This window comes from Paroedura picta, chromosome 15, assembly GCF_049243985.1.
Source record: "Paroedura picta isolate Pp20150507F chromosome 15, Ppicta_v3.0, whole genome shotgun sequence".
NCBI lineage: Eukaryota > Metazoa > Chordata > Lepidosauria > Squamata > Gekkonidae > Paroedura > Paroedura picta.
In genome coordinates, this window is record NC_135383.1 from 1,396,759 (window position 1) to 1,666,054 (window position 269,296).

Here is a 269,296-nt window from a genome sequence, read left to right on the forward strand (position 1 = left end):
TGCCCCAGGTGCAAGCCCCGGCATCGCCAGTCCAAAGGACCAGGCAGGAGGGGACGAGGAGGACCCTGGGGAGACCCTGCCGGACGGAGCGGCCAAGACTGACCTCGGTGGACAGCGAGTGATGAAAACACACGGCAGGAGCTGCCAGAGGCTGTAGTGATGGCCGCAGGAACAAGCAACTTTAAAAGATTCGTGGAGAAGTCTAGCCGTGGTGAGCCTCCACATTCAGAGGCACTAAGCCTGTGATTCCCAGAGCCTCTGCTTAACTGGGCGAGAAATAGGCAGTGCCCAGTTAGCCTTTCCCATCAGATGTCAAAAGGACTCTGGTGGCATTTTGTCCAGATTCCTGTTCCCAGAAGTCAGCAACTGAGCAAGCGGCTTCTACGTTCTCTTCTTCCCAGGATGAATCCACAGTGGCTGCCTCAGGCAGAGAGAGAGAGAGAGAGAGAGACAGAGACAGAGACAGAGACAGAGAGAAAGAGAGAGAGCGGCAGTTGACCCCAAAGCCCTTTCCCCATTAACGTTTCTGGCTCTCGACCTGATGTCCAGTAAGCGGAACTCCTACATGAAGCAAAACTTGCTCTTTGATTCAAAGTGAGACTGAGAAAAACCGCGACCGAGAAGAAGCCGCCGTTAGGAGAATTAGCATGTCACACTTGCTCCGAACTGAGATTCCCGGCCGAGATTATCGCTGGAAAAGGACGAGGACTTTGAGTGGGGAGATGAAGCCCCAGATAATGCCCCAGATCCGTTTCTCTCTCTGCCACCCAACGGCCCCGCGCGGAAGGGCACCGAGTCTGCCGGATCTCAGATGGGTTTCTGAATCATTTCGAACACTTGGCCCTGCGGGGAGCGTCGTCACCCGCTTGGTTTGCTTCTTCTTTGTGGAGCGCCACATCTGAAGTTCGGCACGTCCCACGGAGACCGCCAAATAATATTTCTAAGGAGCTACGTTTGCGCACCCATGCTTCTGTACTGACGGTGCGGGATGACGGATTTATCGCACGGTGTGTGTCATGTTGCCAGGGGATCCTATGGTCGTTGGGCCGGGGATGTTCGGAGAGGGTTTGCCATCGCCTGCCTCCGTGTCATGACCTCCCTCGTGTCCCTTGGAGGTCTCCCCTCTGTCCCCCAGAGAGAGAGAGAGAGAGAGAGAGAGAGAGAGAGAGAGAGAGAGAGAGAGCACAGTAATGCAGCAGAGAGATTTCCCAATAAGAGCCATAAAGTCACTCTAATTTACACGCAGGCAGGGTGTCCGTGTTCGTCTGAAGTAGCAGAACAACGTTTGAGTCCAATGGCTCCTTTAAGGCCAACTAAGTCATCTGAGATGTTTTATTCGAGGTTGTGTGCATGCCAACCCTTGCACCTTGGGTAAAACTTGGTTGGTTTTAAAGGTGTCTCTGGACTCAAACCAAGCTCCCCTTTACCTAGATGGCAGCCAGTTCCTCAAAATCCACACAGGACCCCTGGCCTGGACCAAGCCTTGGAGGACTTACATGCCCACCTTATCTTCAGTGGACCTCCGCTTCCACTAAAGACAGGGGGAAAGCCCAAATGTCCTGCTACGTCTCGTAACTGGAGACAAACCCCCGCCAGCCTCCTTGCTGAGAGTGACCTCCTTGCTCACCCGGCCAGCCTCCTAGAAAGCCCCACGTCCGGCAGCAGGGCCAGAAAGAGCTGGTCAGAAAATGACCCAGTTGACTCTGGACCGCCGTGACCAGCAGTGGGTCCCAACCCAAACGGCTTTGTCCTTTGCGAGAAAAGGACTGACTTTGGCACAGCTGCCCCACACGGAACAGGGAGGAGCGGATGGCTCTACGGGAAGCTCCGGGGTTTGGGTCACAAACGAAATGGCATTGGGGCAGGGGATGAGGAGTTTGGCTCTGAGCAGAGGAACGATTTCGGAAACCTCCAGAAACCTGCGCCTTTCTGATTAGGAAGTTAGATTTTATCTTGACCGTGCTCTTGTGTGTCGTCATCCTTCTCTATCTAAGGACACCAACAACACCCTGATGATGCTCCGATACAAAAAAGGCTGTAACTTTTAACTGTTTTAAAGCCACAAGAGAGGTTAGGATGCTGAAATGGAGGAGGAGGAGGAGAGCTGTTTTTGTGTGTCCTGCTTTTTACTACTCAAGGAGTCTCAGTGCAGCTTACAAACAAGGCAGAAACCAAGCCAAACACAAACCGCTTCCCTGCCTCCCTCTGGGACTTTATTGGCACCCAGCCGAAGTGGCTGTGGAGCAGCTCTTGGGGCTGGTGCAGCAGGAAAGGGCTCAGGGCCCCAGTCTCCAGGTTGGACCCTCTGCTGCCACAGGCTTCTTTGTCTCTCTGGCTGCTGCTCGGCCCCATTAATGCACACAGACCCAAGAGGTTTCTGGATCCTGGCACCCAGCGTCACCCCCCTACTCTTCTCCCATGTCGTCCAGAACCGGGAGACTGTCGTACGACTCCGGGTCCAAGCTGGGCGGAAGCGGAATTTCAGAGTCGTAGGAGTCGTCAGTCAGCGGGAAACTCTCCGGCGGGGGGAACCAACCGGACCTCTCCGAGCCTCCCTGACACTCCTCTGGCCGGCACGTGAGGCACTCCTGCAGGGAGCAGGGCCTCTCCTCCCAAAACCCCCGGGTCTCCACGGGGACGGTGAGATTGGCAGCCCAGGTCACCAAATACCGGAGGCGGGCTTGTTTGTGTAAGTTGCACATGCAGATCCAGGGCTGCCAGCTGCTCCAGTGGACTCGCATCCCGCCTGCGGAGAGTAAGACAGGGGCAGGGGGCTCGGCCTCAGCTCCTGCACCCCCTTCAAGGGGCATGTGGGGGGAGGGGGGGAGGCACCCCAGGGGTTCATCAGCAGACAAGAAGAGGGGCTTTGTGGCCCCCTCCCCAAGCAATGCCCCTCCCCACTGCAAAGATTCAGACTTCTTGCAGCATCCGAAACACAGAATCGGCTCCAGTGGCAGACTGGGGGTGGGGGGTGGGGGGAAGAGTTTTTACCGAGGTCCACTTGCAAACTGGAACTGCTGTGGCTGCTCAGTAGCCAAAGGCTAGAGGTCGAGAGCAGCCACGTCGCCAGCAGCCCCATCATCAGCTCTGGGACAGAGAAGGGTCCGGATCTGGAACTCGGAACCCTCTTGGAACAACAGGCCTGCACAAGGGAGGTTGTTGCCATGGCAACCCCACGAGAAAGGAGCCAATCAGCAGCCAGCATTCCGAGAAATATTCACAACATCCTGCGGAGCATCACCAGGGCCGGCTGCTCGGACAGTTCGGTGGCAGGAGCCGTGATTTCTGGGCTTGGGGAAAGACGTGGGTCTCTTGCAGGAGCTTTCTTAGCCACCAGCCTCGGTCTTGTGGGACTCCCCCCCCCCCCCCGTGGAAATCCACGAGCATTCCTTGTTCCTTTAGCCTTCTAGAATTAAGTAATTCTAGACATAAGTAATTCTAAGAATTTTTATTCAAAATAATTTTGGAAAACCCTCCTTGCTCAAGTACGATTTGGGGGAAAAATAAACCCTTTTTAAAATTGTTTGCAAACTCCCTGGGTTTTGAGGACCAAACAGAGTTTTTTGTTGACGATCCCAGCTTTTCTTGAACTCAGCTCTGCTGGAAGCTGGGGGTGGGGCCTGCTCAGTTCCAGGTGCAGAAGCCGCCCCAATCCTTCATTCCCGGCGTACTGATCTCCCCCTGCCACGGGGGTGGGAGAGATGGATGCGCTCTAACTGAGAGGCGCCATCTGGCTACGCTGCGTCCGCTGACCCCACAGACGAGACACGTTGTAGAGTTCGAATGCCGTCGCACGGGAAAGGTCGAGGAGGTCATCCGTCCTGCTGGTTCCTGATACTTGAGACCCAGAATTCTAGAACATTGGGTAAAAAAAAGGGGTACCGTGATCCTAGATGACCGAAGTCGACCCAGGCTAGTATTTGGGTGGGAGACCTCCAAGCAACATGAAGGTCATGATGGGAGGAAAGCAATGGCGTACCACCTCCAGTCCTAGAATCTCCTGGCTCCATGACACACGCCACATGCCACACGACAGACAGACGAACAGACACATTTTAGGAGCCCGGCAATCAATTCCCCCTCCCATTAACCATTTTAAAGTCTCCTTTGAAGAAACCCTAGGACTGGGTCAAGAATATTCTGCAGCCCGCACAGGATCAGGCCCATCTGCACAATCTCCCTTCCCCGGCCCTGCACATTCTGCGTTCTTACCCAGTCTGAGTGGTTGGAAGATTCAGCTGGCAGGGTAGTTCGGAGGTCCAGGCTGCTCAGGGTGGAGCTGAACGCTTGGAGGGGGTTCTGCCAGCCAGCCAGGCAGTGCTGTGGGAACAGAAGGGAGGCCCTGACCCGCTGGGCTGGAGGGGCCTCGGCCTGATCCAGCATGGCTTCTCCTATGTTCTTATGCCTGGAGCAGCGATGCTCTGTACTGGGGGGCCTCTGGGGTTCTGGCCCTGGGGGTGAGCCTCCTGGTGGCCCCGTGTGACACAGAGGGCTGGCCTGGATGGGCCACTGGCCTGACCTGACGAGCTTTCTGCTCTTAGAAGCCAGAACACTCACCGAGGGCAGGGCCAGGTCATCGGCCGGCTCGAAGCTCTTCCTGCGGTGGATTTTGTGCTTGTACGCCGGGAGGAGGGTGGACCGGGGGATGCTGACCCTGCAACAAACAGCACACCCAAGAGGCCCTGGCAGGCACCCGGAGGGGGGAATTCCCTGGGTGGGGGTGGGGAGTCCTTTCCGGATCAGGGCAAGGCAAGTGCAGCTCTTCCTTCCGGTGCGATCCTCTCAGTCGTGATTTTCTACTAAGCACTCCCACGGAGAGTGAGACAAGGCCAAACGCCCAGGGCAGCACTGACGTTGCTCACCACCACCCGGCACTGCCCCCCTTACCCTCCTGGGCACCCCGAGGAGCTGAGACGGGGTGCATTTGGCAGGCTCGCCGAGTTCTTTCCTCACCTGACGAAGGTGGGCTCCACCAGAGTTTCTGGAGGCTGCTGAGTTCTCAGAGTTTTGCAGATGGGACAGGCTGACTCGGGTCCCGCAGGCACAGCAAAGAGCCGCTTGTTCAAGCGATAGCAGAAGACGCCTGCAAGGGACACCGGGAGCTGCTGCAGGCCGGGCTGGGGGGGGGGGCACTTCTCCTGCCTGGGCACGGGGTGGGATATCGGGTCCCAGACCCCGGGGCCAGAAGGGTGTCCCCTAGGTCAGCACGGGCCTCCTCCCCAGGACAAACGACGCCTCAGGGCAGAAAGGCAAAGTGTCCTTTCGGCCCTGGGGGGCAGAGAGCCCACAGGATCACGGAACGCAAGGAGCTCTTAGTAGCCACCGAGAGGAGGGGGGCCTGACCGTACACTGATGGGAAGCCGATTCCGTCTCCGATCCTGGATTGAGAAGAGGGCTGCCCAGGATCGCCGACCTGTTGAGGAAATGAACAGCCAGTAGTTTTCTGGGGGGTAGTTTTCTTCTAATTCTTAATAAAATATCAAACGCACAAAATACTGATGCACACGAATCAGAATGTTGGTAAAACCAGATTTTCTGCGGTGCCAACTTGAAGAAAGCCCTCCTTCTGGTGCCAACCCACTTTACTTCTGAGGATCAGGATGGGACCTGCCGAGCCAGGCCTCCGTCTGGAGATCTTAACTTCCGAGAGCTCAGTTCCTCCTCCTGGCCTGGATGCACAAGCCCTCCCCACAGGGACTTCTGCCTTCGCGTCGGACTCTCACCGCAAGCATCCATCGTAGACGCAGGCCTCCCTGTTCACCCGCCGGAAGTCCTGCAGCTCAGAAAAATACCGCTCTGGCTTCTCTGACACCGAAGAGTCCATGTCTAGCAGCCCTGCGAAGAGGAGTCCGAGACAGGTCAGAGCACAAAAAGGAGCCTGGCCAAAAGTCTACGATACGTGGTCATGTTTCTCCCAAAAGCCAACCTCCACCCTGGCTCAGAACAGATTCCGCTTGGCTACCGAGAGTCATCTACTGGACTCTGAGTCTTCGTCCGCATTCTTCCCTGTCACGCCTCAAGCCATCTTTGGGGAGGCCGCGCTTTCCAATTCACTCGTCCTGCTCTTCCTGCATTTTATTGGCTCTCTGATGCAATGTTTAAAAAAATATATTTTGTAATCTGCCTTGAGGCTCAATGAGAAAGGCAGGCCATGGATCAGCCAAGCAAGCCAAATGCTCCCCTGAGAGCACCGCAGGAGGCAGAAACGCATTTACATTAACCACGTCCAGCGGACAAACTCTGCCAGGCTCCAGGCCTCACCCAGGACCCCTTCCGCCCAAAGGGATCACGCGGCCCCACCTGCTATCCAGTCGTATCCCAGGAAAGGACGGACCGACCATTCGTCCGCAGGGAGAGTGTATTCTTCAGGGTCAGACACAAAGGTCACGCGCCCGGCCTCCTTCTGCAAGAGAAAGGTCACCCCCTTGGTCAGAGGGCAGGTCCCTCTCCCAAACAAGCGCTTACAAGTTCTGTGCTGAGGCGGCCTTGGTGTCTGCAGAAGTCAGTCACTGTGGGGGTGGGGGGCAGGAGGGAGCTAAGGCAGCTTCATTGCCCCCCCCCCCTTGAAATAAGGCTGCCCTGAGCAGGCTGGGCCAGGCTCTCCGGTCCCATCTCAGCTTGGAAGCTAAGCAGGACTGGCCCTGGCTGGAATGTGGATGGGGGACCACCAACAAGGTCCAGAATCGCTGGCCTTGAAACCGGCCCCCAGGGGTGCTAGAGGTTGACTCTGACTCCAGAGGGCTTTTCTCCACTCCCCCGATAAGGCCAGAAAAGGAGAGAACTGCAGCGCCCACCTTTGTTTTCTCCTTGGCTTCCTTGCACTGAGGGGTGAGCAGGATCGATTTGGGGGCCTGCGGCATACGAGCCGATGCTCTGGACGTGTGGCTCCCTTTGGCTCGTGCCTGGCCTGGCTCTGCTCCGGCCCTCGGGCTCTGCGAGGGAGCTGGGTGCAAGTCCGGGTCTGCTTGGCTTGCAGGGATGGATTTCCGCTCTGGGCTTCCCAGAGAGTGGCCGTTTTTCGCCCTCTTGCTCCCCGCTTGGGCAGGTTCTCCCTCTGTGGCTGACTGCTCAGAAGTCTTCTCAGCCCTCTCGGAGCCTGGATGCCGCCCCCCTCCGTGTGGTGTTTCCTCCTTGTGGGATGGGGCCAACTCAGGCCCTGCCTCCCTGGACACCCTCCTCACAACGCTCCTGGTGAACTCTTCCGCAGCCCACTCTCGGCTCTCTTTCTGGAACGGGAACAGAAGGCAGAGTGTCTCCCCAACACCTAATGGCCCTCCTATACCCCCCCCAAAAGAAACCCCAAGATGGGACAACGGCTGCAGCATGACTCCCCAATAGGGGCGCCACGCCACCTGCTGATGCCTGCCAAGTCTTTAGAAAGTGGGCAGAGATCTGGGTTCAAATCTCAGTTCTGCTCTGAAGCAGACAGGAACAGACAGGCTACCCCTTCTACGTACCCCCCTCTGGGGACCGGATGCCCGGCCATTTTCAGGAGGGTCTCCTTTTGATCGCAGGGTCCGGGAGGGAGATGTGCCAGGCAGTCGTCTCCTGAATTCCTCTTGGTTTGCCTTTAGCCTCTGCAGGAGATCTTGGTTCATGAGGCGCAGTTTCTCCAGCTGCTGCAGGTCCATCTTCCGCCTCCTGCTTGGAGAGAGAACAAAACGGGAGATTGCAGGCCAAAAAGCAGAGACCAAAACCTCTTCTTAATTTCTGAACCAGGCCTGTCCAGAGGACACATCTTTGGGCATGGACCTGGTGTGCGTGCATGCATGCATTCTGGGCAGGAAAATACACTCTGCACATGCTCAGGGGTGGTTTGCCATGGCCTGCCTCTGCCCAGGGAGCCGGGACTTGTCGCTCTCCCACCTAAGCGCTAACTAGGGCCCAGATCCGGCTAGCCAGGGCCGCCCATTAAGGGCTGAGTGAACCTCTTGGGCGCTGCTTCGCTGGCTCAGATGGACAGGGCATTAAGGCGGACTCCAGCGGGTGTGTTGTGATGTGTTGTGCTGGTTGCCGTGGCGCCCGGAGGGAGCCAAGTTGGCCAAGGAACCTCTGGACGGCCTGAACAACCGCTGCGATCCCCGCCCGCCGGCCGAGGCTTCCCTGGGCGCAGGAGACCCTCCCCCTCTCTCCCCCTCACTCACTCTCTCTCTCTCTCTCTCTCCCCGCCGGGCCGGCGCCTTTCAACTATGTAGCCAAAGCGGGGCTTCCGAACGCGCGCTGATTGGCCGCCCGCCGCCCTTCCCGGCGTGCCGCGCACCAACCGCCGCCCGCCCTCGCCTTTCAGGGGCCGCGCCCCCTCCGGGACACGTGCCCGCCGGCCGCTCCGCCCGCGCCCGGTGCCAGCCTCCAGGGGGGGCCGGGGGATGCCCGGGAGGGGGGCCGGCCACGCAGCCCAGCTGCCCTTTTCTCCGAGCCAGGCCTGCCTCTTCCTTCTCTTAAGCGCGGCAGACTCCAGCCGCCCCTTTGGGACGGACGATGCTTCATGCGTGGAAGAAGCCTGGCTGTGCGCGCCCACTCCTTCCAGCCCAAGGCCAGGCCTTCCCAGACAGCGGCCCGGCCGACCCCCCCCCCCCCGCCCCCAAACCTCCAAGAGGCAGCGACCCCCGTCGGGCCCCATCAACCCGCAGGCGTTGGCAAGCCCGTCTTCCGCCCTTTCGCACGCGAGGCCGGCCTTCCCGGAGGTTTTGCAGGGGCCGAACTGTTTAAAAAGGCATCGCCGTCGTTTCGCCCGTCGGCGGCGCCCCCTGGCGTCTCAGTGCCCGCCTGCAGCTGCTGGCAAGGGGCACGGCTGGCACCGTCTGCTCGCCAAAAGCCCTGCGACTGGGAGGCCTTCAGCTAGGGCTGGAGCTGGCAGGCCCGCAGCCGCCGAGGGATCCTGACGGCAAGGAGGAGGGAGGCAGGGACCGGGCTAGAGGGGAGGGGCTGGCCAGGACCGCAAACCGGGCATCTGGTTTGGGTGTAGGATTTTCGGAGGAAGCTCCCTCTGCAACAGCAAACCTGAGATTGTTGCTATTTTGGCCCCCAAATGTGAGCTTTGGCCTGAGCGACAACCTCCCGCTCCCCCATGTGCACAGCCCCACAAATGGGAATGAGAAGGCCCTCCCATAAGGAGCTTAATTAAAGAAAAGCTGCTAGAAGAACCGGGGCAAGGCCCACTGCTCCGTATCCTGCCGTAAAAGTGATTCTTTCTCTGTGATTTCTCTCCTACATCTGAGCCTCAAAAGGTGCCGGACCCCTGCAGGCTCCAGGCAGCTTTTATGGGTTAAACTGCTCTTAAGTCACAGAATTCAGCGGGGCGCTTTGAGACCCCCAACCAGGCAAAGGATTTCCAACCAAGAAAGAAAAGCGTGGGAAATTCAACCATTTCATTGTTTATTTTTGATGTCTGATATTAACTGAAGGGCCATGGCAATAAAATTAATTCATGCAATAAAACGCCAAACCCCACAACCTGGCCGCTTTGACATACAGCAGAGAGGAAACACCCTGATGAGAAGATTCGGAGAAGCTTTGTGCTCGGCCAAAGAGGGAGAACAAATATTGTCTAGCAATCAAGTTAGCAGCTGTAAAAAATAAAGTGCATTTGGCTATAAGGGTTGTTCTCAAGAAACCAGGGGCTGTTCTTCAGCTGGGAGCAAATTCGCTATTGGAATGCATCGACCGGGCAAAAGAATCCAGCCAAGTTGGTTTGATGGGGAACCCAACAGCTTAGGTATCCCACTGGGGGCTTCAGAAGAGAACAGCAAGTCCAGAATTGCTTACGCCGGGGATTCTCTCAGCTCTAGTAGCCTCTGCTCCATTTCAAAAGTTCTACAAAGGAATCATGCACCATCGACTTCCGAATTCTCCCCTCCAGCAATCCCAGAAAAGGGGGATTTGTTACCGCAAACCCACCGTACGAACCCACAATTGTGGCAAGCATCTGTATGGACCAAAAGGGCTTCTTTCTACACTGGGATTTTTGAAACACGTGAAAGGGCCATATGAAGGATTACATAAACCTTATGCACATAATACATGTAGGGCCAAGCCAAGATACAAGAGGAGGAGCGGGAACAAGTAACCCGGCCTTGTCCCTTCCAGAAGGTGCCCAATGTGGCCCCAGCAGCTTTTTTGTCATAGGGCTACATTCCAGAACCGTCTCTCTGGGCATTTCCCATCGCCTACATCTGTAAACACCCCTGTGGCTTTTAGGCCCAGCAAGTACTCAAAACCTAATTCAGTAGTATTTACTACAGCTTTGCACACTACAGCAAGGGTGTGTTGGCTACAAAGAGGAGGTTCATTCAAAAACTAATTCAAAATTGAGAAACTTTGCACTAGGAAAAGAGAATTCACATAAGAGCAGAAGAAAAGGAGGGAGATATTTCACCTCTCATGTTCAATACATTCGTTGATGCAAACCTCTTTGTCTGGATGTGTTTGTGGCACTGCCTGGGCCCATTGAAAATTCATTTGCCTCCTGCATGAAGCGGGCACTATCCAGCCAACATGAAATCATCTTTGACATAACATGACAGACATAAATCTGGGCTGAAATCCATTGCAATGAGACCAAGGTGACCTCAATGTGCTTCGCTCCGGCTGGACCATGCCCTTACCTTGCAGAACCAACGGCCCATCTGGTTCACAGACAGAAAGAAATTCATCTTTTGACGTGGGGGGAAAGAGGGGGAAGTCCGGAATAAATTTCAACCCAAACACATTAGCCAGGAATAGGGTAGGATTTGGTTCCCTCGACATTTCACTGGCGACTTAAGCAAAAAAACTAGAGCCTGGATCTCCCGAGGAAAAGCATCCAAACCGACATACCCGCTGCTAAATTCTGAGCTTACGTAGGCATACTGGGAAGAGACCAGATGCTAAGAGGGAGAGGGGGAAGGGTCATCACGTGGAGGGGAAGCTGGATTCTCCTGGTCCCGGGACAGAAATGGGGACCGGGCAGCGACTAGCTTCGGCGTGGGCCCGGGGGACTTCTCAGTGCCCAGAACGGTTGGTCACCAGCGAGTGGAACACGGGGTGAGGGACGGCCGCCCCCCTCTTCTCCGCTTATCTGCTCTGCTGCAAATACTGGTGGATGAACATGTTCAGCTCACTGTCCAGCCACCCGGCTTTATTCCTGCAAAGAGGGAAGAAAAGGGAAGAGGAAGGCCTGCTTTTTGCTCCCCGCCACGCAGCAACGTTTGGCAGCACCACAACCCTCCCAGGCATCAGCCCGCAGCAGAAGGGGAACGAGAAGCAAGCAGCATCAGGAATCACTGCAGCAAAGCACTGACATTATTCACAAACTACCAGACATCACCCTGCCAACAAAAGTGCGTTTAGTCAAGGCTATGGTATTCCCAGTTGCAATGTATGGCTGCGAAAGTTGGACCATAAGGAAGGCCGAGCGTCAAAGAATTGAGGCTTTTGAACTCTGGTGCTGGAGAAGACTCTTGCGAGTCCCTTGGACTGCAAGGCGAACAAACCGGTCAGTCCTAGAGGAGATCAGCCTTGACTGCTCCTTAGAAGGCCAGATCCTGAAGATGAAACTCAAATACTTTGGCCACCTCATGAGAAGGAAGGACTCCCTGGAGAAGAGCCTAATGCTGGGAGCGATCGAGGGCAAAAGAAGAAGGGGACAACAGAGAATGAGGTGGCTGGATGGAGTCACTGAAGCAGTAGGTGCAAACTTAAATGGACTCCGGGGAATGGTAGAGGACAGGAAGGCCTGGAGGATAATTGTCCATGGGGTCGCGATGGGTCGGACACGACTTCGCACATAACAACAACCAGAGGTGCTGGGGGGGGGGGGTTATTGTTTCAAAGACAAGAGGCTGCCACTGAAAAAGCCCCACAGCAGAGGGCACACAACCTTGCAGTGCAGCCCTTCAGGTTTTAAAAGGAAAAAGCTGGAGGGGGGGGAGAGGAAGAGACTTAAAGGGCCCTGCCTGCCTCTCCCATGCCAAGAAGAGAAATGCACCCCACAGAAGCAGCCGAGGCGGGAAATGCGATACCTGAGCAGCTTGGCCTTGCCCTGCAGAGAATCCAAGATCTCGATTTTTAGGTTCAGGGCCGCGATTTCCTTCTCCAGGTCTTCCCTTGTGACATCAACCTGCTGGCAGAGCTGAACAAAAGTTCCCGCGAGCTCCCTGGGGATTTTCAAGGGGAGAAACAAAGTTAAACAGAGGATGGGAACTCACCTTCTTAGTTACTGTGCTCAGGGCAGAATTCATAAACAGCAAAAAGACGCTAATAATAATTCAAATAATAACGAAACTCCACCCTGGACACCAGCTCTGCTTCCATACAGAGAAGAGCTGCCAGGGAGCAGCCAGGGCTGCCGAGCGGTTGGAAACACCCCCCCCCCCTTCTTGTCTCCGGCCAGCTCTGCAGACTCACTGCTGGACTTGGTGGCTGCAATTGGAGCCCGTGTAGCTGACAATGAGCTGCAGCTTCTCGCCAGCGTACTCCACGAACTGGCGCTTGAAGGCCCGCTCCTTGGCCTTGGTGGTCCACGTGAGCCGCTCGTAAACGTAGAGGAGGCCGTAGAGGCCCAGGGAGAGCGCGATCAGCCTCCAGCCCACCGCCTTCCAGACCTGCAAGGCGGGGAACGCAAGAGAGAAGAAGACTGGAGGGGACCTGCTGCCTGAGCATGAGAAACAAAAATGGCCGACCCTGGAAGTCAACTAAGAACACGCAGAGATGAGCTGGTGCGATGTCACGGAATGTTCACAAACACTCTTAACGTTCAGATGCTGGGGGCCTACAAAGCCCTCCTCCTTGGCAGCTGTTTGGTGTTCCAGGACTCTCTCCCTGGGGAGAGTCACCTGTCCGCTTCTGTTCCCTGTTCCACCAGCAAGCGAAGACTTTTCAGTTTCGTTTGGCCCTCCCTCCGAGATCCTCCCAGCCTGACCAATGTTCTAATTGCTGCCTGGATGATCTTTGTGCATATCTTAACTCTGCTTTTCATTTGTTTCCGTGATGTCTGCTTGGAGGCAGGGGTCGCCTTTCGTGTTTTAAAATGTGATTTAAAATCACGTGTGTTTAAAATATGGAGCCCACCTTCCTTGGTGGCCTTTGTAAGGACAGAGATAAAACTTTTGTAAGTAAATGAATATGCACGAATCCACGTTCAGGCTCCCAGGGTAAAGGGCTTTCCAGAAACCTGCCCTGCAGCCTTGAGGTGAGCCCCCCACTCCCGACCTTCGACCTACCACTCCCCCGACGACGAGGATGCCCATGGAAGTTCTCGAGGTCAGCGAGGCCAGCCCTGTCACCATGGAGACCATCAGTTCTTCCTGGGTCAAGGAGCCCTGAGGCAGGGGGGGCAGGCTGGGGTTCGCGGGGGTCAGAGGCAAAGGCCGCGGCACCTGAGCAGAAGGCGGGGAGAAAAGGGCAATTAAAAGAGGGAGGAAGTTCCCCATCTGGTTCACTATTGACTGGTTGTTTGTATGCCTGGCCTATCCCAAGCTGGACAGAGTTCAAAAGCTGAAACAGGGCTGGGCCCTGGTTATTACTTGGGGGGGGGGCACCAAGGACGTCCAGGGCTGCTGCAAAGAGAGGCAGACACATCTCTGCACATCTCTTGCCTGACCCTAACCCTATGGGGTCGCCCAAGGTCAGCTGTGATCTGGTGACCTAGCAAACAGACGAATTTAGACACCCTAAATCAGGGGTAGTCAGACTCCGGCCCTCCAGATGTCCATGGACTACAATTCCCAGCAGAAAGGCGTCCAGCAAAGGCCCACGGACGACGGACGGGCATCCTTCCTGCCTGGCCCACGGGGGCTCCAGGCTGCGTCACCCTCTGACTTCGGGCTGCAAAACCTCCCACCCTGCCGGGATGCCCCACAACCCTCCGGACCGAACGCCCTCCCCAAAGACCTCGCCCGCACCTTGTGGGAAACCGAATGGGGCGGAGGGAGGGGGGCCCACCTGCTCGCTGTATCCCATCAAGGCCCGGCGGCTGCTCTTGGGCCCCAAGAACCGGTTCACGAGCATCGTCCACCCGAGGGAGAAGTGGAACTCGATGTCCTCCTGGAAGTCGGCGCAGAGCTTGTCGCAGTTGAGGTCGTAGCAGAGGGCAAAGCGCTGCCGGGGGATCAGCAGGTCGATCTGGCCCCGCAGGGAGGAGGGCAGGAGGGGCTTAAGGCCATCTGGGCGGAGGAAAGACGGGCCACGGAAAGAGGTCAGGACACGCCTGCCTGGCCTCTCGGGCAGTGCTGATGCGGACGTGGCTGCAGGCAGAGGAACCCCAGCGGAAGGGAGAGATCTCTGCCCCAAGGAGCTTCCACTGCTCAAGGCGCTCCTCGTCTCCAATAGAGCTGTCCTTCCTACGACAGCTCGGAAAGGTAGGCCTGTGCTGTTCTCCCCCAGCTGCAGCTCAAAGACAGGGGCTAATCTCAAAGTCGTCCTCCGGAAGCCCAGCTCAGGGTCCTGGCCAGAGGCACCCCAAGTCTGGCCCTTGTGAGGCTTTGCTTCTGCTCAAAAGCAAGAGGAGGGGCGGTTGACAGAGCGAGCTTGGACCGGCCGGCAGCAGAAGGTCAGCTCTGGCCCTCCCTGGCCCGCCCAGTGGTCCGAGACTCAGAGCAAGGCAGCTCCCCCCCCCCCCCGTGTGCGCACCACTTCGGCTGGCGAGCGCTCACCTATCATTTCTTGCTGCATGGTGTGCAAGGACGTCGTGATGGAGGCGGAGCAGCGTTCCGACATCTTCCGGCCCAGACCCTCCTCGATGTGCCGGTGGATTTCCTAGGGAGGAAGGAGAAACACCAAACCAGACACCCTTTTGGCACCCGACAAGCGGCTTTTGGACGAGGGCGGGGCCAGGTAGGGCTTTGGCCCAGCAACGGCCGCTGGAGGTTTGACTGGCAGTGCAGGTTTTTCAAAAGGTAGCTATGAGGGCAGGTGCCACCACCGCACTGTGCCCCTGCAGGAAAACAGTGGCGCCCGGCCAGGGTCTGGCTTGGCTTCCTGCAGCAGCCACTTGGTGGATGCCGGGCCCACCCTGAACTCCAGAATTCCGAAGGTGCCTGTGGGCTCAAAGAAACTGGACACCCCAGGCTAAGCCACGTCGTCCTACAAGTACCCCTGCTGCAGTTTCCAGTCCCGTTTAGAGTGAGGAGTCCTGCGGAAGTGCCAGAAGCCCTCAGGCCGAGATTTTGGTCACCAAAAGGTCAACTGAACTTTCTTTATCAAAGACTGCACTACGGAAGTGTTAGGACTTTGCTGTGCCAGGTTACTGACTGTCTGCAGTATTTGTAAACTTCTTGCTCTCCGGAGGATCCGTATCCTGACTGGCAGCACACTAAACACCAAATGTGCCCGTGAAAACAGACAGCTCGCCTGCCCCGAAACCCAGGAGCCCCTGGAGGCTGTTGCCCCTGAGGCCTGGTGGAGGGATCCCTCTTACTCACGTTCTTGTAAACTTTTATGACAACCGGCGAGGGGTGGAAGTCCAGCTGGAAATCGTCCACCAAGACGTAGAGCCGGCGGATCTCCTCGGCCATCGCGTTGGACACCTGCAAGGGCAATCAAGTGTCGGGTGGATCGGGGCCAAGGCTGCAGATCGTGTGGGAAAGCCCGGCAAAGGAGAAGCAGAACTGCCGGACGGCCGCCCTCACCTGCCTTTCGACTTCTTCCGTGATCTGCTTGATCTTCATCTTGTAATCCTGTGTGAGCAGCTCCAGCTGCTTGTCGATGAAGCCCAAGCGGTCCTGCCGATCCTCCCGCATCTCCAGGCAGTAGATCCTGAAGGGGAGGAGAAGAAGAAGAAGAAGAGAAAGTGCCTGGGACTCTTCAGCTGAGAAGAGAGGGCAAAGACTCTGGGCCAGTCACACACTGTCAGCCTGGCCTACCTCACAGGGCTGTTGTGGTGAAGACAAAATGGAGGAAGAGAGAAATGATACGGGACACTTTGTCTTTTTGGCAGGAGAAAAGCAGTGTATAAACAGGAAGTAAGGAAAATCAAAACTCCTGGGGCCTGCTCTGCTTTTTGCTCCTCAATCCTAAGCGTGCCTCCAGCTTGCCCCCCTGCGGGCAGAAGCCCACCCCGGGCCGCTCACCTCTGCTCCTGGGCGGCCACGTGCACGCTGTCCATGATGCGGCGGACCTCCTCGGCAATCTGCTTTGCGCGGACTGTGTGCTGCTCAAACTTTGTCTTCACGGCAGACTGAGAGATGCACTCCTGGGGGGGGGGGGCAAAGAGAAGGGAAAGGGCTCGGCAGGGGCTGGAAGGAGGCAAGCCCCCCCCCCTACTTCTTCAATGTTCTCAGTGCTGGTTTGAATTCCTTTTACTGCAAGGCCTGTTCCCCCCCCCCCACCCTTTAACCAGGCAGAGGAAAAAATATTCCAAAGCACATTCTCCCAACAAGGGAACCGAGCAGGGATGCTTTAGGCGCAGCTGACCAAGCCGATGGAGCTCACCTCAAATCTCCTCTCGAAGTTCTGGAACTCAAACATCCGCACCTGGAAGCCTTCTGCCAGGGCACCCCCTAGAAGGAACCGCATCAGAAACCTCACTCCCGCCCAGGCTCCAGGTCCTCCCCCTGCCCCAAGGCCACCCCCCCCCCCAAATTCTGCCACCCAGGAAAGGGCTCTGCAGGTTGGAGCAGGGCTGATCCCAGAGGGATTATTTCTCTGGAGAAAAGGAAAAGTGGACCTTCATTCCCGGCACCCAGATCTGGCTGAGGGCGTGGGAGAAAGCTAGGGGCCTGGGGGCGTGGCTGAAGACAGCCCCCGAGGGTCCAGCCGGGGAGGAGCAGCCGCCGTTCTTCTCTCTGCCCAAAGGGGGGGGGCTTTCTCACCCCCCTCAGGCATCCCCTGCGCTTTCTGGATCCGGGCGCTCAACACTTCCTTGGCCGACACGAAGAAGATGCGGTCGCCGGCCTGCGCACGGTCCACCACTCCAAGCTCGTCCACCAGGAAGCTGGTGCAGCGCTCCATGTGCTGCCGACGGACCTAGCAGAGGAAAAGCGCCTCTTGCAGATGAGCGGAGTTGTAGCTCTGGGGTGAGAGACCCCCCCTGCCCCCCCACCGGCCCCCCATGGGGCAACTCGCCAGACAACAGGCTGGCTTCCTTCCTTCCTTCCTTCCTTCCTTCCTTCCTTCCTTCCTTCCTTCCTTCCTTCCTCCCTCCCTCCCTCCTCCCTCCCTCCTTCCTGGGACAGGGAGCGGCTGGACTAGGTGTTGCAGCAGCACACACCTCTTCCAGGTATTCCGGCTCGGAGGCAGAGGCGTCCCATCGGTTGTTCAAGATGAAGATGTTTGGCCGAGACAGGCGAGCGTTCACCTTGTGGAAGAACTGCTTCTCCTGCACGCAGGGAGAGGAACCAGCCAATCAGGGCTCGCAAAAGGTGCCACACGTGGCTCATATTATATTATCGCCCCACTCCATTTGCTCTTCCCACTAGTGCTCCAGCCCCATCCACACCTCGCGCTGTGCAGGCAAAGAACTATGCTGCAAACGACGCTGGAAAGACCTTTAAGCACAAGGATGTGTTGCTGGCGACCAAGAGGGGGCTCATTCGTACCCCGGGAAACCCCCCCTCCCCCCAAACTATGGATGGGGGTGAAAGTTGGCACCACTCAGCAGTCCGGCATCCAATGGGGCTTTTCAAAATACTGCCGGCCTACCCTTGTCGCTCGGTGACTCCTCTGTGCCAAATCGCAGACGGGTGGGGCAAGCGGCCCAGGGTTCCAGGCACCAAGAAGCGCATTATTACAGCTAATAATTAGCTCACTGCCAAGACGCCACCCCCACTGCCCTCTCTCTCGGCCGACTTATTCAATTACTGCTCTACAAGATTAACGCGAGGGCAGACGGTAGGGCGGGCTTTACCGTTTGCATCAGTGTGGACTCTGAGTTGGCCACCAGGACGAAAACGTCGGCGTCTAAGCAAAACTTATCAATCCAGCTGTCCAGTTCGGTCGTGACGTCGATCCCCGGGCTGCGCACGAACCAAGGGACGGCAAAATCCAGGGTTATTCTAGCAACCAGCAGTTCTCTCTCCAGAGATTATTTCTGTGATGAATTCGTAGCTGCCCTCGCCCCACGTGCCACAGAAACTGCCAAGGCCGGGAAAAGCAGTAACAAAACTCCCCTTATGAGATTAACAGTTTTGCATCGTCAATCACTCTGATCTGTTTCGGAAAGAGACACTCGGCGACTTGGAGGGTGGGAGGGAGAGGAGGCAGTTTTGCAAAGCATCTGGCCGTTCAAGCAACTCCCGGAAACTCCCACAGAGCTGGCTCAACTAGCTGCAACGAGCAGACTGGAGAATCCAGCGCCAGTTCAGAAATTTAGCTCTTGCTACACTGTACAGCCAGACACAACAGAAAAGTCGGCGAAGGGTGGCAATGCTTGGACGCTGCTGCTTGTGAGGCAGCCGGCCCTTACTGTCTCTGGACGCTCTCCAGCCCAAGGGTGGGGGGAGATGGGGGTGGCCTCTCACCTGTCCATCAAAACCAGGTCATCCTTCAGAAGGGGGCACTTGGAGTTGGGCCACACGACGCTCACGAGGCTGCCGGCGGTGAGCAGCTCGTCTTGGTGGAGGGCGTGGGCCAGCTGGTTGACCGTCTAGGGAAGAAGGTGTTAAAGTGGCAGCCAGGCGGGTGAGAGCAGGGGGCCGGAGCCGGCCACAAAATGGCTGCTGCACCATCCCTTCAGTCACAGATTGTGGCGGGGTGGGAGCTGTTACCACAGCAGCATTTAAAAAAATCTGCACAGCTAATCAGATCTCCAGGGGCCAGACAGAAACCTTACCGGACCAAAACCCCACCTGGCCCCACCCACTTTCTATGTTTTGGGCCCTGGGAAAAGTACCTGCAGATGCCAGCTGGGGATCCCTGGGCTAGCGTCTGGCAAGGAAATGATATTGAGGGACAGCAGGCTCAACCCGGTGGGAGGTCGGAAACAGACCTCTCCCCCAGCGCTAGAGCTCGCTCTCGGTTGGCCAGCCAGACCCCCACCTTGACGCTCTTCCTCTCCTCGGAGCCCTCGGTGAGCAGGAAGGCATCGTGGCCGTCTGTCCCCTCCACACGCAGGAAGCAGTTGGTGGTGTGCCCGATGCCGGAGGGGAGGACCTTATCCCACAGCATGGCGTTTATGACCGTACTTTTCCCATTGCTCGTCCTGAGAACAGGGACAAGAGGTTTCTGCTGAGGGAGGGAGGGGAAAGCAAGCCCACCCAGTCAGTCTGTAACTGTGCCAAGCAGGGGGCGGAATAAATTCGCCAGGCCAGTGAGGGAGAGCAGTGTTCCCTGGGCCAACGGGACCCAGCAGCTGCTCTCTGCCACTCCCCCCATCCTTACGACAAACACACCGCCCTGCACCACCCTCCTTATTGGGTAGGGGTGGGCAAGCTGCCCGCCTGACTCACCGGCCAAAAAAGGCCACTTTCATGTGCCGTCGGGCCAGCACTTCGCTGATCCCGCTGACCTTGGACAGGTAGCCCTTCACCTCCACTACCTGCTCCTCCGTGGTGACGGGGTCCAGCTCCACGTTCTTGTGCGTGTCTGGAGCCACAAAAAGGAGCCACAGCTTAGGCCACGAGGTGGGGGAGGGGGGAACCATCCCCGGCATCTCCTTGGGCGGCTGGGGCTGGGAATGGCCCTTCTCTGACCGGGCACCTGGGGATGCGCTGCCCAACCAGAGGGGCCCACGGGAGCAGCCCAAGGAAGGAAGCAGCTCTGTGAGGAGGGGCCACGTCACGGCAGCCCCGTGCCCAATTTGCATGCAAAGGGGCCCGGGGGATCCTCAGGCATCCCCAGGCAGCCGGCCCTGCAAGAGCAACCTCTGCCCGAGGCAGCCACTGCCGACCAGAACAGCAGATACCAAGCTGGGTGGGCAGGCCCAGGAGGGCGAGAGAGCGGCCGCGGCATACCCTCCAGAAACGTGGCGCTCTCCTGCACGTAGGCCCCCAGCTGCTCAAAGATGCCATTGATCTTCTTCTTGGCGGTGACAAAGTGCTTGAGCGGGGAGGCCGTTGCATCGGCCATGTGTCTCTTGTCCTTCTTGCTGCCGACGATGGACTTGGAGCGGGAGAACAAGAGGGACATCGCGCTGGAGGGGAGAAAGCAGACAGGCAAGTTGAGAAACAGAAACAAGCGTATGATCAACAGACAGAGTTTGTTCCCGTGGAGAAAGCAGGCAGCGTTGCTTAGAGGCAGGGCCTCCAGGAGAAGTGAGGCCCAGAGCTTATGCAGCCCCCCCCCCTTAAGCCCATTAGAGAATTCACAGCCCCCAGAGGCCAGCAGCTTAGCCGGCTCTGAAAAGGGATTAAGACAAGTCCACCGAGGCTGGTCCAAGCAAGGGCTGGAGGGGATCCCGGAGGGGAAACGCCATTTATAGCTGCAGGACGATTCTGGGAACCAGGCAGGGGGCACAGCAAGGCTGCGGGGAAAGCGGGGGAGGCCTTTGGCCTGACTCTGCCAAGCACCCGGGAGAATCCACTCCAGGACCAAACTGGTACCCCGCCCCCCTCCCCCAAATAAGCCCCCCACTGACTTTTACGGTGCGGGCTGAATCTTCACCAGCCAGGCATGGTTGTCGTCCCCCTTCCGCAGCGGAGCAGCCCCAGGCCGGGCTCCAGTGGTCTCCCTGCAACCGCCGAGGGCGAAACAGATAAGGCGACTGCCTGTCGGAAGACCCCCACCCCCCACCCCCGAGGCCGAGCGATGTGGCCTGCTCTGCAGGGAGGGAGGGAGGGGGAGTGTCAGGAGCATCATACTCTCCCTCCCTCCCCCACACACAGAAGGGTCCTGGGTGCAAACGTGCTCCCCCACCACGAAATCCCGGGGGGGGGGTCCAGGGCTACTCGGTCCTTCCCCCCCAGCCCCGCCCCACCTGCAGCGCAAGCCCCGGCCAGGTGCGCAGGGGGGTGGGCGGGGCAGGCCACCATCCCGCGTCTGGCGCCCGCATTCAAACGACCGTGCCAAGGCAGGGGGGGGGGAGACAAACCCGGCCGTATTGTCTGAACGCGGGGACACGCGTCGCCGCCCCGAGGGAACTCCGCCGCCGCCGCTCACCTTCACGTCCTCTCTCGCGGCGCCGCAGAACCCAGCCCGGGCATCGTCAGCAGCGAGCGCCGGGCGTGACGTCACTCCGAAGGCGACGCCTGGGCCCCGCTGCCTGACGGGAGTTGCAGTTCTCTTCCGGCGTCCCGGGAAAGGAGGCGGGCCAAGCGCTCGGTTGCCAAGCTCCCGGCGGGGACGGCTGATCGCTACAGACATGGCAGCTTCGGAGAGAGGGAGGGAGGGAAGGAGGTCTGTGCGCCGTTGCATGCCTGCCGGCCGCCTTTCCCCTCCATGCCCAGAGCTTCCCAAGAGAGAGCCAGGAACCCTGACTGGGACCCTCGCAGTGGCCGAGGGATCCTGCAAGGGAGCATCCTGATTAAACAGTCTGCACAACTACCAAGAAACCCACAGCGTCTGATATCGGGTCGCTTTTGGAAACCGTCTTAATGGGGAAAATCTCCAGTCAAAAATCTGTCCACCTTGACCCTCTATGACGATGTGACCCGCTCAGTCGTGTCCCCCCTCGCCTTTTCCCCACCGCCGTCTTGCCTTCCCCCGGATCCTTCCAGATCTTTCCTTACCGAGAGCCAATCAGAAGCCGTATTTCTCTCGCTCTACTTAGACACCTACAAAGAAACCAGCCGCGTCAGACATCTGGTCGCTTTTGTAAATGTTTTAATGTAAAAAATCTCCAGTCGAAAATCTGTACACCTAGACCCTCCACGTGGTTTTTAAAACATTGACAAGAAGGGTGGAATCTTTCTATTGAATAAATAATGTACAGCTCTTAGAAAGCAACTCACAAGTAAGTGCTGCATCTGGGCAGCTTTGGACATGGCACCAAAAGGGGGGGGGGGGAGACAGGTGTGCACAGGCAGCCTCTCCCTCTTAGAATTGGCATGATCCGGCCAGGCTGCCCAGCTGCTGCCAGCAAGAGACCTTGAGGCCAAATATTCTTATTAGTTCCACGAGTTTAAAGAAAGACGCATGGGCCTTGGCACTCTGCCCACACCCTGAACAGTGTAAAAAGCTGAGACTGGTCAAAAGGGAAGGGGGGAACCAAACATGATCAGAAATGTTTGACTCTAGAATCCATTTAAATGTTTTGGGAAACCACTTCTCTTTTGCTCCATTCAAAGGCAGGGCACTCTTCAGAAGCTCAGAGGCACTCTGGATGCGAGAATTTCTGAGGCTGACAGCCTGGCTTGGACCTGGTTTAGCACCCACCTGGCTGCCTCTGCCCAGCTCCCAGCCTTCAGGGGAGACAGGCACAGATGGAGAGATAAGCATTCTGCCTTCTCCTGTGTCCTCCTCCCATGCCAGGTCAAGCAGAGTCCTGCAACAGAACCTTCCTGGCCAACGGATGGCAGGTTGGGTTGCAAAATGCCTCCTGCCACATCTGGGCGTCTCCCCTGCAGACAGCAGACTCCTTTTGAAGACAGAGTCCACACATCCTGCAGGAGAGAGATGTCTGTGTGCTTCCAGCTTTGAGAGTTGCATTTGCTTTGGCATAACTGACTGGAGAGAAGCCCTTTCTGTAGCTACGAAAGCTTCGTAAACATTCAGAGTCATTGGGGGGAGGGGAAGCAGTCACTAAAAATAGCACCTACATGGCACGGCGCTGAAAGATCTTGCAATCCTGCACATGCCGTGGCTTCAAATTTTGTTTCATCCCAGAGAAACCAGTTTTTCTTTGCAGACTGGAGAAAGCAGAGATGGAGGCGGCGGTCCCTGTGGCTTCCCCTCCCCACCTCTTCAAGACAATGGCAGAGTTCTCAAACCAAGAGAGTCCCCTCCCTGCAGCAGAGCAGAAATCCAAGGGAAAGGACACCAGAGAGAAACAGAAAGATGAAGCTGTCCGATCTACAGAAGCCCTGAATGCTTGCAGGTGAGGTTATGTCACAAATCTGTATCCATGCACATCTGCACGGGAAATTTTCAGAAGGGTTGTGTTTGGGGGGGGGGGTTTGGTGCAAAAGCTGGTAAGATATTCCTCTCATTTTCTGTTTGGAAGATGCACATCTATGGATCAAGAAAGGACACAGCGATGTAACGAGTCCCTTTGGTGGTGGGCAGGCCTTCGTGGTAATGGGTCAGGCGACCAGGGTGCATGAGGGTCCACCCCTTCCGGGGTGCTCTGATGGAACAGTTGTACCGCAGGAAGTGGCAGCCCCCGCCCTGCAGAGAAAGGGAAGCAAGAACCAGCCTTGAATATGTCCACCTGGCTTTCAGCTAGAAAATTCAGAGCAAAGGGTTCAAAATTGGACCTCTATGCGTGGGTCGGTCAGTTCAAGCCTGAACTCTCCCTAGCAGCTAATATGACCAAGCTGAGGCTAATGTACTTGGGTCATATTATGAGAGGACGAGGCTCATAGGAAAAGACAATCATGCTAGGAAAGGTCGAAGGCAGCAGGAAAAGAGAGCGGCCCAACATGAGATGGATTGGCTCAGCCAAAAGAAGTCACGGCCTGCAGTTTGCAAGATTGAGCGAGGGCAGCCATGTTGGTCTGAAGCAGCAGGACAAAGCCTGAGTCCAGGGGCCACAAAGTGTCATTGTAGGGATACATTTTTGTGTGCATGCACACCGCTTCCCTGCCGAGGAGCTGCCCATCTTGTCAGAAAGTTCCTTGCCGGGACTTACCTCGTAGTCGATCCCTACATGGTTCAGGGCGACGTTGATTGTGAACGTGGAAGCGTCGTGGTGCGGCATCAGTGAGGGCTGCTCGTCAGGTTTATACCGAACCACAAAGGCCAGCTCAAACTGGGTCTGCGGGGGAACAGAGAACACCATGAACTTTGCTGGCCCTCCTGCGAAGCCTGAGAGGTGAGCAGCAGAGGGAAATCCAAGCACCACCAGGCCTTTGGGAAGAAAAGAAGAGAACCTGTTTTTTTTTTTTTAATGGTTTCTTTAGATCTGGTAGTGCCTGATTTCAAAGTTTAAAATCGCAAACAACCCATTTTATACAACTAACTTCAGAATCCACAGAAACTTTGACACAGAAAATACCTTCAATGCTTGAAGTAGTATTTATATAGCCTTAAATATTTAAATACTTCATTGATGGCTCAAATAGGATGCTGTCACAGCCTCACCCGCTGATCACTTCAATGCCATCTGCAGAGCACTCCCCCTTACTGTGCTTGTTCTTCTGTGGTTAAAATGCAGATCCTGTGAAGCTTGTGTTGCTGCTCTCTGGAAACTGATATTAATTATTAAAATCGCCTCCCAACAGGCCTTACCTTGGTGTAGTACCCAGGGTACAGCTTCTCTGTGATGGGTGCGATGTAGTCCAGGAGGAATTTGTACCACTCACGCTCAAAGTTGATTTGATTCATGTGGATGTCGATGGTTGGCACGTTCTCGTACCCGCCCAGGATCCGGTTGTCCTGCAACGTTATTGCACAAAAGGAGACCATTGCGAGGGCCTCACTAGCTGACTCTGCTGCTTTCCCAAAAAGAGCTTTGACATGACTGCTCCTTCTGAGGGCTCACCCTGCTGGTCGAAGGAGTATGTTACTACCTGTAGCTTTCCACAAGCTATGAGACTTCTCTCTAGGACTCAACCCCACCCTCGTAAACAGGCACCTGAGCTGCGTGAGTCATCCCCAAGGGACCAGGTAGAGCATGTCGTATAACCCACCTGCCACCCTCCTTCAGAACTTTGATGTGCCACAAATGAATGGATGACAGGCTGGGCCAGGTGGAGTAGGAGACGCATGTCAGTGTGCGAGCCTCCCTTGAGGTCTTTCTGCAAGGCTTCCTTACCGTGTTATCTCCCCTGGACCACTGGCCAAAATTCTCCATCTCTTCTACCAGTTCATCGCAAGCAGTGTCAGTGAACAGAGGAAACCAGTACACATCTGGACAGGGCTAGCGGGACAGAGAAACGGTGAAAGCTCAGCCAGGAAAGAGAGGGAAGCCAAGGGAAGAAAATAAAGGGGAAATGCCATACACTGAGATGCCCTCAGGTACTGGCCTCCCCATCGCTATCTGCTCTGCAAGACCCCAAGTAACACAGACTTGGGGCTACCTACCGTTTCTACCCCCTTGCCTTTTAATGCTGCTGTGTAGTTCTCATGGATGTATTTTTCCTTCCAGTCCTGTAATAAGAGAGAACGATAAGGTAAATCTTTTCTACTATGGCGACACAGAACACCAATTCTCATCTAGCTTCACTCGCTTCCAGATCTTTCCTGGGTGAAATCCAGACTGCTGCTGAGAGCCCTAAATGGTCTGGGGGACCTGGAGGATCAAGCTGTGCAAAGAAGTCCTCTGGGACTGTGCAGGGGAGGTGTGAACACCACTCTGGGTCTGGTTAGTGATGCATTGCCCAGGCTAGCCTAGCCTCATCAGTTACTGGAAGCTGAGTTAGTCCTTGGGTGGGAGGTCACCAGGCAGTCCAGGACGCTACACAGTGGCAGGCAGTGGCAAACTGCCCCTCTTCCTCTCTCGCCTTGAAAACCCTACAAGGGGCCACCGTAAGTCATCTGTTCTTGATGGTACTTTCCATCACTGGTTATGGAGTTCCCTTTCTTGGCTACTTTCCCAGCTAGCCCTTTCCATTTGCAGAAGTTTGGGCCCTCCTGCTGAACATGTCCACCCCGCGGGTGTCTCAGTTGCCCTCTAATTTTCTCACCTCTGGGTTGCTGAAGATCTGCCAAAGGTCATTGTGGAGATGAGCAGTTTGGTAATTCTCCAAGGAGAGGATGTGCCCAAAGTGCTGCTGATTTGTCACAAACAGGAAGATGCCCTGCAGGATGCAAAGGGAAATAAACGGGCCACATTGAGCCAGCGCCCTCAGTGGGGAGGGCTGCCAGTGGGGAACTCCAAAGAGGCCGTTTTCTCCCAGTGAGCTGACCTCTGTTGCGTGGAGATCAGTGGTAACCCCAGGAAATCTCGAACCACCACCTGGAGGTTGGCAAGCCCATCCTCCTACCAAAAAGGCCCGCCCAGTGTCCCCACCACGCTAACCTGCTCCCGGACATTATGGCAGAAAGCCATGTCTGCATCTAGCTTCCCGATGTGGAAAAGATCAGCCTGAGCAAGCTGCGATCGGAGGATTCCGCTTTTGATCAGGTAGATGCTGGAGATGTAGGGGACATTCCAGAGCCCACTAAAATGCAAGGGAAGGAAAACTGGGGGTCATGATTGTTTCCAGAAAATCTGTCTCTTGCTGCTCTAACATATACATGATAGAACACAGTAAAATCAACAGAGCCAGGTTGGAGTCCAACGTCACTTTTGAGACCAATGAAGTTTAATTCTGGCTATAAGCTTTCACGTGCATGCCCAAAATTAAACCTTTTTGGGTTCCTCTTGACACTCACACTCTCCGTCTCTGAACGATATCGATGTAGTCCTCTGAGCGGGCGTAGTAGCCATCAGCACTCAAGGCACCCCAGAAATTGGACCACAGCTTCCCCAAGCGGCTGACAAGCGGGGCAATCACAAGCCTGGTGGGGGTGGTGGGGCAGGAGCACAAAGAAGAGAAGAAGGGTAATTCAGTGAGTGAGGAGACACAGATCCTGAAAAGGACAGAAGGGGTGGTAGCATAAGACCCTAACAAGGAAATGAGGGGATATATTCCAGTGTTGTACTAAAAAAATTCCCCAAACTCTCAAATTCTGTGCCTAGAAAAACAGAATTCCTTCATGTGTATACATTATGCAAATGCAAAACCGAAAAAGGAAACCGAAACCCAACATGAACAGAAAGTCAGGAACCCAAAGGTTGAGCTGTAACAACATCTTTACAAATATTTATTAAACAAAGTGCACTGATTCAATATATTAAAAACAGTAAAAGCGACACATATCTAACTGCACATGACAGAATGGACCAAATGCGTTTCAGCCCCGAGGGGTCTTCCTCAGTGGTCAAATTATTGTGTGGAATGCTCTTTTGTACAAGATCAAAATCTAAAGGCTGGCTGGGGGGCCAAGAAAAAATCTATTAGGTGCTGCTCCGACTAGTCTTTCTAAAGTATCTGCTGTGGAGCCCAGCTCTAAAAGAGGCACTCTCTGAGGCCACCCCTCTCCGCTCTTGCCTGGCCCTACAGCAAGAGGGCATTTCCATGTGGGCCAGAAAAAGCTTCTGGCTTGGGAAGGGGAAAGACTCAGGAACTCACTTGTTCTGTTCCATCAGGATCCGCAGCGTGTCGGGGTTCTTTACCACCACGTCAGCGTCGATGCTGAAGTAATATTCACAAAGTGGATCCTGCCTACACATATCTCTGGAGGAGGACAAAACATAAACCGGTCAAGACACGGATCACAAATACCCACTGGAGCCACCTTTTGCCTGAGAGGAACACGATAGGTGCCGTTTTCAGAGCCCACCAGAAATGAGAGAAGAGAAGAGGAGCTGTGTTTTTATTTCCCACTTTTCAGAACCTGAAGGAGTCTCAAAGCAGCATGCAGTCGCCTTCCCTTTCTCCCCCCACGACAGAGGCCCTGTGACATAGGGGAGGGTGAGAGAGATCTAGAGAACTGTGACTGGCCCGGGGTCATCCACGGCGCTTTTAGGATGGTCTCTCTGCATTAGAAATTTCCATATGAATATGCCTTACACTGTATCAGACCCATGGCCGGGTGGGAAGCTGCGTTGCTCTGAAGCAGCAGAGTCCCAAGGCACTTTAACAATGAATAAAGATGCATTATGGGCATCAGCATCCATGTGTTTGCAAAAGTGTACCTGCACACAAAAACCTGCACCCAGAACTAAACTTTGTCGCTCTTAAAGGTGCCGCTGGACTCAAGCTTTGTTCAGAGTAGCACAGATTCTCCATGACTTCAGCCCAACAACTCAAAATCCGCTTTGGCTGGCGTTGTAAGGACTGACCTTGGAGAATTTACAGTTTCCTTCTACTGAATCAGAACATTTGTACCTCGAGCTCGGAACACTCAGGCATAGAAAGGTCTTCTCCAGAAGCTACTACTGGAGATTCTTTCCCGTGGCCAAGCCAGGGACTTCCTGTGTGCAAAACAGGTACCCTAGAATAAGCAAGAGCTATTCAAAATCACCACTGATGTGGCTTTCCAGATTTTGCTCCTACGAGCCAATGTTTCCCTGGCACATGCTAGGGAAGCACGAGAGGCTTACATGCCCATGTTCCGCGCATGAGCATTCTCCACGCGATCCTCTGGCCCGATCACTTTGACGGAGCGATATTCTTCACCGTGCTCCTCCACAAACTCGTCCACCTGGGAGAGGTGATGCTCTTCCTGTACACAAAGCAGAAGAATGTCCATGACGCCAGAGTCATAGGGAGCCTTTCTGCCTGGCTCTGCAAATGTCAGCCAAAAGCGATAAACTGCTTCCACTCCGGTTTTTGCCCTTTTCGGATCAGGCCCAGCCCCCCACTCATCCCTGTTGCCTGTTCTCAGGCCTCCAAGTATACCTTCCTCCCCAGGGCATAACCCACTTGTTCCTTGTTATCATCAAAGGAAGTGTGAGAGGCAGGATACTATAATTCAGTGCAGACCTAAGCATCCAGAGCTCCCTGGCAACCCAAGACCATGGCTTGAGATGGCAAAAGAATAACACAGCTAGCCGTTAATGATTCCACAGCCTCCTCCACCCCCGGCACTATTCCAGGCATGGCACCACACTGACAGGGCTCAGGGCATGGCCAAAGCAGCCCATGACACGGAGCAGAAGCAGCAACGTGGGCTCCTGCAACCGGGTGCCGCTCCCTAAAGGTGAAGTTACTCACGTGATTGTGGATGAACAGCTGGATCCGTGTCTTCGGGTAGTTCAGCTTCTGGAGCCTTTGGAAGAATGGGGTGAGGAATGGGGTCGGCTGCTCAATGAAGATGCCGATCAGAACCAGGGGCAGCGCATCCTCCTGCAGGGGGTGGGGTCAAAAACCCTTCCAAGTGAGCCGGATTCTGGGAATTTCACCTCTATAAGGAACTTCAAGTTCTCTAGCCAATCCCCCCTCCCCATCTTCACGAAGCTACAAATCTCAGGGTTCTTCTTGATGAGGGGCCAAGAGAGAAGCAGGGGAACTCAGAGCTGATTTAGACCACAAAGGCGAGCGTGCTGTTGAACTTTAAGCCGCCCACCCGCAGCCCTGACTCAGCAGCAGTTCTTACTTTGAGGGTGGAGAGATTCCTCAAGCCTTCGCTGCAAACTGTGCAACCTGTCTCAAACGTCCATATCTGTGGGATGTAGTTTCCCAAGTAATTTAACTGCAACTTTGAGGAGTAGGGAGAGAAAGAGAGAGAGAGAATACTCAGGTATACAAAGCCAAATGGAAAACTCACTTTGCCCCGTCTATCGATGATTACACCAATCAGTATACTTCCTCTTGGGAAACACCAGTAGAACCATTTGCATGGCCACATAGATTTATTTTAATCATTTATTCAGGGGCAAGGATTCAGATTTCTCCAGGACACGAGCGTCCTTGGACCCTGCAAACAGGTGTGAGCGACCCAGCTGCAATCAAGGCAAACTTCTCCTTGGAGACTTGGCTTACCTTGGTGGGGCCGTTGCCGTGAATCACAACTGGGAGGGTGTCGAACGCCAGGTTTCGTGCTCTCACTCGCCCGTGTTCGAACTTCAGGACCACCTCGTCTTTTAGAAGAAGGGGAGAGAGAAGGATCACATTTATTGCTATAGAAGGGCTGCTAGAACATGTGGCCTTGGAAAGAAGGACTGAGGACACCGAGGAGATACACGAAGCGTGATGTCTCGAAATACAGAATCTGTGTGGAATCTCTGCACTTAGAAACGCCAGATGTTGTGGACAAGCACACAGCGAAGGGCCTGCCTTCACAAGCTGCTTTCCAATAAAACGTTTGCACTTCTGGAGGGGACGTGTTGGAAACAGGATGCTGGACCAAACAGGCCTCTGGTCTGAGCCAACAAAGCAGTTCTTATTCAGTGAGGGGAATAGAGAATCGATATTTTGTTCTTGTCCAGAGCCAGTTTCAGATTTCGGTGAGCTCTGGGAAAAAATATAAAACTACTCCCAATCTCCACACTGCAAAGGATTCTGGACCTTTCCTGGGCTCTCCCATCTCTCCAAAACGGTCCAGATTGTGTCGAGCTCATTTTAAACCGTTGCTTCAAGGATTCAGGTCTCTCTGCAACCCCAGCTTCTTACCTAGAGCCCCATTCAGGTTTTGGAAGATCCGACACCTGTGATCTAACGAGATATTGATGCTTCCCTGTTTGTAAAAAACATAGATTAAGGATTGCAAAAGGACCAAACGGACTATCAGGTCTGACCCCTCTGCCCCGAAGCAAAATTATCTACACTGGATTGTGCAGAAGGGAGATTGCAGCCTGGTGGCCAACTCCTGGTGGCTGACTCCATGCCTGATTTCCATATTCATCCCTCCTCACACTTCCATCCAACTCTTCCCCCACAGGGTCCAAGTGGATGGAGAGATCCTGTTTCTTCAACCATGACAGTCCAGAGAAGAAGCAGAGCTAGCTACCCAAAAGAGTTTCAAAATTGCTTACAGTCACCTACCCTTCCTCTCTACAGAAAAGATACCCTGTGTTAGGTGCGGCTGGAGAACTCTGAGAGAACCGTGACTACCCCAAGGTCACCCAGCTGGCTGCATGTGGAGGAGGAGCAGGGAAGCAAACCCGGCTTGCCAGGTTACTGGGGCACTAATGACTACACCAAGCTGGCTCTCAGAGGAGAGCTTTTCATCACCGAATACATATTCAGCGGCATAAATTACACCACGCAAACACCACAGCTCTCTCTGTTCCACGCTCACCCGCTTTTCAGGATCCAAGAAGATGCTGGTGTAAAAGAGTTGATCGCTGTCACTCTCTTGCCCCTGCCAACCTGCCACGAGCTTGCTGAGGTACGGAGCGTAGCCAATGAATGCTGCAGGAAGAGGGAGAAAGCAGGCCACGTGAGGCCAACATCCTTCAAAAGAACAGGAAATGCGAGCGGGGAGAAAACCACATGTGGTGCTGGGCTATCTGCGTCAGGTGCAGCGACCAGCAAGGTTCTTCATCTGGTTACGACACTCCACCAAGGAAAAGTTTTAACAGCCAGCCATGGAAAAAAAGAAAGAGCAATTTTCTTTAAAAAAAAAATTTTTTTTTAATATCTTCCAGGCTCATAACTCAAATAATTAAAACCTGTGGCTTTAAAAATCTCATCTCACTTTTTGTGCAGAAATCAATTTAGCTTGCTTTCTGTTGATGAAGAGTTCTATCTAGCTTCAAAGGGAGTGTATTTCTGCAGGTCCCAGAAAATGTTTCTTGGGCTGTTCTGGATTCCTAGTCCAATGATGCCACACAAAGAAGAGTCAAGCCTTCCTGATTCCATTGCCTGAGGGTTTGGGTCTACAGAGGATGGCACCACGAGTCACCACCTTCCTTTCTGAGCCTCCCCGGCCTCCTCCTCCTCACCTCCGGAACCCAAGAACCGCTTCCCGTCCCGGACTTGTGGGTATTTGGCTTCCAGCTTCCGGTCGGGGTAGATGAGGGTCTCTGAAGAGAAGACGACTTTGGACTTGGCCTGCCTGAACTTCTTCAAGAGTTCCACGGGGCCCGATGCAAAGATAACGTCGTAGCTACAATCAGGGGATGGGAAGGGGGAGAGAATTCATTCAGGAGGAAAAAGAACTAGAAATTGTCCCTGCAGGAGACAGAGACTAATGCACTGTCACATCTCCTACCTTTATTTTTTATTTATTTTATTATTATATTATCACATCATGAACACATCAGGATCACTGACTTATTTGCAACCTCAGGGAAAACCCCTGCCAGCCACAAGCTGTGTGAGCAACACGGGAGGGAGAGAGAAAGGAAGGAAGGAAGGTTTCCTGAGATGCTTCTTAATGTGTTTCATCATTCTTTGCAACGCAACTACGAAGATCACACACACGTGCACGCTGCGGGTTCTGGCTCAGGAATCCCACCTGCAGTCCACTCACCTTTCTGTGAAGAGAATGACCAAATCCTCTTGGTCCGCATAGCCTTCCAAGGCCTCTTTCAAGAGACGGATCTTCTGCCCACCTCCGGCCGCCTTCTTGTCGTCTCCACCGTGCCATTCTTCGTTTAGTCCCAGGACCTAAACAGTTAATGGGTCAGTATTTTTATGCATTTTAAACAAATATGGAGATAACAATTGAGGACTAACGCTTGGGGGGAAAGAAAACCACTGCCAGTATAGCGACAGAGTCTGTTACAACTTTTAAAAATATACATACAACAATGCATCTTGAAGAATGCAATTTTGTATACACCTACACAAGAGGAAGCACCATCAAACAGTGGGACTTAATTCTGAACAAACCGGTGAAGCATTGCATTGCTAGCCATGCATTAGATATTGGCGATGGCCATCCTAGACTTTACTATTCTAGAAAATCTGGGTAAAATTAATTTCTGTACAAGGTAGAACTCTTCCTTTGGGCAGCCTGCTGGCATCACCTGGATCTTGTAATTGAAGAACTGAGCGGACCGCTGGAACCGCCTGAATCCTTCTGTCTCTGTGGTGGCCACAGTGAGAACCAATAAATGATCTGTGTAGGAAAGGAAGAGCAAGGAGAATTAACAGACATGCACGATGCTGGGCCCTTCCAGGGACTGTTTACTGCAACACTCCACCAAGGAAAAGTTTTAACAGCCAGCCATGTAAAAAAGAATTCCTAACCACCACACAGCACCTGAGTGCCTGGATACATCGGTCCCTGCAATTCGTCCAGCATGCCATCTGGTACATCCATCAGGGACACTGGACATGCCACGCTGGACGGAAGAAAAAATGCTGCTGTGCTGTATTTGGGGAATGTGGATTCATACTGATTTTTTGGTCACCGTGCATGCATTCATCTTTCATCTCTGCCCAGTTTGAGGGCTCTCCAGGGATAACAGACTTGGCTTATTCGTGTATTTAAAATATTTATGAACCTTCCTTTCACCCACAAATCCCGGGACCCAAGGAGGTTAACGACTATGTAAAAACAATTTGATAAACTAAATGTTAAAATTAATGCATTAAGAATAAGACTAAAGAGGACCCAACCAACCAGCAGGAAATTCTCCCTTTCCTAAATTTAGGCTGGCCCACAAGCTCTCGCCAGGAACGTAGGTGCCCTCTGAACTCTTGTGCCAGAGCTACAGGGCACAACTCACTGATCTGGAAAGAAGATGTCAGGCTAGAGGAAGCTTTGGCCTGATCCACAGGGGCCCCTGCTCTTGTATCTTTCCCCCCATTTCTCCCCCTCTGCAGCAACAGAAAGTCATAACACGGCTACCCACTTGAATATAAAAGAGAACTTACAGTGGCATGGAAGTAATGGAAAACTACTGTTTATGCACCATTCAGTGGAACTCTGCTACACTTCTGTTAAAGACAGCTGGCAACTCCACCCTGGCACCAGAGGCCTCCCAAATGGACAGATGGAGGTGTCGTATTTCCAAGTCAAGGGGAAGAAAAGGGATCCACTGTACAGCTTTCCAAAGCGGCTGGAATGTGGAAAAGTTAGCAGTTGCACTGTGCAAAGTCCTTCTTTTTGTTCAAAAATGTCTTTAAATTCCAGCGTCCCTGGAGAAAGACACTTGGCAGATGGGAACGGGTGGGGGACTCTCTGCATCTGTGCTCTGAATAAATCTCTTTGTTAAAAATACACGGAGAAGTGTTCCGGCATGGCAAACGTTTTGGAGGGGCCAGTTTTTTAAAAAAGGCAAGCCAACGTCTCTTTAGAGTGTACGTGCAGCACATGATTGCACATGCAGGAAAGGGTGCCCCAGCCCTACAATTTTTCCCCTCTTCACATGGACTGAGGTCTGCCCCCTCTCCCCCCCACAAAAAAAGGGTCTGCCCCCTCCCCCCCATGAAACTTGGCTGCTTTTCTCCTCCTCCACCAGACATGTGTCAACAGATTACTTTTTGTGTCTTCAGCAAGAGTGAAGTCTTTTCTGCAGCATGACCGAATTGCAATTTAATTCTCTTTCATTTTCCTTCTCATCGCTAAATGGGGCCGCCACAGCTGACCTGGCGAAATTTCAAATGCTGAATACCTTAAAAATATTTTTACAGGCCTGGGAGCGGCTATTCTGAGCTCCCCTGTATCGCTACAATATTTGTGTGGGAACGGCCTATGGGGCCCAGCCCCTACCCCAAATATTTCCCACTGGAGCGTATGGATTATGGGAGAGCTAGGTTACAATTTCCAGTCAGTCAATCGGAGTGTACTGGTACCAGTTACTTGCTCTTTCAATCTTGCAAGGCTGTCAATCTGGAATAAAAGGGAGGGGACCTAGGGCTCCTTGGAAGAAAGTGGGGTAAAAAACCTAACAAATAAATAATGCATGTGCATAAAAGAGATGTAGGACAGATGTAGGAAGGAGGGAATCCCACTCCCTGCATAACCAGCCCTGTCTGAATTGCCTTTCTAGCCAGCCCCACTTCTTACCGTGTGGCTGTTTGGACGCGAAACTTCCCTTGTCTATCAGAAGTAGCAGAAGTGGGGGAAGCAGGCAGCTGAGGGGCATCTTCGGAAGGGCTCTCTGCCGCGGGTCTTGCAAAAAATAAACAAGGTTTTTGGAGAGGCGGATGGGATGCAGCTCTGCCTTGCACAAGTCCCTCCCAGTCGTCCCAGGGCTGCTGTGCCACGCAATAAGCACGCCTCTTGCAGGAAGGGGGGGCTCCTCCTCTTCCCAGACCCCTCCTGCCTCACCCCCATCCGCCCTGCATCAAGAGCCAGAGCTCGGCCCAAACGCAGAGCACTGCAGGAGGGGAACTACAGCAGCAGAAGGCTACTGAGACAGGCCGTAGAATAAAAAGTGCTTTAAACTGCAGGATACAAGGCACCGGTGTCTTTAAGGATGTCGTTTTGATTTTGGTGAATTTACTCCGGAACAAATTGGTCAACATTTGTAGCTTGTTCAAGCCCAACATCCTGGGTCATTAGTCCAGAATTACTGTTTCTGTCATGAGGTTCTCTTCCCAAGACGGTCAGGCAATGACAGAATTCCAGTTGAGATAAAACTGTGCAAATAATCAGAACATCAGTTTTTGGGTTCAGGTGGGTCACTTGATCTGAAGCAGCAAAGCAAAGTTTGAGTCCAGGGGCAACTTTTAGAATCGCCATTTCAGAAAACCTCTCTGAGCAGAATGGAGACCTTTTTGGGGAGAATTGCAGAGAGGTTGTTTTGGATTAACAGGCAGAAATCTAACCACAAACAATTTCCTCACTCTACATTGCTAAAGTTTTATAAGTTAGACTTCTGCCTGTCACGCAGCCACCCCACTACCAGACTTGGTCAGCATTTCATCTCCTTCAACGGCTTCTGGAACATCTGGAGGGAAGGGGAAGCGTCCAGCATTTTAATATCCTTAATAGAAAGGAGATGCTCATTCTATGTATATTCAAGCACACTTTCCTTTTATTCACCATTTAACAGAAAAGATTTGTTCTCAGGGAAACGGCATGTTGCATGTACCAAGAGAAACCACCTCTAGATCATTTTTTTTTAAACGTCGTATGAGTACATTGAGAACGAGCTAAGTTGCTTGGGGACCCCAATGGGGAGAAATGTAAGGTACAAAATGACATAAATACTGTAAATATGCTTTCAGCAATGAAAAGGAAATGAACAAATGTTCAGGGACATTGCCCTTGGGCTTTTTTTAAATACAAAGGGTTGATTCTGTACAAGGAAAAGGTATTCTGCATAGCCTCCGGGTCCTATTATTGATTGATTGATTTTTATACCGCCCTCCCATCCTAGATACTAGATACCCCACCCCATCTTTTACTTTCCTAACATGCATCTGCTTTAAGGGGACCTGAAAGTCAAGACCCATATCACTCCCCCCTCAAAAAGAAAAAAACAGGGCAGATTCTCAGGAAAAGACACTTTACACATGGCCCAGCTACATCTCCTCCTCAGGATCACCCCATATAGTGGGCAGAAAGGCACTGGCAGATGCTCGGGGAGGCCAAATTTCTTGAAAACCCTGGGACAAAAACTCTGGGGCTGCTCCATGCGCAAATCCATCCGGGTTTGTCCAGCAGGCAAACTCATCACATGCTCAGGGGGCTCCTTTTTTGTTTTTAATCACAGAACCGTCCCAAAACAGTGTCCTGCCCAAGCCATCCAAGGCACAATGACCAAAAGCACTCTTCACATGCTCAGGAAAATGCTGCTGCAGAATCCCTCCACACAGGCTCGGCAGAAACGTTGCCCTCTGCCTATGCTCAGGGGCATTTCCCCCTCATGGAAGAGCGGCCCTGCAGGGCTCTAAAGCAGGAGGCGGGAAGGCGGCGCCCTCTGCCCATGCTCGGGGGCCGCGCCGCCCTCGAAGGCCCGCCCCGGCAGGAGGGACCGCGAGGCTCCTTGGCCCGGCCGCCCTCCCGCCGCCGCCGCCCCGCCTCGTGTCGCAGCAGAGCCGCCCAGCCCGCCCAGGCCCGCAGCCTCCATGTCGTGAGGGAGGGAGCGAGCGAGCGAGCGAGAAGGGAGGGAGCGAAGGGCGCGACTAGGCCGCGAGGCGCCGGGGGCTGGCGTAGTCGCGGCGGCCGGGCGGCGTGAGGCGGCGTGCGGCTGCTCCTCCTCCGAGCTCGCCCTCCGCGCCGATGTGGCTGCAGCAGCGGCTGAAGGGGCTGCCGGGGCTGCTGTCGAGCAGCTGGGCGCGGCGGGTGCTGCTGCTGCTGGGCCTGCTGCTGGCGGCCTCGTGGTTCGCGGGCGGGGGGGCCTGGCTGCGGGTCCTGCTGCTGCTGCTGCCGGGGCGGGCGGGGCGGGCGGCGGGCGGCGCGGCGGGGCTGTGCGTGCAGGCCGAGACCGGCGCCTGGCGGGCCCTGGCCGAGCGCGGGGAGGCGAGCCTGCTGCTGCCACCACCGCCCGGGGAAGGGGCCGCCGCCGCGCCGGGCCTGGTGGGCAACGGGCACCTGCTGCTGGACGTGGCCGCCAACCGCCTCTGGGTCGCCCCCCCGGGCCCCAACGCCCCCCCGGCCCACCGCACCGACTACCCGGCCCTGGCCCAGCTGCGGGCCCCCCCCAACGCCCTGGCCGAAGCGGGGGCCGCCGCCGTCCTGCTCAAGGACGGGGCCGTCCACAGGGTGCGCTGCGTCCTCGCAGGGCCGGCGTCCTCGGACGGGGCGGCCCGGGAGTGCGTGGCCGTGCGGGAGGAGGTGGTGGCCCACCGCGGGCGGCCACACCTGTACCTGCAGCGCCTGGCCATCGTCAACCCCACCGAGCGCCAGGTGGCCTTTGAGGTGAACGGACCGCTCGCCCCGGCCTCCCTGGGCCTGGGCGGCGGGGCGGCCGGGGCCGGCGGCAAGTTCGTGACCACCTTGGAGAAAGGCGGGGACCGGCAGTTCCTGCTCTCCTCGGGCCGCGTGCTCCTGCCGGACAGCGCCAAGGTGGTGCTGGTTGTGGTGGCCGCCAAGAAGCTGGTGGGCCGGGTGCAGGTGGCGCCCAAGTCCCAGTTCGACGAGACGTTGGTGTCTGTGGTGCACACCTCGGAGCCCATCGACGCCTCTCGCCTGGATGACACCTTCAGCAAGCTCCGGGAGGCGGCCAAGAGAGAGATGCTGGAGGTCCTGCGGATGAGGGTGGAGGACCTGCTGCAGGAGCACTGGAAGGCATGGGCAGACCTGTTCATCTCAGGTGAGGTTATTTGGCAGGTTCAGGCCGCTTGTATAAATGTTCATTAATGCTTACTGCTTGTAAGCGCAACCATTCTTACTGCCTGTTCAGCCCCCCTCCCCATCTTGCCAACATGGTGATAACACAGAGAATAACTGGCCGCCTAAAGCAGCCCACTGAATTCTGGAACTTGAGAATTTCCAGATTGAGGACTTTGGCCATTACACTGCATTAGATTAACATGCAATATAATCAGCGTTGACCTTTTGGCTGAGATAGAAAACCGGAAAGAAATCTAAATCATTTCTTTATGTTGCAGGGGTAGAAATGAGGAAGATCACGGATGCGCACACCCCTTCCAGCAAGACTGTCAACATGACACTCTACTACGTCCTTTCTACCACCCCGGCTCCCTTGCTGGATCCTCTCATTAGCAGTGAGGAGAAGGAGAAAATGGAAGCCACGCTGAATTATGCTGACCACTGTTTCAGTGGCCATGCCACGATGCATGCAGAGAACCTGTGGCCGGCGCACTTGCTGAACGTGCCTCAGGTGCTTCAGCTCTCAGATTTGTGGAAGCTGACCCTCCAGAAACGGGGGTGCAAAGGCCTTCTGGCGGCCGGAGCCCACGGCCTCATGCAAGGGATGGTGCTTAGCTTCGGAGGACTGCAATTCACAGAAAACCACCTCCAATTCCAAGCGGACCCAGACGTGCTTCACAATAGCTACTCCTTGCGCGGGATTCATTACAACAAGGACTTGATTAACTTGGCCGTTCTGCTGGACGCGGAGGGGAAGCCCTTTCTGCACGTCTCTGTGAAGGTCCAGGAGAAGCCAGTCCAGCTGTACGCTTGCGAGGGGGGCTGCTCCAACGAGCCTGTCGAGCTCACATCCGAGCTGCGGGGCCACACGTTCCCCGTCATGGTGACCCAGCCCATCACGCCCCTGCTCTACATCTCGACAGACTTGGTCCACCTGCAGGACCTGAGGCACACGCTGCACCTGAAGGCTATCCTGGCACACGAAGAGCACATGGCGAAGCAGTATCCCGGCTTGCCCTTCCTCTTCTGGTTCAGCGTGGCTTCCCTCATCACTCTCTTCCACTTGTTCCTCTTTAAACTCATTTACAACGAGTACTGCGGACCGGGGGCTAAGCCGCTGTTTCGGAGCAAGGTGTGAAGCCCGCCAGCCAGCCCTGTCTGGGGGCAGGTGCTGGATGCTCTGCCAGCTGCGCCGTTCTCTTGGGCTTCTGATCTGAGGCCGCTGGCCCGAGTTAGGAGTTTGAATGTCCCGGGGTCAGGCTGTGTGTGTGCGCGTGTGTGTGTGCAAAGGAAAAAGCAGCCCACATTCGATTTTTATCTTTTAGAAGCTTGCTCTGGTACAAAATTACATTTGAGGGTGTGATTTGCTTTTAGCACAGGTTCTGTTCTTGGGGACCACAGTTGCCTCCTGAATGCTTGACTGCAGGAAGGAGTAGTGTGCCACTGAATGTTCTGAGGTTTTGGTTGAGGAGGCTACAGGGAGGGGATCTGTTCAAATAAGTGCTGAACTAGTGTGAAGATCACAAAATGACCCTGAAAGCCAGGGGTGGGGGAGGAATTGCTCTTTACAGACTTGCTGCCTCTCCCAATGTGTATTGTTATGGATTATTGTGTTCTATTGGGTGTAAAGTTCATGTTACTGAGGAACGTCTAAGGCAAAGGAAACCTAGGAGCAGCCCTTCTTGCTCCTGTCTCCAGCACGTTCTAGGCCTGAAGGAAGGCGGCAGGGCTTTCCTCCCCTTCCTTTCCTTGGCAGGATCAAGTGCTGAACGGTGATAGTTCTAGTAGACTCACAAGAAGCAGAGAAGTCAGCCAAGGGACAGCAAGGCTGTGCCTTCACGTTTCCCCCTTCCTCCGCCCCAGAGGTGAGGCAGGAGGGCAGCAGCTGAAATGAAGGGTCCTACAGCCTAGTTGTGTTCGTAGTTTGCACACCCAACAAGCATTCTCAAGCAAGGAGGTGCTGTGCCAGTGGACCTTCGTGGCTGCTTGCAAGGCAGAGGTTCTCTGTTGGCTCTGAAAATTAGATTTTGATGTAACGTGGGATAGGAAGCTGCACCAAATTATTATTTTTTTTGTAATGCAACAGAGGGAGAGGGAGAAGTGGCTAGAAGTTCCCCTTGTAAAGCGTGCATACGACTGGAGCCGTAGCACTCACTCAGAAGCTTTGTATTGATTTCTTCCTCCGTGTGCTGTGTGTGTGTTTAAAGTTCCCATGGCCTTTTTTTTTTCCGCATCATGTTCCTGTTAAATAACAGTTGGTAGAAGCAGCTGCCGTCATTCCCTCAGTATGAAGAACATATAGCTGCTCCTGACATCAGCCCCCATTTCACTTTGGGTTCCTAGAAATGTTTGGTAAATGCCAGGACGTCACATTAAAGACTGCCCAGGCAATACTGACCAGCAAAGGAGGGCCAGTCACCATCACAGGAGTGTTAAGTCATTGTCCCTCCAGATTGAATGGCCATTTCCATGGGAAAGGGAGAAGGAGAAGAAGGGGCAGCCGCCAGGCTCTCTCTGTATCGTGTTGTTGCACAGCAGTGTGCCTCCCTCTGTGAGAACCATCAACTTTTTATAGCCAAGGTGAGAGGTAACGCAGAGCAAAATAATTGCATGTAGCTCCCAAGCACAGGAGCGGCCGTGTGGGTGCTTGTGTCATTTAAAGATAGCACAGAAAAAGACTTCCATGTCGGGCAGCAGTGATGTCCTGTGGGACATCTTTGAACTGCAGGTGAGATGAACAGTGTGGAATTAAAAGGCCTTGGGCCGCTCGGTGGGCGGAAGGATGTCGAAGGCAGTGCGGCCTGCAGCAGGAAGAGCAAAGGTCCTTCCCGGGCAGCCTGCCCATTGTGCCTTGAGGAGGAGGAGGAGGAAACAGGAACTGTGCGCGTTCCCTTCTCTCCTGAGGTGTGTTGGCTTCCGTCACAGGTACCCCCTTCAGTGGAGGAGGATACTTGAAAATTACACTGTCTTTCCCCCTGCTTAATTTTATAGGAAAACAAGCCAACGCCCTCCCCTTTTTTTGGTCCTCACCTGAATGATGCAGTTCTACTCTCCCCCTTCGCTTCTAATTGTATGTTGTCTCATTTATCTGTGTGCATTTTAATTTATTGCCAGTTGATTGGGGATGTTGAATCACTGCAACTTTGAGGGTGAATAACAGCCAATTAAGAATGTCCGTGTTTAATCCAGTGCCGCAAATGGGGTTCTCCGCCTTTTGTGAACAAAGCTTACACAATAATCAACTTTGATTGGAGGGGTGTGCGTAGGTGAGCCATGGGTTTTCTTGTTCCAAACATGTTGCAATGTCCTGTTTCTAAATTCGGGGTTGTGGGGTGAGACACAAACTTCCCGATGGTTTGAACATTGTTTGATTTTACAAATACCAAAGGTTTTGTTTTTTAAGGAAATAAATACAGTTCAAGCCTACACTTGGCGGTTATAATTGTGCATTCTGTGGGGTGTCTCCCCCCTCCCCGCTTTGGGTTGCTGATATCTCTCAGTTATCCTAACTGTAGAAGGGTAATATTCATGAGCTGTCCCTTTCTGTTGTTTTCATTAAATTGCACATACACATCTCTCTTCAAAACTGCCTTCCTAACAGCACAGATAAGCAGGAGAGACTTCCTACCGTTTTCCATGTTGCACAGCCAGTTCTTTCTTCACACACAGCATCTCCTGTTAGGTGGACAAGAAATAAAAGGGTGAGGTAGCCCATATCTCTGTTTTTCTTTATCCCCGTCCCCCTCTAAGGGAGGAGTTATTCTTAGTTTCCAAGAGCCACTCTTGGAGGGAAAAAAGGACATTTCCTGCATTTCTGCTTAAAATATTCAGACCAGCTTACGAGAGAGAAATAATTTAGCAGAAGTCAAAATCCAAACAACTCTAGAGCCTTAAAAGCAGCTATAATATAAATGCACACACCTTCTTTGATTGGCAGTGCTGCCAGTGACGGAAACCGAGATTCTGGGCGTGGCTTCCCAGGCCAAATCAAGACATGTCCTCTTCCACCTTCCGGACCCCCAAGTCCTCAACTAGGGCAGAGATGCCCCAACTTACTACAATACCACCCTGAAAGTGGGTGACCGGACAAGATGATATTCCTACCTGGAACTGTGGATGGTGTGTGAACGACAATAGGGTTCCCCAGAGGGGCACAGTCTGGAAAGCTGCATCTAAGTACATCTTTTCACAGTGTCTCTTCCAAGAATTTTAGCTCCTGGTTCTTTCCAAGTCGGTTTCCAGCGAACTGAAAGTGTGGGAATTTTGAGTCAAGGGAAACAGCCTTTCTCCCTAGAAAATCCAATTTTAGTATCAGATTTTAAAAAATTATATGTCTTTGCGGCGTAATGTAAATTCACAAAGAGGAATTCACAAAAATTCACAAAAAAAAAATTCACAAAAAGTGCAGAAGCTGAGATCAGAAAGATGTTTCTCTTTTACGCTAAGAATACAAGAACTCAAATCCTACGGAGAGCCCTTCCGGAAGCAGCCCAAAGTTCAGAGGCTGGAATGCCACTTGCAAACAACGGCCACGAGAGGCCAGTAGAGGAACGCAGAGTGAATTCCAACCAAGGGACTGTGGATTCCGCTGGTGACCAAATTGTGCCTCTACAGATGCTCATAGACTACAATTCCCATGAGCCCCTACTGGGGTCCATGGGGATCTGGAGAGACACAGGTTGGTCCCCCCTGGTTAGACCCAGAATAAAACTTTGTTAGTCTTCAAGGTGTCACGGGGCTCAGCAATGTTGAGGAAACGGTCCAGAAAAATTCAAACCATAAGCAGAATATCCGTCAACACCCATGTGACACCAGTGGCCTAAAAGACGTTCCACGGAATGGCTGCTTTGGAAGGGGGACATTATGGCCGGTGAAAGTCCCTCCCCTCCTCAGATCCCGCCACCTGTTGGCCACCCAAACTAAGAGTGACGAGACCCCCCAAGTCACCCTGCGGCCTTGTTTGCCTAGGTTGCCAACTGCAGATGAGAAATTTCCTGGGAGTCTGGGGGTCTCCAGCCTGGGGGTGTCAGGGTCTAGGGAACAGTTTATCCAGGAGATCTCCAGACCCTGCCTGGAGGTTGGCAAGTCTATTCATGACAGTTCCAATTCCCACCTGAATCTGACTCCAGCACTTTAGCCGCTGTGCTACACAATGTTGTTTCTTAGATTGTAGCATCACCATGTTTTTTTGTGACCAGGAGCCAGTGTCGTGTCATGGTTAAGGGCTGTGGCTCTGGTGAGACGGGTTTGATTCCCCGCTTCTCCACATGCAGCCAGCTGGGTGACCTTGGGCTAGTCACAGTCTTGTTGGAGCTGTTCTCACAGAGCAGTCCCTCTCCGAGCTCTCTCAGCCCTACCTACCTCACAGGGTGCGGGGAGAGGAAGGGAAGGCGATTGTAAGCCGCTTTGAGACTCCTTCAGGTAGGGGAAAGCAAGGTAGAAAAAAACCAGCTCTTCTTCCTTTGGGTCTCCGCCAGGTTTTGCTCTGATGGGGCTTTATATAGCCAATTCCCTTCAGTGCCTTACTAGGGGCCGGGTCTATTCGCTGGTTCCGCTGTCCTTCCCCATTAGCTAGCCGGACAGGAATTTCGGCTTGTTTGGACACAAACACCTCCTCTTGTCATGCCCAATAAGGCCCCAAATGAGCCAAGGCAGGAGGAGGGAGGACATGTCACCACTCCTGGATGTCAGATGACAGCCCGGCGGAGGCTGGAGATGGGAAAGAGTGCATGCTTTGGATCCCCTGCCCCTCTGTGTGGACTTGAGCACGTCGCCCAGGCTGGAGTGACCAGAGAAGGTCCTTGGGGAACTTCCAAGTCGGGGAAGGAGAGGAAGAGAAAGGAGGGCTCCAGTGGTCAGGGGGAGAAGGGGACTGTACCATCTAGACCCTGGGGAGGACCAGCCAAAAGCCCCACAGGAGTGATTAATCAGGGCCCGCAAGGGGTGGCCCTCAGGGGTGATTAGTCAGGGCCCGCAAGGGAGCCTTGTGCATGGCTTGGCCTTAGGCCCCTTTCTCCAGCTGCCGTTTGCATTCTGAGCCGTAGCATATATGCCCAGCGGTTGCCCATTAGCCCGTCAAGCCGCCCTCCACAAATAGGAGCTTGCTTCGTTATCATCCCCCAGAGAGGGAGCTTGCTCACCTGGAAGCGTATTCAGCAGGAGACAAGCCGGCCTTTAAAAACACAGGTTTTGTTCCCGTTTCATTAGCAAAATGGAACTTTTTCAAAAGGAGACCCTCAAATGGGGCTCATTAAAATTACTTATCAAGAGTCCTGCAGGATTGAGCCAAACTGCAAAATATGAATTCCCCTCCACCCCTCCCCTCTCATTCGAGGCCCACAGACGGGGCCTCAGCCATCTCCCCCTCTTGCGACAGGGAGCTCCACAAGGGATTGCAAGGATCTTGGCCTGCACATCTTCTCCCACATACCTTTCTATTTCCTGGATTTTACGCTAACGTCTTTCTTTCGACACCCGGTCCCCAGCTCTGGCCTAATTTATGGGAACCGTGGGTGGGGCGGGTGGGGGTCTTCTTCGTGGCATGTCGAGTGCAGGAGCAGGTTCTATTTCGAGAAGGTGTCGGTTGGTTTTAGCAGGAGGGAGGCTAAAATTAGGTCTCCCGTGGCTGTTTTTGAAAACACCTTGCAGTGACAAGCCCTCGAAGTTTCGGAGAGACGCCCTTCAAGTCGGCCATGTGGCCCGAGAAACACTTACATGGGCAACGGGAATGAGGTCACCCTTGCGGGTGGCCAATGGGGGCTGGCGGAGGGGGAGGAGCCCCAGGGGACGCCAGCAGGCAAGACTCGAACGCGGTCCAAGTACTCTGTGTCGGCAGGCGGCCGAGTGCAGGGCGAGGTGTGAGGTCAGATGTCGACAGCCAGATAAGGGACTCCTCTCCAAACTGCTTTCTATTAACGGCCATCCAGTCCGGACACCGCCCCCCTCCTGCCGCTCCAGCATTTAGAACAAATCCACGAGTTTACCAGGGCCTGGCATAAGAGTCCCAACATCTTCCTCACCTGGGGACCACTCACACACACAGGGAGGGGCTCTGCTCACCTGAGGAAATGCCGACACGTGCAGTTTACGAAACATCATCATGTCCATGGGTACGTGTCAGATTATTTTGCACAGTAGCCATGAAACAGAACCACGAAAACCCTGGCAGTCTATACCCTAGGGCTTGCCAACTCTAGGTCAGGAAATTTCTGGAGATATGGAGGTATAGACGGAAGAGGGACGGGATCGGGGCGGGGCTGGACCCCAGTGGGGGACAATGGCATGGACCCCACCCTCCCAAGCAGCCTTTTTCTCTGTTGCCTGGAGAGCAAAGGTAATTCCTGGGGGTTGGCAACCCTAGGCTAGAAACAAGCATTTTTTAAAAAAACTGAAGGCACTCAAATGGCTTTGCCAGCATAGAGCAGAAGCCAGCTGCAGACACAGCACTGACTGGCTAGCACCTGTGGCGTGACCCAGAAATCTGGGGCTTCAGAGCAGACCAGTCAGTCCCTAGGACCCAGCTCCAACTCTGGGAACAAGGCATCGGCACTCCAATCCTAAACTCACAGGGTGAATTCAGGAGGAGGGAGTGCACAAAATACCTTGTGCCCCACGGGGGCCGTTATGTGGAACGTCCCCTGCCCTCCGGGGCCCTCCAGACGGAAGCCGAGACCTTCTTACATCCCCCCTTGCTCTGCTGGCTCCTCCGTTCTTCTGACGTCTTGGAAGGGCTGCTCGGAAGGGCCATTCCCTGGTCCCCGCGGGCTCCCGGCGGGTGATGTCATGGCCTTGCACCCATCTGCACACTTCAACGCCAAGCCAGGCTGCGGCATTATCGCTGGGAGATGACCCGGTGAAGAAAGCCCTCTTGGCCCCGTCAGACGGCAGCTATGCGAGGAATCCTAGGGGGGCTGGCGAGCATCCGGGGCAGTCTGGACCCTGCCCCCAGCCTTCCGCCGGTCTCTTTAGGGCCGGCCGCCAGGTGACGCAGAGGGGTGGGGGCGCGGGGCACAGATCAGTGCTCCGCTAGGCCCATCTTTGGGCAGCCTTGTGGGGAAAGTGGGAGAGAAGGGCTGTTCCCCACCCCCCACCCCGGAGGTCACCCTGTTCTCCCAGGGCCTCAGAGCAGCATATGGGCCCTCCCTTCCTTTTCATCTCACAACTCCTCCCAGGTGCTGGAGAAGAACACCCAGCTGGGCCAGGGTCTCCTCGGCTGCAACTGCCGGAGCCAATTCTGTTCCCCGGCTTTGCCCGCCCGGCTGCCCCCAGGGCTCTGCTCTGAAGGCTCCCTGCCCCTCAGCCTCCGTCTCTGTCCGCTTCCCCCCCCCCCAGCCGCCTCTCCCGCTGGGCTTCCTGAGCATCAACCCGAGGTGACAAATGGGCCTGACAAAGCAAGCAGCGTCCAGGCCCAACACTCTGGAACGGACTCCGGCCTTAAGCTCCTCCGACGCACAGCCTGGCCGAGCCAAACATTCCTTCCTCGCCAACAGAAAGAGCAACAGCAGAAGTTGGTGCCTTTGGCTGGGCAGAAACGCCACGGGAAAGGCACTCTGAGGGGTGGGCACGGAGCGCCTGGCACAGCTGTCAACGCGCCACACAACAGTATTTAAATAGTGAAAGGCACCCGAGATCCCCAAAGCACTCGCAAGGAAAGGAGTTTGCCTGTTGTGTCTCTGCACACCGTGTGTCGACAGAGCTTTCTTGCTGTAGAAAAGGGGCAGTATCCAGCCAGTATCTGCAGTTTGCCCCGTTTTTCTACCTCAGGAGCGTCCAGTTGGCTGTACTGAAAAGATACGGCAAACAGGCCATCTTCCAAGGAGGCTGCCTGACCTCTCTCTGAAACAGAGCTGGCTGGGCCTAGTTGCATCTTTCCTGGCTGGACAGGGGAGCCTTTGTCACCATCAGAAAGCAGCGATCCGCTCCCCCGTCTCTCCGGGCTCCTAGCTGTGCGCACCTGAGTCATGCTTCCCTCCCCCCAGAGACGTAGGCGGGAGACGTATCACCCTAACCCCGACTCAGCTCTTGACGGAACTCCTTTGCCGTCCTCGGTTAATTCGGTGAGCCCTTTTGGACCCCCCCTCCCGCCTCGCATGACTTGCTGCAGCTTCAAAGGGCGGTGGCGCCACCGCTGGGCCTGTCGTCAGGGCCGGGTCTCCAGCTTGCGCCAGGAGTTGGCACGAGGCCCCCGAGCCCTAATTATTATGGCACATTAACATTTTTGCTCAGGCGCCCCCAGAGCCACTGGGTCAGCCCTTAGCGTCATGTCCGCCCTGGCTGTCTGGAGCCACTTGCTGGACACCTACGCCTCGCCCCCCCTGCCAACAACACGAGGGGGGGGCGGTTCCAAAGAGAGGGGGGCAAACACAGACCTCTTCTGTAGGGCAACTCTGTCGATCCAGCGTGGCGTGCCGGTTAATGTCTCCGATGCAGGGGCAGGCCGGGGCAAGCTTTCCTCTGAATGTCTCTGGCCTTCCAAACCCTACAGGGCTGGCGTAGGTCAGCTGTGGCTTTGTGGCACTTTCCACACACACACCCCGGGCCCCTGGCAAGTCCATCGCAGGATCAGATCTGAACCCAGATCACGACTTGTTTCTCTCTCCTTTTTCAGGGCTACACAAATCAGCCAGTTCCCCCTTTAGCATTTCTCTTGAAGGAAACGTCTCTCCCTCCTAAACAGAAAAACAGCCTATGAGTTTTCGAAACAGTTTTCCAAGTTTCAGGCCAGGCATCAAGGCAGCTCTTCCAGCTCCCAAGCGACAGGAACATGGCCAGGAAGGCTGCAATGGGGGGATACGTCTCTCTCTCTCTCTCTGGGGCGACCTCGTGAGCCGGTGTGAAAAATTAATCAACAGGTTTCTGATGCTCCTTCCAGCCCCGGCAGCTCGGCCTAATTAGTCGGCTCAGTGTCCGTCCCCTGCCAGGCGTGTGGGTTTCTCGGGCAGCGCTGAATTACGCTCAGCGCCACAGGGAATGCCACGGTGTACAGGGAAAGCTGGAAAGGGCTGGATGTGACACTGGAGGCTGCTTCAGCTTCGTGGAGAATAATCCCTCTCTTTCTGTGTGTGTTTTTTAAAGCATGGTTCTATCCCTCATGGCTGCAAAGAGATGCTTGGAAACATTTGTCCATTTGCTAGTTTGATATGTTTGCTAACCTGCCGCACAGCCAAAGATTGAGAGAAGACAAGCCTGCCTTTTTAAAAATCCTGCCCTTTCCTCAGGGAGTTGAAGATAGTTATTTCTTGCTCTACTTTATCGGCACAACAACCCTGTGAAGCAGGCCAGATTCAGAGTAGAAGAGCCCTGGTGAGCTTCATTACTTAGTGGTGAGGTGAATCCCAGGCTCCCCCACCCCTCGTGCTTGGGGCTGTTCCTCGTGCTTGGGGGAGCTCCTTTCCTCCCACCAAGGCAGCCAGAGAGAAAGGCACCACAGCCAGGGACTCATCCCTCATGCTTGGGCTGCCTTTACCAGACATTTGTGTCTGGTTTTAATTGCTCTAAGGCTGTGGAATTCATTTTGGGGAGTGGGAAACTGGGTGGAGATGCAAGAAGTCCCACCTGTTGCATCACCTATAACAGACACCCTGAGAGAGCTCTGAGAGAACTGCTCTGCAAGAACAGCTCTAAAAGAACCATGACGGTACCAAAGTCACCCGACTGGATACATGTGGAGACAGAGTGGGGAGGGCTGCTCTGGTGCCTCTTAAGAACTGCCCACAGGACACAAACTCTTGCCACAGACCAAAAGCATGGTGGCACATGAATGAATGAATGAATGAATGAATGAATGAATGAATGAATGAATGAATGAATGAATGAATGAATGAATAGGGGTTGCCCTGAAACCCTGGTTGGTCGCCGAGGTCTTGAATCTAACCCCAGGCCCCTCTCCCCAGGATGAGAGCTGCAGTCTCCCTGGGCCAGCCAGCTGCCCCTCCTCTCTGCCCCACATTTCCTCCTTTCCCCTCACGGCAACGTTTCTCTGTGGGCTCTGCTTGGTTTCTTCCTCCCCTGTTCGGATGGATTTTGCAAGCCAGTTGAACATCTGAGGACTCCCTGAAACCGACAGCTGCAGGGAGCACCAGGCAAGGGAACCAAGAGCAGGAGAAAAGGCTGCCGGCATCTGCCAAGACGGAAGCTGCTCTTTTCATGCCCAGCCAAAGCAGAGCGCAAAAAAAACACACCACCCACCTGCAGAGAGAGAGAGGGAGAGGGAGGGAGAGAGGGCGAATGTTTGCAGAGATGCTCAATTAATTCCTCCTCTTCTGCGACAAAGGATGAGACCCCCCTGAACCAATCCTTGGGTTCTTCCAGGAGTTTGGGGTGGACTTGGGAGGGGTCAAGGGAGGTATAAGAAGCGGGGAGAAGAAACCGCCTGTGCACCTCACCTCGGGAACAGCTTGGGAGAAGGCCCTCTGAGACCCCCCCAACAAGGATGAGCCCCAAGTTCTTTTGCTCTGGCTGGTTTCTGCTGATCCTGCTGTTGACGCATGACCAAGGACGGGCCAAGCCAATGACCAACATGCAGGTAAGAGACCCACCTGGTTCCCCAAGAGACGAGGGAGGCTCCGCTGGGAGGTGGAGGTGGAGAGGCACCCGGTTGTAGTTGTCATGTTCCAGAGCATGGCTGGCAGGGAGAAAATGTTTAATTAGAAATGTGGGGTTGGAAGATAGTTTCACAGATTCCGTGGACAGCCCAGAAACAGCCCAGTAAATCAATTAAAGTCAGAACTCTCCCCAGGCGTTAAAAGACAAGAATCACCAGGAAAGACGATTATGCCAGGAAAAGAGGGAGGCAGCAGGAGAAGAGGGGGACCCAACCAGCCATGGATTGGGTCCATCAAAGCAGCTGCGACCCTTGAGACAGACTGTAAACAGACAGGGCGTTGGGGAGGGTGAGAATTCATAGGGTTGTCCTAAGTTGAAAGCAATATGACGGCATTTTAATGCACATTCACAAAGAGCAGGACAGGAGCTCGGGGAACATCTAGCCCAGGGGTGGTTAAACTGTGGCCCTCCAGGTGGTTAAACTGTGGCCCTCCAGCGAACGCTGGCAGGGGCTCATGGGAATTGTAGTCCATGGACATCTGGGGGGCCACAGTCTGACCACCCCCGATTTAACCCAACCTCCTGCCTCAGGCAAAAAGGTGCAACCAAGTCCCCCGGAGGGATGGCTCCCCAGCCTCTGTTTCTATCCAGGCAGAGTCCTCCTCCTCCTCCTCAGGCAGGCTGCCTCACTGCTAAGCAGCTCTTACCTCCAGGAAGACAATTTCAGGAGGACAGCCCTGCTGGGCAGTGGTAGAAGAGATGGGTTCGAGTCCTGGCGCACCTTCAAGACCAACAAGGTTTTCAGGGTCTGAGTCCAGGCTCCCTCTGTCCGAGTCTTGCTGGTCTCTAAGGAGCTCCTCTGGTCCACCTTCAGGAAGAAGCTCTGGAACAAGAGAGAAGGAGTCTGCTCACCCTGAGGGCCTGTCTCCTTGTTCTGCAAAACTGCGGCGCCAGAGGGATATCCCAAGGGACAGCTGGGCAGGACGGAAGGGGGCCAGCTGGTCTGGCTCTGTTGCTCTCTTCCCAAGGGGGTTGAATCCTGCAGACCCACCCCACTGACCGTGGCTACGGAATGGATCTACACAGGATCCAACCCACGGACGCTGGCGTTTCACTTCTAAAAATACTAGCCTCAGGTTATCTTTTTAGAGAGCAAGGGAAATCTTCTCCCTTTCCGTCAGGACGTTGCTTCTGAGCCAGTTGAGAAGCTGAGCCATTATTATTGCTGATGATTGCCCCAGTGATAGGAGTCAGGACCAGTCTGCACCAAGAAATCTAGAATGCCAAGACTTGCCACAATCTGGAAATGAACCCGGCTGGCTTTCCTTCCCCCACCCGCTCTGCCTTTCAGGCCTTGTCCAAGTTGCTAGAGGAGGACCTGGAGCGCCCACTGGGGACTGAGGAGACGGAGCAGGAGCAGGAGCAGGAGCAGGATGAGACCCTCCTCACCGGGGCCATGGAGCAACACGACACTCCGCCCCCCTGGTCCAGGAACCCCTGGGAAGGGGGCTCCCTTTCGGAAAGCGCCCTCCAGCGGCTCGTCAGCGATCTCCTGGGGTCCTCCCGGAGCGTCCGGGGCAGAAGTAAAAAGGGGCTCTCGAGGGGCTGCTTTGGCGTCAAGCTGGACCGAATCGGAGCCCTGAGTGGGCTGGGATGCTGAACTGCCAAGTTGATGGTAAGACAGAGACACACCGGGTGCCCTCTGCGCATTTTTCTTAAGTGTGAAATCCCATCCATCTAAGGCTGCAAATTCCTACCACTGAAAGCAGTTTTGTGCCGGAGGAGATGCGGGCAATTCGGAAGTTCACTGTACTAATTATTTCCGAAATGGTGCACTGTGAGAAAAATGCTCCCAAGCGACATAAAGGCTCTGGTCTCTGCATGATTCACCGGGGGGGGGGGGGCTCTGACTAATTAGCCTCTGCCATGGGGGGGGGTGTATTATGAGAGGTTAAGTCGCGGATGATGTATTCATGAGCTCCCAAACAGTCTATGGCTAAGAGTCTTGCTCAGGTCTCCATGACGCGGTGGGGGATGGGTAATCCGGCTATGGGGCAGCAGCGAGTGATCCAGCCACTCCACTAGGGGTCCCTGTTTTCAGGGAGGCTGCCTGTTGAATCTCTGTGTTTCTGGCCAGAACAGCGACTCATGCAGAGCCACAAAGGAGGAGCTCCTCAGTGGACGAGTAATTCTCACTTGTATGCACCATAGCATAAATGCAACCAATACAGTTTGCTTTTCCATGGCATCTCTGTGTCTCCAGCAGATATTATTTTGCAGAGGCTCTACTTCCTGGGAGAAAGGTCCCTCTTCGAAAATGTGATTTGCCACCTCCACTTTTCACAATACCTATTTGAAATATATCGTCAGGTGGGCACACAGTCAAATCTGTTTTAAAAATCTGCAGCCCAGTTAGCTGAAGAGACCTTGTTTGTCTCCCCCAGAGGGCTTCCCCCCAATTCATCTCAGAAGCCCCTCCATGAAGTGTTGCAGCCCTGGACCGCTGGCAGAGAGCTAACTTTTGCATTGCTTCCCCCTGCAGGCCGTGGTGCCCCAGGTGAGACCACAATCCCTGGCCCTCCAGACTCCTCATTCAACCGCTGCAAACAAAGCCACATCAAATGAACCTCTCGCCGTCCTGAATCTAACTGCAGCCCAAATACTGCTGGACCTTTGACAGCTCATCCATGTGCGCCTGACAAATAAAAAGTGCTTTTTTCATACAACCCACACTTGGAAAGGGGGCAGAGATGGCTTCTTGCTTAAACAAAGGAGTCCTCAGATTTCTTGGGAATGCCATGCACCTGTTAGCCATGACAGATCAATGGAGCCTCCATGTGCAGAGGCAGTGTACCTCTGAATGCAGAAGGCTATCTCCATCTCGCTTTCTACTTTCAAAGTCCCCAGGAGCATCTGGGAGGCCACACCTGGGTGCAGAGTGCTGCGTTACATCAGGGGTCTCCACCCTCTTGGGGCCTCTGGGGACATGCAGAATTCTGACATGGTGGGGGTGGGGTGCAGCAACAAAATGGCTGCCACAGGAGGCGGGGCCAACTGCAAAGCGATTGCCGCAGCATAACTTCAGTCACATATTGTGCTATGCTACATTTTACAAAACCAGAGTCCTTGCTGGTCAAATCACCATCCGGCTCCACTCTGCCCCCAAAAGGGCCCTGGTGGGTGCTGTAGTGACCACGGGGACCGTGTTGGGGACCTTGGCATGGATCCACCTTGGAGCAGTCTACTAGCTGTTGTTGTTGTTGTTGTTGCTTTTAACGTAACTGTTTGCATGTGTGAATGAGCCTGCTCGGATTACAGGAAAACGTATTCATGTCACCCCCAACATTATTCAGCAAAATCAGCTCATACTGAGGAGCCCAGAGACAGAAGAGCACACAGCAGCCTACTCTGTGGAACAAGCTCTTGATTGCCCCCCCCCTTCCTTATTTGTACCAATGTATTAATTTATATGTCCCATGTATGTGTAATAACTATTTGTGCAAATCACTCCGTGGTAAAGTTTATGGAATAAATTAGTTTTCATAATTCGTCCAATTAATTGTACTGTGCTTTTGGGGGATGGGAGAAACACTGGTCTTTTTGTTCACTTTTAATCCAGCTACTGCTGGGACAGTTTGCAGACAAGTTGCGTAAAACCCTGACACTCCAAAGCCGGAGTCCAGGAGGGGCACCTTTAAGACCCATTCAGTTTTAGTCCAGGCATCTGCTTTCATTTCTCCTCCTGGTGTGTGGCTCAGGGCCTTCAGGCTAACCGCTGAGTTCAGAGTCAGGCAGAAAAGCAAGCAAGGGCAAAAACTCAACAACAATAATAAAGGGATGCAAAAACACAACCACTGGGGCAGAAGCACAGCAAGGAGAGACATGGCGCAAATGTCAATGTGGGGGGAAGAAGCTCAGTTTGGGGCTGCTCCAGACCGACACGGCTTCCACCTGAATCTCAATTCTGTGAAACAGACACTGTCCGAGGTGAACATACAAAGCTGCCTGGTACTGAATCTGGTCTATCCAGGTGGGTCTGCTCTCCCCACAGACGCCCCCCCCCCAAAGAGCCAGGCTGCCGTTCGGGGCACGCTGTGCTGTGTGTGGAAAAGGCACACTGGCAGGGGACGGTCCCTGTGAGGCTGGACAGGTTCCGTGGCGGCAGGCAGGGCTGAAAGGCTGCCTCTTAGCGTGTCAGTCAAGCCAGAGGGCGTGTTGATAATGCGGCAAAACAGCCGCCACGCAGATTCCCCCTCAGCCCTGCCTGGCCAGCGAACCTCAAGTCTGTGGGGACAGCTGCTCGACACGCCAGCAAAGACGACTTGACGGCCACGGCCCTCCAGAATGTCTCCAAGATGCCACGGAAGTTTGCAAACAGGCAGAAAGCCAAACTTTCCGTTGCCGTAGGAGAGGGGAAGAGCAGCACGCCTGACAGGGCTGCTCCCGAGGGGCGGCTGTCTTGCCTGGCGCTCGAGCCATCTCCTGCTCCTAATTGGCAAAGCCTCTGCAATTAGCATTTGGTGCCAGGCTCATCACGCCCTGAAGCGTCTCACCAGGGGCCCCACAACTCTTGGCGGGAAGGGCCAGAGGCAGACATGGGAGGAAGGCATATTATTCCTCAGAAGGTGCTGAGGACTAGCAACTTGTCCAAAGAAATGCGGGGGCTTGTCACACAACACAAGTCCAGAAGCCCAGCCATTACCCTAAGGAGCAGCTGGGTCCCAGTGCCTAAGGAACCATCTGCTGCTGTCTACAGAAGTGCACACCACCATGTCGTGGTCTGGCTGAGAGCGGCCATGGGCCCCCTTTAGGGATGTTCTCAAATGTAATGAGCACTCCTGGCCTGAAGCCCCTGGGCTCTGGCCCTGGCAGCCCCTCTGGGGTCTTCAGCAACATCTCCCCACACCAGAGAGGGCAGCAAGAAATCCCTCCCCCAGATGAAGCCGGCTGGCCTTTGAAGGGAACCTGGGAGGGCGATGAAGGCAGAGGCACTTTGGCCCCCATCAGGGCAGGGCAGGGACAGGGGCCTTCCCCACACTGGCCTGGGGCAGCTGGAGGGAAACAGCAGGCAGCGATTTGTACCTGGAAGGCTTCAGACCACTCCAGCACAACCAGAAGGGTCTCTCTCTCTCTCTCTCTCTCTCTCTCGCAGTGTCACAGGCTTCAGATTGCATCTGCAATGGGGTTCCTAAAAGCCTGACAGGTCCCAGCTGGGCCTCTGGGGTGCATTGCAATACTCCCCCCCCCAACACACCCCAGCCTGAGCTGAGACCAAAAGCCAAGCAACCTCCTGGGCCGACTCAGTGCCAAGAACCTCCAAGGAGGGAAGGAAGGACTTAGCAGAGCTGCTGGGCTCCTGGCGGGAGACAACCGCTGCCTTTTTCACCCCCCCCCAATCAACCCCCCATGGCTGGAGACCAGCCGGCCATCCATCCATCCAGCCTGAAGTGGCAGAGTCCTCGGAGAAGGCACTTTTCCCTCCAGGGCTCCCTGACGGTGCGAGAGAGTCCTGGGCAAGCGTGTTGCCTCTCTACGCTGCTCCCACCTTGAATCAGATGGAGAAGGGGGGGGCCTTGAGGGGGGGCTGCTACGTCTAATGGAAGTCCAACAGCCGGAGAAAGAGAGAGGCGGCAACTGCTTCATTCAAAGGGGGGGGGGGAGAAAGAGAGGGGGCATTTTAAAAAGCCTAAACGCTTAGCATGGCTAGCTGGAACCAGTTTCCTTATCAGGTTTACTGGGGTCTGGCCGGCTCGGGGCAGCAAGTGAGCTTCCTCGGAGGGGGGCTATAAAGGAGTCCCTCTGCCCACTGAGCAGCTGTTCCACGGCCCAGGCTGAAGGCACAAGGGGGAAGCCGAAGGAGAAGCGGGCAAGATGAAGGGTGGTGTCTCCCTGGGCCACTGCTGGCCCCCTCTGCTCCTGCTGAGCCTGCAAGCCGTTCTGGGCTCTGCTCCCCCGGTGACCTCCAGCCCCTCCAGCCAAGAGCTGCAATCCCTGCAGGTAAGGGGGAGATGGAAGCCGCTCAGGTGTGGCCATGAGCCAGGCTGCCCAAGGGACAGCAGCCTCACAGGATGGTGCCCTTCCTTCCTGCCACATCATCAGGCGGGAAGCTGGGGGGGGGGTATCTCCAAGCCTCCCAATGGTCCCACAGATCGCTCTGTCTGGACAGACAAGGGAGGCTGGGGCCTGGAGGGGTCACCTGATCTTCTTGGGTCTCACGAAGGATGCATCCTGGTGAATCTCCACCCTCTGGAGCCAGCCCAGGAGGGGCCAGGGGTTCACAGAGCAGGCACCCTCCCCCCATCAAGCCTCACAGGTTTTTCCTAACAGGGTGCGGGGCAGGGATCTTGCAGCCTGGCTTTGCCCTAAAAGGGCAAGAAGAGAAGAAGCAGAAATTAAAATGCATTTTTAAGGATGGGGAAACATCTCAAACAACTTCTCCCCAACCCAGAAATCTGTTCAATAATTCCTAATGGTTATCACTGCAAAAAGAAAAAGTCAAAGACAAAACACACATACTTATATTCCCAACTAATTGACAACTATAGCAACTTGTTTGTCAATGAAACCAAAAGGTAGCCACAGGAATTCAACACAGAGAGAGCATCAATTCCCTCCCCCCCCAAAAGAAACAGCCTTTCTCTATCCTGTTAGCAGAGGAGACGGCTCTTGTTTGTATTCAATCTCAGGAGCTCCTTGAGCGGCTGAAGGAGAAGTTTCTGCAGGGGGAAAGGGACTCTTTGGAGGGGGCCGCCTTTGCCAACGGGGCAGGCCCTGCAGAGGACAGCGCTGCCGACTGGGACCTTGCTGACTCGGAGCCCTTCCAGTTCCCCCCCAGCCTGCCCCGACCTCCGGGCTCCCTGCAGCAGGCCGAGGTGGAGGACCTGGTCCGGAGGCTCCTGGCCTCTCCCAAGCGGAGGCAGCACTTCTCCGGATGCTTCGGGACCAGGCTGGAGCGGATCGGATCCAGGACGGGACTGGGGTGCAACTTCTTCAAAGCCCGTAGGTGTTTTTATTTATTTTTTAAATTAATACATTTTACACATTATGGGACAATACAGCTGGCCAGGGAATTGTACTGAGCAGCATAAGCCACAGGCAATGTTATTAGTGCTCCAAAAAGGGTACATCAGTGTTTCCAAATGTTAAGGAGAGGGGCGATGGTCACGGGGAAGAATATCTGCTTTGCGTGCAGAAGACCCCGGCGTCACCAGCTAAGCTATCTGGGAGAAAGTGATGGGAAAATCTGCTGCTGGGGACTCTGAACTAAAATGTGAACGTTGAGACCCTGGTTGCTGTGTTGGTTGGGAGAAGACAGAAGCTCCCTCTGTCCCACCAAATGCTTATTAGATCAGATCTCAACAGGGGGCAAACAGGGCAAAAAGGGTCGTTCATGATGCATTGGAGGTCTTGCTAATTTTCCGTACAGCTGGGATGCACAATCTTAACATCGGTCTGCGGAGACAATGTCTGTTTATATATCTAAAATTATTAGTACACCCACCTTTTTCTGATGCATCCCAGCATCGAAGGTGGAGAACAAACAAAACCAGCAGAACCCAGTCTAATAAAGCAAAACTTTAAGATCAAGAACCAATCCATTTAGCAAGCCCCAGGGAAGATCCTTCTGACCCCAGGGCTTTGGGGAGGCCATCACAGAAGGGAAGATGGAGCTGGAGGGCCAGTGGTGCGGGGGGGGGGGAGATGCAGCATTGGCTGGTGCCAAATCCCTCTACTTGTGGACTGGGCCTGCTTACCTGAGCAGCGAAACATGAGAGCCACAAGACAACGGCTCCACTCACACGAATTCGCAGGTTTCCTCTGAGCAGAAGCGGAGGCTTGGCTTCAGGGGAGGGCTCACCTATGTTATGACAGAGCAGAGTCAGCAGCGGCAGATCCCGAGACAGACTCCCTGCCCCAAAACAGAGCAGGGTCCGTGGCAGCCTGGATCACGTCCCTTTCAGCAAACCTGACCCCCCCCCCCCCCGGCCAACTCCAAGTACCCTCATTGCCTCTCTCCATTCCTTGTTTTAGGTTCTCGGAGGAAACCCAGGAGCTGAAAGCAGAAAAAGAGTCTCCCTCTCCCACAGCCTCAAAGACCTTCATCCCTCCCCAAAAAGACCCCTTTGGGACGACCTCTGAATGTATTGAAAGCAACCCAAATCGATCACTCCATGCTACGCCGTATCTGTATATTCATGCTGTACGCGGTGCTATAGCCGAACACTCTGAAATCTCATCCTCCTGCAATGGGGACCGGGGGTGTATTCTCAATAAAGATTTTGTAAAAGTCCAGTGGTTTCCTTTGGGGGAGGGGCTCTAAAAACTCACAACGCAACGGCAGCTTTATGGGATCAAGGGATTGGGAAGCGCTTCCAATAACGGAGGAGAGCAGATTCTGAGTCCGAAGGCACCTTTCAGATTGTCAAAGTTTCATCTAGAGCAGGGGTAGTCAAACTGCGGCCCTCCAGGTGTCCATTGACTACAATTCCCATGAGCCCCTGCCAGCAAATGCTGGCAGGGGCTCCTGGAAATTGTAGTCCATGATCTAGAGTATAAGTTTTCATGTGCATGGGCACCACCCAGCTGCCTTTTGTGCTGTTGTTCTGCATCTCATTAATCTCATGCCGGTTTGAATGGCTCCTTTTTTTAACGCACTGGTTCCTTTTTATGAGTGGTTGCCCTTTTTGCTGCTCTGAACTGGTTATTGCATTTTTATTCTTTCCAACGGTGCGAGCCATCCCGAGTGCTATTTTTGGTAGAAGGGCAGGTTTAAATAAAAATAATCTCGATAAATAGCCAATTTGAAAACAACAGTTGCGTCCCCATTAACGACAGGGCACCTTCCCAATCGAACAAAAGGTTTCTGAAGAGTTTCTCCCACCAATTCCCCATTAAATGTTAATTAGAATGGCTAAATGTCAGAGGAATGTTACAGGCTTAATTAATCCTGTGTAGCCACTCCCTTTCTGGGAGACCCCCCTCCCAGCTCTGTCCCCATCGGCAGCACGAAGACAAATGACATCTGCAGTTCGGCACATCGCTGTGAGGTGGAGAGAAGAGACCTCTCTCCCGGCCCTTCCAAAGCACAGAGTGCGAAATAATCTGTGCTTGCAGCCAAGCTAGAGGCTAAAGTGAATGTTAAATTTAGACTGTCCCCTTCTCTCTTCGGTGCTTGAAGGATCTCTGATGTTCTCCCTGCTCCTTAAGGGTCTGGGGGTTGTTTTATGCGCAGGGCTTTGCTTTTTAAAGGGCGGCATAAATCATTTAAAAAATAATAGTAACTGAAAGCAACCTGGAGTGGATGCATTAAACCTGCAGCTCCCACAGCCAGAAGGAGCAAAATAAATCAGTAATCAGCCCCCTAGATTTGGCCAGTGTGTGGAGAGTTGAAAATACACCCCCCACCCCCACCCCCCAGCAGGAGGAAGGGCAGAGAAGCCTCCCTTGGTCTTTGGAAAGGACCAAAACAATCCGGTCTTGCAAAAGAAACAAATTCCACTGGCCGTAAAAAGAGACCTGCAGTTCACGACTCCACCTAGAGAAAAGGAGAGAGCGCGGGGCAAAGCCTGCAAGTTCAGCACCTTGGACAGCCGCCAGGAGCTTGTCTGTCCTCCCCCCCCCCCTGAGGTTTATCCTTTGTGAAGGTCAAACCACCACCCAAACACATGCTGGGCCGGAGAGACTGGTTTCCAGGCTAGGATCAGGAAAAGCAACGGAGGGCAATTCAGAGAGCCGCTGGTTGGCCACTGCTGGAAACTGGGGGCAGGGAGAAACAGACCCCTTCTGGGACTCAGGAGACGTTTCTCCCCTTTGCCCTGCAGGGAGAGGGATTCTGCCTCAGGCCAGAGTAGATCTGGGGGGGGGGGTCATGTTGGGGGGGGCGCTGTCACACGGCTGGTTCTGGGCAAGTATGGAGTGGCCAGAGAAGGATGCCCGGCCGGTAACCCTCTCTGCAAAACCCTGTGCTTCTTGGGGCAAGGGGTGGGCATATGGATTGGGCACCAGGGCAGACTGCAACCTGCTTCTCACGCAGGGGCAAGCCAGTTCCCCTGGAGGGCCAACAACAGGGCAAGGAGGCCGAGGCCTTCAGAAGAACCCGGCTGGGTCAGACCAGTGGACCATCCAGTCCAGCGTCCCGTCTCACACAGGGGCCAGCCAGTTCCTCAGGAAGGCAAGCAACAGGGCAGAGAAGCCAAGGCCTTCACAAGAACATCAGGAGAGCCCTGCAGGATCAGGCCAGGGAGGGTCCATCAAGTTCAGCCTCATATCTTACGCAGGGGCCAACTAGTTCCTCTGGATACCCCAAAACAGGGCATAGAGCTTGATGCCTTTCCCCAGATGCTGCCTCCTGGCTCTGGGATTCAGAGGTTTAGTGCCTCTGAATGTGGAGGCTCCCCCCCCACACACACACACAAGCCACCATGGCTACTAGCCATCAATTGACTCATCATGCATGAATCGAATTCCCTTTTTGAGCTATTTATTCCTGTGTCCATCACTCCATCCTCTGGCAGAAAAACTCCACATTTTAATCACTCTCTGTGTAAAGGGGCATTTTCCTTTTGTCCACCCTGAGCATGGGCAGAGATTTTTTCTTTCAGTGCTGCGTAAAGGAGCAGCTTGGGACAGAGCCCCATGGCTCCAGAGCGCCCCTCCCTCGGTCAGCCTAAGGCCCTGGTGGGCTTAGAGGTTTTGCAGGGAGACGAATACAAACTGAATCTCTCAGCCAGCCTGGGACCGTCCATGTTCTCGTGCAAGACCGTACTCTGCCCAATGTCTGGACGCTCCTTCTCCCAGTCTTTCCTATACAAGGCGATCTTCCCTCCTCCTTTGTATTTTGGGGAGCTTCTGGGTCCCGGCTCCTTCCTCCCAAACTGGCCAACAACCTGAGAAAACTCTTGAAGGAAAGAATTTCCCGGGAGGGAAGGAGGGGGGGGGGCGTGTAATCTCCCCGCCCGGTATCAGCGGAGAGGGCAGGCGGCATGAAATCACCGGCGTGTGACTCGCATGCCAGGGAGCAGCTGCTAATGACACCTAATAAAGGGAATCTTCTCTCCGAGGAGCCACATGCCGACGCTGCCGCTGGAATGCGCCCCAGATAATCCCGCCGATAACCTAAGGAAGCCGGGCTGGCACCTCGAGGGTATATAAGGCGGGCGGAGGGAAAGGGGAGGACCCAGGACAGGGAGAGGAAGGGAGCCAAGGGACGCATCCTCCACCGACCGAGCCTGCTCTCTCTGGCCCCAGCGAGCCCCACGGCACGGACATGAACGGAACCTGGTTTCTCGCCTGCTGCCTGCTGCTTCTCTTCGGCGCCCAGCGCTCCACGGCCCACCCCGTCGACAGCCTCAGCCCCGCCAAGGAACTAGCCAGCATGGAGGTAAGGAGCAAGGGGGGGGGGGTCTGTCCGGAGAGCTTCACAGCAGGCAGGCTCAGTGGCCGGGTAATGACCCCGTGCTGGTCACTGCCTGACACATGGATTTTGGAAGGACTGGTCTCTCCGTGACCATCACCCAGCATCTCTAAGCAGAGCCTCCATGTTCAGAGGCAGCCTATCTTTGAATAGTTGTTGTTGTTGTGGCAAATGCAGGGGGGGGGAGAGTTGGCTTTCTTGTCAGGTCCATAGAACCATCTGGCTGGCGACTGCTAGAAACAGGGTGCTGGAAACTTAAGTGGTCCTGCGCTTGGACCTGGATTCTCCCTCTTAGGGGACAGTTGGTCTAAGCTATCTTATTTCGCTTGACTAGCTAATCAGTCCACAGAATAGGTGGCTTTAAAATCACAGAGCCTCCATGAGAAGTGGCAGTGTACCTTAGAGGGCCAGAGACAGACTGGGAAAGGGGCAGCAGCCTAGCCAGGCCTGGAGACAGGGTGGTGAGCCCTGTTTTAGGGACTGGGTAGATTTTGAAATGTACCCCGAGACCAATCTTGGAAAGGGGCAGGTTAGAAATCTCAAAAATAAATTAAATAAATACAGCTCTTATATCCGAGAGAAACAGGCCACGAAGGAGGTGTTGCAGAAGCCCAAGCCCAATGTTGGTCTTGGGAGGACGGCACAAATCCCAAAAGGGCATTGGCACCACTAGCTTGCTGAGGGTCCCGTTACTGGCACAGCTGCACCTTTAAGGCAGGTCGCATTCCAGCGGTTTGGTCCCTTTGACAGTAGCCGGGACTCCAGCAAACATTCCTTGGCAGGCAGCAGTGGAAACGGGTGGGAAGAGCCACCTGCCACTGGCTGAGCCACTGGATTAAAGCATGTGGCCCCAAAGGGGCGACGGGACAGCCAGGGGCCCAAATGCCTTCTGGTGCTAATTCAGGGCACCAAGGGGAGGAAATGTCCCAGCCACCTTCCCACAGCTCAGAAGCAGCAGAACGTGGGCAGAAGGGAGGTGCCGGGACAGCCTTGGGAGCAGGGGCTGAGAGGGGCAAGATAAATGCTCTCAACAGGTCCGGTGCTGGCCTGGGAAGAGGTCTCTGCCCCACTTGGAGCCTTGCATTTGTTGCTTTCTGGGAATGGGGAAAGGAGCAGGGAGAGGCTGGCCCTCGTATTTGGCCCCTTCCTCTTGCCTTTGCCCTTTTATCTTCCCCTTGTGCTTTTTAAGAGAAAGGCGACTTTAGTTCTGCTGGTTTTCCTGGTGGGTCTTAATCAGCGCCTTGGCCTACAGAAATTAGCCCCGTGCGGCTTTCCCCTCTCGCTGTGCCTGCCCGCCAGGGGGAAATGCAGCCTCTGGCATTTGTCAAAGCTCAGTGAACGATATGAAGAGAGGCCCTTCGCAGGGAAGAGCAGGGCTTGGGAGGCACCTGTGCAGAAACAGGGCTCAGCGCCCACGGTCTTTCCCACCCAGGCCCTTCTGGAGAGACTGGAGGAGAAAGTCGCCTTGATGGAGGACCTGCAGACCGAGGCGGACCTCGAGGAGCCCCAAGGCCAGCGGGAGAGGCAGGCCGAGGCCTCCGAGGACAGCAGCGACCTCCAGCCAGAAGCCGGGGCAGAATCCGGCCCCCTCCCCTCCTACAGGAGCTCCTGGCTCAAGCACCTGAGGGGGCTGCAGGCCCCAAAGAGCCTGCGGGAGTCTGGCTGCTTCGGAAGGAGGCTGGACAGGATCGGGTCCATGAGCGGGATGGGGTGCAAAGGTAAGCCGACCCCACGGACCCCCCCCCCCCAGCAGCCCCCGGGAGAGCTGAGGCAGGCTGACGGCTCAGAATTAAAATGGGGGGGGGGATGACCCGTTTGCAGTGGAAAGTCAGTGGAAAGTTTGCAGTGGAGCAGCCAGAGGCGACTCCAGAGAGAGCAACAACATTTTCTGGGCCATCAACTCTGACCAAGGGAGCCTCGACTCTCTGCTCAAAAACACCCTGTTGGACTCCTGAGATGCTGTCAGATTCGAAAGCTCATCATGCGTAAACAACCCCTTCTGCTCTGCTCCGGAACCCCACCGGAGCTGGGAGGGAGGGAGGGGGAAAGGGAGAGCCCAACTCCCCCCCCCCTCTCTCTGTGTCTCCACGGCAGTGGGCAATGCCATCACGGGACAGCCGCGGGGTTGTCAGGGCAAGAGATGAGCAAGGAGGTTTGCCATGGCCTGCCCCCATGTATTTTATTATTTATTTATTTATTTAGATTTATATGCCGCCCTCCCCAAAGGCTCAGGGCGGTTTACATTAAAACTAGTCAACGATGCATGTAGGGACTTCCTTGGTGGTCTCCCAACCAAGTACGGAAAAGGGCCAGCCCCGATGAGCTTCCAAAACCGGACAAAATTGGTCTAGCTTGGACTACCCTGCCGGGGCCACCCTCTCCATGTTAGAACGCTCTCCTACCCCATCTTAGCCCCTCCGCCCCCCCCCATTCAAAAGCTTTGCTGAAAGGAAGGCTGAGAAGGTGCAACTGAAATGGATTCACAGCCGTTCCCCTTTTCTCACCCCCACCACAAGCTCCCCCCCCCCCCCGGGCAGAGGCCTGCCCCTCTGTGCCCTCCGCACAGCACCAGGGAGCAGTGAGGCAAGAAGGCAGGGGGTCCGATCGCACAGAGGGTCGCTGGGCACTGCCAGCCCCCGCTTGCCTGGAATCGCAGCCCCTTCAGAAAACGGCTCCACCTCAGGGGACCCAGATTGGCAGCTCTTCTTTTGCTGTCTCCTTGCAGGAGCCAGAAGGAATTGAAACCGGCTGCCGCCCCCTCTTCTGAAAAGGGGGATTCCGCCTCCTGCAACGTTCGGATGTCAGAAGATGCTCCAAGCGACGTTTGCCTGCTAAACCTCCGGAATGTTCAGCCTATTTATTTATTTATTCTTAATTTATTTGACCTCTTTCATTTGGCTGGGTGTTTTTGTTGTCCCCCCCCCTTTTCTAAGAACCTTTGTTATGTTTAGCACTATGCTTGAAATAAAAACACATTCGCTCTTTTTCTCATGGGTTAATTCTCTCTCCACCCCCCCATGCCCCCCCCTCCATAAGCACATACACAATACTTTATGTTGGATTAGAAAAAACGGAGGACAGTCTATCAGTGACTACGAGCCATGGGGACTAAAGAGAACCTCCACATTCAGAGGCAGTCAACCTCTGAATCCCAATGCCAGAAGGAAATATAAGGAGAAAGTGTCAGCCTCTCTGCCCTGTGGACCCTCCCTGGTCGGACCCAGCAGGGCTCTTCTTATGTTGTCAGATCTAGCCTATTCTTTCCCCCAAAACCAAAGTAGCTGTTTTTTGGAGTATGTTTTGCATGGCTCCATACGTAATCAAACAGCCAGAGCAGACCCCGCCACAAGGAGGGGCTCGGACTAGACAGAATGTATGGCCAATACTATGATTCTGAATTTCTAGCTCACATTTAGAGCCTGAGAGCAATTTCATTTACCGAGGACATGAATGGAGGGGGAATAAGAAGCACCTTAACCTTTGTGGGAAAGGACCCATCCTTGAGCCAGGGACCTTCCCTCTCCAGGGGATTAGCCTCCTTCCCCACTCAACCCACACAGACAGTTCTTCCCGCTGGGGATTTGGAGGCTTCTTTCTGCGCTCTTTTCTCCTGCTACAGACAGACGGCCACAGCGACCCCTCTTGATCTCTCTCCTCAAAGAGACCCGTCAGCAAGTCAGGATCTGCTACGCAGGCATCAGATCCTACAAGAGCCTAGATCACAGCTCTCTGCCAGCTTCCACTCAGGATGGGAAAACAGCAGTTCTTCACACCCACATCTAAAGGGGCCGTTTCCTCAGAGCTCCAAGGACATCCCACAATAGGGAGCCCAGCCCCCCGCTGAGGCAATATCCATATTCACCTTCTTTTGCCTGGCTCCTCTCGGGCGTCGCTTCAGGCCAAGCCAAAACAAGCGATCCACAGCTTCGCGCTCCTCACACACAAGAAACCAAACAAGCCACGTTTTCGAGGCATCCGTCAGGTGGCAAAGGTGCTAGAAACAGGATCAGGGTGCCAAGCATTGTCTATGGGAAGCTCATCGGTCACATGGCTGCTCAAGCTTTTGGGGGTCTAGAGATCAATACAAATAATGTAAATAAAAATAGGCAACAAGATGAGTTGGGAGCAGCAAGACCAGGAGAAAAATACCAAATTTCAATTTTTTGTCTGTGAAATGAACAGACGCACACCTACACTCTCCTGCGTTCAAGGCCTCCCTCCCCAAAGGGAAGGGAAGGGGCAGAACTGGAGTCAGGTCCATCCGCCTGTGGCAGGGTCCATCTACCCTCTATTCCGTTCACTTACCCCTTGTCCAGGGCACAAACTTCGCAGCTTTCCTCTTCAGAGAAAGACAAGATGCCAATTCCTTGGGAAAAGGGGGGCTGGAGAAAAATCTGGCCACGGCCGGGGCCACCATGCAAGCCTCCTGAACAGCAGGGCAGAACGAGAACGCAGCATGAACAGGGTCACGGCCAGCCCAGCCCGCAGGGTCACCACTTAGCCAGAGCTAATGAGCATTATCGATAGTATCACCCATTAGCACAAGTCTCTCCCTCCCAGCTTTGCCTTCAGATCGGCAGCCAGGAAGCAGAGCCGAGACTCGTGCAGAGACGCAGTTTCTTTGGGCCTAACACGAACAGCATAAGCCCAGACTGGGCTGTGCTTCTTCCATGTGCAGACATGAGTCCAGGGGCGCCTTTAAGACCAACTAGCTTTCCCTCAAGTTTTTGTGTGTGCACCAAAGCTTATATCTTAAACAAAACTTTCTTGCCTTTCCGCCCCATAATATTTATTTGCAAAGCTGGCTGACATGGCCCGTTTCCAGAGCTGCAATTCCACGGGCAGTTGCTAGGCTCGAACAAGCAAGTTTTGTGATAAATGTGGCCTGTCTCCTTCCTCTCCCTGACTGCAGAATTCTCCCTCCCCCAAAACAGTCAGCTTCCAACTTCCCCGGGCCTGATTAAGCCAGCCACCAGCCCGCTCAACTTCCTTGGCGAACAACATTCATGATTTGCTCCCAGTCTGGCTTGAGGTCAGGACGATAAATGGGCAGGAAACAAACTGAGCACTAACATGAATTTAAAGGTTCTCCTTGGAACAGAGGAGTCCGTTTCCTCCAAGGCACAGCGAGAACTCCTCGCCTGCATATCCTTCAGCACCAAGGACAGAGCCAGGCCAGCCCCCAAACAGGAAATAGAAATCCAGTTTCGTCCCACCCTCTGCCTGCAGTCGGAGGACCAGCAAGAGAGGCTCTTGGCTCCTTTCTCACTCCCATTTTCTGCTCTGGGAGACACCAGGAGGGAAGAGGTGAGCAAGAGGAGGACAAAGCTGCCCCCCTCGGAAGAATCAGCATAGAATCGAAAGGCATTTGAGAAGAGACCTTTCTAGAGGCCAAAAAACTTGTCTCTGCAAGACAGGCAGAGGGTCAAGGGACAGGAGCCTGGCTTGCAAGCAGCCAAAACTTAGGACACGCCTGAAACCTCCTTCAGATGGTTCAGACAAGTTTTTAGGACAGTAGAAGCAGAAGAAGTAGCAGCAGAAGCCAGAAAGCAGTAGGAGGGGGGGGGGGAGAAACCCTGCAAGGAGTGTCAGAAAACCCACATCCCTCCTCCAAAACAGAGCTGGAAAAGGAGGTGCAGAAAAGAGAGGGATGGGATAGAAGTCTATGAAACCACAGCAAGGAGAAAGCAAATGGTAGCTTGAAAGGAGTCACCACGATAGCCAAAAAGCTCCCATGTTCAGAAACAGCTCAGAGCACATCTCCCTGGCCGCTGAGTGGCTACAGCAGGGCTCTTCCACAGTTGAGATACCTGCAAATCCATAGAGTGCAGAATTCGGGCACAGGCCAGGAGAACTTAATGGGTATTACTCAAGTGCAGGCTATATGCAGGAAGGAAAAACCACCACCAGTTATGAAGACATGGATTTATTTCTAAGACAGGTCGCAGTTAAACAGCACAGGCATCGTTATTTACACGGGATTGTAAAAAAAGAACAACGTTGATGTGTGCCAGAGAACTCTAGCTTACAGCTGAGGTGGATCACAGAGTTAGCTTCCTTAACCTGTTGATATGGGGGGGGGGAATCCAAAAATGAGCACCTTCCAAACAAAAACAGGATTGAACAGGAAAAAAGGAGGGAGAGGCGGTTGTCCTTGCAACAGCTTGTGGATTGGGGGGGGGGGAGTGTGTTGGGTTTTTTGTTTTGGCCAAACCTGTTCACACCGCACAGGAGACTGCAGGTGCCAAACAAGCCCTCCCCCTCCTGTGCCCCCTCCCCACAGAGATAAACACTGACCTGAAAACAGGGTGCATTTTGGCAAATGGGCGTGCCTCCTGTGGAAGGAAATCCAAAAGCACTCCCCCATAGGGTTGGAAGCCATGGGCAAAAATGGGGGCTGGAGGGGGGCAGGAAGAGCTAAAGGAGCCCCCCTGCTTGCATAGAACAGCCAAGGAAGCATTTGTTGATATGCTAATACCTGGAGGGGGGTATAACCTTCCCATCAAGCCCCCCCTCCTTCCACAGATTCTGAGAGATCCCTTCGACCTCATAAATTGCAATTCAGGAAGAAGGAACTCTGCCCCCCCCCTCAGGCAAACAGCAAGCCAGCTGAAGTTCTGCAAGAAGTGGGGATCCAGTCATCAGGGGTCTTCCCACACAGCTTCCCCCTTCCCCAGGGTGGGCCGAGGTGGCAGCTCTGCCTTCATTCGGCAGAAGACGACGAGGAAAACACGCTGACAAGGCGCCTGCCGCAGATGAGGGGCGTCCGCAGCCTCCCCACTAACAAGCCGGAGAGGGGAGAGTGGGAAGCGTTACTCATCTGCCGCCACTGACATCTCCTTGCTTGCAAGAAAGGAGAACCGCCTGAGATGCCAAGAGCCTTGGCAGCTCAAAGCCCCGGCCGGGGTGGGGGAGCCGGAAATCTCACAGCTGGGCCTTCAGCACTCTGCTGCCTGCAAATGTCTCGGATGATCCGGGGCCGCTGTGGTTGGAAAGTGCAGGCCAGCCTCTCCGGTCCCAGGGCACTGGCAAGCAAAAGGGAATCAGCCGGGACACGGGTGGAGAGCCACCCCCTCCCTGCAAGGCTGCACAGCAGGCCAGAGAGGAGGCAAATGCTGCAAGGAGCAGAAAAAGCATTCCCATTTCAGACTGTGGATCGGGGAGGGAAGAGAACGCCGGACTCTGGAAATACCGCAGATCAGGTTTCAAAGACGGCAGGTCAACCAGGAGAGGCCGCCGGCTCTGACCAGAAACGTCCACAGGTGCATCAAAGCACAAACCCCTTGCAGAACATCATCCGTCCGCAGTCTTTGTGTGTGTCCTGAGCAAAGCCGAGGAGAGGGAGACGGAGGCCTCCGCAATTTGACAGGGAAGGAGGAAATTGGGCACCACTGCGGGGGTTTCCCCTTTCCTTGAAAAGGCAGCAGAGACGGATTTGCCCAAGCGGATAAGACAGGCCTCCAGCTTGCCTTCTCCCGGCCCCCGTCTGCCCACCCCCCAAAACCCACAGCAAACATCTTTTGTTCCAGCACACCCCGTGAAGCAAACCCAGGCAGGGCTGCAATGTAACTGGCTGAGGCCTGGCTGAAGAGGAATTGCACACTCAAGTTTGAACCTGTTTTGGGTTTTTTTGCGGGGGGGGGGGAATGCAGACAGCTGGGCCTTGGTTTCCCCCTCCCCTTCCCCCAAATACCAATCTGGCCTTGATGAGATCCTGAGAGGCTTGGTGCCCTTTCCAGTTTCCCCAGCAATTCTGCACATGGCTGCAGGCCCCGGGACCAGTTTCAACCAGAGCCAGCTCCTGGATTGTCCTCCCTGCACCTCCCGTTGGAGGAGTTCAAGTCAGGTAGCCTTGGCCTCCAGCCCAGAAAAGGGTCCCGATCCCGTCACCCACGGCTTGCCTCCAGACACCCAGGGTCCCCCAGATGCGGAAACTCCTCAAGTGCACTCTCCTTGCCCAAGGACCCGTCCGGGACTTTGCCAATTCAAGACAGGGACAGGCAGCTTTAAACCAAGGAGTGACCTGCCGGGAGAGGGGGGCTCTCTTGCAGCCCCCCAAGTGCCCATGTGCAGCTCTCCCCTCGAGGCCCACGTCCCAGAAGGAACCATGAGCTACGCAGTCCTGGGCCAAGACCACAGAACAAAGATGACTCCCCTGACAACACCTGGACTGGACTGGGGAAAAGGACCAAGGGTCACTTGTGGGGCAGGACAATTTCTGAGTGAGAAATCCAAATTTCCCTGCAGCCTCGTAGTGCTTCAGCCATCTGCCACAGTGTGGATGGATGGCGGGGGGGGGGGGGGTGCCCATCTGCAGGCCCTTCCCCTGGTTGGCGCTCCCTCGCCTCCTCAGCCCAATCCTCGAAAGAACCAGTGTGGCAAGACCTGCGCTGTGCTCTATCAAGCCCATCAGGAGCGTGGCCCCCCCCCACGCCTGTCGGAGGCTGGAGGCAGCTTCCCCAGAGGAGAGATTTATGCCAGAGCAAAAACTCACGGAGGCAGGCTCTTGCTGGAACCACTCAAGGTCCAGCCGGGATGGGACCTGCTAGAAGCACCAGACCGGCTGCAGCTGGCCTGGGCCTCTGGGCTGAAGGGAGGGATCGGACCAGCAATCCCAAGGCCAATGTTGGCTCCCCCCCCCCCCAAGTACACTATTCCAGTCCTACCTGGGTGTCCTTTGCAACTTTTAAATCATTCTCCCCCTCCCCAGGGGCACGTCAAAGCTAGATGCGCCTCCTACGAAGACTGGTATGCTGAGGGGGGCCACTGAAACCGCTACAGCCGAACGCCGGAGGATGAACAGGGCGTGAGAGACGCATTCCTATGGGGGAGGCCCCAAGAGTCCTATATGTGGGGCTGGAAGGCAAGGAGAAGCTGAGAGTAGCAGAGCAAAAACAAACGTGGTTCGTTCACGTGGGGGATAGCTCTGGTCAGGGCCGGTTCTTGTGCTAAGCTCTGCTTTGAGGGAGATCTCCAGCCACCTGGTCAGGGTCTTCGCAGAAGGTTAATCAAGCTGGGCTGCAGGAGAAGAGCTGGATTCGAACTAAGCAGATCCTCAGAAACTAGAAAGATTTTCAGGGTACAAACTTTCAAGCCCCCCATCCTGTCGTGTATGTGTCAAAGGGAGCTGTGATTGTCGAACACTTATCCCCCAAAGATCTTGCTTGTAAAGGTGCCCGCTGGACACACAGTCCGTCCAGCCACTGGGGGTCTTGAGCATCCTCAATGTCAGACCCCGGCCAGAACTGTGCTTATGACCCCACACCCACCCAAACTCATTCCAGACACCAAATAGCAATTCTTGGACAAAGGTGGGCAGGTTCCTGTCCCAAGAAGTGATGCGCACACACATACAGTGGTCCAAAGATTGTTCATTTCTCTCTCCGCCGCACAACTGTTGCCATGTGTAACTCAGAAAGGTCAGCTGAGCCCCCAAGGAAATGTGCCTCCGTGGAAGGCTTCCCCAATGAGGGGACTGCAAGTGGAATGGAAAGAAATGCACACAACATGGTCACACACGACGAACACACATGCAAGATCCAGGAAACTCCAGAATCCCCCCTAAAGGCCAAAAAAAAGTCCGTCCCTCTCTCAGCCATCTCAAGAATGTCCACCCTCCAGCAAGCAGGCAACTGGCTCTGTCTGGAACAAAGAAACATGTGGAATGAGTTCTCAAGTCCTCAGGCTAAGGAAGTTGGAGGAGGCTGGGCAGCCTCTGCGGGAAGGGCAGGCCGTAAACAGGACGGGGCGCCTTCCGCCTGGGTCTGGGGCAGGGAAGAGCGTTCTCCAAGTACGTCTGCAGAAGGGGGCAGGGAAACATTCCAGGGGGGTCATCCCCAAGCCTCATTGCAGGAGACGGGCAGCTGCCTCTCAGAGCAGACAGCGCTTCCCCGAGGACCGGACCAGGTGGGCAGAAGCCTCGACATCGCCTTCGCTTCCCAGCGGGAGAGATGACTGCAGGCCAGCCCCAGTCTGCTTCTGCCAAGGGCCCAGTGGGCCAGCGGGAAAGCAAGTGGGAGGGGCCGGGGAGGGGGGAGGCGGGGCGTCCGGAGGAGTCAGAGGGTCTGGTAGTGCTGCCGCAGCCTCGTCTGCAGGTATTCGTGTGTCAGGTTGTGGCGGGTGATGATGCCGACAATCTGGAAGGCAGCGGAGAACAGGGCAGGGGTCAAAGGGGCCGGTTCGGACAGGCACGACAGCAAAAGAAAGCCCAAGAGCACAGGGCAACGAACCAGCCGGCAAAAATTCAGCGCGAGCACCAGCGACGCATGTCGGGACACGGCACCCTCGTTCCACGCCCTTAGTGATGGGATCTGAGGTGCCGACGGCAGAGCGAGAAACCAAGACATCCCACGCTGAAGCCCCCGGGGCAGAGATTAGGCAAGTGGTACCCTGGGACAGGCCCTTCTCAGTGCTGGCACCAAAACTCTGGAACGCTTCCCCCTGCTGCTGTCCTCAACTGGAAAGCCTTCAGTGAGCCCCTCTCTCTGCCCAGTGTGTCAACTGCTGTTTTTATTTCTCCCCATATGTCTTGTTTTAAGAACCTGGGTTTTTTTGCGTGTGGGGGCAGGGGTATTTAATGCGATTTTATTACGTTCGGCCCCTGTACGGAGCCCTTAAATGAAAGAGGTTGGACAGTGTCTCTCTTGGCTTGTGCTAGCGAAGCCCTTGGGAGAGGCGTCAGCTGGCAGGCAGGCATGCTCAGAGGCAAACGCCACGACCAGAGGCGACAGTTTCACACCCGATCTGGCCTCCCTCCAGCTGGCCGCATCCAGGCCTGAGCGAGGCACCTCGCCTCCCAAGGACTCCAGGGACTGCAGGCAAACCCACCTCCCCTCATCGGCTTCTTGCAGGAGGCTGGGGACACCTGGTGGCCTCGCCTGGCCGTGCAGATCAGCTTCAGCTCCACCAACAGAAAGCCAAAGGAGGCAACAGCAGGAGTGCCAGCTGCAGCTCTGGGGAGCACAGGAGGGAGGGAGGGAGGGGGCAGGCAGGTGCAGTCCTCCTGCTCATGGGCTTCCTAAGGTAGCTGGTCAGCCGCCCGGGATTCATTCATAAGATAGTTACCTTCATGGACCTTTGATATTAATGGACCCAAGTTACATGGCTTTAAATATAAGGTATAAAATATTATACGTAGTGAGCAGAAGACTTTGTTGGTATCTTTGAAAAAGAACCTATTAAAAAAAATAAGTTCACTGAGGAAGTAAAATATGAAAACGAGGTTTTATACCTAAGAACTCGTTCTTGTTGGAATAAAGTTTTTTTTGCCATCGCCAGCTTGTAAACTTCTTTCTTGTCTACTCAGCCTTCTATTGTTGGCCAAAATACTCTCAACTGGAAGAGGCATTCAGGTGGCCTCGGGTGGCAGGGCTTGCCAAAGCAGGCAGAGTGCACAACCCTAGTTCAGTCTAAAGCAGGGGTAGTCAAACTGCGGCCCTCCAGATGTCCATGGACTACAATTCCCAGGAGCCCTTGCCAGCATTCGCCAGCGAATGCTGGCAAGGGCTCCTGGGAATTGTAGTCCATGGACATCTGGAGGGCCGCAGTTTGACTACCCCTGGTCTAAAGGGTGTACGGCTAGACTCCCTGGAACGCTCCCCCTGCGAGAGCCAAAACGCACTCACCTCCCCGACGGCGTTCACCACCGGTAAATGCCGGAGCCCCATCGTCCTGAAGAGGTTGAAGACTTGCGAGACGTGAGTGTTGGGCGAAACGGTGAACGGCGACGGGTTCATGTAGGGGGTCACGTCCTGTCGAGGGGCGCAAGAGACTGTCAAAGCGGCTCAGGAAAGCAGATCGCCCTCCGCATTTGAGCCACACCAGACGGCTCTGGTCGCTTCACACGCACTTTAACCCGCCACCCCCAAAGCACGGAGACCGCCCCGCTCACCACAATCATCCTGGGGTTCAGCAGAGTGAGGTCGAGGTCATGGATGTCGGGGAAACGGGGGTAATCCTCGGCCATCTCCGCGTACGAGAGGCGCGGCTGACTGGCGCTCTGTGAGACGCAAACACAGACAGGGTGGAAGGTGGGAAGGGGCCGGCTCCACGGTCCCCCCCCTCCCATTTATTTCTGAATCGTAATGCATGCTGTAGGCAGACAGCCTTGGTGCTTTTTATGACTGGGGCCGTGAGGACAGTAATTGCAAACAAGTGAGAAAAAGCTGAAAACGTGGTCATAAATACAGGGAAGGAAGTAAAGCATTTTTGATTTTAGAAAAAGTAACTGAGAACATTAAAGCGATCCAAGGAACTGGTAAAAAGGGATCATTTAAATTAATTTGGGAAACTTTAATAAAACACCATTTTTAGATAGCAATAGTTGGGGAAGTATTATGTCCTTTATGTATTCAGTAAAATAAAATGTTGCTTTTTCCCCTCTCTTTGTTTTTGTTCTGATGTATCTATTGTTATACTCTTGGTATTCTTAGAAAGGAAGAGGCCCGTGACACAAGGAGCTGCTGGAGACGTCCCTCCAGAAAGGAGTCTGGATTTCTATCCTCCTCAAGGGAGGAGGGGCAGCGAGTGCGGGAAAGTCTCCGTCTCCTCCGAGGCAGGAACTCACCGACTGACTCTCCGAGTAACAAACCCCGCGGACGAGCAAGGTGACCAGCTGCGAGCGCAGGATCAGGCCGTGGAAGGTCAGCGGCCGGAAGCGTTCCTCCATGGTCCACTCTTCGCTGGGCGACTGGTCCGGGTAAAGGTTCGGGTAGGGCGTGTACCTGGGAGGAATGGAGCAGACTGAACCAGGGCTGGGGCCCCTCTCCGCTCAGTGTCCCGGCCTGGCAGACATCCCAGAATAAGCTTTTCATGCGTGGGCCTTCTCCGGGCTCACCTTCGCTCCAGCATCTGCTGCAACATGTCCTCCGTCTCTGGCGGCTCCTCTGTCACGATGTGGTCGTCACACACGTTGCGCAGTTCGCTCGACGGGTAGGATTTCATGGACTGGCTGCGCTTGCGCTGCTCCCCGGCCCTGGTGAGGATGCTGGATTTCTGGCGGGGAGAAGGGAAGGCTTGTTTTCAGCATGGTCCCACATGCAGCACTGCCCACGTGTGGCCCAAAGAGCAGCTGCACGAGGAGTTCTTCTAAGAAAAGGCCCACTGAGTTGCGTTTCTAAGAATAAACGGCCTTTGAATTAAACGTATTTCTTTGATTTCATTTATACCACGCCTGTCTCTCCAACAGGGACCAAAAGCAGCTTACATTCTTCTCCGCTCCTCCATTTTATCTACAACAACCCAGCGGGGCAGGTGAGGCTGACAGAGGGTGCCTGATCTGGGGTCATTCATTAAACTACCATGACGGAGAGGGAAGCTGAACCCAGGGCCCCAAGATCCCAGCCCAGCACCCTACCCCACACTGGCTCACCTAAAATAAACCTGGCAATGAAAGCAGCTGAAAGGCAAAGATCCCTTGTCCTTTGCCCCTTCTGAATTCTTCTCCCGCCCCCAACCTGGACGGCCCAGGCAAGATCGATTTGGGCAGATCTCTCAGCCATTAAGCAAGGTTGGCCCCGGTTACTATTTGCATGGAAGATCAGGGTGGGGTTCTTGGGCACATCAAGTGGCACATCAATGCCTGCGCCTCGCCTCCCCCCCGCGACACAGCGCGGGGGGGGTCACCTGTGACTGGACAGTGGTTCACACACCCAAATCCACAATCCTCCTTTCCACGCCTCAGCCAGAAGCATGTGCTGGGACATGAGGATTTGTGTCCTGCACGCAAACAATCTCCTTCTTCCTCCCGGCAACGGGGCCAGAGCCTCACCTTGAACTTGATGTTGTTGCTGACCAGCTGGTCCCACTTCATGAACTCCCTCTCGTAGGCCCGGTTCTCGGTGACCACAGGGAAAGCGTGATGGACCGTCGTGCGCAGAATGCTCACCAGCGACTGGATCCGGGTGTGGGGGTACACGTACATCAGATTGGGCTCCATGATGTCGCTGGCTCTCAGCCTGGGGGGGGGGGCGGGAAGGATGATTAGCCCACCGTCGGCTGTGCCCGTTTCTCAGGGACAAGTTTCAGCCTCCGGTTAGAACTAGCAGGAGCAGGTGAGCCGAAGGATGGACAAATGGACGGACGGACTCACTTGTCCATTTCCACTTCCGTTTCCCACTCCAGAAGCGGCACCCCTCGCAAGGTCACGTGGATGTCGTAGATGCCCTTGTTGAAGAAGTCCCCGGTCCACTTGGCAACCTGCAACAGAGAGGGAAAGGTTTGCCACCAAGGTTTGCTCTTCATGCACTCCCGTACCTTTGGCCTCACCGGAATACTTTGGAGAACATACCCCAAGCAAAAACCCTAGAAGGAGGCGGGGGGGGGGGAATAGGGTCTCACCATGAGGGTGACCATGATGGGGAGCCCGTAGCTGATCTCGTTTGTGGATTCTATCAGGATCACAGTGAGGCTGATGGTCATGCGGACCACCCCGCCCAGGAAGGCGGCAGCTCCGATCAGCGCGAAGGTCCCCGAATAGATGTGGTCCAGGCCGATGTAGCTGAGGGGGGCAGAGAGAAGAGGGGGCATCAGGCCTGGGCGGCAGAGGCTGCAGCCCCGCGATGCCAACCCAAAGCGACGGAGGGCACCTTTTGAGGAGGTTGGCCACCAGGCGTCCAAAGGCAGCTCCGCAGAGCAGAGACGGCACAAAGAGGCCGCTGGGCACAGAGATCCCATAAGTCCAGCAGGAGAGTAAGAAATAGAAGAGGAAGAACAGAGAGAGCGTAATCGGGCTGAAAGTACCTGCAAGGCAACCGGGGAGAGACAGAGACGGGCTCAGCAGGGGCTGCCCTGGAAGGTCTGCCCTGAAACAAGAGGCCACGCCCCTTCTTCAAAAGCTCCGCCCCCTCCCAAAAACCCTGCACTTACAGAAGCCCCCAGAAGCACTGAAGCCGTCGGATCAAATAATACAAAACAGATGCTTATCGCCTCTAGAAGCGTAAGTTAATTTTCGTTAAGGGAAAAAAATCACGTAGATGTAGATTCAGAAGTAATTCATTTTAAGCTTACCAGGAGATCTGCTTCCCTCACAAGCTTTTAAGGTTACATCAAAATCCCAGTCAACGCAGAAGCTGGCGGAAACCCCAGGAACAACTTTTACTGCCCACCCCATTCTGATTTGCTGGTGTTGACCGTGTGATCTCTCCTGTTTCAGCCCTCAACCAACCTTTGTCCCCTCTCCTAAACTGGCCACGATCCGATGCAGCCTGAGGCGTTGGTCACAGGGTCAAGAGAACCCACAGAGTATCCCACCCACTCGGTTCCTTCGTGTTGATCGCTGCACCAACCAGCCCCACAGTTTCCTGTCGAGGCGTCCACCCCATCACCAGTGAGCCCCGATATGCAGCCAGACGCTCAGCCAGACCCCAGCCGCAGCCCCCTCTCTGCCGCCCCTCCCGCCCAAGCCCATCTGCCCTCGCGCTCACCCTCCTGGTGGAAGAGCTGCAGGATGGCCGACTCCTGCGGGTTGAAGAACAGCGTTGCCATGTCGTTGTAAGTCTCGTTGGGGCAGAAAAAGGTCTTGATGCTCGAATTCACTTCTTCAGAGGAGGAGTCCTAAGAACAGCAGCCAAGGGCACATGTGGTATGCCGGGATGAGCGGAACCGGACCACTTGGAGGCAAAGATCTCATCACTCTCCGAGAAACTGCACTGGCAAACCACCCTTCTCTCTCTCTGGCTTTGAAAACCGCGCCGGAATTCAGCTGTGACCTAGCGGCACTCTGCATCCCCGCATTTTAGTGAGCACGTGCATGCTTTTTCACCCAATGACAGAGGTCTCCCTCTCCCTCCCTGCAGGCAGCACCAGAAAATACTGCAAGGGCGACCAGAAAGGAGGAAGGCTACAGCTTCATGGTCCAGCCAGCATGAGACAAGCAGGCACAGATAGGGCTCGCCAGACAGCTCTGCTTCCGGGTGCTGATTAAACTGCTCAGCAAACAAGTCCTCGTGCTCCTCTGAGGCCTGCCCCCGGGGGCTCACAGCACGCTCGCTCGGCCGATTACCTGCAGGCCCAAAGAGCTGTTGTCCCCGTGGCTGGCGGAAGACATCGGGCGGCATTCCCCTAGAACCATGGAAGCGACAAAGACCACAAGGGTGGTCGTTAGACACACCAACAGGCTCTCCAAGACTCTGCAAGCAAGAAAGACAGACAGAGGCCATGCAGGGAACACCCACGGCTCAGAGCTGCCTGCTGTGACCCGTCCCTTCGGAGGAAAGGCAGCAGGAGAGGAGGGACCGGCCCCTGGGGGCTGGGAGGGACGAGGCCGCTTCAAGGACATGCCTGGAGACCCCGGGATGCTTGGGAGGCCAGCTGCCCTCGCCCCTGGTTCACAAGGGTGTGTGTGTCTGGCATTGAGTAGCGGGTTGGACTGGATGGCCTGCATGTCCTCTTCCAACTCTATGATTCTATGATACCCCTAATCGCTCAAGAGCTGATGCGTATCATGCCTAACGGGTGCCGTCTGACGGGGCCTTTTCAGCCTAGAGGGCTCTTACGGCCTTCAGGGCCAAAATGTGGAAGGAACTATTGGCTCTGCAAGGGGACTGGCCAACCTCGGGAGGGGAGGGGGAGGCGGAGAAGGGTGAGGTGGTGTTCTGATTGGTTCATGGCCATCACCTGACTCGGCTGGGCCAAAAACTATATAGCTGGCCTAAGAATTTGGAAACAAGGGACTCGCTTGGATTCTGAAGGACTAAAGGCCTAAACCTATGAACTGTTGACAGCGACACACGGAAACGCTTGTGCTGAGGCCTGCACTTGCATGGAAGTCCGGTCTCACCGTCTGACGCAGCGCTGACTGTGTTACGTTAGACCGTCAAGCGAGCATTTCTTGTTTTCTGAGCTGCCTGATATTAGAGGCTCGTGTTGCTTATTGATAAAACCATATTTTTAAATTGATTCTCATAAACTCCGTATATTGGCTGTCCCTTGAGCACACGTGCCCTGGGAACCCATGGATTCGGTTTTGGAGTCCTTGTCAGGGGGAAACAGCCTGGCAAATGCACCGATATCGGTCTGCTCAGCTAGGACTAAGAGCCACTTGGTTCGAGGCCAAAATGCACCCCTGAGACTGGCGTTCCCAAGCAAGCTCTACTGCCAAAGGCCAGGCAAACCAAATCAGATTGTGGCCGAACAGGTGGGGAACGCATCCAGGTACCTGACCAGCTTGGGCTTGGGGTGCACGTTCCGCATGCGGTACTTGGCCAGCCGCTTGTTGATGCAATTGAAGGTGGCCCCCAGGAGGCCCCCCACGACCCCCATCAGGATGAAGAAGCCCAAGTCCACGACTGTCCACAGGTGGCATTTCTTGTCTGATTCCGAGCACTGGAACAGAAAGTGGAAAGAAGGGGGGGGGGGGATCAACGCACAATAGTCAAGGCTTTCCACTGTCTCCCCTCTGCATTTCGGAGGGGGAACGATTCCCATGGGTGTATAATATTTTTGAAACACCCAAAAGGGCCGGAGAAAGGCCACGCACCTTAAACTCCCCAAAATTCAGCAAACCTGGGAGCTGGAAGGAGCCCCAGCTCCCAAACTGAATTCCAGACCGAAAGAAATTCAGAGTGAAGGTGGCAGACATGGAGCAGAACAGCTGCGGGAGGAGATGGAATGAGAAGAGAGTCAGAGAGCTGGTTCTTTAGCACCTGATGCCGCTTCCCTGCCAAGGGACTCTGTGGGGCCCCCAAAAATTAATTAAAAAATAAAGACAAAATTTAAAGGGACAATCCGATGCCATGGCTCAGGCATGGAGCCCCCATTTTGCATGCAGAAGCTCTCGGGTTCAATACACAGCACCCCCCAGTTAAAAAGAACGCATGTTAGGGAAGGCTTCCTCTGCATGTGATCCTGGGAGCCACTGCCAGTGGAAGCAGACAAGTCTGAACGGAGTTAGAACCGGGGTCCCCAACAAGGTGCCCACGGGCTCAAAAAGGTGGGGGACCCCCGCATTAGATGACCGACCCCTGAGCGTGTCTGTTGGACACTCACCACTTTCCACGTCAGCCCCTGGTTCCAGAAGGACGAACCCTCCTCTAAGCTAAACAGCGTGCCCCCAATCGGGGCGCCGAAAGCTGCAGCCACCCCAGCAGCAGCTCCTGCGGACACAAAGTCCCTTTTGTCCCTAATCAGAGAGAACAAGCAATCAGAAGGCATTCCGACGCTGGAGCCAGAGGGCTTTGGACACTGACGGGGAAGCTGTGCTTGTGTCTGCCAGCCGCCTGGGAGCACATGGGCAGGAGAGAAGTCCCTCTGGGAGTCTGCTTAGGCGGGCTGCCCCTCACCCTCCTGCCTGCTTCCCTCCCCTGAACCCCTCCCCAGTACAGTACCGTACCTGTCGCTGCGGAAATAGGGGAAGTTAAACTGGATCCTCTTTAAGGAGATGCTCTGGAACTGGAGAGATGGGGGAGGAAAAAGAACAGAGAGAATTTAAGTTTCCCAAAACCAGCTAAAGCAGGGGTGGGCAAACTGTGGCGAATGCTGGCAGGGGCTCATGGGAATTGTAGTCCATGGACATCTGGAGGACCACAGTTTGCCCACCCCCATCTAAAGGATGCTAGGAGGACCCTCCCATCTCTATAATGATTCGCAACAAGATTTAGTAATCCAAAGCATGTGAAATGGGTGCTGAGTTCGGGTTCCTCCACCGCTCTTTGAAACTTCTAATTCAGAAGGGTCTGCTTGCCAGTCAGACAGGAATTAGGCTAAGATTGACAGGGGTTGCCCCACTCTGATTAGATCTTGGTCCCTCCCCCAAGAACTGGCAAAGCCAGAACAGACTGAGCGATCGTGCAAATTCAGATGCGTGACGCCAACCAGCACAATTCGAGGAGGGGGAAGAAGTGAGGTTTTAGGAAGCGCTGGGGGCTTTGCCAGTCGGTCAAAATGGGGTCCTGCTGCAACACTCACCTGAGGCAAGCCGGCCCCCACCACGGCCCCGCTGTGTATCATGGGCCCTTCCTTCCCGACAAAGAGACCTGGAGGGAGAGACAAAGCTCAAGACACCCTTTGCCCTCTACAAAGATTGCCACGACTGGACAGACGTCACAACACGTCTCCCGCCAACACGCAGGGAGAAAAAGTACCGGGGGCCTCTCGTACCTCCGGCCACACTGAAGAGCACGCCGAGAGCTTTGCACACCAGAGTCCGGAGCCGAACGATCCCAGGCACCTTCACCCCGTTCAGGTAGCATTTGATCTCTGGGATTCCAGAGCCGGCAGCCACAGGCTACAAAGAGAAATATTTTTTCGCACTGGGTGGGTTTGCCGAGGAGGGCCAATGGGGCGAGGGGGGGGGGGTTGAAAGAGGAAGAGGAACTTTAAAGGTCTCTGTATCCAACGGAGGGGATTTTCAGATGGCCTGACCTGGAGAGCCTTCCAGGCTACTAAGCAGTGAAGGGGGACAGGGCTGCGAGGTTCTTGGCTGCTGCTGGAGAAGCACAGAAACATTCTGAAGCGACCGCACAGATCCTGTCATTATGTGGGGAGCTTTCCATTAATTGCTTAAACGCAAACTCTCAGCAGCTGTTTCAGGCCACGGAGTCAAATGAAAAGCAATGTGGGGGGGAAAGAAGAATTATTTTATCATTTTCACTGTGTTTTAATGCGGACCCTGCTCAGGCAGAAAGGGCAGCACACCTGCTCAGGGTTACCTGGATCAAGACGAGGAGGCTGGCCAGGAAGATGAAGGTCAGGTTGAAGCCCAGCAGCTCCAGCAGGGAGACGGCCAGGCAGCCCTTCTCACTGCATTCCTCCACCGCTGCGGGAGGGGAGTCAAGGAAAGGGGTCCAGCCGCCTGGTCAAACCCTTGCCCAGGCGAGACTCCGGCCGCCCTGCAGGCCAGGCTAAGCAGAGACTCCTGAGCTTCTTCCGACAGCCGGGTGGGGCGAGCTGGCCAGATGGAGCCGCTCAAAGCCTGGAGGCTTCTGAAGAAGACGGGGTCAAGCTGACCCACCCACCCCAAGGCCCGACAAGAGCTCCCCAACGGAGGGAGGATACAGCCCTGCACCACGCGGAACTTGAGCTGGGAGAAGAGCCGGACAAAGAAGTCCACAAAGAGGCCCACCTGCAAGCGAAGAAACAGAGGCCTCCGGTGAACAGCCTCCCAAACTCCACCCAGGCCTCCTAGCAATGGGATCCAGACTGCTTTTCCGCTCATCCCGCTTTCCCACTCTGCCAGATGAGCGGAAGAGAGCCCGCTGCGGCTCATCCCGGAAGTGCCGAAACACAGACCTTAGACGGACACCTTACCAGCCCCGTACAGACTCCAATGGCGAAGACCATCACCCACTTCACTGCTTCGTACCGCCGAGTTTTCTGGAAGGGCGGAGGAGGAGAGAAAGGGCAGACCAGTGTTGGACTGGGCACACCAATATCACAGCAAGGTCTGTGTACACCCAGCCTGTATATTTCAGTGGCACAGGGAAAGCCTGCGCAAGTCAGAGGTGAACCTCTGATTCGCCCAATCAATTTTATTTCTTTTTAAATTACGCTTCTATCTGTCATGGGATGGCACTACCTGGTCTGTCTCTCCTGCCAAAGGTATTCTGCTCATCGGATCCAGTCCAGAAACAGGTTTTCCACACCAGGACTATGAAGAGGTGGGGCCGACAGGGAGGGCTTCCTCCTTAATCCACCTCCTCATGGCTCAGCCTGGCCCCTTAGAAATTCTCTCTGCCCGCCTAGCCGACTGGCCTATGCCACGTTGCCCGTGACTCGCATTCCGGAATTCACACACACACCCTATTTGGCACCAGCTGATCAGCAAGGGGGCATCCCTCCCAGGCCACTGGCAGTTCCCAGCTGAAACTTCAGGTGACCCCTCCTGCCCCTTCCTCTGAGGGGCTGAAGGCTGAAAGGGAAGGCGGCAAGAAGTCCTACCCTGTTATCGAGACTTTCCAGCACTTCCAGGTAGGGTTCGTTGACGCAGCGGTCGTAGTCCAGACTCTGGAAGAAGGCAAGACAAACACCCCGCGGTGAAGCCACCCCATTCGCGCCGGAGGAGAGAGACTGACATGGGTGGGGACAGATGGGGATGCTCAAGCACGGAACTTCCCCACAAAAGCTTCTGAACATTGTTTGCTTGGCACCAGCAAGTGGCTAAAAGAAGGGCTCGTAAATGGGAGCAGAGACTGCGTGGGGAGGATCGGGGTCTCTTGGAGACCTTCAAAGGAGCCACATCGAATTGAGACTGGCTCTCTGAGCGTAAGCAAGAAAAACATTCCGTTCAAAGCTGCGTTTCAGTTCTGACCCTCCTGGCAAGGTGTCCTGCAGGCCTGCCACTAAGCCCTGAACACACTTGAGGGAGTGAGGGAGCAACTAGGCCTGCCTCAACGCAGGAATACAAGCACAGAGGGATCCCCCAAAGCTACTCAATCCCTAGTTAGTTCACCCCTATGAAAGCGGTCACGGAAACACTCCCCTTAATCCCCTCCCCCAGCATCCATTCTGCTAATCCGAGCCCCTCACCTCATAGTCCTTACGTGGGAGAATCTCGTCATCTTCCTCCTGAGTTTCTCCAAGGATGGTCTAGGAAGGAAATTCAAGATTTACAAGCCACACTAAGCCAAATTACACAGGAAACAACTTTGCTCATTGTGAATAGACAGCCAGTGTGCTATAGAGGTCAGGCTGTCAGACTACGATCTGGGAGACCCAGGTTCAAATCCCCGCTCTGCCACTGAAGCTGCTTGGGTGACCTTGGGCCAGCTACACACACACACACACACACACACACAGCCTGACCTACCTCGCAGGGTTGTTGTGAGGATAAAGGATATTGATAGAGCATGTCATCATCATAACAGCCCATATAATAACAGTAACAGACCAAAAACAAACAAAAAGGATTTCCAGGGGTGCTGGGTCATTAACATTAAAGCCTGATTTGGCAGCGGGTTCTTGGTATGCGCATATGGAGCATTGTGAACGTTCATCAGAGCCCGGTGCCTTTTCCAAAGGGAGAGCATGCCTTATGCCACCCCCAACACCCCTTCAGGTTCTTTCTCTAAGCAGGCTTAGAGAAAATGCATTTGCTACGTCCAGCACTAACCCTGAGAACGCAAGGAACCTTTCACCTCATTCTCCCGTGGGGGTGCTGGCGGGGTCCTCTGAATTTACAAACGCATGAAGCTATCAGTCCAACCAGATGCGCTCTCCAAGGTCTTAACTAGAGACTGATCTCTCCCTTCCCTTGTCACTGACGATGCTGCAGATGGGACCTGATGCATGCAAGACTCTCCTGCTCAGCGCAGGGCTTCCCCCAAAAGCACCAGCGAAGCCCAACAAAAAAGCCAGTGAAGCACTGCAGGCGATAAACGTCTGCACTATGAGAGGGACAGGAAAAGCACGGGAGAGCAGACAAGATGGAGAGAAGTCCATGGGTGTGAAGGCAAGGAGCTCCACACAACCAGGATAATGGAGATGCTCAGGAAAAGGACGTGACGGGAGCCAGGCTGGCCGGCCCACGCCTGCCAAGGGAAGGGAGCTCGCCCACAGTGCTGGTAATGCTGACTCCATCTGCATTTCAATAAAAGAGCTGCAGCAGCGGCAGGCAGCCCAAGAGCTTGCCGGGCCTTCATCAATGCCAGAGCTCTGCCGAAAGAGGTACGCAACCTCATTTACTGCTCGCGCGCCTACACTGAGGCGTTTCTCTGGCTTCGTCACCCTACAGATCTCCTAGCCTTAAGGGTACTGTAAAGGCCTCCCTGAGCCACATGGAAGAAAGGCTGTTTGTCAGGATGGAGGAGAAGCCACCTCTGCTGCAAGGCTCTCCTCAGAGGCATGCAGGAGTCTGGTTTTGTATATGCACATGAATTACACAGGCAACCATTTTTGTGCATTTGAGGAAGGGGAAGAATCTTGAGTGGGTGCTGTCAATCACAAACGCCTTTGAGCAAGTACCCTGACCTAAAATGCTAAATAATCAGCGACACCAACAAGGCCTTAAAAGCTGCTCAATGTTTCCATTTCCACCACCCCCACCCCCAAAACACACACAAAGCAAGTGCCCCTCAAACGCCTCCCTGGGTGCATCTGATGCAGGCATGCGTAGTCAAAAGGGCTGTGGAACACCGCTAGTGATGGGGACAGAAGAGAAGAACGCTGGAAAGGTCTGAAAAAGCGCTCCAACTATGCTCAAAGGCCCTCTTACCCCTCCACCCCTGCCTACTCCATTTGCTTTACTTGCTACTCCGTCCTGCAGGGCAGGCCCCTCCCGCCCTTAAACCGCTCTCCTTGAGCAGGCTGCCTTCCACCATGCAGGCCTAATGCACCCACATAAAGAGGAGATGGTTATATTGACACTGACACTGTTCCGTGTAAATGTTCCAAAATGTTGTCTGTAAACCGCCCAGAGCCGTAGGGCAGGGCAGTATAAAAATCTAAATAAAATAAATAAATTTAGCGCATTTAGAACGAAAAGGAGGTTTGCAGAAGGAGAGATAGGAAGGGCCCTCTGCACATGCTCAGACTCTACCAGCAGCCTCTGAGGGAGCCTGAGAATGCATCCTCTCCTTCCCCTGCAGCTCCAAAATTAGCCTTGCGGGGGGGGGGACCCGAAGTTACCAATACTATTTTTATTAGCATTGTTTATGCTTTCACGTAATTGGACGTGTCTTTATAAGGGGGGGGGGGTTGACAATGACAGCTCTTCGCCACAACAAACCCCGACAGGCACTCTGCACATGCCCAGAGGCACCGTCGCCGAACCCACCTGGCGGGGGGAGGGGAGAGGAATGGGGACCCGGCGACCCCCCCGCCCGCCTTGCCACCTTACCAGCTCTTCCGGGGTGCGGGTCTCCCTCTCCCCGCAGCAGCAGCAGCCGCAGCAGCCCGCCCCGCATCCCGCCGCCATCTTGCCCCACTCCGCCGCCCTGAGGGCCTCGGAGCCAGACGGCCTTCGTGCGCATGCGCGCCACGTGACCTCCCCGCTTTATTTCCCCCCCCCCCCGACTACAGAGCTCGGCGGACGTGACCAGAAACAGGAAGTGGGAAGCGGTCTCCAAGGCAACAGCGCCGCGGCCCAAGGAAGGGCGGAAGTCGGGAGGGAGCGCGCGGCCCCGCCCAAAGACGCTCGGGAGAATGAGGGGCCGGCGCGTGAATTGTGAGTCCTGGGGCCACCGAAGCGCGCGGCTGGAAGAAACCTGGGTCGCCCTTTCGGGGGGGTCTGACAATTCGTAAGTGGGCCGGCTTCTTGGGATAGCGGAAGTGGGGGGAGGTGGTAACTAGGCAACGGCGCCAGAGCAACCGGAAGTTGGGCGCGGCCTTCGGGCAGGACGTCGCCTTCGCCTCCATTTTGGAAGCGGGACGGAGCCGCGATATCGCGAAGGCAGGCGGGCGGGCAAGCGAGCGTGGTGGAGGGGGAGGTGTGCGCGCCCGCACGCGCGCTCCTTTCCTCGCCCTCCCGACCGGCGGCCGGAGCCCGGAATGCTCGCGCCCAGGTGAGCGGGGGGGGGGGGGCATAAATGAGGAGGGAGGCGCGGCCATTTGGGGGAACGGCGGGGGTCAAGAGGTCCAAAAATTCAGGGGCATGCAAACTGCGGCCCTCCAGAAGTCCATGGACTACAATTCCCATGAGCCCCTGCCAGCGAGTGCTGGCAGGGGCTCATGGGAATTGTAGTCCATGGACTTCTGGAGGGCCGCAGTTTGAATGCCCCCGCAAAAATTGGTCTCCAGCATTAAATTCCCCCCTCCCAAAATAGCTCTCCCTCCAGAAATCATCCGGGAGCAGGAATAACTCTGTGGGGGGTGGCAGTCTGCACGTGCGCAACTATTGGGACACGTGTCCGTCTCCCGCACGTGTGCATCCTTGCGCCTCCTGGCCTCTTTGTCCGTCTGGGGTCTGCTTGGGCCCCTGCAAGACCCGCAAGGGCTGCCCTGTGCTGGCCCCTCCCTCGGGCCTGGAGCACAAGACCCAGCCAGGACCTTGCCTGCCTTTTGGTCTGCCTTGTCCAGCTAGATATCTGCCTGCCTGCCTCTCACACCTGCACTTCTACCCAGAGAGGCGTGCACATCCATGGAGGAGAGGGGCATGCACATGCCCGTCAAAATGATGCCCCCTCATAAGTATCCTGCCCGCATTTAACAGCAGTTCCCAAGGCAGCTTCTTCAAAAACAGATCTGGGGCAGAAATGAGCGGAGGCCTGCCTCTGCTGAGCCACCCTGGGCTTCCCTTCCAGATGCTCACGAGGCTGACTCAGCATCTGGCAAGACTGGGCTAGCCTGGGCCATCCAGGTGGGGTGTCCTCAGTTGGCTCTACCTTTTCCCTTTATCTCTGTGCCCCGCTTTCTTCTGGGGTCAGATTGTGTTTTAAAACAGACACAGTCAGCATGCCAAAGGGAAGGGTAGAGGGAAATTGGCAGCTAGAAGGCACCAACTTTGACATGATGTTTTATCACAAATTTACATAAAGGGTTTGCACAGATCTCTGCCGAGATAAGAGAAAAAACGTAGAACTCAGAGTGAAGGCTTTGCTTCTTTCTAATCTCCAAAGAAAAATTGCTTCAGTTACTTTCTTCATAAATGCTTATTTCTCCCATCTGCAAATATTGTTCCCTCAATGCCTATGCTAAATAATTAAACTGCATAATAGCATGCCACACCTATGCTGATTTCTCTGTGCATAGTTCCTCCTAAGACTCAGAAGAAACGTGCAGGCACATGAAAGCGTATGCCCAGCATTACACTTTGTGGGTCTTAAAGCTGGACTCCAGCTTTGCTTTCCACTGCCATAATCCTTCTCCCCTTAAAATTAAATTGAATCCCCACGTTTTCCTCCACCATGGGCATTCCTGGACAAACACCCCCTTTTCACAATCCCCAGCGGATTCTGCACCCTGTGATTCTCTCCTCCACAGTCACCCATGCCGTGCTAAAAATATTTCACACCTTATATGGCGGACTCTAAGCTTGGGAGACTTCTCTCTTGCAGGGTGGCGAAGATAAATCAGATGTTGGGATTTTCTGGGGAACAGAACTTCCCATCTTGCACATAGTGGAATCCTGCGAAACCCCCGGGGTCATGGCTGGTTTTGTGATTGAGTGGTGGTTGTTCGACATTCTTGTCCTTGTTTCTGATTCAGTGTTTATTCTACATGCCTGTCTTTGTTTGTTCAGGGGAGCTCCTGCCAACTGGAGACCGGGCTGGCCAGGAAGCCGAGATCAGCCTCCGGAAACTTGATCTTGAGCCAAAGCTCCAGTGGGAACGGACTCTGTTTGGCAAAGGTTAGCATAGGTGAGAGGATTAAATGCCCCCCCTTGCACCCCTGCACTGAAGGCTGCCTTATTAGCTCATACCAAAGGTTCCCCAAACAGTCGGATAAATCCTCATTCATTGCGACCAATGAATTCTAACAAAAATTCTAAGTGGGCTTTTGCTTTCTATAGAAAATGGGGGGGGGATTTAGGATTGCCAGTTCTGGGATTTTGGGGGGGGGGCTTGGGGAGGGCGAGGGCCTCAGAAGGTTATAACGCCAGAGTTCCCTCTCCAAAACAGCCGTTTTTTCCCGAGGGACTGATCCGGGATACCTAGAGATCAGTTGCTGTGGCAGGAGATCTCCAGCTGCCTCCTGGAGGTTGGCAGCCCTATGCAGGGTGGAGACCCCTCCCCCAAGTCTGCAGTCCGTAGAGCCATTCATTCATTGCCCTTGTGGGGACGGTGGGCTGTTTCAGCCTCTTTTGGATTTGGGCACGAAGCAGGTGCTGCCCTGGGGCAGAGGAGCAAAACAAAAGGTGCCTGATGAATAGGTGGGGGTGGGGGTGGAGTCTTCAGGTGTTCCAAGGCTCTTTGGAACATTTCTTTTAAAAAACAGCATTGGGCAGGCAGAGAGGAAGGAGGTGTTTCTGCAGCCCTTTCTTTCAGCTGGCAAGGGCACCAGAGAGCATGTCAAGCAACAGCCGCAGCTTTTGTGTCTGACCGCTAAGCAAGCAAGCAAGCGAGGCGGGGAAAGCCCTGGGGCCGGGCTGTGCTCAGGCAGGGATGCCGGCCATTGGCGGACGGAGAGCCGGTCCTGCCTTTGATTGGAGGGGCTGCCGGGGCAAGCTTCCGATTGGCAAGCCAGGCGGGGCATCTGCAGGTAAGGGCCGGCCTCTGATTGGAGGAGACCTGCCCCAGTGTGAGCACCTAGAGGGCGGGCTTGGTGCAGGCAGGCGTGAGCGGGGACCGGCTGTTTCCCTCTGGCTGCGAAGGCAGCGGCTGGCTGCTGGACAGGGTCCATTTTGGAGAGCGAAGGAGGGAGAGCCCTTGTGGCCAGCACAGTCAAAGCCCCACGGGGAGGTCAGGTGAGGCTGAGCCTCACCAGGGCCACACGTGGGCAGCGGGAAGCAATAAGCTGGAGGGCACCCGAAAGCCCAGCGAGCAGCACGCCAGGCGCCAGTGGACCCTGGCTAAGAAGAATCACCACGCCAGGCAAGTGACGGCCGCTTTGTTCTCCCACCGCCCCGGTCCAGCTCCCCCATTGCAGATAACCTCCTGCGAATCGCCTCTGCCATGCCTCAGCTGGGGGGGGGGGGGGGGTTGACAGGCGGCCCTGGAAAGAGCAGGCAGTTTCTCCCGCTCTGCCTGTGGGCAGCTGTGCTCTCCCAGAGGGAGCCGGCTGTGCCAGACAAGCTGCCTGCGGGACAGTCCCCGCCAGCCATGTGGACCGACCGTGTGTGTGGCTGGGCGGGTGGGTAAAATCCTCCCCTAGTGTTCTGCTGTGGCAGAGTCGGTGTGGGAAGACGGAAGGAAGTGTGTCCGTGGAGAGGCGCTCGTGTGGGCTGTGGTTGGGGGGTCTGAACTCTCCCGGTTGAGGACATCCAAAAGAAATCGGGAATCCTTTTCCAAACAACATTTGCCCCTTATCTCCCTTGCCTTCTGCTTTGGGCGTGGCCTCCGGGTCTTGTTTGCAGACCGTCCTTTGGGTATTAGCACAATTAACCCCCCCCCCTTCTCATAGCCTTGGTCTTGAATGTCTCTTGCAATCCCCCCTCGACAATGCGGTCTCCCCAGTAGCTTTGGGTAAAGTTCTGTTTCCCTGATCTGCAGAGCAACTGGGAGCTCCAACAGCCCTTCCTCACAGGAGTGTTGGGAAGGATTAACAGTAAACTGTAGAGGGAGAGCTGCTGACATGAGAGAGGCGGCCAGCTGTCCAGTTTTCACACAGCTTGTCCTTCGGTTCGATAGCGGCTTGTTGTTGCCGTTCGGTGCAGGGCTGTGTTTTATCAGGCAGGCAGAGCTCCTAAGCAAACAAAGAGCAGAGGGGGAACCACTGCCTGGCCCGAACTGCAAGAGAAAAGTTGGGGCACAGTCGTTCCTATGGGGTCTGGGCCAAATCATAATTGCCCATTTCAGGTGAAAATACGGGTAACCCCTCCCTGCAAGGAAGACCCCAGGAGGGGCCCTGCCCCTGACCTCCCTCCCGCCCGCCTCTGCTTCCAGGTCCGTCGCCATGGTCAACGAGGCCTGCGGTGCCAGCAACGGGATCGGCGGGGGCAGCGACGGGGTGGCCGGCCTGAGGCCCGATGGGAGCAGCAGCGGCAGCGAGAGCTCCAAGGACAGCTCGCGGTGCTCCACCCCCGTCCTCGACGCCGAGCGGCACGACCGCCTGAGCGAAAAGATGCGCCGGAGGCAGGAGTCCGGGGACAGGTGGTTCTCCCTGGAGTTCTTCCCCCCTCGGACGTCCAGCGGGGCCGTCAACCTCATCTCCAGGTGAGGGGAGGAGAGCCTTCCATCGAAGCTGAGCCTGCCGTTGGCGGGAAGCGTTGCAGAACACGGAGAGCACAAGGCCGAGCGGGAAGTCCAAGTCCACTCTCTGTCGTGCTTCCCGCAGCAGTGCAGGGGGGGAGGGGCAAACCTTTCCTCCCCCGCCTCTTCGGACAGGATGAGTGGCCCGCCACGCCCTCAGCACTCACTTTAAAAATGGGCTCTCCTGGATTGCTCGTTGCCCTCGCCGGACTTCCTTTCCGTTTTCATCCCCTTGTTTTGCTTCGTCTTGAAGTCGTAGAATCATAGAATAATAGAGTTGGAAGGGACCTCATGGGTCAAGTCCTGAAGCTGTAGACGGAGGCTAGCACTCCAGGGGGGAAGCCAGACAGAACGCCAAAGAGCTCATCTTGGGAGCACCCTCACAGTCCCTCCCCATGGACAATGATCCTCCATAAAAACCCCTAATACATAAAAATCACCTTAATACATAACATGAAAGTATCTCATCTGTTTTGTTCTTCCTTTAAAAACGTGGGTTTGCAGCCTTGGAAGGGTTTCCTGAAGGGGTGGGAACACATTTTCTATCAATTTTTTAAAATTAAAATGTATTAAACATTTATCAAGCGATATGTCCATATATGGTCATGTTGACCCCCTCCCATAATGGCCAGTGGGAAGGAGAGGGGTCCCGGGGGGGGGGCTTGTACACCGCTCTGCTTCCCAACCGTATTCTGCATGATCATTTCTGGGGTTTCTCAAAGCCTGAAAACTGTTTCAGGAATTTCTCAGTGGTAAAGAAAAAGCTGAGGCAGGCTGCACTAAACTATCCGGTCCCTTTGCTTGGGTCCCACGGGCAGGTTCGACCGCATGGGGGCTGGGGGCCCGCTCTTCATCGACGTCACCTGGCACCCGGCCGGAGACCCCGGCTCTGACAAGGAGACCTCCTCCATGATGATGGCCAGCACGGCGCTCAACTACTGCGGCCTGGAGACGGTGCTGCACATGACCTGCTGCAACCAGACCAAGGAGATGATCAGCACACACCTGCGCAAAGCCAAGCGGCTGGGCCTGAAGAACATCATGGCGTTGCGCGGAGGTGAGCAACAGACCCCCGCCCCCCCCCCAGGTCCCCTGCAAGTTCCCACGGGAGGAGGGGGGATTTGAACCCCGGCTGTGCAGGTCCTGGTCAGCCACTGCGCCCACCACACCAGCTCTGACATGCCAGAGGTTTGGGTTTCTGTCATGCAGGGTCTTTGGGGGGCTGTGTGTGTGTGGATCAGAGCATGCATAAAACCTGCCCTGCAGAGACCTCCCTCTCCCTCTCTCCCTGCTGGCTCAGACCCCCTGGGGGAAGAGTGGCAGGAGGAAGTGGACGGCTTCAACTACGCCACAGACCTCGTGAGGCACATCCGCTCTGAGTTTGAAGACTATTTTGACATCTGCGTGGCAGGTAATGGAGCTGGGCTTCTCTCTGGGCCGCAGAGCTTTGTTTTTGTGGCTTTGTTTTTGCCCTGAGCCTACGGGGCAGGTAGTGGTGCAGCCCCAGGACTGACCTCCGTGGGAAGTGAATGGTGACTGCCACCAGACCAGGGTGTGGGCTTAGAAAGAGTCTGTCCCCAAGGGAGCCCCTCTTGTGATCCCAAGATCGTACACTGTCCCAAGACAAATGGTTTGTGAGGGCTGGTTTTGAGACTGGAATAATAATAACAACGCCTCTCTCACCGCTTCCAAACGCCCCCCAAATACAAGCGTGGGTTCATATGCCTGCCTGGACCCGGCTCAGCCAGAGGGCTCAGAGTAGGGATGGGGAGACCAGAAATGATGGCCGGTGAGTCGAAGTCCTGCTTGCAGGTGGAGGTGGATTGTGATGGAGGCAAGAAGGCCTTTACTTGTGTCACCGAAGGAGGGAGAACCCGCAACATCCTGTAAGGGAGAGGGACACGTTGGGAGGACATGCAATTGTCACTGCAGAGAAAATGTCTTGAAATATTTTGTAACTTTTAGATTTGATTCCAGGAGCACCTTAGAAACCAAGAAGATTTGGGGAGGGCAAGCCTGCAAGGGTCAAAGCTCCCTTCGTTAGAGAACTGATACAGAAAAAGAGAAAAGCAACGCAGAGAGAAAACAAGCACCCCGAATTCTGTCTCTTGTTGGCCACCACAGGTTACCCCAAGGGCCACCCGGAGGCGGAGAGCTACGCCGATGACCTGAGGCACCTGAAGGAGAAGGTCTCGGCGGGAGCGGACTTCGTCATCACCCAGCTCTTCTTCCGGTCGGAAACATTCCTCAACTTCCTGAAGGACTGCCAGGCTGTCGGCATCGCATGCCCCGTCGTGCCGGGAATATTTCCCATACAGGTGAGACCACTTTGTGTGGAGCCAGGAGGTTTCCAGGCCAACCAGAAAAAGGTGCCATTTCAAGGTGCCCCTGGACTCAGACTTGGCTCTCTTGATTTGTAATCGTGACAGATGGAACAGGAAGCCTCTTCTCTTCTCTTTCTTTCTTTTACTTGCCTTATCTGGTACTCTGTACCTTTCTTCTTTCTTGTCTAAGTTATATTTTAGAATCTTGAATAACAGTTGAATTAAAAACAGAGGGCTTTCTTACACAATGGGAAGCGTTTTCTTTCCTTCCAGCCACCCGCAGACCTGAGCAAGGCTGTTGCAGACGTGATGATCTGGTGCCTGCTAATTTTTAGGGCTACCAAAAGTCACAGGGGTACCTGCCTACCTCTGAGGATGAACCACGGTGGATCGGGAACAACCTGAGGGCACACAAAAGGGGATCCTCTTCCGTGCCTGCCAGGGCCCCAGTGCCTTCATTCGGCTGCCGATACAGAGGGGGCTGCTTCTTCCAGCCAATCCATGATGGGTGAACGTTGTCGCTCGTCCCTCCAGGGCTACCATTCTCTGCGCCAGCTGGTGAAGCTGTCCAAGCTGGAGGTGCCGCAGGAGATCAAGGACGTCATTGAGCCCATCAAGGACAACGACGCTGCGATCCGGAATTACGGCATCGAGCTGGCGGTGACCATGTGCCGGGAGCTGCTGGACACGGGCTTGGTGCATGGCCTCCATTTCTACACCCTCAACCGGGAAGTGGCCACCGTGGAGGTGCTGAGGCGTCTGGGCCTCTGGAAGGAGGACCCCAGGTGAGCACGGGACAGCCCTCTCGGCCGCAGATCCACCTGGGCAGTAGGGAGGGGCTTTCAGGTTGAGTTCCAGGGGGAAGTGCGTCTTACACACTTGGGGAAAACAGTGCTAGACGCAAGGAACGGAGATCCACGTGGCTCTTTCCTTCCTGCCCCCTGCCCAGGAGACCCCTGCCCTGGGCCCTCAGTGCTAACCCCAAGCGGCGAGTGGAGGACGTCCGGCCCATCTTCTGGGCCTCCAGGCCAAAGAGCTACATCTACCGAACTCAGGAATGGGACGAGTTCCCCAACGGGCGCTGGTGAGTTGCCTGCTTGGGGGGGGGGGCTGCAGAAAGGTCAGGCTGGGTTGGGGGGCCCATCGGCATGCAACAGAGCGACAGAAGCAGGCCGGCACCGTCATTGGGGAGAGCATTTATCTTGGAAAATCCAAAGTGTTCCTCAATAAAAATGGGAAAAGCCCTAATATTGTCCAAATAAAAGCGATTTACTGAAATTAGCACTTAAGAGCGCAACCAGATTTTGGGGGACGGGGGGATGTTAAGCACTCCTTGTTTTGCATGTGACCTGGCTCCATGGGGAGGTGCAGGGAACTTGCAAAACCTGCGCTGCTCTCTCTCGCTCTCTCTGCCTCTCTGGGCATGCCTCCCCCCCCCCACTAACGTGCCCCCTCTCCCCCCAAACCCTCAGGGGCAATTCATCCTCCCCTGCCTTTGGGGAGCTCAAGGACTATTACCTCTTCTACCTGAAGAGCAAGTCACCTCGGGAGGAGCTCCTGACCATGTGGGGCGAGGAGCTGACGGGCGAGCAGAGCGTCTTCGAGGTCTTCCGGTGCTACATCTCCGGGGAGCCCAACGGCAACGGCCACAAGGTGAGGATTTCGGCTGCTGAGGAGCGCGTCGGTTTTTAAGTCCTGACATCTGACACGGGAAGCCTGCAGCAGATGCAAGAGGCCGCCTGGGGGATGGAGAGAGTGCCTTTCTCCATGTGATTCCAGGCTGCTTTTTGTTCCTCAAGGCAGGGGTAATGGGGGGGGGGAGTAGCAGGGGAAGGGTTTTGACAGACCCACCCCTTCACGACTGCTGCACCTCTCCCGCTGAAAAGACAAGCCCTGCGGTGTGGGTCAGAAAGCAAGAATGCTCCTTGGAAAGAGCCAGACGAGGAACAGCATCTGGCCACCGGTCCCAGTGAAAAGGCAGAGGGGTCTGGGGCCCATCCCTCCTCTTGGCTTTTCAGCCTGGGGAGGCTGAGAAAGGAGTTTGAGTCTCTGGCCACATCTCCCTATCCCAACCCCCCACCCCAAAAATCCTCTTTCTGGCCATGTTTCCTTAGGTGACGTGCTTGCCCTGGAATGACGACCCGCTGGCCCCGGAGACCAACCTCCTGAAGGAGGAGCTAGCCAGGGTGAACAAGAAGGGGATCCTGACCATCAATTCCCAGCCAAACATCAACGGCAAGCCATCCAGCGACCCCGTAGTGGGCTGGGGGCCCAGCGGGGGATACGTCTTTCAGAAGGTAACCTTGTTGCATTGGCCCCTGCCTCTCTGCCCTTTCCCTCTCCCACAACTCAGTTTTCTGTACGGCAGCAGGGGAAGAACTGCAACGGTGCAGCAGTCAAGCACCTGCTTTGTGTGGAAAGGGTCCAGATTCAATCCTGATCTTCCCATCCAAAAGGCCTCAGATGGAGGGTGGTAGGAAGAGAGCCTTCTCTGCCTGGGACCCTGGAGAGCCACCGTCAATCAGGGGCATGGTGGAGGGACCAGAGGCCAGGCAGCTTCAGAGGCAGGAGAGAGAAAAACAAACTGCTTTTCTTAAAACAAGGAAGGTTCGTTGTCAGGAAGATCGCCCGTAGGGCAGAAAGTGGGGGGGATAATGGGTGAGAAATGGGGTGGGAGGGGGGAGGAGGGACGCACCAGGCTCTGGGATTTCCTGGGCCAGCCGTTTGCACAGCAGAGGGGCCCAGGGATTAAGGGGAATTAGCAAGTCTGTGTGCTGTCTGCTCTTCTTTCACACAAAAGAAGCAGAGCTGTGAACGTCAGCGCCCTTGTTAAGAGCCGGTCAGGATGCCCTGCAGGGGGCCTCTTTGCAATTCAAAACCCTCCCCCCTGAAACCGCCCCCCCCAGTACAGAATTAAACCTCCTGCTTGCCTTGCTTTTAAAGGAGCCTCTTGACCTTTGCTGTTCCTCCCTTCTTGTAAAATGTTAAGAGGAGACAGCAGGTTTGCAGAAATAGGTAGCTTGCATTGGCCCTTTCTCATTCCGGTATCCGGTTTCAACTCAGCCCCGCCCTCCCGCTGTCTTCTCTGCCTCATAGTGGAAGAGGAGGTTAAGGTCATTGCAGACCTGCAAGCAGGGCCTCCAGCCCTCTGACACTGCGGTGTGGCTGGACAGAGGCCGGCTGCCTCTTTACTTGTAACAGGCAACTGACAGTTTTCCGCTGTGATTTGCAGCTCAGAAAATCCTTTCGGTTGCTGTTCTCTATCGAGTGGCAGAGAATACCAAGAATGTTCATTTTACAGCTAGAGACGGAAAATCCGGTTAGGTCTTATGAGCTACCCAGTAAGATCAGGGTCAAACTAGATAAGAGGAAATTTTGTTTCCGAGAAAGAGGCAGGACGGAGAGGGATGTGTGCTTGTTTGAGTGCTGGGTTTGCATATTCAAGAGGGCATAGGATCAAATAAGTAAAAAAAAAACACCAAGAGGAGTGAGGTGGGTGGGAGTCCCGAGTCCTGTGGGTGACTGAAAAGTGGGGGCCCGGGAACCATTTCTCTGTCATCGCTTCCCCTCCCCGTTGTTTTCCCGCTGCAAGGGAGTCTCCACCTTCATACGTCTTTCTGGCCGCTTTGCAGGCTTACCTGGAGTTCTTCACCTCCAGTGAGATCGTGACGGCGCTCCAGACGGTCCTGAAGAACTACGGGCAGCGAGTGAATTACCACATTGTCAATGTCAAGGTGCGCCCCAGCGGCGGCTTTTCTCCGGTTGCAGGCAGGCAGGGCAACCCTTGCTGGTGAGAGTTGGCAGACCAAGACGGGGACTTTGGCTCAAGAGGCAAAGAACAGCCATGGCCCAGCGCTAGAGCGACTGTCCCAGATTGTCCCAGGCTCCATGCCCGGCACCTGCAGCTAAAAGGACTCGGTAGAAGGTGATGTGAAAGAGCTCTGGTGCCAGACAGCATAGACGGCCTGGGATCTGAGTCAGCCTGAGGCAGTTGCAGGTGTCCAGGTGACAGCGGGTGGAGAGAAGCCATGCAAAGAAAGGGCACTGGTTTCTTTGCTTTTCTAACCATCCCTTCATTCCCCACCCCCCTTCCTGCGGGCAGGGTGAAAACATCACCAACGCTCATGACTTGCAGCCCAATGCGGTGACCTGGGGCATCTTCCCTGGCAGGGAGATTGTCCAGCCGACGGTGGTGGATCCAGTGAGCTTCATGTACTGGAAGGTGAGGAGGAGGAGGGCTGCCCTGCCTTTGCCTTCTGGTGGACCAGCTAGAGCTCTGGCATCCCTCATTCAAGACGGAGGGGGCATCAGAAGCAAGTACTTCTGGCTCCGTGTGCCTCGCGCATGGGCACGCCCTCCCAGCTCATGTTTAGAGATGGCACCTCAAAGCCCCCTCCCAGAGGACAGCCGGACCACGCTTGCTGCTCTCAAAACCTCCCTCCCCTTCGGGATACAACGGCTGTTTTGGAGTATGAGCTGCCCTTTAAGCAGCCCTTGCTGGGCTGTTTCCGCAGGGTCATGAGATAAAAGCCCAGCAGAGCTTTATCAAACAAGGGGTGTGTGTGTGTTGCAGTTTGCCCTTGAAGCACACTGTCCTGGGTGGCCCGTGCTCAATGCCCACACCGGAGTAACCGTGCTCCTTCTCTCTCTCCCCCTGTCCAGGATGAGGCCTTTGCTCTGTGGATCGAGCAGTGGGCCAAGCTGTACGAAGAGGAGTCGCCCTCCCGCATGATCATCCAGTACATCCACGACAACTACTATTTGGTTAACCTGGTGGACAACGATTTCCCCCTCGACAACTGCCTCTGGCAGGTGGTGGAGGACACTTTTGAGCTGTTGAACTGACCGGCCCATCCGTGAACAAGGCCTCCCCCCCCCCCCCAGCTGACCTGGCCGGAAGCACGCTCCGACTTCAAAGCACAAGGTGGAGCTGCAGTGGCCCCCGGCCCTCCCCCAGAGAGAGGCTCCTCTGGCCATGTTTGTCTCTCCCCCCCCCTCAGGGGGGCCTTTGTCCTCCCTTCTGGATTCTAAATCTTTCCTCTACTTCCGTTTGCCAGTTCCGTCACAAACCCTCCCTTTGCCTCGACTACAGGCAGGTCCACATGTGACTGGCTCCCCCCTCCCCCCAAGACACAAACACAGTACTTCCCCTTTAAATTGGCTATTAAAATGACTGGTGGCTTTTAGCCTCCCACACAGACGGGTGCTTTTGCTGGAGCTCCCCCTCGGGAGCCAGCTAGCTATTTATTTTGCTTCTTTTTCTAAGGTGGCAGGATGGAGGCCTTTCAGGGCCCTGTCTGCCCGCAGGGTGAATTTGCTAGATATTTAAACATTTGTACAAAATTATTATTAATAAATGTATATAATTGATGCCTCCACAAACTGCATTATGGAATGGTTGCGGGATCCAGGGAAATTCCCAGGACTGCTGGATTGCAGGCAGGTATCTGCCCCAGAATTTAGAGCTGACATGCACGACCCACAAAATGTCAAAAATGTTCTCGGCCTAACGTCTTTCTTGCCGTGGTTACAGTTTGTCCTCCGGCTCTGTCTTTTCCTCCCGATGTACAATGACAAAGATTCACTTGACACAGGAACTGATGAAGGGGTGGGGGGACTCCCAAGAAGAAATCCTCAGGGAAGTGTGGGGGGGGGGAGAGGAAGGGCAGGCTGCTTGGTCCGTGCCCCAGCTGGCCCCCAGCCGATACCTTCATCAGCGGCCTAATCAGCAGGAAAAGGGAAAGTGGGCAGGGAGGCGAAGGGAACACAATGGCCTGCTCAGCTGAGCATTTAACCAGCAGAGATGGCTGCGAACACATGCTGGGCTAAGGAATTCCAGCGATGGGAGGCCAGTGCAAAAATACCGCCTCTTGGTCCAGCAAGACGGGCAGCCCGACAAAGAAGGAATTAAATAGGGGGAGGAACCCGGAAGGAGTGGGGGGGGTGGTTCCACTACAGACAGAGTTCCCACTGTGCCCCCCACAAGGCCTAAATGCAGTCTGGCCACATCCCTCCCTCGGCAGATTGCTCACTGGTAGCCTAATTTGCACGTGTGCGCACACACCCCCCCCAAATACCCCGCAGACAGCTCTGAATTGGTGGGGGTTCTGCATGATGGAGAGAAATCCCCCAGGAGGCTTCACACTTGAGTTCCCTCCGTCCTGGTGCTGGGCAAAAGGGGAGGGAGTTGCCAAAGCTTCCTTAGTGCCGGTCGCTCTCCTTTGCCGCCAGGTGCCGCCACCTTCCAAAAGCCTGAAGAGAGGGGACAGGAGTTACCCCTGGCAGTGGAGGTCCACAGAGCCCCTAGCGGGGCCAGCTAGGCAAAGGCTGGGCGGAAACACCTCTAAATTTCCTCTTTTTTAGTTCCACCTCCTTGTGGGATGGAGAAGGCTCCATGCAGCCTCCAACCGTGGGCTGTGAGCTGCCTGGTGTGGCCGGAATTCTTGGGACCCCGTTCTCCCTTCCTCTGAGGGCCGGGACCGAATGGAAGGTTGGCTGCAAACCAGCACTTCTTCCTGACAAGCTGGGGCTGCAAACCAGGGTTTAATTCTTGCTCCTAAGGAAGGGTGCAAAGTGCAGTTTGTGGTTCGGATGGGAGAGCCAGGGGTGAGTTTCCGTAAATTGCCGTGCCTTTTGTTAAGCAGCCAAGTGAGGGGAGGAGAGAGTGGATAAGCGTGAGGTTGCTTAGGCAGCAACTAACCAGCGGTTGCGGTTACGTCCAAATGGTCCACTCTGGCCCCCAGTGCTGATCCTCCAGCCTTATCAGGCTAGCAGCTGATGCAAGATCTCCCCAGCCAAGCACCTGCAGGAGGGCCCCTGAGGCTATGCCAAACCACCCACAGGAATTGCAGCAGAGGGCAGCGACTCACAGGTAAATACAACAGGCAGCCTCTTCCGAAGGCCGGCTGAGCCTCCATATCGGGAGCAGAAGAATGCCTCCAAGCAGAGGAGGAACGAGATTAACCCTGCCTCAACTAGGCATGACTGGGGCTGGGGCCAGAACAGAATGTTGTACAGAGTCACAGCGGACACCCTCTGTGAAGGACCTATTCACAGAAGTTCGGGCTTCGTTGTTACCTCCTGGTTAATCTCCCATTCCCCCCCCCCCCCCCGCCAGGGAGTTCAGGAAGGAGTCTCTTACCCGCTTGAGCAGGCCCCTGTCCTGGGCCACCAGGAAATGCTCAGCCACCTGAGTCTGCAGGTAACGCCGCCTCCACACCTTCCAGCCCCCCTGGGCCAGCCGCTGCCTCACCTGTGGGAGGGAAGCACAGCCAGCTGAAGAGCCACGACTGCTGTGCACGCTTGTTGGGCCTCTCTTCTGTAGGTCAGGAAAGGTTGGGAGGATCCATTGGGTTATAAATCTGCAACCCATTGGGGGAAGAGAAATAGGACTCTGGTCGAATCAGACTAAAAGATCCCTCTCCTCCAGGATCCCATTTGCCAGTCTGAAGGAGATGCAGAGACCAGAGCCTCCCATGTCATTCTGCAGCAACTTAAAGCTGCAGGTATGCTGCCTCTGGATATGGAGGTTCCATTAAATTAATCAGTTCATTAAACTGAACCACAGAAGAGCCCTTCTGGATCAGACCAGGGAGGGGGTCCATCTAGTCCAGCATCCCGTCTCACGCAGGGGCCAAACAGTTCCTCCGGTGGGCGGAGAAGACATAGCCTTCCCCAATGTAGCCTCCAAGCATTAGCATTAAGTCTGCTGCCTCTGTATATGGAAGTTCCCCACCGTCTCCACGTCTAGAGGCCACTGACAGAGCTGCCCTTCGCACATTGGCCTCCTGCCCCCTCCCAATTCCCACTCACCAGAGCTTGCATCATCCACTCTGCCCAGCAGGCCTCCTTCCACAGCAGCCATGCGCTCTCCAGCTGGCGCATTCTGCAGGCCTCCCGGAAACGGCGCATGAGAACGTTGTGTCTCCAGAGTCTCAGGTATTTCCCCCTGGAGATGGGTCAGAAAGGGGGGGGGAAGCAACAAACTGACTGGTGCTCTCATGATGCCCAGGGGGCTCTGACCCTTCACAGAGCGCATGCCGCAGGTGGGATGGAAGGGCGCTTACCAAAGCCACCTCGTAGAAGCCACTTCAGCGCCGCTCCTCCGGCTCTCGGCGTGTTTCGCCTTCTGTTCTGCTCCACCTGGACTGTCCGGGGGCTCTTGCCCAGAAGGCCCCGCCCTCCTGCTTTGGCTGCTGCAGGCTGCCCGCTGGGCGTGGAAAGCACTGCCCTTCAGTCCCTCCGCTCTGTTCTTTCTGTGCTCTTGGAGAAGAGAATCCACATTACGTGCGCAAGGGATGATTCCGGCTCAGCCTTCCGCTCTGCAGCTGCCCCTTCGGGCCCTTCGTTTTGCCAGGGGGGTGGAAGGAGGGGGCAGGATGCCAGCATCACTCGAGGGCCCCCCCCAAAAACCACTGGCCAGTCTTATATGGATCAGCCCCGCCTGTGCGCAGATGGCCCAGGATCCGGGTGGTCTCCCCCTCCCGTCCCAACTGAGGCCCTTTGGGCGGGAGATGCCAGGGGCCGACCCTGCAAAGCACGGGCCCTGCTCGGCCCCAGGCATGAGATGCTCCCCTGAGTGCCGAGACCAGCCCCCCCCTCCCGGTTTCTCCCGGAAGCCCCCCAAGCGGCACAGGAGAGCCAGATGTCTTACTGCTCGGCCAGGAGAGGGGCACCTTCATGAGCTTGGGGGCTCGGGGGAGGCTGTTCCGCTCCCGCAGGCCCAGGCAGAAGGCGGCTGCTTTGGTCCAGTAGCTGCTGCTCTGAAAACAGAATTGAAACCTGCTGGGTGATGCAGATTTTACACGTATGTTTAATTTGCGGGCAGTATTCCTTTCCATTCCCGTTGCACGGGGGTAGGGATGGGGAGGGGCTTCAGCTTCTGTGCCCCTAGGTGTGTGTGTGTGTGGGGGGTGTCTTATGGGGGGACAGCCGGCCAGCCCCTGTGAGAAAAAGAAGGCCGGACGAGGTGGCCTGATCCAGCAGGGCTCTTCTGCTGTTCTTTCCCCCACCTGCTGGACTACAGTCCCCGGGCCGGGTCGCAGGGCCTGGCCACCCCGGACGGCTTTCCTCCAGCGCCACCTGGCTTTGCCCCCCGCAGGTCTCTTTCGCAGGCCCTCCTCTCCCCTTTGCTCCGGGGCTCTGGAGGCCCCCGCCTTCCACCTCTCGAAGCAGGAGGCCAGAAGTCGTCGCCGCCTGGAAGTCTCCAATCCGACTCGGGCCTTGTGCCGCTCAGAACTCCGGGCTGCGGCAGACCAGGAACGAAAAGCCCTGGAAAAGCAAAAGGACTGCCTTGAATTTCCTTCTGGCACCAGCAAGGCTTTTCTGCAGAGCACTGCTGACATTTGCCTGTGACTCGGGGCCAAAGCAAGGAGGGGATTCGTCCCACCAGAGATACCCCAGGTAAGGCGGATGCAGGCCTTTCCCCTGGTTTTTCAGCTTTCGCTTTGTTTTCTAAAGGCTAAGTTTCTAGTCCCTTTTCTTGGCTGACAAGAAGACTGCAGGAAGGTATTCCCAGAAAGAGTTCTGTGGCTCCTAGCCCTGCGGCTGGCGAGTGTAAATGCAAACACCCCTTTGTAAATGCGTTTTGTTTGGGGAATATTTGCTGCAGCCAGGACTGCTGACTGCTCAGGACTCCGGCCAGGCTGCTGGGCCCCCGTGGCAGAAGGCCGCCTCCCTCGGCTTTGCTTGGGCTAATTTCCTTCCAAGGAGGGATCTTTAATGAGGAAAAAGGAAACCACCCGCCACTTGCTCGCTGCCATCAGAGAGATCCACACCTGGGTTGGGGGGGGGGGTGCAAAGGGGTTTATTATGGAGACACCAGCTGGGCTGCAGCTGGCCAATTAGCCCTGCAGAAAGCCAAGCCTCCGTCCTTCATACCCACCAAGGAGATCCGTTTTCGACCAGAGTGTGCAGAGAGAGAGAGACAGTTTCCCGGAGGAGAAGCCAAAGGGTGTGGTCTCTATGCCCCCCCCCCCCACACACACACACACGCACACAATTTCAGGGGGAGCCCTCACAATTGCCCCCGGGGCTGGCTGGGGCTCCTCGGCTGCAAGGAGCAGGCCCTCTGCCCCCCTCTGGAGGAGATCTGCACTTGCCCAGAGGACACGGGCACACGTGGAATTCTACGTGACGTTTGCAAGCGGAGGAATCACCCACCGCTCTTGGGGGACCACCGGCCCTCCGTGTCTCCCCAGTAATCAAAGTTATTCAAAGCACTTGTGGGCTCCGTGGAAATGCAGTTCCAGGCATGGGGAGGGGGGAAAAGGGTGTGAAAAACATTTATCCAAGCAAGCCGCATAAATAGCCCTTCTCTGGCAGGGTAGATGGGGAGGATTTCTGAACGGCATCTCACATTGAACACCCAGCTGCATTTAGAGGAGAATCTGTTTTTCCGGAGTCTTACCAGGAAAGGAGGCTGGTCTTGCGAAGCCCTTGGCCTTTCCAGTTCTGCCACGTCCGTGATGACCAGAGCTTGAAGCATCTCGCCAGCAGCTGCTGCTGATTCTGAAGTCAAACAGAGCAGGACAAGGATGACAGAGGCTGGGGCATCCCTGAGGGTTTCTCTGGACACAGAACAGCTGAGGCTGGATCTATATCCACAATACAGTGAGGTGTATGGCTATATGGCTCCCGGCTGCTATGTTTAATGCTCCCTTGTGTTTAAAAAAAATCCCTGAAGTAGAAATGTAGCACAGTTCCCATCCACCCTTCTCCTTGAGTTACTGGTTTTCTACTTGCGTGAATGATTTTTTTAAAGAGAAAGACATAGGAGGGGCATTCAAAAGTTTGATTCTCCTCCTTCCTGCAGCCTAAAGTGGTACAAGCCCCATTTCACCACCTCGAGATTCTACTAGAGATGTTAAGATTCTGAAAGGAGGGAAGAAAGCGAGACCGGGAGGCAGCTCTCTCCCAAGTCCTGCTTCGATGTTTTGGCCCTCAAAGGTCAAAGGAGGGTGAGGAACCTGCCCAAAACCACCTCCAAATCACATCCACAATTCTATTAGGCATGAGCTTGCAGTGCGGTCTCCAACCTCAACCATCTCCTCTTCTTCGCCTCCAGAGCTGGCCACATCGCCTGACGGGGACGCAGGCATGGAGGGAACGTCATCCTCCGGGTGAAGGAACTCCACGGCCTGGAAGGCATCGCTTACGAACCCATCTTCCCTGCCAAGGAGAAAATTATGGCGTCAACCCTCCAAGGAGAAAAACCGCCATGATCGTGTCCTTAGGGGCTAAGGAAACCCCTCCAAGCGTGAAACCGCCCTGTTCTGAATGACCCGCTGGCCCACCAAGGTCAGTCTGGTTGGCTCAGAGTGGCAGCAGCTGTCCAGGGTCTCCCCCATCACCCACTGCCTGGTCCTTTCTAACTGGAGACTGGATCAGGGGCTTTCTGCATGCTGAGCAGAGGGGCTCTGCCACGGAGCCACAGCCCCTCCCCACTGAGTCTGGGTCCTGGAAACAGCACCGGCCACCAGGGAGCACAAAAACCTGAGCCAAGCCTCTTGATGGGCTGAAAAGAGAAACGGGCTTACCTGCTCAAAGGGGAGGATGCCTGAACCCGGCAGTCCACGGCGCTCCGCCCAAGATCTTCCCAGCCAAGGGAGGGTGTTGGAGACGGGGAGAGGGGCTGGAGAAGGGGCCCGGGGTCCGTGATTGTCACCAAGGAAGAGACGCTGGCAGAAATGCTGCCCATCAGGTTGCCCTCCTGTTCTTGGCCCAAGAAGACACAGGGTCAGTTCTGGGCTCCTGACCGGCGCTTGTAATTTGGGGGTGGTCTGACTAGGAGAGCTCCTGCTAGGGGGACGCACAGCCTTTAAGGGACACAGACCTTATGGGACATCACAGTCTGCACAGCAGCCCCTCCTCACTGCTTGCCCTTCCAGGGAAGGCAGCACAGCAGGCATCCTTGAGAGCAGCCCCCAACCCTGCAGAGCGGTCTTGGGGATATTTTTGTTTAGCTAACCTTTGGCTAATGTCCAGCAGAAGACCTCTGATAGCTGGATCCTCATCTGATAATCATGTTAAAGCTATGGTCTGCTTTTCTTAAATTGCTTTTCAAAAACAACTTATTGCTTTATTTGTAATAGATTTATTACACAGGGCACCTTGTGCTCCGCCTGGGCCTGCTAGGGAAGGGGAGGAATAAGCATCTCGATAAATTAGGAAGAGGAGGGAATTAAAAGCAGGCCTAGAATGCTGTCTCTAGCCGGGGTCAACCAGTGGTCTCAGGGGAGCTGACCATCACGGCAGGGAGGTGGACAGGGCACCCCACCCCCGCTCCCCCGTCCCCAGAATCTGTTAAATGGAGATAAACTCCCTCAAACCACGGAGCTCTCCCACTTCACGGAATGGAGTGACAGTCCCTGACCGACTTGTGGGAAAAGCTCAGAGCCCTGGAACTTTTGCCAGAAAGCACTTTAGAACTTTGCTCTCTCTTCCACCATCTGTTTCCAATTGAATGACTATTTTTTGGAATCTTGCAACCTACTCCAACAGCTGGCTCGAACTGCCTTCATACGGCTTCAGATTCCCCCCTAAACTGAGCAAACACGGCAGTTTCGATCTCATCTCAGGCATTTTCTGAAAGGCCTTACAAATAACTGAACCACTCAGAGGCCCACTGAAGTGCATTGTCTGGCAGCTTCCCTCCGTGACCCCGCCTCCACCCGAGGCTCTGCCAAATGGGGAGCCAGGGCTGCCCTCTTCTCTACAGCAGGGGTAGTCAACCTGTGGTCCTCCAGATGTCCATGGACTACAATTCCCATGAGCCCCTGCCAGCAAATGCTGGCAGGGGCTCATGGGAATTGTAGTCCATGGACATCTGGAGGACCACAGGTTGACTACCCCTGCTCTACAGGATGCGTCCCTCCCCTCCAGCCCCGCGGTTCCTCACCCTTTCCAACTGGTCCCCGGAGGCAGGCAGGGCAGGGGCGTTGCTGTGGAAACCAGAGGACGTGGAGAACTCATCCGAATCCAGTGAGGCGAGGGGGGACTCCTCGGCAGGATCCCCGGAGCAGCGTCCGAGAGGGGGAGACCTGAAGGCCTTCCAGCACCACCGGCCCAGAGTCTTCCGGAGCAGCGTTTCGTCTGCGGCCTGACGGAAGGCGCTAGAAACAAGGATCGAGGAGCTGTCGGGCCCAGGGAAATCCTGCATCCTGCTTAGATCCCCGGCTCCAGGAGGGTTCTGGCGCAGGACTTACTTGAGGCGCTGCTGCTGCTGCCATCTCGCCCTCCACGTGTAAAACGCTCCCTGCAGGGCCAACGCAAAGCAGAGGCTGTCCAGGGAGTCCGCTCCGTCCCTCTGGGGCCGCCTTACGACGTCCGGATGAAGCTGCGTCGTGGGCTTATCCAACGCGAAACCAAACCTTGCTGCACCGACCCATGGGAAAGAGAGAATTGTTAGAATCCCACCCCTTCACCGGTGCGACTGTGGATGGGGACAAGAGGCCACGATCTCTTGCAGAGTCACACCGAAAACCCTTTCAAAAGCAGGTTAGAAATAAGATAAATAAACAAAACAAAGTAAGTAGCAGAAAACGAGAGCGGTAAAAAATCAAAAAGCAGACACAGCGGTTTGGATTTTTTTGGGGGTGGGGGGGGGAATCAAAGGTGGCCTCACCAAGCCAGACCACCGGGCCAGGGCCCCCCACAGCCCCAGGCCAGCCTCAGGGGTCCAGAGAGGGGCTCTGCTGCTCACCAGGGGCCGTCTTCCGCCTCAGGGCCAGCAGCTCCAGCAGCTTTTTTCGGGTCCGTTCCTGGACCTCCACCATCTGGGCCCAGTGCCGGAAGCACAGCCTCAAGGCTCCGGTCTGCCGACGGTCCCGGCTCTGCCTGCCTCGAGCCTCCCTTTCGGCAAAGCCCCTCCAGGTGTTGAAGCATCTGGGGAGAGCGGGAAGAAGCCGTCAGCCCTGCTCATCCCACCCCCGAAAAATCCCTTTGCAGCCCTTTTCTGCGCTGTTTGTGCATTCCCTTGGTCCTTCCTTCCAGAGGGTGGGGTGCCTCCTCCCTGCCCCCCAAAGCAGCTCATGCTCAGTGGAGTCCTGCCGAGGCCTCCCAGAATCCTCTTGTGTTCTGCTTGAAGGGAGCTGGGGATGGGGGTCCTGTGCTGGTGGAGTTACTGGCTGACCTGGAGCAGAAGGGCCCCAAGATCCCTCCACTGCTCTAAACCTCAGAAAGGGGCAGGCAGGGATTTTTCTTGGTGCGACACCCACCCACCCATTCTCCACGTCCCTCCCTGCCCCTCCAACCCCTGCAGCAGAACTGTCAGCTCCCCCCATCACACTGGAAACTCACCCCCACCACAAGAAATCGCACGGTTTTTCTCTCTGGCTGCAGTCGTGCTGCAGGGTGCCAGGCCGATCTTCCCCTCCTTCCACCCCCGCCCCCGGCTTTAGAAAGAAAAAACCCAGCCCACATTTCGAACAAGGAAGCCCTGATTCCTTCCCTGGCATCTCCCGCTGAAAGCTCGCAGGGGGCCAAGGGCAGGGAAAGCCCCTTCTCTGCCCAAGACCCTGGAGAGGTGCTGAGCTCAGAGGGCCACGTATTTGAAAGGACGAGGCAGCGGCTGCGTGGGACACAAACCCCGGCCTCCACTGCACGGTTGTTCTCCTCACCGGCTGAGCAGCCTGCGATGGATCTGGGCCCTCAGCGGCAAAATCTGTGCAGCGGCCCTGTGGTGGGATTGCCAGGTCTGGAACGCATTCCTCAGTCTCCTTTTCTGCAGGAAGACACATGCTTCCCGGGCACGGGACTCCTCTTCCTCGAGGCGCTCCTTCTGCAGACACCATATTCTGAATGCTGCTGCGTTGCAAGACACGGAGGGAAAGAGATGCTGGGAGACCGGGGGGGGGGGGGGGGTCTCACACACACAAACACACACACTTAAGTTCCTGAAGCTCCACCCCTCTAGTAGCCACGCCCATTCTCTCAGACCGAGAGTCGTCATTTTGAGAAGAGGGGATTTTTGAGCCGAAATAGTGAATGTGCCAAATTTCACAGCCTCCTGGAGCTAGAACAAGTGTTCACCAGCCAGACGCCGCATGTCTCGGACGGCCTGGGCCCTCCTGTCCGGCTTGTCCACTCCCCGGTCGCGGCGAATCTGCAGCCACAGGTTTCCCTCGGCCCTGAGGAAAGCCAAAATATTCTGTTTGATGGCCCCAAACCTCAGGAAACTCCAAGCAGTGGTCGGTTTGCAGATGAGGCGGGCAGGAGAACCGGTGGAAATCATTCCCTCTGCAAGACGGAGGGCTGAATCCGCGGCCTTCCTCACCTGCCGTAGTGGGTGGCCGCTTCCAGGCACTCTGCGGGCAGTGGGTGCAAGGCGATCGTCCCCACTCCCGGGGCTGCCAGTGATCCAAAGCGGTAGACTTCCATCTCCGCCCGTGACGCTCGCTCCTGCTGCCGCCTTGCTGTGGCCTCCTGCCACTGAAACAGAACCAGAGTCCGGTGGAAGGCCCCTGCCCATTGTAGTAGATTTTGACTATTTGAGGCCTTCTAGTTTTGCTCTCTAGAGCAGGGCAGGGGCTATTGGGCATTGTAGTCCATGGACATCTGGAGGACCACAGGTTGACTACCCCTGCTCTAGAGGTCTCGGGCATTCCCCAGCCGGCCTCCCCGAGAGCTGCCCTCACCCACAGCTTCTGCCGCCTGCCCGAGCGCACTTACTCTGCGGAAGCTGGCCGCCAGCACCCACTGACTGTGCCTCCGCAGAGCAAGGCCCTCCTGGACCTGCCGCAGCTCCAGCGCCCACTTCAGGGCCCCGACCCCTTTGCGCAGCAGCTGCCGTTCGTACAGCGCTCGAGCGGCTGCTCTTTTGGCGAAGACGTGGTTGCGCCACGCTGCAAAGCACTGCGCCAGCAGCAGAGTGCTCACTGGAGGCGCCCTAAAAGAAAAGAGGGGGAAAGGGGAGAGAAGGGTCTCATTTCAGAGACATTCCCAATCCCGGCAGCATTTCCCTGGGCCAAAACTTCGGCCCAGGATGACTCTGGAGCCCAGGAGCGAAGGGCAGCCACAGGGTTAAAAACATTATTTCCTTGGGGGGAGGGGGGCAAGAATGTAAGTAATAAGATTCTTTTAAATGTGTTAGCCACCTTGCTGGCCCCTGGCCTGGCAAAGAGGTGGGACATAAATTCTGTGAATAAATAACATACGATTGATTGATTGATTGATTGATTGAAAGAACCACGCTCACGCCATCTGCCTCTTTGGATCCTGGCGTATATCCCTGAGGCACCCCCCCTGCCCGGTCCCCCTCACCTGCTTCTCTCTCTCCCCATCGCTCTGTCGTTTCTTCCCAGAGTCTACAAAAGAAAGAGAGTGTGGGCTGTGCCCCTCAGAGCGTCCACAAAGCTCCCTCCCCGACTGGGAGCCCCGGGGCTTTGTGTCCCCCTCCCTCCCTCCCTCCGAGAGTCCAGATTTTGTGCTGCAAAATCCCAACATAGGAGAACAAGGTCTCGAGTCCAGGGGCCCCTCTCAGACCAACCAAGTCAAATTCTGGGCATAAGCTTTTGTGTGCGCACACATTTCCTGAGACACCTGGCGGCTGATGCCCAGAAGGGAACTTTGATGGTCTCAGAGGTGCCCCTGGGCTCAAAGGTCGTTCTGTCGCTAAGTCAGCTGAACCCACCCTAGGAGGGGCACTGAATTCTGAGCACGGACTAAGCCAGGGGTCTCCCAACTCTTTGAGGCCTTGGGTACCTTTGGGGGGGATGCAGCCCCAAAATGCCCCCCGTGGGATGTAGGATCAGCCGCACTAAGGCAGCTCAAGGGCAGGAAAAATTTACCAAAAAATGCCTGAGAAACAGAAGTGGTGGGACAAAACCAGAGCTGTTTCTCTAACAGCCGCAATTCTCCGCCTGCTCCCAGAAATAAGCAACCATCAGGCCAAGCTCACCCCCTTCTGCACAGCGCCCGTTCCGTAGCGGCTCTTCTCACAGGGCAGAAACCTGGAACTCTCTGCATGCTTCTCTGGGGGGGGCTCTCCACCTCGACCAGGTCTTGCATCGGCCCAGCAGTCCTTGAAGCTGGCATGCTTGGTGCCAAAGCCGGTGGGGCGCGGGCCGTCCGTGGCAACCAACGGGGGCCCTCCGAGACGTTGTGCAGCTTCCTCCTCCAAGGAATGGCCAGCAGGCGGCCAGAGGGCAGCCTCGTCCATCGTCAGCAGAGCTGGCAGGACCCCCTCAGCGCCTGCCAACTCCTCTCGAAATCTGTGCAAGAGCTCATTTTTGGAAAAGTGACCCAGTTGGCCAACCATCCCATACAGTTCCCTTTGGGTGCCGTCCATGGTCACCCCAGCCGTCACCAGAGGACTGTCACGCAAGGCCTCCAAGGACACCTCCAGCCCACCGAAGGAGGGACAACACAGAGGCGCGTCCCCACGCCCCGACTCAGGGGGCTGGAAGAACCTGGAGCAAAGTCCTTCTGCACCCAGAGAGGGCTTGCAGGAACCTCCTCCACCACAGGAGGACGATGGCCAGTCCTGATCCGAGGCCTCCACTGAGTGCACGTACAGCTCCGTGTTTCTGCACCGGTAGTAACCCAAAGGGTGGGGCTCTTCCCAAGCACCCGTGCTGGAAGCCAGCCCCCAGTCTCTGGCCAAGGGCTTCTGCCATTTTGTGCTGGCATGCTTGGCGCAGCTCTCTTCTCTGGCCCGCCACTCTGCGGCAACCGGTCTGCCCGAGGTGAAGGGGTGAGGGGGCGGGAGAGGCTTGGCCTCCCAGGGGAAGGACCCCAGTGCCCCCATGGAAGCCCCCTCCTCCTGGAGGCGCCGAAGGGAGCTGTGCAGAGCGGCAGAGACTTGGGAGGAGCTCAGGAGCGTCTGCAGCGTGGCCCTTGGTGCTGCGTGGCCCTTGAGCGAGGGGGAGGCCCTCAGGTGCTCCAAGGAGAGGGCCGGCCCAGGGGGCGGGGAGCTGCAACGCCTGCTGGGACTCTCTGGATGCCGACGCCAGTCATGGAGGAAGGAGCCGGCCGGGGGGCTCTCTTGCGATGGGAGGGGGCAGGCAGGACCCCCGGCAGTCCCAAGAGTCTGGCAGCTCCCTCCTGAGAGCCAGAAACAACCCCTGGAACGGTTTAAGAGGTGCGGGTCTTGGATTCCGATCCCGGCCCGAGAGGAGTCAGTGTAAGAACAGGGAACATCACAGAGCCCAAATCTTGGTTTCTGGCTGCCACGTTGCCCCCTCTCTGAGAAGTCGCTTTGAGGGCTGCTTTTCCAATCCACTCTCTCCCAGCGAGAACAGCTCGGGCCAAGATCCGCGGTACGACGGCAGGAAGGGTAGCCGACACAGGCCACGGTGTCCGACCTGCAGCCTCCCAGCTTGTTCTCAAGGTTGCTTTGCTGCCGGGAGGAGCCACCGGAGACCCCCCCGGGCAGATAAGGGCCCGAGAGGTTGGTCTGGACCAGAACGCGGCGCTGTGGATCGGCCCCTCTGAGAGACGCTACGGGTGACTTTCCGTGGGCAGCTGCTCTGCTACAGCCGGAGGCAGGGACGGCAGCTTCGCGGAAGGAGCCCAAGAAGAGGTTAATGTTGACGTTCTTCTGTACTCGTCCGTGTTCTGGGGCAGGGCAGGGCATGGGGCAGAGGGAAGAGACACAGAGCTGTTAGTGCTCGCCCCCCCCCCTCCTGTGCACATGCCGGGCTCAGAAGCCAGCACTAGGGACACCCTCGACAGCTCATTTCATTCCATTTGTACCAGCAAGCAACATTGTTCCCCTCTCCTCCGTTTTATCTTCACAGCACCCCTGTGAGGTAGGCTGGGCCGAGTGGGTGTGACTGGCCCTAGGTCACCCAGACAGCTTCCATGGCAAAGCAGAGAATTCGAATCTGGGTCTCTTAGATCGAACCACTATCCCGGCCCTGCCTATCCAGCTTCCCTCCGGAGGGAGTTGGCCGTGCAGCTCCAGGGCGGAGGAAGATCCAGGGGAGGGGCCTCCAGGTCGCTAAAGGCCGGGGGGGGGGGGGGGCGGCAACCACTGGAAGGATGTCTCTCTTGCAGTGAAAAGAATGAATAAGGAGACCCCCTGGAGCAAAGAAGCGGCATTCGAGGGCTCAAATCCTGCCCCATTTGCAGAGGGCACACACTTCACAAGGGGGCTCAGATTAGGGGCTCCCGTTCCTGCCCTCCATCCCCCCCCCTCAACCCAGGGACAAGGAGCTCTACTCAGCCAGGCTGGCCCCTCCTGAGATCCCCCCCCCCCCCCGGTGCCAGAGCCCCGACTCACGCCCATCATCGCCACGGGACATGCCCCTCGCCCTGCCCGCAGCCTCAGGGGCGCCAGCAGACGTCTCTTTGTGCCCGCTGCTCCGATCTCAATGGGGAAGCCGCTGCTCCGCGGTCCCCTGGTAGCTGGCACACCCCGGACGCCGACAATCCCCCGGCAGGCCGCGCCGAGCCACCTGAGCCACCGTAAGCGGCTTACCCGGCCCACGATTAAAGACCTTGTGGGGACTCCAGATGTCCGGGGGAGGGGCAGGCTTTGGCCCGCGTCTAATTAGACCCTCCGTCCTCCAGGCGGGCCCGTCAGGGGAATCCGCTCCAAATGAGCCAATCAAGTCTGCCATCAAAAACTCCACAGGAGAGGGAAAGCTCAGCCTGCACCACTAAGCACAGCTGACCGGGGGGGGGGGGGGGGTGTGGCAGCCTGGTGCCTTCCTCCATGGCTCCGTGGAAGAGCCTGGCTTGGCATGCAGAAGGTGCCAGGTTCAATCCCTGGCATCTCCAGGTAAAAGCTCCAGGCAGCAGGAGATGTGAAAGACTTCTGCCTGTGACCCTGGAGAGCAGCTGCCAGTCAGAGTAGGTGATACTGCCCTTGACAGGTCAGAGGTCGGATAAGGCAGCTTCATGCTGGCAACTTCTTAGAACAAGATGCTGGCTTTTGGAGGACCCCTGGTATGGGCTATTCTTAGGGGTTGGGGCTTTTTTGATAGTATATGAAGCATGGCCACAACGGATAACTAGAACCTCCATGTTTAGAGGCAGTCCACCTTTAAGTGATAGGAAATGAACAGCAGAAAGCTGCTGCCTTCAGGGAAACATCTGGCTGGCACCGGGTGCCGGACTAGGTGCACCTCTGGCCTGATCTTGCGCTGGGTGAAGCCATATGTCCTGGGTGCGAACTGAACCGCCAACCAAACTGGCTTACCTGGCGTGGCATTGCCGCTTAAGAGAGGAGGGATGTTCTCTTTCCTTGTGCCTCTCCCGGCCTTGTTTGGCATCTCCATGCCTCGGTCGTGCCGCCGTCAAGACATTGGACTAGAGGAAGGCCGTTTTGGCACCGGCCAGGAGGATCCTGCATCAAATACCTAGCAAATGGAAGGGGCGGAAGGAGAGCCAGAGAGTGCCTCTGCTGCCTGCCACGGTGGTCGTGGCAGGGAATCGCCGGGAGGTTGGCAAGTTGATTGCCCTGTCCTGGGGCGCGGGGGGGGGGGGGGAGGAGGATTTACTTGGGCATTTCTCTCTGCACGAAGCGGGCCGCCTCTGCCCAGCCTGCGGGGGGGGGGGGTCTTCTCCAAGGGCTGCCCGACCTCCCTCCCTCCCTGCGGCCGCGCCGTCCCATCCTTGGCCCCACCCCGCTTGCTCGGCGTCCCCCCGTTTGCAGCCCCGGCCACCTTTAGGGCCCGCCCCGGTTTACTGCAGGCGGGAGCCTTGGCGGGCCCCTGGCCCCGGAGAGGGAGGGCGCCGCGAGGGCTCCCGCCTGCATCGCCCCGGGGCTGGTCCTCCGGGCGCCCGGCCGGCCCCCGCGTCTGTTCGGCGGCCCGCAAGGGCAAGAGCCCCCCCCCCACGCCCCCCGCTCTCCTTACCCTCATGGGTCGGGGGGGCGCAGGGGCCGCGCGCATGGCCCCGGGGGGGGGGAGGGGCCCCTGGCCCGGCGGGAGAAAGCGCGGCCGCCGTTGCGCTCCCGGGCGGCGTCTCCCTCGAACCGTCGGAAGCGCAGCGGGGGGAGGCGAGGGGGAAGGCGACGGCCGCGCGCAGAACTTCGAGGGGGGGCCCGGCAGGGAGCCCGCGAGGGACGAGCAACGTTGACGGGTCTGGGGTTTGCCCCCCCTCCCCTAGGAGAGCCCCGGACGAATTCCTGGGGGGGGGGCTAAGCGGTGGCCTACTCAGGCTCCAGCACAGAGATGTCATCCTCCAGGCGGGACCTGGGGATCCCCCGGAATTCCAGTTCCTCTCCAGCTTGCAGAAATGACGCCTTGGGCTGGATGGAGGGGCCTGGCCAAGAAACCCCCAAAGGTCACGACCTGCACAGGCCACAATTAAACTGTTTCGGGGCAAGTGGCTGAAGCTCTCTGCAGAGTTGCATGCTACACAGAGCCAATACTGAGGGAGTACTTCTCTGTCCAGCCAAGGCAAGGTGCAAACATTTATTTCCCTGCTCCTGGACCCTCCCCCCTCCACGCACCAACCACCCCTCTGACTGTCCCCCCTCTTCCGCCAGTGACCACCCTGGAGTTTATGCCAGACTGTTGCACCAGCGGGAGGGGGGGCAGGGGGAGAGAAGAAAGCAGCCCCCCCTTTGCACAGAAATCTCCAGACACTTGTTTTTTTTTTTTTTTTACAAAAATTTAATTCTCTTTAGAAATCCAGGTGCAAAATGGGTGTGTGTGTGTGTGGGGGGGGAGAGTTTCAGGCACAACCATCTGTAAGAGTCAATCAGCCCCACCCCACAACAGGCATTACAAGATGCAAAAAAGTCACGACCCCACAGTTAGGCACAGGCGGCGGCGGGGGGGGGGGGGGGGCGAGAGGACTGCCCCTTGCACTCCCAGAGGCCGGTGAGCATGGCTTTGCACCATCCTTGGGGTCCCATCCTCAGAGGAACCGCAAGTCTCAGGCAGCCCCGCCTCCAGCAACAGGGATCTGCTCTGATCACAGTAGGGGATCTCTCCCTTCCCCCACTTGTGGGGCTGGTTGGCAACCGTGCCCAAGTGCTGTTCAAGGCAGGCTGCAGCTCAGTAGCACACAGCAGGAAATTCGGAATAATCTGAACCCCTCCCCCTCCCAGTTCTCCCGAGAAGAGGAAGGAAGCGGAGGGGAATGCACAGAGGGCCCGGGTCCTTCCGTGCCAGAGACCACACGCTCCCTTTTGTGGTGAAGCAACTGAGAGGAGGGCGGAAGTTTAATCCCAAATGCAGCAAGTAGAGGGCACAGGGGGGAAAAAAGGCAGGCGGAAGACCCGACAGAGACCGTCTCAGTAGGGGCGTGGGGGGGCCGCCTTGCTGGACGCATCTGGGAAGGGCCGCGGGGGCTCCGCGTGGTCTATGGACTGGTACGAGCTCTGATCCTGCGGCACACCAAGGAAACCTACACGGAGGAGAGGAGAAGAGAAGAGAGGGGTAAAGCCAAAGAAGAACCTCCCTTCTTCCCCCCCCCCCACATTCACTACAGGGAAATCTCACCACAAGGTAAGACCACCCCAGGAGTCCTTTAAAGCTGTCTCAACGGCACCCCCTTCTGACGATATTATTGCAGCTCCTACCCCCCCCCCAGGGCCCTGCATTCACTGGAGCAGGGGTAGTCAAACTGCTGCCCTCCAGATGTCCATGGACTACAATTCCCAGGAGCCCCCTGCCATGGACATCTGGAGGGCCGCAGTTTGACTACCCCTGCACTGGAGCATGGCTCCCACAGGATTGCTAGCGCCGTACTCTGTGGCTGCCCCCCACCATACTTTGTCGTTAGACCAAAAATAGTGACTTGTAGAATACAGGATCTTAATTCCTTAACTGCCTCTCTCCTTGCCTCTGATCCAGCCCAGGCCCAGAGAGAAACGGACCCCCGCCTACCTATCCTGCAGGTTTAAGTGAGTTCTCATGCATGCGCTGGCTGCCGGCCAAAGAATCACAGCTCAGCAGAGGTTGCTACAGCGGTAGAGAAGAGCCAGAGTCCAGGAGCGCCTTCAAGACTAACAATATTTGCGGCAGGGGAGGAGTTTTCGAGAGTCACCGCTCCCCTCTTCAGATATTTCTCTGTGGGCTTTTTACTGGCACCCTCCCTTCTTGGTTTCCCAGTTCCCCTGCGTGCCATGAAGGACCAGCAACCCCGACAAGAGCCTTCAAGAAGTGAGCAGTGGTGCCTGAAATTTCCTCCCTGGCCACAAATTTTGTTAGCCCCAAAGGTGCTCCTGGCCTCTGGCTCTTCTCTACAGACAGACTAATCTTGATCAATCTCCATGGAGGTCTCTCTGATGGTCTAAAGAAGGGTCTGCCATTCTTTCCTAAAACTACAATACCCAGAATTCCTTAAGGTCAAAAAAGCCACCTCGGTAGTGACATTTCTTAGTGATGCAAAAGCGCTTCTGATCCACAGAGGTATGCAGCCCTTCCTGTAAAAGGGCCTGTGGGGGGCGCCTTCCTCCCCACCTGTCATGGGATGATGCCTCTGATGGGGACGCATTTCTGCATTCCTAATTGGGCCTGAGCACGAGCCCCTGACGCTACAACTGGTCATCACTATGTCAACAAACCAGAATGCAGGTTAGGGGTTAATTGGCCCACAGCCGGCAAGAGGTTCAGCCTTCCGCCAAGAAAGGTGGGTCAGGAGACAAGGTCGGCCTGCCTGCTGGCAGCACAATGGCCTATTCTCCTGTGCCCCTGATCAGCAAGGTCCTGGGACGTCTCGTCTTACATGTTACCGAATACAACGGGCGTAAACTCTGCATAGCTCTCTAAGATGGCCGCAGTCGTGCCTCTCCGCAGGACCTAGAACAACGGCTGGGCCTTCGGCACGATCAGGAGCCGGACTAGACACGACTGAGGTGGATACGGGCAGGGAGGGACTGTAACGGGCGGTAGGGACCCACCTAAATTGAAGGCGTATTCTCCGCCACGTTCTCGGTACATCTGGTAGGCAAAGAAACAGGAAAGCGGCTTCAGGAGGAGGTTGAAGATCGCCATGCCGGTGCTGAAGCGTACCGTGTCGGAGAGGTTACTCAGGGCTGGGTAACTCAGGCTGATGTGCACGATGTCTGTGAGGATGGTCAGGAGCAGGCCGGTGAGGAACTGCAGGAGGAGGAGACACAGCCCGAAAGGACACCAGCGGTTAGCCGGCGGAACTCCCTGGCTCAGTAATTTTCAGTGTTCTCGTAGCTCAGCCAACATGACAAACCCCTGGCAGATCAGTCCATTGCTTGCCCCCCGCCCATCCCCATCAGCTGTCTGCAACAGAGTGTTTGTTTATTTATTTAATTTATATACTGCCCTACCCAGCAAGCCAGAACAGCTCCTAAGAAGGAAAGTTTACTTTGGGTGCAGAAATCATTGCACAGAAGGCTTCATGCGCTGCCAGTAGAGGGGCTTTCATGATTGGGGGGGGGGGGGGAGACACACCAAGAAGAGGAAGAAGAAGAGCTGGATCTTATATGCCACTGTTCTCTACCCGGAGGAGTCTCAAGGTGGCTTCCAATCGCCTTCCCCTTCCTCTCCTCTGTGAGGCTGAGAGAGCCCTGCTTGGTCAGAACAGCTTTATCAGGGCTGGCTGCATGTGGGGCAGTGGGGAATCAAGCCCTGCTCGCCAGAGTAGAAGTCCGTGCTCCTAACCAGTGCTCCAAGCAGGCTCACAGAAAGGGTGATGTCGCTCACAGAAAGAAACGAGAGAAAACAGACGTTTCTGGCACCAACCATGAGGATGGCATCGACGGAATCCCGCTGGGCGACAGCCCAGACACCCACGGCCAGGATGGTGAAGTTCCCCCAGGCATAGGAGGGGGGCAGCCACAACGCCATGAAGCCCCTGGAGGGGGGAGAAATACAGGTTGGTTGATGCTGTTTCAAAGACCCCTGGAGTGATCCAAGGAGAGCGGGTGGGACACGATGGCAGCTGCGCTCCTCCACCTCCACTTCCTTGAGAGGAGTCCAGTTCTTTGACTGGCAGGTTTTGCCAGCAAGCTGGAGGCATAACAGGCCCAGTTTCCCCTGAGCCCCACTTCCTACAACACGCTGGCCCCGGCCCTGAGCTTTCTGCCCCACGACATGGCCCCCGGCACCACTATAGTCACAACGCAGAGAGAATTCTCCACCTCCCACGTTAAGCTCAACAGCTAAATTATTTAGCCAGGGGTAGTCAAACTGTGGCCCTCCAGATGTCCATGGACTATAATTCCCATGAGCCCCTGCCAGCATTCGCTGGCAGGGGCTCATGGGAATTGTAGTCCATGGACATCTGGAGGGCCGCAGTTTGACCACCCTAGAGTTGTTGCCTTCCCTTTCCGACCGACTGCTCCAGGCCACCCCGGGCATGAACTTCTGCATGACTCCCTGTCCCCACAACCTCCTCACTCTTGCAAGGGAAAGCCACTGGGGAAGGTACTCACCACGTCGTCAGAAGCCAGTGCACCAGGACAATGGCCTGCGAAGAGAGAGAGGTCACGGCATAGGTTGAGAGACTAAAGTCAGCTGTCTCTGCCCCCAAGGAGCTTCCATGCACACCTTCATGGACATCAAACCTTTCTTGCCACAAACATTGGTGGAGGGGAGTTCACTTTTGCAGGAGGAGGAGGCTCCAGTCCCCACAAAAAGTGTGTGTATGTGTGTGCGTCTGTCTTGGCGTGTATTTTCGGTTACGTTGCTTCCAACTTATGGTGAATCTATGAATGAATGACCTCCTGAATGTCCCATGGTTAACAGCCTTGCTCAGATCTTGCAAACTGAAGGCCAGGGTTTCCTTAAGACTTACACCAGAGTAAAATGTTCAGGTGTCACAAGACTTCCACTAATTGTTTAAACAATCAAGGTGGCATGCCCAATGATTCACCCGCAATTTTTTTTTTTTAAGGTGCAAGATGGTTCTGATGACATGGGCGGTCACTGGGAGCTTTCAAATTCCTCAGAGCCTTCTGAAATTTCTCCCCCTCCAGAAATCCAACATGGATATTTGAGTTCCCGGATTCCTGCTACATTTCAGGCGTGCGGGCCCAGCTCCAAAAGGTAGAAAGGGTGGCTCACGTAGGGTAAGTACCAATTAGCAAGCACCCCATTCTTTTGCAACACTGGAATTGTTTGGGAAATGAGCACAAATTCCACAGCTTTTAGTCTGGTTCCTAAAATGCAGGTTTTCAAAAGAGTTTCAATGATGAAATCAAAAACAGGGTGGGGTAAGAACAAGGTAGCTACAAAGTCAGGCCTCAGGAATTCTACCCAGGAGAACAGCCTTCTCCCCCCTCCCCCCCAACCTGCTGCTTTGTTGTTGACAAAACCAAAAAATCAGAACTGAGGATTCCTTGTTCCTTCTTTGCCGGCACAATTTGGTTACTTGGTCCCAGTTGCTACTTTGCCTCCGCAAGATCCGTGGGAAGAGCTTCCTGCCCAAGGACAGCCCTGGTCATCCCATCCCATGTGAAAAAGGGACTCAGCTCCCCTTGCCCACAGCCAGCACGCACGCCCTGGGCAGCCCTTCCCCATGGGCCCTTGAAAAGCCCTTGGCTCTGAACTGAGAGGCAGCAAAGAACAGGATCCCAGCTATCCTGACCAGGGGCTTCCCAGCAGCCCGTCTGCAAGGCATGGCGTAATTAGCATCAGGGCTAGCAGCTCAAAAGTAGACTGCCCCGGAACATGCAGGCTCTATTAAAGTTTTGTTCCACAGTGAAATGGGATATGGAGCTGCATGGTACCTCCCTGCCCATGGAGTCTGTGTTTTTCACAAGCCCCAAATGAATCTGTCCGAGACAAATCTTAATCTGTAAACAAAACTTTAGTGGAGGGACAGTTCCTACCGATTTATCACCATCTCCCAGAGATCAAGGCTGAACTGTAGCTTTTTGGGGGACAGAATTCTTCCGTTTTCCCAGACCTGAGGCCCACCTTAGCCCAACTTACTGCTTCTGACTGAGGCTGGCAACATGCCATCGAGGATGCTTAAGACCCACAAAGAAACATCAGCCAAGCCTGCTCAGACACTCCCCTGGATTCCTCTTGCGAGAAAGCAAACGTCCCCAAGTTAATATTTAAGCATGCAAAGCAGCCCTGGCCCAGCAGTTGCCCTCTCCTCCTCCCCTGCATTGTGCCTCCCAGAAGCCCTCAGTCGTCTTCCTTAAGCCCTGCTCTTCCCATGTCATGGGGGGGGGGGCAGGGGTCGGGACAACACTTTCTCCCCGCATGAGCTCTCTGAGAAATGGTCGTCAGGTCTCTTTCAGGAGGGGCAACGCCAGAGGTCAGCCTCTCCTCTGCCCACTTAGAGTCCTGATTTTTCCAGCATTGAAGGCCAGCTCAGAAATCAGACCCAGCCCCGGCACAGGGAATTGCACTGCGCTTTAGCATAATGTCTGAATGGGCTGACCCAGTAAAAGCAGAAGCCTCGGTTAGTGCAAACTGCAGCTCGGCCAAGACCTAAATTGGCCAACCAGAGTTTGGGCCCCTCTGGAGCACCTCTGGGCCGCCCCAAGACACAACCCCCTTGAGAGCCATTCAGACAGGCGGGCGTAAGTCCCGCAAAAGCGCCGGTGAGAACAGCCGCCAGCCCCGTCGAACCCAACCTCTCCGGGAGGCTCTTGTGGGGGGCCGGCTCCCGGCAGCGCCCTGGGCCCAGGTTTAGGGGGCTCCACGGAGGGCCAGCTCGGAGCAGGGGCTGAGTCAGGCAGAAGACCCCCCCCCGCCCCCAGGAAGTCTCAAAATCCGCCCACCAGGGACGGGACGGGAGCCTTCCAAAGAGAAAGTAGAAGCAGACCCAGCTGTGGAGAAACCCTCGTTGGGCAAGCGGCCGCTTCCGGGCGGAGGGCAGGGAAGCTCCGCGAGGGCTGGGGGGCCGGAAGGCAGGCGGGGCCGGCTCGCTTGGGGGTCCCGCAGACCACCACCCCCCTCTCGCTCTGGCCAGTGCCACGCCCCTCTGCCGTTCCACGACGCCCCTGCGGGGGAGGCTGGCCCAGAGAACGGGACCCCGGCCCGAGGGCCCCGCACTCCCCGCCCGCCCGCCCGCCCGCGGCAGGAGCCCTGGGGTGTCCCCCCTGCTGGCCTTCCCGGGCCCCGCGCTGGACCTCGGCTCGGCGGCGCCAGACCAACACGCCCCCCCCCCCTCTAGCCTGCTTGGGGGGCCGCCCCTTGTGCCGCTCCGGACGCCCCCCGTCCTCACCTTGAGGTTCACCGCCGGCACCTCCATCGCCCCGGCCAACCTGCCTCTGGCCGCCCCGTCGAGTCCCGCCCTGCCCTGGCGGCCGCCCCCGTGACCCCGGCCCGGCCAGACTCCTCCTCGGCCTCCGCCTTCTCCGCGGGCTCCTCCCCGTCGGGCAGCGCCTCTTGCCGCGGGGCGGGCGGAGCGCCGGAGCCGCTTGGCCCCGCCCGCGGACGGCAGCCGCCCGAGGCGCCTCTGAGCGCGTGCAGAGAGCGCGGGGCTCTTCCGCCCATGTGCAGAATGCTTGTTTCCAAAGGCCGAAACGGCCTGGAGCGCGTGCAGAGCGTCCCTTGCCTGGGAGCAAGCGCTCAAATGGGAAGCGGCATTCTTTCAGCGCTTGCTCCGGAGTTAGCAAAAAGACAGCTGCTGCGGCTGCCCTTCAACCCCTTACTCCGGGGCTACTCGCAGTGGTAAGGGAAATCTCCTCTGCGCGCGCTTCCTGAAAGGCCATCCCTGCACTGGGCCCAGGTGGGCAACAGGCCTTGCAAACAGATACTGGGATGCAACCTTGGCCCCAATTCAGAGCCCCCTCCCCCTTTTGGCCCCCCAAGGCCAGAGGGAGGCCTTGAATTTGCGTGTCATTCTGTGTGGGGTGGCTTCACCCGCTGGGCACAGCTTCCCATGCCGTTGGGTCTGCCGGGCAGAGAGCAAGGGGCACGCGGGGCCCTGCGGAAGAGATAAGCGGAAAACTTTCAGGGGGTGGCGGGTCGATCTCCGGGCTCTCGGCCCTGGCTGGCAGCGCTTTGTGCCGGCCTGCATGTGACCCAGGCTGAGAGCTGCGTGTTGTTCTCAAAGGACTTGGATCTTGCTGGGCTTTAGACATGGTTTGGACATTTCCAAGAAAGGCAACCTCCTCCAAGGTGCCCCTCAATTAACGGCAGGGGGGGGAGAGGGGAGAGGATGTCGGGAGGCTGACCTTGCGAAGGATAACTATATCTTTATTTACAGCTCATCAAAATATAAAACATGCAACCACGTCACAGCATTTACTAACTTTTCCTGTTACCAGCAACCTTTCCCACCCCTTTTTCATCTGGAAAACGAACCCCCGCACTCAAATCTCCTAAATATAACCATAAAAATGGGAAGCAGAAGGGGTGACGGAATGACTTTGCTGCTGTCTCCAGAGCTGTGAGGTTCCGACACTGAAGATTCCCTGGAGGAGAGGAAGGAAGGAAGGAAGCCGGGAACAGCCCCTGGCTACTTAGAAGCAAAACGTCCTGTGCTAGAATCTCAAGTTCCTGGTCCTCATGAATCCCAGTGAAGAAAAGCTAGCCAGTGGGTGGGAGGACGAGACTTCAAGGGATGGCGTGACTTCTCCCACTCCTGCCCCCAACTAACAGCGTAAGATAAATTCAAAATAACTTAAACAAGAAGGGATCTGTAGCCTTTTGCATAACCAGTCCAGGATATGGAATTTTGATGCAACCGCGATGTCCATGTTCTGTCTGGGTCCTGCCCCTACAATGCTGCCATTGGTGTGACTCCACCCATGTCTAGGCCCCCCACACCTGCACATTACATGTCCCTTTATCCCACCTTCTCACCTGCCTGCCCCATCATACCTGAGCCAAAACTGAGCAGTAACGCACAGGAGTGGGCCACAAGTGAAGTTCCCAGGGGGAGAACTAGTCTGTACAGGCATGCTGTCAGGGAATTGCCTGCTGCCTCTCTGGGTGTATCACTGGTCTAGCTTCGCCTCCTTCCCATCGGCCTACAGCAGGTAAACTCTGCCCTCTCTCTGCTGGGGTAAGTGCGTTGGACACAGTCACGCCTGATTCAGCAGGAGGACCCCGCAAAGGAAATGCCTCTAGAGCAGAGACTCATACAGAGATGCAGCAGGCAATGGGTGGAGTTTATCCCTTGTCATAGAAGCCAGCCCTCTCTGGTGTCTGAGAAAACTGCCTCTGACTTTTTGGGGGTGGGCTGGGGGTGAGATTTAACTAGCTGAAGTTTCAGGGGAACTGCGTGAGATTCCCTGCTGCTCTCAGTCATGACTCAGACAACAGCATCAAAGCCGTCCGGTTGCCCTTCCCCTTCCATCCCCTCCGCTAGTTATAAATTAACACCTCCGGCCAAGAAATCTTCCCAGCGTCTCCCTAGACATTGATAAAAGATCCTTGATCTCCATCTGCGGCCTCTGGCTCCACACAGCGGCCTTTTCGCCGGGTCACCCTCCGGTTGCGGTGGAATTTGGCATAGCAGCGCAGACCTGAAGTGGCAGAGAGAATTGGGGGGGGGGAGGTGAGAAAAGAGCTCTGTGACCAAGCACGTCCCTCTCGACCAAGGACACACTTTCTTTGAGCCCAAGGGCCAGCCACAGCCTCCCTCAGGCCAGAATTTTGGCCCAGCAAGCACTGGAACAGGACCGGCCTCCTTAAAAAAACAGGAAAAGTAACCTTTTTCTTTTGTCCCTACCTTCTGTCCTGTTTGAGTCCGGGGCCCAATGAAGTTTTATTCACGGGATAAGCTTTCGTGTGCGGGCACACTTTGTCAGCTATGTACTTGAACGCTCACACCTTGAGTGCAACATGGCTGGTTTTCCCAGTGCCCCTGGACTCAAATGTCCTCCTGCTGCTTCAGCCCAACATGGCTACCCACCTGGATCTTTCCGACCTACGGTGTTCTAAACCAGGGGTAGTCAACCTGTGGTCCTCCAGATGTTCATGGACTACAATTCCCATAAGCCCCTGCCAGCAAGTGCCCCCGGAAAGAGGCCAGACGCTCACCCTCCATGCACATGCAGTCATCGTAACACTTGTTGTTCAGGCCACGGTTGTGGGGCTTGCAGAGGTGTTCTCGCAGGTCGCAGCAGGAGCCTGCCAAATCAGGAGTCAACTTTATTAATGTCCTTGCAACAGGCACCCGAAGCCGTGACGTTGCTCTCCCTCCACAGCAATCCTGTGAGGTAGGCTAGGGTGAAGGTACGTGACCGGGCCAAGTCGCCCAGCCAGGCTTCCATGGTAAACGGGGTTTTGCATCTGGGTTTCCAAACTGTGGTCTGGCACCACACCACACCATGGCCTGGCCGTCGCCCACCACAGCAGACAAGCATTTGTGACCCCCCCCCCCCAATTAGGCTGCTCTCTGGAGGAGCGATGCAGAAGTTTCCAACTAAATAAGGCCTGTATTTCCAGAGATGTAGGATCACCAGCTCTGGGTTGGCAAATCCCCGGAGCCTGCAGAGGACACGGGGGTAATGCCTTCCAAAGTGGCCATTTATCTCTGTCACCTGCAGATCAGCTGTGATCCCAGGAGGAGACCTCCAGCCCCCCCTCCCCCTGAGGCTTGCAGCCCCAGGTCCCACACATTCCCGTGCTTGCACCTTCCTGCCGGTGCTAGTCCTCATGAGAACTGAGGCCCACCTGGAAGGCAGTCGAGATGATGGTCACAGGGCTCCCCTTCGGCGGACGTGGTCTCATTCCCCCCAGCCTTACTCCGCTGTTTCTCTGTGGAGGAGAAGGAAGAGGAGGGCAGGAGGAAACATTGAGAGCGGATTCTGCAGGGCACGGGGGGGGGGGGGGGTAAAGCTGAAACCACTGAAGCCGTCAGGATACAACTCTGAGCAATGTCTGATCTGATCCTCAGAAGTAGCAAACACAGATCAGAGACTGTTCAGAGTTCAAGCTGCAGAAGGTGGCTAATTGCAGGCCTGAAGTATTGCAGCCTGCAAACACGCTGTCTGCCTCAGCTGCTGTGAAGAGAGGGGAGGACGCATGAAGCTGCCTTTTACTGAATCAGACCCCCTTGGCCCGTCAAGGGCAGCATTGCCTACTCTGGCTGGCAGCTGCTCTCCAGGGTCTCGGGCCAAGGTCTTTCCTATCCCCTCCTGCCTGATCCGTTTAGCTGGAGATTTCACAGGCAAAGCTGATGCTCTACAGGTAAGTGAGACTAGAAATGTTTGGGGGCACACTATGGGGTATCCTCCTCCGGGTTTGTTTTGGCACAAGATGCCACCTCAGTCAAGGCCGGTGGTACCTTTCTTCCAGGATGAGGCCCACATGTCTGGCCGGAGATCTTCGTAATCCGTCCAGTCGAAGAGAGTCATGTCCAGGGTGGGCAGCACGTCCCCCTCGTGCCTGGCGTGGGCCCGAGGCCGGGGAGATGTCGCTTGGAGAGCAGGGGGTTCTTCGGTCGACCTCTTTGACGTGGAACCGAAAAGGGAGGTGGGAGCCGATCCTGTAGGAGAACCTTCGGTCTGGAGGGCCTGAAACTGCTCCTCAAAGTTTTCAGGCTTTTTATATAGCGCACTTGGCCCTGGATCAGGACCTTTGCCTGCAAGACAAAAGAACAGGCTTCTCTCTGGATCAGGCCCATGGTCTGTCTAGGCCAGCATCCTGTTTCATACAGAAGACCCTGGGTGAGGCACAAAGCCTCTCCCAGAAACTGATAGAGATACGCTGCCCTTAAACATGGAGGTTCCATGTAGCTGTCATGGCTAACAAGAACAGTTAGAACTTCTCTTCCCTCCTCTTGGAATTCATCTCCTAAGGACAGCCAAGGGAGTGAGTGACCATCACGGCACCCAGCAGCAGGGGGTCCCACAAGTTAACTCCATGCTGTTTGAAAAAAATGCTTTGATTTGGATGTCCTGAACCTACAATCTGCCAACTCCCTTGGGTGTCCTGAGTTCAAGTTATCTCTGGAGCTGAGACTTGGGGGACTTGCCCACTCTGGGCCTGCCAGCCTCCAGGTCAGGTCTGGAGATCTTCCAGGATTAGTTCTCCAGACAACAGAGGTCAGTTCCCCTGGAGAAGGAGGCTGCTTTGACATTATACCTCGCTCAGGTATCTCCTTGCTCCAAACCATTTCCCCCTCCCCAGGCTGTACTCCCCAATCTCCAGAAACCTCCCACCCCAGAGTTGGCAACTGCCCCCTGCCCCGCCCTGCTTCCTGGTACCTCGGTGCTGTTTCAGCCGGTCCCTGCGGCTGTGCCGTCGGAGCTCCCGGTTCTGCTTCTTCCCTCTTTCCGACCCCGGGGCGTGGTTCTCCTGCTCAGGGTACGGGAAGGTGAAGCCCAGGAAAATGTCCTTCTGCCGGAGGCTGGCGGGCCGTCCCCTCAGGTGCCACAGGTTGGCCTCCCCAGAGACCCTGGCCCGGGCCGGCATCCCACGGTGGGGCCACTCCTGCCTCAGGAGGCCGGGTCTGCTGTGGCGCGTCACGGATCGTGGCTGGGAGGCCCACGGATCCTGCGCCTGGAAGCTGCGGGTGACTGTTGGGGGGCTGGGGACCCCGGGGCCCGGCTCGAGGGAGTCCGTGGGGCGGAAAGTCAGCAGGCAGAAGATGAGGAGGAAAAGGGCGGAAAAGGCAGGGAGGGGGGCCATCTTCCCAGGATCCAGGCCTCACCTGCAAGACAGGCACCAATTAACTGAGCAGCGGCATCTCCAGGGAGAGTCGGGACTTTGGAAGCAACGGACAGCTTCTCTTTGCTGAAAACATTTCCCGAACCTTGGCGGGATGTGCAAGTGCAATGCTCCGGGATCTGAGGGGAAATTCACACTTCTGCAGGTTGCCGTCTGCACACGTGCTCAGTTACCAGCACAGCGTGCGCATTGCCCTTTTTTCATTCCTGCAGTCCACGAGCTGCATAAGTGTGAAGGCCCCCTACCTGTACAACTCCTCAGGGGCTCTGGAACCGCAGGGCCCATCGCAAATGCTCCATGTGCTACTGGGATAAACCACCTATGTGCCCGCAGTTGTTGTCCATATGTTCAAATGCTGGCAAACGCTGAATTATGGCAGACGAGCATTTCTCTCTCCAGCCTTTCAGCAACACTTAAGGGCATGGAGGATCCGTTTCCGTAGAGGGTCCGGGAGACAGAAAAAGAGTTTAAAAATACATGAGCCCCCCAGCAGACCTTGACAGGCTCCCAGCCCGGAGAACACCCCCTCCCCTTCCACCCCGTCCTTTAGTTCCCGCAGCCGGGAGTCAAAGCCACCGGCTGTGGTTTCATGTGCAAATGATGGTCATTAATCAGCCAGCGACGGTCTTTCTGATCCTTGACCGGCTCCAGCCGAGTACCCCCTCCTGGAGCTGCACACCAGCTGTTGTGGGTGTCCTTTGCGCCAGGTCTGGTTGGCATTCCGTCTCCAGGCTGCCTCTCTCAGCAGGTTGGCCTTCAATGAAAACCTTGCAACGAAGGGGAAACTGGAAGCGGGGCGGGGGGGGGACCTCACGAGGGGGGTTCACCAGGCCACCCGGCTAGTCCATGGCGACATTTTCAAGCCCACCTGCACCTGTACACCTTTGCTAGTGATTTGTGGCCAGCCTGAATTTATTTTTTTTAAGAGAACCAGATGCATTCCCCATTTATGAATTGTTTTCCTGCCTGGTCACCTGGAAGTGCCCCTCATATGCCCTAGGCGATCAGGCAAGTTTGTCACAAGCCTGTGTTGGGCTCCTCTGCAAAATCTGAGGGTACAAAAGCCACTTGGTGAAAACAGAAGGCTCCTCATTAGTTACATATCTCACTGGGCTGTTACGAGGGCTGCACTCAGAATTTTAGGTTTGAATCCAAGAGCCGCTCAGAAGAGTTGGTTTTTATGCCTTACTTTTCACTGCGTATCACCCTTTACAGTCACCTTCCCTTCCTGTCCCCACGAAAGACACTCTGTGATGTAGGTGAGGCTGAGAGAGCCCTGATATTACTGCTCTGTGAGAACAGCACTATCAAGACTGTGACTGGCCCAAGGCTGCCCTGCTGGCTGCATGTGGAAGAGTCAAATAATCAAACCTGGCTCAGAGACCAGCAGGACTTTGGGGGTACCAGCTTTTGAGAGTCAAAGCCCCCTTATTAAAAACTTTGACTCTTTAAAGGGTATGTCCAGAAAACCATGTTGGTCTCCAAGGTCCTACCAGGCTCTGCTCTAAAACTTATCTTCACAGACCATCCCTCACTGGGCACTTTGAGCGCTTTTTATCCAGCCCTCCTGCCGTGAGCTTCTGGGCATCCAGTGAGCTTCTGGGCAGAGAGGAGACTTGAATCCAGGTCTCCAAGATCCTAGTCTAACACTTGGCAGTACGCTGGTCTTTTTTTTGGGGGGGGGGGGGAACATCTGACACAGAGAGGATGCATCATATTTTATCTATGCTTGGCTCCTGCGACGGCCCTTGCAAGCTGCTTTAGGGGCCTAGAAGGCAGATGATGGCTGGCAGAGTTTAGATGTGCAAAAGCTATCAGAGCACCAGACTCCTTCCTTCCTTCCTTCCTCTAAATAGGAAGTCCTGGTTTCAGTCTCAATTAAACCTCTGCTTTGTAACTTTGCAGAGCGACAACAGAGCAGAGCAGAAAATCTTTCCAACCGTTCTGTCTGGCGTGTTGTCAAGAACATTTCTGCAAGCACCCCCCCCGCCCCCCCCCCCAGCAGCAGGAGGGGGCAGCAGCTCATGTGCAGTTTCCCATCCGCTTCCCTCCCTCCCTCCCTCCCTCCTGTGGCTTGCCCTCTGAGAAATCTGGCCACGTGTTCCCTGGAGTTCACAGGCCTGGCATTGTGGCCCTGGGCCATCCTACGTGCGCGTGTCAGAGGTGGCCCACAATGCCACCGAGTTCCCTGTGCCAAGGGGGCCGAACAATAGCAGCTTGGCAGGGGGCAAGGATGATGCATGAGGCTCTCGGAAGCAAGCCCACGGTGCCGGCCAAGCTGCCCACGCCAGCAGCCGCCCGGCAAGCAAGCGGGAAGGCGGCATTGTGCTGTCCAAGGGGGCTTCCCTACCCCCTGGGCTAGTCTCCATCTGCCTTCCTGAATGCCAGAGGCCTATGGCATCTCCCGGGAGAGGCAGGCAGGCAGGCATGCTTGGGCAGTTCTCTGTGGCCAGGCAGGAGGCCTTCTTCCACAGCCAGCCAAGCTCAGTCACAAGAGATGCCTCCCACCGAGCAGCTAGCAACCCCCCTTCCCCCGCTTTGAAGGGGCCCTTTGTGGCATCCCTTCTCCAGGGACGTGCTTTCCTTCTGCTTCCTAGGAAGTCAACTGAGTGTAAAGCCACTGCAGATCTTTAGTGGATCCTGACCTGGTTTTGGTGCCAGTTTCTTGCGAGAAGCCCCCCCTCCCACCGCCCAGGCCCCCTTCCTTCCTGCGCACCCCTTCCCCTTTCACCCTGCCCCTCCTTCCTCGGTGGGCTTCTGCTCCCCCCCCCAGCCCCTTCCGCTGGGGGGACAGCGCCAGGCGCACGGCTGGGGGCATTCCCGGTTTTGTCCCCGTCTGGCTCTTCTGCAGCCACCATTGAGCGCGGCCCAGGGCTCCTGCTGCGAGGGGCGTCCGCCCTGACGGGAGGGCGCTCTTTCATCTGCGCTGAGCCCCAGCGCTTCTTTACAGACCGGGGCTTGCCTGGAACGGAGAGAGGGGCAACAAAGAGGCTCCGGGGCCAAACATCCTTTCTCAGGGCCTGGGACAAATTCGCCACACAGGCCTCTTCACACTCGCAAAGGAGGGAGAAAAGGTCTTTCTTCCCCTTCGTGGAATGGCATCAATAGCCCCCGGCAGGGAGTTGGGCTGGTGCCCCCTCCGCACCCGGGCCCAGTCAAAGCGCCTTCCGCTCCCGTGTCCGGTGAGCCCAGGCTTTGGGGCATGGGCAAAGCATGGAGCTGCCAGCCCTGGGCTGGGACGTTCCTCAAAATTTGGGGGCTAGAGGGACATTAGACATCACCCCCAAAACAGCCCCCTCCTCCTCCAAGAGCACCAATCTCTGTTCGTGCAATTCCAGGAGATGTCAAGGCCCCACCTGGAGGTTGGCAAGCCAGGCAAAGAGCGTTTTCAGCTCATCGAGGACGCATGACATAAAGAACCTGGTTTTCATGGCTGATCTGCCAGCAACAGCAAAAAAGAAACACGATTAAGAAGCAGGAACCTTGAGAGAGGCACCCAGAGGCACCCTTGGGCTCCAGCCAGGGAAAATCAGACCCCAAGATTTGGGTCTGGTATTTCTCTCTTGATTCCCACCCACCCCTCTTCACTTGGCAACATCGGAGTTATCCCTTGCAGAGTATTAGATCTGCTTTTTAAAAAAAACAGCCACGCTTTTGGCCAAGGGGAAGGACGGGGACGTGACTGAACTGCCAAGCCGTTTTCCTCCAAAGGGGTCCGGTAATGAAGGGGAAGCCAAGGGGGTGGATGGCTTTGGGCATGTCAAATCAATCCCCTTTGATGAATTACCAGCGGTTAATAGTCCATTAGTTAGCTGCTGCCCAAATTGATTTCATTCAAAACCTGCCCGGCCGTTTTCTCCCCGAGCGATTGGAGCAGGTGACAGAGAGGCAGGGAGCCCCAAAGAGAGCTGATTTCTCCGCTGGCGCTTCCAGAACACAGAACCCGAGGCCTTCAGAGCAGAAAAGGACCTTTGCCAATGGCCCGTGTGTGTGTGTGTGTGTGTCTTCTTTCCTTGTTGCAAAAAAGGAGAAATGACTGCAATCTATTCACCCACTAGATCTGGGGTTGCCAACAGACCTGGAGAAAAATGACCTGTCCTTTTTCAAAGAGGATTAACGCATGGCAATTGAGAGGCTGAAGGTTTTCAAGGTGGGGAGGGAAAGCAAGAAACTGCCCCTTGAGCCTCTCTTCAGGAGATGGGTTTCTCCAGGAAGCAGGCAGCTCCAACTAGCTCTATCATTCCCAGGCTAGAACTCCCCATTCGGCAAAGTCATCAGGGAAAGAGCGGCATTTCTCCAGACCCCGCGGGGTTAAAAATAAGTCTTATAAGGTGAGCACGGATTGTGCCCCCCCCCTGCAGCTCTTTCTTTCAAAATGACTGGGATTCCTTGGTAGTGTACCGAGCGGATAATTTCACCAGATTCAATGTGCAGTGACTATGGGGCAGGTTTGTAATGGGGCCTGCTGGTCTTCACCCAGAAGAGGATAGCCTCCAGTCATCCCTCCAGCACAGGAATACCAGCAATCCCCGCCTGAGGTTGCATTTCTCAGCAAACCTCCTTGCCCTGAAACCCCTGTCCATGTGAAATGTTTTTTCGAGGCATCGATACAGAGAGGCCACAAGCAAGCGCTGGCAAAGATGATCGGGTGGCCGTAGAACTCGCACGGATTTCTCCTTTCCAGAGCCGTTCCTGCGGGCAACAATCTCTGCCTGCAGGAGAAGCACAGGTTTTGCCTCCAGGAGCAGCAGAGAGACCCGGAAGAGTTCCAGGGATGCGTTTTTGAGAGTTTCCTTTGCCGGATATCTGACCAAGGGAGTCTGGACACTTGAAAGCGTATATACCCCTACAAATCTTGGGTTCAAATCTAGCCAGAGCACACCGGCCACTGTAGCACACTGGCTGGATCTTTATGGGAAATGGACAGCTAAAGAGGCAGACTCCGGGTTCTGGGCCACAGTTTAGTAAGGGTGCTCTCCCAGGGACGTGTGACCCCCCCCCCCCCAAGGAAACTGGGAAGGTCTTTCCCCTAAACCATCCAAGTCCAGGGTCACAGGAGATGGCCATAGTAAGACCGACAAACGAAAAGGAGAGAGGCCATCAGCACCCATGTTTATGTTGGCGGCTTTAGAGGGGGGGAGGCTGGTTCTTTTGAAAGGTTCCTTCAGGCAGCCCCCCCCCAACCAACCAACAAGCAAGCGGCTGTGGCAGCAAAGCCCCATAACAAAGGAGGGATAAAATTGCTGATCAAACCACCTCTGCTGGGGAGGAGGGGCTTCTCCTGGGCAGGCCACAGAGAAAGGCCAAGGAACAGGGGGAGGCATTGAGCGCCAGGTAACAAGGAACCAGGCGGGTGGACAATGCCCAAGGAGGGGAGGCTGTGCTTCCCCCCCCCCCACCAGAGCCATCCTTGGCAGCCCTTTGAACACCTCCTCCCCTCCCCCTCCCAGCTCAGCCATCTCTGAGGCAGGAGGCTCTCTGGGCATTTGGGAAGGGCAAGAGCCACGCCCTCCCCCCCCCCTCCGGTAAGCCCCGGGATGCCTCTTTGTCTCCCTTGGCCGATGGGGGTCGGGGGTCCTGATGGGGGGGGGCAGGTGGTGCTCTCCAAGTCCGGGAATCTGGGTGGGTTTCCCCCAGCTCGGATTTGCTTCCGCAGCCTGGCGGGAAGTTCTCCTGCCCCGGCCCCAAAGCGAGCCTGGCGCCGGAGAACTTCCCGGGCGGCCGCGGAATCGGCGCGTTGCTCTGGCCGCTCTCGGAAGGGGAGCGGCGCACGCAGTTCTCCGGGCGTTGGCACACGGGGTCGATCCAGCTCTTGGGAGTCAAAGGAGAAGAAAGCCCCCCCCCCCCAAAATGTGGCAAAGGGGAGGCTTCGTCTAACACCCTCCACCCCCCGCCCGGCTCCCGGCAGGCGCCCCTTCTCGGCCCATCCCGCCAGTATCGCCCTCCCAGGCTGGCAGCGGCTCCCCGGAGTCTCCGGCGGGGTCTTCCAGGGAGGCCGGGGGGTGGAACCAAGCTCAGTCATCTGGACCAGTGTCGCCGACTCGGGCTGGCAGCCGCTCTCTCTCTAGGGTCCGTGGCGGGGTCTCCCGCATCGCCTCCTGCCTGGCCCTTTTCAGACGGAGATCAACCCGGGGACCTTCCTCCGAGCCCCCTTTCCCTCCCCATCAGTAGCCCGCTGGCTGGGCAGAGCTCCAGGGAAAGGCATCGCCTGCCCGCACTTTCCAGGAACAAACCTCCTCCCGCTCCCCCCGTCGTCCCCAAGCAGCCCCCGGATGCCCCTTTCGCCCCCTCGGACAGCCCCGTGCTGGGGGGAGGGCGGGCGGGCCAGACGACCCCTCCCCGCCCGGGATCCCGCTCCCCGCGGCCGGAGCGCTCACCTGCGGGAAGTTGCGCTCCGGAGCTGCAGCCGGCCGCGCCTCCGCCGGCCCCGCGCTCTGCCCACCAGCCCCGAGCCAGGAGGGGCCGGCCCCACGACCCCCGATCGCCCCCGCCCCGTTGAAGGGGGAGGGGGCGTGGGGAGGAGATGCGAGGGGCATCCCGGAGGGAGGGAGGGAGGAGGGGGAGGAGAGGGCGTGGGGGTTGGCGCGTGCATGCGCCCGGGCGCGCCCCCGAGGGAGCCGGCGCTAGCGAGACAAAGGGGACAAAAGACGGTTGCCCCCCCCGTGTCTCTGCGAGGCTGCAGCTGGGGAGGGGGAGGGGGCGGGGGGTCTCGCCCGGGGCGGCTGCTGCTACCGGGTCCTCCCCCTCCCCCCTCTGGCTCTGCGGGGGGGGGGTACTGGTGCCTCACCTCCTCCGCCTGGTGGATTGTGGGAAACTCCCAAAGGTAAGGAGCCTTTCCTAGAGGGGCGGGGAGGTGATCATTGGAAGGCAGGAGCCGATGGGGACACCCGCTGGGCCGGGCCAAGCGACCCCTCCTCCAGCACGCCGCCCACCTGGGGGCCCGGGAAAGACTGCGAGGGAGGGGCCGCCCACCTGGGTCCCTGATGGGGACGGGGACGGGGACGGGGACGGGGAGGGCTTGCTGCAGAGACCCCCGACCTGGCAGAAAAGAGGAGCCGGGAGGGGGGAGGGGGGAGGGGGCTTGAATAGGCTGGAAGGAAGAGAAGTGACCCGGGGGGGGGGCTGCCTTTGTGGTCGCCTGGAGGGATTCTCATTCGACGCGTGCCACCCCCCCCCCCCCCACCTATGCAGGTCACTTAGACAGCGAATGCATGGCCGTCAATTGCAACAGGTGAGCTAATCGCTCCGCACCTGCCCGGGAGCAAGGCGGGGGGGGGGGGCGGCGGCGGTTGGCAACGCCGCACTTCCAGTCAGTTCAAAGTCTAGGTTTTGTCCTCTAGAGCTCGGTTGTAATTCCAGGCGATCTCCAGGCCGCACCTAGAGGTTGGCAACCCTTTGACCCAACCTACCTCGACTTGATCATGGGCTTGCCAGCCTCCAGGTAGGGCCTGGAGTTACAGCTGACCTCCTGGAATGACAGAGATCAATTCGCCTGGGGAAATATGGCTGCTTTGGGGGCGGTTGGGAAAGACATTTGAGGGAGGGGCGGGGCTTCAGTACGGAATCCTTACTTTTTAAAAAACCACGTGGCCAGCGTCGTGGACCCAGGAGGCATAATGCAAAGCAGCCCCTTTTCTCCAGGAGAGACGGAAGAAATGCTTTAAAATAAACAAAGAATGCAATGAAGCAATCCATTCCGTTGCAATGCCGGGAGGTCTCCAGCCCTCCCCTGGAGATTGGTAGCATCTGGCAGACGCGATGGTCTTCCGAAAACCGTAACCCTCCCCCGTCTCCATGCCCAAAGCTTCAGGAATTCTCAGCGCCAAAGTTGGCAACCCAGCCGAGCGGCCGCGCTCCAGGCTTCACCCGGCGGGCACTAGGACCCTGCGGAGGAAGAGGCGGGCCGCGGGAAGGGCGCCGATCCGCCTCCTCCTCCGCCATGATCAGCCTGCCCGGCGCGGCTGCAGCTGCTCACTCCCCGGCCGCGGAAGGCAGGAGGCGGGCGCAGGCTAGGCTGGTCCCAGGCGTGCTTCCTCGGAAGTAAGTGCACTGCGCCCACTGGGGCTTACTCCCGAGTAAGGGGACGCATTGTCACGCCAAGGGCGCCCCGTGGCGGGAGCAGAGGGGTCGCATGAGCGGCGGGCAGGCGGAGGATTCAGCCCGCACCCGAAGGCTGCAGGCAAGGGGCAGGCGTGTTTACTCGCGAGCAATCTCCGGGGGCGGCCTCCCAGGCGGGTGGGCGCAGGTGCCGCAGCTGATTCCCGAGGAAGCCCCCCCCCGCCCCGCCCCGCCCCGCCCTAGCCGCCGCCTGTCTGGCTTAGGCGCAGGGATCCTGGGCAGGCTTACCTGGGAGTAAGCCCCTGGCACTGCCCCTGTGAGGTGGCCACCCAGGCCTGCTTCTTTCTTCCGCAGGTGGAGGTGAAAGATGACCACGCTCACCCGGCAGGACCTCAACTTTGGCCAAGGTAAGGAGGCGCAGGGGGAGGCCACACAACCGCAGGACAGAGAAATACTGAATAGGACAGGTGTGTTTTGCATTTAAACTGCTTTTATCAAGAAAAGAGGCCCTTTGAAAAGTCAGGTATCTGAATCGTCATGTTTCTTCTCCCCCCTTCCCTGATGCACCTGAATCGAAATATCTTCCCAGATTGACAGTTTCCATTAAAATGAGCCCCTGCCAATCAAAGAAGATTAATAGTGCACTCGTATGTTTACGCTGAAGTAACTCCCTTACTCAACTGGGATTTACTCCTCTGGGAGAGCACACCAACCTGCTGCTTCAGAGAGGTTGGCTCAGATGGCTGGTTTTTTACAAAGATCCGCCTGCTTCCTTCCCTCCATTCGTTCAACCCCCCCCCCCGTCCCCTTTTGTTTCTTCAGTTGTCGCTGACGTGCTTTCCGAATTTTTGGAAGTGGCCGTGCACCTCATCCTTTATGTCCGGGAAGTGTACCCCACTGGGATTTTCCAAAAGAGGAAAAAGTACAACATTCCCGTCCAGGTGAGCTTTCGAGGGACTACCTGCATGGCTATCCTGGCTTGTTAGCATATAACTGAGAGCAGGAAAGAAAACACACAGACTGTTATCATTCAATAATAATAATGATGATGATGAGATTTCCAACTCTGTTTGAACAGATGTCTTGCCACCCGGAGTTGAATCAGTACATCCAGGACACCCTGCATTGTATCAAACCCCTGCTGGAAAAGGTGAGCCTCTAAGATCCTAACCAGAACTGTGGAGCTGCTGTCAATTAGTTCCCTGGTTCTGCCCTTGTAGATTCAGGTTGCAAGTTGGATCCTGCTGGGGTGACTTCTGCCCTGTTCACGTGGCGGGTGATGCTTCCACTCGGTGCTTCAGATTTCCGGAGGGCCCGGACTTCTGCAATCCTAACGCTTTGGTTGCTGACGGTCCCTATTTGCCGAGGGTTCTGACTTGGTTCTGCGTCGTCTGCCTGACGTCCCTGTGAGAAGGAGGGACTACAAAGAACGCATATTTTTAAGCAAGTAGAAACTCGTCCAGTGGAACGGCAGGGAAAGAGACCCGTGCTTTCATTTCAGAACGATGTGGAGAAAGTCGTGGTGGTCATCCTGGACAAAGAGCACCATCCCGTGGAGAGATTTGTGTTCGAAATCACCCAGCCGCCCCTGCTGTCCATCAGGTGAGAAGCTTTTAATGACTATTCAGAATTGCACCAGGCTGGGATTCCCACGGTCCTCTTCAGTTTGCGAGAGAACAGGAAGGGTGCTTGTCCCCTCCGTTAACCGGCTGTGCAAATATGTTTGGTTGTCATCTGCCTCCTTTATTTTTGCCTAGCTCCGATTCCCTCTTGAACCACGTGGAACAACTGCTGCGCGCTTTTATTCTGAAGATCAGTGTGTGCGACGCAGTCCTGGACAACAACCCTCCAGGTGAGGGGGCAGGAGGAAAACTGTCTTCTGGCAGCCTTAGGAGATTTCTACTTTGCTCTTTCTCCTCAAGGCAGCAGCAGATCTTATGAAAAATCAAGCTGAACAGGGTTTTGTTTACTGTTTCCCCGCTCTGCTGCCCCTCATTGGCTGGGCTGATGGTGATGTCATGGAATGTTCACCGCCATTCAAAACCAAACAGTCTTTGGACTGGAACACTTTTTTTTTTTTTTAAGGAGAAGTGTTCAGCCCAGAGATAACCCTAAATAAATGTGTTGGTCCTTATAAAACAATAGGCCCCTGTACTTTTGGCATAACGAAAAATATTTGCACCTAAAAAGGAACACCCAGCATGAGATGGATTTAGACAAGGAAGCCACGGGCTTCAGTGCGCACAACCTGAGTGAGACTGCTAGCAATAGAATACTTTGGAGAGCAGGGCTTCATAGGGCGGCCTCAAGTCAGAAGCAGCTTGAGAGCAACTCACAAATGCATAAGTCAGCCACTTTTTTCATCGCCTGTTAGAAGTTCTTAATGAGATCTAGATACTTGCAGATTTTCACTCCCAAAAATGTAGTGGAAGTGGCAGTTAGAACAACCAGTCTGTCCCAGATGCCTCAAGGAATAAGGCCTGGATCTTAACCTCTCCCCCCACAGTCTTACATGGAGGACAGAGTATGGGTGTGGATGGGCCTGACCCAACATGGCTTCTCTTATGTTCTTATGTCTGAGGCAGTGATTGCTCCAATCTTGGGAGGGCCTCTGGAGTTTTCTGGCCCCACTGGGGAGCCTCCTGATGGCATCTGGCTTTTGGCCACCGGGGGGGGGGGGCACAGGGGTTGGACTGGCCTGATCTTATGCTCAGCTTCCAACGTCTGAAATAATCAGCTGAATCCCACCCTTACTTTTGCAGGCTGCACTTTCACCGTCTTGGTCCACACCAGAGAAGCTGCCACCCGGAACATGGAAAAGATCCAGGTGATCAAGGTAGGAGCAGCCCAGAAAATCACAGGACCTGTTAAGGACCATACGGTTGACCGGAAGAGCCAAGAGAATCCATCTGTTATTTTATCTTATTTAAATCTGTCTTCTTGTCCTGGAGATAGTGACCAGAATGACCTGGGGAAGGGGGGGGGGGCAAAACTTCCCTGTCTCATGTGGACCAAGGTTGCTAACTCCATCCGCACAGACTGTCACCCGCCAAGGATGCAGCGGTTACCTGCAGAGAGCACAAAGGGACTCCCTATGTGTGTGTGAGCCAACCCAGAGCAACCAACCCCACCTGCCTCTTTCTCCACAGGATTTCCCCTGGATCTTAGCCGACGAACAGGACGTCCACATGCAAGACCCGCGGCTGATCCCGCTGAAGACCATGACGTCGGATATTTTGAAGGTGAGCGAGAAGATGCCCTTGCTGGGCAAATAGGGTGCCCCCCAGGGCAGTCAGTCTGCCTTAGCTTCCTACACCTGGAGGCCTGGCCTGTTCAGAGGATGTTCGATGCCACTGCTGGAAGAAGATGCTAGAGCAGGATGGCCCAGCAGCCCTGGCAGGTGATGTACCTGGCAGGTGCACAGGACTGGTGGCCTGGGATCACCTGATTCCCAAAGAAGAGGAGCTGTAGTGAAGGGTGGGGGGGGGGGGGTATTAAAAGCCGGCTCTTCGGCTACTTGTTTTGGCCCTTGAGCACAACTTTAAAATCGTCCCTTCCTGGCTTCCTTTTTAGATGCAGCTTTACGTAGAAGAGCGAGCTCAAAAGGGCAGCTGAAACCAACGTTTCTGGGCATGGAGCTCACCGTGGCTACGACCACTCCCCTCCCCCTGGCACACGGGGGCCAAAGTTTTTCAAAAGTGCTCTTAACTCTGGTCTACAGAAGAGACTGCTGAAAGAACCAACGGTGCAGCCATCAGTGAGTTTGTGCGACAGCGTTTGGGGTGTGTGTGTGCGTGTAACGTGTTTCCAGGCTGCTCTAAGGACTGGTTTTAAGGCCGTGTGGCTGTGCTGCGGTCTGTGTATTTTATGCGCCTGAAGAGAACTCATTTCTGACTCCTTGGCCCTGAGGTCCTCATGGGAGGTTCAAAGAGTCCATGTCTGTTGTGGCTGTGGGGGGCGGGGGGGGGGCGGAGGTCCACTTGGCCAGAACGTGGTCTATGTTTGGAGCCCTTGGGTATTGTGGTTGTTCTAGCTAATCAATAAACCGAATCTTTTCTTTCCTAAACTGGTTTTGGGTGACTCCTCAACCCCAGGGTCTGGAGGGGAAAAGAAAGGGGCTGCGGGTGAGAAATGGGTCAACAACTCTTATCGCACATGTTTACGTTGGAGTAACAAGGCACACTTGGATCGAGGTCTGCTTTGCAAGCCAAAGGGCCTCCAAGATCAGGCATTTATTTGGACATGGGTTCAAAATGCAGCAGAAAGGCAAATCCTCCTCCACGTCTCAAAAGAGAGAGCAGGCAGGAGGCAAGTATATATATTTTTTAAATATGCTGAACTTTGCTCCTTGTCCAAAAGAACAACAAGAAGAAAGGTCGTGGCCACCCTGGTAGGTGGGAAATAAAGAGGAGGCATTGTCCTCTGGGCTGAACAGAGGGGAGAATTAACAGGAATCTCCAAACACTCTCTTGAAAACTGAGTTGTTTCCTCCCTCTGTTCCCTGCCCCCAAGGGCGCTCTTAACAGGAGACTGGCTTCTTGCAGCTAAGACAAGAGACAGCTCCTCCCAGCGGTTTTGTCTGCCAGCCATCTTGGAAGGGAGCGCCGACTACAGTAAAACTCTCTCCCTCTCTCGGACGTTTCTGTCCTTTTGCTCCCTTCCTCCCTCAGGGCTGAGATCTGCTCTGTGAGCCCAACAGTCAAGCATCTGTCGTCGGCTTTAAGAGCCAGCTGGTCCTGGGGTCTCGAGCTAGCAACTCCGAAGAAGGCAGAGGATGCCTGAGACTGCAAAGGCAGCCAGGGTGCAAATAGAAAGGGGGGGGGGAGGAAGGCTTCGCCCACCAGTTGCACCAGAAGTGCTGCCTGGGGGGGGCTTGATGCAGAACTACCCCCCTCCCTCCCCCCCCCCCAGCAGGATGAGGTCTCTTCCGCTCCTCACGAGGCCACATCGGGGCCGATGGTGATGCTGCTGTTGGTTACGCGGACGCCGTACCAGCCGGCCCAGAACTGCGTGTCTTTGCCCCCGTGCTTGAAATAGATGTAGCGGACGCCAGGAGGGTAGTTGTGAAAAGTGTGCGTCATCTGAAAAGAGGAAGGAAGGGGAGACGCGTTGCATTTCGCCAGCTTGGTTCTAGCCCACTTGGTCTTTGATAGGCCGGGAGATCATGAGGAGTTAGGGGGTGGGGTGGGGGGTGAGAACAATTTACATATTTCTCCTCTCAAAGCTCCTGCAGGATGCCATAAGCTTCTAGGCCAGGGGTGGGTAAACTGTGGGCCTCCAGAGGTCCATGGACTACAATTCCCGTGAGCCGTGGGCTCATGGGAATTGTAGTCCATGGACCTCTGGAGGCCCACAGGTTTATTCACCCCTGTTCTAGGCAAATACACCCCCCTGGACTTCTTCCTGCCATTAGCATCCCGCTGGGCTGAAGAACAGGGGTGGCCATCTCCGTTTTGATTAATTCACACAGACACAATTTCCCAACTCCTGCCCAACCTCCCAGGCACGGCAAAATCTCCTCCCTGTCCTCAGGTGGCTGGCTCTATCGCTTGGGGGACCAGCCCAAGCGCCCCACTTTAAATCACGCTTAAATGCTTTTCAGAAAGGAGTCCCTGGGGCCTCCAAGTGACCTGCAGGGTAAAACACACAAGTGACAGGAACTGAACCCGGAGCCTCAAAGCCCAACTCGGAAGGGGGTCGAGTGGCCCATTACGCTTTCCTCACCTCCTGCCACTCTGCATCGCTCCATTGCTCTATTATCACGCTTTCGGGGTCAAATTCCTCCAAGACGATGTAGTCGGCCGACAGCAGCTTCACGTTCAGGTTGTACTGGCAGCCACAGTCGTACCTGGCAGCGTACCTGGGTTGGGGCGAAGGAGGAAAGCGTCAACGATGGAGCTGGTGAATTAAACTTTGCTGCAACTGAACTTTGTTCCTTTCTTAAAACAGCCCTGTCCCCCCCTTTTCTCAGGTCTTGAGGCAGCTAACAATAAGAGTGAACGTATCCCCAGCTGAAACCAAAGATTAAAGAGCAAGGCACAGAGCCCCCCCCCCCCCAAAAGCTGTCAGCCCTTCGGATCTCCCCCCAAATGCCTGGCTAGCAGGTAGATCCAGTGGTGCCTCTGGAAGTTTTCCAAGAAGCCCCCCCCCTCACTTCTTTCGGGATCCCTTGCCACCACAAAGAAGTCCAAGGCTTGGGCCGGTGCCCGATGGGCCACCCCAAGTGGGAGGACCGCCAACAGAAGCTACCCTCAGGCCCCCTCACCAGTCCTTCACCACGATGTCCGGCTTGGCCTTGTCCATCAGCTCAGCCCAGTAGCCCTCCTTCTTCAAGTCGATGAGCTGGTTCTTTGTGCAGAGCCTGAGAGATGGAGAAGGGCCACTCAGATGAAAGGCAAGAGGGAGTCTGCATGACTTGGGAGCAGAAAGGAGGGCTCTTGTTCCCCCTTCATAACCATTTAAGGGGACTATTTACTCAGCAGCTGTCAGGAGCTGGAAGAGGGTCCCTTGCATTGTCCTTCCTGGGGAAATGGTGAGCAGGAGGATTCCTGTGGATGGTAGAGCTTCCACGTTTAGGGGCAGTGCGCCTCTGAACACCCACTGACTGGAGGGCCCTGGCACAGGAGGGCTTCCCACTCTAATGAGGGACCACTGGGAGACTGTGTGGAAGGGCCTGGGGATCTCCTGGAGTTGCCATTCACCTCCAGACTACAAGGACGAGATGGCCGCTTCAGAGGGCAGACTCTATGGTCTGGCAGATTCCTCCTGCACAGGCTCCAACGCCTAGATCAGGGGTAGTCAAACTGTGGCCCTCCAGATGTCCATGGACTACAATTCCCACGAGCCCCCTGCCAGCGAACGCTGGCAGGGGGCTCCTGGGAATTGTAGTCCATGGACATCTGGAAGGCCGCAGTTTGACTACCCCTGCCCCTAGATCTTCAGAAATTCCCCAATCCAGAGTTGGCAACTCTAGGGAAACACCACCCTGTTAAAAAACCTTTAGCACCAACTAATAATAACAACTTTATTTTATAGCCGTCACTGGTCCCACAAAAAACCAAACCAAAACCCACCACCTATTAGAGCTAGGGTTGTGTGCTACGGCAGCCAAAGCGTACAGCCCTAAACAGCACCCAAAATTCTGTTGTGTTATTCTTACTAAAATGTCTGGTGGTCAGAAATGTATTTTGAGTGACACCTGGCAGTTCTGACTGCTGGTTGTCACTGCACGGAAACAAGCTGCTCAAGAAATCCACAACCCAAGATCTCACCCGAAAGATGTGACAAAGTATTTCCGAACGTGTGGGTGGGGAAACTCTCTCCCATGATCTCCAGGCTGATCTTCGATCTTCCACTCATCTCCTTGGTTTGAGTCGAGATCCCAGTGCTTAAAACCGTCTGTGGGAAAGAAGGTTAAGTAGAAGGGGGAGGACTCGGGGGGGGGGCTTATTGGGCTGGTGGGCGGGGGTAGCAGGAACCACTCCCAGCACTGGAGAATTTGGGGGCAAAGCCTCCATTCCCTTAAAATGGAAGGCAGGTGAGCAACTGAGCATGACTCAACAGTTTTGACCCCTGCGGCATCTCAAGAGATCAACCAGATATTCAGGGTAGAATTGTCAAGAATAAAGTTGCCAGTTCTGGGTTCGAAAATACCTGGAGACTTCAGGAGTGGGTGGCATTTAGGACAGGAAGCGACCTCATAGGATTATAATGCTAGGGAGTCCCCCCTCCCAAACGGCCATCTTCTCCCAGGGAACTTATCTCTTTAGTCTGGAGATGAACTATAATTCCAGGGGATCCCCAGGTCCCACCTGGAGGCTGGCATCCCTAGCTCAAAGCACTCTTCTTCCGCTATCTGGGAAAAGGAGCTTTGTTCTATACAGCTGCAAACCAAAACAGCTGCCCACTAAAACTACCCCTGTGACCAAAAAGAAACTGAAGGTCTCCTTTCAATCCTATGTTAATTAGCTGGATCTAAAAATAAGCCTGAATTCTATACATCAAAGATTTAAGAAAACACAGCAGGGGAAAACCCAGAGACTTAAGATTTCTATTTTCAAGTGCATAATATATTCACAGGACAAGAGCAGCAGAAACAGATGCAGAATGACACTCTCAACCCCTGCAAGAAAACAGCCTTCAAACTTTGCAAAACATCCTATTCCAGAAAGGAACAGAGAGCAGGTTCATTAAAAAAAAACTGCTACAATTCTGTTTTCTCCTTTCAACACTGCAGTGTCTCCCGCAGAGGCTGGGAACTGAAGTCCTTTAGCTATTCCCAGCATCCCCCCAACAAACTACAGTTCCCACAATGCTTTGAGAAGACAGTGAGTGCAGTTGATCCCGTATATATAATAATATAAAGACAGGCCACGTTGGCTGCCTTTTAATTATGTTCACTCCAGATTGGTTTCCCTCTCAGCATTTTCAGGCAATCCAGTTTTTCTCCCTCTCGGAACAGACGCAGGCAGGGAAGCCATCTGCGTGTTCAACAACAGCTGCAGCAGAAGGCCGATGACTCCATTCAAAACATTTTGATGGATTAAACTTTTGCTCCTCATAAAGGGGGAAGATTATGGAAATATATTTGTTGCTTTCTAGTACGGCTGCTTACAAATTCAGGGATGGTGTGCAGCCTTTAAGAGCAAAACGCTGGACGTTTTGTTAAATGAAAAGAGATATTCGCCAGCCTCGATTTCCGGGACACCTTCCCCGTCTACACAAAGTTGGGGAAGGGTCCCGAGGAAACTCCTCTCTGTGGTTTCTAGACCGGCTACAAGAGGCCCAGATGAATCTGCTTTAAACCCGGGAAGAGCATTTCCCCCCCTCTTCTTTCAAGGACTGACCTTCAGCAAGATGATTTTTGATCAAGTTCCTCTTCATGATGCAGAGGAAGTAGAAAATCTTCCAGTCCGGGACGCTCCTGTCCTGCCCCTTGGGAAGGTAGCCCTCCTGCTGGCTCTTGCGCTTCCACAGCGCGGTGGTATCCACCAGGTCCCGCCACTGTGAGCAAACCACCCGGCAGCTGCGGATCAGGTCCCTGCCGGGCACCAGGGAGAGGAGGTCCAGAAGGATGTCTTCGGGGAGGTCGTTGATGTGGACCATGCTCCCTCCTTCCTTCACGGAGCCCTGAGACGCCTGCAAGGAAGAGCTTGGAGAGGCTGAGGCCCCCCAGAGAAATCCGGGGACCCTTGGGGGTGGGGAGGAGGTGGCACCCCAACACAAATCACTGCCTGACAGGCAACTCGTGGCAAACCCTGACCAAGCCATTCTCATCGTCATCAGTTAGACGTATGAGCCTACCTCGCAGGGCTCTTAGGAACATTAGAAGAGTGCTGCAAAATTAGACCAGTGGCCCGTTTAATCCAATATCCCGTTTCACAGGTTGGCTATGCTGCCTGTTTGGCTACAAAGGGTTAAAAGAATGAGCTGCAACTCTTTAAACGCTTATCTGCTCAAATGCTGGGATTAGTAGCGGGTTAAGAGAGGCTGACCGACAACCCTGCGAGGCAGACCAGCCTAGCGGCCCCAAGCCCCGCCCAGAGAGGCGGATTCTGCCCGGCCCGGCTCCTTCTCGCCCGGCTGGGCCCTTCCGGCTGCGGGAGGCCAAAGCGAAAGGAAGGGAGTCCCTCCGAGGGCGCGGCTCAGCCGCCCGGGGCCGGTTCCCAGCAGGGCGGGCCGGTTCTGGGAAGGGCGGCGGCTGAAGCCGGAGGGGCCGCCCGCCCGCCCGCCGACCCCCCCCCCCCCGGGACGCAGACCCACCTTCTGCCCCATCGACTCGCGAGCAAGCGCCCCGGGCTCCTGCCTGCCCGCCCCGCCGCTCCCGGCTTGCAAAATGGAGCGCGGCTTCCTCTGCGACTCGGGGCGGGACCGGACCGGACCCACGTCGAGGCGGCCGTCGGAAGCGGGCCCGTGGCGGCGGCGGCGTCCGGCTCCCCAGCCCTGCAGCGGCCTCGGCCGGCCTGCCCGACCCCCTGGAGCCCCCGGCCCGGCCCAGCCCTCCCCTCCCCGGGACGCACCTGCTGCAGCCGCGCCTCCGCCCCGCGCAGCCCGGCCGAGCGCTCCCCTCCGCCGACTCCCGCAGCTGCCGCCGCCGCCGCCGCCTCCGCCTCCTTCGGGGCGGGGAGGCGGGCAAAGCGCGCCGGCAACGTCGCGGGGCCGCTCCGGGCGCGCCTCCGCGGGAGCCAGGCGCAGGCGGCAAGCGGGCGGGATGCGCGCCGCCTCCTCGCCGGCCTTTCCTGCGCGGCCCCCGCTGCTGCCCTGTGCGCTGCTGTGCAGAAGGTCCCGGACCCAGAGACCCTTCCGCGGCAGGCAGCGCCTCGGGGCTTCCCCTGCCCGGGCGCGGCAGAAGGATCGGGTTCCAGCTCTGGCCGCAGAGAGGGCTCTCCTTCGCTCATGCGATGTATATAACGAGTAAACACAGGGGAGGCAACATGCCTACTCCTCAGTAGGCATGCAGGGAAGCAGTTGTAGCTGCAACTAGGGGCACTTGCTCTTCTGCAATTATTCTGCGCAGCTATTCCCCCCCCCCTAACATTTTCTCTTTCATGTCCCCTGCTTTTTTGCAGTCTCCAAAGGCCTTCGGATTTGCGGTTGAACTCAGCGCCTGCCGGCTCAATGATATGCAGCAGAGTGGTCTCCACGTGGGGGGGGGGGGGTTGAGGTAAAAGGGCATCTTACTCTGAATAAAACTATCATTTATGAGTTATAAAAGCACAACTATTTCAGCGAACCTTGTAAGTGTAGTGGTTTCAGGTAGGTCCCGTCCTTTTTTTCTCCGGTTCCTTAAAGAGGCCTACTTTCTACCTTGCCGGGGCAAAGAACTTGCAGGAAGCTTCATTTCTCCTCTAGCCAGACGAAACAGTACCCACGTGGTACACAGACTTCTCTCGCAGCAAAACAAAACCAGAGTCCAGCCAGGCACCTTTGAGACCAGCAAAGATTTATTCAAGGCCTTGAGCTTTCCAGTGCAAGCACAGTCTGAGGAAGAGGGCCTGCGCTCGAAAGCTCACGCCTTGAAGAAATCTCTGTTGGTCTCACAGGTGCCCCCGCTGGACTCTGGTTTTGTTTGGTTGTGCCGCTTCAGGCCAGTACAGCCACCCACTTGATTCTCTCACAGCAAGTCACTCTGTATCCAGATATCTGAGCAGTGGGATTTGCCTGCCCTGTTCACAAAGGCTGGTGCAGAACATAAACGGATTGAGCACCGACTAGGGTGCACGCTCCAGGGTGGGAGAGGAAGGGTTTTTTTGATGCAGCAGACCCCCCCCTTGCAGTACTCCCTGATCAGCCCCCTCCCTCCGGCTTGGGAATCCCCTGCCAGCTGCCCTTTCAGCCCTGCATCTGCCAGGGGATGGGGTGTCCTTGCCAAATGCCACTCTTTAGTCACAGGATCAAAGGAAGGAGGTTTCAGATTCAATCTCAACTTGAAAGCATCACAGAGGCCCCCCCTCTTCTGCCGGGGAGCGGATTGGCCTTGAACTGCAGTCCCGGACCGAGGGCCTTGGCTCTTCTACAGGGATCTACGAATGCTGGCTCCTTGATGCAATTTTAAATCCCCCCCCCCGTTTCCTTCCCAAGTGCAGTTTTACAGAGAACGGGGAGCTCCAAAAAGCAGTGGAATCCAACCCTTCTTCCAGCGCCGAGATCTGCAAGAACAGTCTTATGTGCAAGCAAGGAGAAATGTCTCATAAAAAAAAAACATGACGTCATTTATTGAACATCACTTAGCATCATTTACATTCAGAAAGTTAAACATTTGCCGGCTTGTTCTGCGTTGTGGTCTAGCGGGTGTCTGAGAACGGCATATTAGTATACGGGAGCTTCTCCCCAGCCCAAGCCCAGGACCCCACTCAGGCATTCTGGGGAGAAAGGAAGATGAAACTCCCCCCCCCCACCTCCGCTTTATTTGAACGGTTTAGCCCCCAAGCCCGTTTTTAAATAGTTGCTGCTGGCACGCCTGAAGCATGCAAGGTTGCTCTGAGCGGGAGTGCCTCTGGGCATGTGCAGAGGCCTTTCACTATACGACTGACGATCCACGGCTCATTCCATCCACATGTAGCGGCTAGAATAAGTAATTTCTGGGTTCTGTTTGGCATCCCTCCAAGAACACTCGCTGGCCCTCCTTCCGGTTCATGGAGTCTTAATTGAATTTTGATATTTTAACTGCGCTTTAATTGTTTCGGTGTTTTAATGATTTCATGTTAGCTGCCTTGTGGACCCTGACTAGATTGCAAGGTGGCATAAAAATGTTGCAAAGGAGGCTGAATTGAGTAGCGTGGCGTCTTTCGGCCTTCCGTGGGGTTCCTGGCAGGGGTTCCAACCAAATGGTATGGCTTCATTACAGATGCCACTCCCCAAGAGGCACCGTGAAGGCAGGCCTGGGCTCTCCGAACAAGGTCTCTGCAACAATAGCAACTCCCTCTTGTCTCTGCCCCCCCTCTGGTTCTACATCCTCCTTTTCCTTCTCGGAAACAGTCCCGTCCTGAGCTTTGGCCTCGCCCAACTTTTGCAGAACTGTCTCTTGCACACTGCCCCGCCCTCTTATTTTGGCCCTGATGAAGTTTTGTTTTGCTCAGAGACACACTCTGCTCACCTTGATCCACGGCAATTATCTGCTCTGTCGTTCCCAGGCCTTGGCAGGATACTCAGCCTGGGCGGAACCAGGCTGCTCCTACATCCTGCTAACAAGCTGTCCCCAAACACACCCAGCCTCTCAAGCCGTGGAAGAGTATTTTGCTTTATTTCGCAAAGGACAAAAAAGAACCATGCCATAGGAAAGGGCCGTCCCCGTCTCCCTCGGCTGCGTCCCGAAGTGTCCCGGTTTCCTCCTTTCCGTGTTGGGGGGGGGGGATTTATGGACCAGTAGGAAGGCAGCCCTCTGGGCCTGCAAAATCTACGCTCCTGCTGTTCCACAGGTTCATGAGCTCATCTGGCCACTACAACACTCTTGGAAGGTAGGCTGCTGCTTTAAAAGCAGGGCTCGAAATGGGGGTGAGACTGTCCTGGGGTGCCTTTGTTTTCCTCTGAGCAACTGCAGAAGGAGCCGGGCTTCCCCGCCCCTCCGGCAAGGCATTTGGAGAGGGCAGATGGGCTGAGAGTCCTCTGTTCCAGCTGCTCAGGTGCAGGGGCGGGGCTGGCTTCAGTTTCACCCCCTTCTTACATTTTAAGACTGGCAGTACTCAGGGGGGCGCTGCAGGTGCTGGAGACGTGCTTGCTGGGCAGCCCCCAACAGCCCCCAACATCGCCATGTCTGCTGCAGGCGAGAGTACAGGACAGCAGCCATCCATGCTTGCAATTTACAGGGGAAGTATTTTTAAATTTTAAAAAAGCGACAAAGCAGTCCTTTTTCTTTTAAAAAAAGGAATGTTGCTCTTTGCTATGGCTGTCGCCATGCAAAACCCCCGGCTGAAGTGCAAAAAGTCAAACTTTTCCCTGCTAAATTTCAGCCTGCAGTGCAAATACAATCGTTCACCATAGGAGTCTGATGCAAAAGGTGGCAATCCTTGCTGGGGGGGGGGTGGAAGGTTAAGGCCTCCAGTCCTATTCTGCCCCCTGCAGGGAGGTTCTCTTGGCCGCCTGCCCATCCCTAATTCTACGGAGGACGCAGCTTCCCAAATCCTCCTGGCCTGCTGACCCCTGCCCATACCCCCTGGAGCCCCCAATTCCATCAGCCAGCAGCATTCAAGGCTCAGGTATGGATGGCAGGAAGAAGCATCCCGCCACAGAGAGGGGCTGAAGCTCCATTTGGGACCGGTGTGCAAATTTAACAGGGGGGGACCTCTGGCCAGAAACCACACAAGGGACTCCGGACTCCCCCCCACCCCCCTTGCCAGGACTTCTCCAAAGCGATCCGTGTCACTCTCCGGTTTCCGGTCTGAGGGTGACGCTGCTGTTGGTGATGCGCACGCCGTACCAGCCCTGGCCTCCGTGTTTGAAGAGCAAGTGGCGCACGCCGGCCGGGTACTTGTGAAAGGTGTAGGTGACCTAGAGGCGAGAGGGGGGCAGGGAACAGAGAACAGCCCCTCTCTGAAGCGCTTCCTGGGCCCAGCGGGTGCCCCCCCAGCCCCCCCCCCCGGCTCAACCCATCGCCTACCTCCCGCCACTCGCGGTCTGAGCACTGCTCCACGATGACGTCCTTGGGGCGGAACTCCTGCAGGACTCTGAAGTCGGCGGAGAGCAGCTTGACCCGCAGTTGGTACCGGCAGGGGCAGCCACAATGGAACCTAGATTGGGCGGGGAGGGCGGAAGGCGTCAAGGCAGAGCCGTCTGGCTCTCGGCCCACGGAAGAGGGAGGCGCTGGGGCACCCGGAGGGAGAAGTCCGTGTTCCGCCTCCTCCGGGCCAGAGATGTGCTGGGAGCTTCATGCTGCAAACTCCCTCCCAGGCACGTGGGTCAGGACCGGAATGCATGAGAAGACAAGGGCCTCAGCTGGCCTCTTTGTTCCCCTGGGGAAACCCAGCTGCAATCCTTCAACACAGAACCCCAAGGAGGCAGGCGGAGCCTCTGGGGGCCTGAAAATGGGGCCGGGGGAAGTTGAAACCTTATGCCCAGCCCTGACTCAGAGTCAGTCTTGACTGGGAGTGGCCTTCCAGGGTCTCAGCAGAGGCCTTTCACATCCCCTCCTAATTGGATCCTTTTAAACTGGCGATGTCAGGAATGGAACCTGGGACCTTTCGCGTGTCAAGCAGAGACGATGCCGCTGAGCCACAGCCCCCGTGGCTACACATCTACTCAAGCATCACAGTCCCAGTTTGAACAGGACCCAAGCATGCCAAGAATGGAGCTCCAGATGCAGATTTGCAACATGCACTTTGGGGAAATGTACTTTGTCCCTTCAAGATTCTCTATCCAAGCCCTGGATTAAGTTACAGCTTTGTCAACAGAGAAAAGTTACAGCTTTGCCCCAAAGGCCAGCCAGATCCCCTCTGCTGGGTTAATCCAGATCTTTGCCTCCAAATTTTGCATCATTTTTTCCATATCTGTTCTGTAAAATTTTTAAAAAACCCTTAAAGACAAACAAAAACGGCTTTCTTCCACAGGTCATTTTGCTAATCTCGAAGTGCCACTGGACTGAATTAAAAAAAAAATTAGCTGTTACAGAGCAACAAGGCAGCCTGTCTGGAATGTTTACGGGAGGGGGAGGGAGTGTGTTATTGCAGCAGGCTGACCCTTTAAACCCCAGGGAATGTTTCCGGAGGGGTGCTAGCCCTGGAAAGGACCACCCCCAGAGAAGCAGAGGCAGCCAGCCCTTGCAAAGTCAGGCGGCCGACTTGGAGGAAAGGTTTCCAAGGAACAAACCAAACAATCCGTCCCTGCCCCCTGAGGCTCTTCTAATGGCTCCGTTCACTCTGGGGAGCAGGAGGAGGCTTGCGGTCCCCGTGGCACTCCTTTCAGCTACTGCCGCCTCCTGAGATCTTCCTCCCCAGTTCTGCCCTCCCCTCCCCTCCCCTTGCCCCTCCTCACCAGTCCTTCACCACGATGTCCGGCTTGGTCTCGTCCATCAGCTCGTCCCAGTAGCCCTCCTTCCTCAAGGTGATCAGCTGGTGCTTTGTGCAGGGCCTGGGGGGCAGAAGGGGGCAATTAGAAATGGCTCCCGACAGCCAGGTTTGGAATGTCTGGGGGACCTGTGGGGAGGAAGGGTCCTCCTGAGCTCCCAAATTCCTATTCCAGCAGCTCTCTGGTTCTGTTCCTAGGGATGCCAGCCTGGTGGTATCCCCTGGAATTCCAGCTCATCTGCATACTGCAGTGATCAGTTCCCGGGGAGAAAAGAGGTGCTTTGGTCCCAGTGGACCCCCCTAGGTCCTTGCATGAAAATCTCCTGGGTCTGTCTTGTGTTCCACTGCCGGAAACAGGATGCTGGCCTCAGTGGACCTCTGTTCCGGTCCAGCCAGGCTCCTCTTGAGCTCCTTGTTCCAGGCAGCGCCCAGCCATTCTGTGCCCCAGAGGGAAAGAAAGTGATTTTGGAGATTCGCCCAGACCGTCTCGGCTCGAGTGAAAAGCCAAGTCAGTCCTACAGATCCTGCAGGAGACGGCTGTGGGGTCTTACGCGGAACAGTTGATCTTGATCCGATCCCTCTCACAAACAAAACCGATAACTGACGGAGCAAGCCAACCGGTCTCACCCTTGAGACGTGACAAAATATTTCGGAACGGGATGGTGGGGAAAGTCCCTTCGCCGAGCCCCGGGCAGCTCTTCGACCCGCCACTTGTCTCCTTCGTGGGCCTCGATTTCCCAGGAGCCGAAGCCATCTGGGGAAAAGCCAGGGGGAGACTCACGGAGGGAAGAGCCTGGGGGCTTTTATCACAGCAGCGAGGGGTCAGCCGGAGCCAGGCAGGATGACTGGCAGCAAAGGGCTGGGAGGAAGGAGGAAGAGGCTTGGCTGCATCCAAACTGTGCCTGCCAATCATCTCTTCTCCCAGATTGATTTGGACATGCATGCCCCACTTTTCTCCCCAAAGCAGCTGACATCATGCTCTGCTCCTACCGTTTATCCTTACAACAACAACCCTGTGAGGCAGGGGAGAGAGCGACTGGGTCAAAGTAACCCAGCAACTTGTTGTGGCAAAGTGGAGACTAGATAGCCCAATCTGGGAAGCTGGGCGGGCTCAGGCCTGGTTAGTCCTTGGATGGGATGGGAGATCACCCAGCAGAGGCAGCAACGGCAAGCCTCCTCTGCACAGCGCTGGCCTTGAAAATCACCCGGGGGGGTCGCTTGCTGGATGTCGGCACATCCCCCCACCCCATAACTATCCTGGAGCCCTGAAATGTCACGAGAATCCACATCTGGGGACAAACCTTCGCCGCAGGGGTTGCGGATTAAATTCCTCTTCATGATGCAGAGGAAGTAGAAGGTTTTCCAGTCCGGGACGCTCCTGCCAGGCCTTTCGGGGTCAAAGCCTTCTCGCAGGCACTTGCGTTTCCACAGCGTGGCCAGATCCACCAACTCGCGCCACTGCAAGCAGACCAGGCGGCAGCTGCGGACCAGATCCCTGCCGGGCACCCGGGACAGCAAGTCCAGGAGGATGTCGTTGGGCAAGTCTCTGATGCCGACCATCTTCCTTTGCAGGCTACGGCAGCAGGGGAGTCGGGGGGCAGCGGGTCCCACGGAGCGCCATATGCAGGAGGCCAGGAAAAAACACCGGGGGGGGGGGAGTAGATTTGCTTGGAGAGGGAGATTTACCTGGCGGCAGGTGAGAGGCAGGTTTGTTCCAGCAGCTGCCGGGAGAGAAGAACACCAAGTAAGCAGGTGGCAATTAAAGGCTCTCTAGCTGCAAGCAGTCCTGGCGCGTTCGGCCAGTGATTCTTCAGGTGTCCATTTTCTCTCCTAAAAATAAGGAGGATCCCGGCGTGGGAAGGGGCCACGCAGCCCCCTCGACCACCCCTCTGCTCCCCCCTGCCTGTGTTGATGCGGAGGCCAGCCAGTCGGCACGGTCCAATTGCCCGGGGAACAGCCACCTCGTCCCACCCTCTCCCGTCCCAGCCAATGAGCGCGGAGGCAGCGGGATGATTGGCAGGCCCTTGACCACTGCTCGCCGCACTTACTGGGCTCCCCGGGCATTTGCATTTGGCACCCGAGGGAGGCGGCTTCGCGGCGGCATCAAAGCCATTTCCCTGCAAGCCGCGGGATCCCAGGAACCCGCGTGCAAGCCTGCCTTGCAGGGCTGTTGTGCCTACTCGAAAGAACCGCCCCGCTAACTGTCCACGGCAATTCGTCCGCGCGCGCCCTTCGCGAGGGGTCTGCCGTCCCGAGCGCCCCCCCGCGCCCGCCCCCTGCGGCCCCGAGGAAGCCCCCCCGGCCGTGCCTTACCGGCCGCTGCCAGGCGCGAGGGGAAGCGGTCTCCGCCCCGCTCGGCTCCCAGCCGCAGCAGCCAGGCGGGCCCAGCGCCGGCGATGATGCGGCAAGCGGGGGCGAGGCTCCTCCTCGGCGGGGCGGGGCGGAGGCTCATTTGCATGCGATGACGCCACCGCTCGCCCCGCCCCGCCCCGGGAAAGGCCGCCGAGGTTGCGAGGGGCCTGTCGGGGTGGGACTAAATGACCTCGCGAGCCCTTGTCTCGCCTGCGACGGGCCAGCCGGGGTTCCGCGCCCCGCCTCTCCCGGAGGCCGCCCCGGAGGAGGCGCTTGAGATCCGGCCGCTGCGCAGCGCGTCTCCGGAGGCGCCCATGTTCCCGGCCCGCTTGCTCGCCAGGTAGCGCCCGGGAGGGGAACGGATCTGGGGTGGGGGAGGACCCGGGGGGGTCGTTGGCATGTCAGCTCCGCCCCAGATCCGCTCTGCGCCAGAGGCCTGTATCCCCCCTGAGCATGTACGGAGTGCCGGGCGCCCCCAGGGCCAAGGCAGAGCCCCACGCAGGCTGCGCTTTTCGGCAGGGAGGCGCGCAAGCGCTAAGAGTCAGAGGGCCCCTTAGACAAACCCAGCGGGCAGGGAATATTCTGCCTCAGGCGAGTCCTCAGGGGCCCCCCTGCAGCCTCCGGGGCCAAAGGAAGCACTGCTTGACACAGGGACCCCCCCTCCCTCCCTGCGGCCCCCAGGAGAGGATTCTCCCTGGCCCCGGGCCAAGCCCTGCTAAAGGCACCCTGGCAAAGGAGGCAGCCCAGCCCTGAGAAGGTGGGGGGCTGGACTGGATGGCCCTTTGAGGTCTCTTCCTGCTCGGTGATTCTGATTCTGTCTGACACCCTTATGGCATTTAACACTTCTAAATGCCTTGGTTTTTCTACAAGCTGGACACATGCAGCACACACAAACGTGGGGCAGGGGGAAGGGGAAACTTTTTCTGGGGCTTCCTAACTCTGGCTGGGCCTGGCTGCATATGGGCTCCATGCCCCCCCCCCCTTTTCTGCCCCCATGGCCCTCCCCCTCCTCCGGCTGATCTGCTGGTTTTCCCTTCTAGCTGGTGGAGGCCTCCTGGGAGGGAGATGGTGACCATCGGCGACCTGCCCCCGGACATCCTGGAGGACGTGCTCTCGTGGGTCCCCGGCAGGGATCTGGTCAGCAGCTGCCGGCTGGTTTGTGCACACTGGCGCACCGTGGTGGACCTCCCTGCCCTGTGGAAACGCAAGTGCCAGCGGGAGGGCTACTGTCTCCGAGGGCCAGATAGGAGCGTCCTGGACTGGAAGACCTTCTACTTCCTCTCTGTGATGAAGAGGAATTTAATCAAAAATCCGTGCGGCGAAAGTCAGTACCCGGAGACGGAAGGAGAGCGTGTGGTCGTGTTGAAAGCTGATTTGCAAAACTCTAATTGTGTCGAGCAGCTTAAAACAGAGTTATGCATTCAGAAATAGTGCATGGTACAGTCCCCCTCGGCATGTGGTACAGTCCTCCTTCTCATGTACCACTTCAGAACACAGACATATTTTTGCGGGGGGTGGGGTGGGGTGGGGACCTGGATGTTTGAATTCTCTTCTGTACAGGGCAGGGGGGTTAGGATAGCATGCCTTCTGCTGGGTGTATTTCATATATGTGCAGAAACATAAAACAACAACAGCAGGGGAACCACAACATGGTCTGCCACACTTCTGAATTCGTAGCTCTGCTCTGCCGTGTCAAGGACTGGTGGCTGAAAAATCGGAATTGCAAGCAGTAGGGAAATAAAAGAAATTTCCAAAAGTTGAGACACTTAACTAGAGTCTGCAATTACAGGAATGCAATTAGGTTAAAAGGCCTACATGGATGAAAAATTTATGCCGCTTAATCCGTCATGGCTACCTGCAGAGAATCCTGGGAGCTGTACCTCGACACTAAGACTTCTCTGCCTGCCTTCTGCACGCAACAGCCTTTTTCTTGGGAGTGGGGAGGGGGACAGGGGTGAAGGCAAACCTGCTTCACCCTTAAAAATGTAATCCAGATAAGAGAAGGCAGAGAGATGCCCCATTGAAAACAAAGATTATTAATTTCCAAATAGCGCTTTCAAATTTGAATGGATCAGTCAATTCAATCAGTCAGACTCTAATTCCTAATTTTGGGGGAATGCTTAAACATGTTAAAAAGTGAGGTTTGAAACTGAATCATAAGAGTCCTCAGACTTTGACGACTGTACTGTAACCACTGTGAAGAGCTGCCGTCTTTGCTTACCTTTTAAGGCAAGGGTAGTCAACCTGTGGTCCTCCAGATGTTCATGAACTACAATTCCCATGAGCCCCTGCCAGCATTTGCTGGCAGGGGCTCATGGGAATTGGAGTCCATGAACATCTGGAGGGCCACAGGTTGACTACCCCTGTTTTAAGGGACTTTCCTCCAAATCTCAGGCTAAGGCCTGGTTGAGAAGCTATTCTCTAGCCCCTGGTAGGGATTAACCCTTCGGCTGCTGCTGTGTCCCATTCAAAGTCTCCCTCCCGACTCTTATCTTTTCTGTCTTCTCTGCAGAGGGCATGAAGTTCTGGGAATTCAAGTCGAAGAAAAAGAAAGTCTGGAAGATCGAGAAAGCTCCGGAAGCCAACGTGTATTTCCCCCACATCCGGAAATGTTTTGTCGCTTACCATTTGTGAGGACTTCCATTGCAACTAATTGGGAGTGGGAGAAGGGGGGCCCGGGTCCTTACCTGGGGAATTCTCTGCAGAACTGACATTTTGCATGGGAATGCCCAGAAGGAAGGCCGCAAAGATTTAATCCACTGCGTCTGTGTGTGATGACAAATCTGCTAACGAAGTTGTCTCCACAACTCCTTCATAGGTTTGCAGTGGCAGATATAAAATCCCCCAAAGACAGAGGTTCAGCCCAAAGGGACAAGCTCATTAATAAGAAAGAGAACCGTTACTGTGTAAAGTCCTCATTTACCAGACACGTCAACCTGGCAACAATCACAGGGAAGTGGGAAAAGAGGCAACCTGAGAACCATTTTTATATTATAACATTGCCCATGATCGGTAAAAACAATGCCCCAAGTATCTATGATCTGTGAATGGGAAGCAGGCCCCAGTAAATGCCTCCAGTTTGCACTTGTGTACATTTTCTAACTACACCAAGCTGGAAGGCAGTGAATTAAATAGATTATACATTCTCTCTTTAGATTCAGAGGGGTGGGATAGTCCCTTTCAGGGGGCTGCATTTGGCCCAGAACACGGGTCATGGTTGGCCTCACTGACCAGCTTTGATCTGCATCTCAGGTGTACCTACAAGCACCAGCTGATCGCCTTGAAGAAGGAAGGCTACTGGGATGAGCTGATGGACAAGACCAAGCCGGACATCGTGGTGAAGGACTGGTGAGTCCTGGAGCCGCCAGTGTTGACCCCAAGCCCCCAAACCACCGAGCATCCCTGTCCCATCCCTATCCATCGAGACCTTCTGGCTAAGAGCCAGTCGTGGACTTCTGCTAAATATTTTTAGCCCATCTCCTCCTGCAGCCGCCCGGCATGTAGCTGCCGCTACTTTCTGCAGCAGGGAATTCCACATGTGAATGAAGCTGGGCTTCCTTCCACCTTTTCTGCACTTCCTGCTCATTAAATTGGCCGAGGGCCTCATGTCCTTGGATGGGGAGAGGGGCGAAAGGACCCTGGGGACGGCTGACTTCTGCTTCTGTGCTTCTGCTCCCCGCTGCAGGTATTATTTCAGCCCCAACTACCGCTACGAATTGTGTGTGAAGCTCTTGTCGGCAGACTTCAGCATCCTGCAGGAATGTTTCCCTGAACAGATCCTCCGAAATCAGGAGAGAGGCGAGGATAAATGGTGCGAGGTACGCAGGAGGGAGGGAGAGGCCTTCCGGAAGCGACCGGGGCCCCAGGGTGACATCCCCCCCTGCCCAGTCCTCGTTGGAAGGGCAGCCCCTGTCCCCACCCTGCCCTGCCCTGCCTGTTGGGTGCTGCCTCTTGCCCAAAGCCGCCCTTCCTCTCTGTTTGCCAGGTGTCCTACACCTTTCACGACTACCCAGCCGGTGTTCGCTACGTCCGCTTCATCCACGGGAGCGAAGGCTGGACCTACATGCGGGTCACCAACAGCAGCGTCACCGTCGGGCCGGAAGCCGCACCGCAAGGAGAAGAACCCGGGCCCCGTTCGCTGGATCAGCTTTGTGAGCCCCTGAGGCAGCCCCGCCCGGTTTTCTGAGCCTTTGGGACGCTCTGGGGAGAAGGGTGTCCCGCCAAGGATCCCGGTTCAAGTCCTGCTGTGTGGGCCAGCTGCCCTCTCTCTCAGCCCGACCGACCTTGCAGGGCGATTGTTGGGAGGATTAAGTGGAGGAGAGGGAAATGATGCTTAAGCCCCGCTGGGACCCTGTTGAGGAGAAAAGCAAACAAAGAAACACACGGGGGGGGGGGGTCTGCGAGGAATCTTCACCTCCAGAATACTTTCAGCTTCCAGGACTGTGGAGATCCTGGCACTCCTCTCTGCTGCTGCTTATTGCACAGTCCTGTGTGTGTGTGTGTGTGTGTGCGCGCACAGGTGCGTGTTGCTGATTCTTTTTAAAGACTGGACAAAGTTGTGTTTTTCTACATTTGGGCATCTCCCCCCCACCACCACATTTGCCTGTGGGTGGTTCTGTCCGGCTGCCAGTTGAGCCCTTGAGGCAGACCTGCTCTGACCTCTGGCCCTTTGGGAGGTCAAATAGTGCAGGGGTTACGTGTGTCTGGCTCAGGATCCTCGGTCCGCATTTCATCTGCCAAGCCACCTCGCTGCGTGGCTGTGGGCCAGGTGTTTTCTCTGAGTCCGGCTGATCTCGCAGGGTGGGTCTTGCAGGGATGTCCATCCAGTCCAGCCTCCTGCCTCACCCAGGGGCCAAACCAGTTCTTCTGGAGGGCCAGTCACAGGCCTCCTCAGGCAGGGCGTTTAACAAGTTGGGGGCCACCACAGAGAATGCCATGGGTTACGGACAGTTATCTATCCTCTTTGCAGGGGGCCACCTGCAGAAGGTAGATCCGCGGTAGATCCACGATCCTGCACATTGGAAACTCCACGGCCATGAAGTGCCAGCCAGTCCCCCACATTGATTACCCCGTGCACTCCACCCTCCGTCTTGATGAGAAATGGAGACTGTACATAATGTTAATAAATGTTTTTGATTTAAATACCGTGTAATCTTTGAGCTGCCAGTTGATTTATTAAAGGTGCAGGGGTAGTCAAACTGTGGCCCTCCAGATGTCCATGGACTACAATTCCCATGAGCCCCTGCCAGCATTTGCTTGTGCACATTCAGTTGTGCAAAGTAGGAATTTTGGAGATGAAACTTCCTGTGAGTGGCTCGGCCATACAGTAAATACATCATCCTAATAAACATGCCCCCCATGGAGAGAAGCCTTATTAAGGCCAAGCTGCACTCCCACCTACATGTTGTTTGAGCTGAGCCAATGCATTTGGGAAGACCAACCGGTGGAGAGCTCTCCAATGCACACGTGGGGTTGGTCCGGATGGCCTTTGGGGATCCCCCAGCACTTTGCACAAGGGTGGTTCTGGGGGAAATTCCAATGCTAAGGCGAGCCTTTTTTTATTGGCACCTGGCCGCACAGGGGCGCGTGAGCTTTGGAGGCGTGGGCCATCCGCCAGGAGAAAGAAAGTCCGCGGGGTTTGGAGGAAGCCAGGCGGAGTCCGGGCAGGGCTTGGGCCGCTCCCCTCGCCCTGCCTCCTGCGGCGCCCGAGTTACTTGCCTGCGACAGGCCAGAGCAGGCCGGCCCCGCTCTCCAGAGGCGGAGCCAGCAGCGGCAGGGAGCGCCCGGAGGCGCCACACGGAGCCCGCAGCCTGCCCGCCCGCCCGCCTCGCCCCGGAGACCCCGCTCGCGGCTCACCTGCGACGCCCGCCCGCCCCGCCCGCAGGGTAAGAGGCGCCCACCTGCACGCCCCCCCCCCCGCCCTGCCTTTTAGGATTCCCTCAAGCGCCCGCGCCCGCGGAGCACGGGACAGCGTTCTCCCCGGTCGGGGCCGGGCCTTGGCTTGCCAATCTCCAGGCGGGGTCTGGCCATCTCCCGGGATGGCAGAGATCAGTCCCCCCGGTCTCGGAACGGCTGCTTTGGGAGGGGGCCCGATGCCTGCCTGCCCGACCTTCCTCCGCAGCCTCTTTCCCCGGATCTCCCAGAATGTCCCCGTCTAGTAGGGTTGGCGACCCGGCTGGTCTGGCAGCCCTGCGGCGTCGGCTCTGACCGGCAGCCTCTTTCTCTCTCTCTCTCTCCTCCTCCAGGTCCCTGTAGGGGGGCTTTGGGGGGGAGAAGGGGGTCCCTGCAGAGAAACCTTCGTGGGCCCGGACAAGGAGCCTGCCGGGCCTCCAGCGGGCTGGGAAAGGAGCTCTCCCTCCTCGCAGCAAAATAGCAAATCTCGTCCGCAGTCGGGGAAAGGCCCGGCAGCCAGGGCCATTTTGAGGCGGGGGGAGGTTCGGCAAGACCCCCCTCCTTCAAGGGCCCCTCCCGTTCCCTCCCCGACCACGCCCTCCTTTCTCTGCCGGGCTGGCAGCCGCCCAAGGAATGAACGCGCCGTGAATAGGCAAGAAAGAGCAGGAGGCACCCTGGCTAAAACAACACCTAAAGGTGCATCCCAAAAAGGCCAGAACAGTTTGCCCCCTGCTGCACCCAGCGGCCCGCTGAATCCTCACTTGGGGTTAGTGGTGGCTCTAAAACCAGTGAAGAGCCCTTGGCGCAGGGGAGCTCAGGGGGACCTTCCTTAGACTGAACATTAAGGCCCCAAAGCCTCTCTGGATTCTACCACTAGCGGAAGGGGGGGGGGCTCAGATCCGCCAGGACATATCTTGAAATGATTTGCTGATCACTCGAATGGCTTGACGTTCAGAAGTAGCCACGGGCCGAGCTGGGATTGGGCCAGGGGACTCCAGTGGCGAATGTCCACTTTGAATTATTATCATTATTACTAATATTATTATTACTTCTGCCTAGTCTCAGCCAATTCAGGGTGGATCACAGCCTATTTAATTTACGTACAATCTTTAACTATAATCTAAAACCGAACAGAATTAAAATTCAGAATACTGCTAGCTGGTATTGCCCCTAAAAACCCTTTCCTAGGATGGGCGGGGGGAGCGATGCAGGCTGGTGGGAGCCGGTGCAGGTGCTGATTTAGGCTGAACAAGCCCTGCAGAACTGCCGTGAATCCCGCAGGGCTCTGATCTCACCTGGCAGCTCTTTGCACCAGGCCGGGGCCAGGGCTGAGAAGGCCCTGTCTCTGGTTGAGGTCAGTTCGATCTCCTTAGGGCCGGGGATCCTAAGTAAACTCTGGTCACTAGACCTTACTGTCCTTTGGGGGGCCGTGATGGAAGCAGCGGTCCCGAAGACACAAAGGTGGCCCTGCAGTAAATCTGGCCTCCCACAATTAACATTGTTCCGCTGCCTCTCTCTTCCCGAGCTGCTGCTTGTTATCCTCTTGCCGGCTCTTTCTCCCTTGCAGAGGATGGAGTCCCTTCCTGAGCCGCTGCTGGTGCGGATCCTGGCCTCCGTCCCGGCGGTGGAGCTGGTCGTGGGGTGCCGGCTGGTCTGCTCCCAGTGGAAGGCCCTGGTCGATGGCACGGCCCTTTGGCTCCTCAAGTGCCAGCAGGAAGGGCTGGCCGGAGAGGACGCGGGAGAGGAGGGGGGCGCCCACTGGCAGATGCTTTACTTCCTGAACAAGAGGAAGAGGAACCTGCTCAAGAACACCTCCGGGGAAGGTGAGGGGAGAAGGGCAAGCGGGAGGGGGGGAAGGACGGGCCAGCTGAGAGACCCCTCTCATTCTGCCTTTTTTCAGAGGGTCTCGAGCACTGGGTGGAAGTCGAAGGCGGGGGCGACGGCTGGAAAATCGAGGAGCTGCCCGGAGACTTTGGGAAAGATTTCCCCAGCAATGAGGTCCACAAATACTTTGTCACGTCTTTCGAGTAAGCTCAGTTGCTCTCTCTCTCTCTCTCTCTCTGAGTGGAGATTCGAGCACGTTTGGGGTGATTGCTGTGTGGCACATTGCGTAGCATCAGTCTCCGGTGCCTCTGTAACCTATTTAAGCAGAATACATTATGCCGAACGGTTGAAACGCTGCAGAATAAAATTATACAGTCAATTTTTAAATTTTCCCGTTCAAGTTGATGCTGACTTCTGGTGATGCCGTGATGTTTTCAAGGCATGAGATGTTCAGAGGCGGTTTCCTGGGTTCGATTCCCCCCTTCCTCCTCCCCATGCTGGGTGACCTTGGGCCAGGCACAGTTCTCCCGGAGCTCCCTCAGCCTCACCTACCTCACAAAGCTCCAGTTGTGGGGAGAGGAAGGGAAGGGGATTGTGAGCTGCTTGGAGACTCCATCCGCTCCTCTCCCATCCCAGCACCCCCCGTGGCTAAGGGCTGATGAGAGGGGACCACCTCCTCGGGGTCCGCAGCCGTTTGACAGCCAGTGGAGATCACGCGCTGATTCGGCCCTCCACACCATCCGATCCGCCCCACCCGGGAGGCGGAAAGCGACCCCGTTCTTTCACCCTGTCACATTTCAGGTGGTGCCGCAAATCCCAAGTCGTCGATCTCCGGGCCGAAGGCTACTGGGAGGAGCTGATGGACACGATCCAGCCCAGGATTGTGGTGAAGGACTGGTAAGTGGAGACAGAGACACCCTCCCCCCCGGGCATGTGGATCCCCCCCACTTTCCGCCCTCTTCCTCCGTCCGCATCTGCCTCTTCCCTGCACAGGTATGCGGCCCGCTGTGACGCAGGCTGCTTGTACGAGCTGATCGTGAGGCTGCTGTCCGAGACGGATGAGGTGGTGGCCGAGTACCGGAGTGAGACCGTTGCCCTCCCGCAAGACAACGAAGGCGAATGGAACGAGGTGGGAGCCCCGGAGCGCCTTGATGAGGGCGATAAAGCACAGCACGGCTGGGGGGAGGATGCCTTGTAGCTGCTCCTGGAGCACACTTCAGCAGAGGGCCCCTCCAGAGCAGCGGGTCCATGGGCAACCCTTGAGTGGCTTCCCCCCTTCTGTCTGGGCCCACAGCCTGATCCGTGGCCCAAAGGAGACGTGGCTGAGCTCTGATTCACCCCTGAGGGGGCAGGAGGGATAGCTGTCTCCCAGCCACTTCTGGCTTCGTAGATCACTTTGCATAGCTAATACCCTGCACAAAGAAAGCTAGCCCCGCAGGGAGAATTGCCTTTTGCATTCAGCAGAGGGTTGGACTAGATTAGGGATCTCCAGGGTTTTTTTTAAGCCAGGGGACACCCTCGGGATTCTGACACAAAAACTAAACGGCTGCCGCAAAATGGCCACCTGAGGAGGCGGAGCAAGCCACACCATGGTTGCTGCAGCTGCCCATCAGCCCCTTCCAGAGCTGCAGCCAAAGCAATGTTTTTAAAAGCCCCACCCACTTTCCAGGAATACTGGGTGGGGCTCAGGAAAGGGGTCAGCAGGTGCCCAGGTGCCCCCAGGCCCCACCTTGGGGGTCCCTGCCCTCGAAGCTTCCCATGTGGGGTGTGGAGAAGGTAGACAGACGTCTTCTCCCCTATGATACAAATCCTCGGGGTCTTCCACAAATTGCTCCTTTGCAGATTCAGGCAGGCGGAAGGAATTACTTCTTCACACCCGGCTTCAGCTGCACGTGGCTTTGCCCGAAAACTTCACGGGGCCCAGATTTCTCAACAGCCACGACAGGTGAATGGATCTGTCTCCCCTACAAAGGCTTGACCATTTCTCTCTCTCTCTCTCCCCTTCGCCTCCCTCCTTCCACCTCTGCCCCCGAAGATCACGCACACCTTCACCGACTACGGCCCTGGGGTGCGCTTTGTCTACTTCGAGCACGGCGGCCAGGACACCGTCTTCTGGAAGGGCTGGTACGGCGCACGAGTCACCCACAGCAGCGTCACGGTGGAGCTCTAATGCCGACCCTCCGAAGGCTGGGGCCGGGTGTGTGCCCAGGCAGTGGCGCTTCCCTCCTTGGGGCAGGAGGGGGTTTGTCCACGGCTGGGGCCGAAGGTTCTGCTCCAGATGGCATGAGGCATTACACTAAAACAGAGCCTGCCAGATTGGGAGTTGCGGCTGTGACCCAATTCTCTGGGAATTTCTTTAAAAGCCTTCCTGCGGACTTGAAAGCTGATATACAATCTTGCCTGTTCAAAAACAGCCACAGCTGCAACCATCTCCCTGCTTGCCGTTTTAAAACCCTGAAGAACCAGGGCTGCAGTTGGACGTGAATTGTCCTTTTGGGCTACAGCAGAGTTTAAAGGGGAAGGTTGGTCAAAGGGGGCCGGGTGCAAAAAGGAACATAAATCCATTTTGTCTGTCTGTGAATGACAGGGCGCCTTTGTGTGTATTACAGAATTCCACACAAAGGTGGCGCTGCTGAGCTACAAAATGGTTTTCTGTCCACCTCTCTTGACAATGTATGAAAAGCAGGTCTCATGGCCTAACCAGCTCCGTTAGGCCTCCATGAATGCCACCCCCTTCCAACCTTCCCAGGTGCCCCACACAAAAGTAAAGCAAATTTTGCACAAGCTGTTTGTGCCTCTCTAGGGAGGCCACCTTCATGTTTGGCATAGCAGGTCACCAAGATCAGCCATGAGGATAGCTCAATGGAGCCTCCATGCTAAGAGGCAGTCTACCCACTGAATACCGTTCCCTTCATGCTCTGCTATGTTTTCAAATATGCTTGAGAGCAGACCTTATGAACCACAGAAATAAAGCTGAAATTGAAATGCAGAAGAAGCAGGGTGTCAAATCACAGTGGTGTCAAAATCTGCATCACTTATCCAGGGGGGAGGGGGCTTGAGAAGAGGTTTTGCTTTAAAAAAAAAGCACATCCTTAAAAAAAATACTTCAGATTGTGGGTGCTACTGAATTTAGGGAGAAGAAGGAGCTACAGAAGGCCAGTTTTGGAAATCAAGAGGCTTGATGGCTTCTCAACACCCACCATTATGCCCTGGGTCAAATTTTACATGGGAAAACGTAAGGGGCACATTTCCACCCCCAGCCACCCAAATGCTGAATGGAAGAGATGCCACCCAAAAGAGGTTGCTGGATTGCAGCGTGACAAAGATCTAGGCCTGCATCACAAGGTCTGGCCAAGACAGCCGCCTGCCCTGCGCTGCATCATCGGCTGGGAAAGTATCTGTGGCCCTTGAGGTGCATTGGGCCTCCCTTCTGGGCCCCAGGGCCCGGAAGACGAGCATGTAAAGGAATGCAAACACTGGGAACCTGGAATCCTACCACTGCAGAGTGGATTTATTTATCTCAATCTCTTAAAAAACAGACACCTTTCAACATAACGCAACACAAATCACTATAAAACAACCTAGATACAAAGCTTGAACGATCCCGAGGAACCAAAACAGAAAACCAAAACAGAACTGGCTGGCCCCTTGGTCGGCTGGGCGGCTGGACTAGAGGGACCCTCCCTGGTCTGAACCTGGTCTGAATCAAGCTTATGTGCTTGATGTAGGAAGAGGAAGCACGGGGTTCCCCGAATCGCCACCAGGGGTCCCCATCGCCCTATTGGCCGAAGCTGTCCAATTTTACAGTTTTTCCGGAAACCTCTTTGAAGATGAAATCCCGATTGGATGCACTAAATCCTTTTTCTGGGAACCGAGGAACTAACTACAGCCCTGAATTTTAATACCGCCTTGGGGGAGAGGAAACTAAGTTCAAGTCCAGCGGCACCTTTATGACCCGCAAGTAGTTCAGACAGGAGAGGGCTTAGTCCGGATAAATGTAAATAATTTCATTCATCCAGTTTGCAACCACGAAGGCACCACTGACTTAAATGGTTTTTAGGAAAGGAAGAAACAATACCCTGGAAGGATGGACTGATCCACAGATATGAAACCTCAACTGAACTCCCAGGTTTTCCCAGTCTTCCCACCAGGAGCTCCCTATCCTCACAATAACCCTGTGAGGTGGGCCCAGTGGAGAGACAATATGACCAATCTTAGGTCCGGTCACCCAATAAGCGCATGACTGGGAGGCGATTAGAACCCAGATCTCTCCTGTCCTAAACTAGCCACACTGGCTCTTCCACACTATGATCCTTCTACATCTCCTTTTTGGCCCCGGTGAGTGGGAAAGCCTTGCTAATTCCCAAATTTTTTGCTGATCTGCCGGTCACGCAATTGAGGCGAGGCTGCTGTAATAACTTATACCTCCAATAAGCCTTAGTTGATTTTCCAGGTGCCCCAATTCGGCGCCCCCCCCCCCGTGAATCCGCTTTAATACCGGCCGGGCTGCACCTGGCCAGCAGGTGGCGCTGTGGCACCGCAAGTGTCTGGCTCCCCTTCCCTCCGGGGCGGCCTTTAAACCGTCGGGGGCAGCAGACGTTCCGGGCCCCGTTTCTTCATCTCCAAAAGAAGAGGTTCCGGGGCCTCCCAGTTCGGCATGCAGCGCTCCCTGGGGTGCCTGGGCAGCACTTCAAACCCCAGAGGTTGCCCAAGCGGGGCAAAAACACAGGCTGCCTCACTCCCTGCTGCAAAGCCAAGCCGAGCCCCTGACTGACGGTGGGTGGCTAAGGAGGAGCAGCAGCGTCTGTGTCCAGCCCTCCTTGGCAGGTTCAGAGGGTCTCCCCACACGGAGGGCTGGCCACTGTCCAGGATACTGACGAGCCAGGTGAGCCACGAAGTTCGGGAAGCCCCAAGAGGAGACCAGCTTGGCTCCCCCAGAGAGCAGCCCAGACAGAGGGAAAGCAGGGGGCCTGGGTTTATTTTTTTTCTGATTTCCTTTTTCTGGCAGGGCCAAAGAGTTTCCTATTCTGGCCAAAGAGTTCCCCATTCTGAAGGCGCTGCTTTCAAGAGGACGTGAGGCCAGGCCAGGAGGGCCTTTCCTTCTGCTGGACCGAGAGTCTGCTCCGTTCCCGAAACTCGACTGCTGAAGAAGCAAACAGCACAAAGTGAATTCCAAACAAAAAAGAAAAGATGCGATTTGGGATAAAAACCAGAGTCTCAGCAATTTCTCTCTCTCTCTTGTAAATTAAACTTAATCTTGTGTTGACTCTGCTCTACAAGAAGAAATAATGAAGATTAAGATGAGATCTTGTTCACTGTGGCTGAACAAAAGCCAATTAATTGCCTGGGGGATTACCGCCAGAATCGCACCTTAGAAAAGCACCATCAGATAAGGCCTGTGGGGCCGGTCGGTGGACCAGCTTGTGGAAGTGATAAGCCTGGAAGGAATAGCAAATTGAACAGGAGAAGAGGAGAGCCCTTCAGAAGCAAGCATGAGGCTGGGGTTCTTGTTCCAAATCACCACCATGTGGCATAGCCCTTCCTGGATCGAGCCACTTCAGACCGCCGGCATTGGGAGGTATGTTTGAATGCCACCCAAGGTCCAAAATGTACATAGTTGAGGCTCAAAACCTCCAAAATATACAAAAGCTGAGACTTCTACCCTGCAACAATCTCTTGGCATGAAGCTTCCTTGAGCAGAATCAGACTTATTTTTAAGCACACCGGGTTATGGAAGAGCTTTTCTTCCCTGACATCCTAGCTTTCAATAGACATGGAGCTTTCGATTAGAGCATGAGTGCTGGGAAAGTTCAAATCCTCCAATATTGCCTCTTCTGTTATGAAAAATCAATAGAATCGCTTATTCTGTAATTTTCATCATTCACTACTAGGTGGAAATGGAATCTGCAAGTCACCTCTAGAGTGACATCTAGTGATAGAATTGGAACATTACAACACAAAATCACAGCCAGAACCTCGAAAGCAAGATTTCCATCTGTCATGGGAATTTCCAGGGAGATGTGACGGAACTCTTGGGGCTCTCCCCAGCTGTGATGGAATAGATGGAGGACTTAGATATTTAGGGGCATTTATGCGCATTTAGGGGCCTTGCCCAATCAGTCTGCCTCCTCTTGGCTACATCTTTTCTACTATGATAGGCTTCCTGTGTGTAGCCTGTCCATATGATAAATAAACCAATGCTGTTAGTCGTGATAAGGCCTCCATCTACAGAGGCAGTCTACCTTTGGAAACCGACAGTTGGAGGGGCCAGGATTAGAAGCTGCCTTGTGGGTTCCCCCCGGGCATCTGATCGACCACGGCTGGGAAGAGGCACTTGGACCAGCTGGGCCTTGACCGCCCTTGCTGCTTGTGTCGTCTCAACCCGTACCAGAGAACCTCAGGGAGTTCAGACCTCCCCATTTTTTGCTGCTCCTTCCAGAATCACCAGCATCTGCAGAACCCTAAAAATACCTCTTCATTCCATGCTCCTATCAACTCTTACAACTTTTTTTTTTTTTTAAAAACAGACCTTTCCAGCAAAAGAGAAAATCTATAACCCTGAGAAATGGGTGACATTTAGGGAATCTGAAGACCATTCAGTCTTGGAGGCCCCTCGCCCCAGTGAAGCATTTTGGAAAATAACAAAAATGACCGCGGCCCAGCGCCCTTCCCCCTCTGACAGGCGAACATGACTCAGAAGCCAAAAAGGGGGCCAGGAAAGCGATTTTCTCTGCCTGCCGCGCTGGGGGAATGAAATCTTGTTTCTTCTGTCACCAGCCAGTGGAATAATCCAATCCATTATAGCTAATGTGCATCTGGTATTTATTGCAGTGTGGCTGACCTAACAGGGTTTTATTCTTGTGCTCCGAATAAAACCGTTCCAGGAGGCAACCTGCAAACTCCAAGATCAATTACGACCCTTCCCAACACCAGAAAAATGAATTATTCCCTCGTACGAGACAAAAAAAAAGAAGAAAAAAAAAACAGCCTAGAAAATAAATGAGAAAAAAAGCAAACCACCTCAGCGCTCCTGTCTCTGGCTCCTGCACTGCGGATTTGACGGAGTGGAGAGAAAAGAGTTTTGAGCTCCTGGCCAGATTGCCCACAAGCATGGAGGGGATCGGCAGAACTTCGTTCCCTGCGGCCTCGCCTGGGTTAGAGGGTCCCTGGTGGAGCGGGAGGGCCCCACCTCTGCCTGCGGAAAGCCAAGGCGGCAGGAAGGACCTTTCTGGGCAGGAGGAAGAAAGGGAGCCTCCATGGCCAGAGGCAGGAATAGGTGTGGTTATTGGCCATGCAGCACAGGATGGCAGAGGTCCTTGATGGGCTGGGCCATCCTGCCCCTCCTCCTCCTCCCTCTGCACCCTTTCCTGGCTTGCCTGGGAGCTTTCCCACTGCCTGTGCCCTTCCCCCAGTGGCGCCAGGCATGGTGCGCAGCTGGGAGCACCGGGCAATAAATGGGGGGGGGGGAGGTGACAGCATTGGCCCTGCCAGAAGCCCCCCCCCCCCAGGTAGGCTGCTGCCGGCCCTGACCTAGAATATCTCTTCTGAAACCTCCAGCGTTTGGTGACTGAACCCCCCCTGCCCCCCAGCACTGGGAAGCAAAAGGCATCCTCCTGGCGCTGGGGCCTCAGCCTCCGGGCCCCGCTCTCTCCTGCGCCTGCTGCAGTCATCGATCTCCTCTTCACCTGCTTCCCCCCCCAGTGGTGCCTGCCCAACCCCCCCCCCACTGGATGTTCCAGGGCAAGGTGGGGGCAAGAAGAGCATCCGTCTCTAATGACATCGATTCTGTTCTACCTGCTTAATTATGGAGATTGGGGCTTAAAAGCCTGCTCACGCCGCACAACTTACCTTAGAATAGCAGAGGACATAATGAGCAAATTGCTGGGCGTGGGGAAGAAAAAGAAGCACCGGAGGAGCGGTCCAGGGCGGGGGCAGCCAGGCCGAAGCCCTCCTGAGGCCTCTTCTACGAGCAGCGTGCTCCCCCCTGCCGCTTTGTCAGAGGCACCTGGGGGTTCAACGGCTGCTCTGAGCACAGCAAACATGTGGCTGCATCTCGATCACGGAATCTCAGCAGCCCTTCTGCACCAGGGTTGGTGGGGCAGAGAGAGATCGGTCAGCCAGTTGCATGGCAGAACCAGGATTTGAACCCAGGACTTGCCAGTCAACACTCTGACCACCTTCAGTGGTGCATAATGCAATATGCAGCCCAGCTTCTAAGGGGTTATTTTCCCCAAGGGAACAGATCTCTGTTGCCTGGAGAGGAGCTGGTTCAAGGTGGGCAACTCCTTGGTGTACGGGGGCAATCATGCAACGTCCCCTCCAGGGGAAGCCAGCCAGCCCCCTGCCTTTCCTCCCCTCCCCTCCAAGTCTGCTTATCCCCGAAATGTGCAACTCCATTACCCTTATAATTAGCTTAGCTTATGTAGCGAGGGAAGTTATTAGCGGAGACGGAATTATCTGGTTCTGTCCCTTCCGACACGCGGAGGGAGGAAACCGACTCCTCGGAGTTCAAAGGGGGAGAGAAAGGAGGGCGCTGGGCAGCCGGATCCGTGTGCCGCCTCTCGGGGCTCTCCTGATGGGGAGGAGATGCATCATCCGGCTTCCTTATCTGGGTTCCTTGCAGAGAGGCCCCTGCCTTTGATGGCACCCCCATGATGGCCCCAGCATTACTGGCTGACAGCACCCCCCCCCTCCGTCTCCCCTTTCAACTGGGGCAGCCAGAGATGGAGGCCAGACCTTCTGCTGGACATCGTCACGCTGCCCTGCATGCCAAACTGGATCTTATCATTGCTGGGCTGGTTTTGAGTCAAGCAAAACAGGGGTGGAGGTTTTGCACAGTGAATTTCCTCCCGTTAATGAGCTGTTTCTGAAAGCTCTGTGGCCGTTTCACGGTGTCTCTCCCCGGCCCCCTCTCAATAATGGGCCCCTCCAGAGGGATCCTTAGCCTGGATTGCATTGTTTGCATCCAAAGGGATAACAGAGTTTGCCTGCTTCACAGCATTTGCATGCAAAAGGATTGCATTGCTGGAAGGCAGAGGGGAAAGCACTCTGTGTGTGCTCAGAAGAAATCCCATTTTTAAAAATGTGTCAATTAATGGTGACTAAAAAGATGCTGGCTTAGAATTCTGGCTTCCCTAGTCCCAGGGTCAGGAGGACTCTGTGAGCCTTTCCTGCTTGGGGCAGAGAGGGAGGGAGGGAGGGAGGGAGGGAGGGAGGCTGGTGGGAGAAATATTAATTGCTCGGTAGGGCCGTGTTCCATGCCCCATTTGAAGCGTTTTCTTGTCTGTTTTGAAACTGTGAAATGAGGCAGGACAGTCACGAGGGGGCTTAATAACCCTCCCCGTCTCTGACATTTAAATTACAGATGGCATTTTCAATTAAACAGGCACACTCCGCAGGTTTAATTTAGCTATCACTTCTGCTCCGGTTTTTAAATACTTTTTTTTAAAAAAAGAAAAGGGCAGTGGGAAGGGGGGGGAGAGAAGGAACTCCACAAACGCTCTGCACATTCCCCGCAAGCCTTTCCACAGAGGAAGGAGGAAAGGGTTTAGTCCAGGGGTGGCCAAAATGTGACAGTCCAGATGCCCATGGACTACAATTACCATGAGCCCCTGCCAGCAACTTCGTATGGCCAAGCAGCGCTGTTACCGAGGCAGCACCTTGGAGGGGGTTGACAGTCTCCTGGCAGGGCCTGGAATCCTCCCAGAATCCCCAGTCGCCCCAAGACGGCAGAGAGCTGCTCTCCTGGAGGTCTCTCAAGAGCTGCTCTCCTGGAGGTCTCTCAAGAGCTGCTCTCCTGGAGGTCTCTCAAGAGCTGCTCTCTTGGAGGTCTCTCAAGAGCTGCTCTCCTGGAGGTCTCTCAGGTGCTCCTGGACTTGAACCCAGCTCGTCTACACAGACCAACACAGCTCCCCTCTGGACCTCTCTCCCGGGAGGAAATTGGCTCCTTGGAGGGTGGACTCGAAGAAGAAGAAGAGCTGGTTTTTATACTTCGCTTTTCTCTACTTGAAGGCATCTCAGAAGGGCTCACAAACCCTTTTTCCCTTCCTTTCCCCACAACAGATGCCCTGGGAGGTAGGTGGGGCTGAGAGAGCTCTGAGAGAGCTGGTCAGTTAGAACAGATCTAAGAGAACCCTCTTAGAGCACCCTCTCTATAAGGGTGCAAAGTCTAGCTTGGGGAATTCCTGGAACTGTGGGGACTGTGTCCCGAGAGGGCAGAGTTTAGGGGGCAGTGGTGTAGGGCTTGATCCAGGAGGGCTCTTCTGATGCTTTTTGCGGGTTTAATCTATGTGCGGTGATGCGTGCATGAGAGAGCGAGGACGTTGCAGAGCTGGCCCAACCAAATCCTCTCTGCAACCAATATTTATATTATTAATTAAAATAAAGCCGGGCTGCAGGGAAAGCACGGCTGAGCTCATGCTTGTTTATTTGCAGGTGGGGAAGGCGGAAGCCAGCCGGCCTTCCGGGCGGATTTTAATTTTATTCCCCCACATCCATAATGTAAGGAGAGCAAAAGGAAATGATTAGAAAATTAACATCTGGAGAGGCGAAGACAGGGAAGGGCCCCCTTCCCTTTGCTAACTCTATTAAAGTTCACTGTAATTAGATTGTAAACTACTTTGGTTTACATTAATGCAAAAGAAAAGACCAAATTGAATTACCGTCCGGGAAGTCCTCTCCCATCGACGAGGGCTGTAATTAAAAGTTGTGATAAGTTGAATGGAATTCCATCTAATAACGCCCCGGAGCGACCAGGAAAAAAGGGCGCCTGGGATGAGGCGGAAAGAGCTCGGCCTGTTGGGAGGATGAAATCGGGAAGACGGAGCGATACGTACCACTCTGAGCCCCTCCGAGGAAGGCCAGGATAAAAACAGAACAGACATCCAGGGGTAGTCAAACTGCGGCCCTCCAGATGTCCATGGACTACAATTCCCACGAGCCCCTGCCAGCATTCGCTGGCAGGGGCTTGTGGGAATTGTAGTCCATGGACATCTGGAGGGCCGCAGTTTGACTACCCCTGATCCAGACCAAGGGACCAACGCCCTCTGTTGCTTTGTGAAGATACCCCCCTAACCTCCCTGCCCAAGACTACCTGGTGGGACCTGAGTTCAAGCCCATACCCAGCCTGTCCTAGGGCTAGCCAGTTTCTTTCAGCCTAACCTACCTCTAAGGTTACCAATCCCCAGGCAGGGCCCGGAGATCTCCCAGAATTCCAACAGATCTCCCGTCTACATAAATTATTTCCCCTGGGGAAAACGGAGGGAGGAGTCTGGGGCATTTACACCCTGCTGAGGTCTCTCCTCAAATCCTGACCCCTCCCAGTCTCCAAGAACCAGACTCGGCAGCCTTGCCCTACTTCACAGGGTTATTCTGAAGAGAGGGAAGAACTGCGCACTTTGAAAGATGCACATGATAAAAATGTGCTAGAAAAACCCATCAGTCCTGCAATACTAATAAGCAAGTTTTCGGTACAAAGTTGTCCTTTCCTCAATCAATTCCACCGAGACAATTTCTATAAATTCTGACCACAGCTCTCGTAATTTTATTAATCCTTATTAATCCCCCCCACCCCCCGCTTCATCTCAATTGCTAGAGAGATGTCTTCGAGAAAGATCTTTGCAGATTCTTACCTGAACATGTACAAATAGGGTAGATTCATTATGTAAATGCATTTCTTAAAAGAACCCGAACGTTATAAATATGCATCTTTTTGACGGGCGGAGGAAATCATCTTCATTTTAAAAGGCACTGTAACGAGGAATCTAACAAGCTCTTCCTTAATTGCCCCAAAGGAAAGAAAGGAGGGGAGCACCGTGAATGAAGATCTGGGATGATGAGAAAATTATGCCCAAGTCTCAGAGCTTGTCTCTGGTTGTTGAAAGAGAAGAAACAAAAATTATACAGGTTGCATGTTTTGAAAGGAGCTGAACACAAAAAAATGAGAGCTTAATGAGGAGGTGCAAAGAACTTCTCTGGTAACAGACGGGGATGAGTACAAAGGAAGGGGACGCGGAGATCTCACTTTCCGGCAGCTTTTTGCTGATCCATCTTTCTCTCCAGCCACACCTCCCCCAAACCAGGAGGCCGGTCGATTAGTCCCTGTTATGGGTTCCTGGAGGAGGCCAGGAGAGCAGAGAGGCCTCTGGAGCATCAACAGGCCAGATGAGGTCATGTGAGAAAGGTTGACCCCTGGAAAAACATCCGGGATCTTACCTTCGTGCTTGACTTGGGAAGGAGATGGATTTGGCACGGAGCCCCTGGCCCTTGTCGGCTTCCAAATTCTGCCAAGAACAAGCAGCCTGTGTGTTGAGGCTAGAGCAGGGGTAGTCCGCATTCGCTGGCAGGGGCTCATGGGAATTGTAGTCCATGGACATCTGGAGGGCCGCAGTTTGGCTACCCCTGGGCTAGAGGTTCCTTCTGTGATATTTCCGTGACAATCACAGCTGTGGGTTTGAGAAGAGCGGGCACCAAGGACAGCGGCAAAGAGGCGGGGCCATCCAAGCTCGCCCTCTATGGACTATTTAATTCATTTGTTCTCCATCTTTCCTCCAGCGGGGCCCCCAGGCAGGTTAACATTGTTCTCCTCACAACAACCCTGCATGGTAGGTTAGGTAGAGAGAACGGGGCTGGCCCGAGGTCACCCAGTAAGCGTCTGTGGCACAAGCGTGGATTAGAACCTGGGTTTCCAAGGTCGTCATCCAGCCCACTGGCTCAGCTGTTCCCCTGGGGAGGAGGACGTGGGGACTGGGAGGCTTGGTGATAGGACCCCTCCTGGCCCTGCAGTCCTCTCCAGGCAGCCTCCGGATTCCTGGTCTGAGTTGAGAATTTCACCCTTCCTGGAAGGCAGAATTTGGCCCCGGCACTGTGGATGCCACCCTGCTCCAGGGTTCCTGCTGGGCTCCATCCAAGGCTGCCTGGCAGTGGAGACATGCCCTCCCTCTACCCCCCACTGCCCCTCATGCCCCCTCCTTCCTCACCTCTGCCTGCCACCCCCCCCTTCGCCCCCTCTTCCCCTCCAGCTCCTGCTTGCCTGTATCCCCCACCCCACCTCACAGCCGGCTTGGCTCCCCCCCCCTTGCCTCCTCCCAGAGACAGGCGAGCAGCAGGGAGAAGTCTCCATTTGACACCTCCCATCGATCGCTGGAGGGGAAGAGGGGTCCAGCCAAGGCCCTTGCTCTGCCCCCTTCCTGACGCCGTCTGGGCCTCTTCCGGGGCCTCGCTGGCAAAGGGAGATCGATTGCAAAAGGTCTGACAGGAATAGAAACCCTCCTTCTCCTTCTCCTTCTCTCCTTTCCCATCCCCTTTGCATCCAGGTCTCTCTGTTCAAGCGGGCCCTTTTGTTTTGGAACAAATAAAAGAGGAGGGGGAGAGGGAGGGAGGGAGGGAGGCAGAAGTTCCTCCTTGGCTCCTTAATTAATGGGAAAGATTTCTCTCTTTTCTCCCTGCCCTTGCTCCGCACAGTCCCTCAGTTATGAATAATGATTTTAGCTCATAAATGAAAATTACTTTTCTATTTAAATTGGGCAGCTTCCTTTCGGAGGAAGGGGCGATCCGGCTGCTCGTGGGACATTAGCAACTTATTAATTTCAAGCCGGGCCTCTCCGCCAACCCCCAGCAGGGCTGCTCAAGGATTTAATGCCTGCCTGATTAATTACTGTGCAAAGTGTGCAGTGTGGACATCGGGGTTTTATGCACGGAGGCAGCAGGGGGCGAGGAGGGAGACATGCCAGGAAGCCTCTCTTTAATGGGGGGCAGGCAGGGAGGGGCGTCTTCTCGGCCAGCTGGCCGGGCCTCAAGAGGAGAGAGGATGGAGCACAGAGCAAACTTGGTGGCAGGGCTGGGTCTCAGGCGGTCCTCCAGGTGGGGCCTGAAGCAGGCCATCCCCAGCCTACAGGGACCAGCTCTCCTGAAGGAAAGGGCTGCTGCGGAGGGTGGAGGGTGCTGGGGAATCCCTTCCCTAAACCCTGCTCTCCCCCGCCTACAAGCCTCCAACAATTTCCTGACCTGGAGCTGGCAACTAGTGGCAGTGGGGGTGGGAGGGAAGGGTAGGACCCTCCCCTCTTCAGGGTGGGAAATATTTGGCAGGTGCAGCCCAGGGAGGAGAGGGACCAGGGTGGGGTGAAATCCCCTAGTGTTCCCCCTCCCCAAGCATCAATTTTCCGCAGGGGAGGGGATCCCCTGGTCTGTGTGTGTGTGGAAGGCAGAGGGTCCACGTGCCCCCTGAGCCACAGCCCCCCTCCAGCCGTTCTGGGCCCAGGTCTTCTCAGTGTCTGCCCTCTGTGGGTGGCATCACGTGGGCACCTCTCTGACCACAGGCTGCTCTCAGCCAGGTGTCCACTTCCAGACTGGGAAGGTCGTAAGTAAGTAGAGGGGGGGGGAGGAAAGGAAAGGAGGCCTAGACATGCAGGGGAACTGGCTGGCCCCTGTGTGGGACCCTCCCTGGTCTGAGCCATCAGGGCTCTTCTGAGGGTCTTGTGAAAGGTATCCGAAGCAGCTGAGTGACCTTCCTTGCAGAGGAGGGGTCCAAACCAAGGGGGCACCTTCTTCTTCCGCGGGGGCTCCCTTCCACTTGCCCGTGAAGTGCACAGGCGTCTGAAGACAGAGCATTCTTTTGCCAGTCACTTGAATTTCATTTGTTCACTACGAAATGTATTTTCAAGTTAATGACCTGTCACATTTTACGAGCGCCGTTTCCAGCCCTGCCAAGAGAGAGAAGGTGGTGCGCGCAATGCCTGTAAAGGTGGTGGCGTTTTTGCTGAAGGCCCAACCCTCTCCTGGGGGCCTTTGAGGAGGCACATGAGCTGCTGGGCCTCAAGGTCGGGCCACTGCCTGCTTCAACTCCCATTCCAGGCCTCTCAAGAAAGGTTGTGGCTGCAGAGGCTAAGAGAAGGCAGGAACATTCCTCGAGTTTGGAGGTGTGCAGCTGAGGGGAGACATGCCCAGAAAAGCCACCAAGGCAGTCTCCGCATCCCAGGGGCAAGCCGAACACAGACGGTCCCACGGCGAGCCTGTCCAGAGTGCTGCCTGGGGCCTGTGGAGGGCGGGGCTTGGGGAGGGGAGGGGCTTCAGTGGGGTGTAATGCCATGCAATCCAGCCCCCCAAGCAGCCCTTTGCTCCAGGCTGATTTGCAGGGAGAATTCCAGAGCATCCCGCTCACCTCCCAAAGTCTCCAGGTCTTTCCCAGCCCAGAGGTGGCAACCCCATTTGCCTCCCGTCCTGGAAGTCCTCCTCCTGAGTCCTCATTTCTTCTGCCATCCAAATAATCCCTTGCAAGGCCATTGCCAAAGACACCCATTGACAAACTGCACAATGCAAACGAAGTCAATTATGCCACTCTCCAACGCAGAGAGGCCTGCCGTTCCGCTGGAGTGTTTGTCCAACAAAGTGAAGCCGTAATTTTTGGAGGGGCAAAGATCCCCCCGCCCTCCGCGCACTTGCTCTGCTCGCTTTTCTTAGGGCTGCCTTGCAGAGCCAGCCATTTAGGGGAACGCATCAGTATTTCAGTCATGTTCCCTAGGACAGAAATTCTTGAAGGGTTTTCAAATATTTCTCCAGTCGGAAAACTGTCAAGCAGCAAATGGAGGAGAGGAGGCTTTATGGGCAAACATGGACTGGGCGAGAGGCGGGGAGGGGGGGGGGGAGGGGGGAGGGGGGGAAAGAGCCGCAGCCTGGTTTAGGATCCCGTTCCGAACACAGAGGGAGATACGGAGGCAAAGTCCCACTTCATTCCTTCCATGGCCACCATATTCACATGCATGAAATATTTCCTGAAAATGTCCTGAAAACAGCTCTAATCCTTAGTTTGGAAGGATCTACTTGACTGAGCACCCTTGAGTATTTCCCTCAAGACTCTCGGGCCAGAATAAGCTGCGTTACAATCTACATTCTTTCCTATTGTTTGCTTCTCACAGGATTTTCTCAAACCTCCAGGTGGCGGCTGATGATATCCTGGAATTACAACTTCTTTCCAGGCTGCAGAGACCAGTTAGTACCTCTGGAGTAAGCGGCTGCTTCGGAGGGTGGATCCTGTGACAGTACACACCACTTGAGGTCATTTCCTTCCCCTTCTCAGGCTTCACCCCAAATCTCCCGGGATTTCCCTGCATGGAGATGCCCATCCCATCCAAGCAGCTGGGAATGGAATTCTCTGCAATATGTTTCTGGGAAACTAGAGCTTCATTTTGGAACAGGCATAAATTTCCTGCTGTTTGAGCAACACAGAACAGTTGCAGGTTAACTGTACTCCCCCCCCCCTGGTTTGTTCACCTTCCCCCCCCTTCTCTTTATTTTTAAACTTCTTAAATCCTGACAGCCACCCCCACCCCCAAACAAAACAAAGCCCCCTTCCCTTTCATTGGCCTGTCTTTTCAAAGAATGCCGGACCCCTTCCTCTTTCTCTCTCTTTCTTCCTCCCGTTCAGATATGCCTGCTGAATATGCAGGAGGGCTCTTTGCATGCCCGTCTCCAGAGGATGATGCTCAGGAATCTCAAGTGGGTTTTGTCTCAGATGCTTAAGAAAACAAATTTCTCCCGCCCGTTCCGATCTTTCAGGAGCCGAACCTCTAATTTCATCCCCTCCTCTGGCTCCCTGTTCAACCACTTCACCTCCTGTCCACCTAAACTGTCCCCCAAGTTTCACGCGCCGTAACTAATGGGTAGCTTTCCGTTCCAGAGACTGGCATGTTGTTTATTTATTCGATTCAAAATATTCTCATCCTGGAAAAGACACCCAAGACCGTCACAGTGACAACACAAGCTGGTCTGAAAACATCTATTAAAATCAGCTGCAAGAGAGAAAAACACAAATTTCACAGCAACAATAAAATGATATGAAATGACCTGATGAATTCAGTGTGTGTGTGTGTGTGGGGGGGCACAATCAATTCAGGCACTTAAACAAGTTGAAACGAACTTCTCACCATGGGTATAAAAGACAGCAACTATCTACTGGTTGTGGGGAGTGACTATGAACCTCCAGGTGCAGGGGCAGTAATCCTTTGAATGCCAGTGTTTGGCTTTTGAAGGATCAGACACTGCCAGGTTCATGGCATCCTGAACACGCACTGCTTGGTACAAAATTTGGACAGGCAGGGGGGGGAGCAGAGTGTTAATGCTTCAGATGACACTTCTGAATGCCAAAAACTGGAGGGAAATTGCAGGAGGGAAAGGTTGGAAGCATCCCTGCAAGAAGGGGTCATTTCCAAGGGAGGACAAAGCAAGCTCTTTGGCACGGCTCAAATAGCCCTTTGACTCCTACAGATTTCTGCTGGGGGGAAGCCGGTGCAAGAACTAAACGCCGCCGCTGACTTGGGGCAGCATAGCCAGGCTGCTGACTCCTGCAGCAGAGATGGCAGAGCCCAGAGACAACGGCAAGTAGGCCAGAGTAGATTGGCCACGATCCCAAAGCATCAAAGCACAACCTGAAAGCGGAGCGCCTGCTGATTTTAATAGCTGCTTGGAGGGCATTTCGGGATTGTCTTGTTTGGCGACAGCTGGACGCATGAGCCATTCTGCTACCCGAAAAAGACCCTTTTATGGCACAGATAGATGTTTTAATCTGTTTTAAATGGGCTTTTTTTTCCCCCTTGCAAAAGCTTCTGACAGACTCTCATTACAATAATGTCTTAATGCAGGGAGGGGGGGAAAAACCCATTCACACAATTAGGATAAAAATCTGAGATTGTCCTCTTTATAAAAGCTGGTTTCAACCGGCACAGCAGGGTCTCCGTTAAAGAGCAGCCTCACATAGGGCAGGCTCTGAAAATTACTGCTCCTTGACAGAAAACTCCTTACGTCTGCGTTCTGCCACAAATATTCCAGCTGCTCCTGACCGGAGGCAGGCTGGGTCAAGCATCCAGGGTGCAATAGGTGGCAGGGTGGCCAGATTCAGGTTGGGAAACACCGGCAGATTTGGGGGGTGGAGCTGCGGGGTCTCCCATGGGGTACAGAGTCCATCCTCCAACGCATCCCTGCAAGGGGAACACATCTCTGTAACCTGGAGATGAGCTGTCATTACAGGAGATCCCCCAGGCCCCACCTGGAGGCTGGCATCCATACACAGATGGTACGACACCCCTCTCCATTTCTGGATCAAGCCCCCCCCTCCCAGGGCCTACTAATCATGCCCGCCCACCCGCCAGACTGTGCAGCAGGAGATTCGGCATTTGTTGAAGGGCTGTAGCTCAGGAGTCAGGAATGTGTGAAAAGAGATGAAGGAGAATCCTAGAATCTTGTGGGAAGTATCCATAGAGGCCATCTAGTCCAGCCCCCTGCTCAGTGCAGGATCGGCCTATAGCATCCAGGATAAGGATCTGTCCAGAGGCTGCCAGTTTTTCTTTCCCTGCCAGTTGGCGTTGTCATCTAATTCTGAAACCTCGCTGTCCAAGAACCTGTTTTCCACCTGGAGTCCTCTGGTCATCACCTGAGTATCCTAAAATTTCAGCTAGGCGGCATGGAAGTGAAATATTCCCTCTGCCTCCCTCCCAATAACCCCTAATTCTGAACAGCTTCAATGTCAGAGCCCCCCCCCCCCGGTCTCTCAGTCCCGGTCTCCTGTCTCATTACGGCCCGTCAGAACCGCCTGTCTCCTCGACTGGAACAGACCACTCATTGCCTGCCACCTGCCATCCTCCGCGAACGAGTGGATCTCGGCTGCCTTTCCCTCTGTTTTGTCTCTCACTGAAAGTTTACTTGTAGGAGTCCTGGGAGAGAAGACTTAAGACTACTTTGGGTTTTTTTGGGGGGTGCATTCTGGCATTGTCTCACGGGAAGTTGATGCAACATTTTGGCTAGCAATTGCGCATGCACATCAAAAAGCCCATCTGGCTCAGGGGACAGTGTGCGTTCTAGGCATCCCCTCTGGATCCGCAAAGCAGCCTTTCCCCTGAAGGTTTTGCACGGCCTGCTCACCAAGCACGCCTCGCTTAGTGATCTTCGAGGGCCAGCGGCTCCCAAACACACTAGAAGGGCCCAGAAAGAGACAGCTTTGGCAGATGAAATCTCTCGTGTTCTATCTAATGTATTCCGTTTTGCTGATTGGAAAGTTCCGATGCCAGTTCTGTATCCTGTATTCTGTATTATAAATGTTGGACGGTACTATCTCAGATTACAGGGGTATCCCCAGGCTCCATCCTCTAATCTCCAGAAATCTCTCCACCCTGAGCTGGCGACCCTACATTCCTGTAGCAGTGAGTTCCACAAGTTAATGCTGTGCTGCAAGGAGAGACCCTTCCCTTTGTCCACCCAGGATCCATTGTGTGTCAGCGTGGCTGGGTGCCGCTAAGTTTGAGCCCTGCGGGAAAAGAGAGACAAAAGTTCCTCTTAGTTTCTCTGTGCAGCAAACGCAAGAGCTCACGTGAGTCTCCCCGAAGAAACGCCAGGCTGCAATTATCACGAGAGACAAAAGCCTTTCTCCTTCGTCTCAAGGATGGTGACAAAGTGCCAGGCTTGGAGCGGGCGGGCGCGAGAGGCAGCCATGCCCCCCATTCATTCATTGCTGAAACTGTTGGCCTAACAGAGATAAATCTGCCAAGCAAGGACAAACGCTCCTAATGAGGTTGTTTTAATTGCATTATTATGCATTTTAAACCGCAGAGAGATGAAGCGTCCGTACACAAACATTGTGTCCAGGTGTGCGCTGTGCTGCCAGCAAGCGGTATTTAAAGGGCAATTGGTGGGAGACAGGGGCTTGATCAATACCCTCTGGGGTTCCTATTATGGGGAGTCACGTGCGCCCCTTCAAAGGCCTTTGGATGAGGGCCTCCAAATTCCCAAACAAAGGCAGCTGATTGCAATTAGAAGTTTCTAAAAACTGTTCCAGGAAGACGAGTTGGGCGCTGGCGTCGCAGAGAGACTGGCTTAATGCAATTACAATTCTGCAGGATCCGAGTCCAAATTGTCCTCTGGCTCCCCTCCCCGCTTTGAGTGGAATAATCTGAAGCAGGGACACCGATCTCCCGGAATTTCGACGTTTCACCAGACAACAGAGTTCAGTTTCCCTAGAGCGGGGGCTCATGGGAATTGTAGTCCATGGGCATCAGGAGTGCCACAGCTTGGCTACCCCTGCCCTAGAGGGAATGGCAGCAAAGGAGGAAGGGCTGTCCCCTCCCCAAACTCAGCCCTTCCTCAGGCTCCGCTCCCCACATCACCAGGAACTTCCCAGACCAGAGCTAACTACCTGAGGATTGCCAGTTTGATGGCTTGACCTGAACACTGACCCCTGATGGGCCTGAGCCCCAGGGATTTTGGGGCAGAAGAGCTACTCTAGAAGGCTATCGGTTCAATCCCTGGTGCATCCACTGAAGGGTCAGGTAGCAGGTGACGACCTCAGCCTGCCACTGGGAATCGTTCTGGGAAGTCCTTTTTCAGGCCTCCAGAGATTGGAGATCTTTGGAGCCTTTCCGCTCCTGCAGCCCAGGAGACCCCTGGAAGCCAGCCCGGGATGGGAGGGCTACCTGAGGCCTCCGTCTTCTCCGCCATCGGCTCCTTGGAGAAGTGCTAGGTACAAGCCGCCTCTGTCCTCAATGCCCCGAGAGTGAAGAAGACCCCAGCACACCTGCAGGCTTGCATTATGCATCGCCAACCCCGCCAAGCAGCACGGCTCAGAACCACCGCATGCATAAATGATTAGCCGGCGCAATAAAGCCCAAACGGGGGAGACACGGAGGGAAATAAATTAAAAGGAAAAATTAGATAGCCCGTGTGAACCAGCTCGACCCGTGAGCAGTCCCCATGCACTGTTGCGCTGATCCTGCCGCGTTTATCGCTTCACCGAGACGTTTACGCTCGAGTAAGCCCCTGCCTCGGCCATCTGCTCGGCCTGGTCCTTTATCACCGGAGACTCCATGGTCTTCCTGGCGCCGTGCAATTAAGCGCTTAGCGAGCAGTAAATGTCATGGTTATCTATGCGCAGTTGGGCTTAGACACATTCCTCCCCGGCCTCCCTCGGAACCGTCAGACTTCGCCATCTGGGGCGTTTGCGCAAATTCCGGCACGGAGCAGAGCTTGCGAATTGTCTCCTTTTTGTTAACGGATGATGTTGTACATGGTATGGAGACCTGCACCGACACCCCGAATGTGGAAAGGACGTCCTGACAACATTGCCCGTGGCTGCTGGTTGGATGTTTGCAAGGCCTGGCAACTGGGGGCGGGGGAGGGGATTGGCTCCGCTTGGCTCCTCACCCACCACTGGCCTTGTCCGAAAAGGGGGAAGGGAGCAAAATGCAGCCGCTGGGCTGGAGGGGGGAAGAGAGGGAAAGGGCCGGCAGTTCGTAGTCCATCTGTGGCCGCCCAGTAGAGTTTTCGATGCAAGAGATGTTCAGAGGGGGGTTTCTTTTGCCTGACGCTGCGTAGGGACTCCCTTTGCGGTCTCCCCTCCAAGTACCCACCAGGGCCCAGCCCGCTTGGCTTCCAGGATCTGACAAAATCAGCCTAACCCAGGCCAAGAGGCTATGCCGCCCCAGATAATCTGCCCTCTCTTCCTGCAGAGGCACAGAGCGGGAGGTGTGGAGGAGTCAAACTTCTCAGCCATGCTGTTCAAACTCCCTCCCCCGTGCCCCAATCCCAACTGGCAAAGACCCACAGATCCCTTTGGCTAGTGCAGCTGCTTCCCTTCTGACGCTTGGCTCCTTTCTGGTTTCCAAGTGTCCCTCCTGGTTTCCTTGCACGAGAATTTCCCCCGTCAAATGTAGGCATTTTGGAAGTTTGTTGAGCGTCAATAAAGCGACGTCATATTGACAAATGATGTACAACGCGCGCCATCAAGCGCATATTAAAACCCCGCAATTAAAAAAAAGCACCGAAACATAAACATCCCAGGAACAGTCGCTGTTCTCCTTGGGGAAGGAAGACGAAGACGGCTTAAGCCTCTTCCGCCGGGCTTCTGCATCCGTCCAGCCCAGCCACGCTGTCCGGGATGAACAGCTGCCGGGGGGGGGGGGGGTTAATCCCCCTCCCCTTTCTCCAAAAACTGCGAAGAAGGAGTCAGTCAAGAACGAACCTGACGGGATCTGTCAGATTCACAGGAAATCTGTCACCGCAAATGTCACAAGTGATGTTGTAATGATTGAATTTTCGGTCTGGAGTCCTCGGCCTCTCTCCCTTATTGACCCAATCAAAGGCTTCCTATTGACAGCTGGATGAGTTAAAAAGGGAAGGCACCGAGGAAATCGATGAGTTATTAGACGAGCCGGCCCATCCAGGGGAAAGATGAAAAGTTGTCGTGCTTATCGATGGAGGGGGGGGGGGGGGGAAAGAGAGAAGAGAGAAATAGGCCCTGCAGCCGGCCTTTTGCTCCCGTTGCCATGATCCAGGGAAGCCGGAGAAACGGGCAGCCGATCAGTGGCTGGAAAAGGGGGCTGGGGAGGAATGGCCACTGCCCCACAATCCTACAGGGTTGGGAAATCCCTGGAAATTTGGGGCAGAGCCTGGATTGGGTGGGGTTTGGGGAGAGGGAGGAGACTTCAACACCTGAGATGGTTGGATACTTTTTGTGGTGTCCCTCCCCCCCCCCCCACAGTACTCAGCCTGCCTCCATCCCTGGGCCTGCTTCTCCAGGACTTTCCATATCTGAATCTGGCAACCCTCTCTGCTTAACTGCCGTTGGGCCCAGTTTGTGTGTGTGTGTGTGTGTGTGTGTAGCAGCCCTTCTTCCTCCAGCAAGGTGGTTCAACTGGTGGCAACCGGGGGGAGGGCTTTTTCAGCTGTCCCCCCTTCTGCAGGACGTGAGAATGGTGGTGTCTCGGGATGCCTTTCCGATGACCCTGAAGATCAACCTTCGCTTCTGGACCTGGAAATTGCTCATTCTACAAGAACGACACTCCTGGGGAGCAGCCTGGCATTTGTTGGTTTGTTTTTTTACTGATTTTGTTTCAGGAGGGGGAACTCTGCTGGACTGCAGCAGAAGAGCTGGATTCGAATCTGGCAGCACCGACTAATAAGATTTTTGGGGCAGAGGCTTTCGAAAGCCAAACGTCTCTTTGTCAAATTGATTTTGTTGTGCTCTACCAGCCTGTTCTGATATTTTAGGGGTTTTTTTATTGGCTTTAGCTGTCCTGTGAATTGCCTTGGGACGTCGCTTAATTGAAAAGCAATCAATAAATACATTAAGCTAAACTTGATTTTTAGGAAGTCCTGCTCTTTCAGGCAAAGCAGGAATTGGGGGCCAGGAGAGGTCCCAGCAGCCCAGAGCATAAAGACACAAGCAGAACTTCTATGACTGGGCAAAACTCTGCTCTGCCAACCAATATCCTGGTACATGACAAGGAGTAAACTCTCCTGAACTGGCAGAGGCTTCGTTCCAGGGCTGGCGGAGGGGCTCTGGCATTTGCTGAGACCCCCCAAAGCCAGCACGAGATCACTCCATCCAATAAATCAGCTTTAGAAATTCGGCCTCATTTTGTATTTAAGCATTTCGGGGTTGCTCACTGGGGCCTTCAGTAGCCAAAATCTACAAGCTCCATCTCCTTTTTCAAAAGTTTGAATGATAAAGAGCTAGATTTGAATCCAGGCGGGTCTTGGGGACCAACCCAATTTGGAGGGGATACAAGCGTATCTGCGGAAGGGAGCTCTGACTCACAGCTTCTTTTTCTCCAAGGTGCTCCAGGACATCCAGTTCTTCTACTGCAGACTGACACGCCTGCCCTCTGAAACAAAAATAACGTTTGCGCAAAACCAGCTCCACACTGAGCATCCAGGAGGGCTTGGCCTTCAAGGGGAGCCTGGGCTACTTGAAGGACACCTGTCAGGTCTACTGGGAAAGGGTTGCTGAAAGCCCGGTGGCAACCCCTGGCAAGGAAGGCAAGGGATGACAAATGGGAGGTCCCCGTTAACAAGCCGCTAATGGAGCTGAGAGTCAGTAACAATCCCTCAGTGCCTCCGAGGGCCTCTTAACGACAGAGCACCAGGCCAGAAGCACAGGGGAGGCTGCAGAGCTTGGGGGGACAGGTTTATGGAAGGGAGGGGCTGCAGCAGGGCAAAGGCCCAGAGCCCACCTGACAGAGCTGCTGTTTTGTTGCGGGGGGGGGGGGGGAGAGGGGCTCATCTCTGCACTGGAGATCAGCTGCAGTTCCATGAGTTCTCCAGGCTGTACCTGGAGGCTGGCAACCCTATGCTGGTGATTAGGAAGTCTCAGGAGGAAGCTACAGGGAGCACACCCACCCTCCGATGAAGATGTTTGCCTCCATGGCACTATACTCAACTGAGGGCCCCTTTCCCCACCCCCTGCCCTCCCCAGGCTCCAGGAATTCCCCAACACAGAGCTGGCAACCCTACTGAGAGGACCTCCACATTCAGCTGCAGCGTACCTGAGGGACTAGGGGCTAACTGAAAGGGAAAGGCAGAGCCCTTCTGTTCTTTATGCGAGCAATCTGAAAGCTTGGCACGCTGATCATGGTGTGTGTGTGTTGGGGGGGGGGGAGACACGTAAATCAGTGGGTGGGCAGCCCTGGAGATTCCCAGGCCTCACCTACAGGCTGGCAGCCCTATAAGATCATACGTGTTTTGTCCTGATCTGGCCAAGCAGCTCTTCTGTTCCTTTTCCTGTCATCCCTACCCCACCCCTTTCCCCCGATAAAGAGAGACCCCGGCCCAGCTCCCCTCTTGGGAGTTTGGCCCATTAGTAAAAGACGAGTCGGAACAATCCGAGCGAGGGCCCTGCCGGCCGATTTTCCCAATTAATCTCTAATTAAGCGCTGACATGGATGACTCAGGAGCTATAATTAAGAAAAATGCCAAGGCGCCCATTTCACACTTAGGATTCAAAAATAAAAAATCAGCCAGGGGTGGGCTGCAAGCAAGCACATGGCAAGGCCAGGGCGGCTTTCTATGAGCATCTCCCCCCCCCCGCCCTCCCCCACCCAAGAATAACAAGGAGGGGTGCAGAGAAAAGCTGGGAGGACCCAAGCAGAGATCCACAAGGACCCGAGACGCCTGCGAGGAGCAGGCAGGGGTGGTAAACGATACACCATCTAGGGTTGCCAGCTCCAGGTCAGGAAATGCCTGGAGATTTTGAGGGTGGAGCCTGAGGCAGCCACTTTCTCCTGGGCATTTGATCCTGGTTATTTAGGGATCAACTATAAAGCGGGAGATCACCAGGCACCACCTGGAAGTTGGCAACCCGAAGTATAATGGCACACTTCCAAAGGGGCCATTTTCCTTCAGTGGATGGATCCCTCTTCTAATCCCGGGATACCTGCAGCCACCCTCTGAAGGTTGATGTGCAGTAGGGACTCGCCCCCGGTCTGTGGTCCCCGGGGCCCAAATTATTTGGGACTCCTCCTCTGTGCAGGCAGGATGCACAAGTCTGTCCCCACACCCTTTGGCTGCCACCTGTCAAAGATGCCCTCTGCAATGCACTCAACATTTAACACCATTTTCTTTCCCCTTGTGTAAGTGTCCTGCGTAGTGCAGGGGGTTGGACTATCAGGGGTAGGCAAAGTGCGGCCCTCCAGATGTTCATGGACTACAATTCCCAGTGGCAGTGGCTCATGGGAATTGTAGTCCACGGACATTTGGAGGGCCACAGTTTGCCTACCCCTGGACTAGATGACCCACGAGGTCCCTTCCAACTCTATTATTCTGTGATTCTATGGAGTGCAAACACCAGGCCTGGCTGAAGTGCCTGGAACTTCCTGGGGAGGGGCTGCGTTGCCCCCTCCCACAAACCTTCTCTCTGACTCCCGGCCTGCTTTGGCATCACTTTGACAGATGGGCCACTCTTGGGAAGTGCACAGAACTTCTCGCAGCCCCTTCAGCGGAGGAGGAGGAGGAGGAGGAGGAGGAGGGAAACCTGCCTTGGCGTTCAGTTCTCTCTTCCCCAGGCTCTCGCTCTCTTGCGCTGGAAATGGTCGGCAATCACTCAGCCGAGCAAGCAGGAGTAATTTGATATTGCTGAGCTCGGTCGAGGCGAAACAGAAAATCAATGAGACGTGTTGGATTTGTGTCAGGGAAGCAGGGAGAAAGAAGAAGGCGAAAAACTTAACCTGGTGGAATCGTTCTCCACCCCCCCCCCCGCCCCCGCCCCCAAGGCCACAGGGAAGAAGCGGGGGGGGGGGGCAGAGTTTGTGATTCTCACGAGGAGGGAAACTTTAAGCCCTTCTCTTCCAGTCCATGCCTGTAGGCACCTCTGAGTCTTTGACTATTCCCCAAACTAAAGTTAAAAAAATTAAGCGTTAATTTTGAGAAATAATCTTATTTCGAAGGGGAGGGAGGACACAATTGTCATGCTTCTTCCAGAACACAAAAAAGTCCCAGCGCTTAACTTTTTGGCGATTTAAATGCTGGGTCACCAGACGCTGGGGGCAACCAGATGGCCCTTGATGACACACACATTATGAAATCAGTAAAATGTTGGCATGCAATTGTGCCCATTCGTCTGGACCCAAAGGGGGGTTTCTAGGGATGGGATCCTTCCCCCTCCCACTTGCCCCCCAAAATGATCCATGAAATGCTGCTCGGTGGGGGGGGGGACAGGGGACCCCCTCCCAGAACAGCCTCGAGGGGGGGGGGATGTGAGGGGGCCGCAGGAAGGGAGAAGCAGGGCCCTCGTGCTTTCTGGAAACCCTCTGGCAGATCTGAGAAATCTCTCCCCCCTGCACACCCCGGAGAGCCTTTTGGCCCATTTCCCACCAAGAAATGAGACAAGAGATTGAATCTTAACGGCCGTCACCCGGCGGCTCCCCACTTAGCTGGGCTCATTCCGGCACCTGCTGGGCTGCCTTCCCACGGCCTCTGGCGGCCTCCCCGCGCCAACCGGCTGCTTTGTTGCTGCCCGTTCCGTTCCCGGCTGGATAATAAAATAGCAGATTCAAGACTCCTGCCTGCAACCTGTGCAGAGGGGAGTGAGAGAGAGACGGGGGAAGGAAACCGACGGCAGCCTGAGAATGAAGGTGGAGAGAAAAATTGAATTTCAACCCCCCTGCGGTGGCTGGAGAAGGGGGGAGGGGAGGGGAGCTGTAGAAACAAGAAGCTCACCTCCTGGGAGGGCAGAATCAAAAGGCAAAGTTGCACTGGAGGCAGACTACAGCCCCAACAGGTCCAAGAGCGTCCACGGGGCTGGAAAACCTTTCCCGTCCTGGGCAGAGAGAGCGTTCCAGGTGCCCCTGCCGGTCCCCCTCCCTGCTGGCCTCTGGTGGGTTTCTCTCACCAGCTGGCAGACCTGCTCTGCACCCACCCTGCACCCAGCAGCTGAGGGACTTTCACTTTGGAAGCAGATTTCTCTGGACAGCCCGGGCAGGTCCGATCCCATCAGATAGCTGAGCAGGGCCGACCCTGGCTAATATTTGGGTGGGAGACCTCCAAGCATTTCCCCCAAAGGAACACGAGGGGGTCATAACATGGAGGCAAGCAATGGCACCCCCCTCCAATATCTCCTGCCTGGCACAACAATCCCCTCCCCCAGCACCATGCGATAAATAATAAACTCAGGCCAGTGTTTGGAAGGGTTGCTACGCAGAGGCAGGGGGAAACTGCACACCCCGTAGGCCAGCCGTGACTTGCCGCCCCTTTCCACCCCCAGCACGATTCTTGGGGGGCTGCGGCTGCTGCCCCCTCTCCCCGCCTCAGCTCTCCAGGTTTCGGGCCAGATCCTGCAAGGCTGAGGGTGATGCAGAGGCGCTACCCACCCCCCTGCTCCAAATTCCACCTGGGGCAGCCCCTGCAAAGAGCAGCCCCCTCCCCCCCCCCCGGTTTCCGAGCGGGATGAGTGGGGGTGGGGGGGAGGGAGGGTGGTCCAGAACATGAGCATCTATTAGGATGCAAGGGCGCAGGCCGAGGGGGAGGGGAAGGAGAGTTTTCATTTTCGAGTTGTCAGGGTGGGCAAAATGAATTACCAAACGGAAGCGCTGAATGACAGAATAATGAGCTGTTCATTTGAAATGTAAAATAAACGGTAAATCTCTCCGGTGAGCAGGCGGGATAAATGGCACACAGGTGACAATAGGTGATTAAATTAAACAGTCATGAACTCGGGAGAGACTGTCGAGCTGAGCCCGGAGGGCCATCTCTTTTTTTGGGGGGGGGGATTTCTGGGAAACAGACACACGGACTGTTTTTCTGCATGATAACAGTTGGCCATCCCCCCCCATAACAGCAGCCCACAACCCCCACATCTCCGGCTGAATTTCGGATTAATTTATTGGCATCTCTTCAGCCCTGGCCGTCTCATGTCAATTTCACTACCGACAGATCACCATTTAAGTCTGAATGCCATGTCAATTTCATTCTGCAGCTCTTTGCTTCCTCCTGAGCGCAGCTGACAATTTGTGATGGAAGGAAGGGCTGATAGATTCAAAAAAAAAAGGGGGGGGAAGGGGGGGTAGGCCCACCGAGGCAGCACACAGATTCTGCAGATAAGAGCCATAAAGCTGGTCGAGCTCAGCGAAGCAAAGATTACCCAGGCTGTAGAAGTTCAAAATCTGCAGGTATTTCCCTAATGGCAGGTTTGGTTGCAAATCCTCACACAGCTGGGTAATCTTGGCCCAGTGGCACGCCTCACCACCCCAGCTGCTGGCAGGAAGTTACTGGAGAAAAAACTTAGTATCCAGAAACAGGTGCAGGCCACATCATCAGGGCTGAACCCACCTGGAGGAGGGAGGTGCAAGGAAATGCCTGCTTTTCCACAGGAGAATTTACAGCCTCTTGAAGAGTTGGTTCCTCAGTGTGTTTTCTGCCCCAGCACTCTTTGCAACCCCAGCATGCCTGGCTCTCCCCACTGACTTTTCTGCTGTTCTCTCCTGCAAAGCCAAAAAGCCCAACCGGGCCCCAAATCTCTCTCCCCAAATCTCTTCTTCCTGTCCTTCCTCCTCCTCCACTCCAGATCTGATTCCCTCCAGATGTCTGGCGTTATCTGGGCTTTATTAGAGGCTTATGGTATCAAAGCTACCGGTGTAAGAGCCGCTGCAGTTTTCCATGGCCCATTATCTGGAGTGAATTTCTTTTATCAACGAGAGAGAGATCCTTGGCGGGGCTTTGCTGTTAGCAGATCAAATCCTCAGAGGCTTCTGAGATGCACTTTCTGATTTGGGAAGCCCGGTCAGACTGCACTGAGGGAGGCCAGTTCACCTCCAGGTGCTTTGGAGTTCTAGGACTGCTAAAAGGGACTGTTTGGGGATGGCTTCCACAGGACTCCGGAGCAGCTGGATTTGCAAAATGGTTCTCTGGCGGGCAGAGCACAAAGGAGACACTGCAGAGAGGGGCAAGGAGCTGAAAAGGTTAACAACCCAGAGAAAGCTGCTAGAGAAGAGGATTTTGTTCTCCCCCCCCCCCCCCTTGGTGCAAGTGCTCTGTCTAGGCCTCCCAACTCCTTGCTGGTCAAGAGTGGAGTAGGGGTGCTAGATACAGGTTGGGTCAACTCCTGGAGATTCAGGGGTGGAGCCCAGGGCGGACAGGGAGCTCAGTGGGGTCCAGTGCCACAAAGCGCACCCTCCAAAGTACGCATTTCTTTTACCTTTGGTCTGCAGATGAGCTGTAATTCCAAGGGATCCCCAGGTCCCACCTGGAGGCTGGCATCCCTAACTCAATCACACAAGAGCACACCATCAACTCACGGTGTGGAGAGAGTTGACAAAGAGAATTCTTTCTCCCTCTCCCAAAAACTGGACCCTGAGGGCATCCACTGAAGCAGAGGGGCAGGAGGTTCAGAAGGGATTGTCTCTCTCAGGAGAAAGCTGCAGAGACACGGAAGGCCATGTGCAGTGAGTGACAGGGGTCAGCGGGCAGCTCCAGGATTAAGACAAAGAGAAGCCTCCAATTCAACGAGATCTGTGGCCAAACTGCGGCTCTCCAGAAGTCCATGGACTACAATTCCCATGAGCTCCTGCTAGCATCATGCTGACAGAGGCTCATGGGAATTGTAGTCCATGAACATCTGGAGAGCCACAGTTTGGCTACCCCAGCCCTGGAGTGATGTCATAGAATCATAGAGTTGGAAGGGGCCATGCAGGCCATCTAGTCCAACCCCCTGCTCAACGCAGGATCAGCCCATAGAATCACAGAATCATAGAGTTGGAAGGGGCCATACAGGCCATCTAGTCCAACCCCCTGCTCAACGCAGGATCAGCCCGAAGGCCAGGCGTGCTGAGCTGCTCACTCCAACAGGGAGTTCAGAGAGATCTTTATTGAAAGAAATAGAGAGATTAGAAAACAACAGCCCTCACATCTGAACTAACATCTTGCAAGGCGGGGAAAATTTAATTGAAACTGTCGCCTGCAATTTAGAATGCCAAAGAGAGAGAGAGAGAGAGAGAGAGAGAGAGAGAGAGAGAGAGAGAGAGAGAGAGAGAGAGAGAGAGAGAGGGGCTGTGTCAAGGCTCCCTGCTGCTCATAAACCATGCCCGAGGATAATTATTTTGATGGCTGGAGGTGGAAGTCAGAGAAAATGACAGAGAAGTGCTTTGTGTTCCGGCTCCCTTTCTTGTCCCTCCCTCCCACGCATCTCAGACGCGTCCTTAACAGGTGGTTCCTGAAGATGCTCCTGCATCTCGCCTATTGTTTGGGCCGTGGCATTCATAAAGGACGTAATTCTTGGCTGGTGCTGACGGCAGAGAGAGAGAGAGAGAGAGAGCGTGGAAGCCGGAGAGAGGGGGAGAAGGCAGGATAAGCAAGATGGACCGATCCGAAGGAGAAGACGACAAGTTGGTTCTTCTATGCTGCCTTTATCTCCCTGAAGGAGTCTCAAAGCGGCTTCCATTCGCCTTCCCTTTCCTCTCCCCACCACAGACACCAAGCTGAAAAGGACACAGGCCCCTGTGCATTGAGGTTGGTGAAGAGGTGAGGAAGCAGCTGGCGGCTGCTTTTGCGCGACTAGCAGCAGACTTGGGTTCAAATCCAGGTTGGCAGTCAAGAGGTTTTTCTCTTGTTAGCACAAGCTAGTTCACGGGGTAGTTGTGAAGACACTTGGATCGGATGTGCTTGCTTGGGCTGATGGCACCATCATGCTTGCCGCGCAGAGCAGACGCCAGAGCAGGGGTGGGGAGGCCAAGTTGCTGCCCACATTCTCAGGGCCTTCATCCAGTGGACCCAACCTCCTCTTCCCCTCGAGGAGACAGACAAACTCAAGCAGCAGAGAAAAGGAAGCAAATGCCCCCCCCCAATCTTTTTATCTACATGCCAGCTGCCTGGCACTGCCCTGGGAGAACAGGGAGTCGTCACTGGGTTGTCGAACCGGATCAGCCTCCCTTCCCGTCCGGAATATTGACAGCGGCCCTTTTGGGTGCAAGAGCTTGATAGCCTCTCCTGGCAGATTTCGGGATGCTCAGAGTATTTGGCATTTGTTACAGGGGGAAAAATACAGGAGGGCGAAAGAGCACTGGCTGCTGACCTTTCGAGGGATGAAGAGGCCGGGGAGAGGGGGAGACGGACCAGGGTGCTGCCTGGCGAGTCAACCGCAGAGTTCAGAATGCCATCTTGGGAGCACCTGCGGCTCGGAGACCCCCAGGAAGGCCTTGAGTAGCCATCTCGTCTGGCATCCTCTTTCCTGCATGCACAGCAGGTGCTCTGTGGCCAGGCCCCAATCCCGTCCCCCTCCTTCTACCTGTTTCTGCAAAGCAGCAGAAAATGAAACAATAGCTAAATAAACACTAAATCACTCTGAGCCACGGGCAACCTTTCCACCAATTGTCATGCAGAAATATATTTGTGCCTGCTCAGCAGAAACTCTCCCCGCGGAGGAGGCTGCCTCGATTAAAAGGTTGGCCTGTCGCTTTTTAAACTCTCCCCCCAGAAGCCGCAAGAAACCTGATCTGTTCTCTCAAAAGCAGCGCTGCTCCCAAGGTGTCCCATTGGGCGCATGGAGGCAGTTGGCAGACAGGCCCGGGAAACGCCCCTTCTGGAGAAATGCAGTAGTTTAAATATATGGCCCCGGCCAGAGCTATTTATAATCTCTTCCCCCAACCCGACTGAGTCACTGCGCACTAAAAAACAGAATTAAATGGCAACAAATCATCTTCACAGCCGATGGCATTAAAATTCCACAAAAGGCACCAGGGCAGGGCTGGGAAGGAGCAAAGAATTAGGGGAAGAGGATGCAAAATATTCCCCCTTGTGACAGGTGGGGGCAACAGAGCACCTGGCTGGGATGCTGGGCTGCCCGGTTTCACAGGTAACGCTGGGCCACCTGCTTCACCTCTGCCTTGTTTTGGCTCTGGGGCAGTCAGATGGGAGGACTTCCCCCAGGCCCCGGTGATGCTGCAGCTGCCCGCAGTGGGGAAGCCCCGCCAGATTGCCTTCTGCCAGCGCCAGCTGTAGCCATGCCACTAGGCTGGCTCGATAGCCACCGTGGGCCGTGGGCGCATCAGGGGCTCCCAGTGCTTACAGCACCCCCCCCTTTCAAAAAAGAACATCGAGTCCATAAAACAACAATTAGCTGCGTTCTCTAATTTATGAGCTTAATTTCCACAGCCATTACTGAGTGCCATCGGAGCGGCTTTCACGCAAGGGTAATTGTTTGCGTCTCCGCAAGGTGCTGGCCTGGTGCAGCTGGTGCCCCTGGCTTCCCGCAGCACCAGGCCTGCCCTCGCTGCCTCTTGTGGGAATCCAGAGCCACGGGTAGTGGGCACAGGTTGCCACCCGACCGAGAGACGTCCTCCTGGCATTGGCTCCCCTGTAGCTTCAGAGGGCAGGGATGGCCAAGCTGCAACTCCCCAGATCCCCTGTGGGCAGCGGGCTATGGCAACTGGAGTCCAGGGGCAACTGGGCAGCTGCAGTGTGGCCACCCCTGCTCTGGGAAGTCCTTCACTGTGCGGTCCTAGGCCAAGGCTCCAGAAAGCTGGCATCCTTAGCAGTCGGGCTCAGCTTTCTGCAGGGAGATCCTACCAGAGCGTTGTAGAAGAGAGCTTTTTGGCTGGTTCATTAGTCTTTACTGCATAAATTCCGAAATTGTCCCAAGAAGCCTCTGTGGTGAGAGGGGCAAAATGGAGCTTCCATGTCCAGAGGCAGCATACCCCTGAATGCCATTTTAGTTGGGGCAGTGACAGAGTGAAGCTTTGGAATCTGCACCCCAGTGACAGGTCCTCAGGGACGTCCGGCTGGGAGACAGGGGGCTGGACTGGGTGGCCCCCTAATCCATGGCTCTCCATGGGGTGTGAATGTGAACGCTCCCCCCCCCCCAGTCAGTTGCTCTGCTTGAAAAACCTTGATCAAGGACAGAGTCGTTTCCAGAGTTGGCCATAAACCTGATGGATGGCTTCCTTGAAATGAGAAGTTTTTGCCCAAAAAATATGAGCAAAAGGTGCAACTCAGGGCTGGTCTCCTTCGGAGAAAAGAAAAGGAGGACTTGTTAGGCAACAACGGGCTGCTTCATTTCCTCCCTCTCTTTAAAAAATATTGCTGGTGCCCCTTCACAGCCCTGAGAGACAGAAGTAATGAAAGAAGAACAGGATGAGAGGGAGAGGGAGAGAGAGAGAGGATTTTCCGAGGCAAGTCAGGGACAGAATATTTGATCGGGGAAAGCCAGCTGAGAAGCGACAGAGAAAATGAGCAGAGGAAGGAGGAAGGCAGTGGTGTTGGGTGCTACCTGGAGCCAGGCTGGCCACCAAGGGGCCCCCACATCTTACTTCCGCCCCACTTCTCTGGAGGGGCATGGCGCCACTCACGGGGGCCCTCAAACTCTGCAAAATATGAAAGGGGCTCCTTGGGGGTCAAAAGGCTGCCCCAACCAATGAGGACAGCGGGAAGCCAGCAGGGGAGGGGGGCACTTCAGGGTTTGGCTGTGCCAGGCCCTCTTTGGTCCGACCCAGCAGGGCTCTTCTGAGGTTCTTCTCGGGGGAAGGCCTCGGCCTCTGTGCCCTGCTGCTGCTGGGGCCTGGGGATCTTCTGGAATTATAGCTTATCTCCAGACTACGGAGATCCGTTCCCTGTGGCTCCGAATTCCCTTTCCCCGGCCACGGATGGTGATGCTGTTTCCTGTGAAGATGGGCATAAAAATAACTTATACTGCAGTCGGTTGCAAATGTGGCTCATGCTCTTCCCTTCCAGGCGCCTCCCTTAGAGCCTCTCTCTCTCTCTCTCTGGATCCCAAGGTCTTCCTTCCTGCGCGCTCCCCCTCCCTGCCCCGGCCCCTTGCATGAGCCTGGCTCCAGAGGGAGGAGGCAGACAAAGAAGAGAAGGACTCTTAAACTTCATTAGATGTTTGGTTCCCCCCCCCCACCCCACAAAACCCACCTATTGCAGACTCTTGAAGATGAAGGGCCATGATTTGCAGGTGGGGTTGTATGTTCTCAGAGCGCTGTTTGGTTCTCAGCAGAAAGGAAGAATGTGAGAGCATTTCTCTGAGTCCTTGAAACCCCGGATAACATCTTGCAGAGCGATCTTTCTTTGGTGCAACCAATCTTCCTCGACTCCCACGCGCAAGTCGGTTGTCCTTGGGGATGGCCTCCGGCTCAGAGACACGGCGGCTCCCATCCCGTGAACATTTGCGCAGATGCTACGAGCAGAATGGGAAATGCAGAGGGCCGTATTCTGGATGCCAGTGGGAGAGCTGTGGGGTCTGAGTTCTGACTGAGAATCTGGGGCCTCAGATGTTTCTGTGTGAGCTCCTAGTTCGTTAGAGCACAGTCCTTACAAAATAGTGGGCGGGATCTGAGAAACAAATAACACAGAGCTGGCAGAGTTTAAATATGCAAAGATTAGCGCCGTACCAGACTGCTTAGAATCTTGCATATTCCAGCACAAGGGAGAGAGGCGAACTGTATACTCCTCCTCATCTGCCAACAGTCAGTTAAACTGTTAGAACTCTCTTTCTCCCCTCTTTCTTTACAAAGTTATTTCTCTTCTCAGTAAAACTATTCTTTCAGCAACTGGTGCTCTGTTCTTCGTTGCTAACCGAGGGTGGGGTGGGCAGGGGAGGGGAGGATCATGAGCCAGCAGGGCAAAATCTCCCAGAGTCCTCCAGTCCAAAGTACCATTTCCCCCAGGGAAGGGGGTCATCTGGAGATGAATCAGGAGATCTCAAGGATGTTGGCAACCCTCCTTCCCAGGAGTCACAGACTGATGAGGGTGGATGAGCATCCATTCAAGCAGCAAAAAGAGAAGAAAAGAAAAGAAAAGGAGGGAGGAGATGAATAAAGAAGAAAAATGAAATTAATGGGCTCAGAAAACTGGAGGGAAGATTTGGGGTCGGGTGGCCTTTCTCAGCCCCACCCTTCCTTTGCTCCTGTTCATTGCAAAATGTTGCTGATGGCCCCCTCCCCACTTTGCTTATTGTTCATTGGCTTTGCCCCCCCTCCCCCCAAGCAAAGCATTTCTGTCTCTCTGCACTCAAGAGACCAGAATTGTCGGCTAGGGTCTTTCTGCATTTATGGACTTCGTAGAGTCCTCCCCTCCCAGCAATACCTGGCCCCAATAGATAGACTTTTAATGGTGCAATAAATTGCAAGCTTATTTAACAATACCGAATCAATTTGGCTGCATTAAAGTACATTTGCAGAGAGGCTTTCTCCCTCTCCTCTTCACCAAAAAAGGAAGCCATTTAAGGGAGGGGGGGAGCAAAATGCAGAGATGGCAGGATTTTACAGTCTGTTCTTTCTCCCCACTTCTCAGTGCTAAGAAGTCAGCAGTTTTTTCTTTTATGTAGATCAATATGTGCGCTGAGTGCGACCACGCCGGTCCCATTATGGGCTTGGGGAGAAACAGCCTGTAGATGCACACCTGCCCTTCCCTTTACAAAGAGCCCCTTCTCCCCCCCCACCTGCCCCATTTCCCATTTCAGAGATGACAGCCAGGAGGTAGAGGGAATCATTAATCCACTAATTTGAAATCAATTTAAAGTACATTTGCTTAATGGCACGAACCTTGTAAATTATCTAGAAATTGTTAATTTAAGGAGAACACCACTGCAAAGTTTTGGGGGGGCACTTTTTCTCCTTCCCCCCCCCCATCGCTGTTTGCGTCTCCCTGGTTTATTAATTGCCTTCTTCCAGATGTGTGTTGTTATTGGAGAACTTAATTAGCGCTCTGTCGCTCTCCATGCAAGGGAGCGCCTCCCGTTCCTTAATGAGGTGTTTCTTCAACCAAGAACAAGAAAGTTAAGGCAGAAATGTGCTCATCAAACCAAGCCCTCCTCCCCAAGCAAGAGAATGCAGAGATAACAGAGACTGCAAATGGCCAGGCTCCAGTCTACAGCCAGGCCAGGATGGGGGGCCGGGCGAGTCTGTCCGTAGCAGCAGAAGAGAGCCAGAGTCAGCAGCCTCTTAAAGACCAGCACTGTTGGAGGCAGGGGAGGAGCTTTCGGGAGCCGGTGCTCACCTCTTCAGGTGCGTTGTCGAGCCAGTGTAGTGTGGTGGCTAAGAGTGCTGGATGAGCATTGGGAAGAACCATGGTCAGACCCTTACTTGTGCAAGGGAAGCTCACTGGGTGATCTTGAGTCAGCTCAGCCTACCTCGCAGGGCTGTTGTGAAGATGGTGGAGAGGAGAAGGATGTAAGCCGCTTTGGGTCCCCGTTGGGAAGAAAAGAGGGGTAAAAGCACTGAGAACTGAGAACTAGAACTGAGCTAAGCACCACTTGGCCATGCATGACCCATGATTTAAGCCGCCTGGCAGGATGGGACCAAGATAGTGAATTCCGATGCTCTCGGTTCATAACTGTGATTAAAAATAAATAAATATCCGAAGTACTCACAGCTCTGTGTTTTGGAACCATGTAGAAAAACATGCTGAGGATCACCAAGGAATGGAGCAGACCATGGTGAAGTGTAGGCCCAGGAAGCTTTCGGAAGCCCCGTGCCGAACAGCTCTGCGATGGCAGCTCAAGAGCGGGGGAAGCAGAGGCGTATTTGTGGGCCCTGGCATGGGTGCAGAGTGCCCCCCCCCCACACCGGCTTGCGTCCTGTCATTAACCATATGGAAACAGTTGGGATTTCAAGCAGCCTTCTCCCATAAAGCTGAAGGCTGCTGCGGGAAGGTGGCAAATTAATTAAGTTAATTTTGGGAGTAATTAGGAGCAGCCTCCATATTTTGAAAAGTGAGGGTTGCTTGGCTTTGCTAATCCTTGGAAAGGCGCAGGGGAGGAGACGGTGCCTTGGCACAGCTGAAATGCCAGCCGCCATATGGATGAACGAGGGGGCCAGCTGGCAACTAGGTAATCGTCGAGTTTGAAGGACCAGACAGCATTGGAACCATGTTTGGAACTGCTCCAAAACTATGCCAATAGACAGGGATGCCCATCTGAACCATCTTCTCTTCGTGCTGCTTCCCTCACCAGCCTTCCGCCCCCAGATCTGTGCTCCACACCTTCCTGCCTGCTCAGTGGCGCTCTCTGTTTGGGTTCCTTGCCCGGATTTCATTCCTTCCCGGGTCAACTTTGTACTCAACCTCCCTGTCTCTATTGCCCCACATTTTGGAGATAGCGCTCTTGTCTGTATGCTCTGTGAGAGACTTTCTCCCTGTGCCACTGACCTTGCACTTCCTTCCCCAAAGAAGGTGTACTGTTGGTGAACATTCTACTTCTGACACCTCCCCATTTCAGACTTCTGATTGCGTTTGAGTCTGTTGTGGCCTAATGGAATCTTGGAGACAACGGTTGTTTTTTGGTTGTAAAAATCACATGCATGGCTGCCCCGGTGATTTAAAAAATTGTCCTGATGGAGTTAACCCTTGGAGGGAAGGTGGTTGATCTTTTTGCTTGGCTTACCTTAGCAGAATGGAAGGGCTGTGGCTCAGGGACAGATCTTCTGCTTGGGATGCAGAAAGTCCCTGGTTCAATCCCCAGCATCTCCAGTTAAAATATCATAGCAGCAAGAGACAGGAAGGCCCTCTGATTGAGACCCTGGAAAGCTGCTTCCAGTCTGGGTAGACAAGACTAGCCTTGAAGGCCCAAGGGACTGGTCCAGGATCCAGGAAGGACTTCTGGTGGTTGGCCCAATCTTTGAAGCATCTTGCATTTCTCGGTTTGTTTTTGTTGCATGCTTGTGGAGAGTGGGAATGGAAAAAAGACAGACCTGTCTCCATCCATCATAGACACCACTGGATAGTAATAAGATGTATTGCATCCTTACAGCAAAATAACATTCTAGCAGGAGACCTCATTTGTTATGATCCAGCTGACTGGGGGAAAAGCACATCTCAGGTCGGTAAACATCCGCTTGGGAGACAAGACGGAGATGTGGAATGTATGCCAGGGAGCATCTGGAGCGCCTCTCCAGAGCCATCCCTCCGGAAAGGACGACTCAAAACTCTTGACCCCTGTCGTTTGGACCCCCTCCTCCCAAATCTCTGTTCGATTTCGCTTCCCCCCTACACAGATCCGGCCTGTGATTCTTTTGTTTGAATGTTATTTGCCAGGGAGCTTAAAGCATTCCTCCTTTTCCTCACTACTCTCTGTTAAAAATCTTCACATTTTTATTGTCTCATAATAAAGTACCTGCTCCTCCTTGTTTTCCTTCTCCTTCTTTCTCTATTTGTCCTTTTACAAAGTGATGCAGGTTCCCGTGGCTATTTTGCTGTGGTAAAAAATTCCAGGTCTTCACCTGTGAAAAATGTGTTTGTCAAACAAGCTAAACAAAGAGTAAGAAGACCCCTTCCCCGTGCATTATGCTCTATGTACAACAAGGACTCAGAAGGGTATAACTCCGCTTAGAATTGCTCTGTTTGTGTTTAAATTTAGCTTTGTTAACGGCAATCATTTTAGGTAGGGGAGTCCGAGCATCCTAATTAATGTGTTTTAACTAGCTTTTAATGCTTTTAAAAATGGTTTTAACGATGTATGTTTTTTGGGGGTGATTTTAATGGTTTTATAATGTCATCTTATCAGACATGTTTTTAAAATTGTTATTCTGTATTAAATTCCTACGCCACCCTCCCATAACGGCACAGGGCGGTTTACATACAATTAAAATTAACATTTTTAAATGGTCAGCCATCTTGGTGGCCCTTGGGAGGGCTGGGAGGCAGGATACAAATATTATCTATCATGTAGCCCTTGAGTTGACATCTATCCCGATCTGGCCCATTGGACCCGTGTTCCAGTTCACGACAATGAAAAACCACCTTTGCTATTCCTTGTGTGCTCCGGCAAAAGGCTCTTGTGGTAAACAAATACCCGTCCTCCGTATATCTGATGGCAAAAAGAAATATGTGATTTATTATGCCTCGTTGTGCCTTCAGGTTGAAAAAATCAGGGTAGGAGTAAAACGATAGGGAGGAATTTAAATGGTCTGATTCCGTTCTTTCTCCAAAAAGCTGTCACTAAAATGTCTGCTTTCAATATCCTTATGGCAGAGGTGCCAGGCATTTCTCAGCCTGCGGGAACCTCTGGAATTCTGATTCAGAGTGATAAGCACAACCACAAAATGGCTGCCATGGGAGGAGGAGCCAACCACAAAATGTCAGGGAGCGAAGTTACACATAACTCTAATAATATTTAATAGCATGCAGATAACTGGAGGAAACTCCTCCTTAGGAACAAAAAGGGGAACGGACGGACCCAGAAATTAAGGTTCAGGAATTGTGATCTGCAGGTGGCAGAACTGAAGTTTACAGTCTAGAATAGTTATAATTCTAGGAAGTCTCCAGGCGCCAACTGGATGTTAGCAACCCATTAACTCCCAGGAAGGGAGCACCTTTAAGACCAACAATTTATTCCAAGATCTGAATAAATCTTTGTTGGTCTTAAAGGTGCTACTGGACTCTGATTTTATTGTCCTTCTTCAGACCAACATGGCGACCCATTTGAATCTATCCCAGGGAGGTAAGTGGAGCAGAGAAGAACTGGCTGGCTCAAGACCGCTCAGGGATTCATGGCACAGCAGGATTTGACCCCGGATCCCCCAGGCCCAATTGCTATTCTGCGACCGCCTCTTGCTCTTCGGTTTGGGTTTCTTGCTACGTGCTCAGATGTTTCAGCGTCTTTGGCGCCTGACTTTCATTGCCTGAGCTAATGATGCCATTCTTAATGGTTTTATTTTTAGTCTCGTTTTATCCCCCCCCCCCCAATGTTTTTGTAGGTTTCTGAAGTGCTTTTATGGTTCTTGGACAAATGTCGGGGGAAGTTCTGCGGAGGAGTACAAGACGGAAATGGCTGAAAGAAACAGGAGAGAGGCTGGCTGAGGACGGGCTGCGTTCCCATCACGCTCGGGGCCGGAGCCGAGGAAGTGGGCTCTTTCTCTCTCGCGGCTGCCCGGTCGGCATTTCCCTGCAATAGTAAAAGTTGCTGAAAGTAGTTGAATTGTAACCCTTCCGTTCTAGGTGCAGCCAGATCCATCGAGAGCTTAAGCATTCTATTAAACCTAGTTAATGGCTGTTCTGGCTTTCTAAAAAAAGAGAACAGATACGGTCAATTTATCAATGCCCTTGGCTGCAGCAGCAGAGCCGGACAGGCGCTGGGGAAACAAATGAATTCGGTGGGTGGAAAAGAGCCCACGGCTATGCGGGCTGGGGGGGGGGGCATCTATCCTTGACGGAAGAAGGTTCCTGCCCACCGTCAAGAGCATCCCTGGCTGGAGGGCCGGAGGGCCTTTGAAGCCAAGCTTGCGATAAGCCCAGCGTGAGATCCTGCAGACTGCTTCTCTTCCTGGGCGAGCTGGTTTTGGGGAGAGCAAAGCCATGGGTATCCTTTCAGAAATGGGACTTCTGGGGCGGGGGGACCCAAGTTTCTTCTCTCTCTTCCCCACCCTCAAAACGGAGTGTTGGAAAACCTTCCCGAGAACCCGATTTTGCTCCATGCTGATCCAGGAAAGTGGAGAGTGCCTTTCATTTATTCATCCAGACATTGATGCCCCATCTTTCCTCGCGGTTCAAGGCCGCTTGCAATAATAGTTTAAAAAATTCAGCTTCAAAACAGAAAGAAAACAGCGAGCCCCACATCTCTCCCCCTCCTCCCCCTCCTCACTCAGTGTGCCAACCTCCCTCAAAAGCCTGGGGCCAGGGTGGAAAAGTCCCTGGTCTACACCAGACAGATCCCCCCCCCTCAAGCGGTGAGATGGGCAACAAACAGCTGTTGGAAATCCATAGCTGTTGCACGGGATGTATTAATGGAGGGGGCCCTTCAGATATGAGGCGAGAGCAAACGAGGCAGTGGCCAGAGAGTCAGACTAGTTCTAGGGATGTCCATTCTGCCTTAGAAGGATATTTCCAAACTTCCCAAGTACACGGTGGGGAAAAGCCACCCGAGTGCAGAGGGAGGGAAAAAATCCATTCCTCTGGAAGTGAGAAAATGAAAACACACACCTCCCTCAGCCGCAAACAGATCTTTACGTAAAGATTTACTCGCAGCAAATCAAAGAAACGTAACCCTGCTAATTTGTAACTCCTCTACCCTACGGAGGAACATCTGATGCTTTTCACACCTCCCAATCTCCCCCTCCACCCCCCCCCCCCGGGAAAAGAGCACATATGGATGTGCATTATTTTTAGAGTGCTAGATTTGGCGGTCTGTACTCGGGAAAAATAAATCGATTCCTTCCCCAGAATGCCCACCACGACTGCAGCATGACACATTCGCTTGAACTCTTAATTTCTGCTTTAGGAATGTTTTCTAATTTATCCGCATTCGAGCTTGCCAAATTTTGGAGCTCTGGATGACCTGAAATGTTGCTTTAGCACCAGCTGGCCACCACAGCACAAGCGTCCTCACTGTGTGATGGAAGGGAGCCATTTTGAGGTTGGCTCCACCTCCTGCGGCAGCCATTTTGTGCAGCCCTTTTCTGGTTGTGACCACCGCTTGGAAGTCAGTGCTCCAGAGGTGCCAGCAGGCTCAAAAAGGGCAGAAATCTCCATGGCTCTGACAGTTGTCATTCGGTGCTGCCATAACCCATTGGAAACAGGAGGGAGGGGAGGAAATTCTGTTCTACCCCCAAACACAAGCTGCTTTGAAGACCTCATGGCTGAACTGTGGGGCGTGAATCAAATAAGACAGACAACTTATCCAAGGTCACGTGGGTGCAGTGCCCTCCCAATGTGTGCGCATTGCTGTGAAATGGAAAGTCTTATTGTCGGGCATTTGTTGGGGCTGCTGCGATCCTAGTTGTGACCCACAGCTGTGTTATGGGGAGGCAATCTCTCCCCCCCCCCCAGCAAACCATCCTTGGCTTTTGTGGCAGAAGTGATCTCACCATGAGAGCCAGTGTGGGGCAGTGGTTAAGAGCTGCTGGAGAACTGGTGTGTGAGTCTCAGAACTCCAAGAGCTCTCTCCGCCTCGCCAAACTCACAGGGGGCCTGTAGTGGTAAGAGGAAAGGAAGGTGACTGTAAGATGCGACAAGACTCTTCAGGGTAGAGAAAAGTGGGGTATAAAACTCTTCCTCCTCACTTACTGTGGCAGTCCAAAAGGTCCCACCTGGCAAGGACAGGGAGCTCCTACCACTAAGAGGACTACGTAATTTAGGGTTGCTCACCTCAAAAGGCACCTGGGCTTCGATTTATATATTTCAGCATTCTTTTTTTAAAAAAAGAATCCTTCCTTCTCTCCACCGACGGGGCCGACCATCAAAAGGGACTGGCTCCGTGCTTCCGAGGGACCAGCAGACACCCCTCTGGTGCTTCTTTTGAAGAATGCCGTCAACAGATTTGTTCGCTGCTTTCTCACTGCAGTTTGTCTCCTGTGCGCCTGTCGTGTGGCTCGGAGGCACAGCGGAAGACGGTGGGCTTCTGTGCGTCATCTGTATGTCTCACGCTGATATGTTGACGGACTCTGAAGCAAAGGCATCCATTTGACGGGGACCGATTCAGCGCGAGGAAGCAGAAGGCAGCGCAGAACTGAGGAATTGAGGGTCAGATGTGCACAAGTGGGAAGCAGAGGTAAAACTCCCTGTTCAGAGCAGCCTGGGAGGAGAAATCGGAGATGCTGACTCATTCTGAGGGGTGCCGTGGGGAGGGTCTCTCTGCCAGGGCGGGAGGAGGGGGCGCTGCATCCCCAGCTGCTGGGAACGTGCACTCAGCATCCTGGGCCTGGGCAGAAGCCCTCTCCAAGGCCATCAGCAAGAGACTCAGAGACCCCAACTCTTCCCTGGGGCTTGTTACAACTGATGGGAGAACCTCACGGTCCCAAAGAGGAGCACAGGGACTTAAAAATGATCCCAAAGAGGGTGGGTGGAGTCAGTCAGGGGCTGCCACAAGAGGTACTTCCAGGCACAAAAGGGCTCACGCTCCACGGCAGAAGCCCAGATGCAGGGAAGAGAAGCAGTAAATACACCAGGAAGGAGTGAGAATAAAATCGACCCTCTAGGGCAGGGGTAGTCAAACTGTGGCCCTCCAGATGTCCATGGACTACAATTCCCATGAACCCCTGCCAGTATTTGCTGGCAGGGGCTCATGGGAATTGTAGTCCATGGACATCTGGAGGCCCACAGTTTGACTACCCCTGCTGCAGGGGGTCAGCTGCTGGCGAAAGTGTTTCCCAAACACTTGGTGGGCGTTAGGAAAGGCATCCACAGGTGCAATAATGCCCACGGGCACCATTTTGGGGATGCCTGATCGAGCCCCTCAGGGCAACCAGAAGGGGTTGGGTCCTCCTTGGCTTTCCCCGGGTGCCTGTCTTGACTGCTTCAAGGATCGCGGACCTGTGCAGGCAAAAGCAGCGGGAGGAATTATTTAGCCAACTGGCAGAGAGAAAGGAAACAAACGAGCCCCTAAAAGGTGAATGTCAAAATCTTTTATTTACAACAATCTCCAAAACAAACCCGAAACTCTGGGGATGTAGGGAAGCAGGAGGGAGGGGGAGGGCAGGAAGGGTGGAGGGAAGGCAGCCGGAACGTGATGCATCACGGGAGAAAATTGTGCTAAGTGACCTTTCCGAGTAACCCCACTGCTCCAACCCCCACCCAGGGAGCGGAAATGTGTCCCCCCCCCCTCGCCATCCTTGCCATAACACTCAGGGTTGCAGCCAGTGGGTCTTCTGCCCTGTCCGTTCTCCCCAGCACCCCTGTGGCCGCCCTTGGGGCCCCGTTAGCGTAGGCAGCCGTGTTTGTGGGGAGACCCCGAAAGGACCAAGTGCTTTTGCATGAGGCTGGTCACACCCACATGAGCATAATCCCGGAGACGGGGGAAGATGCAGAGGAACAGGAAAATATGGACCCCGGTTGGAAATTCAGTACGCGGCCCCTGAATGCAGTTTTAAAATTAAGTCTTTCTTACCACACGTGGACACGGCCCACAGAGTTCTGGAAATGTAAAAAGGTGGGGGGGGGCCTGTATATGATCAGGGAGAAGCAGGGATCCCCCCTCTTTTCCTGCAAGGGATGGGTCTGCATTTCGTCGTCTCAGTATTGCAACTCAGAACCCCCCCGGGCGTTCTTGCTTTTTCCTTGCACAAAATGAGCTGCTGAGTCTTTGTTTCCCTTGCGCTGAATCCCCCCAGTTCAAGGCACGCATCAATGGCCTCCGACACGGCACGCAGCACATTAACGGCCTACGGCTGGAGTAGAAGGAAAGCCGAACCCACAGCTGGGGCAGCAGGAAGGGCCCCGACAAAGCAGCCAGCAGCAAAGGACAAGGAACGTCTGAGGGCGTCTTCTGGCCTCCCCTATTCCAGCCTAGGGCCCTGATCCGTACCGACCTCCTCCCTGTGGGGTGCTGGCTTTGAGCTGACATTCAACATGAATCGAACACCCAGGGCCATGTGGAATTTGCCCTCTGGAATTCTTGTCAAATCTTGGAAACTATGCAGGGTCGGCCCTGGTTAGTCCTTTTTTTTTTGGGGGGGGGAGACAACCAAGGAAGTCCAGAGTTGTTACTTAGAGGCAGGCCATCGCAATCCACCTCAAACCCCCCCCCCCAGGGCTGCTGTGTTGGCTGTGACTTTACAACAACGCAATGCAAATAAAAATTCAGGAGGTGAGGAGGTGTGGCTGGCACAGGGAGGGCCTGAGCGCTCTCCGAGGCAAGGATGATTTACAGAAGGAACAAGGAGACGCCCCCCTCCCTCCCCCCCTCCCCAGTGTGCCCGGTTTGTCTCTAAATCAATCAGCGGCCGCTCTGCCACTGGAGTGCTGGGGAGGATTTATGCCACTCGCGGTGGTAAATAACGGCCGCTTTATTACCTTCCCGGGAGAAGCAGCTTCTCCTGTAAGGAAAACCCAAGGCAAACAAATTACGCTGTGCGAATGGCGGAAAGCAAGACGAGGGTTTGCCAGGAGGGGGGTGGGAGACAAAACCTCCCCCATTCCAAGCAGCGGGGTGGGAATCCGACCCCACACCTTCCCCATCAGCAACTAGGATGGTTAAGTCTTGGCCCCATGGCTGGAGAGAAGCTATAGGGCGGCAGGGGGGGGGGGCTGACTGTGGCTCTCCCAGGGGGCCCATGATAATTGTAGGCCATGGACATCTGGAGAGCCACAGTCTGGCCCCCACCCTGCCCTATGGCCAGAGCCAGTCTGCCTACAAATGCCAGCTGAGGGCAGCCTGGAGTGAGGTCAAGGAGAAGGAACTGCCGTTTCTGCAAGATCTGACTTCCCGTGTTTTCTATAGGCCGTTGGGCCCCTGCACAGTAAAGCAGTTTTGGTCGGGGCCCACTGAGGAAGCAGGCACCAGCGAGATGCAAGCTTTTCCGATTCCTCATTCGGGTTTGGAATTTCCGGCAGTGTGCCTGCGGTTCCGTAACAGTTTTGCAGAATTGCTGCGTTGCAATGCAGTTTTTCTGCACGGGGTCAATTTTGATTGACTTGTGTCGTCATTACACAGAGGTCCTCCTAGGCTGGCATCCCTAGTTCCATCCCCCGTGGGACTGCCTGTGCCGTACAACGGGGGCTCAGTGGCCGTGGGATGTGTGGCAACGGCCATGCCACGAGGGCTGCAACGCATGCATGCTCACCCCTCCGCCCGTTTGGTGACAGACCTAGCCCCAAATGGATTCTCAGCTTGGGCCGCCCACAGGAAGACCTGAGCACTGATACTGGATCCCCCCCCCGAGTAATGTTTAAAAAGCAGACCCCTCCCCCTGCCTTTTCCCTGCCAGGAGAACAGCTGTGGCACATATCAACACAGACAATGAATTATACCCCAGTCTCAAGAGTATGATGGGATCGGTGGGGCTTCAAATGTACTTGCTAATGGAGCTGGTTTTCAATTTCATTTGGAGCTTAATAGGAACCATCTGTTCCGGGGGGCGGAAGGAAGGGCCCATTGGGTCTGGTGGAAGAGAAACGGAAATATAGACCTCAGCAGAAGACAGAGCCCCAACTACATCCCTGGGCCATGAGGAATCGGAACAGGAACCAGCCAACGGCTTCCTGTGACCAAGGGTGGATTCCCTGCAGAGATTCAACATCCTTTTATCATGGGGACTAGTAACCTAATCTGAAAGTCAAAGAAAACACTCATGCCATGGCAAATGCTGGCAGTGGCTCATGGGAATTGTAGTCCATGGACATCTGGAGGGCCACAGTTTGACCACCCCTGGTCTAAAGGGATACTTTGACCCTGGATGGCCTTGACTAGCCTTTGCCTGTCAGATCTCAGGAGACAAGCAGGGCCAGCCCTGATTTGCATTCGGACCCCGGGAGTCCAGGCCTGCTACACAGAGACGGGGGGGGGGGCCGGCAGACCCTCCCCTGCGCCTTTCTTGTCTTGACACCCAAGGAGAGGAGGTGTGAAGTCATCAGGGAAGCATCATGGAGGGAAGTGCCCCCCCCTCCAGCATCCTGCTCTCATTCCAAACCTCCTGGCTGTTTTGTGAAGCTAAAATGAGGCATCGGGGGAGGGGAAGCAGGATCCAACCGCGGAACAACTCAGCAACAAGCCGTTTGACCCAAATCCCCCTCCCCCGCCCCTCTTGCCCCACTCCTGCCCAGAGGGAAAGCCGGGACCAGTGTGCTTCCCCCATGGAGATTCCAATGCCCGGGAGAGAGAGAGAGAAAAAGGGAAGGGGGAGCCTGAGGCAAGAAGCCCCTCAGATCAAGGGGTCTTCTCCGCGACCTTCTCCAGATCCTCCCTCATGGAGCTGGGAAGGGGGGGGCCATCATGGGCACAAAACGGGTCGCTGGGAAATGGAGAGAGGGAAAGAAGACCCAGAAGAGGGGGTTCCAGTGGATCCGAGGTTCCTCCTGGTGCCCTCCCACCTTCTAACGTCTCCCAGGGTTCCTCCTGCCACGCCCCGGATCAGAAAAAGGGGGAAGGAAGAGGAGGTCGGAAGAGGCTGTGTCTGTGTGTGTCTCTGTGTGTGTGTGTGTGGGGGGGGGCTAGAACTATAGGACCGTCCCGCTGGGGAGGGGGATCCTGACTCCGCTCCTCAGCAGCCCCAGGCCGAGGCCGAGGCCTGCCCCCGCGGCCACCAGCACCCCCGCCAGGGCCTTGAGGAAGGAAGTCCGGGAGCGCGTGAAGGACGCGGGTCCCATGAGGCTCAGCAGCGCCGTGCTCACAGTCAGGGTGTAGGCGATGGAGACGCCCGTGTTGAGGGCCACGATCTTGCCGAACTTGGCGAAAGGGGCGATGATGCAGAAGAAGAGCGGGACGGTGGCAATGACGGTGGTGACGGCGCTGGAGACGATGGCCACCCCCACGTGGCGGACCGCTTCGATGGTGCGCCACTGGCGAATGGAGCCGGGGTCCTGCGAGGAAGAGGACAGGAGTCCAGGCGTGGCCAGCAAGCGGACCAGCTGCCTACAAAGCTAAGCGGAGGAATCACCACTGGGAGAGATCCTAAGCCTCTGGTGAGCCATGCATCTGTATCTTTAGACACATACAGAAGACACAACATGCATTTTGCAGCAGCCTGTAAAGCGCTGGAGCGTAACGGATCGCAGCCTGTTCTGCTGTCCGCACACAAACACCCAGCTGCAGATTTATTTATAAATCTACTACAAGACTTTGGGATTTCTACGTTGGCTAGAAGGGGCTACTTTGAGGAACACGGATGGCTGGTGGCTACTAGGGAAGCGAGGGCAGGTTTGGTGGAGCCGGATTGGAACTAGCAAAGGAGACCCAAGTCGGAAGTGTGTTTTGGCTGAGCTCAGGCTGGCCGGACCAGAGTCTTGCTCAGGAGAAGCCTTCAGAGACCCCTGGCCACCTGCTGCCTGATGGGTCTCCACTTCTCTGCACAGGCCCAGTGTAATCTTTCCCCCTAAACATTCAGAGAAGTGGGGGATGGAACACGTTCTGGCCAGCAGAACCCAGGGGTAAGAAGATTTTCCTGTTTTTTTTAAGGGGGGGCAGGGGGGTTGTATGCTTTCCCTCCCCCGGGACAGAAAACTTCCCCACCCCAAAAAAGCCAGCACATCAGAACCAAATGAACCAGCTTAGTCTAGATCCCTTTGGAACCCCATTTCAGGGGAGCAACCTGAGAAAGATCCCCAAGAGAAGGGACCATGTTGGGTTCTACTGCTGGGTCCGAGCTCTCTCCGCTCCCTGGGCTCTTTTGGCAAGGCCAAGATCCCCTGGCTCACCTCCGCCAGGTGAAGTGGCAGGTTCTCCCCTGCCAGAAGGTAGCCTTCCACCAGGTGGACGCAGTAGTCGACCGAGGAGCCAACGAGGATGGAGAGGGAGATGGCTTCCACCGCCCCCATCTCCCAACCGGACCAGTACATGATGGTCACTACGAGGCACACGACTCCTGCAGGGAGGGAGAGAACTGGGTCATCGTTCCCCTAAAATACAAGCTGCAGATCCAGGTCTACATGGAAACGACACCCCCTTGTCTGGATTCTCATCCCCAAAAGTCCGGATGTGCAAGACTCTTGGTTACTCTGTGCCACGTTGGGCCTGTGATTCCCCCACTATCAGAGCGGCTTTCCCACGGCCGGCCAGACTCATACAGGCAGAGCTCTGTCTTCCCTACCTAAAATAGTGAGCAAAACAGGAAGCAGGAGCAGGACGTGGGTGGTGAAGATGGCCACGGCAGCCACGCAGATCGCCAGAGAGAGGATGAGCCCGTACAAAGCGCTCTGCACACCTGGCGGGGAGGGGGGCAAAGAGTGAGACGTGCTCCTCCCCATCTCCAACTGCTCCTCCGGCAGGGTAATTCTTACTGGACAGGGGAAGGGTAGCCCAACCAGGTACCCAAGAGTTACAACGCAGGCAGGGTTTGACCAGCCGGGGGAGGGGGAACAGAAGACCGCCTGCCTATGATCTCCATGAAGATCTGCTTCCAGTGTTCGCAGGTCTGGAAGCCCCGGCGCAAGGCTGAGCCTTCGGGAAAGAGACGCAGCTGGTCTTGCAGGAAAGATTCCCACTTGAGATAGTCCGAGTAGGTCTGGAAGGAAGATTTCCCCTTGTAGGTGGTCTGGAAGCCAAAGAGGAAGAGGGCTGGAGCGGAAACCTGGACAGGTGATTCACACACACCGACACCCCCTTCTTGGGTCTTTTCCTCTCTTCTCTCTTTCTGCCCTAGGTAGATCCTGCCTGACATTATTATGCATAAAAAAGCAGGTGGGGGGACTCCCCCCCCCCTACATGCCAAGCCCTGGAATTGCTTCAGGCCCTCTCAGCTGCCCTTGACTCGATCACAGTGGCTGGGGGGGGGGGTCTGAGACCAGAGTGGTTCCCCAAATGCTTCCACCGCCACCACGGGGACTCCCCCACAACACAGGAAACAGGTCCACTGTCTGCACAGTCAGACCCAAACTGGCTCTCCCTATTAGAGGCTGCTGCCCTTAACTCTAACACAGGGGTAGTCAAACTGCGGCCCTCCAGATGTCCATGGACTACAATTCCCAGGAGCCCCTGCCAGCAAATGCTGGCAGGGGGGCTCCTGGGAATTGTAGTCCATGGACATCTGGAGGGCCGCAGTTTGACGACCCCTGCTCTAACACCACGCTGGCTCTCCCGAGACCCTGCTCCTTTCAGAAAGGATACGGAAGCCCTCCCTGCTTCACGGCCCAAGAGGTGGGCAACGGAAGCAAGGTGGGGGGGGGACCCTCACCGACTCGAAGGCCATGGAAATCCATTGCACTTTCCCATCTTTAACGCCCACCGCCCCGTGGGAGAGCTGGCCGGGAAGAAGGTTTGGCTCAGGGAGGTTCTTGCACTCTGGGTGGAGCCTCTGAAGGACGGAGGAGATGCTGTAACCTGGAACGAGACAGGCGGCCTTTTTCCCCACGCAACTCGGAACACCAGAGCGGCCCCACACCCCTCCCGCCACAATGGCTCCCCAATGGCAGGCTTGTCCCGGAGTCCTCCCGAGATGCCCCATCCGAGAGGGGCGGCAGGTAAACCGAAGCATAAGTACCGGAGGGCAGGCACTGGGCGCCTCCTCGCTTGACCAACTCGGCATTCCCCGCGATGGCCTTGCACATCCGGCACAAGCCGCCTATCTCTTTGAAGAGGTCGAATCCCTCATCGTAGATGACGCTGCCCTTTCACAAGGAGACCAAAGCAACAGGAGAGAACCACGTGAGACAAGACCCTTCCGCCCAGGGGAGGGTGGCCAGGGAAGGGGATTGAAGGCTTTGCCCAGCCCCCTCCCTCCCCGTCCCGGCAAGAAGACCTGTGTACCATATCCCCGATGACGTGGTTGTCCATGTGCCGGGTGCGGTTCACTCCCAATATTCCGAACACCACAAACACCATGGCTCCCGTGTCCACCAGTGGACGCACCGCTGGTTTCCCGCAGCCGGAACCCCCACAAGGGTTGAATCCAGACGTGACGGACAGCTTGGCTTTGGGGGAGGCTGCGGAGGGGAAAGAGAGGAAACTGGAGCGAAGCCGATAGGAGGGGGTGAAAGCCTGTCTATTTCTGTGGAGCATTCCTCACAAGGAGAGAACGTTAAGCACGTCTTGGGGAAGTTTCCAAACCTCTCACGGCCGCAGGGGGTGGGAAGCCAGACTGGAAGCTGCCTGAGACGCCTCCTGCCGCTCACCTTTCTCGCTGGGGACGAACAAGAATCCTTTGTTAGGTCCGTCCGGGCTGGAACTCAGGAGGCAGCCAGGCGGCATCATGCACACCCGGCTGTGATACGGGGGCTTGTGGGACTGCGCAAAATACAGCTTCCTGGAAGGAAGGAAGGAGAATTACGAATGAGCCAAAGTGCCAGTCCTGTGGGCCCTGGGGGTGCTCCAGCCTGATCCCAGCATCTCCATCTCCCCACCGACATCCAGGTTTCACTGGCTCTGTTCTTTGTACAACAGAGTAGCAGGGAAAGCTTTTCCCAGTACAGTAAATCCATCTCGGGAAAAGTCTCTGCTCTGAATTTCAACTTCTCACAGAGCTCTTGAAGTCACAAAAGTTAAAACAAAGTTGATGTCCTGTTCCCAGAAGCCACGGAAGATCAATGCTTAGCCCCCTGTGCAAAATGGGGATCATAAAGTACAGGAGAATCGGTGTGCCCCAAAACAGCTACTTATTAGTGGCATGGATCAGTGGTCCAACACATGGGCCTTAATCACACACAAAAAACAACAGCCCAAATAAGGAACCAAAGTGCACCTTTATAGATTTATATCAGATTCAGCTGATGCGAACTGAAGTTCCAAAAGCTATCCTTGCTGCTGACCCTGCTGGTTATCAGCTGGTGAACTCTCTCTCTGTTTTTCTTCTGCTCTCTGTGTGCCAATTTTCCTGGTCCAGGCATGCTGGAGGCTCCCGGCCTTTGGCTCTTAGCCTGGGGGTCAGAGGCCTAGAGCTGGCGGAAGATTAGTCCGCAGAGACGGAAGACCTGCTTGGCGGGCAGAAGCCGGCCCTCTCTTTCTTGTCCAAAATGGTCTCGTTCTCTCCATGTATTGTTAGCCTCTCTGGATCTCCATCCAGGAGAAAAGGAGAATACAAATATTCTAAACCAACCAACAAGGCTTGGGGGCTGAAGTTCCGTGGGGCGGCTACAGGTCTGGCCGTGGAAAGACTTCCGACACCCATTTAAGCCCATTTAAGAACTATTTGGACAGGTTAGGCCAGTGACATCAGGCCGTGAATTGCGCCAAGATCAAGAAGAAGAAGAAGAGTCGGTTTCTGTACCCTCTTTTCACTACCCAAAGGAGTCTCCAAGCAGGGTGTTTGTTGTGGGGAGAGGAAGGGAAGGTGATTGTAAGCCGCATTGAGACTTCTTAGGTTAGTGAAAAGCGGGGTATAAAAACCAGCTCTTTTTCTGAAGCAACAGAGTCCAGTGGTCCCTTGAAAGCCCCAAAAGTCTGATTCTGGGTAGAAGCTTTTGTGTGCATGTCCACTTCATCAGATACCATTCATACACTGGAAAGCTTCTACCCAAAATGAGAGCTCGTAGGTCTACTCAAGGCAGACGCTTTTCTGAGTGTGCACCCTTCTAATCTGCCTTCAGCCCCTGTGGGAAAAATCAACCAGTGACCGAGGGGCCGGACACCTACGGCCGAGGCTCCCGGGGGTTTACCGAGAGCCCTGCCCCCAAGCGGGCCGAGTTACCGCGTCCGCTGCTGCTCCTGTGCAGCCACGTAGAAGCTGAAGTCAGATTTCCACCCCCGCTTGGCGTCGCAGGACAAGGAGGTCACCATCCACTTCTTGGGGCCCGTCTGCTGGAGATGCCCTACTGTGGACATACAAGCGGTCAGCCTCTTGCTGAAGTTCCCGTAAGGAACTTTATACACCTAAGCAGTGGATTAATGAAAACACAACACTTCACTACACTTGTCCGGAGGCTGGAGGGGCGGCACAAAACAGGTTAGCATCGCAATTCCCTGCCCTGACAGGGCTGCAGCCGAGCCGGCCAGAACGAGAAAGCAAACCGTGGGGAGCAGTTCATAGGGGCGTGCGATTCGGCTCGGAGAGGATGGGTGGAGGCCACACACAGGTGGCAGAACTCTGCGCCCGTGTGTGGTTGCCGCCTGGCACTCTGCCACCACCCCTCCTTTCCACGCCGAAGCGCTCACCCCTAGGTGCCAGTCCCGAGGGGGACCTGGGCATTCCCCGGTTCCACATCTCGTCTGCAAGGGACAGAGATCAGTTCCCCTGGAGAAAACGGCTGCTTTGGAGGGGGGGGACTCCCTAGCATTAGATTTCCTTCCCATTGCAAAACCTGCCAACTCCCGGCTCCACCCCCAAACGCTCCAGGTAGTTCCCTCCCCAAATCTGGCAACTCTATCTAGAAAGAGGCTCCTTCCTTTAGGCAAAAAGGGACATTGTGGAGAGCACAGATCTGTCCTCATTCTGGATGCCTGCATTATGCCGGGTGAGCGAGGAATACGCCCAAGTTGGCATACGGACCCCGCAGAGAGGTGCTGGGAATGCAGAGGCTCCCAGCTGGCTCCCCTCTTCCACCCCTTCCCGCCTGTCTTGGCCCTGCATCCCCAAGAGAACAGCGCCCGCCTCCCCCTCAGGTGTCTCAGCCCCGAGAGACGGCCCCTGCGACCCACCTGGAAAGAGGGGACCTCCCCGTCTCCGGGGGACACCGTCTGCCAAGGCGCCGGGACGCTGGCGTTGAGGGAGAAGCGGTAGACGGCCGGCCGGCCTTTGCTTTTGGCTTTGAAGATATAGACGGTTCCCTGGGGGTCTGGAGAAGACGGGAAGGGAAGTCACCCGGGGGCAAAGGCCACTGCAGTGAAGAAGCCCCCAGGGGCCCTTTGAGCAAGCCTGGCCAAGGTGGTCCGTTCACTGGAGCCTCCCCCCCTCAATCTGTGCTAATAATTGTTGTATTCCTTTCTGCCAAAGTGTGGGGTGGGCCAGCCTAGGGGCCTGGGGGGCTGGAGAGGGAGGAAGGGTCGAGGAGATCATGCTCCCACACTCACCCTGCAAAGCCCCGTCGGCTGCTACGCTCCCACGAGCGCCCCAGGCCAGCCCCGAGCCCCGTTTCTTCTTCTCCAAAGAGGTGCGGATGTTATTCTGGAGATTGTGGGGTTTTTCCTGAAACAAGCCTGTCACACAAGGTTAGTCAGGGAAGAAGGGGGGCGTGGGACAGACAAGAGTTCAGCACCGCTTTTCTCCCCACCCTCTGACGCGAAGCAGCTATCCCGAGGTGGCCCCAACAGAGGAAACAAAGCCACAGCGTCCACCACCAGCGTCCGGCAGTTTCCTGCCGCTGCCTGTCGGGCTGGCAGACCTCACCGGAACAGGTGACGCAGGAGATGCCTTCCGCACTCAGGTTGTACTTGAGGTCCAGCAGCACCTGGATGTTGGTGTCAGGCCGGAAGAGGAGAGGGGCACGGCTTGCCGGGTGGAGTCGGCTGGCGAAGAAGACGGAGAGGATGAGAATGCCCAAGAACAGCCCTGGAGGAAGAGGCAGGGGGGGGGAAAGGGACAGTCAGTCTAGTTCAGCCAAGCAATGGGCTTCCTCAGGAGGTGGGGAGCTCCCCTCACTGGCCGTCTTGAAGCAGGGGCTGGACAGAGGCATCCTAGATGCTTGAGGCTGATCCTGCATTCAGCAGGGGGTGGGACTAGATGGCCTGCGTGGCCCTTTTCCACTCTACGATTCTAATCAGGTGCGTGTAATTGTTTTTTTTTTAGCAATTAAAATCTAATACATGTCCAGGCAAATAAGATTTTACACAATTATTATTATTATATTACTCAATTTTTAAACTGCCTCTCCCCTACATCCCGAGTGGATCTATAGCCCGATTAGAATGCAATTTCCTAAGGTCGAGGTCTCCGGTTTCATGGGGAATATCTTCCTTTGTTTCTTATTATTGGATGCTTGAATTTGCATCATAAATCTAGCCCTTTTGGCAGGCCCCACGATACAGCTGACCGCGCAAAGTTTTATTCTAGATCAGGGGTAGTCAAACTGCGGCCCTCCAGATGTCCATGGACTACAATTCCCAGGAGCCCCTGCCAGCATTCGCTGGCAGGGGCTCCTGGGAATTGTAGTCCATGGACATCAGGAGGGCCGCAGTTTGACTACCCCTGTTCTAGATGATAAGTGCGATAGCGTAAGCTGGGGGCCTGATTCACAGGGATGGCGGGGTTGAGCAACAGTTTTGGGTTTCCCAGAGAGGAAGAAACAGTCTAAGCCACCCTGCATTCCTAGGCCAGACCCAGGGTGCTCTCTGGGGTCCAGGTTCTAAACACGCCTCCCCACTTACCAACCACCAGCCATCTGCTCTTCACGGCCGACCAGAGCACCCAGCGCTGGAGGAGCTCTTGCAGGTGAGCGATCAGGTGTCCCTGGCTGCCCTTCTTCGCAGGTACCTGCAGGCTCTCTGGAAGTACGGAGACCAAGGGAACGTCCCCTATTTCCAGACTGACTACAAAAGAGGAAGAGAGGACTAAGTCAAGACCGCGGAACGCAGAGGAGAGCAGACCAAGGGGCGTTCCAAAACGCCCCACAAGGGGATTCTGCAGGCGAATTTCCCTGAAACGGGAAAATCTGCGTCTAAAGTGCATTAGCCAACGCGTGCAGAATGAGCCAATATCAACATCAATTACAGATTCTCCCCCCCTGAACATTTTAAAAATAATATCTACTAAAAAAATAACGTCTACCCCCACCACTGCTATAATTTTTTGGGGGAAAGGATGCTCAAATGTTTCAGCTTGCTTATTTTTTATTTATAGTTACATATTAGATATTTATGGATGTTTATATACCGCCTCTCCTGGGATATACCTGCCCATAGCAGCTCACATCATTAACATCAATAATACATTAAATACCGAGCCATTTCAAACATGTTAAAAATATATCAACCTGCATCAGCTAAAAATCGTTTCCCCCCCCCCATCCCTAGGGGTGGATTAATCTTGGGGGGGACCATTTGGCTGAGTCACGGGTTCTTCCCTCCCCCCAACTAGAGGCCATGCAGGTGTTGATATCTTATTGAGGCTATGCTGTAAGCCTTGGGTTATAGTACTAATATATACTTTACTTAGCCAGGAGGCAACATCAGGGAAAAGTCTTGGTCTTTCTGCCCTCCAGAAGAACTGGCTGGCCCCTGTGAGAGATGGGAGGCTGGGCTGGAGAGACCCTCCCCTGGCCTAACCCAGCAGGGCTCTTCTGAGGTTCACGCGTTCTTAAAATGCTCTTCATCAATTTGGAATATTCCCCACTGCCTCACTTTGGGACTTGCCTGGGCCCCTCATCTCAGTTCAGCCACTCCGGATTAAGCACTATGCCGCTGCCTTTATTCGTGCATGCGCGGGCCCACACGGGCACTTCCACAGCTATTTCCCCTGCCCAGGATCCTCGAGGGGCCCTGTGGCAAAACTGCTCTCCTGTCCCACATTATTCCAGGAAGGGCGGCATTGAGCCATTTACATGCATTGCCATGCAGTGCAGGGAGAGCCCAGAAATGGCTCTGGGGGCTGCAGTCACATTTCAAACCCCTCCAGCTGTTGGCTGGAAGGCCCTGACCTCTGCTTGGTGGGGGGGGGAGACACGAGGCTCTCCAGAGGAGCAATCCCTGCTAAGGACTCTGAACCTCCCCCTCTAAGACTCCAGCACCAAGCAAGCTTGTGAGATCCAGCCCCTATGCAGCGTGTGTCCCTTGGCCCTCTGGAGTCCTGACCCTGCTATCGTAGACCCTTCCCCTTCTCCTCTTTCCACCCCCTCAAGCCTTCCAAGACTTCACTACCCGAACAGCAAGGGCACCTGCCGATCTTCCCAGTGGCTGTTAAGGGGGGGGGGGAGAGCATCCCTCTTTGAGAGATGAGCCCAGTAACACTGGAGGGACCAACAAGGATTTCCGTTCCCTGGAGCTGTGATGGCAGGAAGCTTCGAGCCTGAGACTTTTGCTGGCCTCAACATCGCGCTCCTCCTGCAGGCCAGCTCCCCCTGACTCTTTGGCGTGAAGCGCTTACTTGGCTCCTCCTCCACGTTCAGCAAAGGGATATCGTCATCCAGGTAAGGCAGAGTCCCTGGGCTGGGCCCGCCGGCAGCCTCCGAGGAGATGAACAGGCTGTCCGAGATGGGCAAGGCGTCCTCCTTCGTGCACTTCTGGCCACAGCTGCAGAGAGGAAGGGACGGTTTGCCAAGCAGAGCCTCTGAAAGCCACCGGCCCTCCCTAACAGCTGCGTCTCCGCTCGGCTGACAAAAGCGGCCACCTGACCGTCGGCAGCCCTTGACGGAGACGGGCATCAGGTGTGTGAGACGGAGGAGCAATTTCCTTTGCTGATGCACCAGGAGAGCTGCAGGCACGCCAAGGGTCGCAGCCCGCGGCCATGTGCCCAGATGAGCCTTGCCCCCCCTTCTTGCGCATTCCAAAACAATCTAGTCTTGTATACGCAGGTCATTTCTGACTGATCAAGACCCTCTGAATTCACGGCCTCCAAAGTGTCCTGTCGTCACAGCCTGCCAACTGAGGGCCATGGTTTCCTTGAGCAAGTGAAACTATCTCCTGTTGGGGTCTCCTCTCTGCCTGTTGCGGTCAACTTTTCCTAGTATGGCTGTCATTTCCAGTGTCTAATCTTGGACAACATGCAAAAGGAGGGGGGGGGGGAATCACTGGAAGCTCCTGCCTCCCCCCATGAGAACTCACTCCCCCCCCCCCCCATGGGCCAGAACCAGCTTTGCTCAGAGGACCTCTGTGCTCACTCAATGAGCTACTGTGCTACTCAAAGGGCGGATCACAATTAGGATGAAGGAGAGAAGGCGTTTGAATGGGGAGCCGTTCTTCCCCGTTATTAACCACGAGCTCCTTTGACGGGAGGTCTTGAGCCGGACAATAAAACCACAGTATAAATATCAATAACAATTACAGAGCGGCGACGACAAAAGAAAGCGAGGCCCTGGGCAAACTGCAAGACTGGCACATTAATACTTGGCAAAGGAGCATCCCAAAGATATTCTAGGAGTCTGGCCACAGACGGCGTTCACTGCAGGACTAACAGGGCGACAGAGCGACACAGGCAGCCTTCTTAGTCTGTCAGCAGAAGAGAGAGTCCAGGAGCACCGGAACGACTGACAAAATCTGCGGCAGGGGAGGCACGTCCCTTGCGGATTCTGTGAACTTGGGGAGGTGGTGAGCGGGGGGGGGGGGGGCAGAAGGGACTGAGCCTGAGATTGGCTCCTGTGACCCTTTCCTGATACACCAGGAGAGCTGCAGGAATTGCTGATCACCACTTTGGGGTTGGGAAGAGAATTTCTTCCAGGGATTCTGTTTTTTTTGGGGGGGGTATCGTCTGGGCATGGAATTGGGGTCAGTGTGGGTGGGCAGGTAGCTGTGAATTCCCTGCATTCTGCAGGAGGCTGGACTAGATGACCCCCTTCCAACGCTAAGATTCTGTGAGTCACACACTTCTTCAGATAGTTCAAGACAGTTCGTCCACTGTTTGCAAGAGAGCCTCACCTGGCCTGGCAGGCGTCCTCCAGGGGGGACAGGTACTGCGACCAGATGCCCAGAGCGGCTGGCATGGTGAAGAGGACGGCCACCCAGCAGCAGGAGACGATGAGGGACATGAAGAGGCCGAAGTCATGCACAGCCGGGATCTGCAGAGAGAGCAGGGGGCAATCTGGGATCATGGCCCAGGGTCTTTCCAGGGACAGAGCCATGGGCAGGGCTCCACCTAGACGGAGGCCTTGGGGGGAGATGGGAAATGGCTGCTGGCCAATAGGCAATAAGCATTTTTTTTTCCAAAGCCTTCTTCGTCTGGCCAATTTGCATTGATCCATTAACACACAGCTAACACAAACAATTGATTTAAAATTCACCGAATGCTAACAGGGAAGGGTAGGCAGAAGGAACCGGGGAAATGTGCTGAAAGTAAAAGCCACACTGCAAAGTCTATTTTGCGTGGGAGAGAGAGGAGAAACCTCGGGAAGGGGAATCTGGCACCGCCCCCACTGTCAATCAAGGACGGAGTCACCCCTTGAGGCCGCAACGGACACCAAGCCTGAAATGCCGGCAACTCTGCAGAACTTCAGTGCCAGAATTCCTGAACTTGGAAACAAGAATCTAGATCAGGGGTAGTCAAACTGCGGCCCTCCAGATGTCCATGGACCACAATTCCCAGAAGCCCCTGCCAGCGAAGCACAAGCAGGGGCTTCTGGGAATTGTAGTCCATGGACATCTGGAGGGCCGCAGTTTGACTACCCCTGATCTAGATGGAAAAGCGCTTGAAAAGAGAGAGTCCCAGGTGCCCCCTGGAGGTTGGCAACGCACCTGAGAGAAAATGTTGGCCGCGTAGGCCGCAGAGGTGGTCAGGGAGGTGAAGAAGGTGGCCTTGCCAGCCGTCTGGACGGTGTGGATCATCCGCAGCTGGAGGTCCTTCAAGTGGGTGGCCTGCCGGTAGGTGTTTATGAAGACGAAGACGTCGTCCACACCTGGAGTGAGCCAAAAGGAAACGTCGGCAGGCTGTGTGTGTGTGTGTGTGTGTGTGGGTGTGTGTGTCAGAAAACACTTAGAAGCCACTGAGGCAGTCACCTCACTAGTCCTTCTCTTGGGACTGAGCACAAAGAAGAGCTTTGTACCCTGCTTTTCACTACTCAAAGGAGGCCCAAAGCAGCTTACAAACACCTGTCCCTTCCTCTCCCCACAGCAGATGCCCTCTGAGGTAGGTGGGGCTGAGAGAGCTCTGACAGAACTGCTCTGTGAGAACAGCTCTAAGAAAACTGGCTCAAAGTCACCTTGCTGGCCACATGCAGATGACGCATGGTGAGTCAAACGTCTGCTGCTCTAAACCATGCCCCACACTGGATCTCAAAAAGCTGTCCACTTTTCACTTCCTGAAGGAGTCCCAGTATAAAAGGAACCCAGTCCTCAGCTTCCCCAGTTAAAACATAAAACACCTTTCTCTGCTGGAGACCTTGGAAAACTGCAGGGGCTGCTTAGAAGAGACCAGACGGCGTTGGCTAAATTGAGAGTCTGTCTCTGCAGAAAGCAGCTTCCTGGACACAGCGGCTTCCCTTGCTCCCTTTCAGTGTGGTTTATTGTTCCCCCTTCCAGTTTTAGGATGCTGTCCCCAATCCCACGTCGAACTTCTAACTGAAAATGTGCCCTGCTCAGCTGAGAATCAGGCCTTGTGGTTTACCGGCGGCCCAAGCTCTCCGGAGGGCTGAGCTCCCTTGGCCAAAGCGGAAGACTTTGCAACCCTGGTCAGGTTTCCATCGATTTCCCAGCACAGGAGCAGAGAGCATTTCACATTGTCCCCCGCCCCCCCGCCGCCCCACTGCAGCAAAGCTCAGCTCCCGGCCCTTCATAAAAGCTCCGTGGAATCCGGGCTGCGAGATCTAAGCCAGACCTTGTCTGCTCTGCAAAATAAACGGCTAGATGGCACAGATCAAAAGTCCTGCCGGGAGAACTCGGAGGCAACACTCGGAATTCAGAGCAGGAGATTTAAAATTGACTTGTCAGCCTGGGAGTCCAGCAGCAGAGCCGCAGCTATGGCTGTGATAAAACAGCAAAAGGATCTGAACATCAGCAGTCAGGGAACATCAGCGCATTTTTTTATACTGTGACTTAAACGCGGAAGACCAGGGATTGCCCCGTCAAGAACCAGGGAGAGATCTTAAATCCCATCTCCCCCTGGAGGCTGAGGGTACACGATACTCTAGCAAGTTTCAGAAGCCAAAAATATAAATATCTACAGAAAGCGCAAACGCGCCATCGATCTCTGCACTGTGAAGGCAGCGCTCTGGAATCACAAGCAGAGAATGGTGGTTCCCAGAGGTCTGCTGCCGGAGATCCTTTAATTGGAGATGCTGGGGATCGAACCTGGGGCCTTCTGCATGCCAAACAGGAGCTCTGCTGCTGAGAAACAGCCCGTCCTCCTGTTTTTAATCCCAGACTTCTTCAGAGGAGCTCAAAGGAGCCTGCATAGCTCCTTCCTGCCTGGCTACATCCTCAAACAACCCAATGAGGTAGGCCAGGCTGAAGGAGAGTGAGGAGCCCACAGTCATCCAGTGAGTATGCCGGTAAGATCTGAACCCAGGCCTCTATAATTGAGCATTCTAACCACAGCATGACTTTTCTGAATCCTCGTTTTCCTGGCTTGTTTGTTCTTGGTGTTTCACTCCCCCCCCCCCATTCCACAGATATTTGGCTCCATCTAGTGGCTGATTAAATGTTACATTGTTTTATGTCCATCATAAAAATCTGCAGTTTAAATCTCTGGAGAGATATTCCAGACATAAAGGGACGTAACATCGAATTGACCATTAGAGGGAGGAAAACACACGCGGAACAGGAGGGGGGGAATGAATCACTACCTAACGGAGGAAAAGGAGAATGAGGAACTGTCCAGCAGCAATCAAGGGGGCCCTGCTCCCAAAGAGCCCACAAACACAGTGTTGGTGACCGGGGGAGATGCAGCCTTCTAGGGCAGGCACGCACAAGCCACAGGCGGCTTACCTATCCCCACGACCACGAAAGCAGCCACTCCGTTCAAGATTCCCAGGTACTGAATTCCAAACACGACGTGGTAAAGAAAGAGGGCCACCAAACAGCTCAGCCCTATGCTGGCAATCCCAAAGAAAGACAGGAACACTGTGGGGGGGGGGGGGGGAGAGAGAAAAGACAGACAGGTGGTCAGAAGCGCATGAGCAAAAGAGCCCCCTAAGAGCAGAAACACACCCAGATATCCCAGGCCTGATTACCAAGAGTGCTTAGAGGCTCTCTGCTTATTGCGTGGATATCAGGGCCTGATGGCGCTTGCTGAGAATTCTTTTATATCATGCTATTACGCACAGACGTTGGATTTTGTTTACAGGAATATTCTGATGCAAGGAAATATATATGTGCAGCTCTGTTTCTCCCAAGCAGAACCCAGCCAGCCGACTTGCAAGAATCCGGTCTCCTCCGTGACCCGAGACCACATACAAAATGTGCTTGATTTTGGGCCAGAATAAGTCAGGGGAGGGATCGACAAACAGAGTCCTAAGAATTGGTTGGCTGACCATACCCGGCCATCAGCCCCAGCAAGGGAGGTCAGGCCGTAACTCCAATTCCCCTGCCGGCTGACCTGAGCAAGACGCCAGGACGTAGACCAAGACGGCGATGCAGCTGCTGCTGATGAAGGCCAGCATCATGTCGTTGTTGAACGTCTTCCGCACTTCGTAGTCAAACAGGTCCGTCCCTCCGTAAAGCACCTGAACTTTGCTGGGGAGACAGAGGAGGAGAAGTCAATGCCAGCAGGGGCTCATGGGAGTTGTAGTCCACGGACATCTGGAGAGCAACAGTGTGACCACCCCATGGGGGCCACAAAGCAAGAGATGGTTTGCTGCTGCCTGCCTCTGGGCGGCCACCCTGGACTTCCGTGGTCATCTCCCATCCAAATTCTAACCAGGCCTGAAGGTGCTTAGCTTCCCAGATCCGATGGGATGAGGCTAGGCTGGGCCTTCAAAGTCTTGGTGGAAAAGACCAGCCCAGAATTGGCAATCCTAAAATAAATCATTTTGGAAAGCTAGTCTAATTTCCCATCTGTTGGGACAAGCCAGCCCCATGGTGGGATACCTCCAAGGACACCCGTGAACTTCAACCCCTGTGCCACCCTTAGCCCAAGAAGAAAACTCCTCCAAAACCACCCCAAAAATGCAGCAGCTGCTCCTTCTGAGACCAGCTGGATGATTCTCAAGGAGGTGACAGCTCAGGTGGAGAAAAAAATGCTTCTTATTCCCCTGCCTTACTGGGGGAACTTGGGAGACAGCTATCGATCTGCTGCTCCCGAAACCAGCAATTCCGCCTGGAATATTAATCAGCGCTTATTATATTAGCGCACAAAAGAGTAATAATCCAGCGGGTGCAGGCAGATTGAGGCTCCCTGCAAACGGAATCCGAGATAATTGAAGTCAGGGAGACAATAAAACCCTGCGGTGGGAGAGAGGCAGAAGGGGACCCTTCACGGCGAGTTTGGCCCACCCGCCTCCTCCGTGAGCAGAACAGCCTGAAGCCCGGCTTCTTCCCGCTCCCGGGTGCACAAGTTCTGCAGGTCCCCACGGTCTCCCCCGCTCACCTGGTGGACTGTTTGGCCAGCAAGGCCACGTAAGTGACCACGAAACTCTGGAACTTCCTGCGCTGCTCCTCCCACCGATCTTCCACGGAGTAGTAGCTGGGCAAAGGAGCCCCAAAGAGGATCTCGCTGCGCAAGAGGGAGCTTCGCATGTTGTCGGCCGACAGCCCTTCATCCACGTACCAGTAGAACTCGGGGTGAGTCATGGCCAGCTCCAGCGAACCTGGAGGAAGGCAGGGAAAATCAGCTCCGGACCCAGGAGAGCTTCTGATTGTCCACTGGACATTTGATCGACTGTGCAGATTTTTCAAAACATGGCCTTAACATGCTGCCACAGCACAAGATTCTTCACTGTGCGACCGAAGGCAAGCAGGGGCAGCCATTTTGCGCCTGGCTTGGCTCCCTGCGGCGGCCATTTTGCGGCCACACCCACCGCACTGCCTCAGGACTCCAAAGGTGCCCCCAGGCTCAGAAGGGGTGGGGACCCCCCCCTCCAATTCCCCCAAGACTCACCTCGGATGTCCGCGAGGTCCTGTCCGAGGCCGTCATAGTAGATCTTCCCCCCTCTCTCGGTGGGGAAGAAATAGGACATGAGAGAACTAGGCGGGGAGCAATAGGAGTAGGAACCCAGAGGCAGGTCTTTGAGGACCTCGTGGGGCTTCCAGCAGAACTCTCGGAAATGAGGGTGGTCCATGATCTTGCGCTCGATCTCGTGGATGGTGACCAAGCGCTCAGAAGTGAAGATATTGTTCTCGGCGTCTCCCCGCGCCAGGAAAATGAGCTCGATGCGCCAGTGAGCATGGGCTTGGGTGTTGGTGCTCACGACAGCGTTGGAGTATTCCCAGCGGGGAGGGGCGTTCCGTGGCTGGCGGGAAGTGAGGTTGGCCGGGCTGGGCGGGTCCTGGGGGGAGGGACTAGTCTGCTCCCCATCCGTGCTGCGTTTCCGCCTGGCCGCGCCCAGTGGCGTGGTGTTCAAGTGGAGATGCTGCAGTTGCTCAAAGAGCAGCCTCTGCAGGGTCTCCGAGGTGAAGTCGGCCAGGTCCCGGCGGTTGCGGCCCCAGGAGCCGAACTGGGACTTCAGGGCCAAGGCGAGCGCGTCAAAGCGCCGGGAGGACTCGTGGTTGCGAATCTCAAAGGCATTGTAGGAAATATCGATGTCCAAGGCCGGGTAGTGCAGGAACATCACTATGGCCAGGGTGGCGGGAATGGCGCATCCCAAGAACAGGATGAGACTGGCAGAGTACGGGTTGGTGAAGATCCAGCCCACCACGTCCCAGAAGCTGGAGGTCAGCACGGCGGGGGTCGGGGTCTGTGGCCTGGCGCTCCACTGGCATTTCCCACAAAGCCGGGGCCCTTCGGCTCTTTTGCGCGGCCCCAAAGCCACCTCCTCTTCCTCGCTCAGCGACATGTCCTGCAACAAGGGGTCGTCCTCAGCATCCATCCTTCGGGCTACATCGGCGGGGAAGAAAAAAGCGGAAGCAGCAGTTAGACTGGAAGCCCAACAGCCATTGCCTTTGCCGGCAAAGGGGACATTTGGTAGGGGGTGAAACCTTGCTGGAGCCCATAGCTCAGGGATAGTCAAACTGCGGCCCTCCAGATGTCCATGGACTACAATTCCCAGGAGCCCCTGCCAGCGAACGCTGGCAGGGGCTCCTGGGAATTGTAGTCCATGGACATCTGGAGGGCCGCAGTTTGACTACCCCTGCCATAGCTGGTCCAACACTTACAAGAGTTCATGGATGCTTCTTATAACTATAAAACCAACGTAGAGTATTAGTTAGAGGGCCAGATTTGGTCTGGAGAGAAGGCTTGCCAGAATTGAGAGTAGCATCTAGGGATGGTGCAATTTGGGGAGGAGCTGATCATGTCTAGGTGACATTCTAGGAATTTCCCTTAATCTCTATGGTAAAGACCCCAGAGATGTGGCGGCATTCCTAGAGTGTCACTAAGGTGTCCGTTTTTTTTCCTCTCTCCTGCTCCTCAGTTTCTCAAGGGCAAGAGACTGGGGCAGAGGGCAGGGGTTTACCTGCCACAGGTGGGCAAATGTTACACACCTACTGGACAGAATGAGACTCAGCTCCGCCAGGAAGCTCTCAGGGCAGTTTTAGGTCTCACTTACACCACAGGGATGTCAATGGTGAAATGGGGGTGTGGGGTGGAGATGATGACTATCTGTGCTTCTCAGAGCTGTTTGGAGAGAACGGGATAATGAAAATGCATCTGATGGTTGTTTTGACTCAACCCCTTTGGTCCTCTTTCATGTCTTCTTGGTGCAGCAACACAACTGCAAGCCAAGTTCAACATGCAAGAGGATTTGAGTTCCGTGAACAGCTTCAAACTCTCCCGCGGCCCTCTTTTCCAACACGGTTTCCCGGCATGGCAGAGAGCAGCCAGTTCAAACTCCAGCCACTTCAGTAAACAGAGAAAAGCCCTTCATTTTACCGAGTAATTCTCCAAATCCCAACCAGGAAGTTGAGCGGGACGAGCCCCACATCAGAGCCCAAAGGCAATTTTGCTTTCAAAATTAATTTCCTGCACATACAGTATCCTAACTAGACACGAATAGGCCTCCTCCCAAACACGCACCCAACCTCTCTTAATTAGCAGAGTTCTCAAAATATTGCTGGCAAACATCTTGCAGCCTCCACTGAATACACAATTTGTAAAACTTAAGACTATTCCAAAACCTGCCACAAATGGTTTGGCACAAAATGCACGTGCCACAGTTCAAGGGAACACCTGAAATGCTTCCCAGGTTTTTGACAGGCGGAAAAGAATGTTTTAATACTGTCCTCCTTCCAAGGAGATCAAGCCCACGTGGATGGCATTCTATCCTCCTTTTATCCACACAACAGTCCTACGAGGTAGGTTAGAGTGAAAGGGAGAGCAGAAGAGAGGCAGAGAGGACTGGTCCAGGGTCACCTCGCAAGTCTCATGGCTGTGGAGGGAGTGGCCCTGATCCATCCTAAGAACATCAGACCTGTTTATCAATTGAATGTAGCTCTCCCCAGACCTCACTTTCTGCCCTGAGCCAACCAAGGAAGGGTGGGGTACAAGTAAAAAATTATTATTAGTACTCCTGGCGTCTTTATCCTGTTCTTTCACAGGCCTTGATGGCTCCTGGCCCTTCTTTTAGTGCTCCCCTGCAGGGAGAGAGCGCCTTGATTCATTCATCCCGACCCCCCCTTGGCACCTCTTCTCCCTGCATAGAGCAGCTTGGACGGCTGCACCACGGAACTTTTCTAATTTACTGGCCTTGTCCAGGAACATTTTATGCCTCGAGATGAAATACGCGGCAGCCCCTTTCTTCCTCTCATTAAGGCCGAGAGTAGATCTCTGTGCCCCTCGGTTGTATTTATAACCTGGTTATTTATACTCCTCGCTGGAACAAACACCGGAAGATCATGGCCTTCGCCTCCCATCACAAGCCACGTGCCGCAGGGCAAGGGGCAGCCTGTCCAACAGGACGGCAGACCGCTTTGGAGATGGATGGGAATGAACCCGGCCACGAATGGGGAGGGGGCACAGCTCATGCACCGGCCCTGATGGGAATGCTGCCCACCCAGAGGGCCAATGGCACCCACCATCTTGCTGGCCCGGAGGTTGTCTTGCTAGGGGAGATGCTCTCATTCAGTTCCCTGTTATTTCCCTACGTTGGCGGAATGGACCTTTCCTTATAGACAGCCTACCTGGTGGAATGAGCATCCGGAGCACACCCAGGCCCTGTCAGAGCTAGCACAGTCCTTCAGGGCCTACAAGACGGTGCTCTTCCGCCAGATTCTGGTTGAGGCCAATGAAAACGGGAACACCTAATGTCTACCAGGCCCCATGCAAACCACGTAGCCACCTTCCATCTTTGCGGGAGATCTAGACCCTGTCAGACATGATCGAGAACAGCAGGAGATGCCAGACTTCAGGTAGCTAACGCTGAATTTTTCAACCAGAAGACATTTTGCTGCTGTTTTAACTCTGTTTTGATCAAATTTAATTTTTAATTGTTCATATGATACGTTGTACACCGCCCTGATCTGGGCTTTCTTTTCTGGTTCTTCTGTCTTGTCCTGGAGCCAAACCCTGTTAGAGGGTTCCCACTTATGGACTGAGAAATTCATAGAATCATCGAATCATAGAGTTGGAAGGGACCTCCTGGGCCATCTAGTCCAACCCCCTGCACTATGCAGGACACTCACAACCCTCTCGCTCCTCCACTGTCACCTGCCATCCTGGAGATCTCAGGGTTGGAGGCTGGAGAGGAGGGAGTCTGAGGGGGTGAGAATACTGAAGACCACTCACCAACGCAGCCATTTGCCTTCAGAAAAGCCTATCTCTGCATAGCCTGGAGATCACTTGTAACCCTGGGAGATCTCCAGACCACCACCTGGAGGTTGGCATCCTGACCCTGCTACATAATTACCATGACAACCCAATTATCAATAGTGCTGCAGCCCCCTGCTGAACTGTGTCTCCCCCCAGGTGCAAAACCAGAGCAGCCACTGGCACATTTGAGTCCCGTCCCCCCGCCCCGTCCCCCCCAGCCACAAAAGCTCCGTCATCTTCCCCCCCCCTGGCAATTTCCACATCGGCAAGGTTCTCTTTGTCGCCTGACCCCAGGGGTCACAGGCAATTTCGGAACGCAAGCGAGAACCAATTGGAGGCCTCACCTTTCGCAAGGCCCCCCGTGTGACGGGGCTCCGAATGCGAAGCCGGAACGCTGCCTCATCGCCGATGCCTCTCGACACAAGAAAGGGAGTCCTTCAGACCAGCAAGATTAGCACCCACCTTGTGATTAAATCGAGTGGTGCTTTATTTTCTTTTAAGCCACTTTATTAGATTTTTCAGGCGGGCAGGGAGGACGGGCTCCAAGCGCACGCACCAAAAGGGTTGGGGGGCTGCAGTGCGGGGGCTGAAAGAGGCCCCGAAAGCAAATGAGAAAAGTCAGGGGGGGGGGAAGACGGCAGAGCGGGCTGGATCCCAGGCAGGCAGGCAGGCTTCTAGGAACAGGGCAGCCACGCTCTGCTCTGTCGCAGCAGCTCCTCGGTCCTTCCGTCTCCGTGTGGCCAGGTAGCTCTGGCAGCAGTCCTGCTGGTTCTCATGCAAGCAAAAACCTTCCTCGGCCCTTGGGTGACCTAGCCTCTGCAGGGGACCCTGCCTGGTCTCCCAACCAAACACTCCCCAGGGCTGACCCTGCGTAGGAGAAGAGCTGGTTTTTTGTACCCCGCTTTCCTCTACCCGAAGGGGTCACAAAGCAGCTTCCAGTCGCCTTCCCTTCCTCTCCCTACAACATACATCCTGTGGGGTAGGTGGGACAAAGAGTTCTAAAGAGAACTGGGACCAGCCCAAGGTCACCCAGCTGGCTGCATGTGGAGGAGGAGTGGGGACCAAACCGCTCCTTAACGGCTGCACCATGCTGACTCTCAAGCCAGTTTCTCCCCCTGTTGGCTAATTCATAAGGTCCTTTTTACAGGACGGGAGTCCCTGAATTGGCAGAGACCCCAATCCGCTCAACAGGTGATCCCCCAACCCCTCCCTTCTGGATTTTGTGTCGCTTGCAAACTGGTCAGCCAGTTCAGACATCTCACCAACCTGGGTTGTGATGGGTTGCTGGTTGCTCTCTCTCTGGATTTGGGACTCCTTCAGGTAGTGGAAAGTGGGAACCAGCTTTTCTTCATCTTAAAAATGTCCTGGTAGCAACCAAGACAGACACAAGCCCAGCCTGACCTCACAGGCTTCTGTGTCTTTGGAGACGTTAACCAAACTCACTCTCTCTGGCTCTCCGGCAGCATCGACACTGTCATCATCCCTGTAGCCTTATTGCAGTTTCCCAGGCTGATTGGAATAATTGCTTCATTAGTTGTTTTTAAGGCGCTGCGGAGCCAGGGCGGGGGTGGCGGGGGGAGCATCACATCCACAGGAGAAATGGTTTGCCTCCACACATCAAAACGAGGAGGCGCCAGCTTGCCATCTGCAGGAAAGCCGGGCGATCAAGAGGCCAGGGCCTTTCCGAAAATGCATCCCCACGGAAGAGGGCAGTTTAATATTGGTGTTCAGCCACAGGAGTTCATAAACCTGGCATAACCTGGAGAGGCCTGGTCTCGAACCTGGCACCTTCTGCATGCCAGGCAGAGGCCCTGCCACTGAGCCAATGGCCCCGCCCATAGCTCTGCACTTTGGACACATAAGGCCCAAGGGTTTTGCACGCCCTCGATCCACTTGGTTCTGTGAACGTCCAACGAACGAGAGCTGTTGTAACTGAGCAATGGCTTCCAGGTACGAGCACATCTCGTTTCAGAGAAGGGAGCGTCTTATCTTTGCTTTAAGTGAGCGTCCTGGGAATAAAAGCATTTCCCCGCTGTTGATCTACCTCTTTCATTGTCAGGGAACGCTGCTTTATTGCCACACATGATACGGCAGAAAATATGTCACCTGAAGTTCTCCCCCCACACACACAATGACAGTGTAAACGCACAAAAGACAGCCTGCAATACTTGAGACCACGTCTCTCTGTGGTTCAAAAGGGACGGGAGAGAAAAGAGACATTCTGGCTTCCGGTGCTTTGGGAGTTATTATTGTTAGTATAAGAGGACCCCCCAAAATGGGTCAGGGAAGAACCAGAGAGGGCCTTGAAAGTACCGGGTGCCTTCGATTTAATAAAAAGGAGGCGCGCTAGTTTTGTACATACACAATAATGCCAAGAAAACAATGGAACAAATTCAATAAAGCACAAAAAATGCCACAAGATTCCACAGCAAAGCAGAGCTTCAACCCCAAAATATTGAAAGAAAGCCAAAAATAACAACTTCAAATAGTAAACGAGGACTCTGGAGAAGGACGCCAGTCACTGCAAAACTCAAACATTTAAATTTGGCATTGGGTGGGAAATACAGCGCCTAACATGGGGGGCTGTGGTGCAAGGACTGGACAAAGAGTGGGAGGAAAGCACTGGCTTTAGATGCACACATGCTCAGAATGCACAAGGATGGCCTTGACCGTGTCTCTCTCCCTCGGCCTAGCCCACCTCGCAGGGCTGTTGTGCGTCTTCCTTCCCTCTCTCCACAACCAATACTCTATGAGGCAGATGGGTCTGAGAGAAAAGCTCTTAGAGAAAAGCTCTGTGAAAACAGCTCTGAGAGAACTGCAACTAGCCCAAGGTCACCCTGTCAGCTGCATGTGGAGGATTGGGGAAGCAAACCCCGTTCTCCAGATTTGAGGCCGCAGTTCCTAACCATGACATTGCACAAGGCAGTTGTGTGTGTGTGTGTGTCCCTTGGGTGTGATTGGAGTTGCCTCTCCGTCAAGTGCTGCTCGGTGCTCCAAATGGGACCCCCAGCCCAGACATCTGTGCCTGCTTCCCACCCCACTCTTCTACGTGTTCTAGCTTTACGCTCCTGCCAATGCTAACTTGGGTCAGGTTGATCTAGGAATTAAATATTCATTTCGGCTTTTAATATTTTATTGTTGTGTTTTTACTGTAGACTCAGCATGGAAACAACAATGCTTAGAGGCACGACAGAAATCGTTTTTAGAAAACAAAGATCACCCTCACGCTTAAAAGCCCCTGGAAAAACAGACCTCTAGAAAACAAGGCTTCTCCTATTCCCCTAAAGGAAAATAGCTCTCGAAGGAGGCTGCCCACTGCCTCTCTGCATGAGTCACTGCACCCTGCCCTTCCGTCCTTCTCGCTCACTACCTACTGCAAGCAGGCAATCCTCTTTGCTGAGCTAGCGGCACAGACGGCTGCCTTTGGTATCTCTGCGTGAGTCACTCGTGGACTCCCTGCCTCTCTTCCGACTCATGCAGGGACAGGGCTGCAGGTCAGGTGTTAGAAAATGACACACGATTCAATAAGAATTTAACAAAGGGAGCCAAAACTGGCAGCAGATTCGGTGCGTGTGTGGGGGAGATGACAGAAGGAGGAATTATGGAACATCCTTCGTTCCATAATTCGGGGGTCAAGCATTCTTCCCCCTTCTCACCGCATGCTGCATATTTACGAGCCTCCTTTATGCGGAATTGCAATACGGTTTGAAAAGGCCATAATCAATATTCTCATAACAATGGAAGTGCAGAAGATGCTGTGCCGTCCGTCCGTCCGTCCGTGAGAGCCAGGGTGGGGTAGCAATCAGCATGAAGAGCAGGAAGACCAGACCTCCACCCCAGCTCCGAAGCACAGCAGGTGACTTTGGACTAGTCCCACCTGCTTCCCCTCACAGGGTTGTTGTGAAGAGAGAGACTCCTACAAACCGCAGAGGCTGGCAGGCCGAGAGAGTCCTGTGCAGAATGGAAGGAACTTGGAATCCTTGATGCTTTATCCCACTCCCCTCTTCTCTGGGCAAGCAGACCACTGAGTCCTCCTCCCTGGGTCCCTTTGTGGCCTTCCACCAAGGCTCTCTGCCCCCATCCAGGCCCTTAATACGAAAGACACGGGCCGTGTTCTGGGCATCCATAAATCAGCATTATGAACAGCATGCAAAATTGCATGGGTATCCCGGACAAACAAGGCTATAAAGCCAATGGTGAAAGCAGTGCTCCAAAATGGCCTCACAGAAACATAACAGAAGAAGGGAATGAAATAAAGGCAGATTTGGCTCAACCCGAATTCCAAAGCAGGCCCAGCCAGCAGGGGGAAGGTGGCTTCTTAGCTCCTCTTTGGGCTCCGCAAATCAAGAGCAGCAGAAAGGCACCACCCGCCTCCCCACAGCCTCAAATAAAGCATTTGTGCATGAAGGAACAGGCATTAAAAAGGGTGCGCGGCAGGTGTTAGTGGTGCCTCCAGACCCCTTCTCGAAAAAAGGGGAAAACACACAAAAACCGGGGTCTTTTTTATTGAGTCACTTTCATGCTCTCTTGGGCCCGTCCATCTTTCCCTTTCAATTCCGCCATAAAAGGGGCTGTCGAGATGCAGCTCGGCATGCGAAGCTGAAAGTTGATGAGGAAAAGCAGAGCTGGCGAGGGGAGGGGAGGGGAGGAAATTTCAGGAGACACATTTGGGTTGGCTTCAATTTAGAGGTGCCTGGTGAGATCGTGCGGGGAGGGGGGGTCGTGCTTTTAAGCCTGCCTCTGTTACACAGCCCTGCCCAGGCAAGATGGCTCCCCCCTTTTTTTTTGGTAAGGGAGCCTTAGGGCTTGTTAAAAAAAAAAGGGGGGGTGTTTTGTGTGTGAGAGAGAGAAATACGCAGGCAGCCGTCCTCTCACACAAAGATGTCCCTTTGATTAGAGAGAAGCTAGTCTGACACCCCAAGAGGTAGAGATTTCCACCATGAAAGAGAATCTCTCTTGGAACAAGGGAGGGGGGGGGGAGAGATGCTGCAATCTGGTCTGCCTCCCCCAACATGGCTCTGGAGCTGGACTGTGCCCCTCAGAGCAGCCTCTCTCCACTCTGCCCCCCCCCCAGGAAATCCAATTATTCCTCAACTACCTTCTTGTGCAGAAGTGAGCATTAAGGAGAAACAAAGAGGAGGAGACCTGCTGCATCAGACCCAGGCGGGTGGGGTGGGGGGTGGGGGTCCACCCGGTTCCAACTGGGGCTTGCCCATGCTCCTAGGGTGGGGCCCAGCAGCACCATGAAGCACTTTATCCTTGGGGTCACCACTACGTCTTCTGGCAGCAGATTCCACATCTGAATTCCATGGGGGGGGGGATGCCGGGAGATTGGGGAGGGCAGGGTCTGAGAAGGGAGGGGGCCGCCCTCCAAAGCAGCCTTTTCCCCCAGGGGAACCGAACGCGGCTGTCGGGAGAGCAACTGTGAAGCTTGGGCTGCAGATCCCAGGATGCTCAGCTGGGAGCCAAGATTGGTTGATCTCATAGGGAACCTCGGCCAACTTTGTGGGCCATTTGATTTGCTCCCCGCGCCCCCCTGATAGGCATGCCAGGTTCTCCCACAGCTTCTTAACCTGCCAGATGGTCCCACGCACCCTCCTCGTGCCCACCCTTGGCACACTCGCCCCTCCTCTGCCTCCGTGCTTCGGCAGCGCGAACGGCCCACTCCCGGGCAGCCCCATAATCTCTGCTAACAAGGCCTGGCACAAAGGAGGGCTCGCTGGTGCCAGCCCAGAGGCCAGCTGGGCACCCAGGCAGATGGCGGGGGAAATGTTCCGAGGCGAAGACGGAGGAGGAACAAAGAGGGCTCAGTCTACAGCAGCCCCCTCCCCGCCCTGGAACCCGGTGGTCTGCGGGGCAAGCCAGGCAAGGAATCCTTCACCAGGCAGTGTGCTCCCCCCCCCCTGTCTCCGGATCGGTTTCTGCCAAACAACAGTATATTGGGGGGGGGGGGATTCTGATCAAGGCTGAAAGAAGAGTAATGATCTCTGCCCCTGATTTGGAGGTGGGGGGGAGCCTTTTCTCAGAGGTCAGTCCCAGCTGCCCCTCCCTGGGACCCTCCTAGCCTTTGCAGGGAACGGAGAGACCCTCCCTCTCAATGCCTGTTTCCTTCTTCCTTCCTTGCAAAGGGCCACACAGCAGGGGAAGGAGGGACACTTTTTTAAAAAATAATCTGAATTGGACAATCCCCCCTCTCCATTTAGGGATGCAGCCTCCTGCGGGGACCTGGGATCCCTCAGAATTATAGCCCATCTCCAGAATGCAGAAATCAGCCCTCCCCCCCACCCCGGAGAAAACAGAGGCTTTAGAGGACTAGACCCCACTGAGGCCCCTGTGCTCCCCAGGCATCCCCCAGCCTGGATCTAGCCCCCTCCCACCAGTAGCAAGGGGGGTCTGGCAACCCTGCGCCATTGCTAGGCCCGAGCTGACCCACCCATATCCTCCAATGTGGGGCCTCCTTATGCTTTCTGCCCCTGCCTCTTTTGAGAATCCCCTTCCAGGGGGCTCTAAAAAGCTCCTACAGACAAACCCGAAGAAGTGGGTCATTTTGAACAGAACCTTCAGGGAGGCCCAAAGCAGGCAGGAAACAGGGTTACCAACCTCCAGGGGAGACCCCCCAGAACTACAATCAGCCTCCAGGTGACAGACTGCAGTTCCCCTGGAGAAAACGGCTTCCTTTTACCGTTGCTCTTGATAATAAAAGGGAAGCCTTATTAAGTTCATAGGACCAAAGGTCTCCAGCACAAAACCAATAAATCACAAAAGAACAAAACCATGCTGCAGAGCATGACAAAACAGACACGAGGAAAATACAAGGCCATAAAAGTACATCTCTTGTAAAAGTCCAAAAATAAAAAACGCATTAGATAAAACAGAGGAGTTGACATATACAGTCCTCATATGGTCAGCTGGATAAAACTCATTTAGGGCACTGGATTCTCTGCCTGTTCCAGGACCTCTGCCCCAGAACCAGAATCACCCAGAGCTGGAATACACCAGAGGGCCATCTAGTCCAGCCCCCACCTTCTTGGGCGACTTACCAGTTGGAAGACAGACACAGGCAAGCTTTCAGCTACCCTTACATCCTTAGATATGCCCAATAGCTGTCCAAGGTTCTGAATTGTACCCAAAGGTCTAATTCAGGGGTAGTCAAACTGCGGCCCTCCAGATGTCCATGGACTACAATTCCAGGAGCCCCCTGCCAGCGAATGCTGGCAGGGGGCTCCTGGGAATTGTAGTCCATGGACATCTGGAGGGCCACAATTTGACTACCCCTGGTCTAATTTGTTCTTCATTTCTCAACTATATAGTCCTGGGAACCTTATGTGAGAAGTACTTGGCAGACAGCTAGACTTCTCTTGCACATGGAAGTTTCACTGAGCCACCGGGGCTGACAGCCCTATCTTTAAAGAAATGCTTAACCCAATCAGCAGCCATCACTACAGCTTGTGGTAGGGAATTCCAATGTGTGAAGTGCCTTTGGGGAAGGCTTGGGTCTCTGTTCTCTCCCAAGAACTGGCCACTCCTTTCTCAGTTTCCTGCCTGCTTTCCATGGCCAGAACTACTGCTGCTTTTGGTTCTTAACTGATTTCTTTTTAATAGAATTTACCCAGTTCTAGGAAAGCGGCACTGCCACACACTGGCTGAGTGTGTGTGTATGTGGTGGAGAGAAATTGCATATTTATAACTTTTTTTAACACCTCCTCCACTTTCATGTTCCTGCTATCTGGCAAGGGATTGTGAAGTTGTTTCCCCCAAACTGAGGGGAAGCAGATGCTTTTCAGACCCCCCCCCCCCCAGAGCAGCCTGGTACGGCTCCCTCCTTTCAAGATCGGCCCTCCACCCCCACCCCAAAGGGTTTTTCTTTAAACAAGCCTCCTCTCCAGCCTGCGTAGGCGAGGGAAGCCAAGCAAGACCCAAGAAGCCTCATTTTCTCCTGCACAGTCAGCACAACGTCCCTCCCCGGGACACGATCCGCTGAAGGAGGGGACTGCTTCGGGCAGCAGTCTAGAAGAACGGCTCAAAGGTCACCCGCGCAGCTGGCAGCCAGATTGTCAGGCAGCCCCAGGGAAAACAGGAAGGCGAGGAAGAAGGGGTCATGTAGGCCCAAAGGTCAGCTGCGATGGGGCAGGATAACCTGGGATAGGAGGTTTCTTCCATCTCAATAGGACCCTCCTGTAGCTGGGAGACTAAGGAAGAGATGGACTTAAAGCAGAGAACCCCATTTGCATGCAGGTTCAAATCACGGCAGATCCAGCAGGAGAACAGTAGCAGAAACTATGCCCTGTAATTGGCCCTCCTGCGGAACTGGCTGGCCCCTGTGAGAGACACGAGGCTGGACCCTTCCTGGTCTGGTCCAGCAGGGCTCTTCTGAGGTTCTTCTGAAGGCCTCGGCTGCTCTGCCCTGGCCACAGCAAGACTGGATCCAGAGGCTCCATATCCTGCTTTGGGTTGTGCCAGCATTTAAATGCAGCGTCTTGAGAAGGTTTGGTTTCTAACAAGGGGGGGGGGGGGAAGGAGCTATAGCTCCATGGTGGAGCACCTGTTTGGGGTGCAGAAGTTCCCAGGTTTGGTCTCTGCCATTTCCCATAACAGGGGCTCACAGAAAGACCTTTGTCTGCCAAATCCCAGAGAGCTGCTGCCATGGAAAAGCAGATCAAAAGTTTGGCATTGAGCAGATTCATATCCATATCCGCAGGCCAGAAACACACGAAATTGCCTTACACCAAATCAGACCCTTAGTCCAGCCGCTCTCCAGGGCCACAGGCTTAGGCCTCCCCCATCACCTCCCTCCTGCTGCTTGTTTCCTGGAAGGCCCCAGCTGGAAACACAATGAAGGGTTTTTGGGTCTCCTCCAGCAGAGTGCGGGTGCCCCCCCCAACAAAGATTGCCTGTTGCAGAATTGCATTGCTGCAGTTCCTTTCAGATTCTCCAGCTGGGGGGAACAAATCGAACTTCCGCCAGGACCCCCCCTCGTGTCTGCCGTCTCCCGCTCTCCCCATTAAACTCCAGCAGAGAGATTCACTGCCACAGGAGCTGCCGTGCAACAGCTAGCTGGGAACCTAGTATCTATTAGGGGGGGGGGAGGGAGGACAATTGATTTCTGCCTTCTTTAATCATAGCTGGCAAGCCAGCCTTTAACTCCCCAGGTGACGGCAGCAAAATAAGATGGGCGGGCAAGGGGGCCATTCGGGCAGGTGGGGGAAGCCAGCAGCGGCCAGGATCGGGTCCCCTGACAGCCGACATCAACTCCCGTTCCAGAGGGGCAAGGTGAGAGCAAGCCAGGCAACCGCAGAGAGGGATCTGATCCTGCACCCAAGGCCAGGTCTCTAACACAGATTCTGGATCCAGCCTTGGAAGCATCCCTTGTCTTTCAGCCTCACGTCCCCCACCCCAAAGAAATGGGAAGAAGGGGCCAACCTGACAGCCACTGAGTGACAAAAGAGCATCTATTCGACTCCAGCAGCTGTACAGGTGCCTCCGTGCAGCTGCTGCTAACGGAGTCCGACTATCCAAATCAGGACATTCTCCCCGTGAGTGACAGCCCCTCGCCAGCATCTTTCCTGGCTCCCACGAGCCTCTCTGCCAGAAGAGGCCAGAACTGCCCTGGGGCCTCCAGTGTGTAAAGGAGCTACTCAGCCCCCCCCCCCCCCATGCACCTCCCCAAATGCTCAGAAAAAACAGCAGCCAAGGAGGGTCCGGCAGAGATTGTGCATTCCCAGAGTCCGGCATTCCAAGAAGGGCCAGCTCTGAATCAGGAGGCGTCATCAGAGTGGCTGCAACACTCCGGTTTGTCCCCAGCAGCTGGAATTCAAAGATATGCAGCCCCTGAATGAGGAGGTTCCACCAAAGCTGCTGCTCTACTGCCCTGTGCCTTGTTTGAGGAGGTTTACTGGTGCCAAAAAAGGTCCTTTCGTCTTTCACAGACACAACACCTCCAAACTCTATATTAAGAAAATAATTACATCATTTGCATTTTTAAAAATAGTGCTCGATAGGGGGGAGCTTTAGCTTCAGAAAGCTTATGACCCCCCAATCTTGTTGGTTGCTTAAGATGTCACTGGGTTCAAATCCGGTTGCTAGAGAGAGGGTCACGGGGCTGGTTGTTCTGGTCCCGGGACCCAGAATTAAGGGTCTAGTCCAGTTTGTGCCACCCGGGTTGTCCGGGGGGAGGCAGAGCACACCGACTCCAGCATGCCTCCTCTCCTGCACACGCTGTGGACTAGCTCCTTCTGCAGACTCATTTGCAGAGCTGCCAAATCTTAGAAATTGGAACAGGCTCCGCAAGGGGACACGGCAAGACATAGAAGAGACCCTCAAAAGAAGGGGGGCAAAGCTCTTCATCTGTTGAGAGGTAAGGCAGGGAAGCTCCCGGGCCCCCCAGCAAGGCACAACACACCGTCCCCCAACAAGGCCTGAATTGTTTTCCTGCCTTGTGCAGTCCTAACACACAAAGGTGGATTTATTGGAAACCAGTGGCACACCGGTGCAAATCACTGCAGACACACAATAACACTGTTCCGGCAAGCAATTCTTACTCCCCCCTGCCACTGGCAATGTGGCGATAACACTGGCCTGCCTTACAGGGCTGTTGTGAAGGTTCCAAGAAGGCAATGTACACAATGCACTATTCACTCAAAGAGAAAATTGCATTCCAGAGAGAATGGGGATGACAGACGGATGGCGACCCTTAACCCAAACAAACCCTCCCAGAAGGGCAGGCTCTGGTGCCCACGAACTCTCCAGTTTTCTTTCCCGGCGCCAGCCCCCCAGAGCCTGGCAGGCAAGGAAACGCCAAGGCTCGGCTGGGACTCGCCCGGCACCCCGCCTGCCCTCGGCCCCGACGGAACGGCCCTTCGGCGCGCCAGAACTAACCCCGGTCGCGGGGCACACCTGGGCGCACCACGGGGGGCGGGGGGGTCGCCCTCCCCAGGCAGGTCCCCCTTGACAGTGGGGCCGGGGGCCAGCAGGGCGCCCCGAGAGACCGCTGCCTTCCAGATCAAGAGTCCGACCGGGACCCGGCGCCCCCGGCGAGCCCTTGGGAGAGCGCGGGGGTCCGGGGCGGCAGGGAGCCCAGCCCACCGCACCGCACGGGAAGCTGCCTGGGGCGGACCCTGCGGACCTTTCGGCCCCATCCGAGTCTCCTCGGGGCGGACCTTCCGCGGGCCAAGCGGGGGCTCTGCAGCCGAGGCCGGCCTCCCCCCCGAGCGGACGCCTACCTTCCCGTGCCGCTGGGTCGAGGCGCCCCCGGGAGCTCCGGCGGTCCTCCCTTCGGCCGGCTGCGGGGGTCGCGGAGCCCCCCCCCTCTCCGCCCCCCAGGCCAGGCGGGCCCAGAAGACGCCCCCGCAGCGCCAAGGGGGACGCGCTGGCCGCGCAAGCCCCGCCGAGAAGCCGCCGCAGCAAAACCTGCCCAAGCAGCCAGCCCAGCCCAGCGCCTCGCTCGCTCTTTACCGGCCGGCCGGCCGCCGCCGCCGCCTTTTATGCTCCTCGGGCGCCCGCCTCCCCCGGCCGCTCCCACCGCCCCGGCCGCGGAGGGGGAGAGCCGGCAGCCCCCGCGCACGCCCCGGCCCCCCCCCACCCCCCTGGGCGCCCCCCCGCCCCAGCCGGAGCCCCAGCAGCCCCGCGGGGAGGAGCCGGGCCTGGAGCCCCGGGGAGGGCCGAGCGCCCCCCGCCTCCTCTCCCCCCCCGCAGGAAGGGCCCGATGGTAGGACCCGCTCTCCCCCCCCCTCGCTTATAAGCGCCGCGGCCGCCCGGCGGAGGGAGCCCGAGAGAGCGCCGGGAAGGGGGCGGAGGAGGAGGCGGGAGGCTGCCGCTAGCGCCGGGGAAGCCGCTTCTCCCTCCGGAGGGAAGGGGAGCCGCGGGGCGGGTGTGAGAGAGGAAAGGGGTGGTCTGGGGCCCCCAACGTCGCCCCACTTTGTGCTGGGGGGGGAGGGGGGGATGGCGCAGGGCCACAGGGCCACAGGGCCACAGGGCCACAGGGTCTCTGTTAATCGCCCTCCGCCATTGGTCCGGGAGTCTCCAATCTTGGCATGTTTATTTCCCCCTCCAGAGCTGAACCCGAACAAATGATAAGCTTATAAAACTGGGGTCTCTGTGGGTAGCAAGTAGCTGTGAGTGTCCTGCATTGTGCAGGGGGTTGGACTAGATGACCCCGCAGGACCCTTCCCACTCCATGATTCTAACTGAGCTCCTTGTTCCTCGACTGAGTCCAGCCACTCCATGTGGAATGAATGCTGGCGGGGGCTCATGGGAATTGTAGTCCATGGACATCTAGAGGGCTGCAGCAGCCCTTGTGCATATGTGTGGGGAACATCCCAGGCCCCCTCCGGCCACCTCACTGGGAGAATTCCCGGGAGGAGAAAATCTGTCGGGATCCACCTGCCGCCTCTAATGGCCTGCTGTAGCAGGGCCACGCAGTGTCAGATGCTGAGTAATGGGGAATTTAATGAAGAGAGATGAGCTGAGGATGGATTTTAAACTGCGCCGGAGGAGGGAGGGACTCTGCCCCCTCTTCTCCCCCCCCCATCCCTGAATAATTGCAGGGGGAGCAGATAATGTTCTGACTCAAATCTCACTGTGATCCCTTCTGGCATCATGTGGCTCTTGAGTTACTGCCGTGACCCATAAGGGCTGGGAAGTCAGAAGGAGATGGGGGGGGGCATCCTTACCAAGGTGCTGGAGGAGGCCTCTAGAGAGCGGGGGGGGGGGAGGCAGCCCCTCCTCCATGCCCCTCCCTTCCAGAAGTCATCTCTTGTTGCGTTGATGCAGAATGTATGTCTCCATCCCTGCGTCCAGAGAGACCATCTCCATACTGTTCTCCTTTTGCATAAATCCATACATGGGGGGGGGGGCGGCTGAATGGACATCAAGTCATTTCCAGCTTCGGCTGCCCGGAAAATTTAGGACCGCCAAGCCCCCTGTCATTAACAGCCCTGCTCAGGTCTTGCAAAGGGTCTTTCTTGACGGCTGCAGTCTATCTCCTGCTGGGTCCTCCTCTTTCCTGCCGCCTCCAACTTTTCCTGGCATCCTTGCCTTTCCCATTGACTCTTTATCAACTCAACCCGTGACAAAAGTCCAAAAGTCCCCATTTAGTCATTTTAGCTTCTAGGGAGAGTTCAGGCTCAATTGGATCTAGAAGCCGCTTATTTGTCCTGATTTATTTGTTTTTAATATAACTTTTATTGTAAGCATTTATTAAACATAAAAAGCTAAACCAGCATTAAAAAATTTTTTTTGCACAGGTAGTCAAATCTCCAGTAGCCAATTGGAAGCCTTGCTGAGCAGGAGCCCTACCTGGGCCCAGCCTCTTCCTTTAAGCTCTTGGCCAGCAATAGGAGAAATGCCCGCGGGCACCCACATGTTGGGGACCCCTGCAACAAACCGGGCCCCGGGGTCTGGGTCACACATTCCGACAGCCCTGCTGCCTACATCCTCTGCTGGTGAACCTTGATCCTTGGAGCGTCCAGAGGGCCTTCAAAGGCTTGATTCAGCCCCTATCCGAGAAAGCCGGGGACTGTCCCAGTTCTCCTAAGAGAGAGAGGTCAGGCTGCAAGACCTCTGCTGCATTAAAAGAGGAGAGAGTTTGCTAACACAGACTAAAAACACAGAGTCCCTTTCAGTGGAACGAGCGGAGCCCACGCTGGCAGGAGGGACAGCAATCAATCAAGCCAACCCAGAGGCTGGTAAACAACTGCAGATTTGCATTCCCTGCTGTGCCACCGTGCCCCGTGCATAATGCGGCTCTCGGTAATGAACTCCAGTGCAGCTTCAGGAGTCAGGCCGGGAGGAGCCATCGGCTAGGGGAAGGTTTCTCAACCACCTTCCAACACAACCATGTTTGGGACCCCCTCTAAAAGTGTTCCACATTTGCGGGAGGGGAAAAGCTTTTTGATTCCCTGATCACGTTTTATGACTCCTGTACACGCAGACCCTCCCCTCAAATGTGTCACGTATAAGAAGAGTTTGGGGCAGGGGCTGTGGCTCAGTGGTAGAGCCTCTGCTTGGCATGCAGAAGGACCCAGGTTCAAGACCCAGCCTCTCCAGCTGAAAGGACCAGGCAGGAGGGAAGGGGAAAGACCTCCGTCTTGAGACCCTGGAGAGCTGCTGCCAGTCTGAGTAGGTGGGGTTGAGAGAGCTCTGACAGAACTGCTCTGCAAAAACAGTTCTAATAGGACTTTGACTGGCCCAAGGTCACCCAGCTGGCTGCAGGTGGAGCAGCGGGGAATCCAACCTGGCTCTCCAGATTAGAAACCTGCTCTTCACCACCACAACTGACTCCTGATTAACAGGACTGGAAGTGGCTTACAGCAAAACAAAAAGAAACGCAGCTATCAGAGGAAGTCACCGGCAGTAATCCATTCTCCAGGTTCTTGTGCATTGGTGCGTGTGCCAGCTTGGTTTGTTCTCAAAAGGGTGACAATTTCCATTCTTTAGAGAGTAGGAAAAAAGGCATGTTCGCCGCCTGTTTTATTTGCTTTTCTAGAAAGAAAGAAAAAAACAGTCTTTGCAGCCCCTTCCACTTGATCCTCAGGCTGGAGGAGTCAGGGGCTGGGCCTGGCCCCTTCCTCACCCACAGCTGGGCCCCTTCCCCCGTCCCCAGGAGATCCACTGATACACGCGCAGAAAGCTGATTGATTGTCCCATGGATTTCGCCGTAAACTGTGCTGTTCCCTTTCCAGCATAAAACGGGAAATAAATTTGCACTTGGGAGAAACAAAGGGGAAGTCCAGACATAGGGTAGACCTAGCAGAGGTGAGGACTCCAGGGCTAGACCCTAGGAGACGCCCTCCTCTCTGGCGCCAAAAAAGCAAAAACGTGCTGGGATTTGGAGCGGAACCACAACCAAGAGCTCAGGGCAAAACTCCTCAGATGCCCGCCCAGTGGGCCCTTTCTTCTTTATGGCCAGGACCCTGCATTCCACCCCCACCCACCCCCCCATTTCAGGGAGACGTTTCCATAATAGAGTCAAGCCCAGTAGCTCCCTCCTCCATCATATTTCCAACTCAGCTGGAGTCCGTGGGAGCTTAGAGGCCAACAAGATTTTGGGGTGGATTCAGGTGGGCCGCTGTGTTGACCGGAAGCGATAGGACCACGTTTGAGTCCAGGGGCACCTTGAAGAGTCGAATCTCCCTTTGTTTTGTGCCCTGAAAGACTTGTTGGTCTCAGACCGAGCGCTTCCAGAACAGGCCTTCTCTTGCCCCCCTCTGTCCCTTTCCTGGCATCCTCCCGGCCGCTCCTCCATCTTTCTCGGGTTCTGCCCGTTCCTCTTCCGTGCTGGAAGGAGCCCCGGCTGCCGGTTGGTGCCCACGCTTTTGTTTACGGCTCCATCTGGAACGTCCGAGGGCTTGTCTAGGCCACGCCGTGCTGCCTGAGCAATCGTCCCCATTCAGGTGTTCATTACCGAAGCGTTAAATAATGCCAAGCAGCCTCTCCCGAGCCCTGTACATTTTGTCTGGGGGACAGCTCGCCTCCGCAAGGCCTATTACCGCCTGATTGCCTGAAAAGCTTGGAAGCTCCAATCTCCACCCCCCCCCGCACCCCCCCAATTCCCTCCATCATCAGCCGGCCAGGCAGAACAAAGAGGCCAACTGAAAACTGAGCACCAGGAGTGTGTTAAATTGTATCTGGGCAGCAAAAGAGGAGGACAGGGAGCTGTGTTTGGGCAAGCACCCAGTGCCTCTCCAGGGAGCATCTGCAGAGGGGCCAGACAGGCAGCAGCAGAAAAGCGCCAGAGTCCAGGAGCGTCTTAGAGATGAGCATTTGAAAGGCTCCTCCGTAAAGCTCCTCCCCGGCCGCTCATCTTGCTAGCCTGGCCTCTGGCTCTTTTCTGCTGCTACAGACAGGCTAGCCTGGTGACCCAGCTTGAAATGTCAGACGGGGAAGCCAAGGCTCGGGTGAGGGACAAGGCCCCTGGGATTTGCGGGGGGGGGAGTCACCAGCTTGGGGTGAAGTTGTTCTCGGGATGGACGTGGTCACACCCGTGAGGGTGGAAAGTGACATCAGGTCTCAGCTTGCTGATGGTGACCCTGGAGAGTGTTGACAGCCAGAGGTGCTCTGAGGCGCTTTGCTCTTGGCTCCTTCTGCATCACGACCCCAGATGCCCTTGGTGGTCTCCCATCCAAGTCCTGAGCGGCCTCAGCATGCTTGCATCCCCACAACGTTTAAAAACATACCATTTAAATTTAAAAGATTTAAAATGTAAGAATCTTTTTAAATGGTCTATCCTGATGCTGTGGGGTTCACGCCTTGAATAAATCTTTGTTGGTCCTGAAGTTCCCACTGGACTCTGATTTTATTGTGCTACTTCAGACCAACACGGCGACCCATTTGAATCTGTCCTTCCAGGAAAGGCTGGGGGCCCGGGCTTTAACCAAGAGCTCCTGCTGGTTGCGAACGAGGGTTTTCTCCAAGCAGGGCCTGCCTGCATCACACAGACACGCACTGCCTACTTTCCCACAAGCCACACTGGGAGCACCGCTGCTCGAGGTGCTTTTCCACCGGAGACCGTGGGCTGTTAATCAGCATTCACGGCATAAGCGTGTGGCAGTGAGCACCGTGCAGTTTAGCCAAACGCTCCTTTCAGCCCGCGGAGCTGAGAAGCTGAGGGAGGTTTCCCAAATGGAGAGGAGCCAGAACTGGCTTGTTTTAAAATGCAAATCGACCTTGTGCAAAAAGACTCCCTCTTTAAGGAAGAGAAAAGAGACAGGGGGAGGAGAGAGAAATGCACAGCAAGGCTGGATTATGCAGGAGCAGAGCGATAACAAACAAGGGAGCGCATGTCAAGCATCAGGGGGCCTGGTTTCGGGAACGGTAGAAGCAAACCTGCCATCTCTCCTGCCCCCAGCAACTTCTTTCTGTATTTAACCAATTCATTTATACCCCGCTTTTCTTCTCAACGGGACCCAAAGCTGCTTACAACATTCTCCCCTTCTCCATCTGTCTTCCATCCACCACTGTTTGCGTGTGGTACCTCGAGGACCAAATGCTCCGGTTTGATTTGTCAGAATAGCCCACCTTCAGGACTGGGTGGATGGGGGTGGGCCCTTAGGAGCCACAGTTGACATGTGCAAATCATCTGCACAATAGACAGGAGTCCCAAGAAGTTGCATGTCGGCCATCGAAACATGGGGATGGAGTCAAGATCCATGAAACAACAATGTAATATCTCCCCCCCCCAATGCTGTTTTGTAATATTTAAACTCTAGGAGGGGGATTTCTCTAAGTCAGCGAAACAAATTGAATGTTTGTCAGATGCCAAGAGATGTTTCTTTCATGTACTGCTTGTATAAATAATGCAGCTGTCATTCATTGTTAATAATGGCCAGAGCAGCACATAAGCTCTTCTGAGAAAGAACACCCTGAGCTGGTGGCAGAATGGACAGGCCATCTTTAGGAGCGCCGGGTCCGCACGGAGGGGTCACCTTGGTTGCGGTGGGCGTCTTGTCTCTTGGACTCCCACACATCCTTTGAGACGCCAGAGAAAAAATGCATTGTTCCTTCACATTTTTTAAGCGTTTTATTTATATACAAGTTATCCCCTCCCCCTGCCCCAATATCATATCAGTCTGATGTTAAATCCTCATTTTGGGTTGCTCATATTCTGTCATTTTCCACTGACTTATCTGTGCTATTTTTGTTTGTTCCTACTTGGGGCTTTCTTTGGGGCTTTCAGGGCAAGAGTCAGTCAGTCCGTCCGTCCACCCACCCACCCACCCACCCACCCACCCATCCTGTTCAGAGGTGTTTTCCCACTGCCTCTCTCCACATCGCAACCCCGGAATTTGGGTCTCCCACCTAAATACCGACCAAGCTTAACTTCCGAGATCTAATGAGATCAGGCTAGCCTTTGCAGTATAGAAAAGTTTCCGGTGGTTTAATTAATTCATTCAGTCCATTTATTAAGTCTTCGGCCCTCCCCACAAGCAGGTTTGGGGCAGTTCACAGCAGATTTCCACACACAATGCCATAAAATCACAATCAAAACCATATCATGTTGGAGGAAGCAGGGGATAAACGCGTATTGCCCAACTGCCTAGCAAAGGAACGGTTCCCATAATGGTCTTCTTCGAAGGGAGGAGTCTTGCTCCAGAAGAGGAGGAGAGAAGAATGGCAGGATCCAGGCCTTGTCGTCCGCCACATTCGTCCAGGGTGACTTTCCATACTAGATCTAAATAGATCACGCAGGGCTTTTCAGAGAGAAACAACAAAATAGTTTCTCGGTTTGCTATAAAAACTCTTTCATGGGTGGGAGGCAGAGCTCCTCCCTCGCCTTTGAACGCCTCCACCTGCCTTCCTCCATGGGTGAAGAGTTCGCCAGAGCCATGAATATAAATGAGGTAGGAATGTAATGCTCTTCCTGCTACTTGTCTGGGCAGAAAGGACCCCCCCCCCCCCCACACACACACCTGATCCTCGTTTGGCTGGGAGTCTTCTGTTACACTCTCCAAAGTACTGCATTCTGCTCCGAGGCCTCTCTCGAAAACCCAGGAGGGCAGCTGATCTGATTGCAGGTGGAGAAACAAGGGCCCCTGCTGCTGTGCGAAGCTCTTAATGAAGCAGCTGGGCTTCAGGTACCCGGGAGGACTTCCCGCTCTCCCTCTCTGCTGAGAACTGCCAGTCAAAGCGGGCCCTGGGCACTCCTGCCGCTGCAGGGCTTCAGGCTCCCCACCAAGGCCCAGCGGAGGGAGGATCAGATCTGATGCAGCCGGCCCCTGCACAGAATGGTTCCCTTCCTGATACCTGCCAGGCAGCTGCCTACAGAGGAAGCCAAGCGAGGGAGGGAGCAGAGCCAGCAAAGGCCCCCCATGTCCAAAGAAAGGCAGGCTTGCTTAATGCTCAGTGTTACCCCAAGCTGGGGGGGGGGGGCTGTAGATGCAGAAAGAGGCAGAAGGTGTGGGAAGCAGAGGAGGGAAGTGAGGCAGCCCTGAAGCTCTTAAGGCCTCGGTTCAGGTAACGATCATTTGAGGATGGAAACGGCGAAGGGAGGGAGACTTTTGTTCTCAACTGTACATTTTAGGATTATTGGTTTAGGGCTGTGTTATCCAGTGGGGAGTTCGTTTGGGATGAGGACTATGCAACCCCTCCCCCAGGTACGTTGCACCTAAAAAGTATTGGCATTTCCCAATATTCCCAGATACCAATACCAGTGTAGCATTTGGATTTGGTAAATATTCAGGAATCCCAGTTTTGTCTGGATCCATTAACCCCTACAGGACCAAGGTCACGATGAAGAGTTGATCTGGCGGTATCTGAAGATTTGGGGAGGGGCTGTTTCTTGAGGTAGGGGCAGAAAATCTGCAGCATGGCTGCTGGCGCCTCTTCTAAACCCCCTACATCCCCAAGTTTCAAGAAGGGGTCCAGTTCTTTGGGCTCCCATAGAAGGTACCCCATCCTCCATTGGAAGGGGGAAAGGGTGTTTAAAGGGCTTGCTTGTCTCTTAAATGGCTTCCACAAGCAGCAAGTTCACCTGGAAGGCATTTAAAGGGACTGCAAGCCCTTTAAAGGCCCTTTATACTCAACTACCTGTTTCAATAAATCCAAAATATTGATGGGATTTTCCGGGGGCAGTCATTTTGGATAGCTCCCCATCTCCACAGCATCCCAATTGGCTTCTTCTCCCGGGCAATTCTCTTCTGCTGTTGATGCACTCAGGCTTTTCTGGGGTCATCTGGATTTGAGAGGAAGGGCTGCCAAGTTCCGACAGAGGCTGGGATCTGGCCCCTCTCCTTTCAGAACGGCGGCTCCTGCATGCTTCCGCCTCCTGGCACCCCCGCAGCCTGCAGCTCAGGGCTTAGTCCTGACCTTTTGAATCCATCCCAGCCTTCCAGGATGAAAGCCTGACGTGGCGGCAGGCCTCCGCAGCAGACGGCTCTCCCTCCTTGCTTCTCTAATGAGCTGAGGAGCGCAATATGGAATTAAGACGATCCAAGTTATTAATTGTCTACAACAATTAAGCCCGGATGCTGAGGCCCCCGGGGCACCTTTGGCTACATCCAGGAGCCCATTAGAGCCTCATCCATATTAATGGGGATTAATCCACATGCTGAGAGTAGCGCGGCCTCCCCCAGCCCAGCTCCCTCGACCCACCGAGACGCTCAGCATTCGTCTCCTTCTGCATTAAACTAACACCAAAGCCAATATTTGATGTGGCTCTGATGAAAGGGGGTGGCAGGAGGCGAGATCTGCTCCTGGAATCTTTTTCTGGAGGATGAGGAATCACGGCCCATTATCCCCGATCTAGAAATGTAGGCATTTCCCAAATGAGCTCTTCTTTTGGAGCAAATGTAACAGGAGAGTCACACTCGCATGAAGACATCTTAGTTTTCACGTTGGCAGTCTTGTCTTGATTTGCTCTTGTGCCTTTCTTGCAGTCATTGGTACCGCTTTGTTCCCAATCTTGAGGCTGTAGCAAATCATGCGCATGGCACAAAGCCTCCTTGAGACTACAAACCCCATGATGCAATGCGGAAATGACTGAACTTCCAGGGGCTTGGGTTAGAATGGGCGTGCCCAATAGGGCGTGGCACCTGCTAAAAGCACCTCGAAAGAAATTCTTGGATCAAATTCCAAATTATTTTGGAGTTTTTAAGTTCACACATATTTTCAGACTGACTCTTAAGAACTGTGCTGCATGGGAAGATGGGCCATTGTTTTGGCAAATTTCCTTCCTTCCTTCCTTCCTTCCTTCCTTCCTTCCTTCCTTCCTTCCTTCCTTCCTCACTGACATTCTGTTGAGTTAAATGTAAAAAAAGATATCCCTTGACTAGGAAGCATGGAAGCTTTGCACCAGGGGTAGTCAACCTGGAGTCCTCCAGATGTCCATGGACAAATGCTGGCAGGGGCTCATGGGAATTGTAGTCCATGGACATCTGGAGGACCACAGGTTGACTACCCTTGCTTTACACCATCTCCCTGATTCTCCACATTTCCCAGTCTTATAGTTGGTGGCTGGGAGAAAGGGAGCTCTAGGGTTGCCATCTCTGGGCTGCGAAATTCCAGGAGATTTGGGAGGTGGAGCTCAGGGAGGGGACAGCAAGATTGCGATGCTGCAGGATCCACCTTGGAAGACGGGTCAGCCTTTAGCCGAAGGAGGATTGCAATCTGCAGCCCGTGGAAATCTGCATGATGAGGCCATTCTTCTGACACTGAGCGGCATCATGAATGCAGCGTGAATGCAGAAGGCAAAGCTTCTGAGTGCCTTTCGGTAGAGCCAGGAATTAATACCAGGGAGGTGTAAGATGAGAAATATGGTCCTGGGTTCGATAGAGACACAGGATGCGTTTGTAAGCGCCTAACAGTGCTAATTTGAAATCACACTCCCCCGTCATCTTCCCACATTTCACACAGCTTTGTAATTTAGCTTTATTTTTTTTCTTCTAAATAAACAAGGTGCTATAAAGACCAGAGAGAATAAAGAATGGCTAGAACTGACCTGAATGGCGAGCAGCCGGGATCAATCAGGATTGGGACCAGCAGAATTCACAGTCGGGTCTGCAGGGCAAAATTCCTCCAGAAGGTTGTTGTGCAAAGAGTCAGAGTCATGATTCGACAACCCCAAAATTAGACTTGGTCCTCCCGGGCTGTGAAATCCGCTTATCAAAAAGAGGGGAGGGTGCCTCAGTGCATGTGCAGAGTGCATTTGCGCCACCACTGAGTAACACAACTGGGCAAGGCACCCTAATTCTTCTACCCTGCTAGACTCCCAGGACTTTAACAACGATGGTTCTAGCTCCAGGAAGACGTCTCCATCCTCAAGATCTGAGCAGCAGGGATTGTCTTGTGATCTGCCTCCTTGCAAAGATTTCTGGAGAAGGCAGCTGTACAACTAGGCAGAGCTGCAAGCTAGAATCAAACTGTTCTGTTGGTTTCTTTGCCTTTTCTTCTTGTCTTTCTTGCTTTCTTATTTATTTTTGGGGCTGGCTTTTATTTTTTATTTTTTATTTTTTTGCATTTTAGCCGAGTTCAAACAACCGGCAGCCTTGGCGTTTGCTTCCCCTCAGAGGGCCGGCTGTTGAAAACCTCTGTGAGCCCAGCCTCTTGTTTACCCCGAGATTCCTATGAGATCTGCGAAGGCTGTTTTCTTCAAACCCCCCCCCCCCAATAACGCCAAAATTTCTTTGCAATTAAAACCGGGAGGAAGTGGGGGGGGGGGGGCAAGAGAAACTTTAATTAGAGTTAAGTGGAGAGATCATCACAAAAACGTACCCGGTGATTCATCTTTCATGATGAGCAAAATGTGCCAGTCGTGGGATTTTGACCTTAAGTTGTTTTAATTATCCCCAAGGATTGTTGCAAAGGCTTCAGGAATTGTTTCTGCAGACGGTGCCGTTTTATATAGAATCCCTCCTCTTTTTTAAAGGGGGGAAAAAACAGAGCGGGGGAGACCTGCTGCTTTAGTGTTCCCTTGGAAGGAATTTCAAATGAGAACCATACAGAAAAGTTTCCCAACATCCACGTGGCGCTTAAGGAGATTTCTCCCGCATGTTCGCAACCCTAAGCAGGGGCCAATGCCAGCAGAGCTTGCAGGAGGCACAATTGTCCCCCCCCCCTCACCAAAAAACCGTGTAAATGTTTGTGATGTCAGCCGTCCCCTGCTTACCAAACAGTGTCACCGAGACGTGTGATTTATCTGACAGCGCCAGAGAGACATCTCCTCTGGTGGGCCGATGAATCACCAGGCTGCGTTTAGGAAACAAAGTCTTTTTGGGTATTATTTTGGGTAGATCGTGCTGGGAATACTCCCCGCCCCAGCCCCCCCAGCCCGAAGCATTACAAACACATCCATTTTTAATGTTGCTGATGATTCTCCCCCCACCCCCCCCAATCAAAGCAACAAGGCCTGGGGTCTCTTCCGCTCACCAGGGAGAACAAGAGACAAGAAGCAGAAATCTGCCACCAGATACTTCGGGAAAGGCAGGCAGGCAGGCAGGGGGGCCATGCAGAGAAGGACCAGCCCTTGGAAGTCCCTGGTGGGCTGGCCGTGGCCAGCACTAGGTGAGCTTGCCAACCACCAGGTAGGGTCTGGAGATCTCCTGGGATTACCAGTGGTCTTCAGACTATGGAAATCGATTCCTCTGGTGAAAATGCCTGTTTTGAAAAGTGGATTTTCTTCACTCCACACTAGAAGAGGAGTACAGGACCACCTTTTCCTGTGCCCGACTGGATAGGTATGACTAGAATGGGAAAGATCGTTCTGACTCGAAATGCGCTTCCAATGTGGGTCATGCAGCCAGAGACGCCTGGTTCTACCAAGCCTCAGGGTGCTGTGACACCGTCATGCCCAGTGAGCGATCCCTGACGAGCTGGCTTCCCCCGAGGAGGAAAGAAACAAGGTGCTCAAACAGATGGCTCCTGAGATCAGCAGCAAGGGCTCTGCAGAGAGTTCGGAAGGGGGCCCCTCCAGAAATGTAGGACTGGAGACTTGAGAACCAGTGGGGCAGTCCTGCCGTTAGGACCCCCCCCACACACACACACCCCAATTACCCATCTAGTGTTTCCACGAGATTCTCACTTGGCTCCTTCCTTTTCTGGAATATCAATTTTAACGCGTCAATTTGTAAGTCAACGAGGCCTCCGGAAACATGAATTTTCAGAGTTTGTTTTTAATCAGGATATTCAGAATCCCGGTTCCCACGGCAACTGTAGGTCACCCCGTTTTTACTCAGTAAATCAGAAGTGGGGGAGGCAGAAGTCCTCCCTGACGAACTCCACTGAGGGAAGGGGGCGAATGGGGCTTTTCAGAGCTGCGTGACCTTGAAATCCCCAGTGGCGCAGGGAATGGAAATTCCAAAGCATAATTCTTCATAAATGTGCCGTAATGCGGCAGAGATGAAAACTCCGGGGAGCGTCAAGATGTTGGAACAGATCCTCGAGGTCAGCTGAGGGGGGAGAAGAACTTGCAAAGCGCAGCAACAGTTGCAAGACTGTGCACCGGACGGAGAGCCCCTGGCCCCCAGATCCCGCGGAGCCTTCAAAAATCCCTCAAGGGGAATTGTCAGGACCTCCAGCCCTCCGGGGGCAAAGACCTCTCCTGCCTTTCTTGACCACCTGAACCAGTTGAGTTGCTTCCTGTCTAGCAGCCCTCCTGGTCAGTGAAGGGGAACAGACTCTACCCCCCCCTTCTTCACTGCCTTTCCTGTTTCAGAGGTTTGCTCCTTGGCTCCGCCTCCTGCAGCAGCCATTTTGTGATTGGGACTACTGCCCCATGTCCTGCAGGTTCAGAAGGGTTGGGAGCCTCTAACAAGGACTGTGACTTGCAGGACCTCAGCTCCTTTTGCGGATTAAGATGAGCTTTGCTAAACCTCAGCTACTGAAACAATTGATGCTGTTTCCTGCAAGGTTCTGCTCTTCGGCAGGCCTCCGAGGTAGAAGAGAGGGGGAAAGGTCCAAATTAGAATTTACAAGCCCAGTAAATTTGCCTGCCTGTTTGCTGCAAAATAAAACCTATTTTGGCGCAAGGCATCACGCCCGCTTGTCATATTTCACAATCGTGAGGCTGTTAAAGGGATGAGACGGTTCCTGGGGTTGCAACCTAGCAACCCTGGCTAATTGCATATGAAAGGGAGCCGTGAGACACACAGGTCAGTCTGAGCTCTTCCAGGGCTAAACTGACGGTCCTTCTTTTCTTTTCTTCCTTGTTCCTTCTTTTCTCTGCCGGAAGCACAAGCGGGTCCCAAAGATCAACGCAAATGTTGTCCAGGGGCTGGAACTTGGCCTCCTGAAGCTTGACAGCTATGCAGGCGTGAGTTCTTGTTCCGGCCACAGCCTCCCTTGGGGGTAAAGCGATGTTCCGCTTATCCTACGGCGGGTAGGACCACAGAGCGCTGCTCACGCCACCATGTCCCCCCCACAACCAGCCTGCCTGCTTGGCCACCGAGAGAGCGGGATGCTGAGCTGGATGGACCGCTGGCCTGCTCAGACGTGACTGTGCCCTCGATCACACACCCTTTAGGGGGTTATCTCACTGTCTCATGCAGTGGCCAGCCAGGTGGCCGGAAGGCCTGCAGGCAGAGCAAGGAAGTCCACAATTTCCCCCACTGTGGTTTCCCCAGCACCGATATTTAGACCTTCACAGACGATTGGCCATTGCCTGCCTCGGTGGCTTCCCATTCCAGCGACAGCAGGAGAAACCGTGCTTAGATGCTGAGATCTGATGAGAGGCAGCTTGCTTGGGCTGCCCAGGTCAGGGCAACAGACTGGTAGGTGGAAGGCGACCCCTGAATATGCATTACCCAGGATATACGTTTTATGTCGCTCATTGCCCTGAGGTGCTTGGAAGGCATACAAATCCCATCATCATCATCATCATCATCATCAATAGAATGGCTACCCTCACCCCCCATCTGAAGGTGGTGTCTCCCCTACCAACACAGCAAGTTGGTGGGTTCAGGGCTTGGCTGGAACAGATACTGTCTCCCAGGGCAGCCCCCCAAGCAGTGTAGCCTGCCCATCCCCCCTGCTCTGCTCTCTGCTTGGTGGTCAGCCTCTCTCCCCAAGGCTCCCCCTCAGAAGATGGACTGAGAAAACGGGTCAAAGAGCAATTGCAGGTCAAATAAATAAAGCAAATCCCAGCGGAGATAAGGTGGGACCGATCTGGCCCCTTGCTCCGGAGGTGACCTGCAGCCCTGGGTGAAACCCCTTCCTTGTCTTGGCCAGGAGGCAGGCGAGAACAAAGGGGGGAGCAGGGAGGAGAGGAGCCCCAGACCGTGAGACCCGACTAGGAAAGGAGGGGAGGGGATCTGGATAGACCCATTAATTTCCCCGTGTTTGCGCCGGGGTTTGCAACTCAAGCCGCTCGGCCGAGGGTTTATCTGGGCTCCTCAGCTGTGAAGCGTGTTTGCTCCTGGCGCCCGCTGAGCTTTAGAGATTTGCCAGGGAGCTGGAGGCTCTGCAAACAGAGATAGCGGGCGCAGGCATCGTACATCACCCAGGGGGGAAGTGCCTTCCTTTCGGGGCTGCCCATGGGTGAAATTACATTATAGTCTGTTTGGGTAATTGGATGTCATCTACCAGGGACTCGTTAGGCGATGCCGCTTCCGTGCCCTGCCCGGGCGGTTACCAGGAGCCCCCTGGGAGGGTGGGGTCTGCTTGTGCAAGGGGGCAAGATCCCAGCAAGGGAGATCAGGAAGGCGGAGGAGAAGCCTGTTGAACGGTGGACAGGATGAGGCTTTCTTCCTTCTCCTGCTAGGGGACGAGGCAGCCTCCCGAGGGCAGGCGCTGCACATCACCCTTTTGGCCTGACCGAAACAAGAGCAAATCAGGCAGCCCCAGAGGTCCGTCTTCATTGGGAGCCTTTTTCCAGGCGGTAGAGCCGGGCTCAGCATTCATATTGAGGGCAGAGGCCAGCCTGCCATCTGCACTGCGATGGACCCAGGCGGCATCTGCGGTCAGTTAGGGCTTGGCCACTGTGTTCTCCTAGCGTCAGATAATTCACACTCAGCCATTAAAATCAATTTGCCGTTTATTAAATGGAATCAAACCCGGCGCTTCCGCAAGGCCTGCAGAGCGGGGCTTCCATCGATCGGAAGGCCGTTCCGTCTCCCCTTAACCAATTCCATTCAGATACACGGGAATACGACCCCAAATCTAGGCAGTTTGGGAGGGGATAGATTGAAGGAAACGTGAGAGCGTTTATGTTGAACAGAAAAAGGATTTCGGAGACGAGGAGCTGCTGAAGGCTTCCGTGCTGCTGTGGGTATTCCGGGCGGTGTGGCCAATGTGGTCTGGTGGTTTTATTCTGCGGCATCCCACTAGTAGCTGTGACTGGCATCTTCAGAGATGCGACATGGCAAGAAGGAAATCTTTCCCCCGTCAGAGAGATTCCTGTGTCACTTTCAGTGACCGTTCTGAGATAAAGGCTCCTTTTCTTCTTAGCGATGCCACAGAACTTTTTAAAACAACCTTACAATGCAGACATGCCGATTAACGATGCAGGATCAACCTAAACCATCCAGCCCCGATCCTTATCCTGGATGCTTGAGGCTGATCCTGCACCGAGCAGGAGGCTGGACTAGATGGCAGACATAAGCAGAGGATTAAATTAATCTAACATAAAGGAGGTTTTGTAATGTAACCCATTGGACGGCTCCAGAAGAGTTTCGCTGATGTCTACCAGGTGCTCCAGCCTGACAATAAAACACACGCAAATCGGCACAATCAGCACAATCACATCTGAATTGTTTCGGGCCTGGGTTTTGTTTGGGGGTTTTAAGCATCGCAAGCCAACGTATTGGCCATCTGGGTGGCCGAGATAAAAATGGCAAGGAAGAGAACCGAACCTATGATAAGCTACATATGTGGAAAGACCTGCAAGAAATCATCCATCCATCCATCCATCCATCCAGTTGAGAAATAAACTCAGGATTGGGATGGGGGTTTTCTGGGCACGTCATTTCTGCTTTTGGGCTTCCAAATGGGCTTCCAAATGCCCAGAAGAAATTCAGACCAAGAGCCCAGCAGAAGCATCCCTGTGTTATTGAATGGGGGCAATTGTTCCCATCAAGGGCATCAGCCTTGGGTGGTGGGCGTTGGACACACTGGGATCTCTCCGCATCTCCATTATTTCACTCCATTCCATATTTCTTGTAAAAAATAAATGGACAGTGTGTTCCAGCCACACACCTCCTTGGCTCTTGCCGCCTCCATCCACCCGGTCCCTAACATCAATTCCGAGTGCCTTTTAATAGCACCGTTAACATCTCCGACGTGTGCCAGAAAGATGGCCTCATGCGTCAGGTTTTCCCAGGGCATCCTGGGAAACTCCCAGCTGGCTCCAAAGGATGTATTTGTCTTTATTGAAATAATCTTTGCTCAGCCCCTGCCGGTTATTGAACCGTCTTAGTTCACTGGCTTTGTTCAATACCGACTTTTCGCGCTGAATAATTAGGGCAGGAGAAAGGAGCTTTCATTGAATAAGTTTTTAATGTCACATACGATTAGGGGACGCGGAGAAGCCAAGCTTGTTTGGGGCTGCTGAGGGGACTTCTTCGGAGGAATATTTTGGGGAGCAAATTAATTAAAGCCTTATTGTACATGAGCAAAAGAACATGTGCAGAGTGTCTTCCCCTCGCTGGTTAGGGGGAATGCTCCACACACACACACACACACACACACACACCCCGCCCGGCCATGCATGCCGGTTTTGCCCACAAAGCTCCCTCTCTGCCTCAGCCTCCCTCCGAAGGGGCCATTCCTCACCATGGGAGGACGGATTTGGGTGTCTCCATCGATGGATTTGAGCATCCGGCATCGTCCTCCATCACGATTAATATTTAATTTTTCATTAAACGAATGGGTAAATGGTTGGGATTATTAATTTCCAGGCTGCTCCTGGGACGCTGGGCAGGGACTGGGACTGGGGGGGGAGGGGAAGCTGGTGGGAGCCACCGAACGCTGGAGAAGACCAGGCCGGTTTTCAAGCCCATTCCAGCACCTGAGCTTTGACAAGGGGCACAAGAGAGACCCCTTTAGCCGAGAAGGAGGAGGAGTTTCTATTGCGCCCCATTCTTCACAATATGCCTCTGATTCTCCACAGCCTATCAGAAGCTCTGCTGAGCAACTCGCCAAGTAGCCCTTCACCCACTTCCTAAAGGCGCTTGGTGGGTGCTGGGGCTGCCACCGGCACCATGCTGGTTATCTCTGTCCACGGTGGGCAGAAGGCACCCCAGAAGACTCTGATTCTGCATCCCCCACTGAAGGGGTCTGCTTGGCTCCCCCTTCCAGGGGAAACCACCTTGGATGGATCCACAGCTCCCTCCTCTGACTGGTGGCTGCCTGCCTTGACCAGCCGCACCCCTCCAGGAAGATGGGCACCAGGCAGAGTTTTCTTCCCTAAAACCTGCCCCTGGAGACCCCTGGATCTGCCAGTCTCAGGGACTGAACTTGGGACCATCTGCATGCCAAGCAGGCACTTGGTCCCTGAGCTGCCAACCGTTCCCTGTTTTATAGCAAGGCCGATGACTGGCTCATATATCCGGCTCCTGCTTGCTGTGACCGTCTTGGGCTCTCCAAGGCCTCACCATAAGTCTTTCTCAGCTCTGCATCTCGTACTTGGCATAGGAGGTGTGAAAGACTCCGTCTGGACTTCGAATACCTGCTCCCCACAAACCTTGCAATGGGGTGGGGTGGGGGGCCTGTTCTCTAACTGACCATCCCCACCTTTGAGGTGAGGGAAGGAATCTCCCGGGCGGTCTCTGAGTCAACCCAAGGGCTTCCTTGCCTAGATTCAGGGCAGAAATCCCCAGTTTGCAGGTGACAGACCGAGCAGCCTCATGGAGGAGACAGTTAACGAAGGCTGGGCGAGGAGAATCAATGGCTTCTGACAGAGCGGTGACAAATTGGCTAGAGGGACAGATTTAATATCCTGGCCGTTATGCGCTCCTGGCCCAAGGGCCTTGGGATTGATTGCATACATTAAAGGTTTGCCGCACGCCACACGACTTTTAAAGGCATCTCAGCGTTTCTGCCTGAACTTCTGCCTTCTTGGCTTCTGGTGCCCGACTAACTTTGCGCACTCATGCACACAACCAGGGAGAAACACGCCTCAAACAGAACTGTAGCCACGAGACAACAGGAAGTTGTGTAGGAATGGCCCTGCCCACTTTCTTAAACCACTTGAGGGGTACCAGGGCTGGTAGACACCAGGGTGCCTGTCGTCACCTCATTGGGGACCCCTGTACTAATTGATTTATGGGGTTACTCCTGTCATCCCCTGCCATTTGTGATCCTGGTTTTTTGGCCAGAGGGGAGTTGGTAGTTCCCAACACACAGTGGCAGTGCTAACAGCAGCCAGTGTTTCTGGATTAACGTGACTGAAAGGTGGCCATGATGAATCCAAGGAGGTCTTATCCACATAGCCCCCCTACCCCTCCCGCGTTCCAATTCTCTGTCCCACAAAAGTGTGGGAATGCCAGAAATCCACCATTGGATATCATCGATGTAGCGGAGGGCTCGTTTTCCCGGTTCTTTCCCAGACCTCTTATCCATGTTGCTATAACACAGAGCTCTTGTGTTCAATTGCATTAAGCCTTTTCTTTGTGTGCAGTGTTTTACGGGCCCACCCATGTATGGAGAAAAAGTGTTGTGCTTATAATGGAAACACAAAGCTCACAAAAGCTTAAGTGGGGAGGGAAGCTGCTGTATCCATCAGGACATCCTTCTCCCCCCCCCCCCCCACATACACACACCAATTGATCGAAGATATTAAATTTAAAAAATTAAAAGCTGTGACCAGCTGTGCATGTGATAAAACGCTCAGTTACAACGATGGAAACTCCCCTGCACAGATAGATAGAAAACCCAGGATGCCTCACTTCCGCTTCGGAAACAAGTAATTTGGAACTTGGTGGGCTTTTTCAAGGAGACCACGGGGGAGGTTGCAGCCGTCAGCAGCTGAACAGGTGCCAACTGAGGCTCAGGTGAACAAGGTAGCAAAGGTAGCAAAGGGCCATCATTCCAAAATAGCTCTTCATTTTTAATTGTGAACAGAGCCACGAGTATTTCAGAGCTGGGTGGGATCAAGCTGGAATGGAAGGGAGGAGGACAAGGAAAGGAAATCTGCCTGATGAATCCATCCCTGTTTCTCCCCAGTGCAAACGCCTGTGGTATGAGGCAGCAGAAACAGCGGTATCGATTCAGCTCAGCCGTATTTTACCCTACCCTTCCTTCAGGGAGAAAACGGTGACACGGAGTTATTCCATCCTCCATTTTATCCTCAAAACAACCCTGTGAGGTGGGTTATGTAGAGATAAAGAGAGAGGGAGAGCTTACAATCACCATCCCTTCCTCTCCCCACAACAGACACCCTGTGAGGTAGGTGGGGCTGAGAGAGCTCTGACAGAACTGCTCTGGGAGAACAGGACTGGAACTAGCCCAAGGTCACCCAGATGGCTGCATGGGAATCAAACCTGGCTCGCCAGCTTAGAAACGGCTGCTCTGAACCACGAGCACCAACCACTACCCCGGAACTCTTCCTTCAACAAAAATTAGCTCATTGGAACAGGCATTTTTTGGGGACAGCTCTTCCCCTGCTGGCTTCACAATCATGTGGAATGATTAATCTTGGGCGGGGGTGGCTCTCCAGACATCCATGGACTACAATTCCCATGAGCCACCATTTGGCCAGCCCAGATCTAGGGGGACCTTGGAAAATATACTTCTCCACCTGCAATTGCAAGGAGTTGCAGATCAGTCTCCTGTTTCAGTGCCCCGTGACCAGTGACGTGGCTAAGCCAGGCCTGGGGGGTGGACAGGCCCGTACTGCGGATAGCAGCCAGGGTGCCAGTTACCCGCTTGGTCGCTGCTCCTTTGGTTGACTGATGGCGGTGCTCCGGTCTCCAAGGTGAGCGAATAAATTCATCCCCAGTCTTGAAAAGCTCCCCAAAGATCTCTCTCTCAGTGCCGGGATGCAGCTGAGTCAGGAGCCACGAAACAAAACAGATGTTGCCTCGCTGGAAGGAAACTTCCCCTGCCTCCTCTCCCGGGGGACGCGATGCTCTCATCACTGCTGAAGCGACCGGCAGCCATCGGAGGGGCCGGGGATTGAATGCACAGAAACTCATTCCTTTGTAATGGAGGTGGGAGGGAGGGAGGAAGCCGCAGGCAGGGCTGGCTGATGCGGGGAAGGGAGCGAAGTGACAGCCAAGAAGCTTCCTGAGCCGGACTAATAAATGGGCCCTCCCCTCCAGGGGTCTTGGGAGGGAAGTTGGGGGAAGTGTTTTATGGTCCCTTCCAGATAGACCAGCTTTCCCCTTTGCAATCGGAGGAACTGCACTCCTTGGGGCTCTGCGTTGAGAAGCAGCCGGGTTTTCCGTTCCTGAATAAACTCCATGAGGAAAGCGGACGGGAAGGAGGTGGGAGGGTGTTTCCTGGATCCCGTGGAAACCCCCAAAGTGGGCTCTAGGCCAAGCCTGGACTCCCCTGGGAGCTAAAATGACCTTTGAGGACAGGGCCTCTCCCCCTTCGCATTACTCTGCCTCCTCTTTCTGCTTCCCCATGCTGGGCTTTTCTGCTCTGCTCATCCTGTTGAGCCTGAAGAGAGATGGAGCCGGAACAAATTACCGCTTTCCTCCCTAGGCGAGTCCCTCTGCATCAGGCGTGGGGCTTTACCCCTTGATGATGATCATTGCTTTCTTCAAAGCAAATCCCCGCGTCAATCCACTGGCCAGAGCAGGGCCCCCAAAGGGCTCCTTGTATAGATGGTCGAAAATCCCTACATGGGGAGGGTTAGATTTTGCGTATACCGTGTTGGAGCACCAGCCAGCAGCTGCTGTGTTACTACAATCGGCAAGCTGCAGGTTTGTGGGAAAGCTCCGTGTAGACAGCCACCTGTGATGTAGATCGCAGCCTCTGTGTTCATCCTGGCGAGTCCCTGCTATTAACCTACCCAGGGAAATGGCGCTCAGCGCCGACAGGACTGTTTCCTCCTGCTGTCCTCTTCAGTTGAGCGGTTCTGCTGCTTTATCCTCTGCACGGCAGACGCCTCCAACTGGGCTTCTCCCCCCCCCCCGCCCTGCCCCCCTCCAGCTAAATGCCTTTCCAGACGCCAGCCCAAAGGCAGGGGAGGTGGGTAATTATGCCTGGCCATTAATATTTAAGCTGCAAACAGGGCTTGTGCTCTGAATGCCGTTCCTCCAAGGTGTCTGCTCATTTATGTTGCAGCCCCTTTGGAGACTTCATTATTGCCGGCTATGAATCCTGAAAGGCCCGAGGGTTGCCCTCACAAGAGGGTCCCCGTTCCGTTAAGCGCAGGGCTGTAGGATGACGCCACGTAGCCCTTGGGCCTCCGTGCAGATTTTCCAAGAGCTTATTACCACTCCCCCCCCCATCCTGCAGTGGGATTTTCCCCCAGTCTTTAAGAATTTTGGCCCCCAGGGAGAAATATTAAAGTGCACGCCTCTCCGGCTATTCTTATAAGTGTACACAACCTCTAGTTTCAAGTAGAGATGCTAAAGAATATTGCAGCCATGCTGCTTCGGTTTGGAAAATTGGTTTAAAGAGAGTTAATAAGCCCAGCAAGTCCTTCATCCCAGAATAAGAAGTCATTTGTTGGGGTCAGACTGGGGTTTTGTGCAGCCATAGCTGGGGTTTTGTGCAGCCACTCAGGGGAGAGTCCGAAATACAATGCTCCTCAATTTCTTCCTGATTTCTGCAATTCCCAGTTACTCTGCTGTGTTTCTGAAGTAGAAGTAATGCTGTTAGGAATTTACCACTGTCCCATTTTTCATTTCCAAATTTTGTATACTAGACTAAGCACGCGTGCTTTGCTGCAGCGTCAAGTTCATGTGCAGATTTCCACCTCCATGTGCTCACAGAATGTTGATCAAATCCTTGCTGCCCTCGTAAATGCGATTGGATCACAATTATTTTCATGTCGTGTTCCCCCAGGGGTGCCTGAGCTCATCCACCAGACCCCAGCAAAAGGGCTCTTGATGCAGTCATGTCTACAGACACACGACAGGCTGCTTTGTTGGAGTACATGAGTACACTGGCAGCACAGAAGGGAAGAGACATGCACACGGCCTTCGTGAACAGACGGATGCGCATGCTGAAGATCCAGAAGTAATGCTTGACATTCTCCCAGCCAATCAGAATCCAGGGCTGCAGAGAGAAATTCAGGCATGCAGCAATAGATCCTGGGCAATTGTTCCGCTTCCAGTCCAGCTCTGCAATCCACAGCACTGGAGTGATGCCAGGCGTGGCTCGAGCAGCTGCCCAAATCCCATCCAGTTGCGGAGAGGAACACAGTGACTTCCCTCGCAGGGGCGCAGGGAGAATATCGCTGCCGAACGGAAAGAGTGTAATCCTCCCTGAGCTTTCAAGATAGCAAGGAATTTAATTCTAAATAGCGTATAATATAGTTAAACCTCTTTTAATCTTGCCCTTCCTCATCTAAATCCTCCCAGTGCCTTGCTAACTGCCCGGTTTTTTAAAAGGGGGAGGGGGGGCTTCAGAAGCACCAGTGCACGGCCAGAAAGGGAGTCCCCGAGAGCCTTGGGGATGCAGTAGACAGACATAGTGGGATTGCACTGTGCACCCCCCCCCGCATGAGGTAGGTGGGGATGAGAGGGTTCTGAGAGAACGGCTCAGTAAGAGCAGCTCTATGAGAACTGTGGCTGACCAAAGGTCACCCAGCTGGCTGCAGGTGGAAGAGGAGTGGGGAACTGAACCCGGTTCTCCCGACTAGAGTCTACCACTCTTAACCGTTACGCCTTGCTAGCTTCACCACTGAAGGCCCTCCAGGTATTTCCCAACCCAGAACTAGAAACCTGAGAGCCGAACACGTGTGGCCAACCCCTCATAGCACTGTGGCTGGCCAGCGGAGGGCCTGGTGCCCTTGCCCACAGGCAGGCTCTCTGGCTGGCCACCTCTGCTGCAGCCCACACCTCCAGAGGGGGGGGGGAGATTTGTGATGGGGCAGATCCGCTCTTTCCTAAAGCCCCCCGGACCCCCACCGGGTAGAGACTTGGGGATTCTTGCAAAAAAGAGATTGCGCAAACCCGGCGTTGGCTTCCCTGCCCAATCTGCCGCACCGCAGCCGTTAGCAGCCAAGAAGAGCTGGAATGCTTGTTTGCTGCCTTATTTCTGCACATGAATTTCAATTCAGAAGCAAAAGGCACACAGGAACAGCAAAATTAAACACCGCTGCTTCCCCCTCGCCAAAAAGGTGTTCTCGTTCTCTCGCTGCCCCCCCTGCCATTGACCTAGTTTCATTAGGCTTAACACCCCCCCCCCATAGTGAGGACGCGGTGACGTCCTTTGCCTAATTCCCCCCGAATTGTTACGAAGGCCGGGAACAGTCTGTGCAAGACAGATGTGTCGAGTGGGACGCAGGAAGGAAGGAAGGAAGGAGAGCACCAGGAAGAATTTTAAGGAGGTAACCGTGAAGGGGGAAGAAACGGAGAAGAGAGAGGAGAGAGCGGTTGATTTCGGGAGGGACACAAACCGCCCCCTGTGTGGATTTGAAAAGGCGGTCCCGCCCACGCCAGGCCTCGAAACATCAGGTCATTAAAGGCAATTGCTTAGCCAGGCAGAGGAATGGGACTTCGAGGCTCTTGACAGCTTGAGAATGAATAACTGCACAGCCAGGGCCCTGCGGATGGGAGTTCGGTGCCTAAGACACTCAGAGGCACCCTGCTGGGCCAGAGCGACCGTCCACGTAGTTCAGCATCCTGCTTGATCAACGGTATGATGTGGTGGCTTGAGAACTGAGTCCAGTTCCCCCCTCTGGGGACGTTGGGCCGGTCCCAGTTCTCCCCGAGCTCTCTCAGCCCCACCTACTTCACAGGGTGCCTGTCTTCGGGAGAGGAAGGGCAGGCCGTGGGAAGCCGCTCTGAGACTCTGATTTCACGGCTCTCGGCAAGAAGATGCGAAAAGGAGCAACGGCTGGGTGGGAGACGGTTGATAAGAAATTTGGCCTCGTTCCTGATGCGAACGGGCGCCCTGCTCAGAACCGGGAAGGAAGCAGTTTTTCTGTGACCAGAAAACTTTGAACGGCCTCCTGTTCTCCCCTTTGAATAAATGTAGCTGCTTTGATATGATCTGGAAGAGAGCAAATCAGACCAGAAAGGCACGGCTTTCATCTCTTAATTGACATCTCCCAAGGAAGAACAGGCTTTTTGAGGAAATGGTTTGAACGCCGGCTTAGCAGCCAGCCTGTCTCTGCCCGGGGATTTTCACTCTGGGCCGCTGCCAGCCACTCACCTGCGCCCACCCCCCCTGCAGCACTGCTCCCCCCCCCCCACTTCTCCTGCCAGCCCAGGCACAAGGGCAGGTGGGAGAGCGGAACGGCCTCTTGCTGCAGGATGTATCCCTGCCTCCTATGGACTAAAGGAACCTTTTGGCTCACCTATTCTCTTGGTTTACTGCTCTGGTCCTTTCTCTGCACTGAATGGAGCTGCCAGCTCCAGGGTAGGAACTCTCTGGGGATGTGGGGGGAGGGGTACAGCCTGGGGAAGGTGGGGAGCTCGGAGGGGAGGGACCTTAGCAGAGTCTGGTGCTCTCCACGGCAGGCATTTCCCTCCAAAGGCACAGATCTCTGCAGTCTGGTCATCACTGGTGCTACCAGTAAGTTCAGGCCTTTGTAGTTGGTTCTGAGTTGGGACCCCCCCAGCCCCCTTCAAGGGTCTGTCAATCCGCCTCCTCTCCACCCCTGGGAGCGTCTCTGCCAGAGGACCCTGTTCATCCGAGAGAAACGGTACCTCTTGCTTGTTCCCTCCCCAGCGGATACCAAAGGTATCCACCTGTCTGGATCGACTCAGCTCCCCCCCCTGAAAGCGCTGGCTTCCTTCCCAGCTCCCCCCCCCCACTGCAGAGCGAGAGGGGCGCCCGAGGGCCAAGCTGTTCCTGAATGCCCCCGAACATCTGCTCCGTGCAGAAACGCAGAACTCCGAGGGGACTGGCTTCCCGGATTCCAGCTGCCCCTCCCCGCCTGTTCATCCATCCATCCATCCATCTCCGCTATCTCTCCCCGCGCCTCCGTCCTCTCCTGCTCACAAAGGCTCCCGCTCGGATGACAAGAAACCTGTGTTCCCTCTCCAATCTCTCAAATGAAAGTCAACACAGAACAGCTTCTTATCGGCCGCTTTAAAAATAAAGAAAGAAGTGCCCATCTCAAGAGCCCTCCCTTGAATTCCCTCGCAAAACGTGATTGACAACAGAACCCTCCTGGCTCCTGGGAAGCAGACACTCTGTTGGAATAAAATCCATTCCTGCGAGGACATGTGGGTGGAGGACACGCCTGAGATTTATAGGGCTGCCAATCTCCAGGAATAGCCTGGAGATCTCACGGCACCATAACTGATGTCCAGACTAGAGGCATCCATCCCCCTGGAGAAAAGGCCTGCTTTGGGGGCATTTTACCTGTCGGGGGTCCCTGCCCTAGCCAACAGGGCCCAGACCTTCAGGTTGGCAGCCTCATGACCCAGTGGAAAAGTGGAGGGTGGGGGAACTGAAAGTCACCATGGAGGGTAGGTTGATCAGGGGGGTGGCAGGTGACAGTGGATGAGCAACCTGAACAGACGGAAAAGCCCCGCTTGAGAGAGGAGGAGGAGGTGGGAGGGAGGGAGGGGGAACAACGGCAGCTGGGATTTGTGGCAGGGGGGGGTCCCTGGGGGATAAGCGGCTGGCTGCCTCCTTCCGGCTCACGTCGCTGGCTGCGGCTGGCAGCTCCCTGGAGGATCCTGCCTGCGAATTGGAAGCGTTGCTGGGATTTGCAGGGAAGCCAGGCGTTGAATGGGCCCTTACTAGGTTTGCTTTCATTTGCTGCAGCTCACTGATCACTGCTAAGGGGTTTGCTGCGGAGGAATGCTTTCTGGAGACGAGGAAAGCAGCCAGAAGTGCGGGGTTTTGTAGTGGCAGCCGGGGAGCTCGGTGGGGAACGCACCTGTGGCCACACCAGGCTCAGTCTCCGGCGTTTTTGTCCAAAGGATTGCCGAGAACTCCGCTGGGGAGAAACCGGGGAACCTTCCTCGGCAGACAGATCAGTGCTGTGACTCAACGTGACCGCAGTGGTGCCAGTCCAGAGCCTAGGAAAGCCACGTCAGCCATCGGGTTCCCTCGACTCCTGCTTTTCCATTTAACATTCCATAACCCAAGTGGAGGGTGATTTGGGGGGGAAAGCCACCCTGGAGCAGTGACTCATCCAGAGGCACCCCTGGCCGCCTCCTGCGTGGCCAGGCCCTTAGGCTTCCTGGGAGCCTTGCATTCATCTCCCTCACAACTTTCCAGCAAGGCTTCCATCGCCCTCCTCCGGGGAAACCCTCTGGGGAAGAGCGTCAGCTAATTCCTCAGCTATAGATCGCGAGGCTGCCCCAACAGAGGAGGTGAGGGGAAGGTTTTAATTACTTATGAATCAATCGATCTGCTTCTATTTCTAGAGAATCTAATGGCATTAGAAGAGAGAGAGGGAGAGGGAGACGCCAGACACAAGCTCTTCTCCTTGCTTTAACCCCATCCATCACACCAGTCCCCTGGTAAGGGGGTCCTAGCAGGAAGCAGGAGGGGCGTCAAAGCCAGGCAATCACCCCACACAATTGCCATGGGGCCTGAGCCGTACAGGCTGGAGAATGGAGGGCTGGAACGGACGCGGCCCCTTCAGGCAGAGGGCCACATGCTCGGTTCCTTCCCTTTGTCTCTCCTCCCCGCAAGCAGAGAGCTGGCACAGCAAGTAAAGAGACAGAGAGCTGGGTCTTTTTCGGGTTTCTGTTTAGGGCACTAGAGGAGGAAAGGAAGGGCCAGCACCGGAATCTACTCACTGCAGCCTGAACTGGTGCCGTCTGCGTTACCCGGCCTCTTCCGTATGCCCACCTCACCCTTTTGCATGCTTGAACGAGGAGGCTCAGGTTTCCTCTGCCGCAGGGGTTCCCAGCAGGGTTCCCATGGGCGGCATGGCACTCAGTTTGTGTCTGTGGCCACCGGCCTGCGTGTGACTATCTGAACCATGGGAGGCTCCCTGGGCCACAAGCATCTTGCAGGCAGCCAAGGGGGCCCAGGGCCGAATCCAGAGTTTGCGACCTTGGGAGAAACCCAGGCAGGGAGGGGAGAAACCAACTGTTGATGCTCAGTTTGGGGTGGGGGTGGGGGTGGGGGTGGGAGCATGTGGCAGTTCTCTTCTGCCTTCCGGGGGCTTTGTTTAGTGCTTAAACGCTTAATAAAGACAATTGTTTATTTAGGGCTGCGGCTGAAGATGGAGCTCAACAATTTGGCAGAGCGATAATTGGGCTCTAATTAGACAGAATCAGAAAGTGGGCATTGACAGATGGCGGTCTCAGCCACCCTAAAACTCTGACGTAAAAGGATGCTTGTCTGCGCGACGGAGGCATAAAGTCCTTTTTTGTGTCTGTGGATGTGCGAATAATACATATTATGATTTTGGCATGGCTACAGCTCTTAATGAAGGAAGGACCTCTCTTCCCATTACATTTTGACCCCACTTTTCTTTTAGGGGGCTCAGAGCGACGGGTGTGGGATTCTGCTCCTCCATTCTGTCCTCTCAGCAGCCCTGTGAGGTAGGCTCGGCTGAAGACAGTGACTGGCCCAAGGTTATCCAGTGAGCTTCAGGGCTGAGCAAAGACTTGAACCCAGATCTTTCCAGTCCTGGCCTGACCCTCTAACTGCTACAACATTCTCACTCTCTCCATGCTAAAATTTGGAACCGGCCCAACAAAGGTTTAGTAATGTGTTTAATTTAATATCGAGAAAATCTAGTGGTGCCGTTTTGACAGACTAATTTATTATTTACAGATTTACATAATTGGATTTTCTTAATATCGTAGTCCACAAAGACTAACACGGCCGTGTTCAAATACCTATTTTGGTGTAGTCTGGTTTGATTTGCTTTCTCTCACGAGCCAGATGCTGCAATCCTGTGGGCAGGTACTCTAAACACCTGGGTGTCCATGGGCTTAGATGGGAGTAGCTGACCAGTTCAACTGAACACGTGGACATGTGAGGCTGCCTTCTCTTGAGTCACAACATGGGCCCCTCAGGATCCGTGTAGTCCAGTCAGACCGGCAGCCGCTCTCCGGGGGTCTCGGGGAGAGGTCTTCCTCATCAGCTCCTGTCTAATCCTTTTAACTAGAGATGCCGGGATTGAATTTCAGACCTTCTGCAAGCCAAGCAGAGGCTCCTCTGCTGAACCACCAATTCCGCCCAATGTAGCTAGCGTCTTACATTTGTTGATGAGTCTTTTATGCTGCTTTTTAAGAGACTGTTTCCAAAGTGGTATGCCAATTAAGTTCAAAAAAAAAGAAAGAATGCTGGTTAATAAAACCCGTCCCAGGTTGGCAGAGCATTTGCTGGCAGGGGCTCATGGGAATTGTAGTCCATGAACATCTGGAGGACCACAGGTTGACTACCTCTGAATGAACTTCTGGTGGCCCAAGGGAAAAATCAATGCTTAACTGCGTTCAGAAGACGGAGGGAGACCCCACAATGGAAATCCAAGCTGCCCCCAGCATTCTAAATGAGGAGATCTCAACACAGATTTATACAGGAGGCTGTTTTATTTCCAACCTCTTTCCTGGCAATTCCTGGCACAGATTATTCTGCAGCCGGATTGAGAGGCTGGCCAGCCATAAGGGGAGGGGGGGGGACTGGCTTCAGGTTCAGGGTCAGCACTGGGTAATACGAGCCCAGCCAACCAGATCATCTCCCCCTTGGCACATTTCAGCTATTTTTAAAATTAAAAAGCTCATCATAGGCTTAGAGGCTATGGATTAATTTTATTTGCTTCTGCTGTACAACTCCCGTAAATACCGACTGACAGATCTGAGCATGCAAATTTATTGTCTTCATTGGCAGGGAATAAAACATCCATGCAAATTGAGCATCGAAGTCCTGAAAGAGGCTCCCAAAGCAATCAGAAATCAGGCATCCAAAAACGGAACAAACAGATGGGGCGTCAAAAGATGCTCTTAGCCTCGGGGCGCATATTGGTCTAAGACCAGACCAGTAAAAGGATGCTCAGAGGGTATGAAAAGCCCTCTGTAAGATTTACCTGTTCAACACTTCTTGTGGGAAAACATCAGACTCTGGCTTTGCTAACCAAAGTGGATGCAGGAATTTCTTTAAAATGGGGCTTCACCAGTTTGTGTGTGTGTGTGTGTTCCCAGGTCAAGGCAAAGCAAATATTTAACCTTTATTTAGAAGAAGAGTTGATATTTATACCCTGCTTTTCACTGCCTAAAGGAGCCTCAAAGTGGCGTACAGTCACTTTCCCTTCCTCTCCCCACAACAGACATCCTGTAAGGGAGATGAGGCTGAGAGAACTCTGACAGAACTGCTCTGGGAGAACAGTTCTAACAGAAGTGTGAATAGCCCAAGGTCACCGAGCTGGCTGCATGTGGAGGAGCAGGGAATCAAACCCAGCTCACCAGATTACAAGCCGCTGCTCTTAACCATGGCACCAAGCTGGCTTTTGGTGACCATTCAAAGTACTTCTGATTCATTGGGTGAAATCCCGGCGGCTTTTCTGCAAGTGAACGAGGGAGGGAAAGTCTTTTTTGGCTGCTTGAAGACCAGTCTGGGACTCCCATGGGTGACAGTCATGTGCAACGCAGCATTCAACGAAGGGAATCAAGAAGCATCTCGTATCTCACATCTCACATATCCCCCTGGCAGATTATGAGAATTTGGGGCTTGGCTAGTCAGTTCGTGGACGATGCACAATTCAGACGATGGATCATCCCAAGCTTGGTCTCTTTCATGTAGAAGAAGAGGAAGACCTTCTGCCCCCTGCTTCCCTCCCTCTCTGCGCATTCAGGGCAACTGACGGTTAAAAGGACGGAAACAATCCAATCTGCCTAACAAGTATTCGTATTAAAATGCAGCAGAAGTAATTAAAAAGCGCAGCCTTTAATTGGAGACGGCAGCGCAGTTTAAACGAATCAAAAGCGATGCTGCCAGCAAGAGGGGAAATGACGCCCACCCAACCCGAGAGGCTTGAGAATATCAGAGGAGCTTTGCAGGGACCCAAAGGCCGGAGGGCTCAAGGACCCGCTCCTTTGGCTAGGGGTGCCCAGTCCCCCTGGCCACCAGTGCAGGATGGGGGGTAGAGTTGCCAGATCCTAGAGATCTGGGGTGGGAGCTTGGGGTGAACACGGGCCTCAGTGGCGTACAAGGCCGTGCAGTGCACCCTTTTCTCCAGGGGAACTGATCTCTGTAGACTAGAGGTGAGCTATTATTACAGGGGATCCCAGGGCCCACCCGGAGGCTGGCACCCCTAGTTCTGGCTCACATCCTGCTTCGAAACAGAGAGGCGCTTACCTTTAATGGCTAAGAAGTCGTGATACTTTGGTTCGCTTTTCAAAACAAAAGTGGGCCATTTGGAGCTCTAAAACACGGGGGGGGGCGATCCTGTGGGCTCCCATCTAACCCTTTGGGGGAAAGGCCTCGGCACGGAGCATCTGCTTCCCGCAGAGCCAAAAAAGAGGACAAGAATGCTAATCTCCCCTCCCCGCCTCTCTCCTCCTTTGCTCCCTCCCTTCTCTTTTGATCATATTCCATTATCTAGCCCTCCCCCTTCTAAGGGGGATTTATAGAAAACGGGCCCCGTTCCGATTCTAGGAGCCTCGTCGTGCGGGTGTTTTATGAAGTTTAATTATCTTCTGAGATTCAATGAATAATTATAAATCTTTTCAAGATGCAATCACAAGCACGATCATGGTTCATTAACAGTGGAAAATCAATTGGAATTTGTGTAATTCTTCTCTTTGGGTTAGCAGCTTGCTCTTCGCCTCCAGCCCTGGAGAACGGAGCGTGCCAGGCGAGGGCGGCGTCGGCCCTAGACGCCGCAAGGCATGCGCCAAATGCAGCAAGGCATGCATGGGGCTACTGGGGGGCTGCTCCTAGGGACGTCCCCTGCAAGGGGTGCCCAGCTGCTGGTGACCAGAGCCGGTTTCACATGTCCCTCTTTCAGTTTTGCTTGTAGGAACTGAATTCATCTGATATTTAACCCCTTTTCTGTATCCTCGCACGCAATCTTTTTTCCTATAAAACACATGCATTTCCCAGAATTATTTATACGGCTATCAACCCTCCAGATGTCCATGGACTACAATTTGCTGGCAGGGGTTCATGGGAATTGTAGTCCTGGACATCTGGAGGGCCACAGTTTGCCCATCCCTGCTATAAAGCATGTGGCAGGTGACAGGAAAGGGGCTGGCAGGTACCAGGTAGTGCATGGGCAGCACATTAGGGTAGCATATTTACTTATGTACTTCACTGACACCCTGCCTTTTCCCTCCTATCGGAGGCCACAGCTGCTTACATCAATCTCCTGTCCTTTGCTTTTGTCACAGCAACCTTGTGAGGTAGGCTAGGCTGACTGGCCTGAGGTCTCCCAGCAGGGATTCGAACCTGGTTCTCCCACATCCTGGTCCAGCCCTTAACCATTACACCACGCTGGCTGCCCAAAGGCCTCACATGCCTCAAACTTCCTTCCCTTTGTCACAGCAGGCATTTTGTAAGTGCTACAAATAATAAAACCTGCAGGAGCATAATAAAACCTGCAGGCCCCAATCCTGCCTGTTCGGGCGAGGGCGTTGTGGTCCCGTTTCCTCCTGCCCCCCCCCTTTTCTGCACAGTTTCCTGCAGCCTCAATTTCCCTCATTGCAACCTTTCTAACGGAGGCTTCTTAACCTTTCTCCCTCAATTACTGCCAGAAGATTTTGTGGATTGCGAAAAGAGAGGTGATCCCTCCTCTTCCCTTTCTAAAGGTTGAAAGATTAAAAGACACACAGAGAGAGAAATTAACCACCTCTAAGTTTGCCGTTCCCAGCAATCCTGCGAGAGCTCAGGAGCGTAGATGACATTTCCATACAATTGACATTTTCCCACCAAGACCAATCCCACCAGTTCTCTCTCTCTCTCTCTCTGTAAAGTCCAGCACCTGTGAAAAAGATTGTTCCTCATCTCATTTTGCCCAAATATGATTTGATCCCCACCTGGCGTGATCCACCTCCCGGCCTCCTCCTCGGGCCTCTCTTTCTGCCTCCTGTCTCCGCATCTGTTCTGATCATTTCTAGGCCTCAGTCACAGGACCTCTCTTGCTGAGGAAGGGGCTAACAACGTATCGGGACAATTAAAATCACTAGAGGATGCTCTTTCAATTTAAACAGCACGCTGCGGAAAAACAATAGAACAGCAGGAGA

The 269,296-nt window shown here is 54.9% G+C and overlaps 18 protein-coding genes and 1 long non-coding RNA gene across 44 annotated transcripts; 8 read left to right on the plus strand and 11 right to left on the minus strand.

Annotated features, from left to right (window-relative positions):
- Nucleotides 1–2,197: 2,197 nt before the first annotated feature.
- On the minus strand, nt 2,198–3,342 carry THSD8 (thrombospondin type 1 domain containing 8). Its single transcript, XM_077312144.1, has 2 exons — nt 2,992–3,342; nt 2,198–2,746 (listed from the first exon to the last, which is right to left on the minus strand). The coding sequence occupies exons 1-2, from the start codon at nt 3,203–3,205 to the stop codon at nt 2,406–2,408; spliced, it is 555 nt and encodes a 184-aa protein (XP_077168259.1). The 5' UTR covers nt 3,206–3,342; the 3' UTR covers nt 2,198–2,405.
- Nucleotides 3,343–3,433: 91 nt separating this feature from the next.
- MIIP (migration and invasion inhibitory protein) lies at nt 3,434–8,891 on the minus strand. 3 transcript variants are annotated; one of them, XM_077312141.1, is made up of 10 exons: nt 8,588–8,891; nt 7,458–7,641; nt 6,795–7,226; nt 6,301–6,403; nt 5,724–5,835; nt 5,349–5,413; nt 4,954–5,083; nt 4,558–4,654; nt 4,213–4,320; nt 3,434–3,853 (listed from the first exon to the last, which is right to left on the minus strand). In XM_077312141.1, the coding sequence occupies exons 2-10, from the start codon at nt 7,629–7,631 to the stop codon at nt 3,713–3,715; spliced, it is 1,362 nt and encodes a 453-aa protein (XP_077168256.1). In that variant the 5' UTR covers nt 7,632–7,641; nt 8,588–8,891; the 3' UTR covers nt 3,434–3,712. The 3 variants fall into 3 exon arrangements, with proteins under 3 accessions (XP_077168256.1, XP_077168258.1, XP_077168257.1); XM_077312143.1 differs by lacking the exon at nt 8,588–8,891 and adding an exon at nt 8,145–8,567; XM_077312142.1 differs by lacking the exon at nt 8,588–8,891 and adding an exon at nt 7,867–8,121.
- Nucleotides 8,892–9,358: 467 nt separating this feature from the next.
- MFN2 (mitofusin 2) lies at nt 9,359–21,153 on the minus strand. Of its 3 annotated transcripts, none has more exons than XM_077312135.1 (19): nt 21,010–21,153; nt 20,489–20,581; nt 19,866–20,044; nt 19,362–19,497; nt 18,952–19,114; nt 18,435–18,559; nt 17,822–17,930; nt 17,186–17,293; nt 16,788–16,941; nt 16,408–16,475; nt 16,047–16,168; nt 15,606–15,732; nt 15,399–15,503; nt 14,631–14,733; nt 13,921–14,141; nt 13,200–13,355; nt 12,385–12,581; nt 12,000–12,134; nt 9,359–11,122 (listed from the first exon to the last, which is right to left on the minus strand). In XM_077312135.1, exons 3-19 carry the CDS (start codon nt 20,038–20,040, stop codon nt 11,053–11,055), a joined length of 2,274 nt encoding a protein of 757 aa, XP_077168250.1. In that variant the 5' UTR covers nt 20,041–20,044; nt 20,489–20,581; nt 21,010–21,153; the 3' UTR covers nt 9,359–11,052. The 3 variants fall into 3 exon arrangements, with proteins under 3 accessions (XP_077168250.1, XP_077168252.1, XP_077168251.1); XM_077312137.1 differs by lacking the exon at nt 21,010–21,153 and adding an exon at nt 20,942–21,002; XM_077312136.1 differs by lacking the exon at nt 21,010–21,153 and adding an exon at nt 20,828–21,001.
- Nucleotides 21,154–22,949: 1,796 nt separating this feature from the next.
- Nucleotides 22,950–35,713, minus strand: PLOD1 (procollagen-lysine,2-oxoglutarate 5-dioxygenase 1). Its single transcript, XM_077312138.1, has 19 exons — nt 34,402–35,713; nt 32,414–32,505; nt 31,915–32,051; nt 31,385–31,548; nt 30,739–30,851; nt 30,111–30,174; nt 29,481–29,578; nt 29,095–29,196; nt 28,713–28,844; nt 28,100–28,221; nt 27,126–27,230; nt 26,326–26,451; nt 25,970–26,111; nt 25,635–25,748; nt 25,033–25,098; nt 24,764–24,868; nt 24,238–24,384; nt 23,639–23,764; nt 22,950–23,175 (listed from the first exon to the last, which is right to left on the minus strand). The coding sequence occupies exons 1-19, from the start codon at nt 34,478–34,480 to the stop codon at nt 23,020–23,022; spliced, it is 2,190 nt and encodes a 729-aa protein (XP_077168253.1). The 5' UTR covers nt 34,481–35,713; the 3' UTR covers nt 22,950–23,019.
- Nucleotides 35,714–36,287: 574 nt separating this feature from the next.
- On the plus strand, nt 36,288–41,043 carry KIAA2013 (KIAA2013 ortholog). Its single transcript, XM_077312139.1, has 2 exons — nt 36,288–37,597; nt 37,896–41,043. Exons 1-2 carry the CDS (start codon nt 36,565–36,567, stop codon nt 38,753–38,755), a joined length of 1,893 nt encoding a protein of 630 aa, XP_077168254.1. The 5' UTR covers nt 36,288–36,564; the 3' UTR covers nt 38,756–41,043.
- A 7,779-nt stretch (nt 41,044–48,822) lies between these two features.
- On the plus strand, nt 48,823–52,707 carry LOC143824390 (C-type natriuretic peptide 1-like). The gene is made up of 3 exons (XM_077311634.1): nt 48,823–49,141; nt 50,513–50,836; nt 51,704–52,707. The coding sequence occupies exons 1-2, from the start codon at nt 49,049–49,051 to the stop codon at nt 50,819–50,821; spliced, it is 402 nt and encodes a 133-aa protein (XP_077167749.1). The 5' UTR covers nt 48,823–49,048; the 3' UTR covers nt 50,822–50,836; nt 51,704–52,707.
- Nucleotides 52,708–54,983: 2,276 nt separating this feature from the next.
- LOC143824705 (natriuretic peptides B-like) lies at nt 54,984–57,401 on the plus strand. The gene is made up of 3 exons (XM_077312214.1): nt 54,984–55,158; nt 55,848–56,160; nt 57,193–57,401. Exons 1-3 carry the CDS (start codon nt 55,033–55,035, stop codon nt 57,216–57,218), a joined length of 465 nt encoding a protein of 154 aa, XP_077168329.1. The 5' UTR covers nt 54,984–55,032; the 3' UTR covers nt 57,219–57,401.
- A 2,921-nt stretch (nt 57,402–60,322) lies between these two features.
- Nucleotides 60,323–63,560, plus strand: LOC143824639 (natriuretic peptides A-like). The gene is made up of 3 exons (XM_077312100.1): nt 60,323–60,541; nt 62,007–62,292; nt 63,300–63,560. The coding sequence occupies exons 1-3, from the start codon at nt 60,428–60,430 to the stop codon at nt 63,314–63,316; spliced, it is 417 nt and encodes a 138-aa protein (XP_077168215.1). The 5' UTR covers nt 60,323–60,427; the 3' UTR covers nt 63,317–63,560.
- Nucleotides 63,561–69,927: 6,367 nt separating this feature from the next.
- Nucleotides 69,928–84,485, minus strand: CLCN6 (chloride voltage-gated channel 6). Its single transcript, XM_077312647.1, has 23 exons — nt 84,345–84,485; nt 82,037–82,096; nt 81,449–81,514; nt 80,819–80,884; nt 80,567–80,633; nt 80,221–80,327; nt 79,670–79,796; nt 79,478–79,545; nt 78,903–78,961; nt 78,560–78,692; nt 78,051–78,164; nt 77,730–77,896; nt 76,575–76,701; nt 75,997–76,126; nt 75,160–75,313; nt 74,912–75,071; nt 74,664–74,770; nt 74,343–74,529; nt 73,410–73,567; nt 73,140–73,296; nt 72,465–72,572; nt 72,199–72,324; nt 69,928–70,710 (listed from the first exon to the last, which is right to left on the minus strand). The coding sequence occupies exons 1-23, from the start codon at nt 84,420–84,422 to the stop codon at nt 70,630–70,632; spliced, it is 2,607 nt and encodes an 868-aa protein (XP_077168762.1). The 5' UTR covers nt 84,423–84,485; the 3' UTR covers nt 69,928–70,629.
- Nucleotides 84,486–84,541: 56 nt separating this feature from the next.
- Nucleotides 84,542–96,998, plus strand: MTHFR (methylenetetrahydrofolate reductase). 6 transcript variants are annotated; one of them, XM_077312650.1, is made up of 13 exons: nt 84,542–84,671; nt 86,685–86,802; nt 88,987–89,256; nt 90,111–90,349; nt 90,593–90,703; nt 91,417–91,610; nt 92,151–92,401; nt 92,566–92,700; nt 93,089–93,269; nt 93,731–93,913; nt 95,249–95,350; nt 95,719–95,838; nt 96,279–96,998. In XM_077312650.1, exons 3-13 carry the CDS (start codon nt 88,997–88,999, stop codon nt 96,459–96,461), a joined length of 1,959 nt encoding a protein of 652 aa, XP_077168765.1. In that variant the 5' UTR covers nt 84,542–84,671; nt 86,685–86,802; nt 88,987–88,996; the 3' UTR covers nt 96,462–96,998. The 6 variants fall into 6 exon arrangements, with proteins under 6 accessions (XP_077168765.1, XP_077168768.1, XP_077168769.1 ...); XM_077312653.1 differs by having other exon boundaries at nt 86,685–86,792; XM_077312654.1 differs by lacking the exon at nt 84,542–84,671 and adding an exon at nt 84,719–84,744 and having other exon boundaries at nt 86,685–86,792.
- Nucleotides 96,991–112,550, minus strand: C15H1orf167 (chromosome 15 C1orf167 homolog). Of its 3 annotated transcripts, none has more exons than XM_077312645.1 (20): nt 112,418–112,550; nt 111,760–111,919; nt 108,514–110,171; nt 107,877–107,920; nt 107,286–107,502; nt 106,891–107,045; nt 106,647–106,744; nt 106,235–106,418; nt 105,319–105,500; nt 104,822–104,990; nt 104,515–104,728; nt 103,154–103,326; nt 102,653–102,785; nt 102,025–102,125; nt 100,628–100,886; nt 100,270–100,378; nt 99,683–99,878; nt 99,429–99,564; nt 98,758–98,868; nt 96,991–97,868 (listed from the first exon to the last, which is right to left on the minus strand). In XM_077312645.1, exons 2-20 carry the CDS (start codon nt 111,836–111,838, stop codon nt 97,818–97,820), a joined length of 4,269 nt encoding a protein of 1,422 aa, XP_077168760.1. In that variant the 5' UTR covers nt 111,839–111,919; nt 112,418–112,550; the 3' UTR covers nt 96,991–97,817. The 3 variants fall into 3 exon arrangements, with proteins under 3 accessions (XP_077168760.1, XP_077168759.1, XP_077168761.1); XM_077312644.1 differs by having other exon boundaries at nt 106,235–106,421; XM_077312646.1 differs by lacking the exons at nt 96,991–97,868; nt 98,758–98,868 and having other exon boundaries at nt 99,430–99,564; nt 100,270–100,373; nt 106,235–106,421.
- A 1,140-nt stretch (nt 112,551–113,690) lies between these two features.
- AGTRAP (angiotensin II receptor associated protein) lies at nt 113,691–119,837 on the minus strand. Its single transcript, XM_077311672.1, has 5 exons — nt 119,676–119,837; nt 116,926–116,960; nt 116,234–116,345; nt 115,417–115,615; nt 113,691–113,918 (listed from the first exon to the last, which is right to left on the minus strand). Exons 1-5 carry the CDS (start codon nt 119,700–119,702, stop codon nt 113,806–113,808), a joined length of 486 nt encoding a protein of 161 aa, XP_077167787.1. The 5' UTR covers nt 119,703–119,837; the 3' UTR covers nt 113,691–113,805.
- LOC143824408 (uncharacterized) lies at nt 113,888–120,804 on the plus strand. Of its 4 annotated transcripts, none has more exons than XR_013226766.1 (4): nt 113,888–114,019; nt 116,197–116,366; nt 117,387–117,561; nt 120,663–120,804. It is a non-coding gene; the product is annotated as an uncharacterized LOC143824408 (long non-coding RNA). The 4 variants fall into 4 exon arrangements; XR_013226767.1 differs by having other exon boundaries at nt 117,469–117,561; XR_013226768.1 differs by lacking the exon at nt 116,197–116,366 and having other exon boundaries at nt 113,897–114,019; nt 117,469–117,561.
- DRAXIN (dorsal inhibitory axon guidance protein) lies at nt 120,632–132,509 on the minus strand. 5 transcript variants are annotated; one of them, XM_077311662.1, is made up of 6 exons: nt 132,487–132,509; nt 124,615–125,060; nt 123,693–123,989; nt 123,080–123,163; nt 122,444–122,533; nt 120,632–121,926 (listed from the first exon to the last, which is right to left on the minus strand). In XM_077311662.1, the coding sequence occupies exons 2-6, from the start codon at nt 125,036–125,038 to the stop codon at nt 121,814–121,816; spliced, it is 1,008 nt and encodes a 335-aa protein (XP_077167777.1). In that variant the 5' UTR covers nt 125,039–125,060; nt 132,487–132,509; the 3' UTR covers nt 120,632–121,813. The 5 variants fall into 5 exon arrangements, with proteins under 5 accessions (XP_077167777.1, XP_077167773.1, XP_077167776.1 ...); XM_077311658.1 differs by lacking the exon at nt 132,487–132,509 and adding an exon at nt 131,455–131,669; XM_077311661.1 differs by lacking the exon at nt 132,487–132,509 and adding an exon at nt 125,323–125,591.
- Nucleotides 131,748–137,201, plus strand: MAD2L2 (mitotic arrest deficient 2 like 2). 3 transcript variants are annotated; one of them, XM_077311669.1, is made up of 9 exons: nt 131,748–131,900; nt 133,490–133,542; nt 133,958–134,076; nt 134,214–134,285; nt 134,637–134,737; nt 134,893–134,987; nt 135,898–135,971; nt 136,285–136,377; nt 136,709–137,201. In XM_077311669.1, the coding sequence occupies exons 2-9, from the start codon at nt 133,503–133,505 to the stop codon at nt 136,748–136,750; spliced, it is 636 nt and encodes a 211-aa protein (XP_077167784.1). In that variant the 5' UTR covers nt 131,748–131,900; nt 133,490–133,502; the 3' UTR covers nt 136,751–137,201. The 3 variants fall into 3 exon arrangements, with proteins under 3 accessions (XP_077167784.1, XP_077167783.1, XP_077167785.1); XM_077311668.1 differs by lacking the exon at nt 131,748–131,900 and adding an exon at nt 132,964–133,117; XM_077311670.1 differs by lacking the exon at nt 131,748–131,900 and adding an exon at nt 133,236–133,256.
- A 133-nt stretch (nt 137,202–137,334) lies between these two features.
- On the minus strand, nt 137,335–143,287 carry LOC143824397 (F-box only protein 6-like). 3 transcript variants are annotated; one of them, XM_077311652.1, is made up of 6 exons: nt 143,155–143,287; nt 141,982–142,273; nt 140,407–140,533; nt 139,401–139,496; nt 138,860–138,995; nt 137,335–138,216 (listed from the first exon to the last, which is right to left on the minus strand). In XM_077311652.1, exons 2-6 carry the CDS (start codon nt 142,238–142,240, stop codon nt 138,070–138,072), a joined length of 765 nt encoding a protein of 254 aa, XP_077167767.1. In that variant the 5' UTR covers nt 142,241–142,273; nt 143,155–143,287; the 3' UTR covers nt 137,335–138,069. The 3 variants fall into 3 exon arrangements, with proteins under 3 accessions (XP_077167767.1, XP_077167768.1, XP_077167769.1); XM_077311653.1 differs by lacking the exon at nt 143,155–143,287 and adding an exon at nt 142,898–143,032; XM_077311654.1 differs by lacking the exon at nt 143,155–143,287 and adding an exon at nt 142,439–142,649.
- Nucleotides 143,288–144,822: 1,535 nt separating this feature from the next.
- Nucleotides 144,823–151,090, minus strand: LOC143824399 (F-box only protein 6-like). 2 transcript variants are annotated; one of them, XM_077311656.1, is made up of 6 exons: nt 150,946–151,090; nt 149,934–150,353; nt 149,260–149,386; nt 148,601–148,696; nt 147,231–147,360; nt 144,823–147,121 (listed from the first exon to the last, which is right to left on the minus strand). In XM_077311656.1, the coding sequence occupies exons 1-6, from the start codon at nt 151,088–151,090 to the stop codon at nt 146,993–146,995; spliced, it is 1,047 nt and encodes a 348-aa protein (XP_077167771.1). In that variant the 3' UTR covers nt 144,823–146,992. The 2 variants fall into 2 exon arrangements, with proteins under 2 accessions (XP_077167771.1, XP_077167772.1); XM_077311657.1 differs by having other exon boundaries at nt 149,934–150,462; nt 150,946–151,080.
- A 79-nt stretch (nt 151,091–151,169) lies between these two features.
- LOC143824810 (uncharacterized) lies at nt 151,170–161,688 on the plus strand. Its single transcript, XM_077312542.1, has 12 exons — nt 151,170–151,324; nt 152,025–152,308; nt 153,497–153,614; nt 154,237–154,332; nt 154,670–154,802; nt 154,970–155,161; nt 156,531–156,869; nt 158,444–158,699; nt 158,777–158,903; nt 159,502–159,597; nt 159,694–159,829; nt 160,736–161,688. The coding sequence occupies exons 1-12, from the start codon at nt 151,170–151,172 to the stop codon at nt 160,868–160,870; spliced, it is 2,067 nt and encodes a 688-aa protein (XP_077168657.1). The 3' UTR covers nt 160,871–161,688.
- Nucleotides 161,689–202,259: 40,571 nt separating this feature from the next.
- Nucleotides 202,260–237,116, minus strand: DISP3 (dispatched RND transporter family member 3). 3 transcript variants are annotated; one of them, XM_077311703.1, is made up of 21 exons: nt 236,870–237,115; nt 221,847–222,782; nt 221,337–221,556; nt 220,347–220,483; nt 219,737–219,871; nt 217,550–217,710; nt 216,737–216,876; nt 215,250–215,395; nt 213,536–213,697; nt 212,559–212,720; nt 212,243–212,368; nt 211,871–212,007; nt 210,924–211,105; nt 209,413–209,543; nt 209,048–209,223; nt 208,782–208,908; nt 208,476–208,621; nt 207,677–207,836; nt 207,393–207,506; nt 207,001–207,167; nt 202,260–206,166 (listed from the first exon to the last, which is right to left on the minus strand). In XM_077311703.1, exons 2-21 carry the CDS (start codon nt 222,772–222,774, stop codon nt 205,804–205,806), a joined length of 4,020 nt encoding a protein of 1,339 aa, XP_077167818.1. In that variant the 5' UTR covers nt 222,775–222,782; nt 236,870–237,115; the 3' UTR covers nt 202,260–205,803. The 3 variants fall into 3 exon arrangements, with proteins under 3 accessions (XP_077167818.1, XP_077167819.1, XP_077167820.1); XM_077311704.1 differs by lacking the exon at nt 236,870–237,115 and adding an exon at nt 226,917–227,672; XM_077311705.1 differs by lacking the exon at nt 207,393–207,506 and having other exon boundaries at nt 236,870–237,116.
- Between the last annotated feature and the right edge of the window lie 32,180 nt (nt 237,117–269,296).

Coding starts and splice junctions, on each gene's coding strand:
- THSD8 (XM_077312144.1), bottom strand. CDS start 3,205: ATGCTGGCTGCTGATTGGCTCCTTTCTCGTGGGGTTGCCATGGCAACA. Junction 2,747..2,991: donor CAGTTTGCAAGTGGACCTCG/GTAAAAACTCTT, acceptor TACTCTCCGCAG/GCGGGATGCGAGTCCACTGG.
- MIIP (XM_077312141.1), bottom strand. CDS start 7,631: ATGGACCTGCAGCAGCTGGAGAAACTGCGCCTCATGAACCAAGATCTC. Junction 7,227..7,457: donor CATCCGGTCCCCAGAGGGGG/GTACGTAGAAGG, acceptor TTCCCGTTCCAG/AAAGAGAGCCGAGAGTGGGC. Junction 4,655..4,953: donor GTGGAGCCCACCTTCGTCAG/GTGAGGAAAGAA, acceptor TGTTTGTTGCAG/GGTCAGCATCCCCCGGTCCA.
- MFN2 (XM_077312135.1), bottom strand. CDS start 20,040: ATGTCCCTCTTGTTCTCCCGCTCCAAGTCCATCGTCGGCAGCAAGAAG. Junction 19,498..19,865: donor GAGCGCCACGTTTCTGGAGG/GTATGCCGCGGC, acceptor TTGTGGCTCCAG/ACACGCACAAGAACGTGGAG. Junction 14,142..14,630: donor CATGCAGCAAGAAATGATAG/GTGAGCGCTCGC, acceptor TCCTCCGCCCAG/ATGGCCTTAAGCCCCTCCTG.
- PLOD1 (XM_077312138.1), bottom strand. CDS start 34,480: ATGCCCCTCAGCTGCCTGCTTCCCCCACTTCTGCTACTTCTGATAGAC. Junction 29,579..30,110: donor AAACCTGAATGGGGCTCTAG/GTAAGAAGCTGG, acceptor TTCTTCTAAAAG/ACGAGGTGGTCCTGAAGTTC. Junction 28,222..28,712: donor AGCTGTTCATCCACAATCAC/GTGAGTAACTTC, acceptor CTTTGTGTACAG/GAAGAGCATCACCTCTCCCA.
- KIAA2013 (XM_077312139.1), top strand. CDS start 36,565: ATGTGGCTGCAGCAGCGGCTGAAGGGGCTGCCGGGGCTGCTGTCGAGC. Junction 37,598..37,895: donor GGCAGACCTGTTCATCTCAG/GTGAGGTTATTT, acceptor TTTATGTTGCAG/GGGTAGAAATGAGGAAGATC.
- LOC143824390 (XM_077311634.1), top strand. CDS start 49,049: ATGAGCCCCAAGTTCTTTTGCTCTGGCTGGTTTCTGCTGATCCTGCTG. Junction 49,142..50,512: donor AGCCAATGACCAACATGCAG/GTAAGAGACCCA, acceptor TCTGCCTTTCAG/GCCTTGTCCAAGTTGCTAGA.
- LOC143824705 (XM_077312214.1), top strand. CDS start 55,033: ATGAAGGGTGGTGTCTCCCTGGGCCACTGCTGGCCCCCTCTGCTCCTG. Junction 55,159..55,847: donor AAGAGCTGCAATCCCTGCAG/GTAAGGGGGAGA, acceptor ATTCAATCTCAG/GAGCTCCTTGAGCGGCTGAA. Junction 56,161..57,192: donor GTGCAACTTCTTCAAAGCCC/GTAGGTGTTTTT, acceptor TCCTTGTTTTAG/GTTCTCGGAGGAAACCCAGG.
- LOC143824639 (XM_077312100.1), top strand. CDS start 60,428: ATGAACGGAACCTGGTTTCTCGCCTGCTGCCTGCTGCTTCTCTTCGGC. Junction 60,542..62,006: donor AGGAACTAGCCAGCATGGAG/GTAAGGAGCAAG, acceptor TTTCCCACCCAG/GCCCTTCTGGAGAGACTGGA.
- CLCN6 (XM_077312647.1), bottom strand. CDS start 84,422: ATGGCGGCGGGATGCGGGGCGGGCTGCTGCGGCTGCTGCTGCTGCGGG. Junction 79,546..79,669: donor GCTCTTCAGTGTGGCCGGAG/GTACGAGAGGCC, acceptor CTCTCCCTCCAG/GTCTCTTTGTCGGGAAGGAA. Junction 76,127..76,574: donor ACAGCTCTTTGGGCCTGCAG/GTAATCGGCCGA, acceptor TGCTGTTCTTAG/GACTCCTCCTCTGAAGAAGT.
- MTHFR (XM_077312650.1), top strand. CDS start 88,997: ATGGTCAACGAGGCCTGCGGTGCCAGCAACGGGATCGGCGGGGGCAGC. Junction 89,257..90,110: donor GCCGTCAACCTCATCTCCAG/GTGAGGGGAGGA, acceptor TCCCACGGGCAG/GTTCGACCGCATGGGGGCTG. Junction 90,350..90,592: donor CATCATGGCGTTGCGCGGAG/GTGAGCAACAGA, acceptor CTGCTGGCTCAG/ACCCCCTGGGGGAAGAGTGG.
- C15H1orf167 (XM_077312644.1), bottom strand. CDS start 111,838: ATGGAGATGCCAAACAAGGCCGGGAGAGGCACAAGGAAAGAGAACATC. Junction 102,126..102,652: donor AAGAAGAGGAGATGGTTGAG/GTTGGAGACCGC, acceptor GTTTGACTTCAG/AATCAGCAGCAGCTGCTGGC. Junction 99,565..99,682: donor GCTTCTACGAGGTGGCTTTG/GTAAGCGCCCTT, acceptor ACCCATCTCCAG/GGGGAAATACCTGAGACTCT.
- AGTRAP (XM_077311672.1), bottom strand. CDS start 119,702: ATGGAGGTGCCGGCGGTGAACCTCAAG. Junction 116,346..116,925: donor CACTGGCTTCTGACGACGTG/GTGAGTACCTTC, acceptor TCCCCCCTCCAG/GGGCTTCATGGCGTTGTGGC. Junction 113,919..115,416: donor AGAATACGCCTTCAATTTAG/GTGGGTCCCTAC, acceptor TCCTCCGTGTAG/GTTTCCTTGGTGTGCCGCAG.
- DRAXIN (XM_077311662.1), bottom strand. CDS start 125,038: ATGGCCCCCCTCCCTGCCTTTTCCGCCCTTTTCCTCCTCATCTTCTGC. Junction 123,164..123,692: donor GGCCTCATCCTGGAAGAAAG/GTACCACCGGCC, acceptor TCTCCTCCACAG/AGAAACAGCGGAGTAAGGCT. Junction 121,927..122,443: donor TGACTGCATGTGCATGGAGG/GTGAGCGTCTGG, acceptor CTGCCACTTCAG/GTCTGCGCTGCTATGCCAAA.
- MAD2L2 (XM_077311669.1), top strand. CDS start 133,503: ATGACCACGCTCACCCGGCAGGACCTCAACTTTGGCCAAG. Junction 134,286..134,636: donor TCAAACCCCTGCTGGAAAAG/GTGAGCCTCTAA, acceptor CTTTCATTTCAG/AACGATGTGGAGAAAGTCGT. Junction 134,738..134,892: donor CCGCCCCTGCTGTCCATCAG/GTGAGAAGCTTT, acceptor ATTTTTGCCTAG/CTCCGATTCCCTCTTGAACC.
- LOC143824397 (XM_077311653.1), bottom strand. Junction 140,534..141,981: donor CAAAAATCATCTTGCTGAAG/GTCAGTCCTTGA, acceptor TCTTTCCCACAG/ACGGTTTTAAGCACTGGGAT. Junction 139,497..140,406: donor TACTTTGTCACATCTTTCGG/GTGAGATCTTGG, acceptor TCCATCTCTCAG/GCTCTGCACAAAGAACCAGC.
- LOC143824399 (XM_077311656.1), bottom strand. CDS start 151,090: ATGCAAATGAGCCTCCGCCCCGCCCCGCCGAGGAGGAGCCTCGCCCCC. Junction 150,354..150,945: donor CTCGCGCCTGGCAGCGGCCG/GTAAGGCACGGC, acceptor CTCTCCCGGCAG/CTGCTGGAACAAACCTGCCT. Junction 149,387..149,933: donor CCGCAACCCCTGCGGCGAAG/GTTTGTCCCCAG, acceptor GCTTTTCCCCAG/ATGGCTTCGGCTCCTGGGAA.
- LOC143824810 (XM_077312542.1), top strand. CDS start 151,170: ATGACCTCGCGAGCCCTTGTCTCGCCTGCGACGGGCCAGCCGGGGTTC. Junction 155,162..156,530: donor CCCTGAGGCAGCCCCGCCCG/GTTTTCTGAGCC, acceptor TCCAATGCTAAG/GCGAGCCTTTTTTTATTGGC. Junction 159,830..160,735: donor ACGAAGGCGAATGGAACGAG/GTGGGAGCCCCG, acceptor CTGCCCCCGAAG/ATCACGCACACCTTCACCGA.
- DISP3 (XM_077311703.1), bottom strand. CDS start 222,774: ATGGATGCTGAGGACGACCCCTTGTTGCAGGACATGTCGCTGAGCGAG. Junction 216,877..217,549: donor CGGCCAACATTTTCTCTCAG/GTGCGTTGCCAA, acceptor CTCTCTCTGCAG/ATCCCGGCTGTGCATGACTT. Junction 208,909..209,047: donor ACCACGTCATCGGGGATATG/GTACACAGGTCT, acceptor TCCTTGTGAAAG/GGCAGCGTCATCTACGATGA.